The sequence below is a fragment of the Pantherophis guttatus genome, chromosome 4, assembly GCF_059756535.1.
Source record: "Pantherophis guttatus breed Tessera chromosome 4, ASM5975653v1, whole genome shotgun sequence".
Taxonomy (NCBI): Eukaryota; Metazoa; Chordata; class Lepidosauria; order Squamata; family Colubridae; genus Pantherophis; species Pantherophis guttatus.
The window spans coordinates 149,103,664-149,329,044 of record NC_142066.1 but is presented as its reverse complement, the minus strand read 5'-3'; the positions used below and the strand labels follow the sequence as shown (position 1 = coordinate 149,329,044).

The 225,381-nt window shown below is 41.3% G+C and overlaps 2 protein-coding genes and 1 long non-coding RNA gene across 17 annotated transcripts; 1 reads left to right on the top strand and 2 right to left on the bottom strand.

Annotated features, from left to right (window-relative positions):
• The first annotated feature begins 23,984 nt into the window (after positions 1-23,984).
• Positions 23,985-148,300, top strand: RBM33 (RNA binding motif protein 33). Of its 14 annotated transcripts, none has more exons than XM_034401649.2 (19): positions 23,985-24,290; positions 39,050-39,125; positions 52,133-52,181; positions 54,067-54,143; positions 56,622-56,931; positions 58,421-58,540; positions 61,491-61,662; positions 68,071-68,270; positions 69,359-69,617; positions 71,240-71,298; positions 82,642-82,792; positions 83,443-83,771; positions 85,952-86,194; positions 88,842-89,132; positions 95,017-95,661; positions 119,970-120,182; positions 122,965-123,028; positions 143,252-143,340; positions 145,584-148,300. In XM_034401649.2, exons 1-18 carry the CDS (start codon positions 24,260-24,262, stop codon positions 143,296-143,298), a joined length of 3,336 nt encoding a protein of 1,111 aa, XP_034257540.1. In that variant the 5' UTR covers positions 23,985-24,259; the 3' UTR covers positions 143,299-143,340; positions 145,584-148,300. The 14 variants fall into 14 exon arrangements, with proteins under 14 accessions (XP_034257540.1, XP_034257536.1, XP_034257537.1 ...); XM_034401645.2 differs by having other exon boundaries at positions 122,965-123,153; XM_034401646.3 differs by lacking the exons at positions 143,252-143,340; positions 145,584-148,300 and adding exons at positions 133,333-133,370; positions 136,809-139,421 and having other exon boundaries at positions 122,965-123,153.
• LOC117654761 (uncharacterized) lies at positions 59,138-62,383 on the bottom strand. The gene is made up of 3 exons (XR_004588389.2): positions 62,343-62,383; positions 61,442-61,587; positions 59,138-59,869 (listed from the first exon to the last, which is right to left on the bottom strand). It is a non-coding gene; the product is annotated as an uncharacterized LOC117654761 (long non-coding RNA).
• A 26,156-nt stretch (positions 148,301-174,456) lies between the features above and the next one.
• On the bottom strand, positions 174,457-212,060 carry SHH (sonic hedgehog signaling molecule). Of its 2 annotated transcripts, none has more exons than XM_034401618.3 (3): positions 211,305-212,060; positions 203,387-203,648; positions 174,457-176,687 (listed from the first exon to the last, which is right to left on the bottom strand). In XM_034401618.3, the coding sequence occupies exons 1-3, from the start codon at positions 211,605-211,607 to the stop codon at positions 175,975-175,977; spliced, it is 1,278 nt and encodes a 425-aa protein (XP_034257509.1). In that variant the 5' UTR covers positions 211,608-212,060; the 3' UTR covers positions 174,457-175,974. The 2 variants fall into 2 exon arrangements, with proteins under 2 accessions (XP_034257509.1, XP_034257510.1); XM_034401619.3 differs by lacking the exon at positions 211,305-212,060 and adding an exon at positions 207,367-207,844.
• Positions 212,061-225,381: the final 13,321 nt, after the last annotated feature.

Here is a 225,381-nt window from a genome sequence, read left to right as displayed (position 1 = left end):
CTGATTTTACAATATTTTTTGCAGCAGTCATTTAGCAAACCCAGCAGTTATTAAACACGTCCCTTATAACCAACAGGTGGTTTTTTTTTTTTGCTGGAAACTGAAAGTATATGTCAGTTTCCAGCAAAAAAAATGACAAAAATAGCAGTCATGTGATTACACAATGTTGCAAATGGCTGTAAAAAAGGCCTAGTTGCCAAGTGCTCAAAATGTGATTGTGTGACTGTGGGATGTGTGTCAGTGGTGGGTTTCAAATTTTTTTACTACCAGTTCTGTGGATGTGGCTTGGTTGGTGTGGTATGTCTTGGTGGGCGTGGGAGGGGAAGGATACTGTAAAATCTTCATTCCCACCCCACTCTAGGGGAAGGATACTGCAAAATCCCCATTTCCTCCCGATCAGCTGGGGCTAAGGAGGCAGAGAATAGATGGGGGCGGGGCCAGTCAGAATTTTTACTACCAGTTCTCCAAACTACTCAAAATTTCCGCTACTGGTTTTCCAGAACTGGTCAGAATCTGCTGAAACCCACCTCTGGTGTGTGTGTGTAACTTCAAAACCGGGTTCATAAGTAGCTCTGGGGTCGTTTGTCATAACTTGAAATGGTCACTAACCAACTAATCATAAATAGAGGATAACTGTAGTTGTTTTCTGAGATATTTAACTATCCTTCATGCTGCTGTAGGAAGTTAAAACCCACCCCTCTCCTAGGAAAATGAGATATTTTAGCAAATATTAAAAGGGAGGCAGAAACTCAGCCACCCATACCTTTGTCAATGGGCCATTAAGGCCTGGGCAAAGATCTACCTCCTTCAGGCAGAGCCATCGTAGGAATTGCCCAGTAGTGGGTTCCTCTTACCTTCGCTATCGGTTTGGAACTGGGAGTGTGCTCACGCATGGCACTTCTGAGCACGTGCAGAACCATCTGCACATATGCAGAGCATCCGTGATGGTGTCTGGGTAGATGAGCGGAGCCTCCTACCGCCGCCACTACTGGTTTGCCCGAACCGGGGGAACCGGTAGAAACCCGCCACGGGAATTTGTTTGTTTGTTTGTTTGTTTGTTTGTTTGTTTATTTATTTATTTATTTATTTATTTATTTATTTATGAGATTTATATGCCGCCCTATCTCCAGCCAGCTCACAACAGTAAAAAACATCTAATGAAAAAGTTAAAAAGAAATTAAATCCAAACCTCATAATTTAACAGTTAAAAGTGCAATTAAGACTAACAAGTTAAAAATTAAAACCCCATCAGTCCAGGCCAGCCAAACGAAACAGCCACATTTTCAGGTCGCGGCGGAAAGAGCGGAGGTCGGGGGCCACCCGGAGCTCCAGGGGCAGTTGATTCCAAAGGGTAGGTGTGCCCACAGAGAAAGCCCTCCCCCTGGGAGTCGCCAGCCGACACTGTCTGGCCGACGGCACCAGTGGTGGGTTCCTCCCGGTTCGGTCCGGTTCGGCCGAGCCGGTAGTGGTGATGATATGATGTCACCAAACCGGTTCTCCCCCCCGCCCCCTCACCCCCCCCACTTTATTCTTACCTTTTATTTGGTCCCACCCCCAATCTATTGCTGCCTCCTGAGTCCCAGCTGATGACTAGAGGGAAAAAAACTGTTTAAACTCTTGCCGCGGGGCTTCAAAGGGCCGTGCTACAGCTGATCAGTGTTAAAAGCAAACAAATTAGTCGGGTCATAAGTGCGAGGACTGGTCATAAGTGCGAGGACCTTCCAGAAATGACTCTGACCAGCTAGCCACACCCACCTAATCACATGACCCCCCCAAGCCACACCCACAAAATAAGCCACGCCCACAGAACCGGTAGTAAAAAAATTTAGAACCCACCCCTGGACGGCACCCTGAGGAGGCCCTCTCTGTGGGAACGCACCGGGCGATGGGCAGCTGTTGCTGGCTGCAGATGCCCCCCCCCCAAATATCCCGGGCCTAAGCCATATAGGGCCTTATAGGTAATCACCAGCACCTTGAATCTCATTTGGAGGGCAACTGGCAACCAATGCAAGTCGCGTAGGAGAGGTGTAACATGGGAGTGTCGAGATACTTCCATCATAACCCACGTGGCTGCATTCTGTACCAGCTGAAGCCTCCGAGTGGTCTTCAGGGGCAGCCCCATGTAGAGGGCATTGCAGTAGTCAATACGGGAGGTGACAAGCGCATGAGTAACCGTGCGTAGGGCATATTGCCCAAAGCCCTTTCATTACATCATCATCCAGCAAGAGTCAACCAAGCCTGGGACTCAAAAGACAACCTACAAAGTTACCCCTGCGTGGCCCCATGGGATTCTGACAACCAATCAGAATACAAGCTCAAATTCAAAGCCCAACAGAGGGCATAAAACCCAGGCACTCTCAGCATCTCTGCCTTTTTTGCCCAGGATCTCAAACCATGTGATCCTGTCCATCTATAAACCTTCTTTCCAAGCAACTTCCATGAATCCAGTGTCTTTTCCCCCAGTTGGAACTGAACCCAGATGGACATTTCTTCCAATACTGCTTTCATTCCAGTTTTCAGACCCTCATGCCTTTTCCCACCCATCTGGCAAAACCAGTTGTACAATTAGTTGTGGGCTCAGGGTCATCTGTGAACGTGCCTCTTTTGTTGCACAAATCATATCCAGCATATTGTACATTGCATATGAATCTACTTGAGTGTGATTTGTTAATTTTGCTAATGAAATAGAAGTCAGATACCGAGATGCTGACACATGTTCCAGCTTGGTATATTCCAAAACAGAGTCAATATATTAGTAATATATAGCATATATTATATTAGCACTTAGCTTTTTCATGTTAAAAGTTTGAGAGTTTTAGTCAGTGAATTTACTTAGGGCACCTAAAAAGAGGCAAGGAAATTCATTTACACAACATGGAATCCGTCTTTATTTATTTATCTACGTTTTGGCAGCCTTCCTGCTCTCCCACACTCAGAATGTCCTTGCAAACAGCCTGAGTTTACTAATCTAAGAAATTCTTTGTCATATACTCCTCTTGTTTATAACCAATCCCACCCACAGACATGATCAAGGCAAATCCCTTGCTGGGACACAGATGTACAACGTTTGTTGTTATGCCATTATCAGTATTGCTAGGAGAGAGATGACAATTATCACATCAGCTGCATATGAACGGTCCGTGAACTGCTTTCCTTTACAGCGTTTGAATTAATCTGTATTTTTATAGCTATTATTTCAATAGCTAGATAGAGCTTGCTGTTGATCGCTTGCTTCAGGAGAGTAGCAAACTTTTTTTTTTTTTAATATAAAATTCCCAAAAGGTTTGGGGAAAGGGTGAAATCCAGCAGGTTCTGACAGATTCTGGAGAACCGGTAGCGGAAATTTTGAGTAGTTCGGAGAACCAGCAAATACCACCTCTGCCTGGCCCCCGAGTGGGGTGGGAATGAAGATTTTGCAATATCCTTCCCCTGGAGTGGAGTGGGAATGGAGATTTTGCAGTATCCTTCCCCTGGAGTGGAGTGGGAATGGAGATTTTGCAATATCCTTCCCCTGGAGTGGAGTGGGAATGGAGATTTTGCAGTATCCTTCCCCTGCCACGCCCACCAAGCCACACCCATAGAACCTGTACTAAAAAGTTTGGATTTCACCACTGGTATGGGGGTAAACCATACACAAATTCTACCCATCAAGGAAACTCTTTATAATATTAGTTCCTGGAAAGTTAGAAAGCTGCCACACTCTTTATGAACTAATACCATTTTATTATCTTATTTTGAGTGAATTTGTTTTATTGTTAATTTGTTTTATTTATTTGCATTTATTCCACCATTATTATTTTTACAAATAGCTCAAGGTGGCAAACATATCCAATATACCTTCCTCCTCCTATTGTCCCCACAACAACAACCCTGTGAGGTGAATTTGGGTGATAGATAGTGAGTGTCCAGTGGTGGGTTGCTCCCGGTTCTGTCTGGTTCTATAGAACTGGTAGTAAAACCAGCGGGAGGCTCCGCCCACTGACCCCAATGTCATAAGGAAGCTTCTGCGCATGCGCGCGTGGCCCCATAGTGAACATGTCCAGTCCAGGAGTGGGTTGTACTTACCTTTACTACCGGTTCACAACGGGGCCACACGCGCATGTGCAGAAGCTTCCTGATGATGTCGGGGTCAGTGGGCGGAGCCTCCCACCAGTTTTACTACCGGTTCTATAGAACCAGACAGAACCGGGAGCAACCCACCTCTGGGCTGGACCAAGGTTACCCAGCCGGCTTTCCTGCCTAAGGCAGGATTAGAACTCACTGCTCCTTATGATTGGCTCAAATTCACCCAGTTACCTTTCATGCTAAGGAAGGACTTGAACTCACAGTCTTCTACTTTCTGTTTTAATCACTGGACTATCAAATTGTTTTTATTGGTTTTGTACCAGTGGTGAAATGTAAATTTTGTTACTACCGGTTCTGTGGGCGTGGCTTGGTGGGTGGGTGGGTAATATGACTGAGTGGGCGTGGCCATTTTTTTTTTTTTTTACTTTTAAAACCATTTTTCTACAACCTCTTAGGCTGAAGAGGTTGTTAAAAAATGCTTTTAAAGCCTCTGACGATCCCAGCTGACGTGCCTAATCGGCAGAGGCTTTTTCTATTTTTTTAAAGCATTTTTTTCTATAACCTCTTCGGCCGAAGAGGTTGTAGAAAAAATGCTTTTAAAAATAAAAAAAAAGCCTCTGATGATTGCGCGGCTCAGCTGGGCAATGGGGAGGGGCAGGGATTTTTGCTACTGGTTCTCCGAACCACCCGCCTCCATTGTTACCAGATCGGGTGATCCGGCGCGAACCGAGATCATTTCACCCCTGTTTTGTTCCTAATCCCTTAGGATAATAACACTTTTAATTTTTGTATTTTTATACTTATATATATATTATAATAATAATAATTTCATAACAAAAAAATCACCAAATACTTGGACATTTAAAATGTACTGGATTTTGCACAAACAACAACAACAAAACCCTGACTCTGCTTGGAACTTCAGGTCTCTACTGATTTGCTGTCTCAAGGCTAAATTCAGACAGGAATGGCAAGATTTTTACTGTCTGAGATGGGAAAGTAGATTCATCTGTGTAAATTCTGCCCCTGTGCTCTGTTCTTTTGTCCAGCAAAACGGATACCTGATGAAAGATAAGAATTGCATTTTTTATCAGTGTCAGCTTCAAAGGACCATGGAAATCACGTTCTACAAAGATTTTTTTTTAAATATTAAAATTGTAAAATGCATCCATAAAATAAATATTGTTGCTACAAAAGCAATAGAGTTAGATCTAGAACTAGGGGAAATGGGGAAATGCCTTGGGCTACAAATTCTATGCCAGGAGGATTATCAATATAGGTAGTCCTTGATTTACGATCAGTTATTTAGTGACCGTTCAAAGTTATGACGGACTCCCCAAATGCTACCTAGGACCTAGTTTCATAGTTACATTTCCCCCCCTGGTGGTCACATTACTGCATTTTGGGCATCCAGCAAACAGCTTATATTTAAGCCAATCTGGCTTTCCCTCATTGATTTTGCTTATTCCCAGACGCCAACTGGGAAGGTTACAAATGGTGAACACATGACCCAAAGACTGTGCAACTGTCATAAATACATGCCAGTTGCCAAGTGCCCAAATTTTGATCACATGACCACGGGAATGCTACAATGGTCGTTAAGTGTGAAAAATGATGTCACTTTTTTCAATACCATTGTAACTTTCAAAGGTCATTAAGCGAATGGTTGTACGTCGAGGGTCGCCTGTGTGATATTTTGCAGCACCCTACATGACCTTGATTTATGACAGTTTTTTCTGAAAACTGTTTACTTCTTCGCTTAACGGCTGCTGTGTTTGCTTAACAACCTTCATCAAAAGAAGGTTATACTGCCTATATTCTTTTGAGGGACTCCACTGGACGCTGCATGTAGCTTGCATATCTTTTTGCTCCAAGCCACCTGAAGGCACTATTTGATCCTATGATGGAAGCATATTTATGTCTTAGAAAATCCAGAAGAACAAAACACAATACTGAGAAGAAAAAAACATGTTTATTGCGACCATCATAGGGTTCCTGTTTTGCAAGAAAGAAGGATTCTAGATAATGGGAAAGCCAAAATTTTTATAGAAGTTGAGAGTTACAAAGCAGGGAGTCCTTAAGATCTGATTTACTGGCTAGTTTGGAGAAGCTAAGCAGGTCTTTTTGTACCTGGGGTTATTTGTATTGTTACACAAAGTCTCTTAAGGAACGCAACACCTTTCTTAGTGATCTGAATATCTATTCTCTGCATTAACTCTTTTTACTGTTGATCTATAAGGTTTTTCACTAAAATCTTTTCTCTTGTTTATTTTCAGACCTGTCACTTCGCCATATTCTTCTTTTTTTAAAAATTAGTTTAGCTTCTGATTCTTATGGATCTTCCAAGATGAAAACTAAATTGTCTGCAAATGCCTGTAATTTATACTTTTCCTTTTTTATGTCCATGTTCAATATTACAATGGTAAGATCAGAGAATTAATATCAATGTAATGAATGCTCTTGATGGTTTATTGCACAGAGATACTTGTACCCAGACGATACACTGTTTAAGGAAAGATGGAATGTTTATATGAAAAAAAAAAGTATATTCTGAAAGGAAAAAAAGGAACGCAACAGAACCGGAAGAAGATGGAACAGTGAAGTCATCACTGATAGCTCCCTCTGTGTTGCTATTTCCTCATAAGAGTTGGCCTTGGGCTTTAATGCAGTGGTGAAATCCTCCGCAATTTGCCACTGGTTCACTACCCACACATGTGCTGTGCATGTGCAATGCATGCCAAATGCACGCTGTGCATGCACACAGTGCACACCAAATGCACACTGCATGTGCGCATACACAGTATGAGCCAAACACGCAATGCACATGAAAAAAGGAGGCTTGAGAAGGTAAGTAGAACAGATTTTTACCTACCTCAAGGATGCAAGACTGAGTCAGCCTTCAAGTAGTCAGAATCAAACTCCTGGCAGTAAGCAGAACTAGCCTGCAATACTGCATTCTAACCACCGCCAGCACAATTCTGATTTTCAGCCAAAAATGCTTAATAGTGAACAATAAACTTATTTAATGATTACAGTGTTCGTTTAACGACAAAGAGAATAAAATCAGATGCTGTGACCCTCTTTACAACTATCATAACTTGCAACTGAAATTGCAGGATCGATTATGGTCCTAAGTCAAGGTAACCACATTTGTTCTGGTGTGATTTGTTCTGATTTGTTGACACGAAGTGTTAGAATTGCTATATAATGCTTTAGGAAGACCACATTTAGAGTACTGCATCCAATTTTGGTCACTGCAATACAAAAGCAGATGTTGAGACCTTAAAAAGAGTGCAGAAAAGATGATCAGGGGACTGAAGGCTAAAGCAAATGAAGAATGGTTGTGGGAATTGAGTACCGTAACCAATTTTTTGGAGTATAAGATGCACCTCCCCCCCTAAAAAGGGGTGAAAATTTAAGTGTGTCTTATACACCAAATGTAGCCCTGCCCACCTGCTGGCCCCCACCCTTTAGCCTCTGCCTCCCAGCAGTTTACCCCCTTGCAGCAAGCAGCAAGAAACAACTCCTTTCTGGTTCAGCACAGCCTAATTAGCACAAGTTAATAGGATTGGCCTCCCGACTCTCAGCTGTTTTGCTCTCAGCTGTTTTGTGTGGGCCTCTGCTGCTTGCTGCAAGGAGGTAAATTGCTGGGAGCAGATTTTTTTTTCTTGTGCTAATCAAGCTATGCTGAAAACAAAAATGAAAGTAAAGCAGGCTATTTGCTGTTTGCTGCAATGAGGCAAAATTGCTGGGAGGCAGAGGCAGATTTTTTTTTTCTTGTTTTCCTCACCAAAAAAGGCAGATGCATCTTACAGTCTGGAGCGTCTTATACTATGAAAAATATGGTGTGTCTAGCTCTATGAAAAGAAGGACTAGGGGTGACATAATAGCAGTGTTCCAATATCTAAGGGGCTGCCACCAAGAAGAGGGGGTCAACCTATTCTCTAAAGCAGTGGTTCTCAATCTTCCTAATGCCGCAACCCATTAATACAGTTCCTCATGTTGTGGTGACCCCCAACCAGGGGTGGGTTCTAAAATTTTTTACTATCGGTTCTGTGGGCATGGCTTATTTTGTGGGCGTGGCTTGGAGGTCATGTGACTGGGTGGGCATGGCTAGCTGGTCATGTGACCGGGTGGCCATGGCTATGTGTATAGGGACTACTCAGAGGGCTGAAAAAAAGTCATTTCTGACAGATCCTCGCACTTTTGACTGGTCCTCACACTTATGACCATCCTCACATTTATGCCCGTGCAGCATTCTTAACAACCATGTCACTCATTTCACAACTGCTTCTCTTCACCATGGTGATAAGAGAGGGCAAAAAACGTAAAATGTGAGGACAGTCGTAAGTTCGAGGACTGGTCAAAAGTGCGAGGACCAGTCAAAAATAACTTTTTCAGCCCTCTGAGTAGTCCATGTGCACAAAAGGACTACCTAGAGGGCTGAAAAAAGTGATTTCTGACAGGTCCTCGCACTTTTGACCGGTCTTCGCACTTATGACTGGTCATCATGCCCATTGTAGCATTCTTAACAACCGTGTCACTCATTTCACAACTGCTTCTCTTCACCATGGTGACAAGATAGGGCAAAAACGTAAAATGTGAGGACAGTCGTAAGTTCGAGGACTGGTCAAAAGTGTGAGGACCAGTCAGAAATAACTTTTTCAGCCCTCTGAGTAGTCCATATGCATAAAAGGATACAGCAATAGAGAGGGATGAAGGAAGGGAAGGGAAATTAGAGTAGGAGGGAGGGTAAGAGAGGGAGGAAGAGAGGAGGAGAAGGAGAAAGGAAGAGGAAGTAGGAAGGAGAAGAAGAGTGGGAGGGAAGAGAAAGTAAGAAGGAAAGAAAAGAGAGAGGTGGTAGGTTTGAGGAGAAAGATTGCTGTACAATAAAAAAGATGAAAGGGAAGAAAACCAACCCCAAACAAATATAAAGATATTAAGATAAAGAATGAATTGTTAAACTTTAAAGAATAAAAGAGAACAAATATGAATAAATAGCAATAATTAGAAACACACGTACAAACATACAATGTATTTTCTTTGAACAGAGTATTTGGCTGGTTCACAAATTTAAACAGCGTTTAGTCATTTCAATTAAATTTACAATTTCTATATTTTCTTTTTGCCATATTTATTCCTCATCTATTTTTTTAAAAAAACCAATATTACCCTTCATCCTCATCTCTAATCTTAATCAAATTCAATTTTTCCCTTCTATTCTATATTATACCCTTTCCCATTGTCATCTATTTTTATATCCATCCTCACATTGGTTAATTATGTAATTATGTAATACAGTTGTTTAATACAAATTCAACATTTTAATATAAATCAATTAGTTATATAACTATCTTTTTTGTATATCAATCAATATGAACATGAATATTCCAATTATTTCCATGCAATCCAATTTCTTACAAATCAATTAATTATATTTACCAATAATAATAAACCAAATAATTTCCCCCATATATTCCTCCAAACCACAACTTAACCATTTCTGCTTTCAACACAATATACAATTAATACTATCTCAATTATTATAATTCCCAAATTAAATAGAGCTTTTTTTCTTTTGTGTTTTAAAATCTTGAACCTCCTCTTTTGCCCTAAATTTCCCATTGTTTGCAGTTTTGCACCTACCTTTTTTGGTGAGGAAAAAGAAAAAGAAATCTCTCTCTGCCTCATTTTGTCACGTTGCAGCAAAGACCCTGCTTTACTTTCAGTTTCGTTTTTTCAGCATAGTTAGGGGGGAAAAAATCTGCTTCTCTCTTTGCAGCTAGCAACAGATTCCTGCGCAAAACAGCTGGGAGTAAATCAGCTGAGAGTCTGGAGGCTGATTAAATCAACTTATGGTAATTAACCTATGCTGAAGCTGAAAGGGGCTGTTTTTTTCTATTTTTACAGGCACCGGTCTTCTCATTTGTTTTCTTTTAACACTGATCAGCTGTAGGGTGGCCCTTTGAAGCCCGCGGCAAGAATTTAAACGGTTTGTTTCCCTCTAGCCATCAGCTGAGATTCAGGAGGCAGCAATAGATTGGGAGTGGGCGGGGTAAGCGAACGGCGAATGGCGATCCAACAGAGGCAGAGGGTGAGGGTGAGTGAAGGCGTGGGGGGGGGTGAGAGAGGGCTTTGGCGACCCCTGTGAAATGGCTGTTTGACCCCCAAAGGGGTCGTGACCCCCAGGTTGAAAACCGCTGCTCTAAAGTGTAATGGCTTGTTTCCAGAAATTGTGGGTGCTCTATCTTGGAAGTTTTTAACAGAATGGACAGCCATTTATCTGGAATAGTATAAGGCGGTGATGGCTAACTTTTTGCCATCGTGTGCCAGGAGCGGGGGGAGCAGGGGGGTTGTGTGCGTGCATGCCCTCACCCATAATTCTATGCACCCCGCCCCTGAGCATGTGCGCATGACTCCCCCCACTCCTGGCACACGATGGCCAGGGAGGCCCATTTTTCCTCTCCCCAGGCTCCAGAGCCTTTCTAGGAGTCTGGGGAAGGCAAAAACGGCCTTCCCCACCCCCTGGAGACCCTCCGGAAACCAGAAATGGCCCATTTGCCAATTTCCAGTAGGACTGGAAGTTGGCAAATGGGCTTTTTCCGGCCTCTGGAGGGCCTCCGTGTGGGTGGGGAAGGCTGTTTTCACCCTCCCCAGACTCCTAGAAATGCTCTGGAGCCTGGGGAGAGAGAAAAAAGGGACTCCCCCCCGAGGCCCTCTAGAGGCAGGCATGCGTGTCATAGGTTTACCATCATGGGTATAAGGTTTCCCACTTGTGCAGGAGGTTGGACTAAATGTCCAATGTCCCTTCCAACTCTGTTATTCTGTTTTCTGTATTTGTATATTAACTGTGTCATCTTCTCTCTCTTCCACCCTCCACTCACCCCACCCTGCAATTTAAATCATATATTGGCTTAGACATTCCATGAATTGATAAAGTGAACTGTCTTTTAATAAAAGATGTTAGTCTAAAAAGATGTTATCAGACTGTTCTGATTACATGTTTCTTCTTGAATACTCTTGGCTGACCATACTGGCTTGGGCAGGGTGGGCCACCACGTTGATCTAGTAAGCCCTTCAGCAAGTTGTAAGGGTTTCAATAGGAAAGAATATACGTAGCTCAGGGTTGTTGTTGCACCGTGGTTATGATCCCTTGGTGCTCTCGGAAGTTGGTTGTTTGTGTGCCCAACTCATGGCCCAACTAGAGAATAAATTAATATTGGGGATTTCATTGTGTCTTCTGACAGCTAATTGGTGTTCATGGATATGCTCTGCAAGGTTTTTATGTCTGTCCTATATAGTGGCTATTAATACACTGTATGTTATAGATCAGGATCTCCAACCTTGGCAACGTTGCTGGCTGAGGAATTCTGGGAGTTGAAGTCCACGTGTTGTAAAGTTTTCAAGGTTGGAGACCCCTGTTGTAGATGACTCTTGTTTTTAGTTCTTGGGCTAGTTGTCTTTTGGTTTACTTAAGAGATTTTAGAAGGTTTTAGAGCTGATTTGTGTGCTACAGTGATGGTATATACCAGTGGTGGGATTCAAACAATTTAACAACCAGTTCTCTGCTGTAATGATCAGCTGGGTAGGCGTGGCTTAGTGGTCATATGACCGTGTGGACATGGCCAACTCAATTTCACTCACACCAATGGGCGCTTCACCTTAGCTGCTACAATGTAATAAGAGTTAACCAGAGAAGCAGTTTCTATAAGCAGGGCAATAAAGTTTAGGCTAGAAACACCACCAGAATGTTTCCTTCCTACCTTCCTTACAGGATTAGCCCTGCAAAGTGGAAAAAAAACCAAAATAAGATTTCTTCCAACAACTGGTTCTCCGAACTGCTTAGAAAGTTAACAACCGGTTCTACCAAATAGTTGCGAACTGGCTGAATTCCACCCCAGTATATACTTGTCTTTTTTTTTTTTCTGAGATGTTTTTGAATATGGTAGCGTTCTTGTTTTCATAGCTTATGTTGGTTGTGCTGTAATGAGTTCAGTGGTCAGATACTTTTTGGCTAAATTGCACAGGTTTCATTTTGTTGAAGATGTTGTAGAGTTGGCCTGTTTGTTTGTTTTTTTTAATGTTCTGGCTTGCTGCAGTGAGTTTGTGCCAATCTTAATTCTCTTCTATTGGAATCACATTCACATAAGGGCATCAAACCCTTCAGAAAGTATGCAAATGGGATAAATGTGCATACTGATGAATCTCCACTAAGGAACAACTATCCTTTTTGCGCAAATACTTACGACAATATGCCCTGCAAATCCCCAACAAACTGTGCAGCCGGATGGAAAAAAGTTCAACAAAGTGACCAAAACATGATATGATTAATGATCACGTATCTTACCACAGACAAAATAAATAGTAGCACACCATAGATAACCTCAAGAAGCAACCGGAACAAAGCATGACCCTGAAACAGACAAAAATGTTGACAACCGCAAAGAGACTAAATTTCCAAGACAAGCTGAAAAGGGAAAACAAAACTCCATACCAAACTGCTTAAACTAAACTCCAAAAGTAAAGAGGCGCCTGTAGTGAACCCTAATGTGTAGTCAAAATGCTCAGTATTTACCTCCTGAAAAGTCTCAATTATAACATAGATCATGCTAATCAGTTATAATTCTTTCCAGCGCTGGAAGCATGATTTAAAAACCACAGGATTTGCTACAGAGAGGCAAGAAAACATATGGCAGAGAATCTTATCACAGACCAGAAAAACTCAGAAACAGAACTAACTCAAATCAGAGGTCAGAGCAGATCTCAAAACCTAGAGAGACCAAACCATCACCACCTTCCCTGAAGACAAAGGCTGGACTGTGATTATTACGCCAAAATGCCAATACACACAGAGGCCAAAGAATTGCTGGAGGACAAAGAAACCTACAGCCCAGTCATCACCAACCCAGCACAGAAACTGGGTAACCAAATCAAGAGAACCCTCAACAATTTAACTTAGAAAAGTCAAATCACACAAGAAGAACAGTGGCAGATGAAAAGCAGTAGACTCTCCTTCCATGTTTTTATACATGAAATTATATAAGCCCAACATTCCTCTTCATCAAATTATATTATTACCAGCAGAAGTGGGTTTCCCATAATTTTACCACCGGTTTGCTTTGCACCGAAACTGTGTGTGCGTGCTTTCCCCACATGTGCTTTGCTCGTACACGCATCTTACACACATGTGCACGGCTTAGAAAACATGGCTAAATAGGATGGCATAGCACCGGGGCAGGTGAGCGGGTGGATGGGGTGGATGGGGATTACCAGGGACTCCAATTTACAACATTAGCCAGCAAACTTACAAAAAAGCTTGGACATCTGATAGAGGGGAATGGATACAATAGCCTATTAATTGTCCACTATAGTGCCTCCAGAAAATCAAAGACCTAAAAACAGAAGATGAAATTATGGTTTCTTCCAATATCATAGCATTCTTCACATCCATATATCCAGAATTAGCAAAAGAATCCATGACAGTAATACTACAGCAACACACCTGGCCTACCCAAATACACTAAGATTGAAACACCGTCAACCTCTGCCTCAATGCCAATTTTTGGGTTTGATGGACAAATATACCAACAAATCAGAGGAACACCTGTGGGATCACCATTATCAGGACTCATAGCAGAGACTGTAATGCAATGTCTTTTGGGAAAGGAATAAAATTCACAAGGGAAGAAGAAAACAAGAAAAGACTATTGTTCCTGGATATCTTTAACAGCAAAGGAAATTACGGCAAATTAGAAATGCAAATCCATGGAAAAAACAATCCACACTAACGAAATGTTCCATTGCCAAAGTAACATTTCAACCTCCCACAAGGAGAACTGTGTAAGAACATTATTCAGATGAATGTCTATAGAGATTCTCAGTCACCCAGATCATCATCAACAACAACAAATTTGTGCTCATCTGAATAATGTCCCAAAGGTGCTTTTTCAAAAGGCAACTTGTTTTTCCTCGAAGATGTTTTACTTCTCATCCAAAAAGCTTCTTCGGTTCTGATGAGAAGGAAATGTCTTCAAGGAAAAGCAAAGTCCAGATGCCTTTTGAAAAAGCACCTTCGGGACATTATCCAGATGAGCACAAGTATGTTGTTGTTGTTAGTTGTGAAGTCATGTCCAACCCATCATGACCAGGGGTGAAATCTACTTACCTTCCTTACCGGTTTGGAAGTGCACGCTCTGCGCACATCACATGCACGCACGGACCTTCTGCCAGTGGTGGGATTCTGCCGGTTCTAGGGGGTTCGGCCGAACCCTTTGTTAAATTGCTGGCTCACCCCGCCCCTTGCCCCGCCCCTTCGCACCACTATTTACTGCCAATAAATAGTGGTGGACGAGGGGCGGGCGAGCCAGCAATTTAACAAACGGTTCGGTGTTTTTTTGTAATTTTATTGGCCCGCGGAGCTTCAGCATAGGCTAATTAGCCCCTTGATTCTTTCGGCCTCCCGACTCTCAGCTGATTTGCTCTCAGCTGTTTTGCTCAGGGCTCTGCTGCTTGCTTGCAAAGAGTGCAGATTTTTTTCCCCCTATCTATGCTGAAAAACGAAACTGAAAGCCTGCTTTACTGTTGCTGCAACGTTGGAAAATTAGACAAGCAAACTTCTTTTCTTTTTCCTCACCAAAAAAGGTAGGTATAAACTACCTTTAGTGGAAAGGTAGTTTTCCCTAAAGAGGTAGTTCCTCTTTAGGGAAAAAGAGGAGAGTTCAAGATTTTAAAACACAAAAGAAAAAAAGCTCTATTTAAATAGGGAATTGTAATAATTGAGATACTATTAATTGTATATTGTGTTGAAAGCAGAAATGGTTAAATTGTGGTTTGGAGGAATATATGGGGGAAATTATTTGGTTTATTATTATTGGTAAATATAATTAATTGATTTGTAAGAAATTGGATTGCATGGAAATAATTGGAATATTCATGTTCATATTGATTAATATACAAAAAAGATAGTTATATAACTAATTGATTTATATTAAAATGTTGAATTTATATTAAACAACTGTAATGTTACATAATTAACCAATGTGAGGATGGATATAAAAATAGATGACAATGAGAAGGGGTATAATATAGAATAGAAGGGAAAAATTGAATTAAGATTAGAGATGAGGATGAAGGGTAATATTGTTTTTTTTTTAAAAAAGATAAGGAATAAATATGGCAAAAAGAAAATATAGAAATTGTAAATTTAATTGAAATGACTAAACACTGTTTAAATTTGTGAACTGGCCAAATACTCTGTTCAAAGAAAATACATTGTATGTTTGTATGTGTGTTTCTAATTACTGCTATTTATTCATATTTATTCTCTTTTATTCTTTAAAGTTTAACAATTCATTCTTTATCTTAATATCTTTATATTTGTTTGGGGTTACCTTTCTTCCATTTCATCTTTTTTACTGTACAGCAATCTTTCTCCTCAAACCTACCACCTCTCTCTTTCCTTTCCTTCTTACTTTCTCTTCCCCCCCTCTTCTTCTCCTTCTCTCTTCCTCCCTCTCTTACCCTCACTCTTACTCTAATTTCCCTTCCCTTCCTCCCTTCTCTTCCTTCCCTGTCTCTCCTTCTTTCTTCCATCTCTCTTCTCCTTCCTTCATCCCTCTCTATTGCTGTATCCTTTTTTTTTTTCCTTTTAAATTTCTATACCGCCTTTCTCCTGAAGAACTCAGGGCGGTGAACAGCCAGAAGATAAAACACAGAGATATAAAATTTAAAATAGATTAAAATGAATTAAATAATTTGGCTGAATTTTAAAATACCCCATAATTTAACAGATTAAAATTTGTATTTAAAATTTAAATTTAAAAGAGGAGAAGATTTAGGCCAGGCCAGCTTGATGAAATAAAAATGTTTTAAGCGCGCGACGGAAGGTGCGCAGATCCGGGATCCTCCGTATCTCCGGGGGGAGCTCGTTCCAGATCGTAGGTGCCCCCACATAAAAGGCTCTCCCCCTAGGGGCCGCCAGTCAACATTGTTCGGCCGACGGCACCCGGAGGAGCCCCTCTCTATGGGAGCGTACCGGCCGGTGGGAGGCTATTGGTGGTAGCAGGCGGTCCCATAGATAACCAGGTCCTAAGCCATGGAGCGCTTTAAAGGTGATAACCAGAACCTTGAAGCGCACTTGGAAGACCACCGGGAGCCAGTGCAGTTCGCGCAGAAGAGGTGTTACATGGGAGCTCCATGTTGCTCCCATAACCACCCGCGCGGCCGCACTCTGCGCCAGTTGGAGCCTCCGAGTGCACCTCAAGGGGAGCCCCATGTAGAGAGCGTTACAATAGTCCAGACAAGAGATGAACGAGGGCATGAATACCCAGAATCCTGTCCACATCATCTGGGGTCACAGGATCAAACTCGTCCCAGATTTTGTGCATATGGATTACTCAGAGGGCTGAAAAAGTTATTTTTGACCGGTCCTCGCACTTTTGACCAGTCCTCGCACTTATGACTGTACTCACATTTTATGTTTTGCGCCCTATCTTGTCACTGTGATAAAGACAAGTAGTGGTGAAATGACTGACACAGTTGTTAAGAATGCCACAACGGGCATAAATGTGAGGAAGGTCATAAGTGCGAGGACCGGTCAAAAATGTGAGGACCAGTCAGAAATGACTTTTTTCAGCCCTCTGAATAGTCCCTATGTGCATATGGACTAGTCAGAAGGCCGAAAAAGTTATTTTTGACCGGTCCTCGCACTTTTGACCAGTCCTTGAACTTACGACTGTCCTCACATTTTACGTTTTACGCCCTATCTTGTCACCATGGTGAAGAGAAGTAGTGGTGAAATGACTGACATGGTTATTAAGAATGCCGTAATGGGCATAAATGTGAGGATGGTCATAAGTGCGAGGACCAATCAGAAATGACTTTTTTCAGCCCTCTGAGTAGTCCCTATGCACATAGCCACGCCCACCGGTCACATGACCAGCTAGCCACGCCCACCGGTCACATGACCAGCTAGCCACACCCACCCGGTCACATGACCACCAAGCCACACCCCAACTAAGACACGCCCACAGAACCGGTTGTTAAAAATATTGAATCCCACCACTGTCTTCTGTGCATGCACAAACCTTCTGCGCCTGTGCAGAAGGTAAAAAACACATTACTTCCTGGTTAAAACCAGGAAGTAACAACACCTGGGTGGGTGGGCGGAGCTTTGGTCCGCCATCGCTACCGGATCACCGGGTGAACCGGGTAGTGGCAGTGGCGGGAGGCTCTGCTCACCCACCCAAACGTCATCAAAAACTCTCTGTGCATGCACAGAAGCTTCACAGAAGCATGTGCAGAAGCGCCACGCGCTCGCGTGCTACCGATAACGAACCAGTAGCGTTGGGATTTGAATCCCACTATTGCTGCAGTCCCCATCTGCGGTGATCTTGGAGCCCAGGAAAATAAAATCTGTCACTACCTCCATTTCTTCCCCACCTGAGACTTCTCAGGAAACAACACCTGAATGAAAAACTGCTGGTGGCCTCCTACCGCTGCACCATAGAGAGAATTTTAACTTACTGCATCTGTGTATGGTTTGCCAATTGCACAGTGGCAGATAGGACGGCACTCCAGAGGGTCAACGTCATTGCCCAGAGGATCATTGGTTGCCCTCCCCCCTCCTTGGAAGAGCTGTATAGCTCCTGCTGCCTTAAGAAAGTTCAAAACATTCTTAAAGATCCATCTCATCCTGGGCACCCTTTTTTTTGAATTATTACCATCTGGCAGATGGTACAGGATAATAAAAACAAGGACAAATAGGCTGAAAAACAGCTTCTATCCCAGGGCAATAACCATATTGAATTCTACGGTATAGTGCAATATTGGGTTTTCAATTTCAATTATATAGAATGTAAAGGATGTATGTTTGTGTTTTTATTTTTATAGTTATAATGTACACTGAAGACGGCATTTAATTTTGTTATACCATGTGCAATGACAATAAAGTAAACTATAAATTATAAACTATCTATTTGCCAGGAATTGAGAGGGCCGGATGGCATAATCTTAGTTTTCCTAATGTTGAGTTTCAGGCCAACTTTTGCATTCTCTTTCTTTACCCGCAACAAGAGGCTCTTTAGTTCCTCTTCACTTTCTGCCATTAAAATGGTATCATCTGCATATCTGAGGTTGTTGATATTTCTCCCAGCAATCTTAATTCCAGCTTTTGATTCATCTAGCCCCGCCTTTCTCATGATGTGCTCTGCAGGGCGACAGTATATAGCCTTGCCGGACTCCTTTCCAAATTTTGAACCAGTCAGTGGTTCCGTGTCCAGTTCTCACTGTTGCTTCTTGACCCGCGTATAGGTTTCTCAAGAGACAAATAATATGGTCTGGTTCTTCCATCTCTTTAAGAACTTGCCACAATTTGTTGTGATCCACACAATCAAAGGCTTTAGCATAGTCAATGAAGCAGAAGTAGATGTTTTTCTGGAACTCCCTAGCTTTCTCAATGATCCAGTGTATGTTGGCAATTTGATCTCTAGTTCCTCTGCCTCTTCGAAATCCTGCCTGTACTTCTGGTAGTTCTTGATCCACATACTGCTGGAGCCTAGCATATAGGATTTTAAGCATGTGAAATGAGTGCAATGGTACAATAGTTTGAACATTCTTTAGCATTGCTTTTCTTTGGAATTGGAATGTAAACTGACCCGTGGCCACTTTCCAAATTTGCTGGCAAATTGAGTGTAGCACTTTTACTGCATCATCTTTTAAGATTTTGAATAGCTCATCAGGAATACTGTCTCCTCCATTAGCTTTGTTGTTGCTCAGATTTTCTAAGGCTCATTTGACTTCACATTCTAGGATGTCTGGCTCGAGGTCAGTGACCACCCCATCTTGGTTATCAGGGATGTTAAGCTTTTTTCTTGCATAGTTCTTCTGTGTAATTTTACCACCTCTTCTTAATCTCTTCTGCCTCTGTTAAGTCCCTGCCATTTTGGTCTTTTAACATGCCCATCTTTGCATGAAATGTTTCCTTCATATCTCCAATTTTCTTGAAGAAATCTCTGGTCCTTCCTATTTTATTGTTTTCTTTTATTTCTTTGCACTGTTCACTTAAGAAGTATTCTTATCTCTTCTAGCTATTCTCTGGAATTCTGCATTCAGTTGGATGTATCTTTCTCTTTCTCCCTTGCCTTCCGCTTCTCTTCTTTCCTCAGCTATTTGCAAAGCTTCCTCAGACAGCCATTTTGCTTTCTTGCGTTTCTTTTTCTTTTGGATGGTTTTAGTTGCTACCTCTTGTACAATGCTGCGAACTTCCATCCATAGTTTTTCAGGCACTCTGTCTATCAGATCTAATTCCTTAATCTATTTGTCACCTCTACTGTATATTCATCAGGGATATGATTTAGTTCATATCTGAGTGGCCTAGTGCTTTTCTCTACTTTCTTCAATGTAAGCCTAAATTTTGCAACAAGAAGCTCATGATCTGAGCCACGGTCAGCTCCTGGTCTTGTTTTTACTGACTGTATAGAGCTTCTCCATCTTTGGCTGCAGAGCACATAGACAATCTGATTTCTGTTTTGATTGTCTGGTGATGCTCATGTGTAGAGTCGTCTCTTGGGTTGTTGGAAAAGAGTGTTTGCTATGACCATCGTATTCTTTTCACAAAATTCTAACAGCCTGTGCCCTACTTCATTTTGTACTCCAAGGCCAAACTTGCCTGTTATTTCTGTTATCTTTTGGCTTCCTACTTTAGCATTTTAATCCCCCATGATGATAAGGATATCATTTTTTGGTGTTAATTCTATAAGGTGATGTAGGGATTCATAGAACCGGTCAATTTCATCCTCTTCAGCACCAGTGGTGGAGACATAGAGTTGGACTACTGTGATATTGAATGGTTTGCCTAGGATTCGAACTGAGATCATTGGGGATTGTATGTATTGTTTTTCCTACTTTTATTGACTATGAAGGCTACTCCATTTCTTCTAAGGGATTCTTGCCTGCAGTAGTATACCTGATGGTCATCTGAATTAAATTCACCCATTCCTTGTCCATTTTAGTACGCTGATTCCTAAGAGCACAAATACACTGCAACAATCCAGAACAGCAAAGAAAAGCAGATTGTTTTATACAGTGGTGAAATTCAAATTTTTTTACTACCGGTTCTGTGGGCATGGCTTGGTGGGTGTGGCTTGGTGGGCATGGCAGGGGAAGGATACTGCAAAATCTCCATTCCCACCCCACTCCAGGAGAACGATACTGCAAAATCCCCATTCCTTGCCCACCCCTGGGGGAGGGATATTGCAAAATCTCCATTCCCACCCCACTCTGGGGTCAGCCAGAGGTGGTATTTGCCTGTTCTCCGAACTACTCAAAATTTCCACTACTGGTTCTCCAGAACCTGTCAGAACCTGCTGGATTTCACCCCTGGTTTTATATAAGGTTATGTATATGTATATGCTGTATACATCTTCCACAAAATGGAAACCATTCAACTTGATCAAAAAATACCTGACCACTCAACCCTCTACAGCACAACCAACACAAGCTATGAGAATAATAACACTACCATACATCAAAACATCTCAGAAATAACCAATAGACCAGTATAACATAGTATTACTGTAGTTTATAAACTAACTAATGCTTTAAGTAAATCAAAGGACCTAGTAGTCCAAGAAATAAAAACAGCAGTTTATAAAATACATTGTAAGGACTGTAACAGCCACTACATAAATAAGCCAAGCCAAGAATGAATCCATTAACACGAACCAGCAGTCTGAAGACACAATGAAAACCGCTTAATCTCACAATACATGAACAGACTCAATCACAGTTTCAACTAGGAAACTGTGAACCTCCTAGACCAAAAATACTAGGAAATTCCTGGAAGGTTGACATTCAGAAAAATCAGCCAACAATAAACACATAGAAATAAAAAATATAGATAGCATTAAAAAAAGACATTTAAAAAGTTGAGAAGGCTAGAACATATCTCTGCAGCAAATAGCATCCAGATAAGTAGGGATTAACATTAGACACTAGGATCTACCAAGGAGAAAATCACATCCCTGACAGGGAAGCTACTATTATGTATAGCTAAAAGTCTATAGAGATTCTCAGTCATCCAGGTCATGGTTGTCCCAAAGGTGCTTTTTTAGGAGGCAACTGGACTGCCTTGTTTTTCTCTGAAGGTGTTTCACTTCTCATCCAAGAAGCTTCTTCAGCTCTAATAGGATAGTGGGGAACGGAAGGATTTATATTATACATTCTCCACTATCCTGTCAGAGCTGAAGAAGTTTCTTGGATGAGAAGTGAAACGTCTTCAAAGAAAAACAAGAAAGTCCAGTTGCCTCCTGAAAAAGCACCTTTGGGACTACTATTCTGTACGTAAACAGGGAATAAACTCTACACTCACTAGCACTGATAATGTTCTCTAGCCAGATATTGAAATGACTGCAAGCAAACAACCAAGTTTGAAGAGCCCCAAAGGATTCAACAGGTTTCAAATTTACCAAAATTCTTTATATTCTCCTTCACTCAAAAGACAAATTCCTTGTGTGTCCAATCACACTTGGTCAAAAAGGAATTCTATTCTATTCTATTCTATTCTATTCTATTCTATTCTATTCTATTCTATTCTATTCTATTCTATAGATGCTCATCTAGTTCAAGATATTAACCTGTTTTGTATCTCTCCAGCCTATGACTTTTATTTGGAGGTCCTTTAATTAAAGGATTTATAATAATAAGTGGACACTGATGTACTTTTCCTTATCTTTCAGATAAGAACCTGCTTGGGGGGGGATGTGTGATAAATCCTTATCTGAAAGATAAAAGCATCCACATGGAAGGCTTTATCGCTTAATTAAAACCTAGTACAATGGGCAATGAAGTCAATTGATTATTCAAGAAAGCTCTTCAAAAATATTCTGCTTTACTGTTAAGATTAGAATCTCTGTTGGGTCCCCTGTACTGTACCGTGTAATATAATGATGTAGATTATATTTATATTCTTTTGTGGAAATGAACTAATTAATTAAAAACCAAGCTACAACTTATTATTGACTGATAAATTAATCTGATGGCATGGCACGATAATCAATAGGACCTAGAGATAGGATGATCTGAATCCATTAACACAACCCAAGGAGGCCAGGACCTTCCTTTCTCTTTCTGTTACCATAGAAGGAATAACAACGAACAAATACAGTTCCCAACAGTGAGGCAAAACTAGACTATAATTGCAATTATTTTAAACCACAAATAACACAATAATATAAAAGATGGGTATGATTTCCTCATTGTGATTTAGCAGATTCCACCACAGGTGTGAACAAATATGTGCACCCTAGTTATCCTGTATGGAAGTCCTTTCTTTGCTTTCTCATCAATCAGAAAAATGAAGTTGATTAATTAATATGCATCCTTAACTGCTATTCTGAGACACTGATGGCCTATGTAATTAGATCCCAAGTTTAATCCTCAGTTACACTTCATTTGAAAGGATAGCAACAGAACTTGGAACTTCAGATGACTCCGAAAATTTGTTTGCGATCACATTGTCAGGGTTTAAGTATGGCTATTGAATAAACCACAATTAGCCACATTTGAATAATATATTGTTTCCCCGAAAATAAGACATCCCCTGATAATAAGCCCAATCGGGGTTTTGAGCACATGTGCTAAAATAAGCCTCCCTCAAAAATAAGCCCTCCCCAAAAATAAGCCTTCCCCAAAAATATTTAAACGCATGCGCAGCTGGTCCCCGCCATTTCTTCTGGTTAAGTTTAGGAAGACAAGTGCTGGAAATCAGATAAGATGGCAAGAGGAGCCCCATCTTGCTCCACACGCCCCAAAATAATATGTCCTCCCTGAAAATAAAGCCAAGCGCTTATTTTGGGGTTCCAAAAAAATATAAGACAGGGTCTTATTTTCGGGGAAACATGGCACTAGGCCATAAACCGTGCTGTACAAACCACGAAAATCAGGTTAGAGTTTGTAATAATTATGTGTGACCTAGATACATCGCTTTCTTAAAAAATCCATTTCTGTATCCATCATCTGCCTAACTTGTCTCTCTGATCATGAGCTCAGATATTGGTTTTACATGAGCACCCATCATTTTTTTAAAAAAAAAACACTTTACTAAACTTTTATTACATTAAAAACATAAAAAAATTATTTCACTCAACAACAGCTAATTGTGGTGCACCCATCATTTCATCAGCCAGGTTTTTCTAAAGGGCTAAAACTAGCATCTTTCCAACTTGGCAACTCTTAAGACATGTGGACTTGAAACTTCTTTTTAACATGTGTTTTTAATTTATTTTTTTTTAAAAAAACTGTTTTGGAATTGTTTATCACTCAGTCACTTAGCCAGTATCTGACTGGGGAGTTCTGGGAGAAACCACGCAGCTTCGCGTTGTCAAGGTCGAAAAACACTGTCCTGAAAGGTGACGTGTTTAGATAGAACATAGTTGTGTCTAGGACTTAAAGCAGCTTTTGTGGCTGATACAAAGTTTTCTTTATCTTTCAATATGCGTGTTAGGTGAATCCAATTCATGGCCGGTTATTCAGCAACCTATGAGCATTTTCAAGCCGAAGAACAATTTATCCAGACTTGGAGGAAAAAGCCCCGTAAGCAGAGATAAGAGAGCTCCAAAATATTTCCCCCTCAGCTCCATTGGCAGAAAAACAAAACAAAAATCCTCCTCCGGCAGCTACGCATGCGCCACATTTATTTGCTATTAATCGCCGGCTTCATTCTAGTCTCCTTAAGCGCATGCGCCTCTCAGTCCAGTTTTTTTTTTTAAATCAATAAAATAAAGTCACTTGACCATAAAGTCAAGGGCAAGAGAGGCCTGCTTTCCTCTGCTTATGCTGGAAGGCGTGGCTTTCCCCTCAGAGCCCTCTCTCTTCCCACCTCCCACTTTTTTTGCCTTTCCCACCCTCGTCTTGTCTTCCAATGCGGCAGATTGGTCGAGCCGGCTAATCCACCCTCTTCCGCTCCTCTATACGGAACAGGCCGGTCTTCCAATATCCCAGAGTGCAACGCGGCGCTTCTAGCGACGCTCTCCGTTCCGACTCCTCTGCGTTCCTCTCAGCAGCCGGCCGCCATGTTGTTCTAATTTTACGCTCCGAGGCGGGTGATCGGTGCTGGGGCGAGAGGAGCTCCCGGCGTCGGGAGGAAGGCAGGAAGGTTGCGGGCTTTTCGCACCGCGACCTGGCGAGATCCGACGCCATGGCAGCCGCCTTGGGAGGAGCAGGAGCAGGTGCGGTATATATATATCCCTTCTCGTCCTCCCGAGGCCGAGCGGGGAAAAGGGGAAGGGAGGGTTTTTGCGGCTGATCCGCAGGGAAAGCCTGAGGCCCCCAGACGGGTGCGGGACTCCCACAGGGAGATCTTGAGGAGAAGCAGCCGCCGATCTCCTGGGTTGCAGGAGGAAAGATGTTTGCGCCGCCTGCGTACGGTATTTACCGGCGAGGAAGCCTGGCTGGGCAAGACAGGCACGTCTTGTCTGAGGGGCGGCTGAGTAGGGATTTTTCAGGCGTTTGGGGCGCTGGGAAGAAGGAGGAGTGCCTGGAAGTGGGCCCAATAATGGGGGTCGTTTCTAGCTCAGGGTTGACATGTAGGGCGGGGGGTCCTTGATGCTCTCTGAGCTTGGATGTTTTCTTGCAGACCTTTCATTACCCAGATTAGGTAACCTCGTAGAATGGAATAGAATTCTTTATTGGCCAAGTGTGAGTGGACACACAAGGAATTTGCCTTTGGTGTATTTGCTCTCAGTGTACATAAAAAGACAAGATACATTTGTCGAGAATCATGGGGTACAACACTTAATGATGGTCATAGGGAACAAATAAGCCATCAAATGATATTAGGAAACTGTCAATATAAATCGTAAGGATACCAGCAACGAAGTTACAGTCATACAAGTGGAGGGAGATGGGTGATGGGAACGATCAGAAGATTAATAGTAGTGCAAACTTAGTAAATAGTTTGACAGTGTTGAGGGATTGAGCTTGGATGTTTTCTTGCAGACCTTTCGTTACCCAGATTAGGTAATCTCGTAGAATAGAATAGAATTCTTTATTGGCCAAGTGTGATTGGACACACAAGGAATTTGTCTCTCGGTGTACATAAGGAGAATTAAAATACATTCATTGAGAATAGAAAGATACAATACTTAATGATAGTCATAGGGAACAAATAAGCAATCAAATCATATTAGGAAACTGTCAATATAAATCGTAAGGATACCAGCAACGAAGTTACAGTCGTACAAGGGGTGGGAGATGGGTGATGGGAACGATCAGAAGATTAATAGTAGTGCAGACTTAGTAAATAGTTTGACAATGTTGAGGGATTGAGCTTGGATGTTTTCTTACAGACCTTTCGTTACCCAGATTAAGTAATCTCATAGAATTCTTTATTGGCCAAGTGTGATTGGACACACAAGGAATTTGTCTTAGGTGTATGTGCTCTCAGTGTACATAAGGAGAATTAAAATGCATTCATCAAGAATAGAAAGATACAACACTTAGTGATGGTCAAGGTTGCTAATCAGCTATCAAAATTGTACTAGGAAACAAATGAAAACAATATAAATTGAAAGGTACAAGCGACATGGTTATAGTCGTAAGTGGGAAGAGATAGATGCTAATAGGGAAGAGAAGAAGGGCTTTCTTGGGAGTGGAAAGAAAAAGGTGGTGCCCCCAGTTTGGTGGCAGTTCTTTAAGGGCTTAGGATTGCAGGGTGGGTGGGTGGGGGAGATCTTTGGGGTTTATAAAAGCAGGATAGACGCACAGGACATTGGGGATAGAATAAAGTCCTTAGGGGGAGGGTGTGTTATTGTGGCTCGGCTTTTCTTTTAATTTCCCATTTCCTTCCATTTGAACTTGTTCTTTCGTGGGATTTGCTGTCTTCCCTCCCATTCTTGTACTTTTATTAGATACATACAGGTGGGATGGTTGACCTCTGTGTATTCCATTGCTGCAAAGGGCCTTGATTAGTAAAGGAGTGTAAATTATGAATCTGGCCTTCTTGCAGAAGTTTTTTCAATCCTGAGTGACATGAATGTCTTAGATTTTGAAAACGGTATATTAGTTGAACTTACTTTGCTTATTGCTTGCTTTTAAACTACTCACATTCAGACCATTCTTCTTTTTATGTTTGGGCTGTCTCGGCTTGGTTCTGGATATGTAGTCTTATGTGATTGTATCCTTACCATGTGTCTTAACTAGTTAATGTCATGAATAAAAATGCTTATTATATATTAAGTTTGAATTTCTCATATGTTTTCTTGGATGTTTCTTTTCTGCCTGGTTTTGTAAGTCAGAATTTCTTTGTTATGTTTGGTCTCAGAGCCTGCAATTCAGTGTTTTTGTAATGTTACCAAAGTTTAAATAACTTGCTAGTTGTGTGATTTCATTACTTACAGTATAAATAAAAATTCCAAACTTTTGTGTTGTAATAAAAGTGAAAAAGAAATTCAAATTAAACATTTTGTATCTACAGGTAGTCCTCAACTTACAACAGTTCATTTAGTGACTGTTCAAAGTTACAACAGCTCTGGAAATAGCTACTTATGACCACTTTTCACATTTAGCATCCTCATGGTCACGGGATTTACATTCAGATGCTTGACAACTGACTCACATTTATGACTATTGCAGTGTCCCGAGTCATGTGATTCCCTTTTGCGACCTTCTGACAAGCAAAGTGAATGGGAAGCCAGATTCACTTAACAACCAGGTTATTAATTTAAGAACTGCAGTGATTCACTTAACAAATGTGAGAAAAGTCATAAAAGGGGGCAAAACTCACTTAACAAATTTCTCATTTAGCAACTTAAATTTTGGGCTCAATTGTAAGTTGAGGACTACCTGTATTTACAAGCAAGGCTGATCATGTGGGAAAAGCCACAAGATAGAGTTCAAATTTGCTGCAAAGTTTGTTTACTCATCTTGGATTGCCTCTATATCTTGTCTACATACCCTTCTTTTCAGTGCATTGTTGATAATAAAGCATATAGGATAGGGGTATGTTGCTGGTCTGAGCATATACAGAATCAATGCAATACCTGTAAATTGAATGAAAACAAAACACTTATTTGTGAAACATGGTATCTTGCAGAGAAAATATGCTTTCAGGACAAAGCTTTGTTTGTTTACTTTTTGCTACTTATTGACATTTATAGTCTAAAGTCACATTCTTTGTGACAGAGTCTTGTTTAACTTGGATTTCTGAATCCAAATTGCTAGGCTGGTTTCTTTGCTTACATCCCAGTTAAACAATTGGGGATTTTGGTGTGGCAAGACTAGATTTATTTTTGGAAAGGTACTTTCTCCCATACCTTTATACCTCATCTCCACAAACATTCATGCCATTATTTTTTGTTTCCCATTATGAATAAAAAGAAAGAAGAGGATTGGTTCTGAAGAGGACTGTCCTATAAGCAAAGATTTTTATTCAAGGCTTTATTGTAGTTATAACTTATTTACAATATACAATATATACAGGTTGTTAACTGTCAGCTGCCACTTCATGCTTGCTTGTGCTTCGCTGACATGAAGTGACACTCTGCCATGAATTATGGAGAATGGGGATCAAGGGGGCATGTGTGGGAAACCGAAAAAGGTGCTGTACTGTCTTAAGAAACTGCTTCAAGGTTGCCAAGCTGGAAGAAGGAGGGAGTGGCATACCAGAACTTGAACTGACCGTTAGGAAAACAGCTTGCAAGATTTTAATTGATTACCTTGGGGAGGAAAATGAAAGACAAGGAGGGGAAAGGAAGGAAAACTATAAGGTAATAAGGTAGTGATTTTGGCATGCAAATCTCAGTTCTGGTTATGCATGACCTGCAATACACTTGGTCTCTAATAAAAATATATCTTTCTCAGCAAATGGTCAGGGATTGTTTTCTACTTAGAAGTTAAAGTTTGTGGCAGGTCTGACATTACCAGTATAAATTAGAAACAAATTTAATAACATTAAATTGCATACTAAAATAGTCACAATATTTTAAAAAGCCTATAAATAACTACACTACCTAGACTAGAGTGACATTTTAGTAGTTAAGGGAGGAAGATATCAGAATAGATGTTACAGGGCTATGCTATGTACCTGCAGCTAGGCCACTTGAACTGTTGAGTTTTACATCTTCCTTTTTAGGGTTTAAAATATAATTACTGCCTATATAATTACTCTATTCTATAAGTGGAGAGTGCCTCCACTTATAGAATAGAATATTTTATTTGTCAAAGAATGATTAGACACACAAGGAATTTGTTTAGGTGCAGAAGCTCTCAGTGTACATGCAAAACAACAGTAGTAATAATCATAATAACACCAATTATCATTGGAGGAGGTAGAAAAGATGAGAAGGATAATAATACAGCCATACCACAGGGAAATATAGTTAGGCATTTGACAGTATTTATGTTCACAATTTGTATTATAAATAGGTGAGATACTGTTTCAGTAGACATACAGAAAATGGGTGTTGGTCCTACCTGATAGGCTCTTTTTCTCATGGGAGGAAACGGCAGTCAGTGCCGGGTAGACTCCGTCAGTTGGCCAACCAGGACCAAGTCTGCAGTGTTGTTAAGCCCCGCCCTTCCTTCTGCTCTCCAGTTTATCGCCGAGGAATTCACTGCAGATTGTCGTGTCTCCAACTGCAAAGAAAGAGAATTAGTACATCCCACTCCACCCCGACACCACACGGGTTGGCCCCAGACAGGGAGGGGCTGACTGCCATTTCCTCCCATGAGAGAAAGGGCGTATCAGATAGGACCAACGCCCATTCTCCTCCTTGGTTGGAAACGGCAGTCAGTGCTGGGACATACCAAAGTTTGATGTCCAACGGGTGGGAAGATCCACGGCTCAGCTGAATTTCAAGAAATATGAACCCGTTGCAGGACACGTCTGCCGAAGGCAGCATCAGCCGAAGGATAGACATCCAGACAGTAGTGCCGAATAAATGGTGTCGGGGTAGAACAGGTTGCGGCCTGGCAAGAGATGCTTGGGTCGCCCATGCTGCAGATGTGGCAGCACTTCTGGTAGAGTGAGCAGTCACGTGGCGAGGAACTGCCAGGGACTGTGATTCGTAGGCAGAGGCAATCGTGGCGTGAAGCCAGCGTCCCAGAGTCGGAGCCGAAACCTTGGTTCCCATGGAACTGGGTTGAAATGAGACAAACAAGGCTTCTGTTTTACAAAATGAGGAGGTGCATGAGATGTAAATCTTTTAAGGCCCTGCGCACGTCAAGTGTGTGCCAGATCTTTTCAAGCTGATGAGTCGGATGCGGGCAGAAACTAGGCAAAGAGATTTCCTGAATGCAATGAAAAACAATTGATTTTTGGAATAAAGGTGGGGTCCAAACGAAGAACCACCTTGTCGTGATGAAATACGCACAAATCCTGGCGAACCGACAGAGCAGCCATTTCAGAGATGCGACGGCCGAAGTCACCACAGCCAAGAACACCACCTTGAAGGAGAGAAACCTGAGCGAAACCACCCGGAGGGGCTCGAAAGGAGCTTTGGTAAGGGAGGCGAGAACCTTGGTGAGGTCCCACGTAGGGAATCGATGTATGACCGGAGGCCGCAGGTTGGTGGTTCCCCATAGGAATTGGCGTATCAAAGGATTCTTGGTGACTGCTGTTAGAGAATCACATGCCGAAACGAAGGATAGCGCAGTAGTTGGCCGCTTCAGCGTGGATGGGGTGAGACCGACGTCGAGGCTATCCTGCAGAAAGCTGATAATGTGAGCCACAGAAGGAGAGGTAAGAACCACCTGCCGAGCAACGCACCAGGTAGAGAAGGCGTGCCATGTAGCCTCATAGATAAGGACAGTAGATGGGCGCCGTGCGGCCTGTATGGTCCGAATAGCGTCAGGCGGGATGTTGACCCTGGTCAAAAACTCCTGCTCAGTCTCCAAGCGGTTAATTGCAACCACTGGGGTTCGGGATGCACAAGAGCTCCTTGCAGGAGGCAAATCCGGTTGTCTGAGATCCTCCAAGGACAAGCTACAGAAATTGAGACCAAGTCCGCGAACCAAGTCCGACGAGGCCAATGCGGGGCGAGAAGAACCAGTTCTGCTTTTTCCTCCAGTAGCTTTCTTAGGACTTTGGCGATGAGAGGGAGGGGAGGGAACGCATAGAGGAGCAGGCCCTGAGGCCAGGGGGCTAGGAGAGCGTCCACCGCTTCCACACCCGGGGATGGAAATCTAGAAAAGAAACGTGGTACCTGATGGTTGATGTGGGAAGCGAACAAGTCCACCGCCGGGCATCTGAAGAGGTGTGAAAGTTCCTGGAAGAGCTCCGGGTGAAGTTTACATTCAGAATGATCTACTAGATGACGACTGAGGGAATCGGCTTGAATGTTCGACTTCCCAGAAATGTGGGATGCCCTCAGGGAAGCTAAGTGGGGTCTCTGCCCAGAGCCCTAGTTGGAGAGCCTCATGAAAAAGGGAACGAGAACGAGTGCCACCTTGTCTATTGACATGATCTTTGGTGGAAACGTTGTCAGTCAACACAAGGACATGCTGACCGGCGAGCAGGTGGTGGAAATGCCGCAAGGCACAAAAAATCACCCTCAATTCCAGTAGGTTGATAGTGCACCCTTTCTCCCGTTCTGACCAGCGACCCTGGACCATCTGGGAGTCCAAATGCACTCCCCAACCCGAAAGGCTAGCATCAGTAGTGAGCACCAACTTACGGGGCTCCCTAAGTAGACTACCCTTGGAGATGGCTGAAGAGGACCACCACGTCAAGGAATTCAATACCTCAGAGGGAAGGGAAACTTTAACTAGGGAGGTAACAGAAAGGGACCTTTGATAAGGGAGGAGAAACCATTGAAGCCGTCGACTATGCAGACGGGACCAAGGGACGATGCCAAATGAGGACACCATTTTACCTAGTAAACGAGAAAGGGTGAGGACGGAAACGGGACGGCCCTCAAAACACTGGGACGTCAGATCAGATAAGTTGGATTGGCAGGCCAGGGACAGGAAAACCTTAGATGAAGTAGTATCAATAATGGGCCCTAAATGTTGGATACGGGTGGAGGGAGAGAGAGAACTCTTGGACCAATTTATAAGAAAACCATGATCCTGGAGCAATTGAAGTGTAGTGCGAATGTCCTGCTGAGCTCGGGGAAGGGACGTGGAAAGGATGAGAATATCATCCAGGTAAAATAAAATGTGAATAGGGAGGGCCCAGATATAAGCGACGAGAGCCGCCATTAATTTTGTAAAAACTCTGGGGGCAGAGGAGAGGCCAAAGGGGAGAGCTCTATATTGGTAATGAGAGCCCCTATAACAGTGGTTCTCAACCTTCCTAATGCCGTGACCCTTTAATACAGTTCCTCATGTTGTGGTGACCCCCAACCAGGGGTGGGTTCTAAATTTTTTTACTACCGGTTCCGTGGGCATGGCTTATTTTGTGGGCGTGGCTTGGAGGTCATGTGACTGGGTGGGCGTTGCTAGCTGGTCATGTGACCGGGTGGCCATGGCTATGTGTATAGGGACTACTCAGAGGGCTGAAAAAAGTCATTTCTGACAGGTCCTCGCACTTTTGACTGGTCCTCACACTTATGACCATCCTCACATTTATGCCCGTGCAGCATTCTTAACAACCATGTCACTCATTTCACAACTGCTTCTCTTCACCATGGTAATAAGATAGGGCAAAAACCGTAAAATGTGAGGATAGTCGTAAATTCGAGATCTGGTCAAAAGTGTGAGGACCAGTCAGAAATAACTTTTTCAGCCCTCTGAGTAGTCCATATGCATAAAAGGATACAGCAATAGAGAGGGATGAAGGAAGGGAAGGGAAATTAGAGTAGGAGGGAGGGTAAGAGAGGGAGGAAGAGAGGAGAAGAAGGAAAAAGGAAGAGGAAGTAGGGAGGAGAAGAAGAGGGGGAGGAAGAGAAAGTAAGAAGGAAAGAAAAGAGAGAGGTGATAGGTTTGAGGAGAAAGATTGCTGTACAATAAAAAAGATGAAAGGGAAGAAAGCCAACCCCAAACAAATACAAAGATATTAAAATAAAGAATGAATTGTTAAACTTTAAAGAATAAAAGAACAAATATGAATAAATAACAATAATTAGAAACACACATACAAATATACAATGTATTTTCTTTGAACAGAGTATTTGGCCGGTTCACAAATTTAAACAGTGTTTAGTCATTTCAATTAAATTTACAATTTCTATATTTCCATTTTGCCATATTTATTCCTCATCTATTTTTTTAAAAAAACCACTATTACCCTTCATCCTCATCTCTAATCTTAATCAAATTCAATTTTTCCCTTCTCTTCTATATTATACCCTTTCCCATTGTCATCTATTTTTATATCCATCCTCGCATTAGTTAATTATGTAATATTACAGTTGTTTAATATAAATTCAACATTTTAATATAAATCAATTAGTTATATAACTACCTTTTTTGTATATTAATTTGAACATGAATATTCCAATTATTTCCATGCAATCCAATTTCTTACAAATCAATTAATTATATTTACCAATAATAATAAACCAAATAATTTCCCCCATATATTCCTCCAAACCACAACTTAACCATTTCTGCTTTCAACACAATATACAATTAATAGTATCTCAATTATTACAATTCCCTAGTTAAATAGAGCTTTTTTTCTTTTGTGTTTTAAAATCTTGAACTCTCCTCTTTTTCCCTAAATTTCCCATGGTTTGCACCTACCTTTTTTGGTGAGGAAAAAGAAAAGAAATCTGCCTGCCTAATTTTCCAACGTTACAGCAAAGCCAACAGCCAGCTTTACTTTTAGTTTCGTTTTTCAGCATAGCTAGGGGGAAAAAAATCTGCACTCTTTGCAAGCAAGCAGCAGAGCCCTGAGCAAAACAGCTGAGAGCAAATCAGCTGAGAGTCAGGAGCCGATCTAATCAAGGGCCAATAAAATTACAAAAAAACCACCGAACTGTTTGTTAAATTGCTGGCTTGCCTGCCCCTCACCCACCACTATTTATTGGCAATAAATAGTGGTGCGGAGGGGCGGGGCAAGGGGGGGCGGAACCGGTAGAATCCCACCACTGGCTATAGGGCGGCCCTTTGAAGCCCCGCGGCAAGAATTTAAACAGTTTTTTTTCCTTTAGCCATCAACTGGGACTCGAGGCAGCAATAGATTGGGAGTGGGCGGGGTAAGCAAACGGCCGGCGATCCAACAGAGCAGAGAGTGAGGGTGAGTGAAGGCGTGGGGGGAGGGCGAGAGAGGGCTTTGGCAACCCCTGTGAAATGGCGGTTCGACCCCCAAAGGGTTCGCGACCCCCAGGTTGAGAACTGCTGCCGTATAATAAAAGCGGAGGAATTTGCGATGAGGCGGAAAAATGGGGACATGCAGATAGGCTTTTGTCAAATCCACTGAGGACAGAAAATCACCATCCCTAATGCACTCTAAAATAGTGTGAAGGGAATGCATCTTGAACCGGTGATAAGTTATGTACCGGTTCAAGGATTTTAGTTCTAAGATAGCCCGCCAACCCTCCGAGGACTTGGGGACCAAAAACAAGCGGGAATAAAACCCTGACCTGAGTTCAGATGGAGGAACAGCCTCAATGGCATTAATTTGTAGTAAGTGCGCGACAGCAGTAGCCATACGTGCACGGTAAGAGAAATCTCGAGACAGGGAACAAGGTGTCAGGTTTTAACGCTGAGACAAGGAACAAAAACCTGACGGGGAAGTGAATTGAATTCCAAGCGAAGACCCTCTCTAATGGTAGAATGTACCCAGGCATTGGATGTAGTGGAGTCCCAACGGTTGGAGAAGAATGAGAGGCGTCCTCCAACATGAGAGTCCGGGGGCAGGCTATCGAGATCTGCGGAAGGGACGGCCCCTCCCACCTCTGAAAGACCTCTTGGGAAGAAACCGGGAAGCTGGTCTGACCTGGAAATCCTGATGTTGCGTTCCTCTGGAGGGGAATGGCCGAGGAGATCGGTTGTATGAAGAGCCACTATCTGAGGGACGAAAGGACTGAGAATGAAAATAGGATTGTTGACGAAATTCAGACCTTCAAGACACAAAAGGGAAGCCTTCTTATGATCCTGGTTTCAACCAGAATCGGGTTGAGAGAAGAGCCAAACAGCTTGTCCCCAGCGTATGGAGAGGCGGCCAGACGCCATTTGTTTCTGGTGTCGGCTTGCCAGTGACGGAGCCAAAGAAGCCTCCGAGATGTGACTGATGAACCAATAGCCTTGGCTGCAAATCTGGAAGTATTGAGAGTGGCGTCACCCAAAAATTCCAAGCTGCTAAGATCTTATTAATATCTTGATGAGAACACGAATTGGAAGCCGGAAGGCGTTCCTGCAGTTGCTTCAACCACAATATGGAGGCCCTGTTGAAAAAAGAGGCCGCCGAAGTGGCTCTTACTGCCCAGGCTGAGGCTTGATGGCCTTTGATCAGGGTCCGCTTGGCTCTCTTGTCCTAAGGCCGCAATGATTTGTCAGGAGGGCCGGCCAGATGAGTAGTGGAAGATAGGGCCACCACTGGGGCGTCTCCAGTTGGTACCTGGAGTAAGTCAGAAAAATCTGCTGCCAGAGAATAGAACTTTTTGTCCTGAGAATTGGGCAAAGGCCCAGAACCAGGGGAGGCCCATTGCCTCTTCACCACATTGGAAAAAAATTTGGGCACCGGTAAGGTATCAACTCGAACTGGCTGTTCTGAGAAAAGGGAAGTAGAAGGATCATCATTAGTAGAAGCAGACCCCTGTCCAGAGGAAGCAGGTAGCATTTTGGTAGCTGAGAGAGCCTTGAATAGCAAGGAACGAAATAAATGTGGCTTGAAAAGGCCAATAAAGGCAGGTTGGTCTGGCTCAAGACCGTCATCATCAGACCATTCCTGGTCTAGAGCCAGATCCTCAGCAGACACAGAAACTTGACTCGCAGAAGTCGGAGAAGCAGGTCTATCGATATGAGTTGCAGCATCCTCCCTGTGCGGTGAGTGGCTGGCCTGACTGCCATAATCAGACACTTCAGATCTGGCTGATTGGTGAAGACCCTCAGCTATCCCCTGACGAATGGCCTCCGAAATGAGGGAAGCCAGGGCAGGAGGAATTATTGAAGGCAAAGGCTCAGTCGATGGAGGAGGAGGTCGTGGAGGTGGAGGAGGAGGAGGTGCAGTTGAAGCAGTGGCACTATGGGCGGCCTCAGGCGAGCCAGAAGCTGGGGGCTGGCCTTCAGGAGGCAGCGTGGCAAACAAAATGGCCACCTCAGCAGAAGAAGGGGAAGCACCCCTGACGAAACGATCAGGAGACAGTGAAGCCCTATGGGTGGCCTGGGGAAGATCCTGGTGGTCTGAGGCCAGCAATTCAGGCTCCTGAGGGGAGGATGGATTGGCAGGAGCAGGAGCTTTAGAATGTTTAGAGGCTTGCAACTGTGCCTTTTGAACAGCTTGCTCCAGGGCTTTGTGACGGCGCTGCTCGTCCCTCAGGGTTTGTGCAGATTTAGCAGGTGGTGCAGGAGCTGCTTTAGCCTTTTTGGATGAGCGCTGATGCCCCGAGGTCCCCTCCCCCAGATCACTATTGTGGCGCTTCCTACTCCTGTGAGAGACAGCCACGTGGCTAGACCTGGAGGAACGGGTGTCCGCCATTTTGAAAGAAACAAACCTCGGCACCACAAGCAATTTCTAGCCGGAATCGGGGGCCCAATCCTACTCACTGCGCCTCCAGGGAATGTTGAGATAGGCAACGTAGCAGGCGCGAATGCAGTGGCGACAATAGAGATCGCTAGCCCAACGGCGACAAGTGCGATCGAAACGGCGTGGCTAACAGCAATCCTCGTCACGCCAAAAAAGTTACACATAAACAAAGCTGCTAAGCAAAGGCTTGATCGCAGCCTGAATGCCCGTCAGAGCTGCCAATAATCAGAGATCGGGCCCGGTGCAGGACAGAGCTACGGAGTGAACTCGTGGGCTCTGCCTGAGAGATTGCTGGTTGGCAGTCTCGAGCCGCCGCACGGCCTTCAGCGGAACCAGAACAAAGTCCTTCACGCTGGAAAAGATCTGGTTTGAGATCCAAAAATTTTAAATGGCAAAGGCCAGAGATAAAGACTGTAACAGAGAGAGACACGACTGTCCAAGCTGACTGAGTCGAACTTGAGAGCAGAAGGAAGGGCGGGGCTTAACAACATTGCAGACTCGGTCCTGATTGGCCAACTGACGGAGTCTACCCGGCACTGACTGCCGTTTCCAATCAAGGAGGAGAACTACTTTTGTAAGAATATTGGTATCATAATATCTAGTGCTCTTGCAGTTACATATTGTACAAGGAAGAAAGGGAACACATACTTAGAAAGGTTTCTCTGAAAAGAGATCTATATATATATTTTAGATGGTTGTTCTGAGCTGGTGGTTTCGTGGGTTTCAGATGTGCCTAATAAAGTGAGAGAATCAACTGGCAGGTATACTTGCTACCGAAGGGAAGGTTCACATGCCAAGACTGTAAAGTATAATTCTGTCATATAAATGTTAAAATATTGCTTGAACTTGAAAGACCTATCTTCTAGTAGTCTAAATCACTTTCTGATTAATTAATCCTAGTTCTCAGTTGATATAGGATGCTTTGGAAACTTGTTATAAGATACAATGCTGTCTAGCAGACTATATAGTAGTAAGGTAAGAGAAGATATTGGAAACTCAGTATTCTGTCTGCAAATATTTATTTCAAGTTTCTTGCAGTTTGAATTGTTCTTGTCATAGGTGACTTGGCTAGTTTTATTCCTTCTTTGCATTCGTATGTCTATACTTGAGCCTTAAAAATGCAAATATGATGAAAAATCTTTTGGAGAACTATTCCAGTGTATATTAGTGGAAAATATTGTCAATTCAGGAGATGCCTGGATGGTGGAAATCATTAGATATTAGACAGCAACTAATACATATGACAATATTGCGTTCAAAACTGAAGATGATATATTACCATCAGGCTTAATAGCCATTAGTAGTTTTATTCTCCATGAATTTGCCCAGCCTAATTTACACATTCGTGGTATTTTACCAATTTAAGGAAGTATATTCTGCAGTTAAACACAAAGCTTCCTTTTGGCTGTTGACAATGTGCTACATTCAGTTTCTTTCAGAAGTTTAGAGCATAGAAAAAAGCAGAACTCTTAATTCTATACTTTTTCTTTTATTAAATTATGAGAATTGTAGTTCAGCATACGTGGAGGACATCAGGTTAAAGAAAAGTAACATGGTATATTTCTCTACCTTCCTTTCTTTTTTTGAAAGTATGGAAAAGAAACGTTGTTAAAAGTCTTCATGAATCCTTAAATCTATTGGTTAAGTATATATTCCAATATTATAGAAGACATTGCATCAATTCCATGTGCATAAAATGAGTAATACAAGAAGTGACCTGAACAGTGTGTAACTTAGATTTCTGTAAACATGTTTATTTCACATAATTTGTATGCCATTCAATTCATTACATTTTGTGCAGCCTTCAGCAGTAAGTCATAATTTCCTGACAATATAGGTAATAATTCTTATTACCTTTCCTTGAAGGCCCAAAGTATGATATTCTCCTGCTTTTGGAATCCAATGAAGGAAGGAGCTGTTCTAATTTTGGGGAGACAGTGACAAAGAATTCCAAAAGAAATTTGTTCTGTGCTGCCCTCACCTAAAATCTTGATGGGGAGAGTTAGTGTCATTAATCGCCAGCACCCTCACCTCAACAGAATCCACAGACCAGAGAAATTCTACTTCAGGAACAGTTCTGAAGACCCCAAGCCATAAAGGACTTCATAAGCAATTACCAGCATGTAGAATACAATACTTCTACAATACACTGTAGAAGTGTAGTGATATCTAGTGTGGCTCCTGCAAGATGGAGAACGTTTTGTTAATCTGACATTGGCCCCATCAACAGCTGGGCTGCTGCAGTTTGAATCAGTTGCAATTTCTGAGTAGATTTCATAGGAACTAATTCATTAATTGTAATATAATGAGAGTATGAGTGATAGCAGAATGTCCTGTTTCAGAAACTATTGCTTGACCAAGGATCTCCTGGCATGGCCTCCACTAGCTCTGCAGTTAGAGTCGTGAGTCCAGGAAAAAATCTGTTCAGATCTTGTAGCACAGAAGCCCCCAACCTTTTGGGTACCAGGGACCGGTTCCATGGAGAAAGTTTTTTTCCATAGACCAGAGGGGGCGTGGTTTTATGAGCTGCCTGTATCCCATGGAGGGGGCTTCACTTGTTTCTGTGGCATGCTGAGGTCCGGTGCCGGTCCATGGACCTGGGGTTGGGGACCCCTGTTCTAACAGTCCCTTCCAAGAGATTGTAACTGCATTTCTGTCATGGCCTAAAGATGGAATTATCTTGAATTCAGATGATTTCTGGATAAACAAAGTCTACATCTTGTTGAGACTTAATTTGGTTTCATATATAGGGTTGTAGTGTAAAAGAGATTTTTGAATGATAATTAGACAAATAATACTTGTTGAAGCTTTTTAGTGAACATCATGTAGACCAGGCCTGTCAAACTGGCGGCCCGCATGCATGCCACGGCCACCCTGGCTCCGCAAAGGCAAAAAAAAAAATCCTGATACGGATTTTTCATGATCCACGGCCCACAATGCAATCAGGTTTGACACTCCTGATCTAGGTAATATATGTACTGAAAAATAGTCTATGTTGTGAGTAACTGTTGATGCTACATAATGAATCCAGAGCTGCCAATAGATACTAGAATTTTAAAAAGGAATTCCTAAATGAGAGATAAGCAGCCTAGATTATTTTGGACTACAGTTCATATAATTTTTAATAATTGGCTATATGGGATGGGCTTGTAGTCAGATTATCCGGATGAATCAAATTATCGTCCCCTGAAGATTCAGATCTGGTCCGGAGTTACTAGATAGGCACAGCCTTGTAAGAATCACCTTAAATTTAGGGTGACTCTAGTATGATTCTTCAAAATAATACCAATACTGCTGTCTGAGAATCCAAGCATTTGTTTCATATTGTTCAAATTATCAAATGTCTTTTGTTTATAGAGGATGACTTTGATTGTCATAAACCTGGTGCAGAAAGGTCTTGGAGAAGGAGAACTGCAGATGATGATTGGGATAGGTAAGCCTTTTTTTTCCTTTTATGCAGAGATGTTTTCTACTATATGTGATTTGTTTCTCTCTTTCACTGTTAATTTATAGGATCTAGAAAACATTCAAATACAGACATCAATGTGTTTGTTTATCTGCCATGTGCATAACTGTCACTCAGTTGTAGAGATATGTATGCCTGCTATGAAGAGCAGGCAGTGGGCAGGGCCCACTTTCTTTAATCAGAGTTGCATTTTGCTATGGAATACATGGGGACAGGGATGAAATGCTCCCGGCTCAGACCAGCTCGGCCGATCCGGTAGAGATGATGGCCGGTAGTTCGGAGAACTGGTAGAATGGCAGCTGGAGGCTCTGCCCACCCACCCATAAGTTAAAACCAGGAAGTAAACCTGGTTTTTTGAGGCTCGGCGCATGCTCTGGGGCCAAGAGAGGCAATGGTGGCGGCACTGCATGTGCAGTCTCGGGACATCCGCCCTCTCTCCTGGAGTGTTGCTGCCGCCCCAGAGCTTGCCTTCACCTCTGCAGCCCACTGGCCTCTCTTCCCCTTTTCTTTCTGGGTGCAGCGCTTCTGCTCGTTGGGCCACTTTCCCGCAGTGCTTCTGCTGGTGTTACCACGCAAGCCTCCCATGAGGAAAAAAGCAAAGCAGCTGGCTGCGGAGCTGCCAGCTTCAGGAAGTGGGCCAACAGGCAGAAGCAACATGCCCAGAAAGAGACTCCGGCCTTGCCCCGGAGCCGCTGCCCACTTGCCGCCTGCTCGCCCTTCGCCTTGGGTCGGGGGCCAGGGCCCAGGGACGCACCATTCACCGAAGCCCTGGAGCCCCCGCTTGGTTGCCACCTCCCTCAACCGGGTTGGGGAATGCACCATTCCCTGACTCCTGCCTTGCCTCAGAGCTGTTGCCCACTCGCTATCCGCTCACCCTTCGCCTTGGGTCGGGGACCAGGGCCCAGGGATGCGCCATTCCCCAAGGCCCCGGAGCCTCCACCTGGGCGAGCAGGCAGCGGCTCCGGGGCGAGGCCGGAGTTGGGGAATGGTGCATTCCCCGACCTGGTCAAAGTAGGCAGCGGCTCCAGGGCCCCGGGGAATGGTGCATCCCTGAGCCCCGGCCCCCGACCCAAAGCGAAGGGAGAGCGGGTGGTGAGTGGACGGCAGAATAGAAATTAAAAAAGTTTTCCTACTGGGTTCTGTGGGCATGGCCTGGTGGGGTGTGTGTGTCTTGTGACTGAGTGGGCGTGGCTATGAGTGACATCGAGTTGGCCACGCCCACTCAGTCACAGGACACCCCCCCCCCAAGCCATACCCACAGAACCGGTAGGGAAAAATTTTACATTTCACCCCTGCATGGGGGGAATTCATGGACCTAACAAAAATGAGCAATTTATTACATTTTTTCCTATCTATCTAAATATGTGCCTGTTTGTACCTTGTTAGTTACTTGTACTTGTACTCCTTTATATAACGTGTGATCACTAGCACCAATGAATAATATACATATTTAAGTGAGCTCATTTGTTGGAATCAGTCTATGGACTAAATGAAGGAGTTCAGCAGATCTTAACTATATTATGATGTTAACTCCCCCCCACTCCTCAGTTAAAGAGCCTGAAGACATGAACAAGTCTAGTATTTACAGGTAGTCCTTCATTTATAAACTATTCATTTACTGACCGTTCCATTACAGCAGCAATGAAAAAAGAGATGATTGGCCCTCACACCACCGTTGCAGCATCCCCATGGCCATGTGATCAAACGGCATGTATTTCCAGTGGTTGCCGCACTGGTTCATGTGATCATCATTTGTGACTTTCTCAGTCGACTTCTGACAAAGATAATAGAGGAAGCTGGATTTGTTTAATGATTGTTTGATTTGCTTAACAATCATTGTGAAAAGATTGTAAAATTGGACATGACTCACTTAACAGCCATCTTGCTTAGCAACATAAGGTCTGTTCCAATTAGGGCCGTAACTTGAGTTATTTAGTTATTAAATTTCTATGCTGCCCATCTCACTATCAAGCGATTCTAAGGGGCTTACAATTTTATAAATCACAGTATAAAACAATTAGAAAGTTAAAACATTAAAGTTAACAACGAACAGGATAAAAAGACCAATGTATAAACTGGGAGCAGTTGGTCTACTAGCCACCTCCAGAATGAGATATGCCTATCAGGGGCCCAAACCAGTTGGCAGAGGTTTTCAGGCCCTTTTGGAAAATCAAGAAGTAGGGGGCAGATTTCACCTTGTGGGGCATGATATTCCAGAGGCGGGAGCTGCAGCAGAAAAGGCTGTTTTATTAGTGAACATTTCATAGTATATTAAAATCTGTATTTAATGGACCTTAATTTAGTGTTGACACCATCAAAGCTGACACCAATCAGAGCATAGAAAAACTTTTAAAAAGTAGTGCAAAATCAGAAGAAGTAGTGAGACCTGGCTTATAGAATTGCCAAGAGTTGGACATGACTGAATGGTCATCTTCAATTTAATGGATAAATTGAATGCAGTAGACAACATTTGAAGTTTTGATGGAAGTTGATTTAACAGGTTTTGCTGATGTTCTGGGAAGGTTTGGGAAAGATTGCTCTTTTGCTCGGGATGGGTAAGCCAGTGGCCTATGTGACAGAATGGAGAAGATCAGGGGCTCAATGAGGAAGGGGCTGATTGCATACTTTGAATCTATTTCTTGTAGTTGTTGGGCTTTTACTGTAAGACTGGGCCAGGCTGATGAAGGCAGATTAGTATCTAAGGCTATGGGTGATTGTAGGGAAGCAGCACTGTGGGAACATATTATTCCCCCTGCAGCAAGTGGTGGAATTGGAAAAAAGGATATTAAAATAAAGGGACACTTTTATGTGTACACAAAAGAGCACTTTTCAGATTTAACAGGCCTTTGTATTTGTTAAACACCTCTTCCACCATTAAAATCAAGATTTTACTATACTACGTTCAGCAACACTTGCTTTTGCAATTGGTTTTCAGCTGACTTCTATATATACCTACTGGGATCAAATAATTCTATTGAGAAATTCCATTATTTAAACTTCGTTAGGAATTCATCTCTTAACTTTGTTACATTCTTCCTTACGTTCAAATCTGCATTTGTCATCACTATTCAGGTAGTGATAGGAGGGATGAATAATACTCTTTTCTGCACATTTTTTTAAAAAAAAATGAGCTACTGTATTTTTTGTACTATAAGAAGCTCCGGACTACAAGATGCACCTAGCTTTTGGGGAGGAAAACAAGAAAAAAAAATCTGCCTCTGCCTTCCAGCAATTTGTCTCCTTACAGCAAACAGCCTAGTCAGCTTCAACACATCCTGATTTAGCATGAGCAGCTGACTGGCGGTTGGATCAGCCTCCCGGAATACTCCCAGAATACTACTGATCAGCTGTTCCAGGCAGCGGGGATCACCGCTGGCACCTATCGCCGTCTCTGCGCGCCCCATTTTCGGCCTCTGTGCATCCCGATTTCAGCCTGCGTGCACCCCATTTTCGGGCTCCATGTGTCTCATTTTCAGCCCTTTCCAGGGGGCAGGGATAGGCGGTGGCAATCCCTGCTCCTGGAATGGGTCACAAGCGGGACACATGGAGGCCAAAAATGGGGTGCGTGGAGGCGGTGATGGGCGGCAATAGCAACGATGGGTGGCGGCGATCCCCGCAGCCTGGAACAGCAGCTCATTTAAACATGGTACTGAGGTGGAAGAGTCAATGCTTTTCTCTGCTTGAATCTTTACTATATAAAAAAAGCTCACAAAGTTTAAAGTACCGTGTTTTTTGGTCTATAAGATGCACTTTCTCCTCCCCCCCAAAAAAAAGGTGGGTGGAAATGTCTGTGCGTCTTATAGAGAGAACATTGCTGAAGCCCCGCCCACCCACTGGCCCCTACCGTTCAGCCTCTGCCTCCCAGCAATTTGCGGTATTCTGGGCGGCAGTTCCAACTGCCAATCAGCTGCTGGTGCTAAATCAGGCTGTGTTGAAGCTGACCAGACTCTTTGCTGTTTGCTGCAAGGAGGCAAATTGCTGGGAGGCAGAGGCTGAAGGGTGGGGGCTGGTGGGTGGGCGGGTGCTGGTGGGTGGGCGGGTGCTTCGGCAACATTCTCTCTATAAGACGCACAGATATTTCCACTCACTTTTTATAAGAAAGTTCTTATAGACCAAAAAACACGGTACTTTTTCTGCCCCAGCTACGAACCCCAAAGAACGCAGCACACACAAAGTCCATACAAACCTTAGTTTACTAATTAAAGATTACTAATGAGCTTTCTTAGTAGTTGTTCGAACACAAGTACAGTTTAAATCAGTCTTTTCTGAACAAGGGCTGTTAATTTAACTTCATTAACAGTTGACAAGAATCCAAAGAATAATAACTCAATTCTGAGGTACAGTATTTCAGATAATCGTAATCTTACTGTGGTGGGCAGAATGCCCAGAAGCAATTTGCAGGAAAACTGACAAGAGAGAAATGAGCTGAATCAAACGTTTCTGGAATCAAGATATGAAGGAATATGAACGAAGTTGTTTCCTGCAAATTGCATCAGTCGTCATCCTTCCTTAAATAGACTAGGGGAGTGGCCAATTAGCCCCAAGCCTTACCTCGAGAGTAAGGCTGAGGAGCCACTCCTGCCTTTTAACAGCTCTGTGCGCTTGTGCATTGAGAAGAGGCTCCTCCTCTTCCTCTTCACTTATGGGAGCTTCTGGAGGTTCTGAAGGCCCTGGCTGAATCTCCGCCTCTGGCATCACATCTTCTCCAGCCTCCTCATTATCTGACTCTAGCCCCAGCTGCACAGGCTGCTGGCCCAGCACCACACCAGCCTCCTCGCTGTCGGAATCAGCTACCAACTGCACAGGCCGCTGACGGGCTACGATAGTACTTTAAACTTTGTGAGCTTTTTCTATATAGTAAAGATTCAAGCAGAGAAAAGCATTGACTCTTCCACCTCAGTGCCATGTTTAAATGATATTACCCTACATTTTAGAATTATTTATTTATTTATTTATTAAATTTATATTGCCGCCTATTCGCCCATGGTGACTCAATATGTGTAATAAGCCTCCTAATGTAACATTTATAGCATGATAGATATTTTTGACAGATATTTTCTGTCGCTTATCTTGCTTTGGTTTTCTGCTGGTTTGTAAAATCAGAAATGGAGGACAATGTTTTAAAGCAGGGGTCCCCAACCTTTTGGATCTCAGGGACCACCAAGTTCATAATTTTAAATCCCGTGGACCACTAATACGAATCCAGTGCGCCGCTTGCTGAAGCGCCTGGACTCCCAATGACGGGATGAGGTCCTTCAGGCACTCTCCCTCCTCTTTCTCTCTCTCTCTCTCTCCCTCCCTCTCTCTCTCTCTCCCCCCCCCTCTCTCTCCCCCATTCATTCTCTCTCTCTCTCTCTCTCTCTCTCTCTCTCTCTCTCTCTCTCTCTCTCTCTCTCTTTCTTCCCCACTCTCTCTCATTCTGATTTTCTCTCTCTCATTCTCTCTTTCATTCTCTCTCATTCGCTCTCTGATTCGCTCTCTGATTCTCTTTCATTCTCTGTCTGATTCTCACTGTCTCTTTCTTTCTCTCCGATTCTCTGTCTCTTTCTCTGATTCTCTCTCTTTCATTCTCTTTCTCTCTCTTTCCCTCTCTTTCATTCTCTGACTCTTTCTGTCTCATTCTGATTCTCTCATTCTCTCTTTCTTTCATTCTGTTTCATTCTGTCTCTTTCTCTGTCTCATTCTGATTCTTTCTCATTCTCTCTCTGATTCTTTATTCTCTCTCTCTTTCTCTCTCATCTCTCTTTCTCTCTCCCCCCTCTCCCCCTCTCTCTTTCCCCTCTCTCTCCCACTTTCATTCTCTCTCTCACTCTCTCTTTCATTCTCTCTCTCATTCTTTCCCCCCTCTTTTTCTCATCTCTCTCTCATTCTTTCTCTCTCTCTCTCATCTCATGGGCCAGCCAGTGTCTTGGGGCTGAGAGGAAGTCAAGCATCTCCCTGAGAGACTGAGATGCATGGAGCACCAACAAGGGCCGGAAGAAACGCCCGGGAGATCCAGCAAGAGACGAAGTTTTGCTCCCGCTCTGGAATATGGAGCGAATCTCCATCCCATGCCTTCCCTTCTCAGGCCAGGCAAGGAGTGACTGGGAAGGGAGGGCCAGGAGCGGGGACAGCCACTGGTGGGTTCAGCCGACAGGAAGCTACAGCAGGGGGAAGAAACAGCCCAGGGTTGCTGCCACCCATTGCTTCGGCCCGCCTGCACCGCCACCCCCCATTGCACCATTACCTCATTCTGGCCGGCAAGGGCTGTGCTGCAAAGTTGCAAGTTGCATGAACCTTCCTTTACAACGGAGATTTACAGCCCCACCAGGAGCTGCTTGGCCAGTCCCATATTCCAGAGCTCTAGTCACAGGACTGGCCATTGCTCATTCCGCAGCACCTCCTCCACCCGGGTGCACCACGGACCACCAAAATTTTCTCACGGACCACCGGTTGGTGACCACTGTTTTAAAGCATCCTCTCCCAAAATATGATATTTTCCAGACGTTTTGGGTGTCTAGTTCCAAGAAGTGTTGATAGGGAGTGAGAAATCCAATCCTTGGCCACTCTCGTATGGCATACCGCCAAACTCAGTACTCTCTCTACTCCTGTTCAATATCTACAAAAAGCCACTAGGTGAGATCATCCATAACCATGGATTGAAATATCATCAGTATGCTGATGATACGCAACTTCACATGTCCGCATGACCTGATGATGCTATGCATTAGGAGCATTCGGAGCTAATGCCTGGAGGCATTAGGGGCCTGGAAGAGGACAATAGACTATAACTGAACTCTGGCAAGACTGAGTGGTTTTGGGTGCATGATGGAACGTCAGGATCCAGGTCTTTGACATGTTTAGTTCTGGATGGGATTGCACTGCCCTGTTCAGACCCACTTTGCATCTTGGGGATCTTGCAACGTTTTCTCGAAGATCATGTGGCAGTCATGTCTAGGAGAGCTAGTTAGTGCACCAGCTGCAGTCTTTCCTGGATTAGGACTCTGTCAAGCATAGGAAATCAGGAATCCAGGCAGTACAAATGAGTGTAGGTTTATTGTGTGCTAATGCTCTCTATAAGTATCTGAACTACTAATGGTCAAAGCAAATTGGCAGTAGATAAGAGTCTGTGGCAGGGTTGTTAAACTCAAGGCCCGCGGGGGTGCTTAGATCTGGCCCCTGGAAACAGCGAAGGACCGGCCCATGGTGCCTCTGCCAGAGAAAATGGAGCTCAGGAGGGCCATGCGCAGCCCTTCCTGAGCTCCATTTTTGCTGACAGAAGGCTGTAAGAGGCCGTCGCAGCCGAAAATGCAGCTCGGGGGACTCCCTGAGCTCTATTTTCTCTGGCAGAGGGCTACAGGAGGCTCTCGCAGCAGAAAACTGACTTCAAGCTGATCCACCCAGCTAAGGAGCCTGGCCCCTTAAGGTCAAACACAACTCTGATGTGGCCGTCAATGAAATTGTTCTGACCTACGTTTCCCAAGAACATAAAGCAGACTTCTTGCCCTGATAAAACCTCTTTTATTTAGGTTTAAGGGAAATTTCTCTTCAGCAAGTCCTGGCAAACAGTCTTTCATGAGATTTCACAACTACAGACCTTTATCAGTCTTGGAGAGTTGCCAGGCCGATAGCTTCCAAACGCCACGTTGTAGTAGCAGCAATTATTTGGCAAGAAGTCAGGAACAGATCTTCACCCTAATGAATTGAACTAATTGTCTCCTGCAAACTCCCCTCTCCTTTCGCGCCTCTTTATTCCCTATGGGAGGGGCCACCGTCCACCTGTGCCTTTACTCCTGAGTTGGCCCTTGTTCCTTAGCTGTTTTCTTCTCCTGGCAGCTGATAACTGTTGGATGGCCCTGGCCCCATCTCTGCCTCCAACGCAGAGCACTCATCAGAGCCTTCCCCAGACTCCAGAATTGGCCCATGTTCCTCCCCAACTTCCTCACTGTCTGAGTCTGCCACCAGCTCCTCTGGCCACTGGCAGGCCACAACAGAAATTCCTGTTCCCCTGGTCTATGAAATTCCAGGTGGGCTGATTTTAGATTTCTTGTGGGCGAGAAGGGAGACTGGTGATACATTTGACTTTTCCCTCGAGCTCAGCCTGGTTATTTATAGCTCCCGGCACTCTATCCTTCTTGTTTGAACTACTACAATGTGCTTTACATGGGGCCACCCTTGAAATACCTTTGGAAGTTTCAACTGGTACAAAGTGTGGCGTCAGAAGCAGCCTTTGGGGCCACAGAATGACCCATGTACACAGCTTCATGAACTGCACTGGCTGCTAGTTTGCTTCCGGGTGCAGTTCAAGATTTTGGCTATGACCTTTAAAGCCCTGCATGGCATGGGTTCAGACTTCTTGTTGAACCATGTCATGCTGCTCAGACAAGCCCATCCCACTCATGCTGGCAGAGGAGGCCTGCTAAGAATCCTGTGGATCAAGAAACTCTGACTATGGAATCCAGCTGTAGTGCTGACCCTCTGGAACATCCTGCCCCCAGGGTGAGATTCGCCTCTACCCTGCTATCCTTTTGAGAACCTGGCTCTGCTGGTTGGCCTGGGGACCAAATGGGAGAGTACATTACTGAAGGTGGTTGCTGCACTATTGACCCTACCTGCCCCTTGCGCTTCCTGCTCCACCTCCCATTCATCTTTTTAATTTTGTATTATTGTACTTCCATTGTTTACATTTATTATTCCTTTAATATTGTTAGTTTTACATTTTTAATCACTTTCTATTTTATTGTTGTAAGTAATTTAGTGTAGCCCCATAGCGAGAGGGGTGACAAATTTAACAAATGAAATTAAGTATAATAAATAGGTATGTATGTATAAGTGCAACCATTATAACCATTCATTTAGTGACAGTTTGGAGTTACAACCCCACTGAAAAAAGTGACTGGTTGTTTTTCACACTTATGCAGTGTGGCAGCATCCCTGTGGTCATGTGGTCAGAATTTGGATGTTTGCAATTGGTTCATATTTGTGACGGTTGCAGTGTGTCGGAGTCATGTGATCCTCTTTTGCAACGTTCTGACAAGCAAAATCAATGGGGAAGCCAGATTCACTTAACAATTGTGTTACTTAACAAATGTGGTAAGAAAGGTTGTAAAATGGGGCAAAACTCAACAAATGTCTTGTTTAATAACATACATTTTGGGCTCAATTTGCGATAATAAATCAAGGACTACCTATATGTAAACATGTAGACATGCTTGAAATTCTGAGAATTATAATCCTTAAACATGTGAATGGCATCAAGTTGCCTTAATGAATTAATAAAAGTATATATTTAGGCCACATCCAAGGGTGCTGATTGCTCTTTTGGGACTCGATAGTAAGGAGCAATAGAATTTGATGCCAATCATTTTGTGGATTATACTCTGCAATTCCGTTGACTGCTGCCAGTGGTTTTATTTACAGTTGAACAGAGGCACACCCTTTCACTTAAGAATACATTTACTACTGTCCCATATCTGACTTCTTTTCACTCCCTGGGCACCCTTCACTTGACCAAGTAGGACAAAGATGTAATAATCCATGGGTGGCAGAGTTAATATCACAGAGGACCATGTCCATTTCATCAGAATTCATAGATTCCTACGATCCCAAATAAGTCATCATAGTTTGATTTATTTGTGCTGCTCATCTCAAAGCAGTGATTCAGGGCAGGATATAAATTGCAACAACAGTTCTTCGGGTGGTCCAAATGTCCAAGGTTAAGATAGTAATTCCAATCTGTATAGTAAACAAATTTAATCCACAGGGCTCATGGTGACCCAAATGCCTGGGAGAACAGCCGGGTCCTCAGAGAATTACAAAGGCTAAATTCTTCATGGTGGCCCAGCTATGAATCTTCCGGATATCAGTTTCATAAGGAACTGAGTAACTGTAAACAATGCTGCTGTGTGGTTTTCTATGGATGAAATAAGCGCAGAGAAGTAAGACTTGTTTTACTTCTGTTAGCATCACAGTGTAGGCTGAACATTGAGGTCGTGCCTGTGCTTGATCACATTCATTCTTCACCTTATACCAAGGTTGTGTTAGAAGTCTCTTCTGTCATGTTCCAATGGCTACTCCAACCCAAGTCCCAAAGGTGATTTTTCAAGAGGCAACTGGACTTTCTTATTCTACTTCGAAGATATTTTGCTTTTCATCCAAGAAGCAAAGTCAAACATCTTCAAAAGAAAAAAAACAGAAAGTCCAGTTGCCTCTTGAGAAATCACCTTTGGGACAACCATGATTTGGATGACTCAGAATCTCCATAGGCATCCATCCCAGTCATGTGATCGCATTTCAGGCACTGGAAAATCGGCCTGCATTTATGGCCATTTGAAGTGTCCTGCAGTCACTTCACTAGATGGATGGATAGATAGATATAGATTAGATGTAGATGTAGATGTAGATGTAGATATTCAAAATACAGCTTTTACTTCCAGTTTTTAAAAAGAATTATTGGGAACAATAAATTCATTTAACTGTGGTGTTTTTTAACTACTGGTGCAAAAAAACAAAATTGTTATGACCATCCAACTTACAACCGTAATGAGCAGGCTCCATTACAGTCATAAATTGAGGACTCTCTGTAGGCCCTTTCTCTATATGGAGGTCCATGTTACTTAATTAATTCTGTGGTAACTAGTGAGTAATCATGGCAAGGGAAATGTCCTGCACTCGGCTCATGTTTAACTTGGGTTAATTAAAGTTTTAATGGTTTTAAGACGTTGAGCTTATTGACTAGATGTTTCGCAGTTCGAGACCCAAGCACTATGTTTCTGTTGCTCCCCTCTGGGAAGAGGTTTCGAAGTACTTCTAGCAGGACTTCCAGATTCTGTATCAGCTTTGTTCCCTAAGCCATCCATCTGGTAAACTCTCAAGATTCGTTTCTCTCGCCATGTACATGTATACATCCAAACTAGACTATGTTGTTTCTCTGTGTCATATAATATATGTGGGTATATGCATAATTATGTGTGTGTGTGTGTGTGTGTGTGTGTGTGTGTGTGTGTTTATGTATTTTATATTGGAGATGGTGACCCTGTATGCAACAAAATTTCATTTTAATGTATGCCAATTAGTGTACATTCAAAGTGACAAAGTTATTCTAAGTCATGTGATGGGAAGAGCGCCTCTGTCCTTGCTCCAGCTTCTGCCAACCTAGCAGTTTGAAAGCATGCAAATGCAGATAGATAAATAGACATCACTTCAATGGGAAGGTAACAGCGTTTCATATATAGTCAGCATATAGTCATGCTGGCTACATGACACGGAAGCATCTTTGGACAATGCTGGCTCCCTTGGCTAACCAATTTCGTTGTATATGTGATGTACAATGACAATAAAAACTATATTATAGGAAGTGGAGATGAGCACCGACCCCCTAGAAAAGGACATGACTGGACTGGTGAAACCTTTACCTTACACTTTTTAATCTTCCTTTGGCTGATGCTTGATTTATAATGAGCCATCAAATCAGTGTCGACTCTTAGTGACCACATAAATATATTTTCTCCTTTACAGCCTGTCCCTAACTTGGTCTTTCAGATCTCCCAAGGGTGCACCCATTGCCACAGTAACTGTCTGTTTTCCTGCTTGCATCTTCTCTTTCCTTCTACCTTTCCCAGCATTAGAACCTTAGCCAAAGAACTAGATTTTTGTTTTATGTGCCTGAAGTAGGCTGATGTTTCCAATTATTTTTATGCAAAAAGTAGTTTACATTTTTCCGTTAAGGGAGTTCTAGAAATTAGCTCTAGAAATTAGCTCGTAAAGAATTAAAACAGGCCACCCATTTGAATATGGGAGATATTTTATCAATGGTTTGACAAAAAAGTATGGAGATGAGATAGTATATATGAAATGTTTAAATATTTATCTTCAGTTTAAGTAAAGAATAATTGCTATATGAGGAGATCTGGAGAATTGTAAGCACGAAATGATTTCAACCGATTGAGATGCTGTCTATAATTGTTTGTAAGAATGATATTTTTTTGTTGTTGTTGTTGTGTTTTTTTTTTATTTTTTATTTTAATCTAAAATAAAACTTTTTCAAAAAAAAAAAAGGAATTAAAACAGGCCACCCATTTGAATTTAATTCTGCTAAAGTTGAGGACCCCTTCTGTGAAATTAGTACTCGTTAGTACACTTTAGCATCATTAAGTATTGGTGGGAGAAAATGTTTCTTTACTTAAAAGAGCAAATTATTGTGATTTTGGAACAGAAACTGCATTTCTTTGGAATTAACCAGAATTATAAGTTACATCTAGCAATTGTCTTTATTCTCTACAAGTAGTTCTTGACCAATGACCATAACATAAAGCGGGGCATCACATGAAAGATCCAATTTTACAACCTCTTTTACAACAGTAGTTAAATGAATGCAGCAATTTTAAAGTGACCGCTGTGGTTGTTAAGTGAACCATAGCTTTCCTGTGGGCACACTTTTGCCAATAACTGGACGTAAATGCCATTTTTTGACAAAACTTTGCCATGAAAGTCAGCTTGGGTCAACAACTTTCTCTCGGCCTAACCCACAGGGCTGTTATTGTAGGAAAAATAGGATGAGGAAGATGTATTGGATACGTTTGCTGCCCTTTTTTGTAAAAAAAGGTGAGATATAAACCAACAAAACTCATAAAATGTGCTCACATCACTGCAGCACACTGCAAATAGCTATAAATGTGGCTCAATTGCAAGTACCTACAATCTGGTCACATGACTGCGGGGAGGGACAACCATCATGACTTCAAATCTGAATCTTAAGGAGCCCACAGGTAGGTTCAATGGTCACTAACTGGTTGTAAGTTGAGGACTACCAGGAATTGATTTTAGTATAGAAATGAGACTTTCTCACTTTCTAAAAAAATGAGGTCACCCTCATTTTAGTCTGCATTATTCCTGAGATCCTCAGGTACATTTTGGTTAGTGGAATGACATTGATTTAAATAATGCAATTTTTCCACTGTTTTGAAGTACTGACTGTATCTCTTTTTTTTTTCTAGTGAATTGGATGATGACTTACTAGGAGAAGATTTGTTGACTGGCAAAAAGGTAAAAATCAGCCTGTTTAAAGTACTGTATTTTTTGGAGTATAAGACACACTTCCCTAAAAGCAGATGGAAATGTCTGTGAGTCTTATACAGTGAATGTTTCTGAAGCCCTGCCCACCCATTGGCCTCCACCCAATTGATTGTTTTCGGCCTCCGTGCACTCCATTTTAGACCCGTTCCAGGCTGCGCGGATCGCCACAGTACATCACTGCTTATCGCCACCTCCATGCATCAAATTTTTGGCCTCATGCCCCATTTTAGACCTGTTCCAGGCTGCGGGGATCGCCACAGCACATCACTGCTGATCACTGCCGATCGCTGCCTCTGTGCACCATGTTTTTGGACTCTGCATGCCCCAGAATTCCACCCCCCCTATTTTCCTCCCCAAAAGCTAATGTGCGTCTTATAGTCCGGAGTGTCTTATACTCTGAAAAATACGGTACCGTATTTTTCGGAGTATAAAATGCACCTTAATTTTTGGGCAGGAAAACAAGTAAAAAGAATTCTACCTCTGCCTGCCAGCATTCAAGTTGGCGCTGCTTTACGCTGTCCTCCTGCTGCAAGCGAGAGGTGCCTCAGTTGCGAAAGGGATGTTGATTACTGAGAATTCCTTTTAAGAAAAACTTATCGGGGTGCTTCTGTGATCCGCAGGGACTACTCGCTTTCCCTGAAGAGACCCCTCGCATGCTCTGGGGGGACGGTTGGGGCACAGCCTGAGGAACGAGCCTCTTCAGGACAGTTGGGGTGGGGTGGGGTGGGAAATCTGCCCAGTGGCTTTGGTGAACAAGGCAGGCCCCACAGTTCGCAGCTGGTCCCCCTTCTGGCCGCCCAGCGGGTAGCTCAGGGCAGACAATGGCCACGATGACTTCACTCCCCAGCAATGTGTGAAGCCGCCGCCTAAGCTCTCTCTGCGCCTGGGAGCCCCTAAAGTGAAACGTCCCTCCTTTCCAGCTACTGCCGCCTGTTGGCCCGATGCAATTCGCAGAGCCGCTTTTCAGACGGCAGTTGGTTCCCCTGCAATGTGCTTCTGAGAACCAGGGAGGAAAACATTTTCAGGTGACAGCGCCAGCCACACACCGCATTTTTGGATTCGGGAGGAAAGCGCTTTGCATAGCAGAGAATGGGAGTAGAGGGTTGATTGGTCGTTTGAAGGGGAGGGGAAAGATGTATGCTCTTAACTTTGCATGCGCCGTTCAGGCCGCCGCCTGAAAAGCAGCTCTGTGAATTGCATTGGGCCAACAGGCAACGGTGGCTGGAAAGGAGGGACGTTTCGCTTTAGGGGCTCTCAGTTGCAGAGAGGGCTTAAGTGGCGGCAGCTCCTCACATTGCTGGGGGGTGAAGTCATCGTGGCCGTTGTCTGCCCTGAGCTGCTCGCTGGGCGGCCAGAGGGGAGACCAGCCGTGATCCATGGGGCTCGCCTTGTTCGCCGAAGCCACCGGGCAGATTCCCACCCCCCAAACTGTCCCGAAGAGGCTCATTCCTCAGGCTGTGCCCTGACCCAGATCCTCGCTGCCTGGAACTGCCCGAAAATGCGACACGCGGGGCCGAAAATGTCCGAAGGGTGGGGGCTGGCGGACTGTAAGATGCACCCAGATTTTCACCCTCTTTTTTGGAGGGGAAAAGGTGCGTTTTATAGTCTGAAAAATACGGTATATGTTTAAGACAGTGGTTAGTGTAAAAAGTAATTGGTCTACTTTGCTTAAACCCACATCAGTACAGCTCCTGATGGTTTAGAAACATCTATCTTGCTGTTCCACTAAAGAAATCCAAATGCTGTGCTGGAGGCTTGCCTGTTTATTTTATATCGATTCATTTTTTATTACCATTCGTATTCATTTGTATCAAGTCCAGCTCACAAAGGTGGTTTCTTTCCCCACCAATTTTAGACTCAGTCTGATATGTCAGATGAAGAACTGAATGATGATCTCCTGCAAAGTGATAATGAAGAGGATCAGCATTACAGGTTTGTGTTTTTTTGAGCCAAGTATTGTAGCTTGCTTTCTATATCGGCACATTCAGATTATTTGTTTGTATGCTTGTCCTAGAATAGCACATAAAAAGTGCTGTTGAGTGTAATAAATATTATCCTTTAAGGCACCAAACATTATACATGAACATCATTTTATCTGTGCAAGTATATGAGTAAGATTTCAACTCATTTTTGGCTGGGTATTAAAACAGAAAATAATGATAGTATAGGACTGGATTTCCCAGATGCATTCTTTTCAGAATTGTGGTAGCCTCCTCCAAAAATTTAATTGCTTGTAGGGATTCCTTAGGAATAGCTATTCTAATGTGAATTTCTAATTACATAACCTTTCTTTGATGTATATACCATTAAGAATGTAATTATTACTAAATGTAACTGATTAAAAAATAATTCTGTTAAATGCCTCCAAGAAGAAAGAGGATGCCTGGTTTGCTATATGTAGGCATAATCTTAGCTGCAAAATTGAATTAAGAACTGCTGTTTTATTCATTTGCATTAAGAATACACTTGTGCAATTATCTCAGAGGTGCTTTTTAAAAAAGCAACTGGACTTTTTTCGTTTTTTCTTGAAAATACTTTGCTTCTCATCCAAGAGGTTTCTTCAGTTCTAACTGTGATGAGAAGCGGAAACGTCTTCAAGGAAAAGCAAAGAAAGTCCAGTTAACTTTTGGAAAAAGCATCTCTGGGACAACATGACCTGGATGACCGAGAATCTCCATAGACATTTGTAGAATTATTCGGTTTGCTTTTTTTAATTAAAATGGCTGTGTTATTTTATTTATTTAATCTAATTTTTATACCGCCCTTCTCCTGAAGGACTCAGGGCGGTGCACAACCAAAAAATAAAACACATATATAAAATTAAAAGCAATTTACAAAACATATTAATATATAATGTACCTAAGCAATGTTGAATTGCTTAGGTACATTATTGGTATATTTTATCTTTTCATCCTCTTATTTGTTTTAAATAGACATCTTTCTCCATCTACTTGTTGATGGAGGGAAATAAAATCATTCAACCAATGAGCCTCTGCAGGACTGAATATGTACACTCATACTGAAAAACAATATAGATCAATGTGATTGAAATTAGTCCTATTAGAAGAATTGCCTGACATATTAAACTAAAGAATTGTTCTCACTTCTTTCTCATTTGCATAATGACTCAACCAATATGTTTTACAGGAAATTTTGAGTTACAACCATTTTTAATCAAATCTGCCTTTGCTAAAAGTTTTTTGGCAAAGCAGAATTACTAATTAAAATATAGCAAACCCCATATAATATCCAGATCATATTTCTATTTCAGGCATCACACATAACAAAAGAACAATTCTGACTTTGAACTCTTTACTCAAGACTCAGCTTGCCCAGAAGTGGCTCACATATAATAATTATTGAATAATTATTGAATTCAATATTGAATAATTCAATATTGAATTATTGAATTTGGGTCTTTATACCCAGGACAGAGCTGCATCTTTGAAACCTGACTTTGAAAATAACACTGCCTTCTAATTTATTCATTTCTGTCACTTTTGCATGCTGTGGTTTTTGTGATTGACAACTTGAATCGGCATTGGAAAGATCCAAGTTTAGTTCCACCTTTAACCATGGCAGCTCGCTTGGTGACTTCGAACCAATCACTCTCTCATCCTACCTACTTCACAGGATGGCTGTGGGGAGAAAAATGAAAGGAGTGCCCCTTATGTCCCTTCGAATTCTCAAAGAGCGAACAAGATATAAACAGATAAACAAAACTCTGATAAATCATTTTCAGAGAAAGAGTAAAAAGAAACGTATAGATAATTATTACTTTATGTGCTACAAGTTGGTATATTTTAAAGAACAAAAAAATAATTCTTTTTTAATTTGCTAAATTGACAGGGTTTTATGGCATTTTTTTATCAAAACACCTGTGATTCCTTCTCAGAATTTAGATAGGAGTTAGTGACACAATTCAAATTGAACATTTGTTAATGTTGATGCTTATAAGAATTAAATGCAAATTCTAGTATGTTGAAGTTTATTCAAGCACACTCTTTTAAAATTATTTCATTATAGCAACCTAAAATTCAAAAACATCGGTGCCTAGTAGTATTAATGTAGCTAGTATAATAGATAATTAATGTTGCACTAAGTGGAAAACAGATGCTGATATTTGTTAACCTGGGATTTAAAACTGAATGCAACTTGTTCAATAATCCCACGCTTTATACCTGGCTAATATGTTAGAACATATAGTTGGTTTGATCCTTTTGGTCAAATAGCCGACATTTGATGAAACAATAATATACGTATGCATGTTATGAGTTAATGGCATGAAATCAAGTTAATGCATCAATTAATTTTTACTTAATGTGGATATTGTTGCATTCTATGCAAAAATACATGCACAGTAATAATGTACTGATTTAAACTAAAAACACTCTTTTTGCTGTATTTTAGTTCTCAAGGTGTCACTGTGAGTCTTAATGCTGCACCTAGCGTGGTGACATCCTTTGAGCTCACTGAGAATGCTAATGACACATCTATTGAACAAGACTTAGAGTATGAACAAGGGGAAGATGAAATTGGTTATGACAAATTAGATGTTCCTGAAGAGTATGCAGAGGAATATTCAGAAGAACAGTATGAAGGCCAAGAGGCTGAGTTGACAGAAGACCAAATAGAATATGGGGAAGATCAGGGTGAAGAAGAGAATTATAATGATGAAGTGCTGGATCTTGAAATCAATGAACCTCTAGATGAATTCCCGGTGAGTATTTTTCCCCTCCTAGTTTAGTTTTTGAGATAACATTGCTGCACATGCTTAGGTTTTTAGACTGATTTGAAATCTGTTTACCTCCCTTGGGACCAGAGCAAAATTAGACCTATTATCACTGTCTGCCAGTTTCTTTATCTAGGCTGTGACAAAGTTTGTGTTGACAGCTTGTTTGGCTGCAGGTAATGCTCTTTTGTCATTCTGGAAGGCAGTTGAGAATCATGACCTTGAAGATTGTATCCTTAAGGAAGAAAACAGCTTTGTGTGGTGGAGACGCAGTGCCAATTGTTAGAAGTACTTAATGCAAAAGCTTTTATCCAGGCTTTAGACAAGATCTGATAAAGTCCTTCGAAGGTGAAAAGATTATTGACCTGCTAAAGACATCTTTAAGGTGCTAATATTCCAAAGTGATTGATGTTCTGCTCACTCATTTCCACCCTCCCTTTTTTTTGTAATTGAGAACTGTCTAAACCTGAATAAAGAGATTTGAGGTTGCTTTAGAACATGTCACATATATAATTCGTTTCAGTTTCAATGTTTTCTGTGTACATTGCTCCAAGTTGAAATGAGAATAGATTTATTGCCATTTATTAGAAGTATTTCTCAATTAAAAGAAAAAACCTAGCAAATGTAAATGGATTTATCGGTCCTTTGCTTTAAAGCCTAAATCACGTAATAAAATGCTGTATGTTATTCTTAGATGCATAAGACATAAATAACTAATGGGAAAGTACATTTCATGGAAAATAAAGGTATTGTATTACTCTCAAATTAATTGAGTATTTAATTAAAATCTGAAATCCTACATTTTAAAGAAATTAATGTGAACTATCTCATCATTGTGCCATGTAAGCTGCCTGGGAGCAATTAATTTTCATTTTATGTAGTAAGTTATATATGCTTTAAGTAAGTAGATATATTTTTTCCTAGCTCACATGTTTTAAAAATTGTAATAATTATAGTAATCTGATGTTATGTTTTAAATTTTAAGAGGGTTTATCTTCTAAATTATTGATACAAAAAGTAAATAGCTACCGCATATGGGTATTACTTTAAATGTGATGTTGGTTTAATGGAGACCTATAAGAAAGTAGTGTTATTTTTTCACCCTTCATAACCTTTTTATAATCATGTAGATTCCAACTTTTCATCCTTTAAGTTTTAGTTGCAACAAAGTATAAAGTTGTTGTCATGGTTAGTATTAATTATAATTTCTCTTAAGCACCATTCACCATTTAAATACTAATTCACTGATAAAAACTAATTTGCATAAATCAACTTTATATTTAAGGTAGATTTAAGATGCTGGAGAGAGAAAACGTACAGAAGTATGGAAGTTTGTGACTTTTTTCCTATCTGTTAATCAGAGCAAACAAGTTGGGAAGATTGCATTTATACCAGCCCCTTCTGAATAAATAAGCAGTGATACATTTAGAAAATAAAATTAGTTTAAATGAAAGGCTTCCTTATGCATTTCTTTCAGGATGAAGATTATGTACAATCTTATAGTGAAGAACAAGTAATTGAACAACAAGAATATGTAGCTGAAGAAGAGTTAGAAGAGGTTGCTGATACCCAGTCACCTCCAAATGAGTCAGAAGAGGTACTGCAGAAAAGCTGGAACATTAAAAACAAAACATATTTCAGACAGAATTTTCAATTTGGTATTAATCTTTGGCATTGCTTTTCTCAATATTCCTATTGCGAAAGTAGCTATAAAAAGAAATTAAGATCCTATGCTAACTTTTAGCAGACTTACATATTAGGATGATCAACATTCCTGAATGCTCATTTTCAGGAAAAAACTTGAGATATGAAGGCGAGCGGTATGTGTGCTTCTTGTGTCACAGCTGCTTTGTTTCTCATTTTTGGCAGCCCTTATAAATAGTGTTGGAGTTATAGGCCCACTCCAGTCATCAGCCAATATTTCCTTTCCTTTTCATATCTGAATATCTTTAACTCCGTCTGCAGCAGTGCTTTTGGGACAATTAGGAAATACATAGTACTTTCTCTCTTCTTTACTCTTTGTGACCAGAAATTCAAAACTGCTTAGCATTATACCAGAACTAACTGTTCTGCATTGAAATATCTTCTGTTTGATATAAAATCCTTGATCATTTTTCACTTTGTTCTTTGTGGGAACCAAGTCACCTTTTTCTAGCATTCCTTCTATGTAGTTGAAACAGTTTCATTCATCTGCTCACAATGTTGTCATGTATTATCTTTATTCCGTAGACATCATGGCCTATTTGCTAGCAAGTAGATGTAAAAAAAACCCAACAACCCCAAATAACAACAGCTCAGTTGTGCTCGAGTGACATTTTAGTAAGCCAGTCTTCTACAGAGTTTTCTCTCAAGACTTCTCATTCTCGGTTCAATTTGATTTCCTTCTCCGTTGCATCAAAGGGAAAACAGTCTTAGAAGCTAGTGATGAAACCTGAATCTTGGCCAGATATTTAATATGTGCTGTATACCTTATGATCCATTCCAAAAGAATTCTGATCCTTGACATTTCAAAACTGGTGATTGAACAGATGCCTTGCTAGAAGATAGAGACAAGAAATTTATAGTGACTTAAGGCAGCCGTCCATGAGAATACCAGTTATTACCTGAGCAATAAGTTTATTTTTCTGTGATGCATTTATTTTCTTTTCCTCTTCTACAAGAGGCTAGCTGCCACTCTTAGCTTTCAGTGGCTGTATTTGCGGGAAGGGATTATATTTGGATTTAAGGTTTTCCTCATCCTCAGTTTCTTTTGAAGCCAGGAGTGGGAGCTTTAGCTGGATTGTTTGACAGGCAGTTCATCTTTTTTCCTCTATCACCTTAAAATAAGGGCTCATCATCCAAGTTAGTATATTCCTTAGAGTCCTAGTTGGTTTACTTGGTATTTAAATTCTGTGATTTTCTTCTTTTAAGGATGTTGAAGCACTTCCTGCAACAGAAAACACAATGCTCTGTAGATTAAAAGTAGAATTGTAGAGCTTGAAAAAAATATCTTACAGGCACCATAACTAATACACAGTACTGATGTTTTTTCAAAATTTTTTGTCAATCATTCCTAACAGATTAATTTCAGTAATCAAAGAATATAGCCTATAAGTATTAAAACATTAGCTTATATCATGCAAACTGTAAAAAGAGTATTTTATGGTTTTCACTACACAGAGGAATTTTGCCAAAGTCATCCAGTTGAAAATGATATAATTGTCTTCCACTCAAATATTACTTCTACTACACTTCTAAGAATTTTATTAACTCATTTTTCCCTTTTGTTATGCTTTATGGGAGGTTATTCAGTTACGGGGAGTGAGCAGTGAGAAAGATTTACAAACTTCTCTTAAGAATTGTGGCTGCGAGCCTAAATACATTAACTGTAATGGTGTATGGGAAAAGTCTTGGGAGATGGGAGAAGGGAAGAGACGCTGCCTCAGGAAGGGTCAGATGGAGTTGCAGTTCAGCCTGCAACTGCATTAATGGACAGGGAAAGAGACACTCCTGACTTCTCAGGCTATAAAAGAGATGGTGGAACATTTGTACTTTCAGGCTCTGCCTTACAATAAAGTAGTATTAATTCACCTGGTTTTGTTTCCTGCCCAGGAAGGCTGACATTCCTTAATGTTTTCCACTTAATTCGATGAACATTGCTAACACGACAAAGAAGAAGCCGTTCAGTTTTATACTGAACCATTCCCCTTTTATACTTTTTAGCCTGGCAAAATTCTTAAACAGTGTAGACTTCCCCAAGTTATCTTTAAATATGGCAGCCTGATATTCATCCTCCTGAACTCATAGTAAGAAATGCAGCATTCTCCTATCTTGACAGGAAACACTGATTTTTAGTATAGACTTCTGGGCAGTGATTAAAGAGATATATTTCGGAAACAAGATCTGTAAGTTCTGAAGTGAAGAAACTTCTTGGATGAGAAGTGAAATGTCTTCAAGGAAAAACAAAGTCCAGATGCCTTTTGGAAAAAAACACCTTTGGGACAACCGTGATCTGGATGAGTGAGACAGATCCATAGACAAGATACAAAAACCTGTTCAACAGTTGCTCCCCAATGAAATCCACTGTTCTGGATGTATGGCTTCTATAAACGTTATTTCTATAAGGGTATTTCAGAGTGCTAGCTCTTATGAGTAAAAAATTTTGATTCCCAAAATGCGATTTTGGTGCCATTTTTCTCTTTCCTTGCCTGTCCTAACATTACACCATTTTGTAAAGTGGTTTAACCATAATTACTATGAACTGAGTTTAAACATGGATTAATTTTTTGCATTCTTTTTTAAAAAAATCACTTGTTTTTTCACATTCCACATAGAGAAATCAGTTAAATTTCACAGTGCTATAATATTGAACAGTATGTGAATTTTAAGAAAGACCCGTGGTTATTATTGCATGGTGAAATTAACATTCAAGGGTCTTGACTTAGAGTTGCTTAGATACCATGTAGAGACAGCTGATATGATGTTATACATGATGCACACTGATTTCTTGATTTCAAACCTTGTAAATACGTAAGATCAGCATTTGACCCATTCCTCATCTGTTACAGGTAATTATTGAAAATCTGGAGTTTCAACAAGAGCCCAAAGAAGAATCAGATGAAGAGGAGGAAGATAATGAAGAGTCTGGTCGGTTACGGTTCAAAACTGAACGGAAAGAAGGAACAATTATTAGGCTATCGGATATAACAAGGGAGCGAAGAAACATTCCAGAAACTTTGGGTAAGACTTTAGAGGAATGGTTAGAAAGCTAGATTCTTAATTGGTTACAACAGACTAGCATATTACGTGCACAATTGAGGAATAATACAAAAATTAAAAATATAAATAATTGTGGTGGTGTGAATTATAAGCAGTGAGAATGAAAAGGAAGTAAAATATGTCAAATAAAATAAAAATGATAACTTTCAGTTCAAAGCACTTTTATAATGTTAATCTGTGTACGTACGGAGAAACCTCTCTCTCTTTTTTTTTAAAAATTGATTTATATGCCGCCCTTCTCCGGAGACTCAGGGCGGCTTACAAGACTCTTTGGCTTATGTATATTTATTCAGTGACCATTAAGGTGCTTAAATTGTGGCAGAGTTGAGAAAACGGAAGTACAGTTGGTGTTCGGCTGTTCCAGCTATTACACCATCATTGTGATCACGTGCTTCTTGTACAGGTGCTCTGATGACCCAGCTTGTATTTATGATGTTGCAGGAAGGCATGATATCATGTAAACAGCGACCTTCTCTGCCGGTTTTCCACAAGCAAAATCCATGAGAAAGTCAACAGGGAGTGTTACAAGTTGATCTTGCTTCTTCTACCCACCTGTAGCACCATGTAGCATCATTCCCTGATTCACACACTGTCTGCACCAGCCCTCCTTCCTTGTGTATGACCATCCCCATGCTGCTTACCTGAAGCCCTCACTGCTTCCCACTTAGCAAGCTGTAAACATTGGGGTTACAACAACAACAACAACAACAACAACCAGGACTGCTAAGCAGTGTGGTCATGTGAAGTGCTCTATGACCTCATCAAGTAATGACTGCAATTTTGGTCCCAATTGCCATTGTAACGCCAGGACTATCTGTATTTATTCAGGATGGAAAGTTGTTAAATATCTTGTGGCAGTGTTGTATGTGTAAAATAATATAATCTGGTAAATTTAGATAGATCTTGTCCTTCCTAATACGCGAACAAACATGTTAAGGTGTCACACAATGTCTGCTCAGCTTCAGGTCAAATCAGCTTTTCTGGAAAGACTGGCTAATTAAAGATGCTACTGTTGAAAGAAATCTCAGATTGATGTCGTAGCAAGGTGGAATCAGGCAGGTTTAGTAATGAATTATTTAGAGTCTCAGTGTGACATCTTGTGAAACTACACACAAACAGGACTTCTTTTGAAGTGTCCTGTGTTACAGGTTCAATATGAAGATACGTTGTAATTTTCTAACAGAACACATTGCTGTAAAACTATTGCAGCAGTACATTTTTTCTCTCATATTAGAGACATGGCCATCTCCATTTTGTGGTCTGATACCTTGTACAAAAGTAATGTAGATATTTCATGTTTTGTGAGGTGAAAGCCTCTTAAAGAAATTCTGGTTTACAGATTGACATAGTAATTCTGTGAATTATATGAAATGATGACATGGCGTCAGTGGTGGGTTTCAAAATTTTTTACTGCCAGTTCTATGGGTATGGGTTGGCATGGCTTGGTGGTTGTGGCAGGGGAATGATACTGTGAAATCTCCATTCCCACCCCACTCCAGGGGAAGGATATTGCAAAATCCCCATTTCCTCCCGATCAGCTGGGGCTAGGGAGGCAGAGAATAGATGGAGGCAGGGCCAGTCAGAATTTTTACTACCGGTTCTCCGAACTATTCAAAATTTCCGCTACCGGTTCTCCAGAACTGGTCAAAACCTGCTGAAACCCACCTCTACATGGCGTAATATGTCATGTGTTGTTGTTCATCTGAGGTTGTCTTTACCTGATATGTAAAACTATAGAACTCAAAGGGTGTAGTAGTAGTATAGCCTTTATTGTCATTGTACATCATATATACAACAAAATTGGTTTAGCCTCTCTGGTACAATCCATAACAGAAAATACAAAACATCATAAATAGTATAGAGAATAATTCCTATAGAAGTAATTTCTTTTTAGTGTAGTTTCTTTTTCACATGACTATATGTGCTTCTCGTCTTCAGAAGCAATAAAATAATAAATAATAATAAATACTGTAATAAATAATAAAAATAATTTGAGAATAATATATCTGCCATACATTTCACACAGGTATTTAATATGTGAGGGCTAAATAAAGCTACCAGTTTGAATGTCTATGAAGATTTTCAGCCATCCACGTCATGGTAGTCCCAAAGGTTGCCTCTTTTTCAAGAGGCAACTGGACTTTCTGGTTTTTCTTTTTAAGATGTTTTGCTTCTCATCCAAGAAGCTTCTTGGATGAGAAGTGAAACATTTTCAAAGGTGGAAAAAGAAAACAAAGTCTCTTGCCTCTTGAAAAACTACCTTTGGGACTACCAGTTTGAAATATCTTTCATATTCAGTGAATCTGAGCTACCCATTGCTAGGGATTATTGAGCTGTACCACATCAAATGCTACATATCAAATAACAAAAGTCGTTGGGCATTGCTCAGTGGGGCAGATATTTAAAAATAGTTTTTAGCTATCCAAATCATAAATTCTCTAACCTGCTACCCCCACATCAATATCCCCAACTTTCATTTTCCCCAGATTTTACGTGGTTGTAATTGCTGGGAGTTGTAATTTACAGGTAATCTTTGATTTATAGCTATAATCGGGCCTAGAATTTCCATGACTAAGCAGGTGGTTAAGTAAATTGTGCCCATTTCATAACCTTTTTGCTAAGGTTGTTAAGTGAATCACAGCAGTTGTTAAGCTAATTTTCCTTCCCTCATTGATTTCGGTTGTTGGAAGCTGATTGGAAAGTTTACAAGTGGCAATCACATGACCCCTGGGACGCTGCAACCATCCTAAATATGTGCCAGTTGCTAAACATCCAAATTTTGGTCATATGACCCATTACATTGGGTATGCTGTGATAGTCATAAGGGTGAGGACCAGTTGGAAGCCACTTTTTTTCAGTGCCGTTGAAACTTTGAATGATTGCTAAATGAATGGTTGTAAACTGAGGACTACATATATATATCAGAGGGGCCTCATAGGCAATTCTAAATCCATTTAGGGTGGTGGAATCTGGAGCAGAAGTGAGGGGAGGAGTGAAAAGCTTGGCTAGCTTGCTGATGGGGAGGAAGCAACTGAAGGAGATCCTCCCTAAAACTTTTCAGTATTTTTCTAGTAGTTCTGAAGTGAGTATACAAGTCTGGGGAGATTCAAGGAACCAGAAATGAAACGAAGCAAACCAGAGTGGTATGTTTATTGCTATTCGTATATAGACAAGCCCATTGGGTTAAGCCTGGGAAGATTGATTGTTTATAATGGGGTGCTTTGATAATGGAACATTTGGAGAGTATAGATTCAGCTGGGGAAAAAAAATCTTGTCCCAGGTAATTTTAGGAAACTATGGGAACAAAATTTACTGTTCTTAGCTTTTATTGGGCAAAATTCCTTTTTTAATTTTCAACCTCTCGACTGAAAAGTATAAGATTAGCAAGATGTTTGTATGGAACTATCTTTTAAAAAATGTTTGGAAATACTGATGTTTTATTTGATAGCTTGTTTCCTTGCTTTCATAAATAATGGTATCAAAATGCTGTAGCAATAAAAATAACCCGGTGATATCTCATTAGCAGTTTGCAAATATGCAAGTTTTGCAGTTCCTATTCCAAGTTTTTTTTTTTCTGTAAAAAGCCATTGTCAGCTAGAGCAGTTAAGCGATCTGCAATAATTGTTGTCTATTAGTGAAAAATGTAGTAAAAGTGGCGTAATAAATATTACTTTCTTTCAGGACTGATTGCTCTTAATAAGAATTATGGGTATAGAAATGGAATCCCATTGAGTGGTTACAATTTTTACTTTAACATGTAGACATAAATTGAGAAAACACTTAAATAGAAATTAATATTTTAGTTGAAATTCCAAACGTAATTTCCTTTCTGTCACTTTTTGGTGACCTTTCATGACAGGTTGTCTCTATTGGAGGAAAGCATCCTTACTTGCTGATTAAAGATGGCATTTGAAACCATTTTATTACCAAGGGTAGCCAAATTAATTTTGACACTTGGAAGGACTAGAGGAATAATTGCTGATTCACTGCATTAGCTGTGTATAAAAGAATTCTGCAGTAAAGATTGGATATGTGTTGGTAAAAATATGTTAAACATTTTTTCTTATGAATGCAGCAGAACCATATCTTAAATGCTGCTCTTTTTAAATTAAAAGGAAAATGCTTTGAATTACAAGCATTTTAAAGCAGGTAAGTGTGAACATGAAATAGGTTCTTTAGGGAGAACAATTCAAAGAATCATATATATACAAAGAAGAACAGAATAACAGAATTGGAAGGGACCTTGGAGGTCTTCTAGTCCAACTCCCTGCTTGAGCAGAAAACCCTATAACAACTCAAACAAATGGTTATCCAGTCTGTTCTTTAAAATCTCCAGTGTTGGAGTACAGGAAACCACAGTTTCTGGAGGCAAATCATTTTCTTGTGTTTTATAGAATACTTTTGAAATGGGTCCCATGTTACAAAATACAGGTAGTTCTCCTTCCCCCTGCAGCCATATAATTGTGTTTTGGACTCTCAGCAACTGGACTGCATGTAAGAGCTGTTTTCAGCATCCCACAGCCACACTACCAATATTTCTGATGCTTTGTGCCGGAAACTGATGTTTGCTTTCAGTTTTGGCAAAAAAACAACAACCCATCACTTAACAGCTGGCACGACTTATGTCTGGAATTTGGGCTCTGTTAGATCATAAGTCAAGAACTACCTGAACTTTAGGATTTATGTTCTGAAATTGAGTGTCAGAAAAAGTCTCTGTGTATATATAAAAGATCACACATGGTTTTTTGAATGCCAAATACTGATTTTGCTTGAATGCAATTAAAAAAAAATTCAGATACCATTAGGTGGGCAGCAGCGTGGGGCTGTTTTCTAGGCACCTCTTTTCAAGTTATGAGTTTGCTGAAGTTAGTAAAATATAAATATTTGTGAATAAATATTTGTGTGTGAAGGTGAAAAGACAAATTACTTGCCCTGAACCCAAATTCATCTTCCTTCCCTTATCATCCCCTCCCCCATTTTTTAATCTAAATGAGACCTAATTGTACTATTGTTAAAGCTGTAATTATTTTGATGGCATCCATTATGTGGGCGTAACATTCCCTAAGGAGGATTCTCCTCCCTTCTTTTACTCTGGTTTGTTATTCTTCAGCACCATCCTATTTTGAATGTTGAGCTGTAAAGCAGAATTGTACAAACTACTGGTAAATGGATTGGAGTTGCTGTTCCCATTATCTTGAGAATAAAGTTCTGTTTTAACAGCGGAAGTTATCCGCGACCCCTTTCAATTTACCTTCCCAGGCCTGAAACACTCTGCTCTGAATATGTGCTGAATTAAGATGGTCAGCAGCAACAAGATGAACGTGTAAACTCAATTACTTACTCTCCTTAAAATTGGACATCCTTCTGCATGGGTTTTAGCCTGAATTAGCTGTTTTTCAGAATGTTATGTGCTTTCATTTTCAAGATTGTAGTCAAGGGATAGAATAGACTACAAGGTTCTGAGTGAGCCAGTGAAGAAAGATTTAGAAGCATTGCTCCAATTAAGATTTTGTCTTACAAATGTAATAGCATCTTTCTTTTCTCCATAACATGAAGACTATCAAGTAAAAGCATAGTCACTTCATAGTTTCCCATTAGTTAAAGGCATGCTATATACCTTTGTGAGAAGGGAGAAAGGAACAAATAAGATGTGTTTAGAATGGAATATTGCTCAGAGTTTGTTTTAATAGACTACTATCAATATATTCTGGAATATTTTTGAATCTGCTGCTTTTATGAAGACTTTCCTGATTGTGTTAGGAACACTAGTGAAAGGGATGATATTGATATGACTAGGAAGCATGTCCTGAAGATATAAAGGCAACAAATACGTCTTATTATAAATATGTCATGTTATTTTACATTTTGTTTGTTGCTGCTGTTTGAATTTGGAAACGGTCCATATGAAGCAGCATAGAAGCTTAAGAGGTAGTCAGATATAATACCTAATTAAGTTAATAAGATTTTAGCAATTAGGGTACTGTATTACATGTATATTTCTTAAGTACTGAATTTTTGCAAGTTATTGTAGGAGAAAGAAAGGTTGAAACAAAACTATTTAAAGTAAATTAATAAAACGATAATAAACAAAATCAAAGTAAACTTATTTTAAAAAATCACTTATGAAACTATTCTTGACAGAATGAAGAATTTTATAGCTGGAGTGTAAATATGTATTTCCATTTGCAAATTAAAAGGATACAATCAGATTAATTCTTTAAATGTTAATAGATTGTCTTGATGTATATACCATGCTAATTGAATATGTTTACCTGCACGCAGTCGTTGCTATTGTAATGAGGCTGTTATCAGTTCATAGCTCTTAATTCTTCTGGCAAATAGTCAATTATATTTTCTTTCATCTGATAGAACTTTCTGCAGAAGCCAAAGCAGCATTATTTGAATTTGAAGAACGGGAAAGACAGCTAAAACAAGGGCGGTACGGGTCCCGAAGAGGAGGAAGACGAGGAGGGTTATTGATGTATCATGGGCTTGGAGAACAAAGAAGAGACATCAATGAAAGAGGAAGAATGAAGGATCACCGGTCTGCTTTACTGCCAACTCAGACGGTACTCTAAATACAATAGTGATGGTTGGGTGGAGGAATTCAAATGATGGAAGGCCTGCTTAAGTTTAATGGCTTAAATAAGAATGCTTAATTCAGAGCCTTATTCTGAAGACTCTTAAAAATCAGGAGAATTTATAATCCAAAGGTTTGTTTTGTTTTATTTTATTTATTTATGTATTTGTTTTATTTATTTATTTGTTTATTTGTTTGTTTGTTCGATTTATATGCCGCCCTTTTCGGGAGACTCAGGTCGGCTTACAATGCGTTAAGCAATAACCTTCATACTTTTGTATATACCTGCTTAGTAGGGCTTTCGCCCCCTCCTCCCCCCAAGCAGTGTTCTTTTTTATACAAAGTCAGCTTATTGCCCCCACTAACCGGGCCCTAATGAGTAACTCAAGGCAGTGAGCATAAATAATATTCCTTCCTCCTGCTATTTTTCCTACAACAACAACCCTATGACGTCGGTTGGGCTGAGAGAAAGTGACTGGCCCAAAATCACCCAGCTAGTTTAAGGTCTTAGAACTCATGGTCTTCTGATTTCCAGACTGATGCCTTCACCGCTACACCAACTGGCTCTCTGGTTTTAGGATTTGTGATGATCCCATTCTTGATACTTCTTGTAGTTCTGCAAAACGTGTGCAGTGCCAGAGACTTCTCTTGCTCATGTCTCTATGGGTGTGTTTGACGTGGTAATGTAAAAAGGCTTTTTGATATAAATAAAGGGGGGGGGGATTTTCATGTCCTAATTCCATTATGACAACAGAAGAATCTTGTTGATAAATCTAAGTTTAGAATGCTGAATTATAGTACCTTCATGTGTGTGAGAAGATACTGCTAAGTTGTTCCCCGGGAATGAATTTATGTTCATTCCATCCATAGCCAAAGAGTTAGGATGTCTCCACTTTCATCTGTCCATTCCCCAAGAAAAACTGAAGTTTCTAAGCAACCTATGAAAATGGAGATATTATCAGTAGCCATGAATCTGCTTAACCCCATTTAAAAAAAAAATCTCTCTTGTATTTTTTGTGGGGCAGTTTTTTCAATTTTCCAAGTAATGGAAATGTTATTTTCTGTTTTTAATTTCAGACACATTCAGACAGGATATTTCATCATCCCATTCGAAATCTTTTCCAGCAGCAGCAACAATCACAGCAACAGCTACAGGGTCTGCTCCCTCTCCCCACTCCGCTTCGCACACCACCCCCTCCCCCTCCAGGAATTCATATGCCATCCCAAGTAGACGGCCCAAGAATGCTGATGACTTCTCCTTCAGTGGCATCCCAACAGCCAAAAAACATACACATAAATCCACACTTCAAAGGAACTGTAGTAACCCCTGTTCAAGGTAGGAATCTTTTTAAAGAAAGTCTAGGTAGACTACAGGCATTACTACAAAATGTAATGGAAAATGCCTATTGCTTAGAAGTAAAGCACATATTTGGTTGTAAATGTTTCTCATTTTTTAGAATCTCTTTGGAAGTACCACTGAGAAAGAGATAGAAGCCAAGAGAGCTGCTGTGTTGATCTTCATCAACCATGCTAACTAATGTAGATCAAAGGTCTTACTTGACATAAGTTGGGTTTTGATGTTATTGTTATTTTTATAGCACTAGGTATTTCTGTGCAGAATTCCTTAGATTCATCTCCTGAAATTAGATAATGGAACAGTAGAAAAAAATAATAAATGAAACAGATGAAAAATAAATTTATATAAATTTAAACCAGGATTTGTATTTTTGTGCTGACATTATTATAAGACAACTTGTCCCAAAGGTACTCTTTTTTTTTTTTTTTTTGCAAAAGGCAACTGGACTTTCTCTGTGTTTTTTGTTTTTGTTTTTTTGAAAACAAAACTTCAATTCTGAAGAAGCTTCTTGGATGAGAAGCGAAGTGTTTTCAAAGAAAAAAACCCCAAGAAAGTCCAGTTGCCTTTTAGAAAAAGCAACCTTGAACAACTTTGACTTGGATGATTGAGAATCTCTATAGATGAGAAAGTTTATAATAATGATTTCTTTAATTCCGGTTGTTTTCCTGGTTGATTAATAAAATAAACCACATATTTTCTTTACAAAGAGTTCACATTGACATGCTGAACCCCAAACAAAACTATTCCTCACTTAAACTTTCACCTATTATGGTCTAGCAGAATAGGTGAAAGTTTAAGTGAGGAATTGTTTTGGAAACAAAAAATGTCATTAGGATGTGATTCATAAATTATAATCAAACAAAACATTAAGTAGCACCAATTTAAGGTCTCTTAAGGTCTCTTGCAGGATAATTCTGGTGCAGAAATTTCCATTAAATCAATGTGCTTTTGTTACTTAAGTGAGCAACAGTAAAGCAGTGTGTGTGTGTGTGTGTTTGTGTGTGTATGTGTATTAATTGAGAGTTTATTTCTAGAATAGTTAATTCACTGCTGCTACTTCTTCATGCATGCTTTTCTTTAGTTTTACTCCCTTTTCTCGTTTACTCCATTTGCAAAAAATTAAATCATTTCATTGCCTTATCTTAAGAAGTACAACACAGTATGAACAATAAGCCAATATAGAACATGTTTACTCAGCAATATACGCAACTGAGCTTAACTAGTCTTTATTTCCTAGGAAGCATATGTAGTACTATAATGCATAATTGAATTAACGTGAATTAACCCACGGAATTGGTATAATATCTGGAATTTTGGAAAATCATGACATGCCTCTGATGCTGTGCTGTCAAGATTTTGTCCCTCACTCAGTAATGTGTGAAACAAAACAAATATTTCAAATTGCCTATGCCTTGTTTAATTTTGTAGCCTATGCCATCAGCATCCTAATTGCCCTGTTGCATGGTGTTAACACATTTTGTCTGCCTGCAGCTGTTGGGGAGAATGGGGCGGCAGCTGCCTGTGAATGTGGCTGTATATGAAAATGGCCCGGAGTCTTGGCTAAAACAAATTGATTTAAAAGGTGTGCTCCTTGTTTTTAGTGCCCTTGCTGCCAGTCCCAACCCAGCCAAGACCTGCTGTAGGACCCCAGAGATTTCCTGTGAGTAGCAGCTGTTCCTTCTTCTCTGATATGGATAAGCATACATTTGTAAAGAAATATTAATATGGCAAATAAAAGTGGTGCCAGTGAAATATAATTTTAAGGATTTGCAAATATTGACAGTGATCTGTGAGCTAGAAAATTGTTTGTTAAAAGCTTAAAGGTCAATGAATTTTTCAGGCCTGAATTAATTTTGTTTTAATTGTAAAAACGTCCAGTGGGGAGTTTTAAAAAAAACAACACACACACACTGGCTGGGTTTAAAATAATAATAAGGACTCCATCCATCCGTTAGAGTCCTTTTAGAATAAATAGAACTGGTTTCCTTTAATAAGAAAGGCATCAAATATTGTATATTTCTAATGTAAATGTAAAGAATGTTATTTTTCTTTTGTTGTATCTTTAATACCAGAAATTGATTTGCTACTGATGTCTGTCACCTCCTTATCTTTTTTTTTGCCCCAAACACAGTAACCAGGTGTTTCTACACTTACTACACTTGGTTGATTTGCCTCTCAGTGTCACTGAATATTCCCACTTCTTTTCCCATTCATATTTTTGTAGTATGTAAATTTCCCAGATTCCACCCCCCCCCCCAAGTTTTGTATTCCTTCAGTTACTGTTTCTTCATACTGTGCATCAAGACACATAACAGGAACACTCAGTAATGCTGCTTTCATTCACCAGACTACATCATATTTCTATAACCTTTTTAGCCTTGGTAAAACTAAAAAAGTAATAATTCACATATGAGATTAACAATCAGAAACTGGGAAATACCTTTTAGAAATAATGGGAATGTATCCTCATGGTATTATAACCAAAAGTCTGGTGTATTTTATTGCTTCTTTTTACTGTGCACCACTTTTTAAATTTCAAAAATAATTAAACTAATGCTCACATGATGAGGCGATTTCTGTTTTAAATACCTGCAAATCATTTCCTTGGTAGCTTGTTATTTTGCAGGAGTAAGTCGGAATTGCGAAGAATTCTAGTCTGGGAATACACAGCGTGGTAATATATGTTGTTTAACTGCTCTTCGTAGGTTCTTTATCACAGAAGGATAGTAAATGGTTCTCTCCATGATTCTCTGAGCACCTGTGACCTGGGAAATGACTTGTTAGAAGAAACTAAGCCCTCCTTTCCAGTCCATACATAGTGCTAAATGAAACTAAGATGGAGCCTGATGGTATTGTTCATGTACTGCGAAAAGCACAAGAAGTTGGCACATTTATTAAAATTAAAATTATCTTATAATTTGTGAATTTTTGATAGAATTAATCTTCTTTTGGATCCCATAATTATTACATACTGGTCTTTATTTTTCCTAGAGAATGTGCATTTTTGAGACACAGGTCCTGAAAAAGCCTTTTAAAAGTGTGTTTATCATGACTAGAAGCATTTGACACTGCTTATGATTAATCATTCTGAGGATAAGGTATGACCAACCCACATTTTTTAGGTGCTGCTTTGTTTTCTAGGCATGACTCCAATGAATATCGGTGGTGAGTTTGACTAATATTGTAGCTTTCACCAAACATGGGTACAAAATCAGATAATGGAAGTTTTAAAGGCATGTTGCTATCAGGGTGTTTGTATAGAAGAATTAATTGAATCTTTCAAGGGCCAGTTGGTGGACTTTATAAACCAATAAAACTTGTACAAAATGAATATTGTTACAATGAGACTTAACAAAAATGAGGATTTGGCCGTATTCTCATTAATATTTAATGGATATTCTCATTAATATTAACGAATAATATTTAGTATAGCCACTGCTGCTTTTGGATAGCACTGGTCCATGAGAAACCAGCTTGATGTTCTCATCCTGCACTATTCATAGAAATTGGATACATGAGAAAAATTAGAAAAACTTGGGGGAGAAAAAGGCTATTCTTGATCCTTTTCAACTCAGTCAAGGGTGAATATCGTGCTAACAGGCAGATTCTGATACTTGAGAGTGAGTCACAGAAAGTGCTTTTCCTCTCAAGTCTTGGTTTAGTAGCTCAATTTGTTAGCTAATTTTGGAAAGGATAAACCACCATTCCTTGAATCCATCGATAATGAGATTTTTATTTTACAGTGTTCCATGTATAAACTGAAAGAAAAATAGAAGAACCAAACAAGTTAGAGATTCTCTGGATCATTTTCAAACATTTGGTGGAGGGAGCGCTTTCATTCATTCATTCATTCATTCATTCATTCATTCATTCATTCATTCATTCATTCATTCATTCTAGAGGCACTCCAATCTGAATTAAGTCTGATTAGTGTACAATTCCCATTGCTTAAAAGTCAGGATAAACATCAGTCTGAAGGTTTGTAATATGGGAAACGGTAGTGGAATTGTCTTCTGCAGGTATAGTTACCTAAACTTGAATTCTGTTTGTACTAGATACGCAAATTATTTCTTGTTGTTGAGGAAGATATGCTTGCTGATTTATGCAGACAATAGTTGATTAACATTTTCTCTCCTCAGTTTAGCTGGTAGATCACAAGCTATCTCAAATCTTCTGTTGGTTTTCAAAATGGGGACAGAATGTGGCTGAGGAGTCATTTTCATGTGTTAGGAAAGCTAAATCATTTGACCCAACTCAGTGAACCAATCCTGGCTCCAGATCAGTGTTTTTGTGAGATACAGCAGATGTATATTTATCTTCTAAAATGAAACATGTTGACCATTTATAGTCATTGTGAATATGGATTAAAAGTGTCCTATCATCAGTTTCACCAGTTGATAAAGGATAGCTGCTTACACACTTGTGCTGTTATTTGTTTAAATGTGAAATATCAAGTGCAGAGAGGGTGAGGGAAAAATCCTCTAGCCTGCTGCATGGCTGCCATAGCAATTGTGTTTTTGTTAACGGCGGTGCTGTTAGAACAGCAGCAGTAAATGAAATTTTCACTCTATTACTGTGCAGCCGCGCTGGCAAATTCCACCTGGTCTGGAAAGCATTTCCTTTCTTTTTAACACGATACAAGGTATCAGGTGGTCATGATTGACATTTCTTGGATAGAGCTTTATACAGCATTTCATGCAAATCATGTTCGAATGAGACTGCTGAATCAAATTACATTTCTCCCTCCCTCCCTTCCTATTACAGCCCCTGCAGATGTGCAACTGAGCTTTCCTCAGCATCTCTGGCAAGTTCTCTTTACGAGGACCTGCCATTTTCACAACTTATCTACCTAGTCCTATTATTAGTATCTTCACAATAGAGCAATGAGAGTTTTCTCTTGCCAGATATGTAAAGTACTCAGGAAGATCAACTGCTGTGGCTCCACCTCTTCTGCCTATGGTGTCAGTGTCAGCTTGGGAGAAGGGAAATGCAATTTACAGTGCAGGTGACATGATAACAAACATCCTCCGTTTGCTAGGGAGCTTCTAATTAATCACTATTTCCATACATTATCACACTATCAAATTTAATCATATCAATGCATTCCCATCTGCAGGAGGAGCAGCAGAAGCTAAACACGATAACACTTATTAAGCTAGAGGAAAGGGGCAGGATCTAAAATGAACTATCCTTTTCTGTTCCTTCTCCCCTATGGCGCTTTCATAAATGGTAAAATCAAGCTGATGCCATGATTGCTCACTTTTTGATTTGATTTGAACATTCACAAGAAATAAGCTTTTTTTTTTTTTTTTTGAAACAACAGCAAAGTACCCATTTTTAAAAAATACAGATCCTCAAACATTGAGGTATATGATACTTGCTTAAAAATTCAGGTGGATAGTAGTAGAATTGAGTGTAGTGTGACTTTTCTACTTTGTAATATCCCTGAAGTAGATTTTTTTGTTGGGGATCTTTTCCTTTAATCTGCAGATCAAGGGCCTTCTGGCCATAAGAATGAGGCAGAATGAATTTCAGTATGTATGGCTTGGTCAAGAAAAGGGGACCAGTATAGATGTCACAGAAACAGACACATCTTATGCATTGAAGTCAGTGATCTGTGAATAAATTGTAATCGAATAGAGAGCATCACTTCTCAAAAGTTACTTTTGAGAAGAAAGCCTCAATGGAAGATGAGTGTCAATATTTTTTTCCATTATTGCTGAATATTGGCTTGATTGATTTTTATGCTGTCGGATCTTAAAATATGTGGCAGTTTGCAACTGTGAACATACACAGAAAATAAAATTAAATATAATTAAAATGAGAGGAAATAAGAGTGTAGAAATTGGTTAAATAAAATAGTTTTTGGCCCCCCAGTTCTAACTGTTTTATGAAACTCTGCCTAAGTCATCAGTAATCTAACCTTGAAGAAACTATCCCGTAAATTGGAAGTCATAACAGAAAGGTTCCCTGATCCCCCCCCCCAAAATGTTTCTCATGCTCTGAAGATGGAGACAGTAACCTCCCCAGTTGAGGTGAGCGCATCATACAGGATGACTGCAAAGGTTGTCCTCCAGACATCTAAGAGGCAAGCCTGATAGAGCTTTTAAGAATGAAAACAATACTTTGAATTATAAGCAGAAACAATGTCTCTAGTCACAACTCTTGGAGGCAATCTTACATATGCTGTGTTTGATGATAGTGAATGCAGCTAAATGATCAAATACGGCCAGGATCAGGGTCACTCTGGTCCCAAAACAAGTCATCTACCATGTTTTTGACAGATAATGCTTGATGAGTATTAAATGCTGACAAATAAGAATATAGCATTTCTCTGTGTCCAGAAATCCTGCATGGTCATAAAAGTTTTACCCCTTTCCTTTGCCTTCCATTGTCCAAATATTCTTAGTTCCAAATTCTTAACATCGAACATTCTGATTATTGATTAGTGTTACAACTTAGCTAGTTACTGCTTTTTCTACTCCCCAGCCTTCCAAAGAAATAATTCTCTTCGATCCACAAAGAACAATCTACAATCGGGGTGTCAAACTCGATTTCATTGAGGGCCGCATCAGGGCTGTGTTTGACCTCAGGTGGCCAGGGTGGGCGTGGCCAGGTTGATGTCACTCGTGTCAGGGGCGCCTGTGGTGGCCCGAGTGCTCTCCCCGCGGGCCAGATCTAAGCACCCCATGGGCCGGATCCAGTCCTCGGGCCTTGAGTTTGACACCCCTGATCTACAATAAATTATTGTTGAACTGGCATAGATATGAGTTCATCTACTATAGTTCTCTATGGACTGTCATAGGATGAAATCATGTTATTCTGCTGACTGGACTGATTCCATCAGTCCAAGAAGAAAATTCTTTCCCTGGTTGCAGTATCCAGCATCCCCCCTTAAAAGAGGCACAGGGTTTGGACACTTGAGCAGCTCTGAGTGGATGGGATGGTTACAGAAAAGAGCAGCAGCTCCACTAATGTACAATTAGATCACCCATAGATCAATTGTTTATCCTTATCCTTGGCATAACAGCCATTGGAATCCCTCCCCCTCGCAAAAGATTTAGAATTATATTAAAGAGTGTGAAGTTCTTTTATTTCATAAGGGGCAGCATAAAGGCCTGCTCTGGCACTTATGGTGTTACCTAGTTGAGTAATGAAACACCTACAAGGTAACAAACAAACTCTGAGAGCACCAAGGACCTTTCATTTCAACCCTGAACTACAAAATTCTCCTTTAAATATATGTACTTCTGACCTTGGGTCACTCCCATCTCTCTTTTCCACCATTGCACAATGCACATCATTTATGTTTTTATTTTATTTTATTAGGTTTGAATGCCACCAATATGAGCTTAAAGTGGTTTATGTGGGGTTTCATACCCACAAGCTATGAGCTAATTTGGGTTGAGAGTCTGGCCCAAAGTCATCCATCATCTACATGATGGTGTGTGTTGGTCTGTTGGACTTGAAGAACTTTTGTCTATAACACCACAGTGGCTCTCTAATTTTGTGGAGGGCTCCATCATGGGGTTAATTCATGACCACCATCTTGAAAATAATTTGCTGAGAATATGAAACAAGACTTATTTTGAAAACATTTGCACAATCCATTTTCGCATAGCTTACCCTATTTTAATTGAATCGAACCAGGGTTATTTCCTGAGACAACGGTAACGTCCACTGGCTTCCAAAGTAAGAGGATTAACATTTGCGACAAATGGATATAGTCTTAAGCAGTGTCATAGGTTACTGTAGTCCTTGATTCTTTGCATTTATGCCATTTTAATAAGAATTAACAGAGTATCCGTACCTAGATGTCAATGGCATTCCTCATCTCTTTGTATTTTAAGTGAGATTAATAAATGAAAATATGTAGAAACAAGAGTATAATTTATTGAAAGATTCAGTGACATTGTTAAAGTATTTAATTAGTCTAGTTGAAAAAATGCATAGAGTGACCCTTTAGAAGAGCTGATAAGTGTTATAATAACTGCTAGATCCTCTTTATGCTTTAATTTATAATATTACTGTAGCACTAAGCAATTTATGCTAAGTTTTCTCTTTTATTGGTAGCCAAAGTTCTGTCAGGTTCATGAATAGATTATAAGAGATAATATCATGTAATTAACAAGAGATGCCAAAAAGTAAAAGTAGAATTCGTATGAGAATTGTGTGCGAGAGAACGTTAATTTTTTTTAAACTAGGGATTATATTTGAGAGGATCAAAGGAAAGCAAAATAGTTTAATATTTTGACAGGATTAAAAGTAACCTTATCTCATATTCTTTCAGACAGTTGCATTGTTGTCTATGCTGAATGCTGAACAAGCTAATCAGATTCCCCGACCAACCATAGGTAGACGTTAGAGCAGATGCTTGCAATAGTAATTGGTAACACCCATGCTATGCCTTTAGTTTGATGCATAGCTGAAATATCTATGCAAAATAATTATTATTATAGACATTGGTTAACCATATTTCTCTTAATTTGTGATGCCTACGTTGGGTGACAGCATTTAGCCAATGTTGGCTGATCTCAAAGAAATTAAGCAAATTCAGCTTGGCTAATATATGGGTAGGAAATTACCAGAAATCAGAGCTGTAAGATGCATTAGGAAGTAAAAAACAACAACACTACTTGGAGACTATGAAATCACCATCAGCTGAGTTTGAGTTGAGGATTACATTATCCTTACAAAAGAAGTTGATAATCCCTGTTGCATGTTTTCATAACAGCTCAAAAAATTAAGGTAAATTACTTCTAGAAAACGTAGACTTTATATTGTAATTTCTGAAAGCTATAGTTATTGAGGGAGCGTTTACTTTTTTAAAAAAAAAATTGGTGTTGATAAATATCACAGAAGCTATTATAGCATGGCCCATGTACACCTTTCTTTTCCCATTGCAAACAAAGTGATAAGCTTTTCTAGGATGGTGCCTGTTGCAAAACATATATGTATCAGACGGTTTCTTTGGCGAAAACGGTTCTTATATAGATTTAAGCTATTTAAAACTTGCAACAACTCATCTAACATTTCTTTAATAAAGGTGACAGAAGTAATTTCACAACTTCAGGGTTTGAATGTAAAAGCTGTCACATGCAGACTTTGAAGAGTTTCTGGCAAAGAGACAGCTAAGAGACTGAAAATGTCTCCAGTGTTATCTTGCCACTGCCATAAATTTACTAAGCCTAAGGCACACCTCTATATCTTGTCTTAGCTGTCCCACGTGCAATGGGGGGTAATACTATTGTTGCTGAGACGGTACGAGCAAACACTTCAATATGTTGTATAAATGTTCATGCTATAGAATGTCAGGCACCATGAAAGGAGTGTCTGTTTTAATAGGCAAAAGACACTTGTGGCCCGGGGCTCTGAACTTCTTTAAATGAAGTTTAGGGATGGGTATACCATTCTGAAACTTCAGTCCTAGCAGACCTGGCCTGTGGGGGTCTTTCAAACTTTTCTCATCCCTCTTTTTGTTTTCCTTGGCTGATAAAATCATGCAAGGCTAACATAGATCGCGTCTCTCAAAAATAAGCTTTTTTTTTTTCAAAACCAGCAAGACCACTTCAGCCCCCAAAGTTAAAAAAAAACATAGCCCTAAAATGTTGTCGTTTCAGATTTATAAACTGTTATGATTTAATTTTGTTACTCATATTTGAAATTTGCTACAATCATTAAAAAAGAGAAACTATTATTTTATTGAACATACTGATTCTTTTCGTCTATTGTACAGTAGTGATTGTGAGTGTGAAAACTTACATCTTTGGTGGTGTCCCCTGCAGTATTAAAGTGTTGTTGAATGCAGACTTTAACCACAGGTCATTCCCCACCCCCACCCCCCAAAAAAGCTGTATTTTTATTTCATTTAGTGTATCTGTTAACCTAACAGATTAGAATATATTGTGCTTCTACTTTTTCTCTTCCTAGTTTGCAACCATGGAAGAACTCCTGGTTGTGTATGTCAGATGTTTTGCCAGAATTTTCAAAACTTAATTTCTGTTAAAAAAAAAAAAGGCCATAAGCTCCTGAAGTTTAAGCTTAATTAAATTAAGGTATCTCATTCAATAATTTCAATATTTTAATTGACCAAATCTAGCTAATTCCTACAATATCGTAGTCATGATCCACAAAGAAATTTATATAACATCATCAAGGCATCCATGGGGGAAAAAAGTAATTAGAGGAATCATAATAGCATTTTGTAGTCATGGTGTGAAAGCAGGTAAAATAATAATAAAGAGCCTGCAATACTAATGCCATGAAATCACAGAGGTAAATGTCTTGTGTAAGGAATTTTGTTAAATCTAAAATATTGCTAGTGTAAACATTGTGTGATATTTAGAAAGAGAGAACAAATTGAGGCACCATGGAGAGGTGTGGAGCGATAGAGCTGATTTCCTATAATTATAATGGATGAAATTGTGCTTTTTTCATTCTGATGTTTCATATCTAAAATGCTTTGCTTAAGAACTGATTGTGCTTGTTCATATCCCAAGGGAAATAATCTCTTCAGGAGTACTAGGTTTAAGCATAATCTTTTGTCTGCGGTCCTCTTCCAGTTAGATGGATATCTGTTGACTAAAGTAAGAGGAGTAAGTTCCTTGGGATTAAAATGAACTTCAAGCAGAAGTTAGAGATGGAAATCCATCCAAGGCCGAATTCTATTTGAAAAGCAACATGGCAAACATATTAGATCATCTGAAATGCCTGCCTCAAGTTAAAAGTTGCACTAAGTGAGGAAAACCTTTATCATCATATTATTTTAAAATTAAAAGGATATAAATCTAATAAAATAGTTTATAGTTAGCATTATCATATATGCATGTGTGTGTGTAGTGTAAAACTGGAAAGCATAGAGCAGCCTGGGCAACTTCGAGATATCTGGTCTTCAACTCCCAGAATTCCTGGGGAAATCTTGGGGAGTTCTGGGAGTTGAAATTCAGACATCTTACAAATTGTCCAGATTGAGGAAAAACTGGTGTACACATTAAGGAAGCCTCATCCCTAAAAATAATGTATGCAAAACTTTTCGTGTCTTTTAAAAATATTTTAAGCAGGATAGTTAATGTTTACAACTAAAGAATATAATACATTTTCTGTAATTTATTTATTGCTCAGGTACTCATTCTCATTAAAGTAAAAGCAGCATAGTAAACATTGGCTAGTGTATTTGAAAACAAATTGTAGGTTAATGAAATTTGTCATTCAGGCAAAACAACGTGTTTTTTCCTCTGTTTTGTGAAATTGTTGGAGATAAACTGGAACCTAATTAATAGGCCTGTCCAGCCCTTTAGAGGTAGTTCCCAAATGCTAGAAAAAGATAGTTATTTTACAGAGATATAGGTAGCAGCTACATTTATAATCCTGTACTCTGTAACACATTTTTCTAACATTCTAAAAAAATAAAAAGGGGACGTGAAACGTGTAACAAGTGGATACACAGAATATGACATAGAACATGTGTAAATATCATGTAATAGCTACAAAAATTACTTTGAAGCAAAAATCTGCTGGGTTAACAGTAATGCTGTTGGACTGAGGGATTAGACTCAGATATAACATGTTCCAGGAGGGAGTAAATCAACTTTGAAAAAATTCAGAACAATTTATGATCTTCACAGACTGCTAAATTCCTTTAAGTTAGGATTAGACCAGTTCATGAAGGATGATACATGAATATCTAGTAATAATTATGGGTACTTAATGTATCCAGTATTAATCTCATACCCACTATGGGGAATAGTTGCCCACCTTGGCCAATGATTCTGCTTAGCATATATTGTAAAACAATTCAGAATAAATATGTATGGTTGTGGAATAAAATTATTGCTATAGATGTTAATATAATCAAGAAATGGGGCCCTTAACACATTTGGAGCCCCAGCTATATTGATACTGTATGTATAAATCAGTGTTAAAGAACATAGCTATTCTTACATACTTAAGTACACTTGGTTAATATATTACCATGTCATATCTTATCCTTTAATATATTAATCAAAGCATTCACATTTACATGCAAAGAAAGTAGTCATTAAAACGAGACTAAATTATCCAGGATGTGGCATTACAATATTAAGTGTGCAAGTTAGCTAGACAACTGTTCTGTTCAGGTTTGGTACTTGAATGATGATAGTGATAATGTGTGACTTGAAGGGTCAATGGGAATACAAATAGGCAAAAGTATTTATTTTGGGAAGAATGATCATACAATATTGTCACTTCCTGTTAGCGTCTGGATCTCAAAAAGCTCATGCCTTTTTAAGTACATTCTGTAAGGGTGTTGGTACCGAGGTGAAAATCAGAGCTTAAATTTTAAAGTTTCTCCCCTTGCTGATAACGAAATAGCTAAATATCTGTCTGTCTAACCCATTTATTTAAAATGAAGAGTAGGATGTCTATGTTAATTGTCCATATCTTTATTATAATAAATGTCTCAGCTCCTTAAGTATTTAGGATAGTAGGTGTCAAATGTTCTCTTCCTTATTCTTGAATTTATTTTATTTTTTACTTCAGAGCACATATATGTATGTGCATATGTGTATGAAGAGGGCCACGGATCATAGTTTGACACCAGAAAATTAAACTAGCTTCATTTTTAGTTGTTTAGGCTGTATTAAATAGATAGCAAAGAATATCATGGTTTTAAAAGATTAAGTGACAGGAGCATAAAGTAGATATTCAGACTTTTGGATTAATGGAATAGAAGTTCAATAATTGTAAGGATTTCAGTAATCTTGAAAAGGAATGGCACTCCTACAGGGCTGTTGTGGTTATTAAAACATTTTGAGTTTTTTGTAAACATGTCCTTAGATTCTGTGTTCACAGGAACAACAAAAGATGGAAATTTGCAATGACGGCAAGTTGTGCAGATTATAGAACAGATATTTGTATGTATTTGTTACACATTTTCTTCTAAAAGTAATGGACTAGTGAAGAAACTTTACAAGAGGAATTGTGCCTCATTTCTCTCTCATCTCTCTTTTTTTAAATCATGCAGGGCCCTCCAGACTTTCAACAAAACGCTCCTGGACCTGTTCCTAGCAATTTCAACCAAGCCCCACGACTTTCTCTCCAAGATCAGTGGCGAGGACCTCCACCCCCACTTCCTCCCCCACCTCCACAAGAGAGAGAACCTTTCTTTATGGGAGGTACGACCATTGTCTTACCATGTGGGAAGATACATTTTTCTCAGGGATAGGATTGATTGGACGTGAACTACGAAGCCAGAATCTTCCCCATCTTATCATTTGGCCAATCTCAAAATTGTCCCATTGTATTTAGCAGTTATATACATACTCTTGAAGCTGTGAGGTTAGTGGCCCAGACCTTTTTCCTATACATTTTTTTTTTACCTTGTTGATGCATTCTTAACCACAGAAAATTTTTGGGAAGTGATGCACCAACTACAGGATGATTTGTTTACACAATTTTTTTTTATTTTTTATTTTTTAATTTGATTTATATGCCGCCCTTCTCCGGAGACTCAGGGCGGCTTACAATGCGTTAAGCAATAGCCTTCATACTTTTGTATATTTATACAAAGTCAGCTTATTGCCCCCACAAACTGGGTCCTCATTTAACCTACCTTAGAAAGGATGGAAGGCTGAGTCAACCTTGAGTGACTTCTAGTTGGAATAGAGTATATACTAGGCTAATGGAAGAAGCTGTTGGCCATACTCCTGGCAACTCTCTGTGAGACTTTTATTTCCAGTGGGGTTGGACCAAAAGTCGTATTTTGCTTGGCAGATGAGTTGGTTTAATGCTATCTCCTTTTTTTTTTTAAAAATCTTTCTGACAGAGCCAAGATTTCCTGGCCATCACTTGTTTGAACAGCGGAGCCCTCCGCCTCCGCCACCCCCACTTCTTAACAGCACGCACTCTGTGCCTAGCCAAAATCAGCTCCCATTCAGTCCGTCTGGACCTGGTTTCAGCCAGCAGGGGCAGCAACCCCTGTTTCCAAGAGAAAGGCTGGTAAGACCAAGTCTGCAGCCTCAGGGCCCCGTGGGAATCCTTCACTTCAGCCAGCCTGGAGCAGCCAACGCACGACCTTTTCTTCCCCCACGGCAGTCCTTCCTGCAGCTCCCAGGACAGCCTTTCCTAACCCCCCTCACCCAAGCTGGCATGCAGGTATGTAATGATCAGGAAAACCCTTCTCATCACTGTTGAGTCTCATCTCCACGACCATTCTAACCTGAACTCTCCCGTGTAAGTCCTCCAGTGTCCTTGTTCTTCCCTATTGTTCCTTTCTTGTCTTTTTTGCAAGAATATGACTTTAGAGAATAATACAGAGCTGCTATTTGCAGTCACATAAAGAAAAAGATGGCAACTCTCTTGTCTGGTGCTTGGGAGAATATAGCCAGCTTTTACCGTGCCTTTTTTGGCCCGTCCTTCAAACCCTCCTCTATGTAAAGCAGTCACTTTTCTTTCATATTTCAGGCTAAGGGTAAAGTAAGTTGTAAATATTGATCTGCTTAGCATACTTGTGCTGTCAGAGGGATTCTGGGAGTTGTAGTCCAAACCTATCTGGAGTGGGTCATTTTTTCTGGAGGGGAGGGGGAAGCTGCTATAGGCTATTACATTTAGTCTTAATTCAGACCATACATTGCTTAAGGAGAATGTTGAGAGAAGCTTCCTTATAAACAGAGCTTAAATACTTAACATTCGATGCAATTTAAACTTGCCTTTGTATTGCTGTGCCAAGCATGACAGCATTACTCTCCCTACCACCACCTCAACCACTGGTGGCCAGCACTGATTGTATTATAAGAGCTAACTGCAACCGTATCATGAGAACGCTTCAAAGTGAAGACATTAAAAAAAGGTTGATTTTTGTGAAGCTGTTCACAGAGCTAATGAGATTAGAGAAGTTTGTAATATGACATTGTTACGTATTCCATGATTTCCTAAAATTGATTTACTTCAGAAGAGATACCGAAGTCTATTTCCTGAAAATAAGTTTCTGTTAAGTGTGTCTGTTAAGCAGGCATTTAAAAACATCAAATCTGGAACACTACAAGACTTAGAGCTCCCTCTGCTGGTGTTTCATTTTCTTCCATGAGAGCTCAGATAGCAAACAACGGCTTCCAGTAGTTTGTTCGTTGAAGCATTAAAAAAAAAGATTCTGTGTTTTATTAAAATTGAAAATGTTCAGATTCTAGCTGTGATATTCACTTTCATCCCCAAAAAGGAAGAGCTCCAGTACAATTCAGGAGAGCCCTTAGATTAATCTGAATTCATCCGATTAGAATTGAGTGGTATTTTAATTGGACTATGCAACTCTTTGGATTTGAAGATTGAAAGTTGGTCAACAGAGTAAACAGAGATTGAAACTTTGAAGCAGACAATACAGGAAGTCAGAATGATGGAATAACAAAGTTGGAAGGGACCTTGGAGGTCTTCTAGTCCAACCCCCTGCTCAAGCAGGAAATCCTCTACCATTTCAGACAAATGGCTGTCCAGTTTCTTCTTAAAAATCTCCAGTGATGGAGCACCTAGGACCTCTGGACATAAGCCAGTTCCAGTGATTAATTGTTCTTACTCTCAGCAAATTTCTCATTAGTTCTAGGTTGGATCCCTCCTTGATAAGTTTCCATTTGTTACTTCTTGTCCTTGCTTTGGATCCTATGGAGAATGGGTTGTATAGTCCTCGACTTACAACCACAAATGGGACCAAATTTCCCATTGCCCAGCAAGGCAGTTGTTAAGCAAGTCATGCCTGATATTGCAGCTGTTTTTGCCACAGTTGTTAAGTGTATTGCTGTAGATTTTACATGCATCATGCAGTCGTTAAGCTAATCCAGCTTCCTCCATTGACTACGCTTGTCAGAAGCCGGCTGGGAAGGTCACAAATGTCAATCACATTGACCCCAGGATGTTGCAACTGTCATAAAGTTGACATGCCAGTTGCCAAGCACCTGAATTCTGATCACATGACCGTGGAGATGCTGTGACGGTTATGAGTGTGGGAACCAGTCAGAAGTCACTTTTTCTTTCAGTGCCTTTGTAACTTCGAATGGTCACTAAACAAATGGTTGTAAGTCAAGGACTATCTGTAGTGTCTTTTTTTCCCCTAGATTATGCAGCTTCTGCTGCTGTCTAATCCTAGGAAAATATATATTTGATTTAAAAAGTCTCAGTCAGATGGTACTTTCCACTGGCGCCTAAACGCTTATTGTCTTCCAACTCCCAATTTCTGAAAAACCTTAGTTTCTGTTAAGAGCTTTTTCCTCGTTCAGTGATGATTATATCTTGCTTAGCAATCAGGGAGCAAATGTGACCTCATACCTGCCATGTTTTCAAATGTACAGGGCCCTTTGCACCCTCCTTTGCAGCCACAGCCACCACCACAGCTTCCACAGCCGTCCCAACCATCCCAGCCTCACCACCAGCCGCACCAGTCTAACCAGCAGCAGCAGCACCTGCTGCCTGTGCCTCCCCAGCCTCTGATTCCGGTGGCCCCATCCCAGTTCAGGCCACGCCTACAGACTTCACAGCCAAGCAGTAACCGGATGCCATACCAGCAACGGCAAAGTCTGGTAAAGGCCAGGCATGTAAGTGTCCTTTCCATATAGAAACAAACACGGGCTCTTATTGGGCAGGGGCAAGACCTGAACAATCACCTTGGAAAAAGGTGTGAGTTCTTACCACCCCTGCTGATTGCCCCTGACTGCTCCCTGTGCCAGTTATTTATCAATTCTACCCCGACAGATAGTAGGTGGCTGGAATCAGATGTTTTTATTTGGAACATTTATATCCAGCCTTCCTTCTGGAAGATTGTGGGAACAGGGGCTGTCCAGTAGTTTTATTCATTTATTTAAATTTATTGGCCGCCCAGCTTTAATGTTATATGGATGTAGGGGGAAAAAAACCAATAAAAATACTAAAAAACACCCCCATCAAATTGCACAGTTAGCCCAGGTTAAAATAAACGAATAAACAGCAAAACAAAACAGGGGCCTTAGACAAATCATAAACACAAACCTTGGGCCTGAGAACAAACCCAGATTTTCAAAGCTTTCTGGAAGCCTAGGAGAGGGGACTATCCTTATCTTCGGTGGAGATGCCGTTCTAGAGCAGAGGTCTCCAACCTTGGCAAAGCAGGCTGAGGAATTCTGGGAGTTGAAGTCTGCCAGGCTTAAAGTTGCCAAGGTTGGAGACCCCTGCTCTAGAGGATGGGGGGCACAGTAGAGATGATATGTTTCCTTAGTCCCACACAATGACAAGGTTTAACAGCGGGAACCTGGAGAGCACTATTGAAAAAAAGAGGTCTCAGATATCCAGACTCTACACAGTATAGTTACTGTGTATATGATAAATTTACAGTGTTACATAGTAACTATAGTTACAGTGATACATGATAAATTCTTTTGCTCAAAATCAGGCTGAAAGAATAGTCCAGTTATTCCTGTAGAACAGGAGAGGTTTGAACCCAAGAAGGCCCATTGGCCCATGTCCTCTCTCTTAACCCCTAGAAACTGCTCTGGAGGTAATTACATCCCATCTGTTTTCCTTTCTCCCCTCATTCCACACCCCCTTCTACATCCCTGTGAAGTGTACTTTAATATGACTCCATTCACTCATCTGTTGACATACTAGATTGGTATAGTATGGAGTCAAACTACCACCATATAGGTAAGCACTTGTCTTTGAATTGATTGGACTCCCGAGTGTAAGGTGCCAGGAGCAGGGGATAAGTACTTATTTTCCAACTGGAAAGTAAGTCCTAGCATAATTTTTTTCCAGGATGCTCATAATATAAGACCTACCCCCAAAATAAGCCCCAGTTAAGCTCATCAGCCAGATGGACACATTTAGTACCATATTTCCCTGAAAATAAGGCCTAACTAGAAAATAAGCACTAATGCGTCTTTTGGAACAAAAATTAATAGAAGATCTGGGGAAACACAGTAGTTTATAAAGCGCTATAGATTGCCTGCCATTAGCATGGATTATGAGTTCAATATCAGGAGGTGTAAGGAGTTTTTCATTTATCCCACCACTGGGCCTGTGCCACCAAACTATGGATAGCCTGGATTGAAAGTAGCTAGGGTTGCTTTCACTGGTATTTATTACAGCCCCATTCCCTAGGGAGCCATGAATAAGGCTGAAAGAAAGAATAAAAGAAAAGAAAATGCAAAGGCAGTTTAAAACCAGCAGCTTGCAATTTACAAAGCTGTTAGACTGTCTGAAGGGGGTTATATCACATTATAATTCCCAAGAGACAAATTGGCACACAGTTACTTACAGTATTATTAGAAAACATAATGGTAGCAAAGAGAAGCAGGGTTGAGCATCAAAACAATAGTATGTGTTAACAAAGTAATAGTAAGTTAAGATGATCTGAAATGAAGACTGAGCTTATTGCAATTACAGGTAGTCCTCGACTTACAACCACAACTGAGCCCACAATTTATGTTGCTAAGCGAGACAGTTATTGAGTGAGTTTTGCCCTGTGTTACAACCTTTCTTATTACATTTGCTAAATGAATCACTGCAGTTGTTCAGTTAGTAACATGGTTGTTAAGTTAATCTGGGTTCCTCATTGACTTTGCTCGTCAGAAGGTGGCAAAAGGTGATCATGACATAACCTCAGGACACTGTCATAAATAGAAACCAATTGCCAAGGGATTGGATGTTGATCGTGTGACCATGAAGATGCTGCAATGATTGTAAGTGTGGCAAACAATCATGGGTCACATTTTTCAGTGCCATTCTAACTTTGAATAGTCACTAAACAAACTTTTGTAAGTCGAGGGCTACCTGTATAGTTGTGAAACTAACAAGACTAGGATTCGGGCACACTGAAACTAAAACCAAAACTTGTAACCCAATCCAACTTGTTACTTACAACGGATCCTGGAACTCATCATGCCATTGATTAATTGCTGAGTTCTAGAAGCTTCTTGTTCCATATTACTTGGAGCAGGGCAGTCTTTTCCTTCCCCCAGACAGACCTTGAGATGAAAGCAAAGTTCTTTCTGGCTAGTTAATCTCAGGGCAGGAGGGGTGGTGGTGTAGGACAGCTTCGTTTAACAGCAATTTAGCCAAATTTAGACCTCTCAGATTTTCTTACTAGAGGGAGGTTATACTGCCTGTTTATCAGTTCTTCTCCATTGAAGAATCCTGAAATTTGACTTGGTAGAGGACAAGACCTTTACATCTTTATAGGATAAGATTTTTTTTGTTTGTTTGTTTCAGAACACACCAACACAAAGCATTGTAAAACGTCCAAACCAGCAGGCCCAGTCATCTGCCTCAAGGAATAGTAATTTGCGTGAATTGCCAATAGCACCTTTGCATGCGATTGAGACTGCTAACAACAACCGAAGAACTTCAGCTCCTTCTGTTCAAACGAAGCCGGTTTCTAGCACTACAGTTGCTATGAAACCTGTTGCAGGTGTCAAGAACCAACCGGGAAAGTTGGAGTCCAAGCCTAAAACAGCTACTCCCGCGACTCAGCCTAAGGTGGAGGTCAAATCTGAACCAGAGGTAAGGGTCCCCCCTCTAGCAGAGGCCTAGGTGCATTGGGCACCCATCTTTGTTTCAGTAGCGGTTTTGACCAAAGGTGTTTGCGTTTCAGTACTTTTCTGTACTCATGTTCCCAGTTTTATTACCTGCCAACATGCATTCCTTTTTATGTTCAGACACTTTACATTTTGATTTAACAGACCACTCAGACAGAAGAGGTATTTGTTAAGCCCCAATGTCTGTTAAATCTGGAAGACCACTGCGGTGGCGCAGTGGTTGGAGTGCAGTACTACAGGCTACTTCTGCTGCCTGCCAGCTGCCTGCAATTTGGCAGTTCAAATTTCACCAGGCTCCAGGTTGACTCAGCCTTCCGTCCTTCCGAGGTGGGTAAAATGAGGACCCAGATTGTTGGGGGCAATATGCCGACTCTGTAAACCGCTTAGAGAGGGCTGCAAAACAATGTGAAGCGGTATATAAGTTTAAGTGCTATTGCTAGTGCTATTGCGCCTGCATAAAACGCCTGATTGCCGTTTTGCACATGTCTAAAAATATGCAGCCTGAAGTGCCCTGCTGCATTGCAAATGGAAGCGAAGGAAAACTCCTTCCCGTCAGTTTTTCCGATGGCATACTGCTCCATTCTTTCCATCTTTTACTTGGCAGACAGATAGCAGTGACTCTGGGTGATGTACAGTCCTATCACAGCAGAACAAAGCATTAAAACAATCAAGATGATATAAACCAGGGGTGAAATGCTCCCGGTTCGGACCGGATCGTGCGATCTGGTAGCAATGATGGGTGGTCCGGAGAACCGGTAGCAAAAAATCCCTGCCCCCCCCTCCCCCCCATGCCCAGCTGAGCTTCAGGATCATCAGAGGCTTTTTTTTTTTTTTTTTACTTTTAAAAGCATTTTTTCTTCGGCCAAAAAAAATGCTTTTAAAAGTAAAAAAAAGCCTCTGATGATCGTGCGGCTCAGCTGGGATCGTCAGCCTTTTAAAAGCATTTTTTCTACAACCTCTTCGGCTGAAGAGGTTGTAGAAAAAATGCTGTCAAAAGTTAAAAAAAAAAAAAAGTTGGCCATACCCACCCAGTCACATTACCCCTCCTCCCCAAAGCCACGCCCACAGAACCGGTAGTAACAAATTTTACATTTCACCACTGGTATAAAACCATGCCTCAATTACAAACCTGGAAATCAGAATCGTATCATCAACACCAACCAATCTCATCTGGTCACTTCACCCTTCCCTAAATCCTGGAAGAAAATCCAGGTCTTCAGAATGCTACAAAAGGCTAGCAGGTTTGGGGGCATCGGAATCTGTGGTGGGTACTTTTTCCACAGGGCTTGTGAAGTCACAAAGGAGGCTGACCTAATCTCAATTTTTCCAGTATAAATTTCTGTGGCTAAGCAAGGCAGTTGTTAAGTGAGTTTTGCCCCCATTTTATGACCCTTTGGCCACAATTGTTAAGTGAATCGTGGTTGTTAAGCAAATCTGGCTTCCCCCATTGACTTCGCTCGTCGGAAGCTGGCTGGGAAGATTATGAATGGGGATCACATGACCTCAGGACAATTCAAGCAGCTGTCGTAAATTCATGCCAGTTTGCCAAAATTGTTTGCCAAAATTGCCGAATTTTGATCATATGACGGTGGGGATGCTACAATGGTCGTAAGTGTGAAAACTGGTCATAAGTAACTTTTTTCAGTGCCATTGTAACTTCTAATGGTCCCTAAACAAATGGTTGTAAGACGAAGACTACCTGTATTTCAATTTGATAGATGCAGTAGCGAAACAGTTTCTATGGAACTTTCCATTCCTTGGGGAGTTTTTTGAGTTCCTAAATAAAAACATCATCTGAGTCACATGACAGAGAAAATAAATTCCATTTAGCCTAAAAGCAGACGTTCTCCTTGCTAATACATAAAAGTGAGCAAATATCAGAAAGTAGCAGCTGTATTTCACTATATTGTAGCTGCACTGCAAAATGAAGTGGAACAGAATTCTTTCCCGATTTAATCTTTGCAGCAGGAAAGATGTTCTATTTAGTGGCCTTTCATGTAGGACAGGGATGTCTAACCTTTGCCGCTTTAAGAGCTGTAGACTTCGACTCCAAGAATTCCCTAGGTATTCATACGAGAGAGATGGAAGCCTTCCTATGGAAACGGGGGACACTCATGTTTAAGCAGCTACGTCCTTCCAAATTATTACACTTTCCTTTGAGCAGTAAGCTGGGGAGTGAGGTAAGAAGTCAATCTGCTTTTATTGAACATTTCATTAAAATGATTACAGGTAGTCCTCGAGTCGCAATTACAATCGAGCCCAAAATTCATGTTGCTCACTGAAACATTTGTTAAGTGAGTTTTGCCCCATTTTACGACCTTTCTTGCCACTGTTATTGAATGAATCACTGAAGTGGTTAAGTTAGTAACACAGTTGTTAAGTGAATCTGCTTTCCCCATTGACTTTGCTTGTCAGAAGGTCGTAAAAGGTGATCACATGACCCCGGCATACTGCAACTGTCATAAATATCAGTTGCCAAGCATCTGAATTTCGATCATGGGGATGCTGCAACAGTTGTAAATGTGAGAAATGGTCATAAGTCCCTTTTTTTCAGTGCATTGTAACTTTGAATGGTCACCAAATGAACTGTTGTAAGGCATGTTTTTAATCATTCCCCCTTCTATTTTATTTAATATAACATCTAAGGGCCTCTGAGAGCCATTTTAGCAGTGGTGAAATTCAATTTTTTTTAGTACTGGTTCTGTGGGCATGGCTTGGTGGGCATGGTGTGGCTTGGTGGCGTGGCAGGAGAAGAATACTGCAAAGTCTATTCCCACCCCACTCCAGGAGAAGGATATTGCAAAATCTCCATTCCCACCCTACCCTGGGGCTAGCCAGAGGTGGTATTTGCCGGTTCTCCGAACTACTCAAAATTTCCACTACCAGTTCTCCAGAACCTGTCAGAACCTGCTGATTTCACCCCTGCATTTCAGGGATCCTAAGTGTATAATTTTGCTGTACATGTTAACCACTGAAATCTTTTCTAACTAATAGTTGCTTAGATTTTATATAGGCTATATAATAACAATACCCATTTGGGGAAATTGTCATCTTTGGCAGTAAAGCATTTAAAACCTAGACTTATTTTTTACGCTGATAGGGTTAGGGTTATTTGGATCAGATACTTGGAGGCAATCCGATGCTACAAATCTAAAGATCTAAATTTTAGATTCAGGACCTACTGTGCCAGGGCTCTGAATTTCTGGGAATGATGCTTCTGGGAAAATGTAGTAAAGGGCTAACGGTCATGACCCCACTCAAGGGGACGATACTCACCTCTGATTCTCAGCCAAGGGAGCCCGCATTGTCTGAGAGATGCTTCCATCATTGTGGGGCCAGCATGAAAATACAGAACACAGTAACTTTTCTTGCTGAAGTGGTACCTATTTATCTATTTGCATTTGCACGCTTTCGAACTAAGCATGCAATTACTAAATTGGCAGGATCTGGGGCAAGATGATTGCAGCATGCAGTGCTTGGGTCTTGAACCCAGCCTGTTGGCTTTTCAGCTGACAAGCCCACCATCTTAACAGCTGAGCCACTCCAGAAAAAAGTAGAACCTTTCAAATTTTAATTTCTGCTCAGGGTGTTTACTTATTTAGTGTTTACTAACAATGTTGGAGTTTCCCAAGTAGGCAAGAGAAATGGATGGAATGGTTAAGAATATGCAGGGTGGGAGAATTTGGTACAGGTACCGTGTTCCCCCGAAAATAAGACCCTGTCTTATATTTTTTTGAACCCCGTAATAAGCGCTTAGCCTTGTTTTTGGCGAGGTCTTATTATTTTGGGGTGCGTGGAGCAAGATGGGGCTTCTCTTGCTGTCTTACCTGATTTCCAGCTCTGCATTTAAATATTTTCAGGGAGGGCTTATTTTCGGGAGGAGGCTTATTTTAGCACATGCGCTCAAAAGCCTGATTATCAGGCGATATCTTATATTCGGGGAAACAGGGTAGTCTTCTACTCATGGCCACAGTTGGCACTAGAATTTCTGTTGTTAAGCAAAGCAGTTGTTACGTCAGTTGCACCCAATTTTATGACCCTTTTTTTGCCATGGTTGTTAAGCAAATCACTGTAGTTGGTAAGTGAATCAGATGGTTGTTAAGTGAATCCAGGTTTTCCCCATTGACTTCGATGGTTAGGAAGATTGCAAATGTCAGTCACGTGACTCCAGGATGCTGCAGCCTTCGTAAATACATGCCAGTTGCCAAGTGCCCAAATTTTGATCACGGGGATACTGCGGTGGTTGTAAGCGTTCGGAGGTATTGTAACTTTGAAAGGTAACTACACAAAATAAATGATAATTTCTACTAAGCAGTGAACTTTTAAGATTTTTTACATAAGCTAGAAAAGAATAGTCACAATTTCAGTTAGTGATTATTACATTAATTCTATTAATATTACGGTATAACATTCTTCTCAGTTTTTTTTTTTTTCATTTTCGTGTAACTGCTTTCCGAACGCATAGTTTTCTTAACAGTATTTGTATCCTCAATATTCTTTAATGGAAATGTTATATAGATAATAAATCTAAGCAACTAAATCTATTATCAAAGAATAGTAAATTTATTGTACATTGTAGATGGTTTGTAGCCTTCTGTAGGAGTAAAGACTGCTGTTACGTTTGACAAGCAGCAATTCACATTATTAAAGTATGTTGAAGATGCAAATTAAAAAAAAAAAAAAATTACTGTTTATTTCCCAGCAGCTTTGAATAAGGATATATATCCTGCTGGAGTTTTAAGGCTGCTGGAGAGATTATTAGGCACACAAAGGCCGCAATACTTTCTAAAAAGCTTAAGGCTGGAATATTAAAGCCATTCCTGATATTCCATTAATATTCCAACATTGCGTTTGGCAACATTTTAATTCTGAAGAGAGTGCATGAGTTCAAGGTCAGAGAGATTGACTTGCGCTGTTCATTATAACCAATTATTGTGTGACAAATGAGTTTCAGATCAGGCTGAAAATTCTGTAAGAAAAATCAATAGTTCTAATCAGGGCCTTTCAGGTCATTTACCATCCTACCTTTTGTTAGTTTGTCAGAAAAGAGCAAGATAAAACCTGTGTGACACAGTGGGCTGCCTCTTATTGTTACTGCTCTCATTTGAAACAATATTTGAGTTCTTGAATTATATTAATAGTTTAATTAGTTTCAGCAACTTCTAAATGAGTTCCGATTTAGAAGGCTTCAGTTTCAGCTTTGATTTACTGGATTTAAAAAATCCAAAGTAGAGTTGTGTGTGTGTGTGTGTGTGTGTGTGTGTGTGTGTGTACTGAAGTTTTCACGGGTGTTTATATGTAGGTCTTTGGTTATTCGGGTTTTCTCCCGCGTAAAATTGGAAGTGTCTTGGCGACGTTTCAACGAAGTCTCATTCGTCATCTTCAGGTTGGTGTTTTCGGCTTCGTGCTTCTAGGAAATTGCTCCTAGAAGCACGAAGCCGAAAACACCAGCCTGAAGATGACGAATGAGACTTCGTCAAAACGTCACCAAGACACTTCCAATTTTACGCGGGAGAAAACTCAAATAACCAAAGACCTACATATATATATATATATGTGTATATATATGTGTATATATATGTATATATATATGTATATATATATGTATATATGTATATATGTATATATGTATACATATATCTTGCCTCCTCGATGCTTGTTTGATTAATTGCTCATAAGCCTTTGTTAGCAGCTTTGTCATTAAAGATGGCATTTCAGTTAATTTAAGAATACCACTGGGAAAGCGTGCTATCTTTTTAACAAGTGTCACCTTTGGGAGGGGGGTTAAGGGGGCAAAGTTGGATATATTTTTTTACCGCGCCTAACTTTCTTTTGTGGCTATCCTGCAGTTTCCCGATGAAGATGAAGAAACCAGACAGTACCGTTTGAAGATTGAGGAACAGAAACGCCTCAGAGAAGAGATCTTGAAACAAAAAGAGCTCAGGCGGCAGCTTCAAGCTGGGGCCCGAAAAAGAGAATTGCTGGAAAGGTTGGCACAGCAGCAGCAGCAACCACAAGTCTCTGCAGGCCAACAGGAGGAGGAAGACCTTTCACAGCTGCCTACCAATGGAAACCCATCGCTTTGTCTTCCTGGTGCACAGTCCCGCCAAAATGTGAAATATAGACTAATGGTTAAAAAACAAGAGCCGGTCATTCCAAGTTCCCCGACTGTTCTACCTAAGCCTGCAAATGTTCTCCAGGCTGGAGACGGCGCACAATTTCAAGGACAGCAAATAAAAACCATAAAGCAACTACGGCAGGCTAGGACAGTGCCTGAAAATGAGCTCCAGCCATCCTATAAACCTTTGCAAGTGAAGTCTCCTGCTGCTGCGCAGGTGAACCTGCCCCAGATTAGTCGGGTGGCGTTGGTGCAAAGCCAGCCTCAGGAGGTGAAGCCTGGGATGAAAAGAACTGTCATGCAACGGGCAAACAGTGGGAGTGGCGATGGGCCCCATATCGGCACCAAAGTCAGGGTGATAAAATTATCAGGAGGGGTAAGTTACCAGGCATGTCTCTCTTATTGTTGTGATCTGTCCTGTCGGGGTCCTTCTCAGAAGCTCAGATATAGAATAGTTTAGCCAACACCCATGTGCAGCTTTTCCCTGACTAACTTTGAGGGGAAAGCTAGGCACACAGATATACGTCACTAATGATGTGACTCTCTCCCCTGCACATAATAATATAGGTGGAGATTAACCTTTATTATGATCTTAAATGGCCACATTGAACTGATGGAGCTACAACATGCAGGCTAAATGTTAAGTAGTGTAAAAACACACCCCTTAGGGTGATTATTTAGTAGAAATAGTGAACATTTGATATTTAACTATAATTACAAAAGAAAGCAGCAGTGAATATTAGGTAAGTAATTGCATATGGTTAAAGTCCAGAAGAGCAATACCATTTTTTTTGTTCCTTTAACAGAATAAACATGCTCACCACCTAGAGCTAGAAAAGCTTAGAATTCTAGACTTAAGATATACTGTACTTTCCATTGAATGTATATTGTATTATTTTTACACCAGGAAATAGCAATAGCACCTAGATTTACATACCACTTCACAGTGCTTTCCAGCCCTCTCTAAGTGGTTTACAGTCAGCCTCTTGCCCCCAATAATCTAGGTCCTCATTTTACCGACCTCAGAAGGATGGAAGGCTGAGTCAACATTGAGCCTGGTGCGATTCAATCTGCCAGACTGCTGGCAGCTGGTGATCAGCAGAAGTAGCCTGCAGTACGGCACCCTAACCACTGTGCCACCGCAGCTCATGCGATATAACGGGTCTCCTGGGCTGCAGCCCACTATCAGGCCACAGCCAGTTCAGAACTGGGATGTGGAAGCAGTGGATGAGCGCATATACTTGCATGCATAGCAGAAGAGCTCACCGCTCCATTTGTGCAAGTGGGTGCGCATGCCCACCACTTGTGCAAATGGAACGGTGTGTGCTGGACTGCCGCTTGTGCAGAACCATCCCTTTTCCTGTGCGCTGCTCCCACTATCCATGCATGGGTTAATCCTTCAGCCTTTGGCAAACAACTAAGTGAAACTAAAGATTTCCCTTTCCGGCTCCCTAGCCACGCCCCCAAACCTGTGATACCCCAGTCTTCACTCAGTTGTTGGCAAACGCTGAAGTGTTTTTGGGGAGCTCCTGAATCTTCACATGTATTTCTCTCCCTTGTCTCCCTTGATTCCCTTTCCTAGGGGCGCTTAGGCTTTTAGTTATTTTTGAGTACCTTTTTTGTTTTTTGCCGCGTTCGGCTCTCGCTTAGGCACTAAAAGCGGCGGGAGCGCTCATCAGCTGGGCGGTGGGCTCAGAGCTTTGGGCCGCCCACACTCTAACTATTAGCGCCCGGTGCTTCCTCCAATATTCCACCGGGTGGATTTCTGCTGTCGCTGAGAAAGGGGCGCTAGTTTCGGAAGCCCCCTCCCAGAGCGATCACTGCCGCCACGGCTCGAATCCAGCAGTTGAGACGAAGAACAGCGGCGTGCAGCTGCGGGAGCCTCGGTGAGCCGTGCCGATTCCCCTCTACACTACAGAAACGCCTCGCTAGATCGCAACAGCGCGCGGCATCTGGTAGGACCATTGGCCCACCAGTGCAAGTCCGTGGTGCGAAACGTGCACTTCCAAGCCTCGCGCCACGTGCGCCCGCCATTTTGACAGACCTCCGGGCCGCCATTTTGGCCTGGCACCGTAGACCGGCCCCTCCCTCGACCACCAGGGAGCCACTTGCTAGAGCATACCAGGCGATTGGGCAACCAGCAGGACCCTGCCTACAGGGAGCCCTTGCAACAGGGGCCAGCTTGGGGGACCCTCGGGCCCTCAGCAGATTATTGGTCTACAATCGGCTGCGTGTCCACGCTCCAAGGCGGTCAGCTACACATGACGCCCTAGCTGGCAGCAAGTCATGTCTGACTCTTCCCTTTCTTCCGACCTGGAGCTGGAATTAAGCCCACCACGCAAGGGGCCAAATCATCCAAAAAGAGTGCGAGGAAGCGGTCTGAGAGCTCCAGACGCAAAACTGGACTGGACAAGGCGCTCTCTGCCCAGGATAAGGATGCCTTAAGACGCCACAAAGCGCTGGAGCGCCAGTGCACAAAGGCACAGAAGGCGGCGGCTACCTCTCAGGCCATGGAGCCTGGACCCGCAAAGGATGCACCCACAACAGCTAGGGAGACAGAATCAGGCATCTCAAGCCTGGCTGAATTGGCCCTGACCCCAGCGACCCCTGTCCTCGTCAGATCGGGCCATTCCTTTCTGCACCAGGAGGAAGCCCCCCCTCTGCCCCAGACGTGTCAGCGGCCTGCTCACCAGGCCAACACCAGCCGGAGGCGATCTTCAGCCCGACAGCAGCAGGCCTATGATCACAGGGGGGGCCCGCGCCAGCAACTCAACTGGACTTTCAAGCTATGTTTTTGTCAGCCTTTTCTTCCTTCCTAGCGGCAAGTCTGCAGCAAGCATCACAGCTGCCTTTACATCCAGCTCCGGCCCAAGGGGCGCACCAACAGCTTCAGTCCCATCATCATCCCCCTCAAGCCCAAGCATCTTCGTCTGATGAGTCGGACCAAGCAGAGGAGGGGCCAGAGGATATCGAATTCTCAGAGGATGAAGGGTTGATGCCCGACACCCCGGCCTTCACCAGACTGTGCAGGCCGGCTTTATTCAAGTCGCTTCTCCATAAAGCGCGTCTCACGACTAATCTGGGAGTGCCGGGGGAAGTCAGGATATCCCTGCCTACCATGGTGGGGCCACACTATGCCCTCTTCAAGTCCTCTAAACCGGAAAAGGACTGTATACACTGCCCACAATTGTTTGCAGATTTAATCCAGAACCCCTGGGGGCAACCGGCCTCCCTAACAACACCTAGCAGTCTGGACAAGAAACTGTATTGCTCGGCTCCGGAACTGGGGGACCTGCTGGTCCTCCCATCAGTAGACCAGCCGGTTGCAACCCTATCCTCAGCCTCCATGATCTCCACGGATGCATTGGATGGATTCAAGGTGGAGGACAAAAGGACAGAGTGGGCCTTCCGCAAGGCACACCAGGCGGTGGCTTGGGCAATCAGATCAGCAACAGCCACATCCTTTTTTAACAGAGTGGCCCTCATCTGGCTCCGTCAAATGCAGGAAAGACTACCTCCCAAGGACACCAGGCTACATCAAGACATAAATAAAATAGTAGCTGCCACCGAGTATGCCGCGGACGCATCTCTAAATTCGGCAAAATTCACATCGAGGGCCCTAGCCTCCACTGTTACGGCGAGACTTTTCTGGCTACGCCCCTGGAAGGCTGACCTCAAGGCTAAGTGGAAGCTGGCGGCAGCGCCGTACAAAGCACCTGACTTGTTCGGGGCAGCCCTAGAACCCATCCTAGTAAAGGACAAGGACAAAAGGAAAGTGCTCCCGTCGTCTTTTCATCGCCAGGAACGGAGATACTCACCCTACCCCCACCAGCAGCCCTTTTGTCCCAGCTCAGGGCCCAGGGGGTCCTCCTCACACAGCTCCCAATATCAAGGAGCCGATAAGCTTCCACGACAGACAGCAGTTCCGAGACCGAGGCCAGAACCAAGAATCCAAACGTCCATTCCGCGGGTCCGTATTCAAACCCGCCAGAAGAGGGAAGTGACTCCAACTCCACAGGGCCCATAGGGGGAAGACTTCTCTTTCACCAGCAATGGGCCCGGTCAACATCGGACTCGTGGGTAAGGCGCACAACCTCATCAGGACTATCCATCGAATTTTCAGGGCCGCTGCCCCATCGTTTTGTGCGCTGCCCGATCCCACAGTCCAAGGAACTCCAATGTCTAATGTCCCAGGAGTTGGCCCATCTCTTAGAAGTCAGAGCCATAGAACCAGTGCCACCGAACCAATACGGCTCGGGGTTCTATTTGAGCCTGTTCCTCGTTCCCAAGAGTTCCGGAGGCTGGAGGGGCATCCTAAACTTAAAACATCTCAACCTGTCAGTTCAGTACCGAAGGTTCAAAATGCATTCCCTCTGATCAATCCTAGTGGGGGTGAGGCAAGGAGACCTGCTTCAGTCAGTAGACCTGTGAGAAGCCTATCTACATGTGTCCATCCGCCCAGATCACCGTCAGTTTCTGAGGTTCGAGTACCCGGGCTGGCACTTTCAGTACCGCGCAATGCCCTTCGGACTATCGTCAGCACCCCGCACCTTTACCAAGTTGGTAGCGGTAGTGGCAGCCAGACTCTGAGCCATTCCGGTTCGAGTCCTCTGTTACCTGGACAACATTCTGATCCTCTCGTCGTCACACGACCAGGCGGTCAGGGACATGGAACTGGTCCTAAAAGCGTTCCAGGATCACGGCTTCACGATCAACTTTGAGAAACGTCACCTCCAGCCCTCCACCTGGATCCTCCATCTGGGGGCAGTGATAGACTCAGTCAAGGGTCAGGTCCTCCTGTCACCGGACAGGGTCCAGAGCATTCGAAACCTAGCTCAACAGATCCTGACAAGGAGAAAGGTACCCTTCAACTATCATGCCTTCTCGGGAAAATGGACTCTTGCTTCGGCATCGTACCGTGGGCACGCAGACACTCGAGGGCGCTCCAATGGTTTCTCCTTCCCTTTCAGCGGTCGGGAAAAGCCAACTCGAAGCACAAAGTCCTTCTCACCTCCCACGTTCGCCTCTCCCTCAAGTGGTGGACATCTCCCTCGCTCCTCAAGGGCTCAGAATTTTTAGACCCAGACAGACTGATCCTCACCACAGACACAAGTCTTCGAGGGTGGGGAGCGCACCTTCACAACCTAGCAGTACAAGGCCAGTGGTCTCGTCGCGAGCAGCGCAACAGCATCAACCTCCTGGAACTCCAGGCGATCAGGCTGGCTCTACACCACTTTAAAGCCACAGTTCAAGATCAACACATTTCGATCCTAACGGACAACATCTCAGCCAAGGTGCATGTGAACAGAGAAGGGGGCACAAGGTCCCATCTCCTCATGTTAGAGTCTGAAGCCCTGTTCGGTTGGGTGGAGAGGCATCGTCTCTCGATCAAGGCAGACCACATCTTGGGATTGACCAATGTCAGAGCGGACTGGCTCAGTTGAAAAACGATAGACCAGGCGGAATGGCAACTCCACCCCTGCCTTTTTCGGGAACTCGCCCATTGTTTCGGGAACCTGGAAGTGGATCTGTTTGCAACATCGGACAACGCCCAGCTGCCTCGCTTCGTGTCCCGTTACCCAACATCTCAGGTGGAGGACCACGACGCTCTGCGTTGCAAGTGGCCCGACGGTCTTCTATATGCGTTCCCTCCAATTCCTCTAATACCGCGCCTCATCCGGAAGTTACTGACAGAGAGGGCCAACCTGCTCCTGGTGGCCCCAAATTGGCCCCGAAGACCGTGGTACGCCGATCTCTTGGGCCTATCGGTAGATCAACTGTGGGTGATTCCCCCACACCAGGTCGTTCTGAGCCAGGGGGCAGTTACTCACTCAGAGCCTCAGTGGCTCCAATTAGCCGTCTGTCATTTGAGCAGGTCATCCTAAAGAAGGACAACTTACTAGATAGGGTCGTCAGTACCATCCAGGCGGCTAGATGGCCCTTGACGGCTCGCATTTACGAGGCATCCTGGCGAGCGTTCTGCCGCTGAGGTTCTCGCCACCATGTGGACCCCACTATGGCAGCAGTTCAAGACATCCTGGAGTTTTTACAGTCGGGGCTAGACGGGCTGGCCCCCGCTACCCCAGACGTCGGACAGCAGCGTTAGCAATGGTCATCACCTGCGCACCATACCAGTCACTATCACACCACCCGCTTATCAAGGGGTTTCTACATGGTGCTATGAATTTGTGCCCCCCCCCCCACGGTGCACCGCTATCCATCATGGGACTTGCCGCTCGTATTGCGGGCCTTAACGGGGCCGCCATTCGAACCATTGGGGACAATCGCGCTCAAATATTTTTCCTTCAAGGTGACCTTCCATTTAGCTATCACCTCGGCCAGGAGGGTCTCGGAACTAGCAGTGCTCTCAGTCCGGAAGGATCTTTGTATCTTCCGAGACTCCACGGTGATACTGCGCCTGGACCCTTCCTTCATATCAAAAGTGAATTCCTGGTTCCACCGGGCCCAGGAACTCATCCTGCCGGACTTTTGCCCGTCACCTCGAGATCACAGGGAGAAGCAATGGCATACCCTCGATGTACGCATCTATATGCGCTGGACCGCCTCATTTCGCCGCATGGAAGCACTCCTGATATCATTCAATCCGGCTTCCATGGGCCAGAAGATCTCGGCCTCCACAGTAAGCAGGTGGATTAAAGCATGCATCACCATGGCGTACGAACTGACCTCCAGACCGCTGCCTGGCAGGATTCTATCCCACTCTACCCGCAGTGCGGCCACTATGGCAGCCTGGGCTACACAGGCGTCAGTAGCAGACATTTGCAGAACGGCGACTTGGTTGTCGTTGTCACAGTTTATTCGCCACTACAAGATCGACGCCTATAATTCAGCAGAGGCGTCCTTTGGCCGCAGGGTACTCCAAAGAGTTCTGGCAGACGACACTGGAGGCAGTCAGCTTTCCGCCCGTGGAGTTTGAGCTTGGGTATATCCCATGCATGGATAGTGGGAGCAGCGCACAGGAAAATGGACGTTGACTTACCTGAACGTCCCTTTTCTGGGCGCTGCATACACTATCCATACCCTCCCATATATAGCTTCCTGCCTGATTATTTTTCTTGTTGATACGTTCTGTCTGAAGTTGGTTGTTAATAAAGTTGGATGTTGTTACTACACAACCTGGTTATCGTTTGCTGCGCCTTCGTTCAGACTGGGGTATCATGGGATTGGGGGCGTGGCTAGGGAGCCGGAAAGGGAAATCTTTAGTTTCACTCAGTTGTTTGCCAAAGGCTGAAGGATTAACCCATGCACGGATAGTATACACAGCGCCCAGAAAAGGGACATTCAGGTAAGTCAACGTCCATTCTTCCCCCACCCCAACTGGTCCTCGAAGCCTGAATGGTTGGAGACTGCTGTGACATAAATCAAAAGAGCGAGAGAGAATAGTAAGCAAAAATAGTTCAGTTTATACGGATGTTGCATGGAGACACTTTGGAGCTGGAAAAAAATGGGGGGTTGTGTTTCTATTAAAAAGTACAATTGGTCTTCTGGAATGTATACATATAAAAGTGTGCAAGACCAAACTGAAAAGAGGGTGAGGTTTCCTAAATGCATCCAGTGACATAGATCCTATAAATAGAAGCTTTTTTCCTTGGGTCATAATATTAGAATTCAAAGTTATTCATTGAAATTAAATGTAGAAGATTCAAGACCTATGGAAAGAAATATTTTTTTTTTCATTCTGAAATTGGAGAATTTGCTGCCAGTAATTATAGTAATAGCAGCCCATTTAAAAATGAACTCCAGAGATTCATCTGAGATTAGATTATCAGTGAGTGCTGATATTGATGGTTGTTTAAAAGCTGGGAAATAGTGATGGGAAGGGACATCATTATCATTATTATATACACAACAATGTGAAATCACAGTTGCCATTTTTAGCTGGTATTATGCTTTGTGCACATTAAGTACTTCTCAAGAACCTAGGATATCATAATATAGCTGCAAGTCCAAGCAATGCGGCGTTTGGTAACTGGCAGATGGAAATTTTGTTAATGTGCATATTTTCTAAGTGCCATCCAGGATTTTTGATATAGCAGCCAAGGTACCGATAACCATTGGTTATCTGTACCCATCTTTCAATTTCCATTTTCATATTTAATACGTTGTATTTATTATTATTATTATTTACATGTATATGCCATCCGACTTCCAGCCAATGCTGGGTAGTTTACCAATGATTTAAACATAAAAAAACCCAATAAAGATAAGGCAGGGGGGAAAAAAAGATAGAGATGACAGAATAACAAACAGGGAAGAAATGAAAGAGAATGGCCTAAATTAAGAGATGCCAGCCATCCCCACCAGGATAAAGAGCTGGGTCTTTAGGTCCCTTCGAAACATCAGGATGGTAGGGAGAGGTCATTCAGATCTCCAAGGAACCTTATTCCATAAGAAAGGTGCTGCAATGGAAAAATGAACTCTTGGGTCCCTGCAGGTGGCATTCCTTAAATGAAGGAACCAGGAGCATGCCAACCTTGCCAGATCATATTGACTGGGCAGATGCTATGAGAGATAGGTAGCTCTTCAAGTAACTGAGCCCTATGCCTATCTACATAGTCCAGGTATATGAACTTGCCAAATGCATCCATTTGGCCACTGGATAGTTGGGTTATTTTTACATTCTAATCTCTATTCTAGTTTAACCATTTTATATTCAGGTTATATCAATCATTAGAAAACTTTCAAATTACTTTAAACTTAATTATACACTTGAAAATACTGTTATGTCATTTGTTATCCCCCCCCCCATTAAGTACACATTTAAACATGCATTAATTACACATATTCTACTTCAATTGGAAGGGAAACCAATTGACTGGTTTCCCTTCCAATCTTTTTCAAAGACCATTATTAATTTTTAAAACTACACAATAGTCTTGCTTACTGTTATTCACCACAATATTCAGAAATCTCCCCCTTTTTAGTGCTGTCACAAACCTGTGTCTTGATATTTTGGGGGTTGGGGGGTTGGGAATGGCTTTTTCCCTCTGAAGTACAGTGTGTCTTTATACTTTGGTCTCTCTTGCAGAAAACAGGAAGAAGCTTTGGATAGTTCCACCACTGACTGCAATTCGGAAATTAGAAAATGGGAAGAAGTGGTTGATTGTACTTCTTCCTCCTAAAATTAAAATGTAGTATAATTGCAAATCTCTTATCTACATAAGAGTATTGGTGCCACCAGGTAAAATGGTAACCTGTTGCCACTTAAATATGGCAGCAGGCTCTCCATATATATACCCCCAACATCCCTGTATCTTTGGGTTTGGGTTCTGCAAGCCACACATATCTGGTCATTTTCTATCTCTGCTTTAAAAAAATAAACAGCTATTACATTAAAAATGTGATAGATTTTAAGATGAAGGGAGAATTGCTCCCTTCCTCTTATTTTCCAGGTATAAGAATAGCAAGACTTTTTTTAAAAGGGAAATTTTGTTGTACATAGGTACTAATGTGTAATACATGTATACAAATACATACATTTTCATATTCTGCCTCTAGATTTTTCAAGTACTCCAAAAAGAGGTCTCCTTCATGAAAGTATATAACTAGAGATTCTCTGTGCAATGTATTTTTCTCTTATGCCGTTACAACTATATATTATTCTGTCAAAAAACTTCAGCCTGAAGTGCATATAAACAGTATCAGAGAGTGTCCCAAAGAGGCTATTTTTCCAAAAGGTAATTGAACTTTCTTATGTTTTTTTTCTTTTGAAAACATTTAACTTCTCATCCAAAAAGCTTCTTCAGTTCTAACTAACTGGTAGGAAATGGAAGAATTTATATTCTTTGCAGTAATCCAGTCATTACCATTCTGAGGGTTGGTCATTAGCTCTCTGAGAGTTGTGGCCACTTGGGGTTTATCTGTATCCTCAGAGTCACCTAAACGAGAGAGTAAACGGATGTGGAACCTTCTTGGAACTGCTGAAAGAACTGCATTGTAAACAGGAGATAGATAGTGTCACATCTCTCCCCCTCTGTTGAGGGAGGGCTGTTCAATTTTGACATAGATGGTCTCTTTTGACTCCTGTTTCAAACCAGTGATCCTCTTTGTCCAAAATGTGAACTTTGCTGCCTTCAAAAGAGTGACCCTTGTCTTTCAGATGCAGAAGGACTCCTGAATCCTGTCATGAGTTTGTTCTCCTATGTTATGCCATGGGTTTGTGAAGTGGTTGTTTTGTTTCCCCAGTGCACAGGTCTGCGCATAAGTCACTGCATTGCACTGCATATAGCACGCTACTCTGTTTGTGTTAGGGTGTTTTGCCCTTTGGGTAGACAAGCTTCTGTCTTAATGTATTCCTGGGTTTAAAGTGTGCATGTATGTTGTGTTGGTTGAAAATCACCAGCAAAATGGGGAAAGAGAAAGAACAGAAACACATCAAGGAAGCCTTCAGAACTTATGACTACCCTTATTGGGCCTTCACCAAGTCCACAAAAAGATCCAGCAGGACCTCCTCCATAACAGACAAAGAAGAGAACAACAAACGGAGCAACATCATTCCATAAGTTGCAGGAATATTGGAAAAGCTTGGGAGGATTTTCAGCCAGTGCAACATACATGTACATTACTAAGCCCAAGAATACATTAAGACAGTAACTTGTTCACCCCAAGGACAAAACATCTAGACACAAACAGAGCAATGTGATATATGTGGTTCAATGCAATGAGATGTGTAACCTATACATTGGGGAAACAAAACAACCACTTCACAAACCCATGGCACAACATAGGAGAACAAACTCATCAGGACAGGATTCAGCAGTCCATCTGCATCTGAAAGGGAAAGGTCACTCTTTTGAAGACAGGCCAGTTCACATTCTGGACAGAGAAGAGCACTGCTTTGAAAGAGGAGTCAATGTTGCCATCTATATTACTATTTATGGTGGACGTATTTTATGATTATGATCATAATTTATCACTTGTTCCTTGTATGTATACTGAGAGCTTATGTGTTGCAGGCCAATTCCTTGTATGTCCAATCAGACTTTGCCACTAAAGAATTCTATTCTATATCAAAATTGAACAGCCCTCCCCCAGCAGAGAGAGAGAGAGAGAGAGGGATACGACATCACGTATCTCCTGTTTACAACACCATTCTTTCAGCATTCCTAAGAAGTTCCACATCCATTTGCACTCTGATTCAGGTGACTCTGAGCATACAGATCTGGTCTCAACGACCAACCCTCAAGAGTGCTAACGACCAGAAGACTGCAAAGAATATAAACCCTTCCGTTTCCCACCAATCTGCTTGAACTGAAGAAATCTCATGAATGAGAAGCGAAGCATTTTCAAAGGAGAAAAAGAAAACCAATAAAGCTCAGTTGCTTTTTAGGAAAAGCACCTTTGGGATAACTGTGACTTGGATGATGGAGAATCTCCATGACGGTACCAGAGGGTGAAGCAAAGGTTATAGATGATTTGATAAAGGTGAAATGCAGTGCAGCTATGGATCTTGTAAATCACATAAAGATTTCTACTATGCAGTTCTCTTCCAGTTCTCTTCTCTTCTGCTTCCAGGTATTTTTGGCAAGGTATGCCAAAGTAAGTTCCTGTGGAAGAGATTACAGGTAGTCCCAATGTTCACAATGGAGACAAGAATTTCCATTAACTAAGTGAGGTGGTTGTTAAATGAGTCACACCCAATTTTATGACCTTTTTTGGCATGTTTGTTAAATGAATCAATGAGGTTGTTAAGTGAATCACATATTTGTTAAGTGAATCAGCTTCCCCATTGACTGCTTGACAGAAGCCAGCTGGGAAGATCATAAATGGCAATCAGGTAACCCTGGGACATTGCAACTGTAGTAAGTGAATTTTGGTTGCCAAGTGCCTAAATTTTGATCATGTGAATAAAGGATATGCAACAGTTGTAAGTATGAGGACTGGCCACAAGCCACTTCCTTCAGTGCCACTGTAAGTTTGAACAGTTGCTAAACCAATTGTTGTAAGTTGAGGACTTCCTATATTCAAAAGCTTTCTGGGGAAGGTGACATAACCATAATATTCTTCTTTTAACGACAAGCAGCTAGTTCTATGCTTTGAAATTCTTTCTAACTGTCAGATATTCTGGGTTTACTTGTAAACATGAGCAGCCTTGCAAATAACTCAAGTAAGTAATTAACTCATTTATTTTAGGAGTCATATTTTCTTCGAAAAAGAATTTCCATAATGCTTTGCAATTTTGTAATTAATACCTGCAATGAGATTGATAGGATTTTGGTTATAAAAATTACTCAAAATGAATCAAATCCCGACTAAGTTCACCTTAATATAGGAGATGTTCTGCAGGTAAGTAAGAAGACACTGAGGTCATGGAATCTCTCTTTTTTGTATTTTGTCGCCAAAAGATCAGAGTGGCATTTAATGAACGATAGATAAAATAGATGAAAATTGTTCCAGCAGAATTTCTCACTACTAAAGAAACCAACCGACTTTAAGTTGCTGATTGATAGGTCTTATTCCCAATAGGACCTACAATATTTTGTCAAGAACATCATCTTTCCAGCAAATCCTCTGGTTTTAATCTTTATACTTGTAGAACTGTTCTGTTCTGAGAGTAGGATATTCTCCTTTCAATATGGAGCAGGAATATTTTGCAGCTCAGAAGGCTATTATAGTCATTCTGAAATTCTGTTCCTGATTTTGACAGACCTATTTTCTTCAGAGCCTTTTGGATTGTGTCCCGAACGTGTGGGTTTTTTCCCCCCTTCTCTGAAAGGCAACTGGACTTTATTAGTGTTTTCTTTGAAAATGTTTCGCTTCTCATCCAAGAAGCATCTTCTGTTTGTAACTTCAGAAACGTTTTCAAAGAAAATGCCAAGAAAGTTCAGTTGCCTTTTGGAGAGGAAAAAAAAATATCAGCTTTGGAACAACCATGACCTGGATGATTGAGAATCTCCATACATCTTTTGTGCATCACTCTGGAAATCAAAGGGGGAAAGCATCTTGCCACCAGGAGTGAATGTGGGGGTTGGCTTACATTGGCAGCAGTTCTTATAATAAGTGCATCTTTTCCTGAGATTCTGCAGCTGCCTTCCACAACTGCTCTGCGCTTGTAGAAAAAGGTAGGATTATTGAAGAAAATTATAACCACGGGTAAAGGTAAAGGTAAAGATTCCCCTTGCACATATGTGCTAGTCGTTTCTGACTCTAGGGGGCGATCTCATCTCCATTTCAAAGCTGAAGAGCCAGCGCTGTCGGAAGATGTCTCCGTGGTCATGTGGCCGGCATGACTCAACACCAAAGGCGCACAGAACACTGTTACCTTCCCACCAAAGGTGGTCCCTATTTTTCTACTTGCATTTTTTACGTGCTTTCGAACTGCTATGTTGGCAGAAGCTGGAACAAGTAACGGGAGCTCACCCCGTTACACAGCACTTGAACCACTGAACTGCTGACCTTTCGATCGACAAGCCTCAGTGTCTTAGCCACTGAGCCACCACGTCCCTTTTTTGAAACCACGTGACCTTGTTTCAAACGCTTGACAGAAAAAAGAATTATGATACAAAGACAAACCTAAACATTTAACACAAATAAAATGTAGTTACATTCTGCGCATAAATATATAATTATACTTCATAAATACAGTACATTCACAAACATTTATAAAGAAAGATACTCCTGCAAGTAGCAGCACCTCTCTCTATTTTTGCTGATTTCATAAAGCTCAGAAGGATACAACCGCATACGTTCTTCCTAGACTGTCAGATAGAAACAAATCAGGACGTTGGCCAATCATTTTTAGGTCATTGACAAGAAAGTGTATTGATATTTCTGCGTCAATCTTAACCACCAGTTGAGCTTGAATGAAGAGGAACTTTACCTTTATTTACCTTTATAAAATGAATCTGTGATTACATATTGCATATTTGCATTACAAGCTCAAGAAAATAAGTACATTTAAGAAATTGCCTGGCTTCATTTCTAGAGGGAGCACTTACGTATTATAACATTAATGTGCCATTTTGGAAATTTTCCAGGCTATTTGTATAATATACAAGATTCTTCTCTGGTTACTAACATACTAAAATAACAGCTGATTTAAGTTGCACTTAAAACATTTACCTCTGGTTCAAATATTCCTGTCCTGGCTTCTGCGTTGCTTCGGCATTTATGGTGTGCGTGTTGTGATTATTCCTGAAATATTTTCATGCTTTATTCTTACCTGGCATTCTGTGTGTCCTGTGTAAATGTGAAATTTGATTGAGTAACTATGAAAGTTCTCTTCTGTGTCTCAGTGTGTGCGAGGAGTAATTATGGCTTTTGGGAGTACACGTAATAGTAGGAAATTGACAAGCATTTGGAAAGGAAGTCATGATCTTTTGCTAAGTGAATATTTGCAGCTTCTCTTACCTGGCTTTATTCTCCTTTGCTTTGTCTGCTAAATGTTTTTGTGTCTGCAGTATTTGCAGAATTCTTGGGTAAAATGTTTTCAATAAGGCCCATTTCCTCTTACAGAATTTTCTTGCTTTAGCTGATGAGAGCATTTTAAAGCGGTCCTTTGACAGTATTTTATCTCTGGTAAATGTCTGGTGTTGCTATTCGCTGTTTCGTTTACATTGGAATTTCTATTGTCTTTCTTTTTTGGTCCAGAATAAATGTGGTTTTCCTGTTTTATCATAGGCTATTGCTTCTGACTGTCGAGCTGAGTGAAATATGTGAAATGCATTCCTTGCTTAGACTTTTAACTTCTTTTTGATAGATGCTTAGCTTAGCTCCTGTTTTTAACTGACTACTTTTCTCCACCACTTACTGCTCTTCGTTTGCTATAGCCTAATACTCTGCCTACATTATTCTATATCTGGCCTCAAAACAAAATTTAAACTTTGTCTGTAGTTTGGACAACTAAGATGGAAGGAACATTTGATGCTGCATTATAAGTCAAATCATTGCAAACTGCCTGTGTGCAAAAGTACCAGTGTTCCCCTATATACTACTTTATATAAATAGGATTATTATTCAGTAGGGCAACTACCAAATGCCATGTTATTTTACTTGTAGGAATGGTTCTATGATGGTGGGCATTCTGTAATAAAAGTGGAAAGTTTAGAGTTGCTATTAAATCATATAATTGTCACAGAAGCTAGTTTAACCACATTTTATCTTCTAAACCCTTTACTGTTCAAAATCCTAATACTTACATATATTGCATTAGCTTGGATTTGCATTGCATATCATAACCTTCCTCTCAAAACTGTATTTTTCCTCCATGCACAGCTATATGGTCTTCCCCTTATGGCTTCTATAATCTGTTTTGTTGAAAACAAAATAGTGGGAAAGGAGTTTCAAGATTCACAGGCAGTAAATGGCAATCATTTTAAAGCTCATCATAATCTTATTAATAAACCTATTATACTGTTTTTTCATGGGACTCTGGGAAATGTATATGGTAGCTGCCTTATTCATTCATTTTTATCTTCTCCTGACTATTGTGATACCCTGAGCTTTATAGTTCAGGGATTTCAACTTCACTCTCCATTGTCCTTGTCCAACAGTTTAATCTCTACATCACACCGGATTTCAAATCATCTTGTCACTGAAATGTTTTCTCCGTATGCCTGCGGATATCCTCTGTGCTCTGCCATCTTCCCTCTTGCATTCTAAAGGACCAAAACAAATAAAATCTAATGTCTTCATTCTCAACCTCAGATTGTAATTGCTTTATAGGCCAGGTGTGCCTAAAATCTGAGTCATCCTCATGTTCCTTTTCTTTAGTGACCTCTGAAGTAGCACACAGACTTTGAGATTAAAAGAACAGGAGGAATGTATATAAAGTAACAAATTATAATAACCTTGATGGTCTAATGAAACCAGGTTTTAAATCATGTTCCCGTATTCCTCTTGGTGGAGTACTGGAAGCTCTTTATATTGGACACTGCCTGTTGACTCATGTAAAATAACATAGAGCTTAAATAATTTATTGTATTATGCAGCCATCTTACATTATTGTTGGATCATTTCTCCTTAGCCAACGAATCTTCTCCCTTACTCAGAGTGACGTGACTAAGTCCTCTGTCGTCTGCAAATGCTGAGTCTAATCCTGGACCAAGAACGTACTTCTTTATCTCTCTGAAGAGCTGCCCTAGTGTTTTTTTTTCTATATGGAAAAACAGCTTTGTGTTATGTGCTGTTGCTACTGAATGTGTCTATAAAGCCTGACTTCACAGATAGCACAATCTTTTTCTACTAATTATTCCAACTTGTCTACACTACTCGTATACACTAGGGATGAAGTGAATGGAAGAGTGGAAGAATGGACAACAAACTGTTGCAAGTGGCTAACCAACATTGATCTCACAATGAGAACTATTCCTAAACTGTTCTTATCTCACTTGACACAAAACATTATATACAAAGTTTGCTTCTTGTATAGTCTTTGTTTTTGCACCTGTATTTCTCATCTCATACAATAAAAACATTTCAAGAATTTTTACTTTTATAGCCCCTTTATTGTGATGACATAGATAAAAAAATCAGTCCCTTTGTACAAAAGATATTAATTATATTGAAGGTGGAAATACTTTCTCCCCCCCAAAGGACAATTTTTGATAGTTAAAATAAATGGAGAAGACATCTGATATGGGTTCGCCATGAATCTAAGGATGATCAGGTAATCTGTTCAAAATGTGATCAGATTTAAAGAACAAAAATAAAAATATCCTCTTCTCTTCTGTTCTCTTCTCTTCTGAGAAGTGAAAATCAATTCTATTCTCCAAAGCACCTGAGGGCAGGACAAGAAGTAATGGATGGAAATGTATCAAGGAGAGATCCAACCTGAAACTTCGGTGAAATTTTCTAACAAAACAATTAACCAATGGAATAACTTGTCTCCAGAAGCTGTGAGTGCTCCATTCCATTAAGAAGAGATTCAACAGCTATTTGTCCAGAATGGTATAGATTCTCCTGCTCAGGTTGGACTAGAAGACCTCCAAGAAACTTATTATTCTATATTCTGTTTCTTTCTGTAAAGTGCATACTGTATGTGCCCAAGTGACAACGAATATGCTTATATTCAATAAGTTGAAGCCTGACTTGAGATACTCTGAATTCTGCAAATTGAAGAATATTGTGATAATTGAGCAACCTCATTTTGTGTCTTTTATTTTAAAACCTTAAAAGTACTTATAAAATTATTTTACTTTTAGAAGTTACGGAATATAGTAAAATCATGTTTTGGAGATTAAGTGAGCATTGCCCAATCCCCACAAACTTTAGCCATATATATACATACATCAATGGGAACCACAGTACATAAAAAACCCAAGTAATCCAAAAAGCACTTGACTCCCGGCAGTAACACTCAGTAAAGCTCAGCTTGGTTAAGACAGATGATCTTCTAGCAGTTACTGAAAACCGCAGTAGTGGTGGGACACAATGCATGGACCCCAGCAGGAAATGGATCACTAACATCACTGCAGAAAAAGTTATTTATCTGCATAAATGTATCTACATCTCCCTCCTCTCTCTCTTCCGGGGTATATGTATATATGTGTGTGTTTATATATGTATGTTTATATATGTATCTCTCACACATGCACACACACATATCTACAGACTCTTCACATCCTGGGCATAAATGTTTCATCTCCTCCCCTTAGGATACCGCTACAGGGCATTGCATGCCAAAACAACTAGATACAGAGAGAGATTTTCCACCCATGCCATTCTGCTAAAACACCTAATTCCCACAGCATTGTCTTACAGCTGAAGATATTTACCTATGTAGTAGGGCTGTTTTGCTATTCTTCTCATCTTTCCTACTATCTTCTCCTATTGGTATCTTATGATCTTATCATTTGTTTGTATTTTATGATTATACCTTATGATTTGTGATCTATGATTTATCATTTTGTTGTTTGTATGTACACTGAAAGCTTACGCACCGGAGACAAATTTCTTGTGTGTCCAATCACACTTAACCAATAAAAAATATTCCTATTTATCTCTTCCAACATTGCTGCTGCAGAGGTAGACAGATGCAGACCGAAACATCTATAAATAAAGGAGAATATTTGTAGCTCATGGTTGAAATGAAGGGTCCTTGGTACTCTCTGAGCTTGGTTGTTTTCTTGCAGACACAAACTAGCTAATATCAGATCCAAGCTAGATAACATCATTTTGCTCTCAATTTATATTTTAGTAGTTTGCACTGTCAGGGTGGTGGGAATGGTCTTGGAGGTTCTTTGTTTGGGCTGTTTATTGTTAGCTTGTTTGGCAGTTCTTTGATTGAAGTATTGTTTACTTCTTGACTGTTGGTCTGATGTTAATCTTGGAATGAATCTATGCTCATCTGAGTGCTGAGGTGTTTTGTTCTTTATTCCCTTTTTGGTTTGTTGATTGTTTCTTTTGCACAGTATATAGATATTGTTTGTCTATGTGTCTGTTGGTTAATTTGTCAGAGTTCCAGACTTCTAGAATTTCCCTAGTGTTTTTGGACTTGGCTTGGTTTAGGACAGTCCCAGTTTCCCAGCTAAAACTATGGTTATGTCTGTCCATATGTTGTAAAATTAAAAAAGTTTTGATTATGTCTTCTGACTGCTAGAAGCTAACAGTAAACAGCCCAACCAAAGAACCTCCAAGACCACTCCCACCAACTCTGTGATAGGACAAGTTACTAGAATATAAACTGAGAGCAAACCCCCTCGTTATTAGCCCTGATGACATTACCTAGTTGGGTAATGAAATGTCTGCAAGAAAACAAACAAGCTCAAAGAGCACCAAGGACCCCTGAAAATGTTTGTCTGTCAGTCTGCCTGCTTGCCTGCCTGCCTATCTACTCTATCTTATCTATCAATATAGCTCAAATCATGTAAGGCAAAGTCGGAAGATATGTCCCTTAAGATAGATTCGAACTGCCAAAAGATTGTCTAATCTTTTTCTTATCCTGTCTTAATTTTCAAAACCATAAACCATAAGTTCATTTTCTGTTTCATGCAAAGCATTTATAAGAGGCTTCCAGACAGCAATAAACATAGATATTGTCCTTCCTCAAGTCAAAGAAGTCAATTTGACCATTTCCACAAGTTCCATCATCTTCATCAACCATTCCTCCATTGTGGGCAGTTCCAGATTTTTTCCATCATTGTGCATACAATTATATTGCTGCAGTTGTGCAGAAAAACAGTGTTCCATCACTTCTTTCCAGCTGTTTATCAATCCCAAAAGAAAAGCCTATAGTTTTAATCATACATTAACTCTTAAAATCCTTTGAATTAGTGTATATATTTGAATCCAGAACTTTCTGGGGTTTTTTTAAGTCCACCAAGCATGTTAAAGCATCCCTTCTTCATGTTTGAATTTCCAGTGTAAATTGGAGTAGTTGTCTCAGTACCATCCGTCCTGCACTTATGGCTGCTTGCAGCATCCAACAGTCACATTACAGCAGGGGTGTCAAAATCGATTTCATTGAGGGCCGCATCAGAGTTATGTTTGATCTCAGGGGGCCAGGGTGTGGCCAGCTTGATGTCACTCATGTCAGGGGCACCTGTGGTAGCCCGAGTGCTCGGTTAGCAAAAACGGGCTCCCAAGCTCCATTTTCGACTGCAACAGCCTCCTGAAACCCTCTGTCAGTGAAAACGGAGCTCAGGAAGGCTGCTCCGTTTTCTCTGGCAGAGGCACTGTGGGCCAGTCCATCACTGTTTCCAGGGTATCGCCACAGGCCAGATCTAAGCACCCTGCGGCCCAGATCCAGCCCCTGGGCCTTGAGTTTAACACCCCTGCATTACAGCATTTTAGTACCATTTTGCCAAAAACCAGCATTTTACTTGGTTTTTTGGTTTTGGCTTTTTTTTTTTTTTTTTTTTGCAAAACTGGCCTATAGTGAACCAGTAATTCATTTAATGACTGCATCTTTTGCTTAATGACCATCATAAAAAGATAATAAAACCAGGTCCGTCACCAACCCATCATGAAATACAACAGGCAGGCTCCATTATAGTTGTAACATCAGGACTGCCTATAGTCAAACATATCCTGTAATCTGCAAGGAATGTCCTTTGAATGCAAAGCCCCTGATGTTTCTCAATCCTTGGCTTTTAAAATATTTATTAGAAAATAGCTACTAGTATTTGCTCTGTTTTTAGTGCATATTGTTATGATTGGAAATATTAACTGTTTCAAAGAACACAATTACGTGCCTTTCACTTTACGTTTTACGTAATATAGTATTTTTGCTTAACTGAAAATAATAGATCTCGTATTGCAATTTCCGAAGTATTTTATCTTACTTCCTATAATTTCATGTGATGAAAACAACTTGATTGAGCAAGGGGCAGGAAGAATGTTTGCATAATCAACATAAGTTTCAAGGAGAGCTATATAAAATTTGACATTTTCAAAAATATAATTTTTACGGCTACTGTGGCAGAGACCATACATGTTTCTGCAGTCAGTGATCAGCAAATACACAGCAGTACATCTCTGTTAATGGGCCATTTATTGGATAACACTAAAGACATTTACTACCTTCAGCTGATAGTAAAAAAATGTAAGGAAGGTGTTGAAGTATGTCCTAATTATACTCTGACTATATATATGGGAATGTATTGTGGAAATAACAAATGCATTTTGTGCATTTAGTAAAACTTCCTTTATGTATCTTTATTCAAGTGCTGAAAATCTATTAATTTAATATGCATAGTTCTCATACACAAGTACAAAAACCACCTCCCGTTTTCCAGCAACATGTTTCAGGCAAAAACTAATTTATGTCCTCTCAGAAAATGTGGACAGAAGAAAAGGAAATCGGAATACACTTTCATTCTACACTAATATACAAAACCGTAATTTTGAGTATCATAAATATGGCGCTATATTTCTGAAGAATGTCAGCAGGGAAAGGTTGGTATAAGTCTGAATCTGAACTTTGAAGGCTACCTTGAAGCTAATCCAAGTGAATTAATTTCTGGTCTTCTCAGCTTGGCTTTAAAAGTAAATAGAAGAATATCCCTTTATTTAAGTCTCAGATCGCAAAAGTGTTTGAACACGAAGACTTCTTTAATTTACTTGCCATGAAATTGGTTTTGGTGAGCTAATTAATACAAGTATTCAGATGTCTATGGAGATTCTTAGTCATCCAGGTTAGGTTGTCCCAAAATGCTTTTCCCAAAAGGCAACTGGACTTAAGTGTTTGGTTTTTTTCTTTGAAAACATTTTACTTCTCATTCAAGAAACTTCTTCAGTTCTGACTGACTGAATTCCCCACCAGTCATTTAAAACTGAACGAGCTTCTTGGATGAGAAGTAAAACGTTTTCAAGGGAAAAAAAACAACAAAGTCCAGTTACTCTTTAGAAAAAACACCTTTTGGACATGTGTTCAAAAGTGATGAAATAGTTGCTAGCTTTGCAGTGATTTTACACCTTTGGCTTTAAACTTACTTATTTTATTGTATGTAGATTTCCTGTTACTAACAACACTTGCACATTAACTGGTTTCAGTAGTTTCTTTCTCACCCGGCTTTCATTTTAAAAAAACAATGATTGTTGAGGAAAGCAAGCCATTTATTAAATCTTGTAAGGTGACTTAATGGGAATATGGTTGTTGTACAGTTTGTTATGGTCCCCAGTATAGAAACTAAAAGGTACTTTGTCTTCTTTAGACTGTAAGTCATTCCGCCAAGATAGGAGTGCAGAGTTGTGTTTGCAGTCCCTGCAATGCAATATTTCACAAATCAGGCCTAGCTTATTTTCTTTAAATGCTTTAACCAGCATGTACATCCCTCTCACTGTTAGGGTGGTTATTTGAATTTGCTTTAGCAAAGATTACATGGATAAACACAGCATTGTCACAGTTAATAGAAACCTGTGCAGTGAGGTCTGAGGTTGCAAGATCGGTAACAGTGTCAATGACAGTGAAGTATGGCCTTATCAAAAGGCGAATTCATAAGAGGCTGCCCTGGGACACTCCACCACTGTCCTTCTGTGTATCCTGACAATGTTATCTGTCCTCTCAGTGCGGAGTATCAAATGTCTATCATGAGTATAGAAATTAATTTAATGTCACCTGAAGACATGCAATTAATCTTTTAGAGGTTTTCATAATACCTTTACAGAAAGAGTTGCCAGTTTGGCGGATTTGGATTTTGGGGTTTAGTTGAAGATAAGGAAAATTAATTTTTCATCAGGGTTAATACAAGCTAGCAGGGGTACAAAGGCTGAGAGAGATGGTTAGGGAATTTGTCAAGTGTTGTCACTTGGAATAATGGTGCTTAACGTTTGATAGGTGTAATCAAGAGTTGAGATTTCTATAGAAAGGGATTAATCAATTTGCTCACTACAGAATGCACACGAGTGATACCGTTTATTTGTGCGGTTTTAAGAATTAGAATAAGATTTGATCTGTCAAATTGCAAGAAGCTCTGACAGTATCAATGGGGCAGTATTTTATCAGGACATCCTCAACGCGTTTGTTATAAATAAAATTGTCCAGCTAATATTGATAGCCAACTGACTTCATCTTCATTGTGAAACTGTCAAGGTATTTGTGAGAAAAGTACAGCTTACAAAATTCTGGTGCTCCTTCGTTGCTCTTATTTATTAACATCCTTTCTAATAAAGCATGATCAGAGCTTACCTTTCTAAAAATAAATAATGGAATTGGAAGCTTCTAAATCTTACTCATTTAATTTCTTGCCTTTTCCACTGAAATTAATGAAGACTATTAATAACAACCTTAGTTTTTAGACCATGTAATGAGATGTTAGCCTACATAAAATTTGTATTGTACCCCTGAAAAAGGTATATGTCCACTTATCATGAATATAATAACTGAAAGTGCAAATATGCCATATCTTTAAATTTCAATTTTTTTAACACTCTAGATTTGCAGGATCTTTTATTTGCAGATCAACAGTTCAAGACATGCTATGACAAGGGCTCTCCTGCTGAGCTTTACTTCTGATAGATCAGATTGCCTAATCCTACTCTTGGCTTGTCATTCAAAAATAATACAAATATGAGTTTCTGAGGGGGGATTTAATGTTTTTAGTTCAAAGTAGGAAAGTGTGCTTATTTACTAGCAGGGACATATTACATTTCTCTGCTGCTGTATAAATGCAGTTTTAAAGTTCTGTAGATTGATAACCATTGTAGAAAGATTTCACTGTGGATACTTCAATTTCAGTTAAGATATTTTAAGATATAGAATAAAGTATTAGAGAGGGAAACTCTTAGAATAAACTTAGTTCTTCAGTTTATCATGTCTGTTTAAAACACATTGCAGAATTTACAGCCTTTCTAGAATTGTGTTGGTTTTAATTTACCCTCAGAGTTTGGGATAGAATATTTCATTCGTGAATAACAGAATGCCATATGTGAAGGAACACATCACATAACCATGGGTTGATTTGATTTTCTTTGAACAATCATAATTAGAAAAGGTCTGCCTGGTACAGAAAGACGGTAGCCTGCCTGGATCAGACCAAAATCATCTAGCATCTTTACATTTCCCTTAGGGATGTGCAGAACATTCTGTTATTTTGGATGGTCCATATCCATACTGAAATTATTAAGAGCTTATCTGGGCACAGATCTTGAAGGCATATGTGCTGGCAAAATGCTCCAGGTTAAGAGGCAGTGGCTAAAACAGGGAGGGTTAAGACAAGGTAAGATTAGGGAAAGGACATAAGGTCCAGATAAAAATTAAGATGGGAAAGAAGTGTGGTCCAATCTGGACCTGAGTTGAGGGGAGGAGTAAAAAGGCTGGCTATCCTTGAGTAGATGATGAGGTGGAAGCAGTGAAAAGGAGATCTCTAAAATTTTGCAGTATTTATCTAGTGAGATTCTTGTCAATGGATGAATGGCAATAAACAAATTGTGTGTGTGTGTGTGTGTATCTGTTTATATTCATATATATATATATATCGATAGATAGATGATAGATAGATACACGCACACACACACACACACACACACACACACAAAATTGGGGAGCTGGATAGGTATACCTTGCTTGATTTCTGGTGCAGTAAGTGGGTAAAGGAAAGGATGCTGGAAATATTGATGAGCTGGCTGGTACAGAGACCATGCAGAGATGGGGAGGAGAGGGAAACTGGTTTGTCAACCTTCCTCTAGTTTGCCTGTCAGATGAGGGAACCATCTAATAGGGGAACTAGCTATCTGGGTTTAGTTTGGACAGATTTTGATTTCCTGGAAAAGGTGTGCATGATTCATACTTTAAATCAAAACACGTTTTCTGTTTTGTGTACAGTATATCTCCAAATGTTGACAGTCACGAATATGAAGTGCCTTCATGCCATAAGCAGGACCTGAAGGCAACAGGTTCCCCAGCATTTTGTTATATAATTACATCAACTGAAAATTCTGAGAGTTAAGAGCCCCAGAACTAGAAGGATTCCACATTGTGGAAAGTTGTACTAGCATTTGATTCACATATATGTCTATTAAAAAAACAACAAAACGCTGTGATTTTTAACTCTTAAGGAATAAATCACACAGGAAGGAGGTTCTACTAAATGCCTTCTCTTCTTAACCCTCTCTCAATTTTAGGAACCCATGCACATTCTCCTTTGAATAAAGCATGATCTTAATACTTCTTAATCTGTTCTCCAAGCTCCATTCTATAGTAATTGTTGCCAAAAATACGTAGTAGATTTTTTTTTTTTTTTTTTTTTTTTACGTCTTAAGCAAAATGTTTTAAATTTCTTACAGGGTGGTGAGAACGTTGGCTTTTCTAATTTGGAAGAATCTGCTAACCGGCTTCCGCAGCCATCGGAGCAAAGACATCAGCCAATACGGAAGGTCACTCTGACAAAGGGGACAGTGCAGCAACCACATCTGCCTCATCAGCATCTTCTGTCACAGATTCATTCTACGTTTCCTCAAGGACTCAAAAATATCCCAGGGATACATCAAGTGAAAAAGGTATTGATTCTGGTTTGTCCTGATATCTTCATTAGTTGCTTGAAGAAATAACTTTTCAGGGTTATTGAGACGCTGAACTTGTTAACTACATTAGCTGTTGAGGTAGCAGAAAGAGAATTTCTCTTGGTGGTATAGATTTGTGATGGTTGTTTTGACTTCAGGTAAAAGCTATGGATGGTGAAAACATTCCCCAGTGAATGCTGGTTCTCAGGTAACATTCCGGTATCTGATAGTTCCCAGATAAATTGGATTCCAATTTTTAACATCTTGAAAAGCACCAAACAGAATTGATGGGAAATGTATTTTAACACTGCAGATAACTATATGGGGGACCCTTGAGCTCAAATCCTTTTGTAAGATCTTTGCTAGTGTGTAATTTCATATAATAAGTTACTTTTTGTAACTCATGCATGTTTATTGCCTTAATGTATAGTACTGGCAAAATGCTGTAAATTAAGAATGCTTTCAAAAATAGAAGTGTTAATAGTTTATATTTTATCAATTTAACAAAATGGAAAGTAAATGAACAGAAGAGAAAGGCAAATCAAATTAATATTCGGCGTGATCACCCTTTACCTTCAAAACACAATCAATTCTTACACTTGCACAAAGTCAAGGATTTTGTAGAATGAGAGCCAGGTGTATTATACCAACTATACCAAGCAGGTACAAGTGAACATCAATTTCCTAAATGGGTTGAAACTCAGTCATTAACTGAAAAAGTGGGAAGCTTAAATCTGGGTAAGGAACATCCAAACTCTCCTACTAAGGTGAGGTGGTGGAAGACAGTTGCATGTCACAAGTCAGGCACCATGGCAAAACTGAGCACAGGAACAAAAGATAGTTATACTGCATCAACAAGGTCTCTCCCAGATAAAGATTTCAAACCAGACATCTCAACATCATTGAATCTGTTTAGGATTACATGAAGAGGCAGAAGGCAGCCTACATCCACAGAAGATCTGCAGTTATTTCTCCAAGATGTTTGGAACAACCTTGCCGAGTTCTTTCAAAAACTGTGTACAAGTGTACCTAGAAGAATTGATGCTGTTTTGAAGGATAGTCACACCAAATATTGATTTGATTTGGATTTCTCTTCTGTTCATTTACTTCCCTTTTTGCTAATGGATAAAAAATAATTCATTAGCACTTCTGTTTCTGAAAAATGACATTCAGTGGCTCAGTGGTTAAGATGCTGAGCTTGTCGATTGAAAGATTGGCAGTTCAGCAATTCAAATCTCTAGTGAACTCCCATCATTTGTTCCAGCTTCTGCCAACCTAGCAGTTCGAAAGCATGTAAAAAATGCAAGTAGAAAAATAGGGACCACCTTTGGTGGGAAGGTAACAGCATTCCATGCACCTTTGGCATTTAATCATGCCGGTCACATTACCATGGAGACGTCTTCGGACAGCGCTGGCTCTTCGGCTTTGAATAGGAGATGAGCACCGCCCCCTAGAGTTGGAAATGACTAGCACATATGTGCAAGGGGAACCTTTACCTTTACCTTTACCTTTTATTTCTGAAAACATTCTTAATTTATAGCATTTTTGCACAACTGCATAATACTTTTACGTAGAACTGTATGTCAGAGATTTGGGGAACTTACCTTATGGAGTGGCTGTAAAGAGGGAAGAGTTCGTTTGTGGACACTGCTAGAAATAAAGAGTTCATGAAGGAAAGGGATGTTGCTTTGGCAAGCCTCGGTGTTTTTGGACTGTTTTCTCCTAGGGATGGAACTTCTTGTTACATTGGAACTTTGCTATGATTTCCTATCGATGTAGGTGAAAGCACACATGTCTCTCATTGATTGTAACTTTCAGTTAGATGAAACAGTGCATCATAGGCCAACAATTTTTAAAACGGTATACCTCAAAAGGACTAACTTACAGAAAGCATCCACAGCATCAATGATTCCTGTGGGATTGAAATTTGGCAAAGTTGCGGCTGCTTCGGTGCTGCCACAGTTAGCCACAATCACAAAGGCGTCTGGCTAGGTGGCTCAGTGGCTAAGACGCTGAGCTTGTCGATCAGAAAGGTTGGCAGTTCAGTGATTCAAATCCCCAGTATAGGTCTCCTGCGTGAGCAGGGGGTTGGACTAGATGACTCCAAGGTCCCTTCCAACTCTCTTACTGTTAACTTGATCCTCATTTTCAGAGTTCTCCCTCCAGCTTCCTGCAAGAAAACTCAATGGCAGGAAGTTGGACATCTCCCACTTGGGTTTTTTGGTTTTTGTTTTGGTTCATTCTGTTTCTCTCTTTAGATAAGGACGTACCTCTGAAACAAAGATACCAATGGATCATAGGTTTCCTGGTCCATAATTTAAATGAAAGTGAATCTGAGGGAACTATGACTGCCAGACAGGGGTGAAATCCAGCAGGTTCTGACAGGTTCTGGAGAACTGGTAGCGGAAATTTTGAGCAGTTCAGAGAACTGGAAGCAGAAACTTTGAGCAGTTCGGAGTACCGGTAGCGGAAATTTTGAGCACTTTGGAGAACCAGCAAATACCATCTGTGGCTGGCCCCAGAGTGGGGTGGGAATGAAGATTTTGCAGTATCCTTCCCCTGCCACGCCCACCAAGCCACGCCAGGCCCACCAAGCCACGCCCACAGAACTGGTAGTAAAAAAGTTTGGATTTCACCGCTGCTGTCAGGCCATTAACTGTGTTTACAGATGGAACTTCAGTCATTTGCCCTCCAGCCTTTCAGAGAAAAGATAACTCGTGTTTAATCTGTCAGATTACGTAAGCAGAAGCACGAAATCAAATCCTTTTTTTCTCACCAGGGTATTCTGCATGGGAGAGGCAGGGGGATCGTGAGCCAGATGGGCCGAGGCCGCTTAATGACAAGTAAGCCGAATCTGCGGGTGGTGGAGTGCAAACCTCAGCCCTGTGTGGTGTCAGTGGAAGGGCTTTCTTCATCCACCACGGACATTCAGCTGAAGAACCTGCTCATGTCAGTAGGACCCATCCAGGTAGATCATCTCCCACCTTTGTTATTTTTGCCAGAGATCTTAAATCTTTACAAAGCTCTAGACCAGCGTTTCTCAACCTTGGCAATATTAAGATATTTGGATTTCAATTCCAGGAATCCTGTAGCCAGCATGGCTGACTGGGGGATTCTTAAGAGTTGAAATCCAGCCATCCTAAAATCGCCATGGTTGAGAAACACTGCTCTATACATTTGAAAGAAGTGGCACAATAGGAGGTGTTCGGCTGCTAACATATATTTAAAGATGCCCACTACCACTATTATCTGAAAGAGCGGAAAAAAACAAAACAAACCCTTTGAATCAGTAAAAGGTCATCTGCAATCTGCTGGATGTGTTTGCAAGTTTGATCTGGTCACAGATTGAACCCATTTTCTGAGTTATACATTAAATATAAATAAATCAAATGGACTAGGTTTGCATAGCACCAATAAGCCCCAAGAGAAATTAACTAAAAATTAGACCGTGCTTAAGCAGGTTGCACAACTGCAGCCACCAAATCTTTTAAGTTGGTTAACATACGGCAGGGTGAAGTGCTGTTTTGTATTTTGTACCTATATATACTTCTCTTGGTTTTTACAGCACTCTTTTCTGTTCTCTCTCCAGTATCTTATGACGAATGGAAAAATTCCATTCAATGCTAACAGGGAAATCTAATAGCAACAGCACATAGACTTATATACCGCTTCACAGTGCTTTACAGCCCTCTCTAAACGGTTTTACAGAGTCAGCCTATTGCCCCCAACAAACTGAGTCCTCATTTTACCCACCTCGGAAGGATGGAAGGCTGAGTCAACCTTGATCTGGTCAGGATCGAACTGCCAAACTGCTGGCAGCCGGCAGTCAGCAGAAGTAGCCCACAGTACTGCATTCTAACCACTGCACCACCAGGGCTCATGATGGGAATATTCTCCTAAGCAAATATTTTGGTGGATGTCCATTTAAGACTTAGCTCCTAAAGGCCTGTTTCTCATGGAACTGCCTCCACATCTAGATAGGTCAAAAGCGATATCCATGGTTAGGTTCTTCCTCATCATGTAGAAAAAAAATTAACCCTTAAATAATAGGGTATCATGTTTTCTTTCTTTTTTTTTTTAATTTGATTTATATGCCGCCCTTCTCCGGAGACTCAGGGCATCTTACAATGCGTTAAGCAATAGCCTTCATACTTTTGTATATTTATACAAAGTCAGCTTATTGCCCCCACAATCCGGGTCCTCAATTTACCTACCTTAGAAAGGATGGAAGGCTGAGTCAACCTTGAGCCTTGGCAAGATTCGAACCTGCAGTAATTGCAGGCAGCTGAATATTAATAACAGGCTATTAGTCTGCTGCGCCACCAGGCTCTTTTGGTTGATTTGATTGTAGCATGTCTTCTAAACCATGAAGTAGCTGCACAAAGGAGGATAGGGAATTATTCTGCAACCATGTAATGTAGGGTGATTCTATTAAAGTTATAACTATCACCTCTGAAGGAAGGAGGTATATATAGAGCCTGCTGTATAGGGTAAAAATTCTCAATGAAATCTCCTTTGTTGAACAATATCTATCTATCTATCTATCTATCTATCTATCTATCTATCTATCTATCTATCTATCTATCTATCTATCTATCTATCTATCTATCTATCTACCTACCTACCTACCTACCTACCTACCTACCTACCTACCTCTCTCTCTCCCTCCCTCCCTACCTACCTCCCTCCCTACCTCCCTACCTACCTACCTACCTACCTACCTACCTACCTACCTACCAGGAGTGAAATACTCCCACTTCGGACCGGCTCAGGCAAGTAGGTAGCGATGGCGGCGGGCCGTTCGGAGAACCGGTAGCAAAAATCCCTGCCCCCGCCCCCCATGCCCAGCTGAGCCCCGCGATCATCAGAGCCTTTTTTTCCTTTTAAATGGCTCTGACCAGCCAAGCTCTGACATCCCAGCTGAGTTGCCTGCTAATCAGGCAACTCAACTTGGATCGCCAGAGCCATGTAAAAGAAAAAAAGTTTCTTTCACCCCCCCTCTCCCAGCCTCCAGCTTGCTTACCTTAGCTGCTGATTGCATGACGATCGCAATCCATGCATCAGCAAGCAACAATCTCCCTGCCTGTAATCAAGCTCATCGGTGAGCAGCTCTTTTTGCCTGCCTGCCTTCCTGCCTAGACTTGTGGACTTCAACTCCCAGCAAAGCTGGCTGAGGAATTCTGGGAGTTGAAGTCCACAAGTCTTAAAGTTGCCAAGGTTGGAGACCCCTGTTCTATTGGGTAAGTTTTTTTCCCCTTTGGGAGCTTTAAAAAAAATAGTTAATTGGGGGTTTTTTTAGTTCTTTTTTTAGACCTAGCCATTTAAAGTTTAGGAAGTTTTAAATTTAGCTGCTTTTATATAAAAATAAATTAAAATAAAATAATATTTGTGCAGCTTTCTGAGATTTAGTGTGTTTCTGTAGTGTATCACTCTAGCTACACAAACACACAAAATCTCTCAAAGCTGTATGTGGAATTTTGTGTGTGTAAAGTGTGAAAGTTGTTTTTTTGGGCTTTTTGTGGCTGTGTGAGGTTCCTGCTTGTTGCGGGGCTATTTTGAGTCTAGCACAGCTGCTTTTACATTGTGGGTGAGCCAGTTGTGTTGTGTTGTGTTTTGTAGGTTAAAAAAGGGCAAAAAAGTGACATTGACTTGGCCACGCCCACCCAGTCACCTTACCACCAAGCCCCGCCCACTAATTAAGCCACGCCACAGAACCGGTAGCAAAAAATTTTAGATTTCACCTCTGCTACCTACCCACCCATCCATCCATCTATCTACTTACCCATCCATCCATCCACCCACCCACCCATCTACCTACTCTATCTATCTATCTATCTATCTATCTATCTATCTATCTATCTATCTATCTATCTATCTATCTATCTATCTATCTATCTATCTATCTATCTATCTATCTATCTATCTATCTATCTATCTATCTATCTATCTATCTATCTATCTATCTATCTAATCTATCTACCCATCCCCCTCCCTCCCTCCGTCCCTCCCTGTATTTTATGTAAAACCTCCAAATTGCATTTGTTACTCAATTAATACTAACCCTAACCTTAACCTAGGACTAAACAGGACCTAATTTTTTCAGATCATCTAAATTTGTCTAGGTGCTGACACATGATGGCTCAGGAATTACAGAACCATAGTTTAAAGTGGTAGCAATTGTGTTAGGACTAAGCACGTATAATTTAAATAGATTGGCACAGAGACCCATCTGTCTGTTGCTCTTGATACAAATATTTGAGATTAGCAGTATCGGCGTTCTCTGAGCCAGCTGGGAAAAAATGTTCCTTGCCAATTCCATCTGTCTCTAGGTGAAAATGTCAACCAAAGTACATTTCCAGTTTCAAGGGGATGCTAGTACAGAATATCCATGAATGTTCTTTTCGCTAATAACTTGCCATCTGTCTTCAAATCGATTTTGGTGTTATTACTTAAATATTCATTTGCTATGCTTTTTGGTTCTTCTGTTGGGTCCATATGGAAATATTATTTAACTAGAGATATTCTCTGCAAGAATGAAGAAAGAAAAGAACTCTTTCTATTACAATTGTTTCTGGATCTTAGGACTTTACCTGGTCATAGTTGGTTGGGAGTTTCCCATTTGCAGGATCTCAAGGCACAATAATTATCATGTGTACAGGTTGTCTTAATTCAGTGAGAAAACCTTACAGTAAGAAAAGCACACACAAATGAGTTGGCAAGAGTTGGAAATAATTAAAGCATATTCATTTTCCTAAAGAGCAGCAAAAGATAAAAGAAAACTGCTGTCATCACTTGAGAGCAAACCGGGGCATTTACAGCCTGGAGGCCACATCTGGCCCTTTGACTCTCTCTGTCCAACCCACAGCATCAGCGGCGTTGGCAACATTGGGGCGATGGCCTCCACAACAGTCCCAGTTTTTCATGTTGTTCTTTGGAAAAAGTAATTGCCCACCTGAGCTCCAGAGAGAGATCAGAGATGACCATGCGTAACCCTGCACACGTGTTATCATCCTTTTTGCGAAGAGGGTGGGTGCCTGCATTGGAGAATCTTCTATCTCTGTGGGGGCTTCCCATAAAATTGGGGTCCTAACTGATAAAGGCTCTCCATTGCAAACATTCTTTTTATATATGTGGAAAGGATATAAGAAGCAGGATTTTAGCAGGTGACTAAATTATTGGCTAAAATTCTGAGCATGCAGGTAGCCCTTGACTTAACAACCACAGTTGGGACCAGAATTTCTGTTACTAAGCAAGATGGTTGTTAAATGAGACATGCAAGTTTCTACAGCCTGTTTTATCACGGTTGTTAAGCGCATCAATGCAATTCTTAAATGAATTACATGGTGTTAAGCAAATCTGGCTTTCCCTTGCTCTTTGGTAAGTACAGTTGGTCTTTGACTTACAACAATTCATTTAGTAACTATTTGAAGTTACAACAGCATGGAACAAAGTGTCTTATGACTGGTCTTGCACTTCTGACTCTAGCAGCATCCTCACAGTCACATGATCAAAACTCGGGCACTAGGTAACCAGCATGTATTAGACCAGTTAAAGAATCTCCAGATTATTTGATTGCCGTTTGCGGCCTTCCCAGCTGGCTTCTGACAAGCAAAGTCAATTGTTGTAAGTCAAAGACTACCTGTACTTACCTAAGAGCAAGGATTTTTGAATTGAAGGACCTACTGCAGAATAAGCACGCATTTCTTTGGGTTTGAAGTCTGACATAAATGCTTTTATTAATCTTATTTTCTTTTTGCCAACAGAAGGAAAAAAGAATAATCTAAGGAGGTCCCCCCCCTCCCCAATTGCTACTCAATTTTCTGGAAATAAGATGGGATAAATGGAGAGCTATCCCAGCATAAAAGCATCCTATATGCCAGGGGTGTCAAACTTGTGTCATCATGTCGTTGTCACATGATGTATCGCAACTTTCTCTCTCCCCCCCCCTTTGCTAAACCGGGCGGGGATGTGGCCAGTGTGTGATGCATCCGGTCCTGTGGGCCACGAGTTTGACACTCCTGGTATAAGAAAATGAGAAAGTACAGGTTAGGACTCTACAGGGCTTACGATCACGATTTATATTGCGAAATGAGAAATTTCTTAAGTGAGTTTTGCCTCATTTCATGACTTTTCTTGCCGCACTTGTTAAGTAAATCATTACAGTTGTTAAATTAGTAACAGGGTTTTTCAATAAATCTGGATTCTCCATTGACTTTGCTTGTCAGAAAGTCGCAAAAGGGGATCACATGACCGTGGGACACTGCAAACGTCAAAAATATGAGACAGTTGTCCTGGGGATGCTGTAATGGCCATAAATCACTTTTTTCAATACTGTTGTAACTTCAAACGGTCACTAATTGAACTGTTGTAAGTCAAGAACTACCATACCTGTACTTCTGAGCTCTTTTGGTTCTGGCCCTACTAACCTTTGGCTTTCCTTTCATCACTGCCGTTGTAGCCTTTGGCCTCTACAGATTATCTCTGGTGGCTTAATGGTGATCCTTAATGGGAAGAGTTCTCTCCCCATCTCTAATAGTGCTGTTAGGTTCACTGCCCCATGAAGACATCTTGAGCATCTTCTACCAATAATACCCTGCCTAAGTGGCTCAGTGGCTAAGACACTGAACTTGTCGATCAGAGAGGTTGGCAGTTTAGCGGTTCAAATCCCTTGTACAGGTCTACGTGAGCAGGGAGTTGGACTAGATGACCTCCAAGGTCCCTTCCAACTCTGTTACTGTATAGAAAGAAGCCTGTTCTACTCAAATGATTTTCAAACAGCTCTGACAAGATCAGTTCTTGCAGTTGTTCTTTTTTGTTTGTTTGTTTGTTTGTTTAGTAAGCTACAGTATTGAATCATTGGAGTAGCTCATTATAGTTAAAGGGAATAATTTCACATAATATTTTTGCATTCCTGGAAAATATCAGACGGGGAAGTGATATATCTATTCAATTAAATCAGCAAATGATGTAGTCTGTATGGTAGTAGCACCGTGACATAAGATAATCTTTTAACTTATATTTCTAACATCTAGGCCCGTGATGGCGAACCTATGGCACGCGTGCCCGAAGTGGTACCTGAAGCCATGTCGCCTGGCACGCGCAGTGTTGCCCGTTCCTCCTCTGGGTTTCTGGCACTCATGCGCACGCAATGATCAGCTGGCCTTTGTGTGTGTGGCAATGCTGGAAACTGTGGTCTTCCGTTTTCTGGCGTGAGCATGCAAGCCAGCCAACTGATCAGCGCATGCACGGCAGTAACCGGAAGGCATGCGCACTGGAAACCAGTTCTGACAAGCACGAGCGTGGAGTGCTCCCTTTTCGGCACTCCATGTCAAAAAGGTTTATCATCACTGATCTAGACTGTTGCAGTCCTTTTTCAGAAAAGTAGCACCTTGCTTGGCCTTATACTCTCTAATTGCACCTTCCAGTTTCTTTACATTTGTGTTTCTGTGCCCTTATAAAAATCCAGTAACATTTTCAGTATAAATAACCACCCTGTAGTGCTAAAAAGAGGGGGGTAAATCCTGGGTTTTTTCCCCTCTGTGTCTTCTGCTTGACATTCGCAGAGTTATGGCACACCCTAGTGCTCACTGAGAGTAACTGCAGAATTTTTCAGTGAACGCATTTTATTTAGAAAATGACTATACGGGTAATACTGTTATTACAAGCTTGAAATACGTAGTGATTTGACATGAAGAAGTTCAACTAAGTTGAGGATTATATTGAAGATAAAGTTTATTTATTATTATGGACTGAATGGGTTTACACTGTAATTTGTAAAGTCATGGAAAAATCTGTGAATCTGTTTTCTAACCAGTTTCGAAAACGGGGGAATTCTGGGAGGTGAATTCCATACAAGTTGCCAAGGTTGAGAAACACTGCTCTAGCCTGTATCAGATATACTTCATAGAAGCTATTTCCTAAATCTATTTTGTAAACTTTGCAGGGAAATTATCATGATGTTAGCTCCTCAACTCTGCTGCTCTCTTTCTTTTTGCCCCCACCTCTCTCCCCCCTCCCTCTCCCTGCATGTTAATCTCTTGTTGCCAATATACAAATAAGTAACTATTGATCTATAGATGGTTGTGATGGATAGTATGCAGTATGAAATCTGATCACTTTATTTGCAGGATACCACTTAAGCTGATTTTATCTTTTGCAGTGATGTGGTTGATTGTTTTGGTGACTTTACCATTCTGGTAAAGTGTCTATTCCCAATACACTTAAAGCAAATTGTATACACAAGTTGCTAGTAGCCCACCTCATTTTTCACTGTCGCTAGTATAGAGATCTCCAGGGATATTATGCTTCTCTATTGGGAACCAAGCTAGCAACTATTTTGGTCTATTTTAGTTTAATGCCACCCATCTCACTATCCAAAATGACTCTGGGCAGCTTTCAGTACAATAAAAACACAAATGAAAATATTAACATTAATATGGATGAGATAAAACTATTTATCAAGTCCACATGGTTGTTTGCTCTGCCCTTTAATGCAGTGTTGGCCACCTTCCCCAGGAAGTGTCCAAAAGGGCTGTAGCTGTGATGAAACGAACCTATACGAAGGGAAGACTAAATATATATTGCCGTCCTTGTAGAAATTATTGAATTAGATTTGCAAAATCCACTATTAGGCCAATAATTCGATTACATTTTTCACAGAGAAGGCCACAGCTGAATCCTTTGCATTTTCAAGTAGGTCTAGAAATTCTGGAAACCACTGTCTGCAGTTAGAGGGCCCAGTAGTCCAACTTGGTATGAACCAGCTTTTGGACTTTGAAATGCTATTATGAATAGATGAATTTACGTGTATATATACGTACATTCAAAACGTGCTGGCTGTGGAATTTTGGGCCTTGAGGTCCAGACATCTGAATTTTTTTTTTCTATGGAGATTCTCAGTCATCCAGGTCATGGTTGTCCCAAAGGTGCTTTTTCAAGACTGGACTTTCTGGTTTTTCTTTGAAGATGTTTCGCTTTTCATCCAAGAAGCTTCTTCAGCCCTGATGAGAAGCGAAACGTCTTCAAAGGAAAACCAGAAAGTCCGGTTGCCTCTTGAGAAAGCACCTTTGAGACAGATATCTAAATGTTACTGAGGTTGAGAAACACTGTTCTAAGAGTTAGCATATTTCTTTTCTTCATACAAGATAGAAGATTGAATTTAGGAGTTTCATTGGGATTTGTTGAATCACTCTTCCTGCTGCCTCTATAGCAGGCGACAGTCAAGTTGGTCTCTGAATATTGTTCATGTCAGTGAGTGATTAAAGGTTAGAAATTCCCTCTACCGATTGGGATATGTGCCTGAGAATAAGGTTTGCCTACAGGTAGTCCTGGATTAACTACTGTAACTGAGTCAGGAATTACAGTCATATGTTATTTTGGTTGTATGTTGAGGCATCCACATGACCAGAAGTAATTTTTTTTTTTTTAATTTGATTTATATGCCGCCCTTCTCCGAAGACTCAGGGCGGCTTACAATGTGCTCAGCAATAGCCTTCATCCTTTTGTATATTTATACAAAGTCAGCTTATTGCCCCCACAACTGGGTCCTCAATTTACCTACCTTAGAAAGGATGGAAGGCTGAGTCAACCTTGAGCCTTGGCGAGATTCGAACCCTGCAGTAATTGCAGGCAGCTGGTCTTAATAACCAGCTTAATAACAGGGTGCCTTAAACCCCTGTACTACCAAGGCTCTTTATTTCCAGATTTTATTGTGGTGGTTGCTAAGCAAATGCTAAATGAATGATGCTTGCAGTTAAGCAAACCCATTAATTTGAAAGTGTTATTTGGGACACCTCAATAGGTTGTAAAGAAGGCCTGCTGACATGCAGTCATGTAATTGCAGGGGGGGAGAGAGATGCAACCATTTATGATGGCGGGGTGTGTGTGCTTTATAGGCCATAAAGCATCCATTCCGTGACCATGATAACTTTGAACACTGGTAAAACAACTGATTGTAAAGCAAGCTAATCTATAAATATTTATAACTGAAGAGACACTTCAATAAAAAGCAACTAAATCTATAGCTAAGAAAATTGAAACCGACTTTTAATCCAGAATACCTCTTGCAAATTCTGTATTTATTTATTTGTTAAATCTATTTGTCATTTATCTTGCCGTGGGGCTCCTCTAGGCAGCTTACAACAATTGTAGAAATAGTACAGTATTTCCCTGAAAATAAGACCGTGTCTTATATTTTTTTGAACCCCAAAATAAGTGCTTGGCCTTATTTTCGGGGAGGTCTTATTATTTTGGGGCATGTGGAGGAAACCAGAGGAAATGGTGGGGACCGGCTGCCCATGCGTTTAAATATTTTCGTGGAGGACTTATTTTCGGGGTCACTTATTTTAGTGCATGCACTCAAAAGCCCAATTGGGCTTATTATTCGGGGATGTCTTATTTTAGGGGAAACAGAGTAGCTACACATAGGGAATACTTTACCTGAAATCTAGGAAGTTTCAGAAAGGAAACACAAAGACCACAACATCTCTGCACCAGCAATCAACACCCAGATCAGCAGAGATTAAAACAAAGGTTAACGTTAGATCAATCAAGTAGTAAACAACAGTCCAATCAAGGAACTACCAACTCAGACAAACGTTCCACAGTAAACAATAATCTAATCAAGGAACTACCAAGACCACTCCCACCAACACTGACAAGGCATCCACTTGTATATAGGCAGAGAGCAAATCCCACTCCCTATGCACACTGAAGATGTTACCTGGTTGGGTAATGAAATATCTGCAAGAAAACAACCAAGCTCAGAGAGCACAAAGGACCGCACAGTTCAACACTGAGCTGCAAATATTCTCTTATTTTGGTAATTTAGGAAGTGCTAGTAAAAGTAAATATTCCTTTGATTCAAATGCTGTTTAATGATTTCTTAAACTTATCCATATACATTTCTTAATGACAATGTAAAAATAATTTTCCGCGGCCACTTTCTGTTTATTACTGTATATTACCTCTCTCTCTAGTCTAGATTTCTGATCCAAGTACTCATTGTAGCTTTTTGAAATCAGCCAATGTTGAAAAGCAAATAATTTAATGTAATTCAAATACGCAGATACAAGTAATATAATGTAATTCAGATACACGTGTAATTCAGAAACACATTCAGATTTAACTCCATTTTATGTTTTCCTAGCACCTGTATTTGGAATCCCCAAAGCAGAACCTGGTAAAGTAAGTTAATAAATAGTAGTAACCTCAGTGTAATAGTATAAATACAGTATATCACAGAAGTGAGTACACCCTCTAACATTTTGTAAATATTTAAGTATAACTTTTCATATGACAACACTGAAGAAATGACCCTTGGCTATAATGTAAAGTAGTGAGTATACAGCTTGTATAACAGTGTAAATGTGCTGTCTCCTCAGAATAATGCAACACACAGTCATTAATGTCTAAACAGGTGGCAACAAAACTTAGGACATCACCTCTAAATGATAATGTCCAACTGGGGTCCAAAGTGTCAATATTTTGTGTGGCCAACATTATTTTCCAGCATTGCCTTAACCCAGGGGTGAAATGCTCCCGGTTCGGACTGGCTCGGGCGAGTAGGTAGCGATGGCGGCGGGCAGTTCGGAGAACCGGTAGCAAAAATCCCTGCCCCCGTCCCCCATGCTTAGCTGAGCCCCGCGATCATCAGAGCCTTTTTTTCTTTTAAATGCCTCTGACAAGCCAAGCTCTGATGATCCAAGTTCTGACGATCCCAGCTGAGTTGCCTGCCGATCAGGCAACTCAGCTTGGATCGTCAGAGCTATTTAAAAGAAAAAAAGTTTTTTTCTTTAAATGGCTCTGATGATCCAAGCTCTGACGATCCCAGCTGAGTTGCCTGATCGGCAGAGGGTTTTTTAAAAACCCTCTGACGATCAGGCAACTCAGCTGGGATCGTCAGACCTTCTTAAAGCATTTTTACATGGTTTTACATGTAAAAAATGGTTTTAAAAGAAAAAAAAAATTGGCCATGCCCACCCAGTCACATTACCCCACCACCACCAAGCCACACCCACAGAACCGGTAGTAACAAATTTTAGATTTCACCACTGCCTTAACTCTCTTGGGCATAGAGTTCACCAGAGCTTCACAGGTTGCCGTTGGAGTCCTCTTCCACTCCTCCATGACAACATCATGGAGCTGGTGGATGTTAGAGACTTGCGCACCTCCACCTTCCATTTCAGGATGCCCCACAGATGCTCAATAGAGTTTAGGTCTGGAGACATGCTTGGCCAGTCCATCACCTTTACCCTTAGCTTCTTTAGCAAGGCAGTGGTCGTTTTGGAGTTGTGTTTGGGGTCGTTATCATATTGGAATGCTGCCCTGCAGTCAAGTTTCCAAAGGGAAGGGATCATGCTTCAGTATGTCACAGTACATGTTGGCATTCATGGTTCCCTCAATTAACTGTAGCTCTCCAGTGTCGACAGCACTCATGCAGCCCCAGACCATGACATTCCCACCACCATGCTTGATTGAAGGCAAGACACACTTGTCTTTCTACTCCTCTCCTGGTTGCCGCTACACACGCTTGACACCATCTGAACCAAATATGTTTATCTTGGTCTCATTGGACAACAGGACCTAGTTCCAGAAATCCATGTCCTTAGTCTGATTGTCTGCAGCAAACCGTTTGCGGGCTTTCTTGTGCATCATCTTTAGAAGAGTCTTCCTTCTGGGATGACAGCCCTGCAGACCAATTTGATGCAGTGCAGGGTCTGAGCACTGACAGGCTGATCCCCCACCCCCACCCCTTCAACCTCTGCAGCAATGCAGACCTCATAGGAGGTCAAGGTCCCTTCCAGTCGTATTATTCTATGTTCTAAAGCAGGCCTGTCAAACTGGCGGCCCATGGGCCGGATACGTCACACGCAGGCCAAGCCCACCCCGGCTCCACAAAGATAAAAAAAGTCACGATATGTCACAATCCGCCCCATGACATGATCGAGTTTGACACCTGTGTTCTAAAGCATCTGGAGGGCAGGAGGTTGGGGAAGGAAGTTCTGGAACTTGACAAATTATTAGCTTCTTTTTTTATATATAAAAAGTTCTTTATTTTTTTAATTTAATTTAATTTTTTATTTTTCATCAACATATTTAAATGCACAGTCTTTTGTCCATCATTAATCATTATTCATTCATCTTATTCTTTAACTTCCATTTGCTAATTAGTTGTTCGGGTCTGCTCTTTACCATCTCCTTCTTTTGTTTTAATACAACCTTTCCTTCCCTTCTCTCTTCTCTTCTCTCTCTTTCTACTTTCCTTATTCCTCCTCTCCTTCCCTTTTTTTACTTCCTCTCCTCTTTCCCCCTCCTCTCTTCTTCCTCCCTTTCTTACCCTCTCTCCTACTCTTCTTTTCCCCTTCTTTCTTTCTTTCTTTCTTTCTTCCTCTCCTTTTCTTTTCTTCTCTTCTCATCTCCCAACTCCCCTCCTTCCCCCTCTCTACTCCTCTCCCCTTTTCCACTCCCTTGTTGTTTCCTTTTTCAATTCAATCTGAGATGGTATTCAAGCAGCACCGATTTCTATTCACATACATCTTCATTTCAAATTTCTTCTTTACTTTATAATTATATCTCTTCTTACATTCCTGTACATTATTAATCAATCCATGTGTCATCTGGATATAACATTTTTGTGCCATCAACTTCATAATTTATCATCATTTCTTAATACATAAAATTTGTCTTTCCTTTTTCATTTAATTTTAATATACTGCAACATATTCATCCCAATGTTCTTATCTTTACCATGTTTATTATCTATACTCACTTTCTAGCCATTGATAAAATTTTCCCCATATGTTGTAATACTCCGACTCTTCTTTCCCTTTAATTGCCAACGTCAACCTATTCATTTCTGCACATTCCAATATTTTCTTAATTTCCTCTCCCTTTGTAGGAATTTTTTCTGCTTTCCAGTTTTGTGCAAATATAATTTTTGCCGCCGCTATTACATGTATTATCAAATATATGTGTTCTTTACTATACTTTTCTGAAAGAATACCCAACCGGAATAATAATAATTTTAAATCAATATATTGCAAAATTATAAGCTTCTGTTGATACCATAGAACAGGGGTATCAAACTCAAGGCCTGCAGGCCGTATCCGGCCAGCAATGTGGTTAGATCTGGCCCGTGGGGCTGCCTTGGAAACAGTGAAGGGCTGGCGCCTCAGCCCCAACCCAGGCCAGCCAGGCGCTGATCTACAACTTGGCTGGAATGTGGTCAGCCTTAGATCCGCAGGACTGGAGCTAACGAGGAGGTGCCCCCAGCCCCGCCCAGGCCACCAGAGGCACCCCCAGCGAGAGTGACATCTACCTGGCCACGGCCCCCAGCCCCCACTCCACCCGAGGTTAAGCACAACCCTAATGCGGCCCTCAATGAAATTGAGTTTGACACCCCTCCCATAGAACAAGGACCACAAGTTGGAACAGGCATTGGCCAAAAATTAAAATAGTGGCGGCCTTTCTTAATTATTTACAATTATTTACAAAGAAAGGCTGTGATTTAACTGTGTGTCCTCAATGAATTTTATAGACTGCTGTCCTAAGAACTGATATAGTAGCTAAATACAGCTTCTTCTTCTCTCTCCCCCTCCCCCCCTCCTTAATTGGCTGTCACAGGAAGCTGGAGGCTAAAGCATTGGGAGCATATTCTGCAATAGTTGAGAGAGAAGCACCTAACTTGATTGTGAGAATCAGTTATTAGCAAGAGGGCTGAAGAAGGTTCAGGAGAGGGGAAGACTGCCAGTTGACAGAGGAGAAAGTACTGCGTTGCAGCTGCAGGGGAAATTCCCCTTCCATGGTCATTTGTCCTTCCTGTTGCCTTAACTGGACTTTTAAGGGTATTATTCCTCTCAGGCAATAGAGGTCATCCTTTGTGACTGATGACCCATTTATTCAGTGCAAAAGTTTTGGTTTTTGTGTTTGTAAAAAGAGATTGTAAGTTAGTTTATCATTGTAAGTTGATTTTGTAACATGTTCCATTAACCTGGTCCAAATTTAATGACCAAGGAACATTCTAGCAGATTTAAGAATATGCATGGTAAATATGGAGCAGCAAATGTTCCCTGATTTCTCCAAACATTACTTTACCTTCATTAACAGTTAGGAATTCAAAGTAGGACTCTTCATATAATTGGTGTTGAATGCTATGTCTGCCCAGTTTTCAGTTCTGAAAAGTTAAACAATGGCAACTGTTCTTGTAAAATTACAAGAAATGGAAGTTATTTAGCTTTTCAAATTAAAATAAAATTTTAAAAAATTATGTTCTCTATTATAAAAATATCAAGTTGCAGAATTTTTCATTTTTTAAAAAAAACAAGCTGCTAAACCAATTGAGTTCTGTTAAAATTTATTTAAGGAAAGTTAGATAATCCATAGGCCTGAGCTGATAAGCTAATGTGTGAATTATTAAAAATCAGAAATATAGTCCAGTTAATTGGATTGTGTTTCATCATAAAATAACAGCTTTCTGAAACTTCAAATATATTCATCTGAAATCTCAGTATGTTAGCACTATTGCTTAAGAGGTTTAAATGAAAAGTACTTTCATTCATACTCATCTGCGTTTAATTTGTATTTGTGTACTTTAAATTGGGTTCTGAGTCAAATTAACAGGTTGTTTCTTGTTTAGCCATATTTTCCATGATTCTGATTTACATGGATATACTTGAACAATGATTTTTGAGGTAGAAAATCGATGTTGATACTTACGTTCATAAGTTAATTATCTATGGCATACAAAATATTAAGATAGAAGTAGAACTTCTTGTTGGTGAAAAATAAAGCATGCAAACTTAACTTTGGGAACCAATAGTCATGACCCCAATAATGGAAACTATTATATCTTTGGGCTGCTTGACAAAGTAGAGTTAAGTTCTCAGCCAACACCAGAAAAATCTATTAGAGCTGTTTGTAAAGAACTCCGGGATGATATTCTGATTTGTTCAGAAGTGCTGAATATTATTTGGTCCCTCTGGGATACGACCTGCTCCAAAATAGACATTCCTGTCATAACGATGGGCAAGATACCCTTTTATCAGGAGCTCATAGCTTTATCAGATACAGCCTTTTAGACATGATGTAGCCCAATATATAGCTTAATTCTATGAATAGATCTTTTTGATTCCATAGTGTTGTCACAATTGAAGTTGCATATTGCAATATAAGAAAGTTTTCAAAATACACATTATGAACCACAGAGGCATTTGGATAAAACATTCAACTGTAATTTGATTTGGGCTCATGTACTCCCTTCTCTGCTTCTTGGTTTGTCATTGAAGAGATGATTAGAAGCATTTTGAGTTTTTTGTAACTAGCCACATTTTTTATTTTTTTTTTGTTATAATCTTACAGTACTTATCTGGCTTGTCTGGGTAAATCCAACTTTAAATTGTAATCTACAGTTCTGAACTTTGAGATTAAAGTTAGATTTAGAATTAATTAAAAGTCTTTATTATTCAAAAGCAATGGTGGCTTTTAAGTCAGAAGTATACACTTTTGATCTTTATGTGACCATCAAGGAAAGCAGTCAGACTCATGTACAGACTAGTCATTATGATTAGCAGGGCATCTGAAAAAGAAATTATTTTTTCTGTTGACATACAACTTTAGAACATCTTTTAAAGACAGCAGCTTTCACTGTACAAATTAGCTATTTCGAACTTTTGAAACCACAGATCCACACAAATGCAAGAAATTCAATTCCTGTGGATTCACTGCTTGTCTTCCATTATTTGATAGTACATTCTGATACAATTCCATTACATTCCCATGACACAAAAGCTGTAGTGATATTTCACAAATCTTCCAATGGATCATTCACCCACAAAGGTGTTGCATATCATTTTGTGCCTTAATGATAGAAATCTGCAATTACTGGATGAATAAAATGTTTGCAACTAGTATTAGGATGGAAGCATATACGGTATGTTTATTCTGAATGGTATTATGTTTGATCCCACTGTTAAAAAGCTAACGAAAGTTTGAAGTTTCATTAGGCTCACATTCCTATTCTTGGGAGTTTTCCACAGTGATTCAGTTAACGCACAGTGATTCATAGCTTTGTTTAAAAAAATTTTTGTACAGAATTGTTTTCTACTCTTGTAAATCCCAAGGGAACCTTAAGGTATTCCTTATATATGGAAAGATTTGTATAATGTTTTCTCCTGTTATTTTATGAGCCAAAGTTTACTTCTTCAGTAAGTACTGTAATAAAATCATTCTTTTTGGCAACTTTTCGTCTATGTTGATCTTCATTTAAAGGTGACTAAACAAGGATATTAAGGTTTTCTTCATGCAACTGGTTGCAGTGCTATTTTTGTTGTTATCTAATATAGGTAGTCCTTGATTTACGACCATAATTGGGACCAGAATTTCTGTTGCTAAGCAAATCTGTTGTTAAGTGAGTTGTGCCTGGTTTTACAACCTTTTTTCCCATGGTTGTTAAGAAAATCACTGCCGTTAAGTGAATCATACTATCATTAAGCAAATCTGGCTTTTCCTATTGATTTTCCTTCTCAGAAGTCATTTGGGAAATGTTGCAAATACATGCCAGTTGCCTCATAATCGTGGGGATACAGTGATGGTCGTAAGTACGAGGACTGTTCAGAAGTCACTTTTTTCAATATCTTTATTTTGAACGATACCAAATGAATGGTTGTAAGTCGAGGGCTATCTGTGCAGTCTTAGTTCTCTCCGGAGTAAAGAAATAATAGAGCTAACAATTTGGGATTCATTTAATATAACCATCCCTGACATGATGGGTTGTGAATCCAGCTTCTGAAATTCCAAGATTGCATGGCTGAATATCACATTTAGAGTCTTGCAATTTCAATGATGCTGAAGGAGTGGGGGCTGCTGATTTAGCAGATCAATATCTTAAAAGACATGTTAACTATCCCATCAGTGCTTAACCAATTTTTTAATGGTATTGGACTGCATCATATTCATACAAATCTCAAAGAAAGTATTAATTAGCAAGTTAGTCGGCACTAACAGAAATCCTATTGACTTTGGTGGCTTCATCCTGTTGGCTTCATTTAAATATTACAAAATCTGTATCCAACCCTTTGTATTCCTGGGAATGTTGATTAGGAAAAAGGGGTATTGAATAATGGATTCAACATCTCATAAACATACATACTAAATGCTAATATAAACAATGACTGATTTTTAAATTTATGTTATTTATTTAAACTAGAGATTATATGAACTACCAATAAAGGAGAATATATATGAACTAGAAAGTTATCAGATGAAAACAGGTACACTATACCATGCATACCAGCAGAATTTAGGCAAATTTATTTTCTTTCTTTATTGAACAGGGATTATTTATTTATTTATTTATTTGATTGCTTGATTGATTGAACAAAGGCATTTATTTTCTTTCTTTATTGAACAAAGGGATAGGTGACAGAATACTGACTTAGAGGATTAATAGTCAAGTTAATTATAAGATTCTCTATTTCTTTTTGGCTCCTTTTTCCTACCCACTCATTCTTTATCCAAACTAAATGAATAGTTATATTCTTTATATGCTTAATTTTTTTAAAAAAAATCATCCATTCACAGATCGTATTAAACCTGAAACCTTGCTTTTCACTAAATCAGTTTAACTGAAATATTTAAACACAAAGATGTTATACCACAAAATTTATGGTACTTTAATTTCTTTGCATCCGTGAAGAAAACAATCCATTTGGGGGATTGTAAAAATATCCTAATTCTTGCATCCATCTATCATAAAATACATAAATCCTTAAAATGAAATCCAAAGAGCATTACTTCCAAGTTACCTTAACAAATGACTCTAGAACAGCAGTGTCAAACTCACAGCGTCACATTGCCATCACGTGACGACTTTTTTTCACTTCACTAAACCAGGAGTGGGCGTGGTCAGTGCATGACGCATTCCGGCTTGCAGGCCGTGAGTTTGAGTCCCCTGCTTTACAATGTTGGACACCAGCAATAATCACTAACATGCTGTGGGAAGCAGTTGGCTAGGTGAATGAAGAAACTGAGTTCTGAAAGTGCAGATTTTGCAAATGTATTTATCTAGGGTTTTTTTAAAAGCCATTTCCTGCATGAAAAATGGAGAAGAGGAGCAGATGTTGTTCAAATCATTAATTCAACTTTCATTTTTCATTTGGAAAGAATTTGGGAATGATTTGCAGGTACTTCAAGTTGCTTCTGTTAGGCCTACTTTAAATGTTTTCAGACTTGATTCACATGTTCCTTTAAGGCTTGGTCTTTCCCTCCACTTGCTTTGTTTCCCTTTTAACTTGTATAAGGAAATTAATGGAAATATGAAAAGGGGAAGCATCAGAAATCAAGGTGATACTCTCAGCAGCTTCTTCAAAGACCTCATTAACACCCTCCTAGCCCTCTCCAGGAGCTCTCTTAACAAGAATACAGCCTCAGAATTAATTTTAATTATTTTTTTAAAAACCAACTTATAGTTGCTGTAATGATGACTTTCTAGTGATGGTTTAAGTTGAATAGAATAGAATAGAATAGAATAGAATAGAATAGAATAGAATAGAATAGAATAGAATAGAATAGAATAGAATAGAATAGAATAGAATAGAATAGAATTCTTTATTGGCCAAGTGTGATTGGACATACAAGGAATTTGTCTTGGTGCATATGCTCTCAGTGTACATAAAAAGACAAGATACACTCATCAAGAATCACAAGGTACAACACCCAGTGACATACAGGATACAGTATGGGCATACTGTACAATAAGCAATCAAATCATACTAGGAAACAATACCAATATAAATCGCAAGGATACAAGCAACAAAGTTACAGTACAATACAGTACAATAAGCAATCAAATCATACTAGGAAACAATATCAATATAAATCGCAAGGATACAAGCAACAAAGTTACAGTCATGCAGTCACAAGTGGGAGGAGATGGGCAACAAAAACAATGAGAAGACCAATAGTAATGCAGCCTAATGTGAATAGTTTGACAGTGTTGAGGGAATTATTTGTTTAGCAGAGTGATGGCGTTTGGGAAAAAAACTGTTCTTGTATCTAGTTGTTCTGGTGTGCAGTGCTCTATAGTGTCGTTTTGAGGGTAGGAATGAAACAGTTTATGTCCAGGATGCGAGGGGTCTGTAAATATTTTCACAGCCCTCTTTTTGACTCATACAGTATACAGGTCCTCAATGGAAGGCAGGTTGGTTGGTAGTAATTGTTTTTTTCTGCAGTTCTTATTATCAGTTTTATTTATTTTTTATTATTCATATTTCTATGCCGCCCACTCTCTGAGGACTCTGGGCGGCTTACACCAAAGACAGTATACTAAATAGCATATTGCCCCCAACAATCTCTGTCCTCATTTGAAAGGATGGAAGGCTCAATCAACCTTGAGCCGGTGAGATTTGATCCGCTGATCTGCTGAAGTCTGTGTCTGTCTTGTTTAGTTGCAGAGCCAAACCAGACAGTGATGGAGGTGCAGATGACAGACTCAATAATTCCTCTGTAGAACTAGATCAGCAGCTCCTTGGACAGTTTGAGCTTCCTGAGTTGGCGCAGAAAGAACATTCTTTGTTCTGCTTTTTTGATGACATTTTTGATGCTAGGTGTCCATTTTAGGTTGTGAAATATGGTAGAACCTAGAAATTTGAAGGTCTCTACTGTTGATACTGTGTGGTCCAGTTTTGTGGTAGAATGGGAGGGTTTCTTCTAACGTCCACCACCATTTCTACGGTTTTGAGTGTGTTCAGTTCCAGATTGTTCTGGTCATACCACGAGGCTAGTTGTTCAACCTGCCATCTGTATGCGGATTCATCATTGTCTTAAATGAGACCAATCAATGATACAGATTTAGTTTAACTGTTCATTTAGTAGAGAAAATATTAGAGGATGGTGGAATTTCTCATAGTAGCTAAACAAGTACATGGACATCAGATTCTGTATTCAGATGGATTCATTTGCGAGTTAAGTACTAGCTTCGTGGCTCCCACTTTAACTCATCTTTTTGCAAGAGCTATTAAGAGGGAATTTCTTCAAGCTCTGATGTTCTTTTCCTTTTTTGTCTTCAATAGAGTTTACAGATGTTGCCTCAACAACGGAAGGCCATTGCAAAATTTAAAGAGCCCGCTGATGCTTTAAAATTTCAGCAGAAGTTTCATAGGTAAGTATTATGCATAGGTTTTAATCTTATATAAATTATTTTGCATTTCTCAGTGTTAGATGTATTACAGTACTACAATCCCATTATCTCCAATCAATCTGATAAAAAAGGCAAGTTGCTGCTTAACACAGCAATAGGGAAAAAATAAATTTAATAAGTTAATAATAAATACTAAAGTACAGCATTAAAAAGTTATTTTTTTTTTACCATTATATAAAGACCTGTTTTCTTTAGATTGGAGATGTGTTTAATTTAGACCTGATTCATCATACTGATGATCATACTGAAAGTAAACCTTGGACCCCTGTGTTCAGTTCTTTGTTTCTTTATGTCTCACTACACATTTTTCCACAGTGATATTTGTCTTTAAGCCACAGTTTTCCATGGCATCATTTTATGTACAATGTACAAATCAGGATTTCAGATTATATTTTGTGTTAGGGGGTCTCCAAACTTGGCAAACATTAAAGCTTGTGGACTTCAGTTCTCAGAATTCCTTAGCCAGCTATGCTCAGTCAGCATAGCGATGCTGGCTGAGAAATTCTAGGAGTTGAAGTCCACAAGTCTTAAGTTACCAAGTTTGAAGACCCGTGTTTTGTGTCATGATCTGTAAGCAGAATATAAAGAGGATTCAAATTCTGGAAACTATAGTTTAACAAGCCAATGGCTCCGTGAAAAAGTTTGGTGCTTGACTAAACTGGGTCCAGAATATCTGAAGAACGGTCTTGCCCCAATGGGTTGTGTTCTGGCAGAAGAGGCCAACTGCAGATTCTGACAGCCAAGGAATCTTGGCTGATGGGCTCTAGGAAAATAGCCTTTTCCGCTGTGGCCCCCACACTTTGGAACATCCTGTCACCAGAGGTGAGATCCACCCCACCTCCTTTTTCTGATCTTCCAAAGGGGACTTAATACCTGACTCTGGTGGTAGCTGTGAAGAAACTTTAGGGTGGCTGTGCAGTTGTAGAAGAAGGCACCAACTCTGTCCTGTGTGAGCCCTTGGGTTTTTTATTCTATTTAATTTTTGAGGGGTCCTGGGTGCTCTGAGCTTGCTTGTTTTTTTTGCAGACGTTTCATTACCCAAACTAGGTAACGTCATTAGTGCTAGCAAGGAGTGCTGTTTGCTGTCAGTTTATACCCTGGTGGCTTGCTTGTCTGTGAGGGTGGGGGTGTCTTAGAGATTCTTTGTTTGGGTTCTTTGGCAGTTCCTTGATTGGGGAATTGCTTACTTGATTGTAGGTCTGAAGTTAACCTTGGAGTTAATCTATACTGATCTTTGTGCCAATTACTGCTGGAGAGATGCTGGAGTCTTTTGCTCTTTTGGGCTGGTTGATTGTCTCTTTTGCATAGTCTGTAGATGTTGTTCATGTCTATGTGTCTATTGATGGCTGATTTGTCAGAGTGCCAGGCTTCTAGAAATTCCCTGGCATTTTTGGACTTGGCCTGGTCTAGGATTGTCATATTTTCCCAATTGAAACTGTCGTTAAATCTGTCTACATATTGTGGAATTAAATAATTTTCATCATTTCTGACTGCCAGTTGGCGTTCATGGATGCGTTCAGCCAGTCTTCTGCCTGTTTGTCTTATGTAGTGGTTGTTGCAGTTCTTACATTGCATGTTGTAGATGACTCCTGTTTTTTCTTCTGGGGTTGCTGGGTCTTCTGGTTTGCTTAGGATGTTTTGAAGGGTTTTAGTTGGCTTGTGTGCTACACTGATTCCATGTGGTTGTACGAAACTATTTGTGGTTTCTGAGATATTCTTTATGTATGGCTGTGTAACTCCTTTTAGGGTTTATGTGGTCAAGGACTTTTTGATAAAGTTGTGTGAGTATCCATTTGTTGGAATGTGTTGAATAGTAATGAAACATCTGCAAGAAAACAAGCAACCTCAGAGAACATTAAGGATCTCTTGTTTCAACCCTGAGCTACAAATATTCTCCTTTATTGGTATTTAATTTTTGTAAATTTAACTATTCCTACATTTATAGTTGCTTTTATATTTCTATTTTTGTTGCATTGTAAACTGTCCAGAGTTGACATCGGCAGCATATCAATCAATCAATCAATCAATTAATTAATCTGACTGAAACAACCCAATCTTTTTATAGTTTGAGGAATACTGGCTTAGAAAATTTGGCTACCTCTGCACTATGCCTAAAATGGGGAGAAAGTGTGTAACTAAATATGTTCCTCATCCATTCAAAAATACATCTGCCTTAAATCATTATGCATTCATCTTTTTTCCAGGCACATGATAGATCTTTCCCATATCAACGTGGCACTGATAGTGGAGTGACCACTGGGCATAAGTTGTCTTAAAATACAGGAGGTTATGGAGGAAGTCAGAAGGATAGAATCTCCCTGTAATTTCTGGTGCCAGCTTTGCAGACTCCTTCTGAAACTTCAAAATTACTCTGACAGCTGCTGTCAACAACAACAACAACCTTGCTACAAATGGAAGTTGGATTACAAGAATGAAAACATACATATATGGAACATACAGAACTACAGATCTCATATGTGAATAGTATACACGGATATTTTTAGGCGATATGCTATGTGATCACAATGTCTTGGATCAAAAGAACTTTGACTCTTGAAAATAATTTTTGTAATGTTTTCTTCTTAGAAAAGAATATTTGATAATGGTTGCCCTTATCTTCAGTGTGGGATGTTGAAATCAGAATGCACCCATAATCTACTGTTTGTAGCTAAGCATACAGATGCCTATAATACAGAATAAACATTGAGCCATATAATTTAATGGGTTTTTTTTTGTTTTTTTGTTTTTTTTTCCCAAGAGGCTTTGAAGCTCGTTCTTGAAAGATTTTATTCCTAGTATAGTGAAAGTAATAGTTGCACATAAAGTATACCTCTTAGTATTCCTAACATTTCTTACTAACCCTATTTTGGACAAATTGTCTCCTAGTTGATGTCCTTACCTAAGAAGGATGCTCGCATTCAGGTTCCAAAATCTTGGAGCAACCTGTCTTTCAGCCTTCTCTCGTGCTTCTTAGAGGGCTTGTATGGCCAGGAAATAACTGGGGTTTGCTAGTATGAGAAAGTTACATATTCAGGAAGAGGAGATTCATTTTGCTTAGGCTTTGGGGGAAGTGAGTTACTGGTATTGAGCTTCTTATTTTAATTATTTTTTCTTTCTGTGTAATAATTGGCAGTAATGCTTGATAACAGTAGAGTCTGCCAAATCATACTCTAGTGCTATTCCCACACCACCTGGTGAATTATGAAGATATTTCCATTCTCAGATTTTATTTTACACTAAATAAACTTTCCTTCAAAAAAAAAGACACGACACCATTCCCTGCTTCCTTTGATTTGTGAGAATTCCCTTTACTGGAAATCTTAGAAATCTATTCAATTTCTATACATTTCAGGCCAATAAACATAGAGCAAATAAAGATTATAAATTACATTGAGCATATAGAAAAATAGTTAAGGGATGTTCTTTCAGGACTGCAGGTTATGTGACATTCGGAAGTAGTGATATTTCTTTTCTAACTATTCAGAAACAGATTCTGAAAAACAAGAAGGCTTTTAAAACTGTGTTCCTGGTTAAGAACATGTGGGAATCAACAATAAAGATATGCAAATATATCACGTCTTTTAAAGACAAAGCTGATTTTTTTCCCCCTACTGGTAATAATTACAGTTTATAGCATTTTGGTATAGTGTAGGGTATGAAGATACGTTAGACATTTTAATGATAGTTAGTAAAAACCATCTTCATCTTTGCGAAGTACAGCTTGAATTTGACTATACCAGAGAGGTCTTTATTATTTACAGCTCTTAATTTGAGTTTGTTAAAAAAAAACAAAACAACCTGGGATTTTAGTTGATGGTGCAATTTAGGCTAGTTTCTCTGTGCTTAGAATTGTGTTAAAAACACAACAATCCCTCAGAGTTGGGAGAGAGAGAGAGAGTATTATATCTTTGTCCATCCCAGAATATGATATCGTCTTTCCACAAAACTAAGTTTTTAGGATTTAATATTTAAAGTGGTGTTTTTTTAAAAATATCTTCACCGCATGGTTCAGGTACAGCTTAAATGCAATAATGCCTGCCAAAGGGGGAATTTTATAATGCCCAAACTCTACATCACATTTGAGGTCTGAGGAAACTTTCATTTCTTATGTCAATAAATCTTTGATTAGGCTGGATGACCTTTTCAACAGTTTAGGGTATTTTAAGGACAGTGTTTAATTAATGCTTTTAAGGCTTACCGCTTGAGGAATCTTCCGTGGTGTAGCATTTAAAATAATGGTGTGGACTTTTGTATGCTTTGTCTGAGGCCCATCTCATACACATGATGGCAGGTGTCTTGTGGGTGTATAATACGCTCACCATCTTGGTAGAGGGGATTCTCTGGGAAAAGGGGAAGAAGAAGAAGTGATTTTTTTTTTTCTCTATCTTCGTAGTAAGCAGAAGGAAAACTGTCCTATCATTGATGGGCATCAAATCTCTCACTTGAATTGTCTATAGATACTACAATACCTCAACTGATTAATACTAAATTAGAGCTGAGTTTGACATGATCACAGTAACATTGGTCCCTAATTTTGAGATGCCTTCCACAAAAGCTAATCACCGTAAAAATAGGAGAGCCTGTTCTTTCCACAATGCTTCCTGAACTATCCCCACATCTTTGGTAGAAGATCTGTTGCAACCATTATCTTGTTCTTTCTTTATCATGTGTTATTTTAAAGATGCAAAATGCAGTCACGGCATTTAATATATTGTGTAAATACGAGACTTTAAAACAAATTTAAATGAAGCTGTTCACATATTACTAATTTAGTTACACAAAAGCTTATTTGGTGGGAAGGGGAGGAATGCAGTTGTGTTGTTTTATCAGAGTTGAATGGAAATGGTTCCATGTTGCTGTTATTATTGCTATTATTATTTGTGTAACTCTTCCGTTTTTATAAAGATGCCAGTTAAGTCAATACATGTATCTTGACCTGTGTATTATTTGCTCTGAAACTTCGAAAGCATACATTTGGTATAGATGTTTAGCCAGTGACCACTGTATGTGGAAACTTTTTTCTCTTATAGAGATAATTTTCATTTAATTTGGCAACATTTTCCAGGTCAGTTTAGTTTTTCTACCCATGCCAATGATAAGTGCAGTCAAGTTAAGTGTGATGTTGAATATTAATAATTTTATAGTTCAAAGCTAAATGGCCACTATCATATTCATTAATTCATGCACTTTTAACATTCATTTTGGACAAGGTTGGATAATTTTAATTTCATAAGAAATAAAAGATAATCCTGTAATGATGTTTTTGTGCAGGCTAAAAATGAGGGTGATTTTCTCTTGGTTTAACGCTCATGAGAAGATTATAGAATATCATCTCTATATAACTATTTATGTTTTACACTTCTTCAGATTTTCAAAAGTTGTTCTGAAATGTTGGTCATAAAGGAGGGATGTTCAGCAGAAGTCAAATTTATAATTATTAGAAATAAATTTATAGAGCTAGGACCGTAAAACATACAGGGAGAGCCAGACTGTATAGAGATGGATGCACCAACTATTTGTAGATTGTATCAAACCAGGTTGTTTGAACAATTGAACCACTGTTGACCAAGTATTGTCCTTTACCTCTAAGTGCTGGTATGAATTATGTGGCAAGAATATAGAACATTGTTGAAGATACCGAGTATGAGTTACATAACAACGAAGCCTTGTATATCAATTTATTTATTTATTTATTTTATTTATGCTTCATATTTCCAGACCACCCATCTCCCCTAAAGAGTGAGTTTAGAGTGAGCTGATCAGCTTTCTAGGAAAATGCCAGCATAACATGACATTTCTCCTTCATTCTTCTCTGGTTTCTTGTTTTTCCAAAGGTGGCCCAAATGGTGAAACTAAGGGATTGCTGTATTTGTTGCCAGCAACTTACTTTAAATGGTATAAATGAATATTTCATCACCAAGAGGGCTCACACACCAAACATAGCAATCACAGAAGAAATGAAAACATAATGTTACCTTTGACACCTTTCAAAATAAGAAGTGATGCTGGAAACTCTTCATAGTTGATCCAAAGGAATTTTGGCAGCTATTAATCCTATAGAAACATTTACTTGAACCAGGAAGTCAGATTAATTACACTATCTCAGAGGTACATTTTAGATGTTAGTTTACTTATTCTATTTATCTGATATAGCCCCGTTTCAGTTTTCATGATTTTATTCATGGACTCTGTATCTTTTATTTGGTGGCACTTTTTAGATCTTTTTATAGGCATTCCTTAGTATTAGGAAAACTAATAAGACAGGCTTCCTATCCACAACTTTCCAGTGTAGATTCTTAATATCTTTTCATTAATTAGGTTGTCAGTATAACATACATATGGATGGGCTTCTTCTTTTCTCCCCCCCCCCCCTTTAAATGCCTTTCTCACTGTCTTCTGAGCTTTATTTTGCAGCAGCCATTTTGGACAAAAAGAAGGGTTGGAGAATTCTTTTAATGGCATCCAAGGTAGCGCAGTTGGCTTTTAAAGCCATAACATACCTCTGAGTAGCATGGTTGAGGTATATCTGAATTAAGGTCACCATGAAATAGCAAAGACCCATACTGTTTACCAAAGTATTGCATTTGTGAAGTATTGCAAACTATTTTAAATCCTAAGGATTTTGTGTAAGGTTTATTGTAACCTATTTATTATATACATATATATATATATATATATTTAATAACTTATTACTGGTATGGGCCTTGGGCCCTAATGTACGGAACATTGATTCATATTGGATCTCATGTATGCCAGCGTTTGGTATAAATCTGGTTGGGAAGGATCATTTTTAATTGTGATATTCAAAGGATATATTCCAGTTTCCATATTCATCTTTGGCAGTGCTGCCCCTTTTTCTGTTGTGTGAGATGTTTGGTTGAGAATGTTTAAAAAAAAAATGATAAAACTCAGTGTTACTCTTTGCCATTGGTTTAAAAACATTGCTCCCCAAAAGAAGAGAATGGTTAACCTTTCCCTCATGGGAGAAAGTTCTTAATGAAAAATCTTTAATGCACTCTGGCAAACTGGTAAGCAGGATCCCCAAAGCCAGCGATATTAACTAGATCATCCATCTGAATGCTATAGTTTTTCCTTAATTTAGTAATACAAAAAAATGTGTTGATTTGTTGAAATTATTGTTAAGAGTAAAATTGTACAGTTAATCTGCTTGATTTACATGCCTAATGCTGTTCTGTTCTGTGAAGCACGTTTTATTTCCTCTCCCATTTTATGTATCTGAAAATGAAGATTTATTTTTATGTAATGGCATCATTTTTCTTTCAGATATAGGGGAAAGAATTCATTCCTGACTCTTTTAACTTCAAAATAAATATTTTTTTAAACAGGTGGAACTACTGCATCAACCCATTCCTTTACAGGAGACCTTCACGTTTTCATATCTTATTCAGCATTATTTGCTTGCTTGCTTGCTTGCTTGCTTGCTTGCTTGTTTGTTTGTTTGTTTGTTTGTTTATTTATTTATTTATTTATTTATTTATCATTCATCTACCTACCTATCATTTATTTATCTCAGCAGTTGCCTTAATTTTAAATCATGCGTATGGCACTTTTCCAATCATGATTTTTCATCCATTGGGCCTTTGCACCTTTCTTTCTTTCTTTCTTTCTTTCTTTCTTTCTTTCTTTCTTTCTTTCTTTCTTTCTTTCTTTCTTTCTTTCTTTCTTTCTTTCTTTCTTCCTTCCTTTCTTCCTTCCTTCCTTCCTTCCTTCTTTCCCTCCCTCCCTCCCTCCCTCCCTCCCTCCCTCCCTCCCTCCCTCCAGGGATAAAAATACCCTATGACTAAAGCTGAATTGCCTGTTCAATCCTTGTTGAGTTAAGAGAATTATTTAGAAACTTGGGTCCAAATTTTTTGTATGTGACTAGCATAGCACAAAGCAGGAACATATTCCATTTCAAGGGCATTTCTAGGCTTTGCACAATTTGTTGATGGATTGGACCTATTTGGAGAGCGCAGTTTCAGAATTGTAAGAAGGAAAATGTGCACATTGAGCATTAGCAAACTCTTCTCCCAAAAATATATATTAAAAAGAGTATTTTTACCTTGTCATTTTTAGATGCTAAAATAAGGTCTATATGACCTTATGGAGTGGTAAGTGTAGTCCTTCTTTCTCTCGTATGACAGTGTTCTAATTGTCACTGGTGATCTGAAGTGCCATATTGCAGGCCAGACATTCAGTTTAGTTCTAGAACAGAGTTTCTTAACCGTAGCAACTTTAAGATGGGTGAACTTCAGTTCCCAGAATAAAGGGACTTGAAGTCCACACATCTTAAAGTTGTCAAGGTTGACAAACACTGTTCTAAAGTGTCTTGTGCCTCATATTAAAATAGTCCATTGATTCATTTCCCGTTTACTTCCTGGTTCTTAAGCCCATTAGTGTTTCACTTCGTGGCATTTTTGCATTCAAGTAAATTATTTTGTTACACCATAGCAAGTCAGCCACTACTATCTTCACTTGTCAGAGGCGCTAACCATACCTCGAAATATCTGCAATCAGATCTGCGTTCTTGAATTCTGTTCTTTCAGCAAATCATAAAGTTACAATTAGCAGGATTAGTGGTTTATATCTAGCATCCAGTCTAGATACATTAGGATTATAAAATTTGAGTACTGTAGTCCAGACATATCTCAGAGACCCCAGGTTGAGAAAGGCTGTTCTTAGACATCCATCTTTTTACAACAAACCCATCAAATTGTGTGACTGCTATCTTTAACATCAGTGACCAGCAAGTAGAGCAATTACAGAATAAAAGAGTTAGGAAGGAACCTTAGAGGTCTTCTGGTCCAACCACCTCCTCAAGCAGGACACCCTATGCCATTCCAGATAAATGGCTGTCCAATCTTTTCTTAAAAAATCTCCATTGATGGAGCAAATTTCTCCTTTTGATTATCTCCTTGATTAGTTTCCATCCATTTGCTTCTTTTTAATCTTCCCTTTAGAAATCCATTGGCTAGTTTCATTAATGGGCCACCATATACCAATAAATTTCATCAAATTTAGACCATTCCAGAGAATTCCAGAATATTCTCTTTCCCTCATGCCACACATCTGGACCATAATGTTCCTGTTTCTTTTGGAACATAGAAGTTGGAACCCCTTGAACAACTTCTGGTGAAGTAGATATATATCTGAAAACCACTGAACTGCTCCCAGGATTGTCATGGTTTAGGGGGAAACAACATTCTGGATTCTCTGGAACAGTCTGTTCCGGATAATGAATTTTACACATACCTAAACTGAAGATATTTCTCCCTTCTTGATGTATGGACTTGTATCTTCTTAACCTACACTAATATTTTTCCTTTACAGGCTTTCTCCTTTTTTAGGAATGATTTCGATTATGGACAACTGGATAATCTATTTAATAAGAGTTTGTTTATGTTTTTTTTCCTTCTTTCTAAAGGGAAGCGGTACCTGTGAGCTGTTCCAGCAGAACCCCTTATTACTAATCTTTTCCTTTTTTCCAGGCTCTTCTAGTTTTCTCTGAGTGGTAGTAGTAGCTTGGTAATAGTTGTCATGTAGTAATAGTGTCAGACTTGTGAAACCTTGCTTACTGTTACTGAGTGTGATCCTTCCTAACCTGTAATGCTGTGAAATACTAGATATGCCTATATAGAACCAGAAATGCTGTTTCAATGTGTTGTGCTTTAATCTGGACTGTGATATGTTTGCTGGGACAAATGCAGTAAGATCTGTCGTACTAGTGACTCAGTGGGGGTGGGTGAGTAGGGGTGTATGGCCTCATGTTTTGACAGTATTCGCTAGCCAAATCACTTTACAACTCATATTGTGAGATGTACTCTTTGTGCATTTTATATGCCATTTCCTTTCTTGCTTTAGAACCATTGTCTACAGAGTTTGTTGTTACACTGTGGAAACTGCTTTACAAATCTGTGATTCATGATTTTCATGCTTATAAACTGATTCCGTTAACTGTGTTTTTCAACCTACAACACTGTAATTGAAATGTGTGAATAAAAATGATTTATTTTTAATCTCTTGTGTTGTGGAGTTTTGTTGAAAACTTTCTCAAATGTGTTTGCTTTTTCATGATGTAAATATAAGTATTCCAAAGCTGTTCTAGTATATTCCTAAAACATATTGAGCACTAAGTTATTAACTGCTATATCCTAAAAGCTATGAGAATACATTTTAATCAAATTAATTTTATCTGAAGCAAGGTATTTTTCCCCTAGCTTCCCATCTGCTTTATTTAGAAAAATCATACTCTCAACTGAAGTACTCCAAGATAAATTATAGGTAGCCCTCAATTTACAATTATAAATTTAGTGACCCAAATGACAACGGCACTGAAAACATGTTTTATGACTACTTTTCACATGACCGTTGCAGCATCCCTGTGGTCATGTGATACAAATTTGAATGCTCATGTACTTAATGATGGTTGCAATGTCCCATGGTCAGGTGATCATCTTTTGCAACTTCTTGACAAACAAAGTCAATGGGAGTGGGGGGAGGCAGATTCACTTAACAACCGTGCAAGAAAGATTGTAAAATGGGGCAACACACTCAACAGCTGTCTTGCTTAGCAGTGGAAATTTGGGACTCAATTGTGGACATAAATTAAAATATCCCATGAATTGGATTTCAGAAAACTTAAATAGGGCCAAAGTAAAAATAATATAAAGCAAAAGAATAACAATCTAAAAACAATACAAAAAATTCAAAACTCATATAGAAAACAGTAACATTCATAAGAAGCTAACGTAAACTCATCCACCAATAATATACAATACACTGTTGAACTCTGTTGTGTATTATGGATGGATGAACTAAACGCCACGGTTGAGACTCTAGAAAAGAACAGCAAAGATGATTAGGGGACTGGAGGCCAAAATATGAAGAATGGTTGCAGGAATTGGGTATTTCAAGTCTAATGAAAAGGACCAGGGGTGACATGATATCAGCCTTCCAATATCTAGGGGGCTGCCACAAAGAAAAGGTGGTCAACCTATTCCCCAAAGCACCCGAAGGCAAGAAGCAACATATGGAAACTAATCAAGAAGACAACCAATCTAGAACGAAGGAGGAATTTTCTAATTGTACAGTCAGTGGAACAACTTGCCTCCTGAAGTTGTGAGTGCTCCCATCACTGGAGATATTTTAAGAAGAAATTGGACAACCAATATCATTTCAGACGAAATGGTATAGGTCAGTGATGGCTAACATTTTCCGGAAGGAGTGCCAAAAGCGTGAGAGTGTGCTTGTGAATGCGCATGTGTGCGCCTGAACCCCCCAAATGCCATGCGTGCACAGCCATACACCCTGCCCCCTGCACATGCACCCACGGCCCACTGCATGCACCCCGCCCCTGTGTGTGCAGCCCCCCACTTGCCTTCCCCCAGTGCATATGCGTGCGGCCCCCTACATGTGCCCCTCCTCCTGTGCATGCATGTGCACCCTCCCCGCACACACCCCAACCCCCGTGCATGCACGGCAGAGACCCAAAAACCAGCTGGCCGGCGGGAAGACCGGTGCGCAGAAGAATTGAACTGGGACGATGGCTCGCGTGCCATCAGCGCACTGTGTGCCACCTCTGGCATATTTGCCATAGGTTCGCCATCACGGGTATAGGTTTTCCTATAGCAGGTCAGGATAATGTAACACTAGCTTAATGGCTGTGCTGTTACCAGTTCCAATTATGGTCCCTAAGCAAGGACTAACTGTACATCCATTGCATAAGCCCTAGTTAGGGATGGTCAGGCATGATGGGATTTGCTATCTGGCATCATTTGGAGGGCTGCTGCTTGCCAGTCTCTGTCCTAGATCTCTCTCGTTGGTGCGAAATAGGAAAGGTCAGGACACATAGGAAAGGAGGTGATTGAAAGCTCTGCTATCTAGGACTAGAAGTATCCTGTCCAGGGGGGGTTCCACTTATCTTTAGTACAGGTTCGCAGCGGGATTCTGCACATGAGCAGATCACCAATGATGACGTCGTGCCGGGTGGGCGGAGCCTCCCACCGGTTTTACTACCGGTTCTATAGAACCAGACAGAACTAGGAGCATCCCACCACTGGTCTGTCTTCAAATTATCATCTACAAAAACTTTGGATCATAGACTCATTGGGCTGGAATGGACTTTGGAAGTTCTCTAATCCAACCTCTTGCACAAGTCGGGAGACGGTATTACATCCTAGATGAATGACTTTTTTTGGGGGGGTGTAGTAAATTACATAATACAATTATAACCGCTTTTTACTTGTATAGAAATAGTAAATAGTAAATACTATCCATTTTTATAACCACAATCTACTTCATCAAACCCCAAAACTGAAGTTTAATTTTTATCTCTTTTGAGCAGACTACCCAGAAATAAAGCTAGCTACATTCTTTTCCCTAATGAGCGCAGTTAACTTTGCCATCTCCAGCAATTACATCATTGAAGATTATTTCTCTCTATTGAGGCAGACACGGCGACCCTGTGGGTTCTCTGCCAAATTTTCCATCCCTTTCCTTCAAACCCCTTTAACATTTGTTTTTGGTGCCCTTCGTTTCCCAGCTTGCCTCTCCCACCTTTCCCCTCTCTCTCGGCTTCCTGCCCCCTTCCTCCTGCGTTGATGATTTTCTTTCTTTCTAACTGATGATGCAAATGGACCTGAGCAGCAGAAAATTAGCACATCGAAAAGGCCATCGTGGTTGTAAATGAGGCTTCGGGATGACAGATAGCCAGCTGCTCTGAGGTGTCCTGATTGAATCTAATTGCCAAGTAATAATTGCCTCCTCTGCAAAAGAGGAATTGGACTCTGGTGCTGAATGCAGCTGATGGAGGCCTTCTGAAATGGAAAGGCCTGGAGTGGTTCACAGGATAGATTGTGTTTGCAGCTCTTCTGGCTTAAGCTGGTGCCTGGCTTTACTTCATTGTGACTAGAAAGCTGCTGATGTAATGAACTCTTATCAATTGTTATGAGTTGTGCTGTGTGATAGTTACTCACTTCCCTAAATTAAAACCAAGGCACTCTTCTTAGTTTTCAGGTGAAGATTTTCTTGATGGGTTGATTGATTGACTGTCTCAACCCCAAAGGATTCTAGATGACGTATAAAATATTAAAACCTAATAATGAGAATATTAATATTAATAATTAATATTAACATCTGACTCAAACTCTCCGGACCCCACCACCACCTCTGGTGATCCTAAAAAAAGGTATGACATTTATTTCCAAGACTAGAAAAGAACCAGGCCCAGATGGAATAACTTCTTGCTTGAAAATCTGTGTTGATCAACTGGCCCACATCTTCACCTGCATCTTTAATAAAACACTTTTATTATGTTTTATGTTCCTTCTTGCTTCTTGCTCCTTCTTGCTTCAAACATGCTATTATAATCTCAGTGCCCAAGAAACCCTCCATCAAGGAGCTGAATGACTATAAACCGGTTGCTCCGACATCCGTAGTTATGAAAACCTTTGAAAACTTAGTGCTGGCCCACCTGAAAACCATCACAGATCTGCTTCTAGACTCCTTAGAGTTTGCCTACCACGTAAATAGACTGGCAGATGATGCTGTTAATATGACACTGCACCACGTTTTACAACATCTTTAATCCCCAAGGGCCTATGCAAGGGTCCTTTATGTAGACTTCAGCTCTACATTCAGTACCATCATTCCAGAAATCCTTCTCCCTAATTAAACTGGCTAGCTGTGCCTGACCACACTTGTAGATGGATGATAAACTTTCTGACAGATATTTATGGAGATTCTCAGTCATCCAGGTTATCCCAAAGGTGATTTTTTAAGAAGCAACTGGACTTTCTTGTTTTTTTCTTTTGAAGACATTTTGCTTCTCATCCAAGAAGCTTCTTCGCTGAAAAAAGCACCTTTGGGATTTCTGACAAATAAAAGACCGCAGGTGAATGTAGGTAAAATCACATTGAATATCCATTCATTTAGCACAAGCACACCCCAGGGCTGCGCTCCCTCCATTATTCTTTTCTCTTTATACCATGGATATCAAACTCACCATGTCACATTGTCACGTGGCGTATTGCGACTTTTTCCTCCATCGCTAAACCGAGAGTGGGTGTGGCCAGCGCGTGACATATCTGGCCTGCGGGCCGCGAGTTTGACACCCCTGCTCTATACCAATGACTGCCTCTTGAAGGATTCTCGGTTATAGAACTAAAGTTTGCAGATGATAAATAGTCATTGGTCTTATTCAAGATGGTGATGAGTCTGCTTCTCCCCCTCTCCTTCACCTCCCTCCCTCCCTCCCTCTCCTCGTCCTCCTCGTCCTCCTCCTCCAAAGGCTTCTAAAAAGCTGGATTTGTCTGTAAGGTAGAACTTTAAGTGATCTGGAAAATTTCTACACATTTCTACACATTCATAGTAAATTAGCCACCAAAGGTATCTTGTGATTCAGTTTTTTTGGAGATCCATTTTCCCTGATAGGATCAAACACTCAGTTTATATACCATCTCAACAGTATCTATGTAGATTCTCAATCATCTACATCATGAGTGTCCCAAAGGTGCTTTGGGGACTTTTCTGGCTGAAGAATTGAAATCAGAACTTCTTGGATGAGAAGGTCTACATTTTCAAGGAAAAAAAACTCCAAGAAACTCCAGTTGCCTTTTAAAAAGCATCTTTGGGACATCTCAAGAGTAGCTTCTGTAAGATGCACAGGCAATAAAAGGTTCGAAAAGTAATGTTTCTTTCTGGCTTCAAATGGGTTATCTTTTGTTTCAGATCTTGCTCTGATTTTGAGCCAACATGTTATTCTGAAGGAATTCCCCTGGATGATTGAATCAAACATTCACTTCCAATTCAGATTTCTTGCTTAAGCTACCATTAAGGCAGCTCCCCCTACCCTCTTAATATGATTTATTGTAGCTGTAATCAGCTACAAGGATTGGGCTTCCTATGCCCACCATGGGCAGGTTGATCTTGATAAATTCAACTCTGCATTGCATTAAATCCAAGAGGAATGTATTCATTTTAAAAGAATTGATGCTTCTGTAGAACATCTGCCAGGTAACAGGTGGCTGATGTTTTCTAACCAGAAAATAGGAAATTCATGCGAAGAATAGTCATTATTGCCAATACAAACCTGGACAATTTGCATTATAACCTCAATTTATCCACCTATTGACTTAGCATCAAGGCTGATTTAAGACTAACCACAGACCAGCTATGTCCCTCAAGGAAAGAAAAACTCTAATGCTATGAGACGGAAATGGGGATGATCTCTGGCACACCTTCAAACCAAACTTTGAAACTTTAGTTACTCATCATGCCAAAGAAAACACTTTTTTAACAATGCAGATTAAAGTTAAACATGGCAGAAAAGGATAATTACAGAATAAATTGAAGTTGAGTCTGAAAATGAAAGAATGAAAGGCATGAGAAAACTCTGGGGTGGGTCCCCATTCCCCTGGTGTCCCAAACCCAGACTTATTTTGCTTACTGGCTAATCTTGCGATACCTGCTACAGGTAGTCCTCGATTTACAATCATTCCTTTAGTGACTGTTCAAAGTTACAATGGCACTGAAAAGAATGATTTGCAACCAGTCCACAGACTTATGACCATCATAGCATCCCCACTGTCATGTCATCAAAATTCAGGTACACCTCACTTAAGAACCGCTTTGCTTAGCAATGGAAGTTCTGGTCTCAATTCTGGTCATAAATTGAGGACTACTTGCATTAATATTTGTCTATATCAAATCTTAAACTGGGGGTATTACCCTCAAGGGATAATTTGGGCGTATCCTGAGTGTGATTGAACAAGTGGCTTATTTGCAACTCAAAAGATCCAGTTTGGGACTATTACAGCTGGGATGCCTGTAGAACAACACTGTGTGTGGGGGGGGGGGTGGAGGGGGAGAATGTGTGTATGTGTGTGGGGGGGGTATTAGCATTATTTGAGATTGGGAAGCCTAAAACCCCATCTCTTATTTCCCCCTCCCAAAACATTCCCCTATGAAGTGGGTTGGGTTGTCCAACAGTATAACAGAATTGGATGGGATCTTGGAGTTCTTCTAGTCCAGAGGTCTTCAAACTTGGCAACTTTAAGACTTGTGGACTTCATTCCCAGAATTCTCAGCCAGCACAGCTGGAGTTGAAGTCCACAAGTCTTAAAGCTGCCAAGTTTGAAGACCGCTGTTCTAGTCCAACCCCTTGTTCAAGCATGAGACTCTATACTATTCCGGACAAATGGCTGTCCAGTTTCTCCTTGAAAACCTCCAGTATTGGAGCACCCACAACTTACAAATGCAAGACGTACCACTTATTAATTGTTCTGCCAGGAAATTTCTCCTTATTTCTAGCTACCTAAGTGAGGACTAGGAATCACATTTTTCTACTTTGTAGCCCAGCATCTTACCCACTACCCCAATTAGCTCTCTTCATGCATATTTGTTTTTTAAGGACACATATTACTGAATTTTCAACAGTTCTCTTTGAGGCCTGTTGATGGAGTAGGTTTTTGGACTTGCACTGCCCTACCGACTAGAGATCTGTTCTTGGACGTGGGTGTATATTGGTGTGGAGAGAAGAGGATAACCACCAACAAAGATGCTGAAAGTACATCAAAAGACGCTGAAATGGATTTCAACACCAAACCACTCCACTTTTACTGTTCACAGTGTGGTTGATCAGGGGTTTGCCGACTGAGCAAGATTTATGCAGACATGCTCTGAATCCACTAGAGGTCTCCTCCGTTCCATTGATAAAGGCCATTCTTGTTCTTGTTTGCTTTTAGAAAGACCATGGAAGACCTCCTGGTTTCCACAACATCAAATCCCCTCCCCTTTTCTGTTTACTATCTGACCCCTGAGGAGACATACAGGGAATTCAAAAGCTTTCACCTGATCTGGTTGGCCTTTAGAAAGAGAATGGTGGCTGTTGATTTTGGCAGTTGTACAGGAAGGGGCTACTGAAGGACACTCAATTGCTTAGATCTCAAGTGCACCTGCCCCAAGAATCTCTCCTTAAAATTCAGATTTCGGAGCATTGGGCTCTTTGTTTTTTAAAGTCAATTTAGGGATACACTGGGGGGGGGGCGGATTCTGAAATGCATGGCAAAGGACAACCCTGAAACAAATTTGTAACATCATCCACATTGCGAAAAGGGGATAGAAGTAATTTCCCTCTCTTTTACACACACACACAAAACCAAGTATTGTGAGAAATTCAGCCACTAAATGTAAAGAAGCATTGCAAGTGCAAATTGTTAGCAACCCAGAATTGAAATGGGCAGCCATATATAATAATAATAATAATAATAATAATAATAATAATAATAATAATAATAATAATAATAATAATAATAATAATAATAATAATAATAATAATAATAATAATAATAATAATAATAATAATTTTATTTCTATACCGCCCTTCTCCCGAAGGACTCAGGGCGGTGTACAGCCTATTAAAAGCACAAGACAAATATCAATTAAAATTATTTAAAATTATTAAATAATTCGGCTCAATTTAAAACCCCAGAAATTTTAAACACCCAATTTAAAATTATTATGTTGATAGCCCGGCCTGGCGGAACAACAGGGTCTTGAGTGCACAGTGAAATACCCGGAGGTCGGAGATCTTACGTATTTCTGGGGGCAGTTCATTCCACAGGGCTGGGGCTCCCACAGAGAAGGCCCTCCCCCTGGGTGTCGCCAGCTGACATAACTTGGCCGATGGCACCCTGAGGAGACCCTCTCTGTGGGAGCGAACTGGCCGGTGGGAGGCTATTGGTGGCAGAAGTTGGTCTCGAAGGTACCCGGGTCCTATGCCATGGAGCACTTTAAAGGTGGTGACCAACACCTTGAATCGCACCCGGAAGACCACTGGGAGCCAGTGCAGCTCGCGCAGGAGGGGCGTCATGTGGGCACAACGAGTTGCGCCCATAACCACCCGTGCGGCCGCATTCTGGACCAGTTGGAGCCTCCGAGTGCTCCAAGCAAGCAGGGAGAAAGGAAGGAAGGAAGGAAGGAAGGAAGGAAGGAAGGAAGGAAGGAAGGAAGGAAGGAAGGAAGGAAGGAAGGAAGGAAGGAAGGAAAAGAGAGAGAATGAGAGAGATGATAGATAGATAGATAGATAGATAGATAGATAGATAGATAGATAGATAGATAGATAGATAGATAATAGATAGATAGATAATAGATGATAGATAGATAGATAGATAGATAGATAGATAGATAGATAGATAGATAGATAGATAGATAGATAGATAGATAGATAGATAGATAGATGATAGATAGATGATAGATGATAGAACTACATAAGTACACTACACACTATGGAATTCTCTGGCATTAGACAGGATGATGGCCTACCAAATGGGACAACTCACCACAGCCAACTCATCGTGGTCAACTTGGCACAATCATCTCTTCCTGGCCATCTTTGTGTGGACAATCCACATGAGATAATCAATATGATAAATGTTATCCACCAGTATTTTTTCTACATTATTTCCATTGACAAAAATGGAAATAATGTAGAAGGTACACCGGCGGATAACATTTATTGCATTGAGTTATCCTGCAGTGAGTTGTGCCGCTGTTAGTTGACTGTGGCAAAATGGCTTTGGTGAGATGGCCATGGCAAGATAGCCATGGCTAGTTGGTCTAGACCCAGGGGTGAAATCCAGCAGGTTCTTGACAGGTTCTGGAGAACCAGTAGCAGAAATTTTTGAACAGTTTGGAAAACTGGCAAATACCACTCTGGCTGGCCCCAGAGTGGGGTAGGAATGGAGATTTTGCAGTATCCTTCCCCTGCCACGCCCACCAAGCCATGCCCACCACACCACACCACGCCCACCAAGCCAGACCCACAGAACCGATAGTAAAAAAAATTGGATTTCATCACTGTCTAGATCCGTTGGTCTAAGTGCCTCTGTGATGCTTATTAAAAGAGGGCTGGTCACATTTAGAGAATGTTACTCAGTGGCTACTCATTATGAGAGCTATCTTACATATCAAAAGCATCAACAATAAAAGAAGCTTATGCCCTATTTGTGAAATTCATGGATCTTCATAGCAACTGCTTTTCGATTCTTATGCCATTTATCCTCCACGTCCACAATAGTTCCTTAAGTGCCATCAAGAACCCCTTTCACCATTTCCTGATTTTACTGCTCCTTCCTTTCTCTGAGGTTTCTGCTTCACCCTGCCTGACGCTAGAGCTAGCTGCCAGCTGGAGAATTTCTTCAAGAGCTAAGAGCTCCTATTCAGTGTCCCACTTAGCCAGCCTGCCTCTATTTATGACTCTGGCATGGCTGTTCGGTGACTTGAAGATGCTGGATTTGGCCAAAAAAAGGCCAACTCTCCACTACTCAACTACTCCAGCAGTTCAAGCCCTAGCACCACACGACAGTGAGCTCCTGTCACTCACCTCCATTCCTGCCAATTTAGCAGTTCAAAAGCATGCATTATTTTTTTCTTTTTATGACCCTGTGATCCCTTTATTTGGGGTAGAGTCAGGGACTCTGGGTATAGCTGAGCGTTTACCGACTGGATGCCCTTCCTGATACCTATGTGGAGTTCACAGCAGATATTTTCTCTTTGTGTCCTGATGGAGAAACATCTGCCACTACCTAGGATTGAATCTCAACCTTCTGAATTTCACCCCTAGGCCAACATGCCACTCTCCAAAAGCATGGAAATGCAAGTAGATAAATGTGTCCCACTCCAGTGAGAAACTAACAGCACTTTGTGAGATAACAAGGAATCAGATGGCACCAGACATGTCCAAATGCAAAATGAAATCTATGGAGAAAAGCCCTGGATGACACCAACACTCCCACAAAACATCACTAGCCACTCTGGGTGTGGCACTAATTCATCCCCAGTGGTACACTCTGGATAGCATGGGAGTGTGAATTAAACAAACTAGTGATCTTAGGCAGCTAAACCACTCTGTAATAACATTGTAGACTCCCTGGCTCTTGATGTACAAATGCCATATGATGAATGAATGAATGAATGAATGAATGAATGAATGAATGAATGAATGAACGAACGAGGCCTTCATTCAGACACCTCCCAAATGCCTACAGTGAAGGAGTTGAGAGTTGCACATGCCATCCATCTCTGAAATGCAGAGCTGTGATCCCAATGGTCAGTGACTTTCACTGCAAGAAACTAATGAATGCCAATGATTTCCACTGATGAATTAGGAACTAGGTGGCCTTAAGGTGAATCCATCGATCTAAGCAAAAGAAAAAGTACAATGGGGAATTTTTGTGTGGAACAGTCTCTTGTTTGCCCAACGACCATTGCAACTTTTCTCACTTGGATCCCCTCCATACAGCTGGGGCTTCAAATTCCTTGCCAGCTTTGGGTGAGGCTACTCTACAGCATAACCCACACCCACCTTATCAACAAAATGTCATTTGAAATATCCAGCTTAGCTCTTAGAAGTTTGGAAAATGGCACCTGGGCAGATTTTACCACTAGCATGACTGATAATGAGAGAACTTTATGATGCCTGTGTGGACATTAGAGAAGGTGTTATCAATCACTCAAGGGTTCCTATAGGCCACAGCAACCACACCCCTAAATGTACATAGTTTAAACTCAGAGTTTATAACTGCAGATGTATTAACAACATTCCGGACCCAGAGATTTTAAAACCTTAATGATATTGACTCAGTACTGGGAGAACAAGGAAGAGCTTTAATAGGCTCAAAGACCATCTCTTTCAACGTAGAAAATTCCCCCGAGAGATTCCCCCTTGAAGGTGGATTGTGAGACCTAAAATTCTTGACATTCACATTCTGGAAGAAGGAGAAGAAGGAGAAGAAGAAGGAGAAGGAGAAGGAGAAGGAGAAGAGCAGAAAGATATGAAATTTGCTTTCCTTCCTTCCTTCCTCCCTCCCTCCCTCCATCCCTCTTTCTTTTCCTTTTCTTTCTTTTCTTTTTTTAATTCTTAGCTGGACTTCCTGTTCAGGTTGAATTGTGGGATGTCCATGAACCCATCTGTGCTTGGCATGAATCTGAGCACCAATGGCACATTGTTTTATTTATATATTTTCATATTTATATTTGAGTGTTGGGGCCCCAGACCAGGTGGCAAAGCCAGTCTTTTAGCCCTTATGGAAAATTATCAGGGTGGGTGCAGATCTCCCCTCGGGGGACATGGTGTTCCAAAGGGCAGAAACCATGATAGAAATGACTCTTTTTCTGGATCCTATCAATTAAAATTTCTTCTCAGATGGGTTCTGCAGAGGCCCTCTCTGCCATCGCAGGTGCTGCAGGCCAATCCTATCCCATTTTAATACCTTAAAACTATGATGTTCTTGGTTTGTTTGCTTTAGCTTCTCATTAGCTAAAGCTGTTCATTTATGGCCTGCAACCATAGCTTTAATGTGTTATGTGAACAAGACAGATAGCTATGCATATATTAAATCAACAATCCGATATAGAACATGGCTCCTGATCCGATCTGATCATGGCGATTTCCAACAATGAATTAAGCTACAGTCTATCTAAAGATGTTGGATAGAATGGGGGAAGTCAATAAACCCATATTAAATGATAGGAACTTGGTGACCAGAGATTTAGAGATAGGGTGAAAAATATGTGGTGTTTGATAGCAGAAATGTAGCTCCCAGATCATCTCCCTATTGGGTTCCTGAGAACTATAGTTCAGTAGCCTATGTCAGTCATAAGTCCCTAGCCCAGGGGTGTCAAACCAAGGGTGAAATCTAAAAATTTTCCCTACCGGTTCTGGGAGCGTGGCTTATTTGGTGGGCATGGCTCGGTGGTCAGGTGACCATGTGGGGGTGGCCAAAGATAATAAATAATAAAAATAATAAACAAAGTATACAAAACAATAAGAGGTACCAAAAGCCAACTTTCACATTTTAAACACAACACAACACAACACAACACAACACAACACAACTGACTCACACACCATGTAAAAGCAACTGTACTTGGCCCAAAACGGCCCCTACAACAAGCAGGAACCTCACAGAGGCACAAAAAGCTCAAAAACCAACTTTCACACTTTTTCCACACAAAATGCCACATACCGCTTTGTGAGATTTTGTGTGTTTGTGTAGTTAGAGTGAAACACTACAGAAACACACCAAATCTCAGAAAGCTGCACAAATATTTTATTTTATTTTTTTTATATATATTTTTTGATAAAAGCAGCTAAATTTAAAACTTCCTTAACTTTAAATTGCTGTCTAAAAAAAATAAAATAAAACTCCTAAAAAAAACTCCCAATTAACTATTTTTTTTTTAAAGCTCTTCCCCCCCAAAAAACAAACCTTTTACTTATCCAATTGAAGGCACATGGCAGGCAGATTCAGTTGCTAGCTGATGCAATTGATTGCAGGGATTGCAGCAGGCAAAGCAAGGCCGGAAAAGTGAGCGAGCCAGAAAGAAGCAGCAAATAGCGGGCAAGTGGGCTATTGGGCGATTTGGTGGGCATGGGTGGGGGAGGAGAGAGATTTTTGCTACCGGTTCTCGGAACCACCCGCCGCCATCGCTACCGAATCGGCTGATCCAGTCTGAACCGGGAGCATTTCACTCCTGTGTCAAACTCACAGCCCCTGGGCTGGATGCGTCACGCACCGGCCACGCCCACTTCCAGTTTAGCGAAGGGGGGAAAAGTCATGATACATCACTTGATGACAACGTGACGCTGTGAGTTTCACACTCCTGCTCTAGCTCAATAGTAGTTCAAAATCAGTAATAGGTTAGTTCAAAATACAGATTAAGCCAAGCATACTAATCTTTGTGGAGCAAATAACAGAGTAACAGAGTTGGAAGGGACCTTGGAGGTCTTCCAGTCCAATCCCCTGATCAGGCAGGAATATAAATTTAAACAAATGGTTGTCCAATCTCTTCTTAAAAACTTCGTTGGAGCATCCACAACTTCTGGAGGCAAGTCGTTCCACTGATTAATTGTTCTAACTGTCAGGAAATTTCTCCTTAGTTCTAGATTGGATCTCTCCTTAATTAGTTTCCATCCATTCCTTCTTGTCCTACCTTTAAGTGCTTTGGAGAATAGGTTGACTAAGAGGTAACTTGGGGAAAATTGCTAGAAGGTATTGAATTTTTTCTAGACAACTTACAAATATTAACTCCAGTGAAAGTGCATGGTCCTGAAGACTGGCAGAGGTGAAAGATGACACCAATCATAGGTGATGGAGGAACAGAGGGCAATTTGGCAATCCCGTTGAAATTCCAAGCATAAGTAGATTAAGCAATGTGGTGATTTAGGAAAATTCCAGGCACTCCGAATACATTTACCATTTGGCCTGGTTAGGAAATGGCAGTTAGTTCCTTAGGTGGGAAAGTCCATTTAGATCTTGAGCAAAGTTGTTCAAGATCTTAGACCAGGCAAAGATTTTTATGTCTGAAAGACTGCAGCAAATATCATTCTTATTGACCCCATTTCATATTCAAACTCAGTAGGAGTGTGATATACCTTAGCCTCAGCCGCAAAAGAAATCCTGAGAAAATTGTATTCCATACAGACCCAGAGGTTCAGCAGGTTCTGATCAGTTCTGGAGAACTGGTAGCGGAAATTTTGAGTAGTTTGGAGAACTGGTAGTAAAAATTCTGACTGGCCCCGCCCTCATCTATTCTCTGCCTCCCGAGTCCCAGCTGATTGGGAGGGAATGGGGATTTTGCAGTATCCTTCCCCTGCCATGCCCACAAAGCCACGCCCACAAAGCTATACCACACCCACCAAGCCACACCCACAGAACCGGTAGTAAAAAAATTTGAATCCCACCACAGATACAGACAATCCTCAATTTATGATCATAACTATAAGGCCAAATGCAAGACAATTGTTACATGAATTTTTCCCCATTTTACAACCTTTCTTGCCACAGTTGTTAAGTGAATCACTTCAGTTGTTAAATTATTAACATGGTTGTTAAGTGAGTCTGGTTTCCCCATTGATACTGTTTGTCAGAACATTACAAAAGGTGATCATGTGATTCCGGGACCATGCAACCGTCATAAATATGAACCAGTTCCCAGAATATCTGAATTTTGCTCATGTGACCATGGAGACGCTGTAACAGTCGTAAGTGTGAAAAATGGTTATAAGTCACTTTTTTCAGTGCCTTTGTAACTTCAAATGGTCACTAAATGAATTGTTGCAAGTCGAGGACTACCTGTATATAAAACCATCTTGGGTTTTTTCTGATTTTTTTTTCCCTTTTATTTTTCACATAGTATAAACACATACTTCATTGTGAATGGAAGGGGAAGGGAATCTGTAATTGATACGCAAAATCTTTTGGATTGATAAATGTCTATTGAGATTCTCAGTCATCCAGTTCAGAGTTGTCCCAGTCCAAGATAATTGGACTGTTTTTTTTTTAAAGACAACTGGACTGTTTGAGGAAGAAGACATATCACTTCTCAGCCAAGAAGCTTCATCAATTCTGACAAGATGATGGGGGATATATTTCTTTGCAGTTATCTGGTCATTAGTACTCTCTCTAAGAGCTGTTGAAACCACTTGCGGATTTATCTGTGCCTTTAAGGTCACCTGAATACGATTGGAAATGGTTGTGGAATATTCTGTCTGCCTTTCAAACCAATGTTCCTCTTTATTTTTGATCGGGACAACTCACTAGGAGACACCCATCTTCAAACACTCAGTATCTGGGTCCCTGAAATAGAAAAGCCTTTAAGGTCTTCTCTGACAGCAAGGGTAAAATAACCCCAATGATTAACAGTTTGGTACTCTTCAATGACTGCCAAAACATGTTTCCTGGTTACTGCTTAACTCTGCTTGGATCCCAAAGTTAGAATAGAATGATTCTGGAAAGGGACCGTGGACAGTGGTGGGTTCCTCCCGGTTCGGCCCGGTTCTCCCGAGCCGGAAGCGGTAACGATATGATGTCACTGAACCGGTTCTGCCCCTCCTGTCCCCCCAACCCCGTGTTATTCTTACCTTTTATTTGGCCCCACCTCCAATCTATTGCTGCCTCCTGAGTCCCAGCTGATGGCTAGAGGGAAAAAAACTGTTTAAACTCTTGCCACAGGGCTTCAAAGGGCCGTCCTACAGCTGATCAGTGTTAAAAGCAAACAAATGAGTAGATCAATGACTGCAAAAATATATGAGTAGATCAGTGCCTGCAAAAATAAATGGGTAGATCGGTACAGCTCTGCAAGCAGTTAAAAGCTTCTGCTAAATCCTCTGCTAAATCCTAAATAATTGTCACATGACCATCAAGCCAAGCCCACCAAATAAGCCATGCCCACAGAACCAATAGTAAATTTTTTTAGAACCCACCCCTGACCGTAGAGGTCTTCTAGTCCAGCCCTTTGCTCAAGCTGGAGAACCTAAACCATTTCAGACAAATTATTGTCTAGACCCGCGATGGCGAACCTATGGCATGAGTGCCACAGGTGGCACGTGGAGCCATATCAGTGGGCACTTGAGGTCCCACCGGAAGTTGGCAAATGGGCCCTTTCGAACCTCCAGAGGGTCTCCGGGGGGGAAGGCTGTTTTCGCCCTCCCCAAGCTCCTAGAAAGGCTCTGGAGCCTGGGGAGAGCAAAAAATGGGCCTACCAGGCCCACAGTGCCATCGCGTGCCAAAAGTGGGGGGAGCACAGGGGTTGCATGTGCAGGGGCAGAGCGCATAGAATTATGGGTGTTGGCACGCATGTGTGCAACCCCCCCGCTTTTGGCACGCGATGGCAAAAAGGTTAGCCATCACTGGTCTAGACTCTTCTTAAAAAACCCCCAGTGATGGAGCACCCACCATTTCTGATGGCAAGCTGTTCCACTGGTTAATTGTCCTCACTATTAGGAAGTTTCTTTTCTTTTTTTTAAATTTGATTTATATGCCGCCCTTCTCCGGAGACTCAGGGCGGCTTACAATGCGTTAAGCAATAGCCTTCATTCTTTTGTATATTTATACAAAGTCAGCTTATTGCCCCCACAAACTGGGTCCTCAATTTACCTACCTTAGAAAGGATGGAAGGCTGAGTCAACCTTGAGCCTGGTGAGATTCGAACTTACAATAATTGCAGACAGCTGGTGTTAATCACAATGCTTTTTAGTCTGCTGAGCCACCAGGCCCTTTCTTCTTAATTCCAGGTTGCTTCTCTCTTTCATTAGTTTCCAACCATTGTTTCTTGCCCTGCCTTCTGGTGCTTTGGGGAATAGGTTGACCCCCTCTGCTTTGTGGCAGCCCCTGAGATACTGGAAAAGTTGCTATCATATCACCTCCAGACCTTCTTTTCTCTAGACTAGCCAAACCCAAATCCTGCAACTGTTCTTCATATGTTTTAGTCTCCAGACCTTTGATCACCTTAGTTGCTCTTCTCTGAACTTTTTCCAAAGTCTCAACATCTTTTTTGTAGTATGATGACCAAAATTGGCTGCAGTATTCCAGGTGGGGCCTTACTAAGCGATACTTCACATGATCTTGATTCTATGCTTCTGTTTATACAACCCAGGATTGTATTAACTTTTTTGGAACGGTGAAATCTGCTTACCTTCGCTACCAGTTCGGGAATGGGAGTGCGCGGGAGCATATGCATGCTATGCATGTGTGTTTGCTATGTGTGTGTGCGCCTCTTCTGCACATGCACAGAGCCTAATTTGCATGCACAGAGGGTCAAAAACAGGATGTAATGATGTCCTGGCGGGTAGGCGGAGCCTCCTCTTGCTGGCGCTACCGGTTCACGCGAGTCGGATAGATCTGGCCGGATTTTTTGGCGGTGGCTGAATACTGCTAGTAGTGTAGGAGTTTCCAAAATCTAGTGGCAATGTAGAAGACCATTGTTATTTCATGGAGTATAGTGTCATATTTTGAATTGTCCGTTATATTTTTTTTTTTTTAATCTAGAAGTTTAGAGCTCATTCTGAGCTTGGGTTTTTGTTTTTGTTTTACTCTTGTTTAATGAATGAAGGAAAGGGGTCGGATGAAATCTTAATTCTTTTATCACTTTCCTCACTGCTTTTCTCACTGTGAAAATCTCAGGCTTTCTATTCCCATCCCAAAGTCATGTGCCACTCAGCCAATGTCAGATCTTGCAGTTTTCTGTCCTACACAGGTCCATGTTCAGGGGTGGGTTCTAAATTTTTTTACTACCGGTTCTGTGGGCGTGGCTTATTTTGTGGGCGTGGTTTGTGGGGGATAATGTGACTGGGTGGGCGTGGCCAACTTTTTTTTTTACTTTTAAAAGTATTTTTTTCTACAACCTTAAGAGGTTGCAGAAAAAAATGCTTTTAGAAGCCTCTGACGATCAGGCAAGTCAGCTGGGATCGCCAGAGGCTTTTAAAGGCATTTTTTTCCCCTACAACTTCTTCGGCCGAAGGGGTTGCAGAAAAAAATGCTTTGAAAAGCCTCTGACGATTCCAGCTGAGCTGCGCAAGCATCAGAGGCTTTTTAAAAAACTTTTAAAAGCATTTTTTCAGCCGAAGAGGTTGTAGAAAAAATGCTTTTAAAAGTTAAAAAAAAGAAAGCCTTTGATTAGGTGGGCGGGGTAAGCGAGCGGCGACCGGGCCGGGGACTGGTTCGGGGGTGTGGCCAGCCAATGTTATTACCGGTTCTCCGAACTACTAAAATTTTTTACTACTGGTTCTTGCGAACCAGGAGCAACCCACCACTGGCCAGGTTGTCATGGTGGCAGGTTTTGATAAAACCTGTGAGGTTGTTGTTTTCTGGGGCAGCTTTTATACGGAATCCAATGCTAGATACTGTGGAACTGTCCTGTTGCTGCTCTCATCATTAAAGAACTCCTGGCAACTTATAAGAGATTTGGGTAACATCTTGCCTGTTTACTGTTTACTGTTTATGTTATGCTTTTGCTTTTAAATCTGTTTGCTTGAACTAAGAATAAAGCTTACAATATTTTTATTTATTCATTGTCTTTGGACCCAACAGAACCAATTCCTTGGACTTATCATTGCCCTGACACTTGGCAAAACATGAAACTTCTTTTGTTGTGCTTCAACTTCCAGAATAGTTATCATTGGCTATGTATCAAGTGTGCCGAGCTTGGGGAAACAGTCCCCAGTCTTTAGAGTAAAAGAGAGCATTCTGCCTATATTGCCATCAGTGTTTTAGGAAGTCAGGAATCAATTCACCTGTAATTTACTATCAACACTGTTCCAAATAAGTGTCTACTCTTGCAATGTTTTGCCAAGCAATCAACATACCTCATTTATGTCACACACTCAGTCAGAAAAGAGCTGTAATGCATGTTAGATGAGAGAGTGAAATTCCAATAGATAAATCACTGTTCATTTTTTCAAAATTGTGTCTGACAAATGGAACTCTTCTGATCTTTTTAGATTTAGATGATTTTAAGACAGAATTCTTTTGGAGCAGTTATAAATATCCTGAATAATAGTTCATTTTAACAAAATTGAGGAAGTAAATCTAAACCCTTTGAAGTTATCTGAATCTATAATTTGATTCTTTAGGTTGTTTAGATAACAGAATAAGAGAGTTGGAAGTCTTCTAGTCCAACCTCCTGCTCAAGCAGGAAACCCTATATTATTTCAGACGAATGGTTGTCCAATCTCTTCTTAAAAACTCCAGTGTTGGAGCACCCAAAACTTCTGGAGGCAAATTGTTCCCCTAATTAATTGTTCTATCAGGAAATTTCTCCTTAGTTCTAGATTGGTTCTCTCCTTGATTAGTCTCTACCCATTGCTTCTTGTCCTGCCTTCTGGTGTTTCAGAGAATACGTTGACCCCCTCTTCTTTGTGGATTCAAATTTGTAAAACACTGCCCTAAAACTTGGCATCTGAGCAAAATGAAATAACAGCCATGGAAACCTGTTTTAGAAGTCCTTGAAGAATAGCAAACTGTTAACCATTGAGGTTATTTTACTGTTGCTACCAAAGAAGACCTTCCATATTAAATGAACATTAAAAAGAGTATATTGAACTTAAAATAATAGAGTTGGAAAGGACCTTGGAGGTCTTCTAGTCCAGGGGTCTGCAACCTTAAACACTCAAAGAGCCATTTGGACCTGTTTCCCACAGAAAACAAAACACCAGGAGCCACAAAAACCCTTCCTGTACCTAACTATTTCTTGAGCGGCCACAAAACTAGCATAAGTAGTTGAATAAAACATTCTGTTTTCTTCTGAAACTTTTCTTTTCTTGGATTTATCCATGGTTGGCCTACCAGAGGTTGAAAAGCTCAATAAATCGTGTGCTGGCGAGTGTCGCACATTGGCAGTTGCAATGCATATTTTGAGTGACAGGGAGCTGCAGCAGACGGGTGAAAGAGCCACATGCGGCTCCAGAGCCTCAGGTTGCTGACTCCTGTTCTAGTCCAAGCCCCTGCTCAAGCAGGAGACCTTATACCACTCTGGGCAAATGACTGTCCAGTATCTTCTTGAAAACATCCAGTGATAGAGCACCCACAATTTATGGTGGTAAGCTGTCCACTAGTTGTTCTTACTGCCAGGAATTTTTCCCTTAGTTCTAGGTTTAATATCACGTTAATGGTCTTTCACCTAATACTTCTTCTCTTACCCTTCAGGTGCTTTGGGGAATAGGTCAACCCCTTCTTCTCTGCGACAGACTCTCAAGTACTGGAAGACTTTTATTATATCACCCCTAATCCTTCTCTTTGTTAGAGTAGATATGCCAAGTTCACTCAATTGTTTATCATATGGTTCTGCCTCCAGACCTTTCATTATCTTTGTTACCCTTTTCTGCACTCTTTCTATGATCGTAACATCTGTCTTGTGACCTTGGTGATCATAATTAGACACATATGTAGTTCCATTAAGGACTACTCACTGGATATGATTGGTCAGTCAGTACAAAGCCATCTGATGGTGTCTATTCCACATTGTTCTATCTTAACAAGAACAATGTGGGGGAAAAAAGTAAAACAACAAGTACAGCTCCAATGATTGTAGATGCATCTTGATTTTTTTTCAAAGCCCCTTATTTGCTCCTACAGCCTTGCCCAAAGAGGAAAAATACATTAGAAAATATGTAAAAGGGGCTTAGATTTTGATTTCCTAGAATCCAAATAGATTTATGTCGCCAAATGTAGAAAAAAAAATTTCACTGGCTAAGATATGGTTACACATATAGGTTGTTCTCGACTTATGGCTACAATTGGAACCAGGATTTCTGTTGCTAAGCAAGTCAGTTGTTAAGAAAGTGACATCCATGGTTTTTTATTGTTGGTTTTTTTTTGGCCATAGTTAAGCAAATCACTGCAGTTGTAAGTTGAATCTAGCTTTCCCCATTGACTTTGTTTGTTGGAGGTGAACTTGGGAAGTTGTAAGTGATCACCTGACCTTGGGATGCTGCAATGGTTGTTAACCGATTGCCAAACATCCGAATTTTGATCATGAGACTGTGGGGATGCTGCAAGAGCTGTAAAGTGCAAGAACCAATTGTTAAGTCGCTTTTGCCAGTGCTATTGTAACTTCTAATGGTCCCTAAACAAATGGTTGTAAGTCAAGGACCATCAGTATTTCTCCTCTGCTCATTGCTCATAATGGGGAAATTTAGTTTTGGAAAGAGTCTGAAAAAGCCCCTTTTAGGGAGAAGATGGGTGGGTGGGTGGGGGAAATTTAGGAATAAGATACAGAGATCCAACCACATTTTTGCATTCTGTTTTAACCCACAATCAATTCTGAACAAGCTATTAGGAAGCACAGAATAACTTTGGATGGATTTAGCTATGTAACATTTTCAGTAGATCAATAGTAGTCAAAGCAACTTAAAGACATTTTAACCAACCCCAGTCCTATTCATTTAATTGGGTGGTTTTTAAATATGCAGCAAGGTAAAGTGGATGGGAAAGTCCTCAATTTTTCTTGAGTTTGCTGCTATTACTTATTTCATAGTACTTGCAGAGAAAATTATATTAGAATATCGCTCCCAGCTTCATAGAATCATTGATGAAATCAGTGGAAAACAATTCATACAAATTTGCTTGCATCTCAGACAATATCAAATCCATCCACAATCATTGAAACGCTACTTTTTTAAAATGTACATCATGCACACAATGCACGGAATTATTTTTTTTTTTTACTTTTTGGCCGCATTATGGACACAAATATATCTATCTCTGAGCTCGGAGAAAGAAATCAGAGAGGTGTAACAACTTAAGAATATCAGGCTTCATTTATTTAATTGCAAAGGCAACGAGCTAATATGACTGTCCTATTGCTTCCTTTAAAAATTCTTGCTTTAATTTTTCTAAATATGACCACAAAGCAAAATTAAACATAAATTGAAACTGGATATTCACATTTTCTATCTGAATAGACTTTAAAGAGAAAAAAAATGTGATGAACCAGAAAAGCTTTGTTATTATATACTAACCAGACTGTGCATGGCACATTTTATTTCTATAAAACTATTACAAAATATTCAAAAAATACATTTTAGTAAATTGACAGCAGTTATTTATCAGTTTATTAATGCAAAACATCCTTTCCCTGCCTGTACAAACTATTCTCCATTCTCACCATAATAGTCAACCTGTGCACATTTTAAAAAATATTTTCTCATAAATTTCTTCTTGATTTTGAAGACAAAAATAAGAATTTCTTCCACCTCCCCACTGGATAAAGATGTGTAACAGTCTTGAGTTTGAAGAATGTAGATGAAAGCGTGCTATTATTTTTATACAAAACAAAATATTTCAGAGGCAATAGAAACATAGAAGATGACATTACATTTCATATTATTTAAATTAAAATAATATATTCTCATATCTTACATTATTTCAAAAAAAAATTGAAATGTGACTGTTAGGTATTGATCTCTCTTTCTCTCTCTCTCAAAAACAAAACAAAACAAAACCACGAATTTACAATTCTGCATATAAAAATATAATTTACGGATTCCCCCCTCCCCCTTCATTGTGTCTTTTGTTCTGAGTCTGGCTATTGGGAAAGATCAAATCCGGAGGGGGGGAGGGGAGGTCTGCAGGGTCTGTCAAAAAAAGTCAAAATGACGGCAATTAAGGTATGATCAAAACTCTACCTACGGTTTTTTTTAAAAAAGTAGGCGGAGCTTCGATCACATCCTCTCGTCCGCCATCTTGATTTGTGTTCACTGCTCACTGCGGACATCCCTGAGCAAATCCATGAATAGTTGGAAGAAGGAGAGGCATTTCGCTTTTCGAAATTCTGGACATACATAGAAAAATAGAACTCTGTGCAGTTTTGCTAGGCAGCGCAAAATAATTTGCTTTTCCCTGTGAGTGTACAATTCACATGATAATAAATTATCAAAGAAACTATTTAAGGCTCTTGAAGTTGGGTTCATATTCCTTAAAACATCTATTTCAAAATACCAAACAAATAAATATCCAAGAGATGAGGACAACAAAACAGACAGACAAAAAATATAAATCAAATAAAAATATAATATATATATTTATATTTATAAACTAAAACAAAAACTTCCTGGGTTCTTCCTGTTTCTTGAAGTCTACTTTGGAGCGTCCTACTATTATTAAATTTTCTTTCTTTCTTTCTTTCTTTCTTTCTTTCTTTCTTTCTTTCTTTCTTTTTCTTTTTCTTTTTCTTTCTTTCTTCATCTTAGTTCCCCCCACCCCATTGGTACTATTTTAATCTTCAGATGGGTATAAGTGGACTTGCCAGCTGTCACTCTCAGCTGGCCATGCCCAATGGGTGTATCATCTCAGAACCCAAAATCCAGCGGCCAATGTAGTAGAGGAGGCGGGAGTACCAGTGGACTCCAGCCAATGAGGAACCCTCTTCGGGTACAGCAGCTGGAAAAAGGCGAGGGGAGGAGAGGCCCTCAGGATTCAGCACTGCCAAGGCTGCGTGAGCAATGCGGAAAGGCGCAAACGCCCAGTGAGCCCAGCTGTGCTCCTCAATGACAGCATAACAGGAAGCCAGCACCTGATTGATGAGAATGGTGCCCTGAGCGGTGAGTGGGGCATAAGCCCCTGAGGCCTCCTCCAGGGACACGCTGTGCACTGCTGCTTGCAACAGTGTCTGACCCCCTTGGGCCAGCACGTAGACATGTTGTCCAGGCTGCACACGGCTGGCAAAGATAGGCTGGGGTTGGGAATGGGAATGATTGTGTGGTGGAGCCACAAATAGCAGGTGGGCAGCGGTGAGCAAGAGACGGGCTTGGGGTGCTTGGGTCTCAATCACATAGAAGAGTTTGTGGACAGGAGGGTCCTCTCGGTCCAAGAAGGCTAGGAATTCGCTGTAGAACAGCTGTCCGTGCACATCTGCCGCCAGGACTCGGTCACCTGGATGAAGGTCTTTCACCAGCTTTGTGCCTCCTCCTTCCAGGTTCACCCAGGCGGATCCAGGGAAGCAGCCACCCGATTTGGCAGCCACCGAATTTTCTGAGAGAGGGAGACAGAAAGCAGCATTAGAGAAAATCCATAAAGGGAATAAAGAAAAGCCTAGGCAATCATCCATGTTCTAATAGCAGAAGCAAAGAATGTGAAATCATGGTGGGGATACCAGGCTCCATATAACAGAATAACAGAGTTGAAGGGACCATGGAGGTCTTCTAGTCCAACCCCTTCTCAGGCAGGAAACCCTATACTATTTCAGACACACGGTTGTCCAATCTCTTCTTAAAAACTTCCAGTGTTGGAGCATTCACAACTTCTGGAAGCAGGTTGTTCCACTGATTAATTGTTCCAACTGTCAGGAAATTTCTCCTTAGAACTAAGGAGAAGTTGCTTCTCTCCTTGATTAGTTTCTACCCATTGCTTCTTGTCCTGCCTTCAGGTTCTTTGGACTTGACTCTCTCTTCTTTGTAGCAACCCCTGAGATATCGGAACACTGCTATCATGTCATCCCCAGTCCTTCTTTTCATCAGACTAGACATACTCCAAAAACCGTTCTTCATATGTTTTAGCCTCCAGGCCCCTAATCATATTTGTTGCTCTTCTCTGCACTCTTTCTAGAGTCTCAACATTTTGCATTATGATGACCAAATACTGGATGCAGCATTCCAAGTGTGGCCTTACGAAGGCATTATAAAGCGGTATTAGCACTTCACATGATCTTGATTCTATTCCACTATTAATGCAGCCTAGGACTGCATTAGCTTTTTTGACAGCTGCAGCAGACTGCTGGCTCATATTTAAGTGACTGTTGACTAGGACTCCAAGATCCCTCTCATAGTTATTATTACCGGTATTGAACCAGGTAGCACCTATTCCCATGAGGGCAAACCTATGGCACACGTGCCAGAGGTAGCACGCAGAGCCCTCTCTGTGGGCATGCGCACCGGCCAGCTGCTCTCTTCCGGGTTCCGGCATGCGTGCGCAGCTGCTCCAGTTTCGGCACTTGTTGCCGAAAAGGTTAACCATCACTGACCTATCCTATACCTGTGCATTGGTTTTTCTTGCCTAAATGTAAAACCTTACTTTTTTCACCTTTGAATTTCATTTTGTTAAATATCTTACTGACTTTCTTCACAGGATCATCTATATCAGATTATATGACATTATATCTTCTGGTTTCCTTCTCTACTCTTATCCCAACCAGACTGAAAAGAGATTCCAACCTATCTGTCTATTCTTTCTCCGTCTCTCTCTCTCTCTCTCTCTCTCTGTCTTTGCATGTGTGTGTCTCTCACTTCTATCCATCCATCCATCCATCCATCCATCCATCCATCATCCATCATCCATCATCCATCATCCATCATCCATCATCCATCATCCATCATCCATCCATCCATCCATCCATCCATCCATCCATCCATCCATCCATCCATCCATCCATCTATCTATCTATCTATCTATCTATCTATCTATCTATCTATCTATCTATCTATCCATCTATCCATCTATCATCTAATCTATCTAGGGAGTAAAGGGAATAATTAAAGCAAATGGAGACAACGACAGAAGATACTTTAGGACACCTTGAGAGAAAATGCTGCAACACAGTTTTTCTCAGGCTGGCTGGGGAATTCTGGGAATTGAAGTCCAAATATCTGAACATTACCAGGGTTGAGAAATATTGCTGTAACAGATCATTGAAACCTGATGGCATCCATCCAAGAGTTCTCAAAACAAAACAAAACAAAAAAAGAACTCTTTTGAGGAATTGCTCTAATTTGTCATTCAAATGAAGCTCAGTGCCAGAGAATTGGAAGGTAGCCAATATGATTTAAAAAGGGATCCAGAGGAGATCCAGGAAATTATAGGCTGGTCCCCAAATCCCCCCCAAATGGTAAAAAAGAATACCGTATTTTTCGGAGTATAAGATGCACCTTAGTTTTTGGGGAGGAAAATAAGAAAAAAGCTGGTTGGCTGGTGGATCGGCCTCCAGAATACCTCCAATCAGCTGTTCCCAGAGGTGAATTTTAGCAACAGGTTCATAGGTTGTGAGTTCTGGGCCTTACTTTTTTTTCATCCTCTGAAAATTCTGAAACTCTGTTTCAAGAAAAACTTTTTTTTTCTGTCTCTAAAAGCTTCCGAAACAGAGCTTCAGAAAAAAATCCTCTGAGGCTTTTTTTCTGAAGCTCTGTTTTTGAGGCTTTTTTTCTGAAGCTTCCTTTCTGATAATTTTTTCAGCCTCTGAAACCTCCATTTGAGAGGCTGGGCGGGGCTACATTCAGAATATAGGACACACCCAGATTTTCACCCTCTTTTTTGGGGGGAAAAAGGTGTGTCTTATACTCTGAAAAATATGGCAATCAAAGCAAAAAACAATTACACATACATACACATGGAGGAGCAAGCTGGCTAGGAAGAAATCAGCATGGGATCCACCAAGGTAACTTCTGTCCAGCCAATTTACTGGAAAGTTTGAAGAATGCCAGATGGACCATGGATGGAACTGATCTTGCTAACATTGTATGCTTAGGTTTTCAAAAAACCTTCAGAAAAATCTGTTCATTAAAAGTTCCTAAGAAAGCTTGTCAACTATGGGGGTAACAGAATTTGGCCTTCTATGTATTGCTATTTGGGTTACAAACAGAAAGCTATGAATAAAAATAAATGGCCTTTTTTAATGGACAGAAGTAAGACCCTCAACGATAAATGTTAGAATTAGTTAACATTATTCAAAAACTTAAGAAGTGAGCTGGACAAGTCAAGAGATGATACTGAGGTGGTAAAAGAAAGATCTCTTTGATGTTCAACCAAATGGCAAAGAAGATTCAGTTTAAGTGTAAAATGATGCACATTGAGGTAACTTTCCCCTTGGAGATAAATGTCTATGGAGATGCTCAGTCATCTAGGACATGGTTGTTCCAAAGATGCTTTTTTTCAAAAGGCAACTGGACTTTCTGGTTTTTCTTTGAAGACATTTCACTTCACATCCAAGAAGCTTCTTCAACTGAGTCCAGTCAGTCCAGTTGCCTCTTGAAAAAGCACCTTTGGGACACTAGGAGGTATCTTTCCCCTAACTTTATTTTGAGCTCTGAGCTGTCCGAAACTATCCAAGAAAAAGATATTGGGATCACAGTTGGTAGCTCAAGTAGCAACTCAGTATGCAGCAGTATTTCTGCATCTGGACTATGAGTGTAGTTCTAATGGTTGCACTTGAAAAAAACTATACAGGTAGTCCTCAATTTATGACCACAATTGAGATCAGAATTTCTATTGCTAAAAAGTTGGTTGCTAAGTGAGTTGCATCTGATTTAACAACCTTTTTTTTTTATTATTTTTGGTCACGCTCATTAAGGGATCCAGGCAGTGATGGATTGCTACCGGTTCGCACTGGATCGGGCAAACTGATAGCAGCGGCGGTGGCAGGAGGCTCCACCCACCTGCCTGGACGCTTCTGTGCATGCACAAGCAAACAGGTAGTGACGGGATTTGGAATCCTGGATCCAGAGTAGTTGTTAAGAGAATCATATACTGTATTTTTTGGACTATAAGACACCCTTTTTTGTCTCCCAAAAGGGGGTGAAAATGTCTGTGTATCTTATAGACTGAATATTGCTGAAGCCGCGCCCACTCACTGGCCGTTTTTTGGTCTCCTCATGCCCTGTTTTTGGGCTTTTTTTTTTTTTTGGCTTTTCTCAGGCCTTTTTTTGGCCCATTTCAGGGTTTTTTTGGCCCGTTTTCGAGGCTTTTTCAGCCCGTTTTTGAGGCTTTTTTCAGCCTGTATTCGAGGCTTTTTTTGCCCCCCCTTTTTAAAAAAAGCCTCGAATAAGGGCTGAAAAAAGCCTCAAAAAAAGGGAGGCCACAAACATTTTTTTGTTCTTTTCCTTTTCTAAATTTAGGTGTGTCTTATAGTCCAAAAAATACAGTAGTTATTAAGTAAATCCAGGCTCTCCCACTGACGTTGCTGGTCAAAATCCAGTTGGGAAGTTTGCAAACAGTGATCACATGATCCCAGAATACGGAATCCATTGTAAATACATGCCAATTGCCAAGTGCCTGAATTTTGATGACTGTGTGGATGCTGCAATGATTGTAAATGTGAGGATCGGTAGCAAGTCACTGTTTTCAATGCAGTTGTAACTTGGAATGGTTGCTAAATCAATGGCTGTAACTCGAGGACTATCTGTATAGTAGCGGTATAAAAAAAAAAGCACACAAAAAGTAACCAAGATTAAAATGTTGGAGATTCTTTGGAGTAGGACAACATGATGAAAGACAATAAAACCATATTTAGCCTGGTGATAGATGACTAGAAGTTCTTAAATATCTCCCCTCACTCAAAATGCTAAGGCAGGACCATCCAATGAATCTAATCTAATGTAATCTGATCAGATGTCTAACAAGAAGATTTAAAACAGTCCAGAAAGAAGAACTTTTTCCAACAGCAGGTAATTAACCTGTGAAATTCACTATCACAAGATATGAGAATGGCTGCTATGGGCAACATTAAAAAGAAAATGAATACATGGAGTTCAATTACGTCATCATGAGGATTCAATTACTTGTAGGTTGTGAGTGCTAGGCAGCCCAAAATCAATTGCAGAACCTCGATGGTGAGGGGCAGAGGCCTCCATCCCCACCTGTGATTGTGAAGGGTGCTTGCTGGATCCTTAGTAATTCCTACTAAAATGCAGCAGGTCTGTTCTGTATGCTTACACAACATTACATTCCTGGGATCATCACAAAGCTTTCCCCATTTCAAGATACTTGTATATAAACTGGCTATTAGCTTAGAACCAAAATATTCTGCTACCAGTCACCAATCTCATGGTTAATCCTGTGCAAAAGGGGAGTTGCTTTTGGGATAATGCAATCTACTCTGGCTCACTTCCAGTTTTGCTTCTATTTCTCCTCTTGTAATTATCATTATCATCATACATTCCTCTGTGGAAAGGGAAAACCCAGAGCTTAATCTAAGGAGCAATCATTTTCAGAAGCTTGTTTCTAAATGCCAGAGAAATAATTAAAACTAGAAGGGAGCGCTCCCAGAAGCATACAATATCTTGCAACTCAAGATCCTGAACTGTAATCAGCTTTTGCCAACCTAGTGCTCTTTGAAGATGAATTGGACTTCAATTCCCAGAATTCCCACTCCATCCAATCTAGAAAAAGGCCACGCAGGGGTAAAACTGGTGCATTCTGAGCCCACCAATGCTGGGAGTTTTCAGCTGCTGTTTGACTGAAGGGGACCCAGCTGTGACCACGTTAGCAATTCATAGCTGCTGCACCTGCTGCTATTTTTTGCCTTGATCTACTCTCCGTCCTCTTACCAGCTTTCATCCATGATATATGAAAAGTCAGAGCACCGAACCCCAATACTCTGACACAGGATGAAATAGCTGCTGTCAATTGCCCCACTGTGCATTTAAAGTCAGGGGGCCAGCTTCCAGATTCAAGGGTTGCAACGTTAAGCTCTGAAGCTACTTTTTAAAGATTAAATGCTGGGAAAACCCCTAACTCCTGGCAACGGTGCTGGGCTAAAGCATATGTGCATGATAAAAATGCCAGATGAGTAGCAAAACATGCCTGCTGCTTCTAAGGGCAGGCTAGGAGGCTTTGAAATCTAATCTCCCTCTTCCCACCCCCCACCCCTGCATATTTGTACACCTGCTTCCTTACTTATGAAGTTAGCACGCATCACAGTAGAATTAAAACAGAATCAAAGAGAGATGAGGAAAGGTCTAATGTCTTCTTCTCAGCTGCCCAGATGCTGCTCTTTAGTAATTACAACATGCCACAACTTTTCCAAATTGGAGGATTTGATACTCCTCGGCCAGGTTGCCAGCTTAAAGGTGCAACGGGGCAGACAAGCTGTGATCAGTTCCCCGGCCTTGAAAGTTTAGAAGTCCCTTATCATGGAATTAGAAGTGACATGCCATGATGGACAGATCAAGCTTTCAAAAACAGGAAAACAACTTAAACAGTTTCCAGGTTTTTAAACCATCAGCTTTCATTCAAAAAAGGGGGGAGATAAATTAATTAAAATGTAGGGTGATGTAGAATTTTTAACCCTTGATTTCAGGATTTATGCCTTCTCTAAAGTAGCCTTCAACAACCTGGTGAGTCTCAAATATATTTGGTTTCTAAAATCCATCTGTAGTTCCACGCTGGAAAGAAATTTGGGGGGGGTCACAACTGCACATCTGGAAGGGTGGTTTAAATCTCTATAATATAATTCTTTTTAAATGCACAAAATTATAGCTACTGCAAATAAGTAGGTAAAGTTTTGCAATCCAAATAGACTTCCTAATATATAACTTTTACTGGATTATCACTTTGGCATGTGAACCAACGTTCTAATAAACAAGAGACAAAACCAGAGTGAATAGAAACTAAGATGAATTTGTTCATCAGAAGATGGTGCTCAGAACACCCATTTTTGCACAGCAAAATATTTCAGTGCTAAAATCCAGTTCATTGTTCATTGAATCAGAGTGAAGCAACACTGATTGTTGTTCCGAATAATGCTGCAAAAATCTAATGGAATATTGCTGAATGTTGGTAATGCAACTTCCTGATTATATGAGGCCAGTGATCAAACAAAAAAGACTATTCCACATAACCTTAACCTTTTTTTGTTAACCCTCCCCCCAAAAAACCTCCAAATTTGTCCATTCTTATATGAATGGCTCGCTGTATAGACCAAATCCGAGGAAGGCTCAATACTAATGCCAGCATAATTAGAGAAGTTGCAAATCAAATCTAATCATTTGCCTGTGGAATTCACTCCAGTTGATAACTAGCTCAGCAGCCTCTCAGATAGTCTTTGATTTATGACAATTGGGACCAGAATTTCCATGCTAAACAAGGGAGTCATGCCTGATTTTTTGCCATGGTTGTTAAGTGAATCACTGCAATTTTTAAAATGAATTGTACAGTCATTAAGCAAATCCAGCTTCCTCAATTGACTTGGCTTGTTACAAGCTGGCTGGGAACATTGCAAATGGTGATCATAGGACCCAGGTATCTTCGAGACCGACTTCTGCCACCAATAGCCTCCCACCGACCAGTTCGCTCCCACAGAGAGGGCCTCCTCAGGGTGCCATCGGCCAAGTTATGTCGGCTGGCGACACCCAGGGGGAGGGCCATCTCTGTGGGAGCCCCAGCCCTGTGGAACGAACTGCCCCCGGAAATACGTAAGATCTCCGACCTCCGGGTGTTTCGCTGCACACTGAAGACCCTGTTGTTCCGCCAGGCCGGACTATCAACAAAATAGTCTTAAATTGGGGTATTTAAATTTTTTGGGGTTTTAAATCTGAGCCAATTTATTTAATTATTTTAAATTTTAAATTGTTGTTTGTCTGTGTTTTTAAATAGGCTGTACACGGCCCTGAGTCCTTCGGGAGAAGGGCGGTATAGAAATAAAATTATTATTATTATTATTATTATTATTATTATTATTATTATTATTATTATTATTATTATTATTATTATTATTATTATTATTATTATTATTATTATTATATGACCAGGGGATGCTGCAACTATCTGCCAAGAATCCAAATTTTGATCATGTGATGCAGGGATGCTACAACAGTTATAAATGTAGGGTTGGTTGCAAGTCACTTTTTTCAGTGGCACTCTAACTTCAAACATTAGCTAAACAAATGATTGCAAGTCAGAGACTATCTGTATTATAAGTGGAGTTACTTATAATATCTGTCTTGAATTTTTCAGGCTGATGGTCCTGTTTGGATGGCCTGTCATCGATTTGGACCAGCCTTGCAAACAGCCACTGAATTCTGCAGCTATGCACGTTCAGATAATCTTTTGCAAAAAATGAAAACATACGCCCTAGTCTGCTACCTCTTGTGGCCAAAAAAAAGGCTCATGGGGCATTCTTCAATCCATCCTTGAAAATTCAACAGACTTTAAGCTCTGTCCACTTTCCTCAGAAGCTTTGCCCAATGAGCCAATTTAAGGCAAACACACAGGTTCTTAACTACCAATATTTCCCCACGTCACAAGTGAAACTGAATAGAGAGATGATAAAACAATAATTGGCCAGTCCTCCAGTGACCAACTTCTGTCTAAGGAGGCCAGTCCATTGTTTGAGATCAAGGCAAAGAATTCTGGGCAACTTTTGGCCATATGAAGCAAAAGGCATCACTTAACTATAGAGCTGTGCATCTCTGTGGCCATGGAAACCTGGTTACTATGGAAACACTGTTGCTAGGATGAAAGGAGAACATGCAACCACAAATGTGCTTCATATAAAACCTGTAGTCCCGGCTTTTCATTACTCAGTACGTTTTTAATTTATTATTGGCCTAGTTTTTCAACATATGAACCAAGAGGAGGTTATAAACTGCTTAAAAGTGTCCCAAATATCTCTTCCCAAACATAGTTAAAGTGGGAGCCCATTAACTTCAAACTCTTGGTCTTCCCCCTATATTTTCCCTCATGGTGCTGAAATATTAATAGTAAAACACCCTATCCATTCATCTGTCCGTCTAGTCCGTCTAATAATCTGCATTGTGATTGAAGCAGACAACTTGAATACAAGTTGTATTCAGGTATGATCCAATCTTTGAATCCACATCCAAACAAAAAAAAAATACCCTCAGAGATGATTAGATAAAATTAAAACTTATGAGGAAAAGGTCATATTTTAAAAGATCTGCTACCAAGAGCCATAGTGGCACAGTGGTTAGAATGCAGTGTTGCAGGCCAACTCTGCATTTCCTCTGCCAGGAGTTCGATCTTGACCTGCTCAAGGTTGACTCAGCCTTCCATCCTTCCGAGGTCAGTAAATTGAGGACCCAGACTGTTGGAGGCAAGATGCTGGCTCTGTAAACCACTTCGAGAGGGCTATAAAGCACTATGAAGTGATACATAAGTCTAAGTGCTAGTGCTATTTTACTACCATTTTAACTGCTCAGTTCATCTTCCAGAAGTTGCAAAAAAAGAAGCATTATGGAGAATTCTGAGAGTAGAAGTCCAAACTTAAAGCTGTCAAGATTAAGAAATGCTGCTTTAGAGAACAGTGAGTTATGCAATGGCCAGATACACATAAGCATACAGGTAGTCCTCCACTTATGGCCACAATTGACTCAAAAAATTTCTGTTGCTAAGTGAAACATTTGTTAAGTGAATTTCGCCCCATTTTATGACCTTTCTTGACATAGTTGTTAAGTGAATCAATAAAGTTTCAAGTTAGTCACACTGTTGTTAAACGAATCTGGCTTCCCCATTGACTTTGCTTATCAGAAGATCACAAAACATGACTCTGGGACACTGCAACCGTCATAAATATGAGTCATTTACCAAGTGTTCAAATTTTGATCACGTGACCAGGGGATACTGCAAAGGTTGTAAGTGTGAAAAACGGTCACAAGTCACTTCTTTCCGTGCCATTGAAGGGTCACTAAATGAATTGTTGTAACTTGAGAATTGCCTGCCCCTAAATTTCCATGCATGAAAAAAATGTACAAATTTCATCCCTTTCCAGCACCATCATGCAGCTTTTTATATGCATTTCTTTGCACGTTCAAGAGCTGTCAACCTAACTTACTTCGCAGGACTGTTGTTGAGACAAAAAGAAGCTCATATAAGTTACCTTGCACTCTTCGTAGGGAAAATAGAATATAAATGCAATTAAATAAAGGCTTTCAACTAATTTTTCTTGCATGGAAATGAAATCTTCCATTTGAAAGTCTGGAGGGTTTTTCTTTTCTCCCTCAGAAAAGACAGAAATAATCAATAAGCAAAGCTATTTTTTTTTTCTTCTTCTCAAATTCTGGTGGGACTTATTTCCTTTCCCCAGGTACCTCCTTAACTATCAGTGTAATTAATACAGCAACTTCCTTGGACATATTTATTGTGTAAAATTCCTTAACATCTTTCCAAAGAGTAGAACATAATGGGTGGAACCCTAACTCACCCCAGGAAATTAAACATCAGAGCTCAGGCAAGAAATGCTTTTCAAGCTCAAACAAGGAGCACTTTTCAAATGCACATTAAAATTTGATGTTTTCTTTCTTGCCTGAATATGTATTTACTTCAAAACCCCTTGAGGACTTCTTGTGCTTACCAAAGGTAGAACAGCCAGAAGTGGAGTGCTATTCTGAGAGATAATAAATTTCCTTACAAAACCTGTAGGAGGTACTTAACCTTTATGTGCACAGAACCTTACCAAGGGATAGTTGGCCTGACTGTTGTAATATTATTAATGTTGTGTTATTTATTAATATAATCATAAAAGGACAAAAGTAAAGATTTCCCCTGTCCAGTTTGTGTCAGACTAGGAGGTGGTGCTCATCTCACGTTTCCTAGTTGAACTCCTAGCATTGTCCAAAGTTGCTTCTGTAGTCATGCGGCCAGCATGACTATATGCCAAGGTGGCTGGAAATAACTATACCTGAGTAGTATTGTTGGCCTGATATCATTGATAGCCGTTGATATCAGGCCAACGGCAATACTCACTATAATACTGATGATGAAAATGATAATTATATAACAGCTATCTCAATCTGCTTCAAGAGAGCTCATCTTCATTCTCCATGCTGGAAATAGAGAAGGTGAAGTCCAGCAAACTTGAAGAGTTCCAGCTTGATAAAACTCCAAAATAGTTAGCTGATATGTTCATGTGGTCTCCTAGGTCCTGTTAATCATAAAGCCTGCGCTTAGATGCTGCTGTGAGAATTATAAAATCCCAGAATTGGATGGAGCCCATATAGGGCACCGAGTCCAACCTGAAATCCATATTACAGGATCCCAATACCTTTTCTTCCCAGCCTCTGCTTCAACGCCTCCAGCAGCTTGTTATCTCCCTTGGGAATGGACTGCTCTTATTGTTATAGATGAGGTTTTGAAATATTCTGTTGGCATCTGCTTTCCTATAATTTGACTCTGTTACTCAAGTATCAAAGAAATGGCTCCTCTTAATTAGTGCTTATTTCATCCCTTGCTATATTCGACAGCACAGTATCAGCAGCAGAGTCCTTCACGTTTTGGGGTTTTATAATATCCCAGGATTTGAAATGGACTCCCAACATTAGAACCATCATTAAAAAGGCACAACAAAGAAAGTTTTTCTTGCATCAGCTCAAGAAGTTCTGACTTCCCCAGGAACTGTTGATATGGTTCTACAGAAGAATTGTTGAGTCTGCAGTTTGTATCTCTATAACTGTCTGGCTTGGTACAGCAAACAGCAGGACAGGTACAAATTTCAATGGATAGTTAGGACTGCAGAAAAAACAATTGCCACCAGCCTGTCTTCCATAGAAGATAAGTATATTGCACAAGTCAGAAGGAGAGCTGAGAAAATATTTACAGACCCATCACTTCCTGGACATAAACTGTTTCAATTCCTCCCCTTGGGACGTTATTATACTACATTGCATGCCAAAACAACTAGACATAGGGACAATTTTTCCCTTGTGCCATCACCCTGCTAGACACCTAATCTTCACAGTATTGTCTTACGTCTATGTATATTTATCTATTTGGAATGGCTGTAGTATTATTATCCTTATCTTCTTTGATATATCTTAAATGTATTATTATGATAATTATTATATTTCTGTTGGTTTGCTGTATATTGAGAGCTTCTGCACCAACTTCCTCGTGTGTCCAATTACATTTGGCCAAATTGTTCTGTTCTATTCTATTCTATTCTATTCTATTCTATTCTATTCTATTCTATTCTATTCTATTCTATTCTATTCTATTCTATTCCATTCCATTCCATTCCATTCCATTCCATTCCATTCCATTCCATCTCATACAGCTGATGAACTACTTCATCTGCCCATTTCTGGTACAACAGAAATATACATTAATTCCATATATCCCATTCCCACTTTTCTGTTTGCTTAACAGCATGTTTCCTGGAGAGCAGGAATATTTATTCTTTTTTCTGGCCAAAGGCCACATTTGACCTTTGGTTCTTACACTGACCTTCAGCAAGCCTCGGTCTCCAAGACAAAGTGCACAATGCCAGGGGGATACATGAAACACGATTTAAATTTAAATTTAAACTCAGTCAAGTGCTGTTAATATAACACCCTCCTGGATTTAACAGTTTATCTTACATTAAAGGAAGGTATATAGAAACAAGGGACATGGTGGCTCAGTGGCTAAGACACTCAGCTTGTCGATTGAAAGGTCAGCAGTTCAGCAGTTCGAATCCCTAGTGCTGCATAATGGGGTGAGCTCCTGTTACTTGTCCCAGTTTCTGCCAACCTAGCAGTTTGAAAGCACGTAAAAAATGCAAGTAGAAAAATAGGGACCATCTTTGGTGGGAAGGTAACTGTACTCTGTTCCATGTGCCTTTGACATTGAGTCATGCCGGCCACATGGCCATGGAGACATCTTCTGACAGCGCTGGCTCTTCGGCTTTGAAACAGAGATGAGCACCGCCCCCTAGAGTTGGGAACGACTAGCACATATGTGCGAGGGGAACCTTTACCTTTATGCAGAAACAATAGTAGGAGGAACATTGGAGAGCTCTCCTTTTGGGGGGAGGGAGAGAGGGAGGCTCAGGCTCTCAGATTGTGTACCTCTCAGATTGAGCAAGTACGGCGCACGATGGAAGAAAGCATGAGAATGAGGTGTACAAAGCTGAGAATTTTGCAGCCAGCCCAATCCTTGCCAGCTCCACTTGAAAGGCGTTTGGACAACTGCTGCCAGTCAAATGATAGTAAACTAGAAGGATCAAAGATCTGCCGTGGAGTAAAAGTATGGAGCAAAGAGTTATTTCCTGCCCCAACAAGTCTCAGGTGGCTGAACGGCCTTCTAGGGGAAAGGTTGCTTTTCCAGCTTCAAAGGGATCAGCTGACTTACACACCCACTCTGCTTTCCTCTTTTCAGTTGATTCCACAAGCACTTGGCACAAGCTGGTTCTTAACAAAACCTCAGATGAACAAACTAGGCCAGCTTGTTCCTCCAAGTGGTCAAATGTGCGGATGCTTTAGCATCAGACTGAACCTGGTCGCCATTTCAGCGTCTGGTCCTTCCATTCTCATGACCTCTTAGTCTAGACATTGTTATTTCAAGAGCTGGGCTTGATGGCTTTCAGAGAAATTAGTTAGCCTTGTGAGCTTGCAGCCTGCCTTGGTTTGGAAACTCTGATGATTTTTAGTTCGCAATCTGCCCGAAGATCAAAAGCCTGATGAATAAGCATGATGTGCTCTTTTTGGCTTAGTGTTCATATCTGCTCTTACGTGATCCCTGACTTTGATGTTTTGCCCGTGCAAAGGTGGTTTGTCCGCCCAACCCAACTGCATTATGGTCCTCAACAAATCCTCCCAAAGATCCCAGCTAAAAAATTTAAAAAGAGGACAGTGATTGTTGCCAATCTGTTGAAGCACGTGCAAAACTCTGCTCTGGGGGGGAGGGAATCTAATTTCTGCTCTCAGCCCAGATGGACTATGATTTGCTGACTGATTCACATTTTGTACTAAGGTGTGATTTTGTTTCACCCTAGCTTGTGGGCTAACTTGGAACTATGCTAAGCCATAAATCATGATTGGCAAACCATCATTAGCTGGCCTCACCCCATATGCTAAGCAATAACCAAACAATTGTGGTTTAGTGGGATAAGGTAAAGGTAAAGGTTCCCCTCACACATATGTGCTAGTTGTTCCTGACTCTAGGGGGCGGTGCTCATCTCTGTTTCAAAGCCGAAGAGCCAACGCTGTCTGAAGATGTCTCCGTGGTCATGTGGCTGGCATGACTAAACGCCAAAGGCGCACGGAACGCTGTTACCTTCCCACCAAAGGTGGTCCCTATTTTTCTACTTGCATTTTTTATGTGCTTTTGAACTGCTAGGTTGGCAGAAGCTGGGGCAAGGATTCAAACCGCTGAACTGTCAACCTTTTGATCTACAAGCTCAGTGTCTTAGCCACTGAGCCACCGCGTTAGTGGGATATGTAAACCCAAATCTTTATCTCAATTTAGAAAGCCTCGATTATTTTACCCTTGAAAGGCGCTCATGATGCCTGTATCAGTCTCTTCTCTCAATATATGGTATCAACAAACACAACACGAGTTTATTCATATCTGTCAGGTAAAGTTACACACACACACACACACACACACTGATTCCATATATTCTAAAGATACACAATACTCTTGACCTCTCTAGATTGTTCCTGAGCAATATACAGTCTAAAATTGTCATTTTTCCCCCATTATTCCGTTTGTTCAGACTTGTATTTTTAAGTAATCAGAATATAAAACAGGTTCAGCTGCACTAGACCAAAAACCAATCTAAAACCAGAGTTTTCCACAGATTGTTCCTGGGAAGGACACAAACAGAATATAATATGTACACATAAAAAAAGAAAATATCCTTTCAATGACACACAGCAGAGATTTCTCTTGGATAGCAGCAATTCGCCTGCTTTCTATTCAGCTTTCCCTTTGCCTTATTATAAATAAGAGAAAAGAAAGTTCACACTTTAAGTTGCAAAGTGAGTGTGTAGGAAGCAAAGATGCTCCTACTTTGAAAGCAGTTTCAGAGAAGTGGCTACTGCTTCCGATTTTTAAAATAATCACACCTAGGGTCCATACCACAAATGTTCTATATGTATAATTAAGAGGTGTCCTGTATCAAGGCACCAAAGCTATAGAAGCACTCGCATTGTCAGAATGTGATTTTTATAAAGAGAACCCCCCCACCTCCTGTAGCATCTCTAATAGTAGAATCCTGAAGGATCATCATCCAATGAAGCTGAAAAGTTGAATATTCAGATCAAAAAAACAAGATAATTATTCCCACAATAGAGTCAACCTGTGGCTTCCTCATGCAGTGATAGCCAGGAACACAGAGAGTTTTAACTGAGGATTAGACTATTTCTTGGGAGAAAATAAGGCTGTGTATTAGTTCCAGTGGGAGGTGGCTTAAAGTACCAGTTTCTGAGTGAATTAACAATAGCAATAACCTATTCTTATAATTAATGTGCATCCTAAAACAATTTGAGCTTGTGGCGAGCAATTGGCTAGAGTCTGTTTAGCATCTTTTGAGACCAGAAGCACTTTAGATATTGTTCAACCATAATGTGTGACACTCCTAAGAAAAATGACCAGTGATGACTGATACTGGGAGATGGAATTCAACAACTCGTGTAGACCCAGAGATCAGCGAGTCCTACTTTATAATATATAGTATAATATGTGAAATGCCCTGTTAGCGATATCTATAGTGTGTCTGTGTTTCAAAACTAGCAAAATGGTTGCAATACAAGCTCTGCCCTTTTTGCATCTTTGAAAGAGGTGAGGAATGAAGGACAATTTTGATTTTTGTCAGCTTTCCTCTCCACTGGCCCTAGAGGTCAAATAGAACTGTTAACAGTTAGCTATAATGCTCCATTTTTGCTTAGAAACAAATCTTATTGTGCTCTGTGAGATTTAAAACTTATAGAGCATGTCAGCTTTTTCCCCTGTCTTGCCCTGTTTATATTTCTGTTAGAGTAAAGCCTCACAGAACTCAGTAGAGTTATTTATGAATAGAACTAGAGGCTCAACTAGACTATTTAAAATAAGGTTACTCTGCCTACTCTGAGTTTTATGATATGGGAGGTTCTTTCCTAACCCAATAGTGAGGTCAATCAAAAAGATAAGGGGGCGGGGGGGGGGGAAGATAGGATTTACTTACTAGTATCCAGTGTGTCAATTTCTCTTCCACACAGGAACTTCTTTATAAGTTTTGGGGCAGGCATAAAGAGATGAATGTGTTTTTGAAAGACGTTTTTATGGCCCCATTGATTTTTACTCTTGTTATTTACATAGTTTTATTGGCAGCTAAATGGTGGTGTAATGACTTTATGGCTTAGTTGGGTTTAAATGATATGATTGTTGTTTTATGGCAATTCCTGATCCTAATGGTTGTGTACTGTGAACAGGGTGCAAAGAAGGATTGGATAAGGTTCAAGTCAGATAAAATGGACTCTTGGTCAGAAAGCAGAGCAGTCCAGGATGGGAAGGGCAGCCTTTTCTACAGAAGTTTTAAGGAGGAGATTCTGAACTTGGGAGTATTTTTAGATTCAACCCTGGTCCTGGCAATCCAACAACTGTTTGTGACCACCGATATTTTTGCTCAATATTGGTGACATTAGGCAATATTTCACCCTAATAGGCAAGGTAGATTTGTTCACAGAAATTCATACCTCCTTTGATACACTATGCTGTGTAGGGTTACCTGATTTGCAAAAATTTCAGCATCCATTAGATGGCAGCAAAGAAGGTTTATATACTTCTTTGCTGCCATCTGGTGGCCATCTGGCCTCAATTTGTTATCTGCAATATGTTGGCCAGTATAGGTAGTCTTTGACTTATGACCATTTGTTTAGTGATGACAGCTGTGACACATTAATAAAAATTACTTACGAGTCCTCACACTTACAACTGTTACTTCAAGCCTATGATCAAAATTCTGTTAGCTGGCAACTGGCACATATATACAACAGTTGCAATGTCCCAGGATCACATGGTCTCCATTTGCAGTCATCCCAGGGTGTTTTCAACAGTTAATGGGGGAAGCCATATCTACTTAACAAATACAGCAAAAAAAAAAAAAAAAAGTCATAAAATCAGATGCAACTTACTTAATGACTGCATTGTTTGGAAGTTCCGCTCCCAATTATGATTATAAATTGAGAACTACTTGTACTGTGGATACCAGATGGATCTCTGCATGGAGCTGCTATTAGATTGCTCAAACTTCCCAAGATGCTTCTTTTAACATTTTAGCCCTAACTGGTTCAGACTACAATACCTGAAACATTACCTCTTCCACTCTGTGCATACCCATGATCTATTACATATATATATTATGTATTAACCAGAAATGCTCTTCTTTTTATCTTTTTATCCCAGTAGCAACAAAGCTGGAAAGTAGACTGGGTAGAGATAAAATGATTGATCCCAAAGTCACTCAATAGATTTTGATTGCTGAAGATGGACTTGTCTTGAACCTAGATTTCCCTGTCCTAATTCAAAGCCTCCTTCAGAAATTCTCCTGTAGAACTCACCCCCAAAAGAGAGGCAGGAGGTAAACTATATCAAGCCTTTTTTGTAGTAGCATTCTGAGCTAGGAACTGCTTCCATGGGAAATCATATTACTAAGTTTTAGACTTGCAGAAAAAACATAACTCAAATTATCAATTTTGCTTTGCTCAATAGCATGATATACCTCAAAGACATAAAAAAAATTATATTATGGCTTAACACAATGGCCACTCACTCATGTACTATGTTAAGATAACACACTGAAACACAACATTACAACCCCACTTTTAAGTTAACCCAATAACACTATTTTGTTAAGGCTTTGCTGAACTCTAATTGGTTGTTTTGGCTTGCTTTAAAGAATGGATGTTGCTGATAGAGACCACTCTTCATTTTGTTGTGATGGAATTGCAATGAATTTGGGAAGGGGAGTTATTTAGAGGGCTCCATAGGGTTGAAAAACCATCTGTAAGTATATTTCACAGGAATATTATGTGTTAATACAAGCCTTGAAATTCCTTTTCTTTTTCTTATCCGTTTTTGACATTTCTGCCATCTTTTTTTTTTTGGCTTTGTTTTCATTTCCTTTTTTAAAATGTTTTTCAGGTTTTGTAAACTACCAGAGTCAGTGGGAGTTGGACATCATGTATACTAAATTTAGCATACTGCTATTATTATTATCGTGGGTGTTGTTATTGTTAATGTTTAACTTTTAATTTGCAGACATGTTATTCCAGACTGCAAGTAAATTTACTGGAATCTCTGAATTCACATGCATAGAATTCTGTGTGCTGTCAATTAATTTAAAAAAATATGAAAGACATAGAAAAATGGGTTAAAAGAAGGGATTTCTGAATGAATGTTAGGGAAAAAAAATACTTCACAGTAAGAGTAGGTTGGCAGTAAAATCAATGGCCCAAAGAAGTGTCGGACTACCTATCTATCACTGGTTTTATTGAAGCAAATATTATCTATCTGGGTTGCCTCACACTAAACAGAGGTTTGAGCAAGGTAACTTTTGAGGTCTCCTCCAACTTGAGAATTTTCTGGAGGAGATATAAGATACTAACTGGGGAAGCCCATCTTTCTAACTCATTCCTAATCCTAATTTATAAAATAGGAAGGCAGCTCTTTTACATTTAAACTGGTGTAACATTAGATTTCAGTCACTTTGGCATAGTGGTTAAGACAACAGATTGGAAATCAGGAGACTGTGAATTCTAGACTCAGTTTAGGCATAAAGCTAGCTGAGTATCCTAGGTTCATGACCTAGGTTTCATGACACTCCTGTTTATTCTGAACTATAAGCTATAGTTAGTTTCACATAAGACACCGATTTAATAATCAGCTGGCTAGTTTATGAGTTCAGGGCATAGCAAGAAGTGTTCACATGGCTGACAAATACCACCAACAGAACTTGCAATTTTTCCTAGCCGTCTCTTTCAAAAGGGTTATTATGGGGCCAGAACTGAATTTTTCTGCTAGGCTTGCCTAGTCATTATGCCCAGCCAGCAACTGATCTTCAAAAAGATAAATTGCAAAAAGATAAATATGAAATATAAAATGAATGTTATAATATAATACGTGAAAATAATCTTTATGGAATGATAATGCCATTGTTAAATAAATGATAAATGAGGATACTAATATAAAGTTATATATTAGGTTGATAATATGAGAAATTAGATAATTAAAAAATTATGAAGATGGGGACGAAGCACAAAAGATTTGTAACTGACCGACCGACAGACTGTTTGCAATTGTAATGGATGATGGATGTTTTATGTTTTGTTTTAAAAATAAAAAATTCTTTAAAAAAAAAAAGATAAATTGCTATGGCCAAAGTGCAGTCAGGTTGTTTGCTCGATTGTAATTAAATGTTCTCCTCTCTCTCTCTCTCTTTTTGGACAAAGGTTATTAGGTCACAACTACTCTTCACTTTCCCCCACCCCCGTTTATAGTTCTTTATTAATTTTTGGTGGACTATTTTCAGATCCCATTTCCCTCTAAAAGCAGAATGGACAAGAAGTCCTAGAGATTTGATTGCTTCCACACCCACCTCCTTTTTTTCTCTGAAGCTTACAGGCTGAGAGCCCTTATACCTTGAAACCAACCAACCAACTCTAAGAATGTCTTCTGTCTCAGGAAGAGCAACAAGAAAAGAGAACAAGATAGATTTGATGGACCAACTACTTTGTCCACTTTTGGAGCAGGGTAGGATGGGTGAGGAATGAACTGGCCGGCAATCTTGGCAGAACAGAAAAGGGCATAGCTACCCATGAACGGGGCCGTGGTGCCCTTTCTGATGAAGCAAGCAACACCTTCAAGCAACCTCTTTCCCACCCCGAGCGCCAGCGTCAACTCCAAGCTAGGCTTTGTTTGCATACTTGGGGTGTTGATGAATAGGTCTAGTTGTGTAGCAGCTCAGCAAACATGCCAGCTAACCAGCGGAGGTGTGAAAATCTTGCTCTGTTGAACAGGCCCTTCTCTAATTAAAATCCAATGAAGAATCGGCACTGTCATTCCGATCTGGGCAATAAAGGCAGGCTCTCTTAGAAGAGAGGAGATACTTCCAAGTCTCCACCCTACCCCCACCTACCCCCTATTTGTTCAGGTGCAGGAGGACTTCTCCCCCCCCTCCCCAGACCCATTCACACACACATACGCTCACCCACCAAATCCTCCAAGGCCTATTTGCACAGACCAGGACACTTTTCCAAAACACTCAAGATGCGTATTTGAATTTGAAATAGAGGGGTGGACTCTTAATAGCCCTCCTGGCACCCCCACCCCCCCACCCCATTATCCCTGTCCCTTTTGCAGCTCCTGTCCTCCTCCCCCCCCCAGCTATTCAGGGCTCGTATTGAAGGGGGAGGGAATAGCCTCCTTTGCATTCCAATCTCCAGGATGATACTTTCTGCAAATAGAAATGGCCTCTGAAAGAAACGTCCCTCCCTGGAAACCCTTCGCTCTTTAATCTTCTCATCAGATTCTCAGTCATGAACCCAGAGCCTGGCCCTCCAAAACCAGCTGGAAGAAGCATTTTCAAGGCACCCTCTCAGGAAATCTCTCTTGTACAGTCGCACGACCTTGAGTGACTTGTTCCCTTCCTTCCCAAACATGCCAGCGTGCACTGCCTGTTAATGCCCGGATTTGGCCCTAAAGGCTGATTGCCCCCCTTTGGAATCCATCAAATTGGACTTGATGAATCCAGACGGTTGGGTGGGCGGTGGGAATGGAATCCTTTTAGTTTCTGTTGGCCATATGTGTGGCAAGAAGGTAAGTGTGTCCACCTCAGAAGGGTACTATGATATAGCAAAATCAAAGTCAATGATCTCAGGTCCTCTTAACCACCAACCAACCAAAATAGAACTGGAGGAGACCTTGAAGCAGGGGTGAAATCCAGCAGGTTCTGACAGGTTCTGGAGAACCGGTAGCGGAAATGTTGAGCAGTTTGGAGAACCGGCAAATACCACCTCTGGCTGGCCCCAGAGTGGGGTGGGAATGGAGATTTTGCAGTATCCTTCCCCTGCCATGCCCACCAAGCGACGCCCACAGAACCAGTAGTAAAATAATTTGGATTTCACCACTGCCTTGGAGGTCTTCTAATCCAACCCTCTGCTCAAACAGGAGAGTCTATACCATTTCAAACAAGTGGCTTGGTCCAGTCTTTTCTTTAAAAAACCCCAGTGGAACAGAAGTTGCCTTCGGAAGTTGTGGGAGCTTCATCACTGGAAGCTTTCAAGAAGAGACTGGACTGCCATCTGTCAGAAATGGTGTAGGGTCTCCTGATTGGGTGGGGGGTTGGACTAGAAGACCTACAAAGTCCCTTCCAACTCTGTTGATCCGTGATGAAGCACCTGCAACTTCTGAAGGCAAGGTGATCCACTGGTTATTTTTCCTCACTGTTAGGAAGTTTCTCCCTAATTCCAGCTTGCTTCTCTCCTTGATTAATTTTCATCCATTGTTTTTTCTCTTGCCTTCTGGTGCTTTGGAGAATAATTTGACCCCCTCTTCTTTGTGGCAGCCCCTCAAACACTGGAACACTGCTATCATATCACCCCTATTTCTTCCTTTCTCTAGACTAGCCATACCCAGTTCCTGCAACTGTTCTTCATATGTTTTAGTCTCCAGGCCTTTAATCATCTTATCAATCACTTTAACCATCCCTTCAAGATAGATCAGACTAAAAATCCAGTGCCATGTTGGTCAGTGCGACTGTTATTATAAATCTATAGTAACAGAGTCTTGCAGGCCTGAATGCATTCCCCCCTTTCTCTTTTTATCCAATTGGTGTCTTCCTCCTGTTCCTCCAGGCTGTTCTTTCTGCCCTCCAGAGATTTTGGCCTCCTAACGTCTTCAGCTAACATGGGATTTGGCTAATCCAATGCTTCTGGAGGGCCACAGAAGAAAGTTGCTACAGAAATTTGTCCTAACCTAAGCACTGCTTGAACAGACAAACTAGGAGATAGGAAATATTCTGTTCGGCCCTTTAATTGCTACTATTCTGGTTTTCTGCTGCAGGTTTATAGGAAGGGGGTGGAACATTTGAAGCACGATAGATGGAACACTACGAGGTAGGTGACGATTATCCCTGTCTGAGATTACCCTCCAGAACAATCACAAACAGAAAGCCAGGCAGGAGAAAGATTTTGCCTTCTAGCTCATGTTCCAGATCTCTGCTTGCAAAACAAAAACAAAACTCCAAACTTATGCATGCATCCACATGAATATAGGTCAGATTCTGCCTGCAGAGTTCACACTTGTCGTAGTTTCAACATTGGCTCCCTGGATCAAAGACGAGATGATGCCTCCACCCCTCACTTTGTGGTTTGGATCAAACTAAGTCAGGAGAACCAGTTTGGTGTACTGAAGCGGTTAAGACATCAGGCTAGAAACAATGCCATGAGTTCTAGTCCTGCCTTAAGCACAGTTGCCAACTTAGTGGCTTTGAGCCAGTCGCTCTCTCTCTATCCTGGGAAGTGGACAATGGCAAACCACTTCTGAAAAACCCTTGCTGACAAAAGTACAGAGTGTTGTCAGGAGTCAACACTGACTCCAAGGCACAAAATAAAATAAAAATCCCAATATACCAGGGCTACTGCAACATGATTGAATCTGGATCCAGAAACTAAGTTGAATATTAATATTGAGAAGGCAACATTGCCCACCACAGAATGCAAGCAACCTGGTTCAGAAAGAATAGGATAAAATACAGGTAGTCCTCAACTTATGACCACGATTAAGCCCATAATTTAGGTTGCTAAGTGAGAAATTTGTTAAGTGAGTTTTGCCCCATTTTACGACGTTTCTTGCCACATTTGTTAAGCGAATCACTACAGTTGTTAAATTAGCAACACTGTTGTTATGTGAATTTGGTTTTCCCATTGACTTTGAAAGTCAGAAGCTCACAAAAAGGGATCACATGACCCTGGGACAGTCATAAATGTGAATCAGTTGTCAAACATCTGAATGTAAATCACATGTCCACGGGGATTGCTGCAACAGTCATAAATGTGAAAAATCGTCATAGTTCACTTTTTGTTGCAACTTCAAATGTTCACTAAATGAACTGTTGTAAGTCGAGGACTACCTGTAGTATGAACTGCACTGTGCACATCCAGTGCTCTTGTCTCTTAAGAGACAAGGCAAAAAAAAAGGGCCAAGAAAACCAAATGGACATAGTCTTGTCAGAGTTAAGACATCAGGACAGACCAGGGATTTTCTGGTCCTGCTTTCTGACTCATTAGTCCTAGAAATCATTACTATTGTCACCGACACTGGACTTTAAATGAGTGAAGGGACTTCTCCAATTCTATTGCAAGCTAAACATCTGGGATGTTACATTTTCCACACTGAAAATATAAAATCTATGATATTGTCACATGCCTGGGATTATAGTTCACATTATTTTAAAATGTGCATCAGGGATTTTAACCTATACCTTGCAAATAATAATAATAATAATAATAATAATAATAATAATAATAATAATAATAATAATAATAATAATAATAATAATAATAATAATAATAATAATAATAATATGGGTCTTTGACTTGAGAAAAAGTCAATCTCTAATGAAAAATAATTATATCTGACCCTGGCAGACTGGGAAGAAAAGTTGCTTTTTAGGAAATCTACTTGGGGAATCCAGTCCCCTAGTGAAATCTTACCCACTGCCTTGAATGAATCCCCCCCCACACCCCCCAATATCACGCTGGTTCTCTTAATCCTTGCTTCGTTCTCACATCAGTCGATATATTTAGAGGCAGTTAATTATTTTTTCATCTCGATTGCGTGTTTCTTGGCACTTCGAGAGTGTTTTCTTTAAGCGCCAGTCAACAAAGGAGGAGAGGTAGCAAAACAAGAAGGCGTCTCCGCAAAAAAAAATAAAAAATACTGTTAACTGTTTTGCTTGAAAGCGACAATTTATGCAGAAGGCGAGCGAGCAGCACGCGCCCTTGAGGCTGCGTTTCTCAACCGGACCAGCAAGGGGCGCTCGTAGCACGAAGGAATACTGACAGCAAGTAGGCTGAATTTTAAAAAAAGCGGAGCTCGGAAAGAAATTGCAAGTTTTCCGTCATCCCGGCAACAGCAAAAGGGAGAAAGAGCTTCTGCAGGTTGTTTCACTGCCCCACTGAAATATCAATGCCGGCTTAAGGGGTTCGGAGGCCGCAGGGGAGGCGGAGAGGCGAGAAGCGTGTCTGCTTCCCCTTCGCTCTTTTGCATCCCCAAAGAGGGAACCGGAGCTGAGGCTTTCGGCAAAAGTCCCAATCCGTGGCGGGACACACGAACAAAGTTCCCTCGAGGTCTCCTGCATACTCTGGATACGGGGTGTAGGTGGGGATGGGGCAGGAGGAGCGCAGGGTAAGATCAAAAGGGCCAAGATACGCATTGTATCTTCACCGACGCCGCGGAAAACGCGCAGACGATCGAGCGCCTGCATGGTCAAATCCCAACTGGGGGGTGGGGGGGCGGCCTCTAAAGCGGTGCGCGGGATCCGCATCTGTTTCCTAGCATGGCTTCAGCGAGCGGGGGTTGTGCCCGCGACCGAATGAATGAATGAACTTTAATCGCTCCCAAACCTTCCTTCCTTCCTGCGTGGGTACCATTCGTCACACCTCGCCACCTTTCATCCCCTCCTCTGCCCAGTTCATTTTGGCCTTTCTTTCTTTCTTTCTTTCTTTCTTTCTTTCTTTCTTTCTTTCTTTCTTTCTTTCTTTCTTTCTTTCTTTCTTTTTCTTTCTCTCTCTCTCTCTCCCATTTCTTTCTTTCTTTCTCTTTCTTTCTTTCTTTCTTTCTTTCTTTCTTTCTCTCTCTCTCTCCCACTTCTTTCTTTCTTTCTTTCTCTCTCTCTCCCACTTTCTTTCTTTCTTCTTTCTTCCTTTCTTTCTCTCTCTCGCACTTCTTTCTTTCTTCTTTCTTTCTTTCTTTCTTTTCTTTCTTTCTCTCTCTCTCTGTCTCTCTCTCCCACTTCTTTCTTTTTATTTCTTTCTTTCTTTCTTTCTTTCTTTCTTTCTTTCTTTCTTTCTTTCTTTCTTTCTTTCTTCCTTCTTTCTTTCTTTCTCTCTCCCTCTCCCCCCCTCTCTCCCCCCCACTCTCTCTCTCCCACTTCTTTCTTTCTTTCTTTTTCCTCTCTCTCCTCCCACCCTCCCTCCCTCTTTTCCTTCTCTCTCTCTCACACACACTAAAAGGAAAAGATTTCTAAAAGGAACCAGAACGAGGGCTTCTGGGATCTCTTGTGAATGGAGGGGGGTGGGGGTTGGGTTCGGGAGTCGAGACCGGCGGAACAAGTCACCCCGGTGTGCTTGGGGTGGTTTGACTTTGACAAACTGAGTTGTGGCTGATCGGTTGAGGGTCCAGGAAGACCTGCTTTGAGTTCAGGGGGTCTCAGCTTCCCCTTGAAGAGATGAAATAGCGTGGAAACGGCGTGGGAGGGGGATGCTCGGTGCTGTGTTGAGAAACCCGCTCCCTTACTCAGTGGGCTTTAGCTCTGAGCCCCATTCTTTGCCAGGAATCTTACTTAGGTTGTGCTCACAAGACTCGTCCGGAGCTCAAAAGGTCCCAGCCAGCAGCTTCCCTCGTTCCTACCCATCTGTGAAGATGCGGCCGAGGCCATTGCAACAGAAGCTTGAATCTCAATCTAGGATGCCCCGGCAGAAATTATTGAAGCATCCAACTCGGGGGGTGGGGGTGGGGAGCAGATGCTGAGCGACCTTAGTTGGGATCAGAACATTGGGCGCAGAACCGCCCTGCACTGGATGCGCGAAGCCGTTTCTCACGTTCTCATTAACTCGAGAAGAGAGTGGGCGGGGCTTATTGCACTTAATCAGAACGCCCCAAAGCCCCTTCATTTGAGGATGCCCCGATTGGGCGAAAGCAGTGGTGAAATCCAAATATTTTTACTACCGGTTCTGAGGGCGTGGCTTGGTGGGCGTGGCAGGGGAAGGATACTGCAAAATATCCATTCCCATTCCACTCCAGGGGAAGGATACTGCAAAGTCCCCATTCCCTCCCCACTCCAGGGGAAGGATACTGCAAAGTCCCCATTCCCTCCCCACTCCAGGGGAAGGATACTGCAAAGTCCCCATTCCCTCCCCACTCCTGGGGGAAGGATATTGCAAAATCTCCATTCCCACCCCACTCTAGGAGAAGAATACTGTAAAATCTCCATTCCCTCCCCACTCTGGGGCCAGCCACAGGTGGTATTTGCTGGTTCTCTGAACTGCTCAAAATTTCCGCTACCGGTTCTCCAGAACCTGTCAGAACCTGCTGGATTTCATCCCTGGGCGAAAGGTTTAGAAGATTACGCTTTAATCTTTAGACTTCCTCAAGACTATTTCGGCCCCCTACATTTTTCACAGCCCTCTTAGACGCAGCTTTTCTGTCTCTTAAGGTCCACAGGCCTCCAGGAACCTGGATAAGGTCCCTGATATTCCCACCCTCCTTCCCGTTTTCGGGCCCTTCTTGACTAATTGGAGATTTCTGGATAATAGTTTATGGTTGATAGTAATTAAAGGAGTAACTAAAGAAAAGGTTAATTTATTTAACTTGGCAACCTGGCAAAGACGGGTGTACTCCAACAATTCTGGGAGTTGAAGTTCTCTCAACTTCGAGTTGCCAGGTTTTGAAAAACACCGATGTGGCTCACCTCCCATTTTTCATGCAAGAACTCAAACTGGCATACACGAGGCATATTTCATTCTTCTACTTTCTCCCACAACAACCATGTGAGGTAGATTGGGGAGAGGGAGAAGGAAAGTGAGAGAGAAAGAACATGCACTTGGCCAAGGCCATCCAGGGAGCATCTATGGAGGAAGGTGGACTGCACCTTGCCCTCGTGTGTGTGTATATACTCACATTGGTGAAACACAGCAGTTGCCCTTCTTATCTCTCAACTAACACCTTATGGAGGCTAAATAAATGGGAAACTCAGCCAAAGTATTCTCCTGCTTCCAACTAACAGTATCAAATATCTGACAGGTCTCCGAGATCCCTTCAGCATAAACAGGAATGCCCTATCCTTTCACAGCAGGTGTTACTCCTACTTTACTACTTGCCCCTTCTGCAGAGTGAAATGCTTTTAAGAGGATGCGTCTCATCCCTGCAGGGGTGTCCGTTATCGCCTTGATTTTTTAAACCATTCCTCGGGTTCCCTGCACCCTGGCCAAGGTTAACAGACCCGCCACGCCTGGGAGGATGGGCCCCCCCGTCTCGTTCGCCCTGCTTACCGGCCTTGACGGAGCAGTGGATGTGCGCCTTGGACTCGTAGTAGACCCAGTCGAAGCCAGCCTCCACGGCCAGGCGAGCCAGCATGCCGTATTTGCTGCGGTCCCGATCCGAGGTGGTGATGTCCACTGCGCGGCCCTCGTAGTGCAGCGACTCCTCAGAGTGGTGGCCGTCCTCGTCCCAGCCCTCCGTGACGCGCAGTTTGACGCCCGGCCACTGGTTCATGACGGAGATGGCCAGCGCGTTCAGCTTGTCCTTGCAGCGCTGCCGGGAGCAAGCAGAGGAGAGGCGAGCGTGGCGGAGGGAGTCAGAACAGCTGGCGGCTCAGTGGGGTGGGGATGGGGGATTGTCACGGCCGGGCCAGCTGGGCAGGGGAAGCGAAGTCCCACAGCGGGAGCCAGACCTGCGGTGCTTCTGCCCGCAGGTCTCCAATGGCCAAGCGGTCCCGGCAGGGGGAACAAAATCGTGTGACCCGGGTTTCCCTCCCAACTGAGATATTCGAGTGGACCCAAAATGGGAGACAGGAGACACTTGTGGAGGGCTTCCAGCTTCGGGTAGCAACCAGATAGGTCATCTCAAGAGCTTTGCGGTCCAAATCTGGTGGCCCTAACTTTCTCCTGCGTGAACTGTGTAATGCTAATCGAATAATTCATTTCCCCTTTGTTTAAAGGGTTCTTAAGCTACCTGCAGAGGATGCCTCCCACCTGTAAGCAGACAAAAGCTGCGAGGCCTAGCAGGCCGCTGATCTTTTGCCCAAGTCTAAGCATCCTAAGGCAGGTTAGTTGCCATAGAGACAGAAGTTAGAGTAGATGTAATTTAGAGCAGAGGTCTCCAACCTTAAAGTTGCCACGGTTGGAGACCCCTGTTTTAGAGCATCTTTCCCCCTTCCCCCATCCCAAACTTGGCACCTTTAAGAGGTATGAACTAGTTGGGGAATTCTGGGATCCAAAGTCCACAGGTCTTAAAGTTGCTAAGTTGGGAAAACACAGCTTTAGATACTTTGCTTACTTGTGAGGTTTGAGTAGAACTCCCTATGCATTTTGCCCTATTACTAAAGGATGGGTTCAAAACGTGGTTAGGTGGAAGATGAACAAGAGGGAGAGTGCAGCTCACCAGGGATGAGGTAGACAAACTCTGGAAGAAACTGAGGCAACCATCCCTCCTTCCCCCAACACCTTCTGATATCTGTTCTACAAAGCCCGCTCTTTCCCGGACAGGACACCAAATTCTACTGGCTGAGATGATGGAGGTTGTTAAATAAACTGTGCTTCTGTGTCCAGACAAGGGAAGCCGGATCTGAAAGTTATGCTTCCATCATGTTGCTTAGTCTTGACATGCTACCACATCTATTGTCTCGGAGTGGACCTTCATCCTAAGACCCAAAGTTGGACCTTGGAGAAACTCCTGCTACAGTATGTGGGCAGGAGAGGAGCAAAGGGAGACACAGTTCCAGGAATGACTCTCCCTCCAGAGTCATTCCAGTCCAAAACTAGATGCAACAGCCCAAAACACCTTTGGCCAACTTGCTTTCTGAAGTCAATTTGACAGAACTCCAACTTTACCAGTTATCAAATCACCTGTCCAGCTTAGCTGAGAAGGGGCCGGAAAACAATCCAAGGTCATTATGTGTCCTTTGGCAGCAATAGAACCTCTAGATGGACTAGAAAATATTTAAATAGTTTTATATATTGCCCAGAGCCCACTGGAGTTGAGCAGCCAATAAAATTAAATAATATATTAAACGTTTTAGGAGAGAGAGGTTGATTGGATCCTGACAAGATTAGAGCAGAACCACTGATAGCTAAACTGGGGTTTTAAGTTTCCTACAGTTAACTGTCTCCTTAATTTTGGTGGGTTTATTTGAGAACTGATTGGAATCAAGTCATTCCCTGCTTGGTAGGACTTGGGCTATGGTTTGAAGTCTTACTTCCTTGGTGGAAAATGACTATTGAATGGAAGACCCCATCCACTGAACCAGTTTCCTTCCCAGATAAATGAAAGATTGTTGGCATTGATTGGATTTTCCAAACACCTTTAAGGATAATCGTTCAGTAATTGTATTCACAAGTATGCGTAACTTGGTTAGTTTTAGCTTGAATGGGAGGGGAGGTAAGCTATTTTGCTAAATCAGACAACTCGGATTCGTTTGATGGTCGAATGGTCTAAACTCCCAAAGTTGATTAATTGAATAGACTTGGATCCTTGGGAATGGGGCCACATGCAAGGTTAATAAGAAATAAATAAATAAATAAATTCTATTTTGCTTAATGTAGTTAACAAATATAGACCGACTTAACTTTCTGTGAAAAGATGCAAGTTAGTAAGATAAAACTTTCCTAGCCTGAGAAGTAAATCCACCTCTGTGACTAATGGGGCTTTTACTCCCTAAGAATTTAGATTTTCAGATTTAGCTCCACATGTCTCATTCTTGAATGACTTCTATCCAGGAATCATCTTAAAATGAATGGAAGGGAAGAAGACATAAGGTATCTTATCTTCTTAGATCCTGCAGCAACTGGAAGCATCTATTTTGCTTTATAAAAAAAATGAAGAGGAAAAAAAAAATGGCCAGATTTGGAGATTGCAAAAGCTGGACTCTACTGCTTCAAGGTATGAAAGCATATGGATCTAGATAAACACAAGTTATTTGTATACACACACACAAAAAGGTTAAATTCTTAAGTTTTGTACCTGAATGAAGTTTCTCTCACTTCAGCAAGCAACACAGACACACATCCCTACCCCCACTTCCAAAACTGTTTTTGTCTGATTCCTGGACAAGACTGTTCAGTTTTCTTGGCAAGGTTTTTAAAAGTGGTTTGCTATTCCCTCTTTCCTAGGGCTGAGAGAAAGTGACTGGCCTAGGGTCACCAGGCTGGCTTTGTATCTAAGGGCGACACTAGAACTCATAACCTCCTGTTTTCTATCTCAATGCCTTAAACATTACATCAATCTGGTTCTGATCACACTGTTCACAATCTGAGAAAATACAATTCAGGAACAGTTAAAATTTTGCTGGCCCAACAATAACCTGTGATTTTGCACCAACCCGATATTGCCCTTAGGTTCTTGTGAATCTCATCCATCCAGGACGGATGTTCCCCAATATATAATTAATTAATTATTATTTGTGAATAGATAATGAGATGTTTCACTTCTTCCTCTAGTCTGGCCCTGTTAATACTTATTTGAGCTCCTGTGTTCTGTAGCTAGGGACTGTACTGGGATTCCATGACCCTAGAAACTAAAGTCATTAGCAACTTGGCCATAAGTTCCCACAGAATGTGGATTCAATGGAGAAGGAAGCAAGGAGGACCTTGGTCTATCGTACTAGTAATCTCCTAGCATTTTCTCCACAAAGGCCAGCCTTCAAAACTTTTAAGGGAGACAGATTTCTAAGCAAGTGGCCTCTGAAAGTAAACAATCCTTTCCAAACCAATGTTCATTTATCTCAAACTCCATGAATTAGTCTTTTAAAGCTAGGGACATCTTTCTGGAAGCATCCACAAAAGCAAATAAGAGATAGGTCAGTGTTCTATTGCATTATTTTTTAAAAAAAGGATTTCTGGGAGAAAAAAATAACTGAGTTTATAGAGGAGGAGGAGGAGTTATTGAGTCTTTGCAGTTTTGCTGCAAAGCATAAATAGTTCTCTAAGATTGTAGCAAGGATAGAACAAACCTTTCCAGAGGCTAATGACTTTACACTGGACAATTTCTTTGACTTTCTCCCAGGAATACCTTTTGCCATTTCACCTCTCCAGCACGGTGTATAAAACTAGTAAGCTATTTTTCCCCCCTGGTAGAGTCAACTTTTGCACCATTATCTTTTAAGACGGGGTTAATTTGGCACCCTTTCCCCTGACTTTTATATATTTTCTTCAGTATGAAGTTTAGCCCGATAAAACTCAGTGGGATTTGCTTTGGTATAAACACAAGTGAGATTTGCATTGCAAAAGGGGAGAAATTGCACAGTTCCACACACCTTCCCTCCACTTTTCTCTAGAAGAATGGCTTCTACAACTCCCAAATGCCTGGGCATTCTGGAACTTGTATCCATGGAGATTTTCAGTCATCCAGGTCATGGTTGCCCCAAAGGCGCTTTTTCAAGAGAAAGTCCAGTTGCCTCTTGAAAAAGCACTTTTGGGACTTGTAGTTGCCGTCTTATTGAACCAAGGATGGCAAAGATAGATACATGCATCTCAACAGTTTTAGGAATCGCTGCCGCGGAGAACTGTTTTAAGAGTGACATCTTTTGGGGAGGCGGGGGAGGGAGATTTAAGTCATAATCATCATCTTCGTTTAGGTCAGAAGGCTGCTGCTGGGAAGGCGAATGCGTAAAAAGCACATCAGCTCGGTGGGCAGGTAAGCAGAAACACGAGTGGGTTTTCCTACCCCTTCACCGCACCAACAGCAGATCCCGGATCTCTGCCGACCGGATGGAACTAGACAGCAGAAACTGATCCCCCATACCTGCGCTTCTTCCGTGAGCGTCCAAAGAGCCGAAAAGTCTGGGGCTACGAAGAATCCGACGCCGGTTGCCCAAGGCGCGCGGCTGGACTGGAGGAAGAGTCAGGGGAGCTCAGCTGTTCGGAGTTCTCGGGCTCACGGAGGGAACTTCGCCGGCCAGGAGAGGGGAAGGAAAGATCTACAGAGCTGGCTTATTGGGATAGAAATCCTCACCCGCAAAGACAGCAGCACTGAGCACCTTTGGCTTCCATCACTCCTCCAAGGCATCTGATCTGCCCGATCCTTTCTTTGCAGGACGGCTCGGGCAGAAAAGAGCCGAGTTATGGGGGAGGGTGGCTAAACTGACCTAGGTATGCAGGCTACTCCTGCTTTCTCCAGGGCGCCGTTCCGTCTCGGTGCTTCTCACTTTCTCTCCCCCTTTGCTGAGAAGGAAGGCGGCCCGCGTGGGGTATCTCTTCAGGAATGAATCCCATCGGGTGCAGCCTCGATCCCCTTGATTGAGAGGGACTGCCCCGCTCCCCCGCCCCCACTCAAGCCCCGAAACACGCTAAGGAACATTCACGGACTGTACTGCCTTCCTCCCAGCGGGCCGAAAAAGGGCTCGTTTTTCCAGACGAACCGCAACTCTGTCCTGGTACCCTTATGTCCCCCATAGATTTACTCAGAGTAGGCCACCGGGGGGGGGGGCGCCTAGAAGGCCGCCGTCACCTGTCCGGAGAAACCCCCTCCAGCTCTCCCGGGTTTTGCCTCTTTCTCCTCCCTTCATCTAGTTAATATTAACTGGCAGCGGCGGCGGCTGGTTGGAAAAGTGGACGCTTCTCTGCCGAAAAGGCTTCTCCTCCCCTCTCGGCCCCGCCCCAGGAGGGAGACTGCCTTGTCCAAGCTGCCCGGCCGCTGCGCGAGACAAGGGTCAAGGCGGAGGCGAAGGACCCGGGGCCGCCCAGGTGCATTTCCGCCGCCAAGCGGCGTTCTATGTTAGCGAATCTCCCCCACCGTAGCTACCTAGGGTAGTGAGGCCCGCCGCGGGGGGTAACACCGCGTCGCTTCCTTTTCTGCCTTCATGCCCACGGTCATCCGGCCTTCATGAGCATCCCCTTCCCCCAGCGCACGTCCCACAAACTCTGCCTCTTTGCTTCTCGGCTAAGGCTATTTTTCTCTGGGCCGCGCCCAGAGCTCGCTCTGGGCGGCCGAAGAATCCGGAAAGGAGCGAGGCGAGACGCGATGGGAAGCTCCCGGGAGTGCGCCTAGCGCGGCGGGGTTGGGGCGCGGTGTTTGTTGCGTCTGAGGGAAGTTGGCGGAAGGTCAGAAGTTCAAAGGCTGCCAGCGAACGCTGCCAAGGAGGCCGGCGGTGAAGAAGTGGGGAAGTGGAGAGCTTTGCCTTGCAGGTGCCTCGATTCACCAAACAAGGAAGCTCCAAGGCGCGTGGGAAGCGCGCGTGGGGGCGGGGAAGAACAGGAAAGGCGGCGGTCCGAGGGGGCGACGCTTCCCGGTCCTCTTCGTTGCCTCTCTTCTGCCCAACCTAGACCCCACAAATCCAGGCCACTTGGTCCAAATTTACGTCCCTTCCAGACCTATCCTCCCCTTTCCTTCCCAGACCGTCCAGATTACACACCCATTACCCCCAGCTCACTAGCACTGGCGTAAACGTCCTATACACCTGGAGGAGCTTCCAGACGGATTCCTCGGGAGTACGACCAGCCCAGGTGCATTTCCTTTGCTCTTCTCGGAGGAGCGCGTAGGAAAGCGACCCTGCGCCGGCAGAGGCGGGCGCGCACGCGCAGGACCCCTTGCCGCGCATAGCAGCGGCGGCGGCTGCGGCGGCAGCGCTTTTCCTGGGCTTCCGCGTCGCTGCCAACCCCGCCAGGAACTCGCAGCCTCTCCGGCCGCCTGTAGCCAGGCTCCAGGCTGAAACCCGAGCCCTGGCGATCGATCGGAGAGGAGTAAGTGAAGCTGAAAACGCGAGATGCGGTTGACTTGCAGCCGCACAGCTAACCCGTCTCGCCCGTCTTTGCAGATGAGTGAAGGGGGTGGGGGTGGGGGAGCGGGGACATAAGAAAGGCAGGAGGGCGCGAACGCCAACCGGGAGCTTCAAGTTTCCTCAGTGGCGCTGGTCCCACCGTCGCCTCGCCTTCTGACAAGCGCCTTCTGCTCTCGGGGGCCTTCGCTTTCCTGGAGGCAGCGCTGTCGCGGCCTCGGCAGCTGTTGGAACTCGCATCGCGCGCGCTTCCAAACCTTCCCGTGTGCCGTGAGATTTAAGGTGGTCAGATGGAGATTTCGGGCGGGCGCGCTTCCCGTAACCCCAAGCGAACTCCTCGCGGAACGGCAGGGCGGGACGCGAGCAAAGACGCGAGGAGTACGCCGCCGCCCCTCCGCCCTTCCAGGGGCGACTCGGGCGAAATGGAGCTGGTTCCCTGGTGCTGAAGGTGGGGCTTAAACCTCAGAATCGCGGGAGGGGTCGGGAAAGGAAAGGCAGCTGACCTATTTTCGGAAGGGGACGCAACCGACGGCAGTCGCCCGAGGCCGGCGGCGTGGTGGAGAATTTGAAAGGCCGCCCGAACTCTGGAGGTGGAGCGGAGCCTGATTCGCAGAGTTCCCCCTGGACGAATCAGCTTTCGGTCATTACTCGGTTGGAAAGCCGATCGAGGAACGGAGGGTGGGCGGTTAATGGGTGCCTAGTTTTAGTCGCCTATTTCTAGTCCTCGAATACTGAGGGTCGTGAGAGATGGATGCGCAATCCGCGACCTTTTATCCCGGGGTTTACTGTGCCGATTAAATTCCCCGTCCTTCCCCCTCGGGTGCTATCACCGGTCTGGAGCGGAGGGGGAAGCGCGAGCATCTTTAAAGGCGATCAATGCGCTCTCAGACACAGTTGCCAAAGGGAGCCTGGCGGATACCGCCTTTGATTATTCTTATTCTTATTATCCTGCTCCTTGGACTTCAGAACCGCCCCGGGAGATGCCAGGTTCTGACCTTCATCCTCACGGCGTGTGAGAGGCGACGGGGAAAGAGGGTTAATCTAAAAGAAACTGGTTAGGAAGAGAAAGAAGTGGAGCTGGGCGATTCCTGTCTCCGAGGGCAAGGGGAGAGTCCCCGTGGGGGAGATCGGTGGCGTGGTAGGAGGCTAACACGCGCAGCAAGCTACCCAACTCGGTGGCAGGGAGCGGCCGAGCGCAGTTCTGCCTGCAACTATCAGGCTACCGTATTCACACGCGGAGCCTCCTCCCTCCGAGGCGGAAGGTCGCATCAACAGCCCTGCCGATGCTATCCCCAAGGAGCTCTCCCCCACCCCGCCGGCGCATCCCTTCCCCCGACAGCTCCTGGGAACCGGGGTCGGCGACGCCCGGGGAAGCTGAGAGCCCCGGAGGGAGGCAATGCTGTCGGATTACAGTCCGCTCCCCCTCCCCAGGCCGGAAGGCGAGCAGGTCGGCAAGAGGCGAAGGGCGCGTCTCTGACCTGGGTCATCAGCCGGTCGGCTCCCGTGTTCTCCTCGTCCTTAAAAATAATGTCCGGATTATAATTGGGGGTCAGCTCTTTAAAGCGCTCCGAGTTCCGGGTGATCTTGCCCTCGTATCTGCCGCTGGCGCCCAGCGTCTTCTCGGCCACGTTGGGGATGAACTGCTTGTAGCCTAAAGGGGTCAATTTCTTCGGGTGCCTCCTCTTGCCGAAACCCCGGCCCGGCCCGCAAGCCAGCCCGGCGGAGAGGAAAAGCGCGCCTAGGCAGAGCGGGAGGAGCCCAGTTCTTCTCAGGAGCAACATGCCTTCCACGGAGCAAGCGGCCCCTTCGGCTTCCCCCCTCGCCGCCCCCTGCGCTCTACCGGGCTCGTGGCTCGGGTGAGTGCGGGTGAGTGACAGAGAGCGCGCCCGCTGCTGCCTTTCTCGCCCGGGAGTTGCCCTCTTCCCTCGGCTCCTGGCTTCTCCCTTCCTTGTCTCCTGCTGCCTGCCTGCCTCTCCCGCCCGCCTCCTCCTCCTTTCCTCTGCTTTCCTTTCCTCTCCTCTCCTCTCGGTGACTTAGCCCCCGATCTCTAGCAAAGCAGGTGCATCTCGGAGGGCGCTTGCGATAACGGGACTCATCGGAGTTCAGGATCGTGGCGCGTAGAAGGCAGGAGGGGGCTGCGGGCGGGAAGCGGGAAGGGTGGGGGGGGGGGAGCGACAGTGGAAACGGAATGAAATAATAAAGACTGGGATCTAATGGGAGCTGAAACGCCTGTGAGTGAAGCCTGGCTCTAGTTCTATATTATAGCTTCCAGCGCTGAGTCCTGATTGGTCGAGGCGGGAGAAGCTTGCCTTCCAATGTATTAACCCTGAAGAAGGCAAAATAGAAAGGGGGGGGGGGTGGAAGCGCCCACAACAACAAGGCGAGAGATTTTAAAAAAATAAAAAAGGTCTGGAGAGATTTTCACTCGCTCCCTCCTCGTACCTGAAAGGTTGGAAGTGAAAGGGGTGGAGACGGCGCTTTCTCGGGATAACATCAATTACATGTTTCTTTTCTTTCTCTCTCCCCCCCCGCCCCCCCCCCCACAAACTCCTCTTCAACTTAAAAAGAAAATTGGCAGCAGGTTAATATTTGTCAGCAAGAGTAAGACGAGATGTATCTGCGCAGAGGTGAGAGACCCCCTATAACGTTCACAGATTACCTGTCAGCCTAAGGGTTGAAAATGGTCTGGAAAATTTAAGTAGCCGATAAAATAGGTCATTGGGGAGGCTTCATCGCTGTTCGAGAAACTGAGGAAACCATATGCAGAGTTAGAATTCCCATTAAAACAAACAAACACACAGAGCGAGTTGGGCATTATTTGAAGCAGGCTAATCCACGCGCGTCCTCCTAGGTTTTAGGGCAAGGGACGAAAAAGAAACATTTCGAAAGGGCCGTTTTTAATCCCCCGCGACGGTACAAAGAGGGCGATCTTGTCATAACTTTCTAACGTGGAAAATAGCTCCTGTTTATAACACAGAGGCATAGAATAGAAGGGTTCAGCCTCCGGGGAAGATGGATCATAAAAGATTTTGGAAACAAGTGCCTGTTCTTTTGTAGCCCAATCATCTCAGCTGCAGAGAGTTTAGGCGAGCTACGTACATGGGACGGCAGTTGCAATTGCCTTGGGGTTTTAGTTCCATAGATCGCTGGATGTAGTCTATCAGCCCAAGAGAGAGAGAGAGAGAGAGAGAGAGAGAGAGAGGCTGATGGAAATTACAAGGAACTCACAATAGTGCAGCATTTTTTTAAAAAATGAGTTGTTAGTGTTTTTTTTTTCTTCCAGGCAGCTGAAGAAGAATCCTCCACCACTTGACACTGAAGGTATGGGGTAGGATTCGTGTAGTGAGAGATGGTGGAGACTAGAGAATTATTCTTAATGTTGGTTTAGTTGTAATTTCTCGCTGGCTGGCAATTGTCTGGAGCTGCATGAAGCTACTGAATAGACAATGGCATCCAGACACTAATAAAATATGCTTGGACACAGATATGAAACTCTACCTACCTGACTAAACATTTTTTTGGTCTCTGTATGAAACTGGGGTCGGTTCTACTCTGCTTCAAATGACCAAAAATGCTTTCAAGCATCGAGGAAAAATAAACCCTTATAAATGAAGATATATGGATGGTCTACATCAAGGTTTTTCAAAGCTGGCTGGGAAATTCTGGAAATTGAAGTCCACAAGCGTTAACTTTCCAGGTTCTTGGAAAACACTGGCCTATATAAGAGAGGACATAACAGTGTTGTAGTTATCTTGCAAAGTAGAAGAGCCAAGTAGGTTTATTTCTAGCAAGTTTAAATAAAATTCTCCCTTGTGAAGTTTTCTTTCTTCTTTCCATCTAAGATCCAAGATTTTGAGGTTTCCCCAATTTCAAACACTTGTGCTCAGTTAGTATTTTTCAAAACTTTGAAAAAAGTATGAGAGTCTAAGAAGTTTTGGATTCACTTACTTTTAAAAGAGAAGAACTATCCTTAACCAGGGTTGCAATATTTGGATGGCCAGAGGGTTATTTCCCTCCCTTTCCATTCCCTACCCAATTTTGAGTTTATGCTTCATTTCCAGCAAGTCCATTGCTTTTCTGCACAAATCCTGTGAACCCCTAGATGTTCCCAAAACGTTATTAGCAATGTGTGTCTCTCTGCTGCCTCTTAGTGGTTGTCCGTAGTTTGGAACTCCAGATATGATAGTCCTAATTTTCAGGAACTTGCTCCAAATCAGCACCACCCACTCTACATTCCAATGTCTTGGGATGCCCATAGAAATCAAGAGGCATAAGTCATCAAGGCAGGCTCGAGGTTCGAAGCCAGTGGCAATATTAATCCAAGGGGGGTGGGGTGGGGTTATGAATCCGAATCCAGTGATGAGAAATTGATAGAAACTCTGGATTTCCAGCGTGAAATTGACAAGGTCTAAAAAGAGGCCTACTGCAAGCATAGGAGTCTATGTCTGGAAGTTTACGGCTTGTTTCAGGTTTCTCTGGGAGGTAGAGAAAAACTTGGAGAAGTTGGAGACTGAGAGATGACAATCCTCTTTCTCTTCCTACCAGTTTCTTTCCCCCCCGTCCTCCCCCCTCCGGATAATATTTATCTATGATATGATAAATAATATGATCTCCCTGATTATTGCTTATTATTGCTTCTGAGCAACCTGAACATTACAAAGAGTCGATTTTTGGATGCGGGGATTTTCAACTCATCGGTGTGGTTTGGGCCAAGATTTTTTTGTTTTGTTTTTTAAAGTCTGACCATTGCTTCTCGCCGTTTTTCCTTTGGTACAAAAGAGCTTCGATTCAGCAGGAGGAGCTGGAGTGAAGAGAGAGAGAGAGAGAGAGAGAGAGAGAGAGAGAGAGAGAGAGAGAGAGAGAGAGAAGGGCAGGAAAAGTGCGCCTGAACGTTGCGCGCATCTAAAAAGTGGAAGGAGCAAACAAACAAACAAACCACTCCGCTGCTCTGTTCTCCTACTCCCCCCGCCTCTTTTCATCATCAGGAGACCAGGATCCGCATGTATAACAGGAAAGGAAAAGGGCCCAAGAGGAATTCAGGTGAGAATCAGTTTAGTCTAATGGTTAAGGTGCTAGGCTACAAACCGGGAGCCTGTGAGTTCTAGTCCCGTCATGAAAGCCGGCTGAGTCACTTAGGGCCAAACTCTCTCTCTCTCTCTCTGTCAGCCTAACAGGGTTGTTGTGTGATAGGGAAAAGAGGCAGGAGTATTACCGTAGATACGTTCCACGCCTTGAATTACACGCATCCACCCACAGGTGAGAAAAAAAAATATGACAGAAGGTCTAAGACAGAGGTAGCTGGGCACCTATAGCAAAGCAAGAGATAAAGGAAAGCAACGGTTGCCACAGCTGACAAGTCAGGGCCTCCCAAATTTGTCAGACTCTTGAAACTTTAAAACATAGGTGGGAGCTGACGCCTTACAGTTGCTGAAATCGGGACGCACCGCTCTGCTCACTCTCTAAAACCGTGTCGCGAAGGGAATGTATATACAGGAGGTATTGCAAAAGGTGCCTCAGTCAACTCTTCCAATATTCTCGTCTTCCGCAGACATTAAAAAAAAAAAACCAAACTAACACGGTCAACTTTTTCCTGGGAAGGGGACTATCCTCATCTGGATCCGGATATCCAGAAGAAAGCTGAACTAAAATGGAGCTTTAACTCATCAGAGCTGAATTTGTCGGGGTCCTCTTCAGGGCACCGAAGCCATGGACTGTCTTTGTTCTCCAGCGGGGCCCCCCAAAACAGAGTCCTTCAACTTTCCCCGCCTTTCTGCACGTGACAGACCCAGCCTGCTGGGCACCTGCCCGCCTCCGGCCCGAATGTATGTATCCAAATAAAACAAGCCGGCAGGTGACTTTCTTCCCCCGAGTTTTCAGCTTAGCCATTTCCTATGCCTTTTGCACGAACTGGCGTGGCTGGCCGGCATCTTTGCTCGCCTGTTCTTTAGCAAGGAGGAACTTAAGTGTCCTGCAGGACATCCGTTGCCTCGAGGCCCAGAGGCTTCTCACCCTTCCTTCCTTCCCTGCAACCGTGCCCGCCTGCATCTGCCCTGCCACCACTCCAAAGCGGACAAGCTTGGGTCCTCGGAGCGCCGGGTCCCGCGCTTCATCAAGGAAAGGAAAGGCTTGAGCCGCCTGGCTAAAGCCTCGCCTGCCTCCAGCTCAAGTTGCTTTCTGGGCGAAGGTCCCACGCGCTTCCTGGAGGTGGCGGGGCTAGCCTGGAGTCTTTCGACCGCCAGCCCATGGCCCCATCTCTCCCGCTGCCCTCGTGCAAAGACCTCGGCGCAGTGGTGAAATCCATTTTTTTTACTACCGGTTCTGTGGGCGTGGCTTGGTGGGCGTGGTGGGTGTGACTTGTGGGCGTGGCAGGGGAAGGATACTGCAAAATCTCCATTCCCTCCCCACTCTGGGGCCAGCCAGAGGTGGCATTTGCCGGTTCTCCGAACTACTCAAAATTTCCGCTACCGGTTCTTCAGAACCTGCTGGATTTCACCCCTGCCTCGGCGGAGTTCTCCCTCTCGGGGACCAGGCCAATGGAGGGGACATCAAGATCGCCTCCCTTCTTGATTGTCACGCAGCGAGACCGCCTGTTTCCAGCGCCTTCCTGCGCGAGAGTTTTTCCTGAAGGCCGGAGGAGCTACCACCTGCTCTCTTCGGGAGACCCTCTGGCCCGGACACCTTACCGAGTGTGACTAGTATCCTCTCTGCCGACGGGACACAAGGCGAGACCCCGCAGGACCCGATCTGGGCCAGAGAAGAATAAAAGACGGACATGCTTTGGGGGGGGGGGGGACAGGTGCAGAGTGCCTGTGACTTCCTATTGAGTTACCCTAACTGACGGCTACCACACGTGGGCTGCAAAAATCCGGACGAGTATTTCTGAATCGCCTCCAACCATGGTCCGGGAGGTCTCCCTAAGTGCCCTAAATTCCCTGGTAAGGCAGGACGTCGCTTCCACACGTCCTTTGTAGGAAAAGCGCAGCTGGGAGGCCTCGTAAACTCGAGGGAAGGAGCGCAAACGGCGAGGTTCCTTCGCGCTCCCGGCCAGGTCCTTGGCGATCTGTCCTTCCAGTCTTATCCCTCCCGCGTCCCCCGTTTTGCATCCTCTCCCTGGAGAGCAGAGGGCGAGGTAGTGGCCACAGCCTTCCATCCCCCTTGGTTTCCGCAGGGTTGCTGCATCGCGCTGCCAGCTGGGGCCGAATATGGGGCGGGGCGGGGTGGGGGGAGCAGCAATCGGCAGCGTTGTGCAGCAGCCTTTCACCCTTTGCGAAGGAAGATCTTTCAGCTTGGCCGGCTCATTAAGGCCTCTGCTTTCCTTCTTCCCTGCCAGCTGTCTAGGTCTGAGGACCTCCTCCTGCGCTGAATCCCCAGCCCCGTTTAGGTTTCGGCTGCTTCCCCACTGGAGGTCTTTAACACCCGAACTTCCCCTCCAATGTCAGGGCTGCTCTTTCCAGCTGGTTGACCACGCAGCATCTAAAAAGCTAAAAAGAAAAAAGAAAGAAAGAAAAGAAAGAAAGACCCAGACCAAAACATCTCCTGGCCAGCCATCAACACCCAAATAAGAGAGGATTAACACCAGACCAACATTCAAAAAAGTAAACAACACAGCCTAATCAAGGAATTACCAATGAATACTCCCACCAACAGGGACAGGGCAAGCCACCTGTATATAAACAGAGAGCACACCACACTCCCTTCTAGCACTGATGCTGTTATATACCTGGGTAATGAAATGTCGAATTCAGAGAGCACCAAGAATACCACAGTTCAGTCTTGACTAAGAGTGGTATTCACTTACCTTCACAAATGGGGGTGCACGCGCCACCTCTGCACATGTGCAGAGCGTAAAAAAATGGGACGTGATGACATCCAGGTAGGTGGGCGGAGCCACCCACAGGTGCTGCTACCAGTTCACCAGAACTGGATAGAACCAGCTGGATACCATCACTGATCTTGACCTACATATATTCTCTCCTAGCATCTTTTGAGTTCTCTAGGTCCTCATGTCATTTGCCATTTTTGGGTTTCCTTAAGAGTCCGCCATGGACCTGGATCCACAATTGAGCAATATAATAAGTAGGTTTAACTTTAAGGAGGGCAGCTCAGCCTACCTCTAAGCTGGCTTCTCCTCCTTCAATTGCCTGTTCTTCAGAGTCTGGCCTACAGCATCTCCCTTATCTTTGGGAACATCCTTGTCTTCAACTGCTAAGCCTTTCAAGTGCAGTCAAAACAGTCAAAACTGTGGTTGGTGGCCATCCTTATTTCTGCTAGTTTCCTCCTGTCCTTACACTGCTTACTGCCTTGCATTTGTTCTTCTAAATTTCCACTTTCCTCTTTTTTTGGAGGATCTCGTCAAGTCCATATTTATTTCTATTTTTAACCCACCTTTTTTTATTTTTATAAATAAGTCAAGGCAGTAAGCATGTCTCCTTCCTCCTCTTATTTTTCCCATAACAACCACTCAGCGAAGTGAGTTGGTCAGAGAGAGAGAGGGATTAGCTCAAAGTCACCCAGCTGGCTATCATTCTTTTCTTCCTCCCCGGCTTATTCAATCTTCTTTCATATATTTATTTTGTGATTCACTGTGCATTTATTCTCACCATACGACCAAAGCACCTCAATGAACTTTTGTACTGGATTATTCACTTTTGCACTCAGTTGCCATTCAGCCAGGACCAATTCAACCTTAACCCTATCTCTTCTTGTTTTGTCGCAGTCTAAGTGCCCACTTTTCATTATACAGGTAGTTCTCGACTTATGACCACATCTGAGCCCAAAATTTCTGTTGTTAATTGAGACATTGGTAAAGTGAGTTTTGCTCCATTTTACGACCTTTCTTGCCAGAGTTGTTAAGTGAATCACTGCAGTTGTTAAGTCAGTAACACGGTTGTTAAGTGAATCTGCTTTCCCATTGACTTCGCTTGTCGGAAGGGGAGCACCTGAGGGGATCACATGACTCCGGGACACAGCAATGGTCATAAATATGAGACAGATGCCAAACATCTGAATTTTGATCACATGACCATGGGATGCCACAATAATTGTAAGTATGAAAAATGGTCATAAGACACATTTTTCAATGCCGTTGTCACTTCGAATGGTCACTAAATGAACTGTTGTAAATCGAGGACTACCTGTATTCAGTTTTCTTTGATGTACATGCAACTTTCATGTCTCATACAGCAGAACAGGCAGAAGAATATTCTTATACACAATCACTTCTTTTCTTTAGAAACTCTTCCATTACTGACAGGAGATCCTCCCTCTCCCCCACCTCCCCTCTCCCTCCATCCCTCCCTTCTTTTCTTCCTTCTTTCTTTTCTTCCTCCCTCCGTCCTTTCCTCCTTTCCTCTCTCTCTTCCTCTTTTCCTCCCTTCCTTCCTCCCTTTCTTTTTTCTTCCTCCCTCCCTCCCTTCTTTTCTTCCTTCTTTCTTTTCTTCCTCCCTCACTCCTTTCCTTCCTTCCTTCTTTTCTTCTTTTCCTTTTCTTCCTCCCTCCCTCCTTTCCTCCCTCTCTTCCTCTTTTTCTTCCTTCCTCCCTCTCCTTACTTTTCTTCCTTATTTCTTTTCTTCCTCCCTCACTCCTTTCCTTCCTTCCTTCTTTTCTTCTTTTCCTTTTCTTCCTCCCTCCCTCCCTCCTTTCCTCCCTCCCTCCTTTCCTTCCTCTCTTCCTCTTTTCCTTTCTTCCTGCCTTTTTTCTTCCCTCCCTCCTTTTCTTTTTTTCTTCCTCCCTCCCTCCCTCCCTCCCTCCCTCCCTCCCTCCCTCCCTTTTTTCTTTTTTCCTCCCTCCCTCCCTCCCTCCCTCCTTCTTTCCTTCCTTCCTTCCAATTCTGGAAGCTCTAGGTGGCTAAATCTGTAGCTTTCTACTAGCATTTGTAGTTCTTTAAAATCTCTCCACATACTCTCTAATTCTTAGTAAACATTCTATCAAGCTACCCAAGTTGCTGGTTTGCTCTGTTTCTTTCTCTTTCTCTTGCCCTTTTATTTATAACTTGCTATCATTCATTCTGTTTTCCATATCAAATAATCTCCTTGGGCTTTGCTGCATGAATGTTTGGATCCAGGCTCCTTATAATATCACACAATATATCTAACATGATTCATTGCAAATCATTCAAGTTCTCAGCCAGCAACATTATTTCATCTGCATACGAATGTGTAAATGCATTCATGTCCCTCGCCAACACCCCTCTGAAAGTGCCACAAGCATTTCTTGTATGTTTATGCACAAGTACATTAAACAATTAATTGTATAAAACTCATATTCTTATCTTACTCTCAGCTCCATATCAAAGCTTTTGCTTTCCATTGATTCTCACAATTTTTATTTCATCATACACTTATGATCTTAACTGTATTCAGCCAGAATCAAAATTTAACTTTATATATTTTTTTAAAAAGTCTATGTTTCAAGTCTATCTACTCTATCAGATGCTTTTTCTAAATCAACAAATACAGGTGGTCCTCGACTTACAATAGCTCATTTAGTGACTCCTCAAAGTTACAACTGAAAAAAGTGACTTATGACCATTTTTCACAGTTACAACCTTTCCAGCATCCCCATGGTCATGTGATCAAAATTCAGATGCTTGAATTTGATTCATACTTATGACGGTTGCTGTGTCCCAGGATCATGCGATCTACTTTTGTGAACTTCTGACAAGCCAAGTCAATGGAGAAGCCAGATTCACTTAGCAACCGTGTTACTAATTTATCAACTGCAGTGATTCACTTAACAACTGAGGCAAGAAAGGGCATAAAATGGGCAAAATTCATTTAACAAATATCTCACTTAACAACAGAAATTTGGGACTCAATTGTGGTCATAAGTCGAGGACTACCTGTATATCGTTTAGTGGTTTGCAGGTAGTCCTCTACTTACGACCACAGTTGGGCCCAAATTTTCCATTGCTATGCAAGGCAGTTGTTCAGTGAGTTTTGCCCCATTTTACAACCTTTCTGGCTACAGTTGTTAAGTGAATCATTGCAAGTAAATCATTGCAAGTGAATCATGTGGTCATTAAGCAAATCTGGCTTCCCCATTGACTTTGCTTGTCGGAAGCCATCTTGGAAGGTTACAAATGGGGATCATGTGACCTTGGGACAGTCATAAATACATGCCAGTTGCCAATTTTGATCACTTGACTTTAGAGCTGCTGAAGCAGTCACGTGAAAACTGGATATAAGTCACTTTTTTCAGTGTGGTTCTAAATTCAAATGGTCACTAAGTGAATGATTGTAAATCGAAGACTACCTGCATTTCTATATATTTTTCAATGAATTACTAGAGAAAAACAACTTTATTTTCAATGCTTCTATCCTGCATAAGGCCATGGTGCATTTCCCTTTTTTTTAAAAAAAATATCCTTTTATTCAGAATTCTGCCCAGGCATTCTTTTCAGACTACTCTCCCTATAGCTTAATATTTTCCTTTGTGCAAGGAAACATTAAAAGTATTCCTCCAATATTGATACCGATATGGAAAAGCTGCTATAAGTGTAAGTATGTGTTTTGTGTTTTAAATGTTGGAAAATTCAATAAATAATACTTTAAAAAAATAAATAAATAAAAGTATTCCTCCAATTTTCAGACACTTTATTAAACAAATCTGTTCAGCCTAGCCAGTTCACAAAGAAACCACAAGCCTCTTGCAATATTTCTTCAGTTATATTGTCAACTTCTGGACCCTTATCATTTCTTAACATTATCAGTGTGGGCAGTGTGAGCGATCAGTGCATATTATACCTGTGCTCTGTGTGACCCATCGTTTACCAGTTTGCTTTTAGTTTCAGTTCAGGGTAGTGATCTATAAAGACCTATGTGGCATGGGGCTGGGATATTTGAGGGATTGTGTCACCCCATCACATCTACGTGTTGGTCCAGCAGGAAGGGCATGTTATGGGTCCCATCCAGAGGTGGTATTCACTTACCTTCACTACCGGTTTGCAAATGTGAATGCACACACCACCTCCACGCATGCATAGGGCCTTCCGCGCTTGCACAGAGCATCAAAAATGGGATGTGATGACGTCCGGGCGGGTGGGCGGAGCCTCCCACAGCTGCCGCTACTGATTCGCTCAAACCAGATAAAACTAGCTGAATACCATCACTGGTCCCATCCATAGAGAAATGTCATCTATTGGGACTAGGACCAGAACTGTTTAATAAATATTTTCAGGTTTTTTATTGTGCCCATATTTATTCAATTTCCCATCTTTCTCTCTTCTGAGCATCATACGAGGGCGTATCCATTCTTTTCTGCCCAATTATATCCTCACAGCATCTCTATGCCTCAACACTGTATCATAAGTGACTGTTTCAGATCAAAGAATCTGGGTGCCTTTTTGGACAATAAGATTTTTATCATCATGCAGGTTCGAATCCGAGTAAGGGTATGGCTAGCTGATGAAAGCTAAAAAGCTTGAAATAGATCTATACTAGTCTCCCTTTATTTCTTTATCAGCAAAATATAAATTTATTTATATCTCCATTCCCTCCCCAATCCAATTACTGCAAAATCTCCATTTCCTCCCAATCAGCTGGGACTCAGGAGGCAGAGAATAGATGGGAGCGGGGCCAGCCAGAATTTTTACTACCGGTTCTCCGAACTACTCAAAATTTCCACTACTGGTTCTCCAGAACTGGTCAAAACCTGCTGAAATCCACCTCTGCAAGAAAGGCACATATACCCTCTGAAAGAAATGGAAAAAGGTTTGAAATGTTGCATCTTCTGGAAAACTGGATTCTTGTTACCTTTTTCAGTTTTTTTCTTCTACCTCAAGATGATTTAAAGTAGGTTTATTGCAATAGGCTGTAATCCCACCATATACTTGTTTATGTTTCACTGCATGATGTGAACCTACCAGTAGTGGGTTCCTCTTACCTTCACTACTGGGATATGAACCCACCAGTAGTGGGTTCCTTGGAACCAGAAGCTTACACGCGGTGCTTCTGCGCAGGTGCAGAGTGTCCATGATGACATCAGGGTGGGTGGGTGGAGCCTCCCACTTCTGCCACTACTGATTTGCCCAAACTTGGGCAAACCGGTAGAAACCCACCAGGGGTGGGTTCTACTTACCTTTACTACCGGTTTGCATGCGCAGAAGCGTTATGATGACATCAGAGTTGGTGGGCGGAGCCTCCCACTGGTTTTACTGCCAGTTCTATAGAACCGGTGCGAACTGGGGGCAACCCACCACTGAAATCCACCACTGGAACCCACGCAGGATAATTCATCAATTATGGTTTGTGGCTTAAGAATTATGCAATGCCATCTAATTGTGATTTTTTTTCCCAACAGGCCACAGTTAAACCCAATGTGAATTTATACGTTTTGTGAGCAGAGTCCTAAATGGATTGATTTATCTTGAAGCTGATCACTTTCCTGGATGCCAATGTTCTTACCAAATCACAATGCTTATTATCCTTGTGACTTTCTGCAAAATTCCTGTGAATCTCTGCAAGACTCCTTCCCTTCTTTTCTTCACCTCTCCTAAGGTAAGCCCAAATGCGATGGACCTCAGCTATTCTGTGTCGCCTTCTTTATTCATGAGTTAGTAATATAAAAGATGCGAGCTATTTTTACCTTGTCTTATGCTAAATATAACTGAAGATACATTTTGCATTATTCAAAGTTCCAGCGCATCTTCTCCAAAGCAGGGCTGCCTAAGCTCTTCCTTTAACACTCTCCAAGTTTCAATGCCTGAGTGTGATTTGCTTTTATAAATGCACTGGCAACACGTTCCTTGGCACAAGGAGGGGAAAACCCCAGTTATTATTCTTAGGTAGTTTTCAAACGCTAGTATAATTATGCTCCTAACAAGCACACTTTTTGCACTCACCTCCTTTAGATAATAACAATTATCACTTTAATGGGTGTTAAAACTGGATTTTTGGAACCTTTTAAGGACCTGTGATACTTATCAAGGAAAAGTGGGCCAGCCGTTTTACTTTATTATTTATTTATTTATTAGGAAAGGAACATTTTAACATGGGAGGAAATCTGTGAACACGTCTCCTTCAGGCCTTGTTTGGCAATGAATGGGATTTGTGCAAGACCACACAAAAAAATCTCTTTCTCTTCTTCCCTTTCCAAGCTAAAGGTCCAGGAGAAATGCGTGAGCCAAATTGATGTGCTCCAATGAAAACCTGCAGATTGACATTTGGTTGGATTTTGCCAGTTTTTAGTTTAAGTCAAACTACGTCATGCACCTTGGGCGGATGGAGGTTTGCTCAGAAATGGGTAGATTTGTTCCTTGGGGTTTTGTCCCTGGCCGATGTGCCTTTCGTGAATTGAAATCTTAATCTGCTGGCTATCTTTTCCGTTGAACTCAATTAGGCTCCACTATTGCATTTCTCAATGGGCATGAGTTGGGTGATTTTTTTGATTTGTCTTAAATCCTGCTCTAAGTTAAGTGACATGGTTTGCATGTTAGTATAAGGTGCTTTCTGAGTTGGACCCAGAGTGTGTGTGTGTGTGTGTGTATACACAGAGGGAGAGGGGGGGAGAGGGAGGGAGGGAGGGAGGGAGGGAGAGAGAGAGAGAGGGAGAGAGAGAGAGGGGGAGAGATATGTGTTATATTGGGCCTGGACAATCTGGAACTGTGCCGCCTGCGGTGTGATCTAAGCACAGTACATAAAATTGTCTACTATAACGTCCTACCTGTTAATGACTTCTTCAGCTTCAACCTCAATAATACACGGGCAAACAATAGATACAAACTCAAAGTTAACCACTCCAAACTCAATTGCAGAAAATACGACTTTAGCACCAGAGTGGTCAACATCTGGAATGCTCTACCTGACTACATTGTTACAGTCCTCAAACCCTCACAGCTTCAACCTCAAACTGTCTACTGTGGACCTCACCCCATTCCTAAGAGGTCCATAAAGGGGGCGTGAATAAGTGCACCAGCGTGCCTACCATCCCTGTCCTACTGTCCCCATTTATTTGTATTCATTTTCCTCGTTCATGTCCATGTTCATATTTATACATGCTATCTTGTACATGTTTGACAAACTAATAAATAAGTAAATAAATAAATTATATATATATATATATATATATATATGTCTTTGGTTATTCGGGTTTTCTCCCGCATAAAATTGGAGGTTTCTTGGCAACGTTTCGACTTAACGTTGCCAAGAAACCTCCAATTTTACGTGGGAGAAAACCCGAATAACCAAAGACCTACATACAAACACCCGCAAAAACCTCAGAAAACACACACACACACACACACACACACACACACACACACACACACACACACAAGGTACATGCATAATATTACTTTCTCCTCCTATTTTCCCCACCAAAAATGACTCTATGAGATGGAATGGGTTGGGAAAGAGTGACTGGCTCAAAATCGCCCAGCTGGTTCTCATATCTAAGTCAGGAGCAGAACTCACTGTCTCCTTGTGATTGGCCCAATATCACCCAATCAGCTTTCATGCATAAGGTGGACTAGAGCAGGGGTCTCCACCCTTGGCAACTTCTAAGACTTGTGGACTTCAACTCCCAGAATTCCTCAGCCAGCAAAGCATTTTGCTTTTA

Bases quoted from the DNA above. Each gene is read 5' to 3' on its own strand.
- RBM33 (XM_034401645.2), top strand. From the start codon at position 24,260: ATGGCAGCCGCCTTGGGAGGAGCAGGAGCAG. The intron at 54,144-56,621 runs GTTTGTGTTTTT...GCTGTATTTTAG, and splicing joins GAAGAGGATCAGCATTACAG to TTCTCAAGGTGTCACTGTGA. The intron at 83,772-85,951 runs GTATGTAATGAT...TCAAATGTACAG, and splicing joins TCACCCAAGCTGGCATGCAG to GGCCCTTTGCACCCTCCTTT.
- SHH (XM_034401618.3), bottom strand. From the start codon at position 211,607: ATGTTGCTCCTGAGAAGAACTGGGCTCCTCCCGCTCTGCCTAGGCGCG. The intron at 203,649-211,304 runs GTCAGAGACGCG...TGCTCCCGGCAG, and splicing joins CCGACCGGCTGATGACCCAG to CGCTGCAAGGACAAGCTGAA. The intron at 176,688-203,386 runs GTAAGCAGGGCG...TCCCTCTCTCAG, and splicing joins CCACTGCTCCGTCAAGGCCG to AAAATTCGGTGGCTGCCAAA.